Source organism: Sturnira hondurensis, unplaced genomic scaffold (genome assembly GCF_014824575.4).
Source record: "Sturnira hondurensis isolate 20B ecotype Veracruz unplaced genomic scaffold, ASM1482457v3 Scaffold0019978, whole genome shotgun sequence".
In the NCBI taxonomy this organism is placed as follows: domain Eukaryota; kingdom Metazoa; phylum Chordata; class Mammalia; order Chiroptera; family Phyllostomidae; genus Sturnira; species Sturnira hondurensis.
Window position 1 is genome coordinate 113,222 of NW_028092609.1, and position 227,834 is coordinate 341,055.

A 227,834-nucleotide genomic window follows, 5' to 3' on the forward strand; every position below is an offset into this window, starting at 1 on the left:
ACTAGTGACCCTTTGGGCGCTCAATCCACTGAGCCACACCAGCCAGGGCTAAAAAATGCATTTTAAAATGCCAGGCAAAGAGGGCAAACATTAACGATGGTTATCCCCAAGTGACCTAAATATGGGGTTTCGCCCCGCTTTCTTTAGTTAATCCCTTCAGGTGACATTCAAGGGACAGGATCGCCCTCCCCACCCCCACCGGGGAGACCACAGCTGCGACTGGAGGAGGAAGTGCATTCCAGAGAGCACAGTAGGGCAGAGCTGAGTAGCCATCCACCCTACCCTCAGGAAAGAGAACCTGGAGGGCAGCCTCTTGGGGGAGGGTGAAGGCTGGGGGGCCGGGAAAGGCTGTTTCCACGCGTCAAGCTTCCCTTTCTCAGCAGCACCCCCCCTTGCCAAAATGTCCCCGGCAGCCACCTCCTTGCACTCGGCCCTGCTTCCATGTCAGACTTTGGGGGGCCTGCACCCCCCGCTGCATCCTGGGCTCCCACGCGGGGAGGATGGGTTTGCAAGCCGCTGACTGGGACTAGAGTGTCGGGTCACCACTTCAGACCCTGCCCGCCCTGCCCCAGGGGCGGCCGGGCCCATCGCACACACAGGGCGCAGCCCCACTACCCCAGGCAGCTGGAGGACTTTGGTCGGTACGAGGAAACAGAACACTTTTTAAGAATTTCCATTCTGGAGTTTGTCCTCTAATCCGGGGCTGTCCTGGCGGACAAGCAGGGACAGGCGCCCCGGGATCAGGAGGAAGATGACCGGCAGAGGACTCCACCCAGACCCTCCCTTTCTTTCCGCTGGTGTTTGGGCCTGACCTGGGAACTCCCACGGCAGGGACTGGGCTGTGGGGACTTGGGTCGCAGGCCCCGCCAGGGTGGGTCGCGATCGACCAGATACGCGGCTTCTGGCGACTCCCAGGGGCCGGCGTGGGGCCGTCACTCAGTATCTCCGGGAGACAACGGTGGGGGGCGTCTTCCCGACCGAGGGTGGGCTCAAGGGAGCGGCCTTTTTAAACCCCTCAGAGCCAGAGCAGCCAGCGGGTGGGAACCTTCGCCCCCAGGTACCGGAGGGGGACCCGAGGCCAGGGGACCCCCCCACCCGGCCCCGGGCAGGGAGGAGGGGTGGGCACTGAGGGTGGACGTCCCCACCGTGCAGCCCGGCTCCTAATTCACTGGGCTGCTCCCAGCTGGAGCCGCGGGAGGGAGCAAAGCTCGCCGGAAGGAGGGGGTCGCCGGCGGATCTGGATCCTGGGAGGGAGCGCGGAGCCGGACTTTCTGACTTCCCGGCTCTCGCCCAGGCCGTCCCTCCACCTGGAGGGCCCTTCCTTTCCTCCGCGAGTCCAAAGCCTCAGCATCCCCGGCCCCCGGCGGCCCCCCTCCCGCCGGCCCGCTGCGCGGCTCTCCCCACCTGCACGCACTCCTGCGCCATGGGCGGCCGGGACCCCGAGACATTCTGCGCCCCCAGACAGCGTGGCGCGACCCACACTGGGACCCGGGCTTCTCCCCCCGGCGTCCCCTACTCCCACCAAGAACCCGGTACGGGCGGGGCTGCTCCGGGAGATCGTCGGAGAAGAAGGGGCGTGCCTCCCTTCAGAAGTAGGGCCGGGGCTCCCACGCCAGCTGCTGCGCTCAACTTCGGGGCGCAGGGACACTGAGGCGGCAGCCGGGCACCACCGCGCCCGATCGTTCAAATGTCCCTCTGGAACAGGTGGCCCGGGAGGTGGCTGGGCCCTCCCCACCGGGCCGGAAGCACCCTGGCCCGCACCCCGAACCCCAGCCCGCGCCCCCACGCCTCTGACGCGCGGCCGCCTACCTCGGGATCCCTCAGCGCCCGGCAGCGTCCAACACTACCCGGGAGCTGGCCAGCGGGAGCACCGCCCCTCCGCCGGGCGCGGTCAGTCAGCGCCGCCTCTTACAGCCCCGCCCGCCCCTGCTGGGTTCCCGCTCCCGGGGTCCTCATGCTCCCCGCCCGCCGCGGGTGGGACCGTGCCCAGACTGCGGGCAGGTGGGTAGGGAGCGCTCCTGTGTCTCCCTGCCGCCTGCCCCGGGGCGCATAGTCCCACTTCCCCATTTAACAGATGAGAAAACTGAGGCTCAGGGTGGTTGTCAGTATTTGAACCCTGGCCTGCCTGATGGCAACGCCTAGAATACATCCATTAACCTCCCTCCAGCCCCCCAACTGCGACGCGCGCTAAACGCTTTGCCGGCCATCATTTTGGTCACAGATTCCCAGGGTCCTCGTCGCTACCGGGCCTGTTTGTTCACCTTCCCCCCGCCACTGAACACTCTCTGTGCCGTCCTGCCCACCCCCTCGCTCCACTGATCACCAGTGCCCAGGCCCCTGAGAGAATGGACACGCTCCGAACCAGCCGCGGGGACAGTCTGGCACTCAGAGGTGCCCCATCGCCTTTCGAATGAATGCCTGAGAAGAAAGGTCCCACCAGGACCTCCCCTGGCCCTCAAGACGCCCGCGCCTCGAGCCAACACCCACCCAGCACCTCTCTCCTCTGCCGTTCCCATCGGTCCACACGCAGATTCTTCTTCCACCTTAAAACTAAAGCGAGAAAGCGGAAGCCCCGCTTGGGGCCCCGCTGCCGCTGCTGCGGCTGCTGCTGCCCCCCGTGCAGCCGAAGCCGGGCCAGAGTGTCTCTCCGCCCTGACGCAGGCTCCCTCCTGCCCCTTCCCTGAAAGGCCCTCCGGTTTAGCACTGGTCCCTCTCCACCCCGCCCCGCCCCCCACGAATCCACCAAGCCTGCTCTTGCCGGGTCCCCAGTGACGTTCCTGTGACTAGGTCCAAGCTGAGTCGCCACCCTCGTCTTACTGTTGCTTCCCGCGGTACCTGTCGGAGCCCCTGGCCTCCTCCTCTCCCAAGGACCACCACCTCTGGCTTCCCACTCAGCACACTGGCCCGCCTTGCTCCTCCTGGCCTCCCCCGCTCCCCCCCATTCTCTTCCATGCGCCCCCTCCCCTCCTCACCCTCTGAAGTCGCTGTGGCCGGTGCTCAGCTCTTCAGCCTGATGCTCTCATGCCGTCCAGTGCCGTAGGAGACATGTATCAGGTGATGCCCATGCATGGCCTGTGGCCACACGTCTCATCCCACCCCTAGTCCTGTGGCCAGACTCTCCCCAGGCTGGGCCTGAGTATTCCTGCCTCAGCCCCTCCCCCCTTCGAACGGCCCCAGAGGGGTGATGGGAGGACCAGGTCACCGGTTGCACCTCCTCTGCCCCAGCCCCTCCACTGGCTGCGCACCTAACTCAGGAAACCAGCCGGCTTCAGCCCCATCTTCTCCACCAGGACCCTGCCCAGCCCCACTGGCCGCTCGCAGCTGCCTCCCCGACCCCTAGGGCCTCTCCTCTGGCCACCCCTCTGCCTGGAACAGCGCTGCCCAGACACTCTCTCCCTCACCTCCCTCAGGTTCGGGCTTCACGGCCGGATTTTCTGACGTCCTGTTTCACAGGATGGGGCCATCCCGTAGGCCCACTGCCTTCCCTCCTTGTTCCTCCGCATGCACTCATCGCCCTGAGAGACATGCTTTAGGTCTCAGCCACCCCTGATCTTACCGCCAGTCTCCTGCCCTGGAAAGAATGGGAGATCCGCAGGGATGTCCTGCCGCCTTGCTCCCGGCTGCCTCCCTCCTGGAGCAGGGCGTGGCCCCAGAACACCCGCATCCTTTCAGCCTTAGTCACATTCACAATACCTTTTCTTTAAGTTGGCTTTTTCATTCCAATAAATGCATTTGAAAAGGAAATTTGCCCTGGCTAGTGTGGCTCAGTGGACTGAGTGCCAGCCCATGAGCCAAAAGACCGCAGGTTGGATTCCCGGTCAGGGGTCAGGGCATGTGCTTGGGTTGCAGGCCGGGACCCCAGGTGGGGGCAGGTGAGCGGCAGTCCGTAGATGTATTTCCCACATATCAGTGCTTCTCCTCCTCTTTCTCCCTCCCTCTTCCTCTCACTACAAATAGGTAGATTTTAAAAGTGAGGGTAGAACAATGCTCTCGGGCTCTGGTGATCCTATTGCCTGTCTGGGGCCTGAACAGGGGGAGCAGAGAGGTATTCGGGTGAGCATCTAGGGAACGCTTGCCCTCGGGCCCCAGCAGAGGGTAAAGAGACCTGACAAGGAGATGGATTCTTCTGGGAGCCACACCCTGGGCTGCGCCTGGCCCCCGTGCTCCCCCAGTCCTCCCGGGGGAGACAGGTCCCCAGCAGCTGGTCGGTCCCACCACAACACTCTGTGGTCAAGCCGTCACACCCCCACTTTACCGGTAAAGAAACTGAGGCCAGGAAGGGGACTTGCCCAAGCTCCCAGGGCATGTTCAGGTGGACAGAGGTTGGAATTCGAGTTTGCCCGACCCCAAGCCCTCAGCAGACTCTGAGGCCAAATGGCTTCTAGTCGCACCCAGCCTGGCTGTCGGGGAGTTGGGGCCTGGCTATCGAGGTGTTAGGGGAAGGGCCTGGAGGAAGAGGCCCTGGCCTGGCCTCAGTTTACCCATCTGTAAAGTGCTGCCAGGGACCCAGAGCCTGGGGCCCTCCTCTGTCTTCTATGGAAGGCTGGGGGAGGGGCATGGCCTTTCTCCTGCGTGGGCTCTGGTGTTCGCTCTTTCTGTTGGACTAGGAGTGGGGGGTGTGTCCACTAGAGGTCCATGGTGTCCGACCACCACACGAGGGGAGGGTCCATCTCAGAACAGAACCCACCCCGGGAGGCCCAGCCAAGTGGGTGTCCCCAGGAGATCTGTCCCCAAAGGGCTGGCTGATCAGCCCCTGGGCTACTCATTATACAAGTTTAACCAGATGAGCTAGATTCTCTTTTCCTTGCACACAGAAGAACCACTAATTGGTGTGCTTTTCAACCAGGGGCACTTTACTGGAGCCTCTCGTATCTTCACAAAGAAGATAAGAGAAGAAACAGCGAGTCCCTCCCCCCACCGCCCTGTGACCTCCAGTTCTTCCCTCCCGTCAGCCAGGTGCCCAGGAGTCACCTGCACTTCTCTTTCTGACCCCTCCCTTCTAGTCCCCCTGGCCTGTTCCCATCTGCTTCCTGTCCCCTTCTGAGGAATTTCGCCAGTGTCACAGCAACCCGCTGGCAGCCAAACCCTGTTAATATGGGATTAATGACAATATTGTTAACCTTCGTTAACAGAGTCACAAAGTGAAAGAACTTGCTGTAAACGTATGACCTTAAAAATATAGAGGTATTTCTGGCTTCGTTTCCAGCCAGAGTGGCCCAAAAGCCATGGTCACCCCTAGTCTCACAAGCATTGCCGTGACCGGACTTTGGTCTCTAGAACCTTCTCCACTGAAGGAAGCCAGGGCTCCTTGGAGCATGAAAAAGAACGTGAGAAGAGTCCGGGCTGCCCTGTCGTGGCCAGGGGTAAGGCTGCCCTCGGAAATTTCAGGGGAGCCGAGAAGGAACAACGGAGCGATCGAAAGTTTTCCGCGATGCCAGCCAAGCTGTAATAATGTGCACATCGAAAATTAGTGACTGGAACACTTAGAGTTAATTTGAAATTTCACTCTGAAAGGTTATGGCTATGATGAAACTCAAAGAGAAAAGCTGAGACAGAGCATCCAAAGAGAGGGTTTTTTAAAAGATTTTATTTATTTATTTTTAGAGAGGGGAAGGGAGGGAGAGAGGGACATAAACATCAGGGTGTGGTGGCCTCTCACGAGCCCACTACTGGGGACCTGGCCCACAACCCAGGGATGTGCCCTGGGCAGAACATAGCCTGGTGACCCTTTGGTTCCCAGGCTGAGAACACCTGAGCCACACCAGCCAGGGCCAAAGAGAGCTTTAATATAAGAAAGATGAGTGCCCTGACCAGCGTGGCTCAGTTGACTGTCATCTCACAAAGCAAAAGGCTGGAGGTTCGATTCCCGGTCAGGGCACATGCCTGGGTGAGAGGGCCAGTCCCCAGATGGGTGAATGTGAGAGGCAACCGATGCATCCATGTCTCTCCCTCATGTGGATGTTGTTCTGCCTCTCTTCCTCCCTCCCTTCCCCTTGCTCTAAAAATAAATAAATAAATATTTTTTAAAAGAAAGACGACGGTCCCATGACTTGTTTGAATTTTCATTGAGCTTAATAAGTTGGGATCTGTGGTTTGTTTCTTTTATTGCCGTTAACAAATGAGAGAGGCGTGTTTGCTTTATCTGTGTAATCAGAAAAGCATAAATTCGCAGCTGTGGGTGGGGCCTAGGGGTGCTTGGGGTGCCCAGAGGTCTTGGGGTGAGGGCGGACTCATGGCCGCTGGCGGCCGCCCAGAACCACTGGGTGGGCGGGGCTCCTTCAGCTACCCGGCTCGGGGGTTGCCCTTGGTTGTCCAGGAGAAGGAGGATTCAACAGAGAATACCCACAGTGATGAACCAGCCCAGGGTCCCCTTGGGAGAGGCAGCCCGGCCCTGTGTCCCAGCCAAGGATGAAGGTCAAACATCTAGATCGAGTGACCTCAGCTTGTCTTGGAAGAGTGTCCAGACTCCATCAGCAAAGCCCCAGGGAGACGGCAAAATTAGGATAGCAACATTCCTGAGAGGAAATGAAAGCCGGGCCAAATGATGCAGAAACAAATGGCCCCTGGCCTTGGCCTTGACATTTTAGAAGTGTTTTGAGAATCAGCGTTATGATGGGATTGTTCTTGGGTCAGCCATCGAGAAATCCGTGACTGCAGTTTAAACCGTGGAAAGGAATTCATTGACTCAGGAGTTTCTCCCTCAGGAGAAACTGGGCTCCTCAGCCTCACTGATGAGACATGAGAGCTTTCGGGGAGCGCACAGAGCTGTGGGGGTCCCCTCTGGGAACCAAAGTCTCTCGATAGAAAAAACTCCATCAGCAAATGCAGTCAGTGGTTTGGAGGCTGACTCTCTGACTTCCTGGTGGTGGCATTTGATAGCTGACTTTGAACTCTCTGTGTCCTTGGCCTCCCTAACCTTCTGACTGGTCATCCTCTGGAGGACTCTTGGTTCCCAGGCAATCCTTTCCTCCCCAGCGTCATCTCTAGGGTCCTTTTCCAGGACCCTTGGACCTGGCCCTGCGTGTTGCCCAGGTGGCCTCCTTGCAAAACTGCACCCTAGCCCAGGGCTCCCACTTCGACCTCTGTCAATGGTGGCCCTCATCTCCCCGCCACTCCCACCCGGCCCACTCACCTCCCGTCTCCCTCAGATGTGCCTTCTCCTTCTGGTCCTCCCATAGAGGCCCTCCGCCCCCGTCAGTCCGTCACCGAGTCTGTGTTGAGCACTCACGCGTTCGGGATCCCAGGAGCACAAGATGGACGAGGGCCTGCCACACGGGTGGCACGTCCGCCAGCACGTCTCGAACTTTCCTGTGGGCACCCTTCCCGGGGCCAGGTTAAAATGCACATCTGAAGCTACAGGTGGGCGGGGGCCTGTGACTCTGCATTTCCGAGGGGCTCCCAGGCGCTGCTGCTGGTGCTGGTGACCCAGCGTCACTCTGCAAGTAGCGAGGTCCTGGATTACACACAGGTTGTGAGTCTTGCCAGGCAGGCCGGGCAGAGGGCCCAGGACGGACAGGTAGAAATAAAGTCTTTGTCTAGGACAAATGCAGTCGACTCTGGTTTCTTTCACCAATTCCTCTTCCTGGGCACAGAGCTCCTCTCCCGTTCTCAGATGGATCGGGAAATTTCCCACGATGCTTGTACTCAGCGAGCCTCTTGCCTCCTGAGCTGGGTAACCAAGCCGCCCAACGCTGTCATCCCATCTCTGGGGAAGAAAACGCACCTCCTTCCCTCCTTCAGCTCTAGACCCCAAAGAGCTTCCACCCAGCCAGCTCTGTGTCCTGGCCCTGGCAGGTCCTGACCAGTCTCCTGCTCCCAGGACACACGGCCCAGCTTTTCTTGCTGAACTTCCCCAGGCCCCCAGGGCTGAGGGGGAGGCCCCTCGCCCTCCCGAGCCCACCTTCCTGGACCACCATTCTCGGCCCTCACTCCCGCTTCCAGTGCAGGACTCACAGATTCTTTCCCACTGAGGGGGCGCGTCCTTTCCTTCCTGCTTCTCCTCCTGCTTCCCGCTGGTTCTCAGCCTCCGAATGTCCTTCCCCACCCCTTGGATTGAGCCCTCGCTTCTAACAGGACTTGGCAGTGATAACATCCATTTAGTTCCTATGTGAGCTCAGGGAGATCATATCACTCTGACCACTTTGTAGAGGACAGATTGGAGGCTCAGAGAGGCTGGTCACTACCGCAGGTCACACGGCCAGGAAGGCCTCGGGTGGGGATCAGAGCCGAGCCTTCCCTCTATCCTTCCCTTGGGCCACGGGAGGTTGGTTTGTTTTGACCATTTCCTTGGGATCAATACTCTGATGGAGGGGAGTACCTGAGGGAGCTTCGAGGAGGCGTGTGCACCGGAAGTGTGCTGGAGCCGACTCATCTCCCCTGCACAGAGTTGAGGGTGAGCTCCCCTTCCCGATCCGTGTTTAGCTCCAGCACGCTGGTGGGGTGCGGTTGGCCATGCCGGCAGCATTTACACGTGGGAATCGGCAAGCGCCACAAATCAGAGCTTCCTTTCTGGGGAGCGAGTGTTGAGATGTAGGCCAGCCCGGCGCTGATCTTGGGGGGGCAGGGACGGCCTGATGGAGGAGATGACATCTGAACTGAACCTGGCAGGATGGGGGGGAGCTGGACAGGGGAGCAGTGGGCCATCACCTGGAATATTCTACCTGCCCACCAAAGTCTCACACGGGGGTGAGCACGAGCATACGGTCTGTTCTAGAAGGGAAGCAAGCCGTTTCAAAGACGCTGGGAACAGGGAAGGGGTTCTGTCTGGGGGACGGAACAGGGAGAAGTGTCGTTTAAACTGTGTTGCAACCCAGGAGAAGTGGTTTTGAGTTCACCCTGCACACGCCTGGGGGCTGGTGGCAGGTGCAGGGAGAGACACAGATGGGTGTCTTAGAGGAAGCTGTCTTGGAGCCGTGGGAGAGGCAGAAGACAGCTGGGAGGGCAAGGAGCCCCCTGAGACGACCAGAGAGGAGCTGAGGGCAGCTGTAGGACAACCGCCTGGGTGGCTGTGGGTCCACGGGGAGTGACCAGGGGCAGACAGTCATTGGAGCCGGAGCACCACAGACAGCGCCTGGGCCGTGCCGCGAGCACCCTCAGCACGACCCAGTGGGCAGCACCTCTCCCGGAGAGGCACCGCATAGTCTTTCCTGTGCGTCGGGGTGGCACCTCCGGCTCCGGGGCAGCAGGTCGCCCTGCTGGGTCCAGCGTGCCGGCAGTGGCCAGGAACGAGGCAGGAGCCGCAGGAGGGGTTGCTCACGCTCAGCTTTCATCAAACGCAGGTTCGCACAAGATGGACCATCAAGATCACATTAACACCCTCTGCGCGAGAATATCGCACACAGTCACCACACAATGGTCATCAGGGGGCTGACGAACTTGAGTCTTGGCATCTCAGCTCCAGTCCAGGAGACAGGTCCGTGAGCGGGTGTCTCGGTCCGACGGGAGCGGTGCCTCCGGTGGCGTGGAAGGAAGTTCTGGAACTCCACTGGGCAGAGCCTCCTGTGGCGCGTGGCCCGGAGCGGCGTGGAGCAGCATCTGGTGGTGGCTCTGACGTCTGCCTCAATTATGCCCAATCTCGGCATCTGATTGAGCTGGAACTTTCACGGCTCAGGGCCAAGTGCCNTCTTGGCATTTCAACTCCAGTCCAGGAGACAGGTCCATGAGCGGGTGTCTCGGTCCGACGGGAGCGGTGCCTCCGGTGGCGTGGAAGGAAGTTCTGGAACTCCACTGGGCAGAGCCTCCTGTGGCGCGTGGCCCGGAGCGGCGTGGAGCAGCATCTGGTGGTGGCTCTGACGTCTGCCTCAATTATGCCCAATCTCGGCATCTGCTTGAGCTGGAACTTTCACGGCTCAGGGCCAAGTGCCCCCAGTGCCCTGTCGGGAGTCAGCGGGGGCTCCCTCTGCAGACACCTCTGGGTGCAGCCCTCAGCCCTTGGGCGGGCCGCCCTGGCCGGCGTGTGACAACGCATCTGGTGTGACTTGGGGAGTTTCCTTCTTGAACCAGAGTGTCACGGCTGACTGGCAGCCATCAGGGTTGACGTGGATGACGCTATCTGATTGTGTGTACTTGACCCCACCCAGACCCAATGCCATTTTCTGGGTGCTGCTTTCCACTGCCTGAAGACTCGCAACTGAGGGTCACTGCCTTGCCGTGACGGACACCTGGACAGGCCACCGAGGGGCAGCAGGGTGCACATGTGTGTCCAGAGAGTCGCCAGGCACACATGGTCACTGGTGGGGGTGTTTTCTCTTCAAAAATGGGAACTTCCTGTTTTCGGGCTGGCACATAAAGAATTTGGAAGTCATCACTCTCACCCTCACCCCAGAAAAAAGTGTTGTAAACTGAAAGTCCACAGCTCTTCTCGGGGAACTGAGAGCGGAGGTCACAGGGCAGACCTGTGGCCCAGACACTGGGAAGAGGCAGACCCAGAGCACCGCAGCCGCCCAGGGGCACGGGTGAGCACCCATCCGAGGAGTCAGCGCTGGAGGGGACCCTGAAACCACAGCTGATAGTGTTTGGGGCCCGGGGTAGACTAGCTTGCGAGTTAGAGCTTCCGGGGACCCCACACTGACGCGCTGTGCTTTGGGCGGGGTGGGGCCAAGCCCTCCATCTCAGACGCATCCCGAGCCGCAGTTCCTCCTCTGTCCTCGGCGACACAGGGGAAGTAAGAGCTTTCCTCTGGCCGCTTCCAGCTTCCAGCTGGGACTGACATCAAGCAGATTAACAGCAGAAAAACATCCAAGCACGGTTTGCATGCGTGTGGAAGCCAAGAAAAACAGACCCGAAGAAGTGATGAGGCCCGAGTGCATCAACCCCGAGTTGCAGAAAAAGTAGCAGCTGTGGGAAAGTAACGACAACAGAGGGGACACCAAAGGCAGGTGAGAGAGACTCTAACGAGGTCTGTTCGTTCAGACGCCTCGGCCTCCCGCCCCGTCCCTGGGGATGAGAATGCTTCTCCCGCACACAAGGGGGAGGCGCCTTCCCGTGGGAGCTTTACGCCCGTTCTCAGAAAGAGGAAGGGAGGTCAGAGTGTGCCTGTCTGTACCTGCTGTTTTGTAAGTGCCTTTAACGTAAAAGAACCAAAATGCCAAAGTGACATGTATGGGGTGGGTGGGGTGTGGAGAGATGCCCTGAACTTCTTCATTGACAAAGGTCAATCCTAAGGGCGGGGGGGGGGGGGGGGGCCACACCAGGGCCTNGGGGGGGGGAGCCTCACCAGAGCCTCATCTCACCTGGCTGCTGGAGAAGGCGTATGGCAGGAAGTGACCAGTCACTGACCCAGACTGGACAATCAGGGGTCAGCCCTTCACCCCTTGCCACCACCCCACCCCCCGCCCCCGCCGTGTTTGGAATGTGCCTTCTGCTTGCCCCACCCCCCTGGAGCCGCCAGGACACAGCCTGGGGGTAGTAAGGTGCTGTTGCAGACATTTGAACGGTGCGGCCCTGTTAAGGCCTCTGCACAGGCTTTCAAGGTTCTGGCAGGTGGGTGTGGACGCCCAGGAACCCCCCCGTGGAAGTTCTCCAGCTTACTGAACTTGCCCCTGCCTATCTTGACTGCTCCGCCTCTTCTGGCCTCTACACGGGGATCACTGCTCCAAGCAGAACTTTAGAGGGGCCTGAGGCAGTAGATTCAGGAAAAACAAACTAGGACCATGCTCTCGGTTCATCTGTGTTGCAGGAACCTGGCCTCCGACCTGAGCGGTCCGTGTTCTTTCCTGTTGATCAAACGGCATGCGCAGCCCACCACACCGATGACCGCAAGGGCCCTAGAAATGCCACTGTGGGTGGTCACACCTGGACTTGGGATGGGTTCACACGACTCACCCCAGCTTATGGACGTTTGCACGCCTGGGCAGCCCTGTGCTAGGCACAGAGAAGTCACTCTAAATGGAACAGGCGCAATCATACCAAATGTGGACGGCTGTCTGTCATATTGAAGGACCAGGACAGGTTGCTCCACCCAGGTATTTATTGGGTGACTCTGAATGGGACCCAATGTGTGTGTGGTGAAAATCTTTGGCTGTGGCTGGGTGGCTGGGCCGCTGCACCCTGGGTTTCCCTGGGCACCGGGGAGACTCTGCCCCTGGTAACCATGACTGCCAACCCCACTCTCCTTGAGGCCAGCTGTGCACGTTCACAGACACAGTCCTCTGGCCATCATTTTTGTTCCCTCCGCCGGCCCAGGGGACGTCCGAACACATGGAAGCCCTGACTCAGCTCACCCAGCAAGCCCTGAGTGAGAGCCAGCAGCCTGCCCTTACCGAACACTGGAATGTCTCTGACGGAAGAAGCTGTCCCCCAAAACAGGGTGGCCTTGGACGTGGTCTCTGCCTCACAAGAGGACCTGTGCCATTGTCCAAAAGGACCGCTGTGTGCTCACAGCCGAGGAGTCTGCCCAGGTGTCCTCTTTGGTAAATCTCGAGGACACAATCGAACGCCTGGAGGGGGATCCAACCGCCCAGGGCACTTAACAAGCCAACAGTGCAGCTCTCAGGGGCTCTTGGTGGAAGGAATTGTTGCCTATCCTGGGAATCACTGTCTTAATCTGTGTCTTCTCTCACATGTGTCCCAGCTGTTGCCGTGGCCTCTGCCTCCCTGCAGCCTGGCAGCTGCCAAGCAACTCACCTTCGTGCTAGTAAAACCTGTCTCCCCAGGCATGCAGGGCACTCTGGGTGTGTGTGTGTGTGTGTGTGTGCGCGCGCAAAATCGTACGAGTCGGCCATGAGGGGCAAAGGGTTGGAAGCGGCGACTGAGAAGGTGACTACTGGTTGACCCCTGACCTGGACCTGGGCAGTCAGAGGCCCCTCCTCTGCTCCCTGGTCTTGGAATGTGTGTTCTGCTTGCCTTCCCCGAGCGACCAGCTGCCCAAGGACACATCCTGGAGATAAGGTGCTGGTCAGACAAGAAGGCGCACTGGCTGAGCACAGTGAAGTCCTCTGTATAAACCTTTAAGTCTCTAGTGGGCGAGTGTGGAGACATGCTTGTCCCCCACTGCCGGAACACCGGCCACCTGCCCCTCTGGAGTGGTCTTCCTCTTTCTCCAGTCTCTCCTTCCCTTCCAGGCACGGGGTCCTGTTTCCGATTTCACTTGGGAAGCTCCCCAAGTTGCAGTCCAACTTAGGAAAATGGAAATTAGCTGCCTCCACCCCTTCTGGCCTTTTGGTCTTACATAGGAGAAGGAAAAAATTGGCTAAGAAACTCCACCGAGTAAGGCTTCTGACTATGCCTGTAGGTCACAGCCCCCTCCACCACCACCACCAAAAACTGTGGAGATTCAAATATAAAGTTACAGGACGTTCTTCTGCACAACCTTCCAAAGCAGAAAGCACCAGGCCCAGATGGTTTTACTGGTGAATTCTACCAAACGTTTGAGGAAGAAATGACACCAATTCTCTGTAGCCTCTTCCGGAAAACAGAAACAAAAGAAGCACTTGCTAACACTCTACGAGGCCAGCATTACCCCAATGCCCAAATCAGAGAGACATTCCAAAAAATGGAAACTACAGAACAGTGCCTCTAATGAACATAGATGCAAGCCTTCTGTGAAATATTAGTAAATTGGATCCAATGATGCATAAAAATTGTACACTGCAATCAGATGTTACGCGTTTGTCCAACATTCAAATACCAATTCATGTCAGCCATCACATCAACAGGCTGAAGAAGAAAAACCACATGATCGTATGAATAGATGCAGAGAAAGCAGCTGACGAAATTCCAGCACCCATTCAGCAAATGAACTCAAAGGGGAACTCTCTCTACTTTGTAAGCACATGTACTAGCTGCTGAATTTTCTGTAAACTTAGAGATGCCCTAAAAAATAAAAAATCTGTTCACTAAAAAAATACTATTAGAAACACAAAATACATGTACCTTGTGATTTACGGATGTGGGTGGTGCATGCGAAAGGCCCAAATGCAGCCTGTCTGGAGATGAGCTGGGAGCCACGCCCCCACCCTGCCCCCGAGACCAGATTTCCCTCTCCTGGGGCAACTGCTGTTATTTGCCAATTCTCTGTGTTCTTCCAGAGATACTCTTTGCCTAGACAAGCATATAGAACCTTAAAATGCACACACACACACAGCATTTTGGATGCGCTGTTCTGCACCTGCTTTCCCCTTAACAACACACCTGGGAGGTTTTCCACAGAACACACAGCCACGTCGCTCTCCACCAGGTTCACTGAGAGAGTGAGGCCCTACAGGGAAGGGTTTGGAGGGCAATTTCGTCAGTGGTCCCAATGATGGGACATCGCCCGTACCTCTCTAGATGCAGAGAGGAGAAGCCAGTCCATGACCTTAGCTCTGTGGACCTGGGCAAGTTGGCTCCCTGTGCCCACGTGTGGGCTGTACAGTGCCTCCCGGCCCGGCCACTTATCATTGCATAAATGGTGCTATTGCTGGACACCTTTTAAATGCTTTCTTTTGTTCTTTTTTTTTTTAAATTAAGATTTTATGTATTTACTTTCAGAGAGAGGGTAAGGGAGGGAGGAAGAGAGGGAGAGAAACACCAGTGTGTGAGAGATATCAGTTGCCTCTCACAAGGCCTCCAACCGGGGACCTGGCCCACAACCCAGGCATGTGCCCTGACTGGGAATCGAACCAGTGACCCTTTGACTCACAGGCCTGAGCTCAGTCCCCTGAGCCACACCAGCCAGGGCTCATTCTTGTGTTTGTGTGTGTGTGTGTGTGTGTGTGTGTGTTGCAAGGAGGGGATGGCTATTACAGTCAGTGCTGCAATGAAAACCTCTGTGCCTCTTCAGCAGACCGGGTTTGAATCTGACCTCTGCTGTGTACAAGCTGTGTGACCTTCGGCATGTTCTGTCACCTCCCTCTGCCTTGGTTTACTTTCATGTGTCCTTTCTCGTGTGTTAAGGTAAACGACACCTGTCCATTCGTACGTAGTACTGTCTTCTAGATCTTCTGCACTTGGATTTCGATTTCTTTTTTCTCCAGGTATTGTTTAAAAGGGCGTAAAATTTTCTGGGTGTTGGGAACTTGGGGGAGTTTGTTTACTTTAATGTCTGTTAGGGGCTGAATTGGGTCCCCCAAATTGAAGTGGTGGAACCTGAATCCCCGGTACCTCAGAACATGACTGTACGTGGAAACTGGGCCTTAAAAAAGCAAAATAAGGAAAATGAAGCCACATGGATGAACCCTGATCCAATGTGACTGGTGTCCTCAAAGGGGGAGATTAAACCCTGGCCAGTGCGACTCACTAGACTGAGCACCAGCCTGTGAATCGAAAGGTCGCAGGTTCAAGTTCCAGTCAGGGCACGTGCCTGGGTTGCGGGGTGGGTTTCCAGTTGGGGGAGTGGGAGAGGGAATCAATCAACGTATCTCTTGCACATTGATGCTTCTTTCTCTTTCTTTCTCCCTCCCTTTCCCTCTTTTTAAAAATAAGTAAATAAAATCTTTAACAAAATTGTTTTTAAAAAAGAAAAAAAAAAGAAGAGATCAGGACATGGAGACAGAAGGAAGACTCCATAAGGACCCTGGGAGACTGGGCGGGCCTATGCCCTGTGGACTCGGGCCACATCCCAGTGCTCGCCTCTCCTGGGGCTCCGGAGGTGTCACTCCTGTCTGCCTGCCTTGCAGCTTCCATGTCCCTCCTGGCCTCCTTTCCTTCTGCTTCTGTCCTCGAGGGGTTATGCCTTAGGCAACCTCCTCTTTGCGTCTTTTCGGCTGCGTGTGGGAAGGAAGTGGAGGTGGCTCTTGTCAAAGAGCAAAACTTCGATGGAGGAAATGTCAACATGTCCATGGCTTTCTGGAAGGAGTCGGGCAGCACCCGCCCCAGTAAAGCGAAAGGGGCTCCAGAAGGAGATGGGATGGAAGGCTTTCCTCTGTCAGAACCTGGGGGACCCGGGGAGGACCAGAGAGTCATTAGCAAAAAAAAAAGGAAGGCCAGGGCACCTGCCACTGGGGGAGGGCGCAGGGTCTCAGGCAGATTGCCTCCCCGTGTTGGCCAGGAAATCCGGGCTGACTGGTTTCAGCACATTCCTGGGAGGGCTGAGACCCCATGTAAGACTGGGCTTCTTGTCTGGGGGCCTATCATTTCCTTTCCTTAATAGTCTTGGATGCAAGTCATGAACCAAGTAGTGACAAAAGTGACTCCTTCCGGAGTCATGACTCCCATGGACCATGTGTCGGACCGCAGGTGGGACGGTGGTCCCAGATGACAACGGAGCAGAAACTTGCCAACCGGCCAGTGGCATTGACTTCTCGGCAGCACAACGGTCGCAAAAATCCACAAGGCCATGCCGGAGAGGGCCAGCGACTGCCGCCTAACGGAGAGGGGTGACAGGGAGGGGGCTCCCAGAGGCAGTTTCCAAGAAGGTGACTCAGGAAGAGCTGTCGGAACAGGAACACAGAGCTGAAGAGGAAAGGGACATCGCAGGAGGAAAAGAAGACCCCTCGAGAAATCCACGGGGAAGAGTGGGTTTTCGCAGACCTCAACAAGTGCCTCAGAGATCGATGGCATCGACCCCGCGCCGAATGGCTGCACATCTGGGCGAGGAAGAGAAGCGCACCGAGCACGTCGCCGCCAGAGCGAAGCTGACCCCGAAGAGCCTCAGGCCGGCCCTTCGGGGGTTCCAGAAGGAGGTGCTGCCATCCTAGGAGGTCCCAGGTGGGCTGCTGCCCCTGAAGACCTTCCAGGGACAAGATGAGGACGGGAAGACAGCGACAGTGACGCTGATGAGCCTGACCCTGCATTGGCCTGGGCGAACATGTGTGTCTGTGTCTCACTTTTCAACAGAAAATCTTCAAAAGTAAAAAAAAAAAAAATGGAATATAGGAAAATGCTCGTGGAATAACGATATGAAGAACCATTTTTGTGCTGCTGTGCCTGTGTTTGAAGCGAAGTGTTATTGCCGAAGAGTCGAGACGTGCAACAAATTATTTATCGGGTAAGAAAGTTGCAGGAAGCTGATGTCTATTTACTGCGGAAGAAAGAGAACCCTCTTTTTACAGGCGGAGGGTGGCCTGGGTGACAGTGTTGTCACGAGCACAGTGGTGCACGGTGAAGTCCTGGGCCGCCCCGGCCCCCGCCGAGTGTTGTCACGAGCACAGTGGTGCACGGTGAAGTCCTGGGCCGCCCCGGCCCCCGCCGCTGGTCCTGTGGGCTCCGGGCTCTGATCCGGGAAAGCGCCCCAGGCAGGCGCACCCCCACATTGCACTGCGTGGTGCCTCCCACAAGCTGAGGTACACAGGCTCTANCCCCCGGCCAACAGCCTGCAGCTGCTGAGTGTCCTCTGCCAGAGCCTTCCTGGCCCCGAGGTGAGGGGGCCAGGAGGCTGTAGCTGGGGTTCGTGTCCCAGCTCTGCCTCCGATTTGGGGACAGCAGTGGGTCAGCCTCCCAGTTCGTGAGACCAGGGCCCTGGCTGCCAGCCCTGCCGTGACCCCGCTGCGACCCCGGTCTGCTGTCTCCTCTCTCGGCCCCACTGACTGGCCGAGTGCTTCTGCAGTGCTGGCCCGGGTTCGACTGCAGCTCAGAGCCTGAGAATCTAGAGAGACGCCCCATGCTCGGGCAGTGTCTGGTGCATGGACAAGAGGTGGAGGCTTCTCTAGGCACGTCTGCCCGGAGCGCCTTTGCCTTAGGAGGTGGCTGGGTTTCAGCCCCATTTTCCCTGTCTGAGGAAGAGGAAGCCAGCCATGCTTCGCGAGGGCGTGAGGCGGGCCCAGTCCTCTGGCCTTCGGTGTGGCCCGGGAAGCAGGTGAGAAGGAGGTTATGTCCCCAGGCTACAAATGAGGAGACTGGCATGGGGGGGGTGTGATGTGACCACCCCAGCCTCTGTCCCCCACCAGGCCCCTCCGGATGGGACGGGCACCGGCGGAGTTGTGGGTGTTAGTTAGCGAAGCTGCAGTCTGAGCAGGGACAGAGGAGGGAGTGACCCTTCTCTGTTCCACAGCTAAGTCCTGAGGCATGAAAGGCATCTGTCTGAGACAGGGCAGGGTGTCAAGGGCATGCCCGCCGAGGGGAGCAGCTGCTGGGGAGACAGCGAGTTCAGCTTTGGTGCGTTGCATCTGGCCCGACGCCTGGAGGCGTCCAGCAGGAGCCGTGTGGGAGGCCCCTGTGAACCTGCTGGTCGGCAGAGCAGTGGGCTGGCAGCAGGGGGCGGCGTGTGGTTGGTCTGGGCGTGGTGAGAGGGAGGGAAGAGGAGGGGACCAGGACAGAGCCTGGGGCCTGACCACGTTCCGGGGCTGGCTGGGCAGGAGGGCCCTGGGGGGCCATGGAGGATGATGACGGGGTAATGATGGTGGTGGCAGAACTGCCGCAATTGATAAAAGCTACAGGAGCTGCCCTGGCCGCCGGTGGCTCAGTTGTTTAGAGCGACGTCCCACACACCTAAAGGCTGCAGGTTCGATCCCTGGTCAGGACACATACCTAGGTTGAGGGTTCAGTCCCTGGTCAGGGTGTGTATGGGAGGCAACTGATTGATGTTTCCCTCTCACACTGATGGTTTTTTTCCCCTCTCTCTTTCTCCCTTCCTCTTTGTCTAAAATTAATAAACATATAAAGCTTCAGGGCCCAGACTGGTGTGGCTCAGTGGATTGAGCACTAGCCTGTGAGCTAAAAGGTTGTTGGTTCAATCCCCCACCTAGGCATGTGCCTGGGGTGTGGGCAAGGTCATGTGAAAGGCAACCAATCGATGTTTCTCTCTCCCCTACTCCCTCCCTTCCCCTCCCTCTTAAAAAAAAAAAGCTACAGGAACTGCCCACAGGAAGCAAGACTCTCCCCTGACCTGGGATTTGTGGCTGAACACCAGCAGAGACCAGCTCAACCCAACATGGCGACTAGCCTCACCCACCTGTGACCCCTGAATCACTATTTGCTTGCTGTGTTCATCATCCACAGGCTAAGACATGCCCCGGGCTGTGGGGACGGGAAACAGAAAGGGAAGGACCTGGAATGCCGCCCCCCAGCTCCTCTGAGAAATCTCCTCCCCTTTCCTGGGAAATCCTGAGTATTCCTTCCCCTGGAATAACCTGTTGTGTCCCTTCACTGAATGGACCTCAATAAAGGAGGCTGGTTCCCTCAAAGGTGGCCTCTCTGCCTGCGGAGCGGCCCAGTCTCAGTGTAACTGCTTCTCTAATACCTTCACTGTCACTTTAAATGCGTCCAAAGTCTTTCTTGGGTGAAGCCAAGAACCCACGGCGGGTCTCCAGAAGGCAAGAATGCCCACACAGTCCCCAGGTGTCCCTGCCACATGGGCCTCGGGGAGCACCGAATGACAGCGGTCCCCCTCCTCACGGTTTCACTTTCTGTGGCTTCGGTTCCCTGCGGCCAATGGCTGAAAATGTTGACTGGGAAGTTCCAGAAAAAACAATGCACAAGTTTTAAATTGTGCACCATGCCGAGTAGCGAGAGGAAATCTCGACCTGTCCCGCCTGCACGGGCCGTGAAACCTCCCTCGTCCTGCATGTTGGGCTGCCTGCCTGCCAGCCACTTGGTTACCAGATGCCCATCAGAGAGAGACCACACTCACGGGCCTGTAGGACAATATATCAGCATTAGTTATTGTTGTTAATCTCTTCCTGGGCCTAATTTATAAATTAAACTTGACCACAGGTATGTATGTAAAGGAAAACATTAAGTATATTTAAGTTTTAGTTCCACCCACAGTTTGAGGCATCCCCCAGGAGACTTGGAACACTTCCCCCACAGATAAGGGGGGGCTGCTCTCAGCAGGAATCTTGGGTTGCCAGCACCAGAAGCCCAGCCTTAGATGCACAGGGGACTCACTGGCTGGCAGGAGCTGCGTGGAGGAGTCCGCCTGCAGGGGAGGGAAGCTCCCTGCCCCCTCGTAGGCTCCGAGGCTGTCCCGAAATTAAACTGACAACGCAGTGACTAGACAGACACATGTGGTTTTTTCAATATTTTTCTGTGGGTGGGAGTCTTCAGAAGGAAAATGAAGACCCCAAGAAGCCGTAAGTCCCCCAAAGCTTATGTAGGCTTTTTAAAAAAGATTTTACTTATTTATTTCACCAGAGAGGGAGAGAAGCATCAATCGCCTCTCACACGGGACCTGACCAGCCACCCCGAATGCGCCCCAATCGGGAACCCAACCAACGACTTCTCCCAGTGGAGCATGGGGCCCAACTAACGGAGCCACACGGGTCGTGGCACTTACATAGCTTTTTAAACAAAGAAAGAAACATTATGAGGAAGTGACGGGACAAAGGGGCTTAGCCGCCGGCCAGTACATTGTAGACGAAGTGACTACAAAGTTTGTGGGAGAAGCGGACAGAAAACAAGGGCCCCCCTTGCAGGTCTGTTTGTGCAGATCCACGCTGTCACCAACCGCCCCCCTCCCCGGTTCCCGGGGACACGAGTGGGCTTGTCCTGGTGCAGGGGGAGCACCTTTCTCCTGGGAAAGCCCACGACCACTTTCTGGCAGACACGGGAGCACAGCGAGCCCTTCCTGCGCCTGCTGCCTCTCACGGGCCTCCAGCCCGAAGCCGTCAGCTCGCCACCGCGGCGTCTTCCGGGAGGCCTGTTCTGAACCCCTTCAAAACCAGATCTCGGGGAGGCACAAACCCCCCAAAGATGGGGTTCAAACGCCCTCCAACCAGGGGGTCATGACCCGTGTCCCTGAAGTCCAGCTTCCCCCAGGTGACCAGCGATGGCGCTGTGGGAGGCCTCCGAGTTCCGCCTGTGCCATTTCCCAGCTCCAGGACACTGGGGTCTCGGCTTCCGCGTGCGAAGGCCTGACCTGGGCTCTGATGGGCCTTCCTGGGGAGAGGCGGCTGGGCGTGGTGGAGGCTGGGGGAGTGTGAGGGGCGGCAACCTGGGAGGCCTTGACACTGACTTCCTGCTCACTCCTCCTGGGCAGTGCGCCCATGACTTTGACCCGCTCAGTGGCTGGTCAGAGTGACCTCTCCACTGGGAGCCCCTCCAGGTGCAGCAGCGACCTCCTGGCACGGTAGGAGATCGAACAAGTGGGGGTCTGGGGCAGGGGGACACTCAGACTGAGCCAGGGCTCGGGGTGCCCTCTGACTTGGGCTTCCCTGCTGATGCCCCAGAGGACAGACCCTTTACCCCTCGAGTAAGTCAGTGCCTCAAGGGGGCGCCATCCCTACCTGCCCAACCTGCCTCCTCTTGCCTCCCCTGCTGAGGTCCCCAGGGGATCACCGGAGGCATCTGGGGTCCCCTGTCTGAGACCTCCCCCACATTCTGGGGCAGGAAGCCCCTGGTTAGGTTGGGGACGGGAGAGCAGGCTCAGCTCTGGGGACAGCCGGCCCAGCAGGGGACCCGCTGGGCCACCCCGTCTGGAGCCTCTGTTCTCTCCACTGTTTGGCCCCAGTTGCCTAGGAAGTTCGCTTGGGGGGAGACGCCTGCTGGTAGAACCAAGAGCATGACGCTCCCATCCCCATCCCTTGGGGCTGGCTGGCTGATGGCTGGACGGAGCAGCCACTGGCTAGCGCAGTCTGTGAGAGAGGGAAGCCAGGAGGAGGGGTGCGGAGTTGGAGGAGGCAGAGGTGCAGAGGGGAAAGAAAGAGGGTGAACGAGCCATGTGAAGAGACAACCAGAGATGCGGGAGGGACAGACGTGGGGAAGGATCAGGAGGGAAGACAGAGACCAGGACCAGAGTGGGGAGAGGAGGCTTGGGAGGGGCCCCAGGACTGCCCCTGCACCCCTCAACCCTCATAAGCACAGGAGGCCTTAGGGTGATGACTCACCCTGGAGTTGCAGTGCTTGGGGTCCCCTGTGGCGCCCAGAGAGACGGGAGCTGAGAGTGCCAGCTTGGCCCTGAGGCCGCCTGGGTTGCCACCCACGGGAGCCCATGAGCCCTGAGTGGAAACACTGTGTCACTGGACTGAGCAGGCCACACAGCACGTGACTACAGTGGCTACCAGCCCTGGGCTCCGTGGGTGTGGCCAGACACTGCGAGGCTGCCGAGGGCCAGATGGCAGGCACAGGACGCCCTCACCGGCAGAGGTGCCCGTGCACTCGACACCCCTCGCAGGGCACCTCCGGGCGGGCTACGCCGCCTGCTGGGGCCCGGGCCCACCAGAGGCCTGCGGTTGAGTGAGGACGGGGTGGGGGCCACCAGTCAGGGTGGCCGGGGCACACCTCCAACTGGGGGACAAACCAAGGCCTGGACCAGGGTTAGGGTTAGGCACAGGCTGGGTGGGGTACGCTGGAGAGTGAGCTTGAGTGTGGGAGAGGGGGTGGGAGCAGGGGGAGGGCGGGACGACCCTGAGAACACCCGGCACAACTGTGAAGGGGCTGGACAGAGGGCAGCCGGCAGAGCAGAACCAGAGAAGGGGACACAAAAGGAAGGGGTGACTTTGAAGGCAGACATGAATGTCGTCCACAGCCCGGGAAGACGAAGCCTTGGGCTCAGGGGTGGGGCGGTGGAAGGGTGGGAACTACGCCTGGTAACCCCACAAGGAGCTGAGCTCCCCAAGGGCTCTCACTGAGGTCTCCGGTTACTGATGTCGACAAAAAGGGTGTATGATGCAACCTCCACCCCTAACAGGGCAGGTGTCCCGCCCCAGGTCTGTAACTGCCCAGCAAAAGGTTCATTCATCTTTGCCTTAAGCAAGTCCTGTGCATCCATCCAGGTTAACGCACCTCAGAAATCAGCCTCGACACCCTCATGGCAGCCCTGGCTGGTGTGGCTCAGTGGATCGAGCACCAAAAGGTCACCACCAGTGTGATTCCCAGTCAGCGCACATGCCTGGGTTGCCGGCCAGGTCCCCAGCTGGGAGCATATGAAAGGCAACAAATTGATGTTTCTCTGCCCCCTCCCTTCCCTTCTCTCTATAAATAAATAAATAAAGTCTTTAAAGAGAAAGGAGAGCAGGTAACCTCAAGGATCCACCAGTCCAATCCCCACCTTGCTTTCTCCCACCTCCTCCCCAAAGACCGTGTTTCCTGGCAACGCCCTCAGTTTGGCTCAAACAGCCCCGGTGTTTAGGCCCTCTCTCTGGCCTGCCAGACGACAGTCAACACCACATGAATTTACAGCACACTCAGGAGTAAGCCACGCTGAGTGAGCGGCAGCTGAGCGAGAGCACACAAAGAATTTTGCGGGCAAAAGGGGGACTTTACAGGAAGTAACCTCGCAGGGTGATCCGATTACAAATTCAGGTGGTGTGGGTGGTCAGCCCAGGAATATAACTTCCTCAGCTTATCTCTGCCTTAGCAAACGCTGCCCACGGCTTCTATGCATTTAGGTGAATGCACCTTTGAAATAAGCCTAACCACCCTCGAGAGAGCACACATCTCGTTAACCGCCCCCCAACCCCATGCCCCCTCCTTTTCTCCCCCTCCAAGCCTTCTTCCTCACCTTCCCTCCTCAACTCCAAACGGGAAAAGAAGAGGCACCCGTTCTCCAGAAGCATCTGCGATCTTGCTCCCTGGCAACTGCCAGTTTTGTCTCCGATAAATCCTTACAAAAACCCTCTGGGGTCTGGGTGCGCTTATGCTGACCAGATACGGAATATAAAATAATAACCAGTTTCAAATGTTTAGAAACATAAAGGATGAAATAAAAAGAGTGAGCAGGGAACAAGAGAGCATCAAAAATGGCCAGGCTGACTTAAAATGAAAACGAACAGAACTTGTAGATATTAAAATTATGATTTTTAAAATGAAATCCGCAGTACACAGGGTCTTAAACAGCAGATGAGACACCACGAAGAAGGAGCCGGAAGAGAGAGAGATGACAGAGTGACCCATCACACAACCCAGGGGGGTTGAGCGAGGCCAGGAGACACAGGGCAGAGTCAGAAGGTTTGGCAGGGTCTGCCCTGGGTCCGGGCACAGTGGGGGACTCGGGGGGGAGGGAGAGGTGGCCAAGGAAGTGATAATAGCTGAGAGTTTTCCAGAAATGGTGTGAATCATGAATCTACAAATACAGGAGTTACCACATCTATTGACCAAAATAAAAGAATCTAAACCCAGGTATGTTTTCAGCAAACCGCAGAGGTCAGACACCTCCTGGGAGCTCTTGTGGTCCCTGCCCACACCGCGCTGCTTCCGGGTCACAGCCAGCTCCCAATGGGGCCCCTGTGCTGCGCCCCCAGCCCCTCCTCTCCCAGAGCGGCTTGCCCTCCCTCCTGGGCCTTGGAGGCCAGCGGCTGGCCCTCACCACCCCCATACCAGGTGGGGGTGCCCTTGAATCACCACCCAGTCCTCGGGCCCACAGCCAAAGCCTCTCTGTCTTCAACCTTAGGACCTGGGTTCAAGTCCCTCCACCAGTCCTGTGTGGTTTGAGCCAATTCCCTTGCCCTCAGCTTTCCCCTCTCGAAGATGGAATTAGGCAATCTGCCCAGCCCTGTGGAAGGGCTGTGTGAGGAGGGAGGCCTGCCGATCCCGCCCTGAAGTCTCAGCTTGGTCGAGGGCTGCTTGGCCTGGGTGCCCCAGTGCTGCTGCCCGGCCGGCAGCGGGGGGCCTCGGGAGACCCCCTGCCCCTCTGTGAGGCAGAAAGAAGCATTACAGCCACTGCACAGCGGTCCCAGCGTGCAGAAAGCTCCTGGCTCACAGTAGGTTGGTTACTTTCTTTCCTCCCTTCTCTTTCCTTCCTTCCATCCTTCCTGCTTCCAGAGAGTATGTACTGCATAGGGTTGCTTTTTAAAAATCCTCCCCAAGGACATTTTTTCATCGCTTTTTAGAGAAAGAGGAAGAGAAACACTGACGTGAGGAGAAGTGTTGATTGATTGCCTCCCATATATGCCTGAACTGGGGATCTTACGGACCCGTCTGGACGGAGGACAGAACCCGTAACCCAGGCAGGTGCCCCAACCAGGGGCTGAACTGGCGACCCCGCGCTTCGCAGGAAAGAAGATGCCCGACTGAGCCACATGGTCTGGGCACATGGCGCTGCTTTCGAGCTCCGGCGGGTCATCTCGTAAAGCACAGAAGCTGAGCGATAGCACACGGGGGCGGCCTGGGTGTCTGCACAGTTGTCTCAGAGCCCCCCCCACTGCCTGTGGAGGGGTCCAGGGCCGTGGCGAGGGGGCCAGGCGCCATGTTCCTGCTCATGCACCCTCCAGCCGCCTTCCCTCTCGGCAGCTCCTGCTCTCTCTCTGGGATGACAAGTGTGTCTTGCTGGATGGTATCCCCATGTGCCAACTGCCCCTGTCAGAGGCTGGGCACAGAGCCAGCCAGGCCTCTCTTGGGCACCCTGAGTGCCCAGCCAGAGGGTGCAGGCCCACGGCCAGCCGATGACCGGTGGCCACAGCCTGGCGCCTGGAGAGTAGGTCCATCATCTCTCTAAGCTATGATCCTGCAGCTTCTCTCCCATCAGCCAGAGCTCTGGCTCCTGCCATTTATTTGTGGCTCTCCGCCACTGAGCACCCTAGGGGGAGCTGGCTTGGCTCCACAGCCTTCTGGGCACCAAGCAGATGAGTCTCCAGGAGGCGAAACTAGGAACACGCAGGGGGAGGGAGCATGATGGCCCAGGCGCTTCGCCTTCCACACAGCCTCCGGAGGCGGGCAGGGGGACTGTCTGCACTCGGGCAGAGGAGGAATAAAGTGCCAGCTGCAGCCAGCTGGTGGGGGTGGGGGGTGGGGGGGCTGGGCGGGGCTGTGGGCCGGGGCCCAGAGGTCTGTGGTGGAGCCCAGCGCTCAGCCCTTCTCTTTAAGCAGCTGGGCCCAGACCTGGCCGGACTGAGCTGGGACCCCCTGGACCAGCGTTCCACAGGAGGAAATTCCTGGGCCCGCTTTTTCCCTGGAGGGGATGCCTCCTGCGGTCTTATCTGACTTTCTGACTCAGCATCTGAAGTTCAGAACGATCAGGTGACACAAACAGTCTGCTGACCAACTCAACCTGGTTCCGCAGAAAGGGGGACCGGAGTCCAGAGTGGGCTTCCAATTGTCCCCTGAATCAGCATCTCACCGTGGGAGGGGGTGACAAGCATCTCCAACTCTCAGACAGAATTGAGAGGCTGGCTCCCCCACCTGCAGCTGTCCCTGAGTCTGTGCTGGGGGCAGGGACCCAAATGCCAGGGCCCTCAGTCCCTCTAGGCCCCAGGGGAGGTGGAGGAAGGGGCGGGAAGCCATGGCAACGCCCTGCCCCACACCCCCAGGACCCTCCCCTTTCCGCGGTGCCTGGGCTTTGAGTATCACTCAGCTGTTCATTGCCCAGGAGGCTGTGGGCCACTTGGAGCCTCGGTGTCCCCATCTGCAAACTAGGAAGAATGCTTGCACTTCCGTCCCAGGCTCTGGGTGAAGTGCTGGACACCAGGGAGGCGGACAGGGCAACTCCATCGGCCGTGGGGGCCTACAGTTCGGCAGCCAGTGGCCTCCGCCCTCGGCCCCCGCGGGACACTCGGCAGGCAGTCCACCCACGCAGCTCGGGCCCTAAACGAATTATCCAGGGCATCTGGCTCTAGCGCTGGCAGATTCCCTGGCCGTTCTGCTCTCTCCAAACGGATGAGACCTTCAGATTAAGCACCAATTATAGTTCCCCGTGACCCAAGGCTGGGGTTTCCTGGCCCCCGTGGGGTGTTTCTAAGTGAGAGGAGGAAGTGAGGGGAGGAAGTCTCGCTTTTTCTAAGTGAGTGGTGCTGGTGCCGCCGCCATTTCCACAGCACGTGCGGGCCCAGGCGAGTTTGGGGGGATTCCTCCCTCCAGCCCTGTCACGCCTCCTCCAGGAAGCCTTGGGAGGGTCCCAGTGTCTGCCAGTACATTGGGGGCACGTCCCTCCTTCAAGCTCAGAGCTTCTGTCCCCCAGCCTGGGCCAGGCAGCAGGAGCAACGAGTCATAAGCCCCGATGCGGGTGCACAGTGCTCTGGAAACTGTATGGTCACCCCACAAAGCACAGGCTCATCATTATCACCATTCTCTTTCAAAACAACCTCGGAGCTGGACCTGTCTGGCTTGCAGCCCCTCTGGGCAAGCCCCCAGGCCTCTGACCTGCAGCCCCTCCCCTCCAGGGGGGGTGACAACAGCAACGGATGGGAGAAGGGGGAGCTTTTGAAAACAATCCTTATGGCCTTGGCTGGTGTAGCTCAGTGGATTGGGCGTGGGCCTGTGAACCACACGATCGCGGTTCGATTCCCAGTCAGGGCACATGCCTGGGTTGCAGGCCAGTTCCATACATTGACGTTCTCTCCTTCTCTCCTTCCCTTCCTCTCTAAAGATAAATAAATAAAATATTTTTAAAAAACCAATCCTTATGTCCAGGACAGATTTATTGACTTTAGAGAGAGAGGAAGGGAGAGAGAGGTAAGGATCAGTTGCCTCCTGTACGTGTCCTGATGGGGGATCGAACGTGCGGCCTAGGTGTGTGGCCTGACCAGGGATCGAACGCACAATCTTTCGGTAAGGGGATGATGCTCCAACCAACTGAGCCACCTGGCCCGGGCCAGGGTGCGCTTTTAACAGGAAGGGGAGTGTATGGTCGCATAGACGGGCTCAGCGCACGGCATGTCTCTGTGGGCAGCGGCCCAGGCCTCTGCCTGTCAACCCAGTGCACTCACGGTCCTTCGGTTTTAAGTAAATGAAGGCTCACAACTGTTGGAGTAAGAGGAAAACCTGAGTTCACAGATGCGCAACAGAGACAATAACGCGCCTTTGTAACCGTGTGGGTCCGTGGGATTTCCACGTGAACATAAGTGAATTTTGATGCCATTCCCCACACTGCACACAAAATTCAACTCCCAGTGGACTAAGAATCAAAAAGGGGAAAAGGTAGAACAATGAAACTTCTAGGAGAAAACATAAAGGGCTATCTTCATTGTTTCGGGTGGTGCAAAACGTCTTACAGAGGATGTAAAGAATGCTAAGCATCCCTGGCTGGCGCGGCTCAGTGCATTGAGCTCTGGCCTGTGAACCGAAGGGTTGCCAGTTCCGTTCCCAGTCAGGGCACATGCCTGGGTTGCAGGCCGGGTCCCCAGTAGGGGGCGTGTGAGAGGCAACCACGCATTGATGTTTCTCTCCCTCTCTTTCTCCTTTCCTTTCCCTCTCTCTAAAAATAATAAATAAACAAAATCTTTTAAAAAACGCTAACCATAAAGGAAATGATTGATATTTAGGTTGCATTAAAATCTAAAACTTCTGTTTACTAAGAGAGAAAATAAAGGTAACCCTAGGTTGGGAAAAGATATTTTTGACATAAATTTCTGACAAATGCCTGCATCTAGAATGTTCAGAGAACACCTCCAAAACCACACAATAAAGAGAATTGGAAAATGGACAACTGACTTTGCAAAAGAGGGCCTGGCCACAGCCAATGAACAAACGCACAGACCCATTCACCATTAGGAGAATGAGAAGTAAAGCTAGCTGGACAGTGTGCGGGGTGTGAGCAGAAAGATGTTGGCCACCAGCCGCCTGAGAAGGGGCGCAGTGACGGGAACACCCTGGGGAGAACCACGTGGGCACAGCCACTTTGGAAAACCTTTTGACAGCTGCCCGCTGACTTCGTGCCCCCACGACCCCCCCCACTTCTTCCCCCAGGGGCACTCAGCAGCCTGAGCACAATGTTCCCCCGAGCTCCTGTACCTGGCTGTTTGTAGCGGCTTCCTTCGTCATAACCACGGGCCAGAAACAACCCAGAGGTCTCCCAGCAGAACAGAGACGGCAATGGTGGCGAGTTCCCGCATGCCACTGGGAACGAGCAAACCACAGCCACGCACAGCCACGTGACCGAAGCTCGCCGCCGTGATAGTGAGGGAGAGAAGCCAGACTCGGGAGTCCCAAAGCAGGCAGGGCCGATGGGAGACCTCCTGGTGGGAGGGCGCGACGGGGGTGGCGCGGGGCTCAAGGGGCATTCTGGGGCAGGATAGGGGGTATCATTTGTGAGAATTCATCCTACTGAGTGTATTTTATAGTTATGAAATACTTCAATTCAAAACCTTTTAAAAATCTTCACCCAAGGACATAATCATTGATTTTAGAGAGTAATGAAGGGGGAGAGAGAGAGAGAGAGAGAGGAACATGCGGTGAGAAACATCAGTCCCTTGTCTCTCGCACATACGCCCTAACCAGGGACCGAGTGCATAACCCAGGTATGTACCCTGACCAGGAATCAAACACGTAACCTTTTGTTGTAAAGGCTGATACTCCGAGCAACTGAGTCACCCAGTCAGGGCTTAATTCAAAACCTTTTAAAAGTACCAGTAATGCCCTGACTGGTGTGGCTCAGTAGATAGAGCGCCAGACTGTGAATCGAACAGTCGCAGGTTCTATTCCCAGTCAGGGCACATGCCTGGGTTGTGGCCAGGTGCCCGACTGGGGCACATGTGGGAGGTAACTGATCATTGTGTCTCTTGCACATGGATGTTTCTCTCCCTCTCTTTCTCCCTCCCTTCCCCTCTCTCTAGAAATTAATTTAAAAAAAATGTTTTTAAAGTAACAACCCATAGAGAAATTTGAATCACTTGAAAACCAATACCAAAGCCTGTGCCTGGAAGAAAGCTGACGAGCAGATGGTTTTCCCTAAACACACCTTTCTCTGGCTTCAGGCCAAGTGCAAAGCCGGGGAGCTGCCGTTCCCTGGCTCTGGCGGCCTGCGACGGTCAGCTTGGCTGGGCTTGTGCCCGGGATCATCAGTCAGCCAGGGAGGCTGTGTGGCTGATAGGATTAGCGTCAGCGATGCCATTTGCCTGGAAAATGTGGGTGGGCGGGATCCCGTCCATGGAGAGGCCGAAATGCTCAACGGCGGCTTTCGGAGGAAGAAGAAATTCCACCGAGGACACCAATAGCGGCCCGACCGAGAGTGTCCTGCTGGCCCTCCCTGGACGCACCGTCCAGACCTGGGTCGCACTGGGCCCTTCTGGGTGTCCAGGTCCCATCTGGACTCAGAAGCTGGGGACCTTTCCCCAGGACACCGTATCGACGACACATCACCCTCTGGAACTAGGGATGTCTTTGTGCCTCTCCGATGGCATGTGGTTTCAGGGAGGGTTTCTTCAAGTTCTGCCGTGACATTTAGCTCTAGCTAGTAATGCTTCATCCTCGGCCTGGCCAATGAAAAGAAGCCACAGTGCTCATGCCGCGCAGCTGGACAGCTGCAGTGCTGTCCTGGGTTCCCACTCAGCTGCTGCGTGATGAGCCCGTCACTCGGCTGTGGCCTCGGCCTCCCTCAAACGCTCACTGTGAGGACTGAACGAGGGAAAATTCAAGGTGCGCAAGGTGGAGCCGGGCAGACCAGAGGGAAGGCTGCGCTCTGTGTGGTGATCGCGGGTGTTGGGGGAACGAGCTGTCTGCATCACGCTTCTGTCTCCCAGAAGCCCTCCCAGCTTGTCTTCACAGGAAAATCGTGACATTAGACTGTCAGACAAATTCACGCTACACAACATGTTGGCAGGAAATGTCATGCTGGCCAATCCTTCGAAATAGGAGAAGTGGTTTGTACTGGAATTAACAGTGTGGGGGGAAGCAAGGCCCACAGCCCACACCTCCCAAGCTCCCATGTGGGGCTGACACCTGCCGGGGGACTTGCTCTTGGGGTTGTGGGCCCCAGGAGCCGGCCAAAAAGGGACGTGGGGGCCGGCCACTGCAGGTTCGTTCCCCACCTCCCTGTCCCTCTCGCCAGCAGGCCCTCCTGAGCAAGACCATGGGGCCTTGTGCTTGGGGACGTGGCGCTCCCTCACGCCCCAGTGACTTTCCTTTCCATGTCGTGTCGTGTCGTAACGGGGGTGGGGGTGGGGGGGCAGGTTAACAGACACGCACGTGCCACCTCCTCTTCTCCACTGGGCTCTCAGTGACAAACACAACAAAGTCCCTGAGCGCTTGTTCCTGCCTCACACACGTGGGTGGAGAGGGGTCCTACGGAGAGTAGCCTCATGGCGACCCAATCACGAATTCCTCACTGAGCAGGTTGAGGTGGGTCACCAGGCCTCGGGCACAGACCTATTTTGTGGAAGGTCTGCCTTTGCCTTCAGCCTGCCCTGCCCTTGGCTTCTGCACACCCAGGCGAGCGCACTTCGGAATGAGCAGAACCACCCGCGAGAGCACACTGCCTTGTTAACATGCCTGCAGTCCCACCACAGAGACTTCCCGCCTCGCTTTCCCCAGCCTCCCTCGAATCGTCCTTACCTGACTCCTTACTTCCAAACGCATGGAAGGACCCGCAAAGTGTTCTCCCCTTCTCGCTTCCCAGCAATTGTTGCCAGTTTGGGCTCAAGCAAACTCACAAAAACTCTGTAATGATGTGGATGTTTCTTGTGAGAGGCTGAGAGGTCTGCAACCTCCAACCTTGTCTTTGGATCTAGGAGTTCTGCCAAGTGCATGCCGCGCTTCGTGAACAGGACACCTGGCAGTTCACCCTGGGCTCTGCCCTGGTGCCAGGGGCTGCCAGGCCGGGGCTCGAACAACGCACGTGCATTGTCTCACTGGTCTGAAGGCTGGAAGGCCAAGATCCAGGTGTTGGCAGGGCTGGTCCCTCCTGAGGCCTCTCTCCTGGGCTTGCAAGTGGCCCTCTCTCCCCCTGTGTTCCTTCGGTCTTCCCTGAGGGTCGTAACGCAAGAATGCCAGGCCCACCTCCCCACCACATTGAAATGACTAATCCTTAACAGGCCCCGTCTCCAAATGCAATACACTCTGTGGTCCTGGAGGTGAGAGTCTCACCGGATGAATTTGTGGCAGGGGGCGGGGTGGGGGTGGGGTGCAAACTTCTGCCCCTAGGGGGCAGGTTTTCCTACATTCTCAGCAACAGTGTAACCTGGTTTCTCTTTTCCTGCTAGAAGGAAGGCAAGGCTGAAGTGTATCTCTGTGGTTTGTACGTTTTCTCTGCCTTTAGTTTCAGAATGTGTAAGTTTGGTGCTTGAATGAATAATTTTTTGCTTGTTCCAGAAAAAACCCCATGGTTAACCCAGAGAAGCCATGGTGGGTGCCATCTTTGAAAGTGAGCTCCGCCACTCTTACACGGCCTGGCACCGCGCTGCAACCCCGTGAAGTCCACGCCAACCCCTCAGCGGCCCCCGCCCCGCCCCTGAGTTGCTCCTTCTGGTTCTAGCTGCTTTGCAGGAGTGTCACCCCTGCAGGCTCGCTGGCCCAGACCCCAAAGACCCCTCTCCGCACTCACACCCTCTCCCACCCTGGACACTGATCGCACCGTCATCGGAGCCGTGGTACTCACAGGCCTCCTTGCACCCCACATCGTGCCTGGCGGAGGCGCTCTGAGCCATGTATTCCAGCTTTGAGTTTTGGGGATACAATGCAATACCACAGTAACAAAGAAAACGCAAATTTGACGCAAGGAAACACATCAGGCAAATGACATGAAAATCCAGCAGCGAGGTGAACAGGCCAGGATGGTGCATGTCATGTGCCACCCTTGAGAACATGTCGACTGTCAAGGACATGGGTGCAGCGCCCTCAGCTGTCCCCTGCATCTGTCTCTTGCTTCAACGGTGTTTGGACGGAACCAACCCAGGGAGGCCCCTCCTTTCGGCCCCCCAGCCACTCTGCAGTCTCCTTCCACCACCTTCGGCCCCATCTCAGCAGCCCTTGGCCTCCAGAGGGAACCAACACTGCTTTTGAGAGTAACTCTTTATTGCCGAGTGACCATGAGCTCCCAAATTTGGCAGAATTATTCCGCCGCGGTGGAGGCCCCGACAACCGTCTGGTCCCCCTGCCTCCGTGTGTGACCTCCCACACCTACCTTCTCTGTGGGCTCTGGGAGACGTGGGCCACTCTCTCCCCCCGTTGGCCGAGGAGCAGCACTAGGGCAAGCGGCCTTTCAAGATGCCAAACCAGCCCCGTGGTTGTTCCCTCCTCCAGGATGTGCAGAAGCCTTTGTCTCAAGATGAGTGGGGTGACGCTCAGGATGCACGGAAGCCGCCACGGCCCCGGAGAAGGGCCTGAACCAGACCCTTGGGACCCGCAGGCCCGGGGCTCTGGCCTCGCTCTGACTTCCTGGATGAGCCACTTCCTGGTGAGCGGGTGAACCTCATCAAGAACGAACCACACCTAGCTCACCCCTGCAGGCCGCCCTTGGGGCTTGCAGGCTGGGCTGGGCGTGGGTCTCTTTGAAAGGCCTACCTTCAAGCCTGACTAGGAGCCTTTGAAGCCCAGAGGGTGTGGAGGAGTCCCTTTGCACCCCCTGGCATCTGGCTCCCGCCCGAGCCTCTCCCTGCAAACACTAGGCATCCTCTTCACCACCCTGCAGCCCTCTCCCAGGCCTGGGACCAAAGGGAAACCATAAAGCTTTTGGCAGCCAAAAACAAACAAACAAGCAGACAAAAGAAGGGGAAAAAAGAACATGGGGAGATTTCTGTGAGTCCTTAACAACCTTACATCGCTCTCTTGTGAGATTTGGGTAAAGGTGGGTCCTGGCTCTTTTCTGTCAGTGCGAACCCCCGGAGGACCCCTGCCGAGGCAACAATCAGACCTGCCCGGGCCTGACTTGGAGAGCCCTGCGCCTGCCCCTGGGAGCAGTGGGGTCTCTGCCTCGGGCCTTGAGATATTGCAAGAGGGTGTGCAGAACTGTGACAGAGAGGAACTGTGACAGAGAGGCCATACAGATGGAGCCCTGGGGTGCCCAGAGGCCTGGGCTTTGAATCGGGCTCCAAGCCTCGGTTTCCTCGCCTGGGAGCTGTGGAAGGGATTTGACAGGGTTTCAGAGATGACTCGCGCAAAGCCCCCGACACAGATGCCCGGCCCCTCCCCCTGCTCCCAGGGGCACGCACCTGTGTGGTTCCCACAGGAGCACCTGTTCTGTTTTCTAAGAGTTTATTTATTTATTTTTAGAGAGAGGGGAAGGGAGGGAGAAAGAGGGAGAGAAACATCCATGTGTGGTTGCCTCTCACGTGCCCCGCACTGGGTACCTGGCCCGAAACCCAGGCATGTGCCCTGACGGGGAATGGAACCAGCGACCCTTTGGTTCACAGGCTGACGTCCAATCCACTGAGCCACAGCAGCCAGGGCGGCAGCACCTGTTCTTACCTCACTCTGTCCTCAGGTTGCTCATGATTGGTTGGGGGTGGGGGCGAGGTGAGTGCTGAGTGGAGCTTAGCCAATCACAGCCCTCTCCTGGGAGTTCATTCTAGCCTGGAGCCAGTAGGGCTCCTGTAGAGGGAGATCCCATTGGCCGCCCTGCTCCGGCCTGGCGAGGACAGCAATCTGCAGTGAAAGGGATCGGAGCCTGGTGGTCGAAGACACAGGGAGGACGTGCTGCCGACCCCAGGGGTGCTGCTGCAGTTGTTTCCGAGACCCCCACTGCCTCCCTGTCCGGCCCCACTGCCCACCGCCTCCACAGGGTCTCCCACTCACTCACTCCACCTGGAGGCCGCCCCGCCCCCCCGCAGGCTGCCCACCCCCGTGAAAAACCAAAGCCACGGTGAAGAACGAATGTTTATGCATGTCCTGGAGACTGACGAGGTGAGATGTTTCCACTTCGCTCTCTCTCTCTTTCTAGGCCCCCTCTTCCCACCACATGCACCAGGCCCCTGTCTGAGCTCTCTCCTCCCCACACACCACAGCCAGGGGCTCCTCCTTCTCAGCATCTGTGTCCATGAGAAGCAATTCAGTCGCATAAAACTGCTGAAGCAAAACCTAGAGACCTCACAGGGACTTCCCAGGTGTCTGCAAACAGGTACTTGGGTCCTCTGTTCACCCAACTCCAGAGAAACTGGAGGTTCTACCCACAGAGTCCATGCAGGGTTCCTGTGGCCATTATCACCCGATGCCTAAGCAAACATATAACCTGCCAGGAGCCCAGCCCTGGCACCAACGCCAGCTGCAGGCACAGCCCTGCAGGAGGGCAGCCTCCAGGCCCATGGTGTGTGGTGCAGACAGGGGTGAAGCCCACCAGTCGTCGGGGAGGGCAGAGGGTGCGTGACAGATAGGAACGGGGGCTCAGGACTCAGAGGTCATGTCTGGGGCGGGTGGCACTGTGGGGATGGAGTCAGAAAAGGGCCCGTCCCCAGGACGCAGGGCCCCACATCTGAGCTTCTCCCCTGGGGCTGGACAGTGCGCGACTGCGCTCTCCCAGGGAGTGGGCTGAGGCCCCAGAGAGGAGCCAGCACAGAGGGAGGGAGGGAGGGAGACCAGGCAGAGGGAGATGGTTTGCAAGACAAGCCTGTGTGGCTGGAGAGACTCCTGGTGTCTGTTCCCTCGTTTCCCCTGCCTCTGTGTGTCCAGCCACCTGTCCCTGCCTGGGCCACAGCTGTCGTTCCTGCCACTGCGCTTTTGTTTTCGGTGAGACAAATGGCCTGGGCCAGCCGCCCAATAAGAACAGCAAACAGAGGAAGGTGGACCAGGAAGGGCAGGGAGAAGGCACAAGGGCCCCGGGAACCAGGCACAGGGCAGAGCACACACAGGCCTCTGAGCCCTGCAGGTGAGAGCAGAGTGTTTGGGGGCCAGGGAGGGAGGCCAGCAGCCTCAGTACCAGGGCAGAAGCACCACTTGGGGCAGCGGGGACGAGGTCCCGGTCACCCTGACTCCCAGTGGCAGGCCCAGACCCTGATGCCAGGGTGCCCGGGTCCTCATCTTGCCTCACCCCCACCACCCACCGTGCATCCTGGGATAGTGTTGCTTGTCCGCCCAGCGTAGCAACCCCTTTTCCACGGCCACAGGCTCTCCGTGGGTGTTGGCAGCAGGTGTGGGCAGGAAAAGGGCTGTGGACGGTGAAACGAACAGGGTGCTGGAAAACCGGCCTCAGACGGGGGTGTGGGGAAGTGGGGCTCTGGGGTGGAGCCCCGCAGGGCTCAGGGGTGGGGTGGGGGGAAGAGACGTGCCCTCGCCAAGGGAAATGCCCATGAGGAGACCTGGGGCCCCAGCCCGGGACTCTGGGGTGCTCCGCACGCAGGATTGGTGGAGGGTCACGTTTCCAGCCCGGCTCTCGGGCAGAGCAGGAGCTGGCGGAGGCCTGTGTTCGTCTTGGGAGCCGCAGGCTGGGTGGGTGTCCTCGAGCTGCAGCCTGGTCCTGGCATCACAGGCCCTTTGGGGCCGGGAGGAGCTCTGCTGGCTCCAGCTGGTGCCCTAGCACCTTGCGCAGCCCCGGTCTCTGCGCTGGGTCCAACCTCACGGGGCCCGGCCTCTCCGCAGCAGCACCTCCATCTCGATTCACTTCTACTCCCCTGCGTCCCTGACTGCTCTGCTTGGTGGTCAGAAACGCCGGGCCATCAAAGCGACTTGTCCTGGTGTGGGCAGGCACACACACCCCTGCCTCTCCCCTCTCCCACCTTTGCTTCTCCAAGTCTCCACAAGTCACCCGGCTTTGGCTTTGGACGGTCAAATCACCGTGTTCTTTACCGCATGAGCACGCATGCAAACTGACTAAAAATCAAAACGCCAAGGCCCAAGGATAAATGGGCCAGGAACACACACTAAAGTCACAGTCTCTCACACACACACATACACACACCAAAGTCACAGTCTCAAACACACACACACCCACACCAAAGTCACAGTCTCTCTCTCTCTCTCTCTCTCACACACACACACACACACACACACNAGTCACCCGGCTTTGGCTTTGGACGGTCAAATCACCGTGTTCTTTACCGCATGAGCACGCATGCAAACTGACTAAAAATCAAAACGCCAAGGCCCAAGGATAAATGGGCCAGGAACACACACTAAAGTCACAGTCTCACACACACACACACACACACACACACACACACCAAAGTCACAGTCTCTCACACACACACATACACACACCAAAGTCACAGTGTCTCTCTCTCTCTCTCTCTCTCTCTCTCTCTCACACACACACACACACGCGCGCGCGCGCGCGCGCCAGTTTGGGGTGAGTGAATTGAGCCCCCAGCACCTGCCCTGCACAGCGAGGCACTGCGCTCAGAGCCCTCTCTGAAGCACCTTTGCAGGGACAGCTTTCCCTGGCTGGTGTTCCTCTCTAAAAATAAAAAAAAATAAATTAAAAGGAGCCCCACAGCTGCATGTGGAAAGCTCAGGAGAGGTGTCCTGGCAAGGCCTGGAGCAGGGACCCTAGGAGGAAGTCCCATGATGGGAGGAGCAGGGCACCCAGGGGTCAGAGAGAGTGGCCTTCAGCAGTCTGGCCCCGCCTCCCACCCACAGAAAAACCAGGAACCTGACCTGTGCACCCGACATTTAAGGGGGCGGGGGGTGGGGAGGGTGGTTGTGGACCAAGCCCAACACTGCACCTGGAGCAGTGCAGCCAGTGTGAGCCCCTCACCGACACGGTCCCCGTGCAGAGTCTGCCCCCAAATCCACGTGTGGGGCCCTGACTCTCCATTGGATGGGACTTGGAGGCAGGGTGTTTGGGAAGTAACTTGAGTCACGTGAGGCTATAAGGGAGGGGCCGAGGTCCCATAGGACCCAGTGGCCCCTGGCTCTCTCCCAGGAAAGGCCACCCAAGGGAAGAGCAAGGCCTCTCCAGACACTGTCCAGAGGGCGTTGTGCCCTCAGACTTCTGGCCACCGGCACTGCAGGGTCACACCCTCTGCTGGTGAAGCCCCCTGTCTGGGGTATCTTGTCACGACAGCCCCCACCCCCCGCCACTGCGCCCCTCAGTCAGTGACCTGAACACACATGAAACAGATCCACGGAAACCACATCCTCATTCGAACACGCGTCACGGTCACACCACAAGCCCCCACTCAAGAGGAGAGCCGGCAGTGTGGTCTGCTGCAGCTGTTTATTTAGAAGTCTACAAACTGGGGATTTCAAGAAAGATTCACAAAATACTCGGTTGAAACCGCATTTCTGGTTCAGCGAATTTCAAGTACATGTCACTCCTCCGAACAATATACTCTAGAGCTGTCTAAAACACAGCCACATTACTTTATTCATTTACACACATTCTGTTAATTTTTTGAAAATGAAGATTAAGATAAAAAATATTGACAAAACTGCCCGATCACAGCTACTACTTTCCCACACACTAAAGTGTTTCCGTGTGTCTTCCCGCCGCTCTCACTGTCAGTCCTGGGCACTCCGCCCACCCCTGAACACACGCGGGGGCCACGCCCACGCGGCCTCGTCAAAGGTTAGTTCTCCCGGCGACGCAGAGGCTTGGGTTTGTCACAGCCTCGCGGGAAACTGTTTCTGAATTTACAGGTCACACAAAATACACCATTTACAAGGGGACAGATGCCTTTAAACGTCATTTTGAAACCCCTTCCTATGTGGAAGTACAAAGGAAGCAATACACCCCATTAGGCACTGGGCATTTTCGGTCCTTCATTTTTATCCTTTGCTCCATTTTTTAACGAAATGTGTGTTGTGAGGTGCGTTCCCCGAGGCCCGCCTGGCGTCAGCTGGCTCTGGGGGCCCCCAGCCTGCAGGTCGTGTGTGTGCAGACCCCCATGAAGGCTCTCTGTCCTTGGGCAGGTGAGAGGCGCTTGAGTCCCCAGGCCCCCAGCGGTTAGAACCAAAGATTCCAAGAAAGCACGGCAAGGATACGCACCCAAGGATACACACGGATACACCGAAGGGAGGGCACGTGCAGGAAGGAACACAAACAGATATGACAATAAAGCTTCTACTGCATCAAGAGAAATGTTACAAGTCAGCAAGGTGGATATGCTACCTGAGACGGCAGCTAAACAGTCTGCAAAACTGGCCAGTCTTCACTGCAGTCCGCATGGTGGCCACGGGTTCACCGGGGAGGAATGTCTCCACGAAACACGGGACATCGGGGCTAAGAACCGTAACGGTCCTAAAGAGAGAGGGCCCGGGAGACAGTCACAAACCCTCTGCAGGGCTCTGCACCCCCACCACACGGCCCTGCCAGGCGCTGCTCACGGGGACTCCGGTCGGCCGCGGGTGCCCCATGCAGGCGACTGTGCAGCTCCTGGGCCGGGGGCGGGGGGCACGGGGGCAAAGTGTCTGGGCGGGCGGGCGGGCAGCACAGGCCGAGGGCCAAGCCCCGGGAGGCAAGTCTGACGGGAGGAAGGGAACTCTCTGGGGGCCGAACCCTGACGCGGGTCCCGCTGAGTGAAGCAACGGGGCAACGGGAGAACGCGGCTGTGGTCCTGCCTCCTCAGCCACAGGCAGGGATACAGAAAGGGGTGAACTGTGAAATGGGGACAACCGTCTATAAATCAGGGATGTCACCTACTCAGAAGGACTGCTGGGGGCTCAGCTGCCCTTCGGGACACGGAGGGGCTCCGCACTGTAACCAGAAACCCTGTCACCAGCAGAGAGGTCCAGGTCACACTGCAGCAGCCACATGGATGAAACCACGGTCTCGCTTTCCAGCCCTTGGGGACGGGGTGAATGTGAACCCTCTGGCACGCCGCAATCGTCCCCACGCTCTGCTCACCTGAATTGAAGTCATGACTCCGTTAGCAAAGACAGACAGCTTCCCGGCCACAGACCTCACCCCCTGCTTCAGCTGGGCCATGTCGGGGGCGGTGGGCAGCACGTTCGTGAGGTTGTAGCTTCCTGCACACAGAGTGGACGCTGGCTTGTCACTCTGCCCTGGCCGCACGACCAGTGCCAGGCACGCGGTGACTTCAGATCTTATGGGCCCCTCCCCACCCTCACCCCCACCTGCGGTCCAGGGAGGGGACCTGCACTGGGGTCAGGAGGCGGGTTGCGGCACCAGCCCCACCACCCTGCACGTGCCCCCAGCTGCACACCCCTGTGGGGAGACGTGGCTTGGGGTCCGAAGACCGCCGCGGGTGCATTACTGGCACAGGCGCGTCCAAGCCGTGTGCCTCTGGAGGGGTTCCTACCCTCTGGACGCCTATTTCCTCCGGGTACTTAACACAAGACCTGATAAGGAAGGATTCAGTGGATAGTGGACGGACTCCTGTGGTTTTGTGAGCTCAGCGTCCCTTCCCCCCTCTTTTGGGAAAGCCCCCCCCCCCTGCCAACGGATGGGCACAGGGCCCAGGCCTGGCCCAGCAGGGCCCTCCAGGGGTTGCGTACTGTCAGCGAGGAGAGCCGCCTGCTGGCTCTGAGGCTACTGGCGGGGCTGCTGCGCCACAGCAGCTGGGGCTGGGGCTGTTCTCCGCCCCCCCCCCCCCCCCCGCCTCCAGGGCGGGCAGAGGGATCCCCTTGACAGGAAACCAGGCCCACCCAGGGAGGTGAGCTGAAGGGGTGGGCCTGTCCCTATGCGGCTGTGGGGGTCTGAGCCGAGCTGCTCCCTCCAGGCCTCCCGGGCACAGAGGCCATCCCCTCACCCCTCTGCCGAGGCCGGTGGCAGCCGGGGTTCTCTTGCTGAGTTCCGGCTGCCCCAGTGTGTACACTAGCACACTGCCCTCGCCAGGGGCGAAGGGTGCCAGCCTACCACCACGAAGCTAACAGCCAGGACTTGGTGGTGACCTTGTGCCACACAACCGCAGTCACACGCTGGAGGGGCTCGGGGGCTGTGCATGAACCCGAACCTACGGGTCCTCCAGGGAGCCCAGCCCAGCTACCCCCTGCGCTCCACCCGCCTGCTCCTCAGGCGGCAGAAGCCAGGTCCCCCCCAGAGAACAAGAGGGCAGGGACAGGCTTACCCTCCCTGATGCTCCCAGGACCCTGCCCCCTGGGGAGGGGCTGTAAGGGCCCCTCCCTTTGCCTCCAGCAGACTCTTTACAATTCTGTGGGCTTTTGTCGACGACAGAGCAGAAGCCCAGCCGCGTGACGGGATCAGGGTTTGAATCCTGACTCGGTCACTCCCCCGCAGCCAAGCCTGTAAAACAGGTCTTTCCAGGAACCATGGAGCCCACATGGGGTCCTGAGCATGAAGGGTCAGGGTCCCAGTGTCACCACTGCACAGGGCGGTCCTGTGTCGCTGCGTAGGTGTGGACAGAGGTCAGCGGTGGTGGCCTCAGAGGCGGCACCTCCACCTATGACAAACCTCCAACCCAGGGAACGTTCAGAGAGGAGGGCACAGTGGAGGCAGGACCACAGCCCTTCCACCACTTGGCCCCCTCAGACCCTGCCCGGGTCTGGGCAGAGCTGCTGGGGGACAGCAATCCCTCGCTGACGGTCGGTCCCCAGGTGCCCTGCGATCCCCAGGGGGATGGCTGACAGATCCCCATGTCACTCCTCTCCACCCCTTCTCCGCAGAGAACTCCCGAATTCTAAGCCTTGCAGCAAACTCTGTCCAAGTGACAGAGTTCAGGTCACTAGGATGTGGGCAGAAGTGCCTGCTCTCTCCCTCCCTCCTGCCCTTACGCAGGCTGACAGCTGGGCTGGCGCAGCCATATTGGGCATGAGGCGAAGTAGAGAATGCAGGTCGTGAACGACAAGATGAAAGGGGCCCGGGTTCCTGGCGCCGGGAACACAGTGCCCCGGTCCCAAACTGCCTGCCCAGACACTGCATGAGGGAGGAACAGCCCCAGTCGGGGTGGCTTGGTGGACTGCGCACCGGCCTGGGCACAAAGGGTTGCCAGTCTGACTCCCAGTCGGGGCACACACCTGGGTTGCAGGCCAGGTCCCCAGGAGGGGGACACGTGAGAGGCAGCCACACATTGATGTTTCTCTCCCTCTCAAAAAAAAAAAAAAAGAGAGAGGAAGGAACAAACCCAGACCCGGTTTAGCCTCTGTTCTTGTGCATTTACTCACTTAACTGTCACTCACCGTCTAAACTCTCAGGCTCAGTCCCTGGGGCTCCCGGTCACCTCCCCACCAAAGTCTGGACCCTGAAGCGGGATGGGGAGGCAGGAAACTCCTCTCCACCTGCCTGTACCCTGTCCTAGAGGACTGAGGCTGGGGGAGTCACCTGCTCCATCTGCCCTGCCTGCCCCTGGGGCTTGGGAGGGGCCTGGGAGGACCCGCCCTGTGCCAGACCCTGAGAGGGCACTTTCTGTGTCAGACTCCATTTAAGCCTCTGTCACCCACGTGAGGAAGGTATCATCCACCCGCTTTCCAGAGGAGACTGAAAGCAGCGTGGGACGTTCAAGGTCTCCCAGTTAGGGGGTGGTCAGCGAGCCCTGGACTGTGACACCACCTAGATCAGACACCAGGTTCACACTGTGCTGGGGACACTCATCTGTGACAATGTTGCAGGAAGACGACTCGTCAGGTACCCTGGGGGGTGCTGCTTAATCACATGGCTCAGCCTCCTGACAGGCAAAGCCTGGAAGAGCGACTGGGCCTTGCCTGCCTGCAGAGGAGATGAGGGCCTCGAACGGCGGTTGTCGCCTCCGACAGTGCGACGTCCTCCACGGAGCGCACGCATTCCCGGCACGGACACGGCGTAGACCAACCCTTCCCGCCTTACCTGCTGCCTGCTTCCTCTGCTCATCAAACAGGTCGGCCGAGCTTATGGCGGAGCTCCCCGAAAGCCTCTCCAGCCGCGCCCGGGTTTCGTACTGGACGAGATGGGGAAAGGAGACGTCAGGCTCCAACTGCCACGAGGGACTTAGAGAAAGAGCTGCGGAGGGACCGCCGTTTCAACGTGTCCCATGGGCTCACTCCCTCCAACAGCTGCTGAAGGCCTCGCCATGGCAGGGCCAGTGGCCCGACGTTCACGTCGCGCAGGTCAGAGGCAGGCAGATCAGCCACCGCCACCACGGCCCAAGATTGGTACGAGGGGACACGCAGAGTGAGACAAGCCACCGCCAGGGGCCGCTCCAGGAAGCTCTCCCCCAACACCCATTCTGTGTTCTGCAACCGAACTCAAACCTGGTCAACTTTAAAGCAAGGCAGATTGTAGGGGCTGGGGAAAAGCCCAGTGACACTCTCAATATGCATTTTTTAAAAAAGATTTATTTATTTTTAGAGAAATGGAAAGGGATGGAGAAAGAGAGGAAAAGGAACACTGATTGGCTGCTTTTTGTCTGCGCCCTGACTGGAGACCGAACCTGCACCCCAGGAACGGCCCTTGACAGGGAACAGAACCAACAACACCCAACCAAGTCACGCTGGTCAGGTTCACTCTACATACTCTTAAAATGCGGTGGATGGTCTACCACTAAAAGTCAAATCGGTGCACTTCAGTAAAGATTTCTCTGGATGGCCCCAGACGTCTGGCTGCGCACTTGGAATCTCCAGGGGCTTCTTGCAAGCCCCCAACCCCGCCCCCGTCTCCACTGGAGGGTTGCTGCTCAGCAGACCCCACTAAGACTGGGCACAGGCACCTACAAGGAGCGACGTGACAGTCTGAAACAAACATACCCACCCTCCAAAAGCACACCCCCACGCTCCGTTTAACTGTGCTTAGGAACGACTGAACCACAGCTGTGTCAAAGTCACCACGAAATTATTAAAAGATGCTGAATGAACCTGGCTGGTGTAGCTCAGTGGATTGAGCACGGGCCTGCGAACCAGAGGATCGAGGTTCGATTCCCAGTCAGGGCACATACCTGGGTTGCAGGCCAGTTCCCGGCAGGGGACGCACAATACATTGTGTGTCCTTGGCAGAGGCAACCATACATTGATATTTCTCTCCCTCTCTCCTTCCCTTCCCCTCTAAAGATAAATAAATAAAAATATTTTTAAAAAAAGATGCTGAATGGGTACTGAAAAAGGGTATGGAAAAGACATTGATGGCTACTCAGAACACTGAGGATGGAGAGGAGGGACAGAGGAGACGGCCCCTGCCCCAGCCCCTGCCCCAGCTGGGGAGCAGGGTGTGGTGGTTGGTCAGGAAGCCCTGGGGGCAGGTCCTCCTCCCGCCGTCTGGGTGAGGGGCTTCCCACCCATGCGGCACCCATCGCCTGCTCCGGGGGACCCACGCAGAAACTCTCCAACACTCACCTCAGCCTGGGCTTGCCTTCCAAAGTACATATCTGATGAAATAGCTTTGACGTTGCCAAACTTCTTCTGGGCCTCATCTGTATTTTCAACTGGCTCGTAGTCTGGCTTGCGGCGAGTAGTAGGTCTACAGTTGGAAACAGCCAAAGTAGGAGAGACATTAGCAAGCTGGCAGAGGAGGAGTGCCCGCCGCCACCCTGCTATGTGGAATTTGATGTCCCCCACAGATGAGGGAGAGCCCAGCACACCCCTGGGGCACAACAGCCAAGCCTGTGCACATTAAAGAAGGTGAAAGAAACGGCTTCCCTTTGCCCGCATCATCCCTCCCCCAAGGTGGCACAGATCGGCGCCCAGAGAGGCCCACCTTGGGGCAAGTGAGAGCCTCCCGTGGGGGCAAGGGAGAGGGCGGTGAGTGGGTGCTGGTCTCCCCAGCTGTGTGGGACGTGGCCGAGGGCTGGGAGAGGCGGGGAACGCATCAAGGGCACGTGGGTCCTACTAAGCTCCTTGCAGACTCCATGAAGAGGCCCGCTCACAGGCTGCCGGCACACTCCGTCTGCGGCGCTCCCAGCAGGTGCACTGGGGCCGTCCAGGGCTCTCTGTGCCCCCCCCGCACCCCTCCCCCCACAGCCCGCTCCCTGCACGTGCAGCTGGTGGGGACAGGCCTCTGCGGAAAGCCAGCCTGACGCCGTGGGGCTGGGGGAAGCACACGGACGTGAGCGGTTCAGGGCTCCACCCTCGGAGACAAATGGGAGGCTCTCGGCACCCAGCATGGCTTGGCGGGACTGAGAGAAGACACACCATCCTCCAAATTCACCCGGGGAAGGAGTGAGGAGTGAGGCAGAGGGCACCGTAGAAAGGGTCTGAGAGAGCCTCACAGGCCGAGCAGGGCTGGCGCTGGACAAGACTCGGAGGGACGTGAAAGATCAAGGGAAGAGGACACCACGAAGGGACAGTCAGCTTCCAGGAACTGGCCCCAAAGAGCTTCCCGACAAAGAATTCAAAATCCTTGTCATAAGGAAGCTTCTCTGCCTACAAGAATGCAGAAAAACAACTCCACAAAACCTGGAATGTAATCACACATAACAAAAGAAGTTCAAGAGACAGGGAAATCACAAAGCAGGACCACAAAACCCCAAACCTACGGGCTGAAGAATACAATGAAAAACAACAGAGAGCGCCCACGGCGGAACCTGATCAAGCAGAGGCAAGAACCTGTGAACTCAGAGGTAACGTATCTAAAACTATCCTGTCAGAAAGAAAAGAACGAGGGTGAAGAAAGCCAAAGGCATCATGGGACACCGTCCAGCAAACAACCGCTACCTTATGGGAGGTGGGGAAGAGAGGGCGGAAAGGACAGAACGCGAATTTAAAGAAATAATGGCTAAATACTTCCCCAACCTGGAGAGAGAGACAGACATCCAGGTAGATGAAGCTCATAAATCCCCAAACAGATTCAATCTAAAAAGGTCTTCACCAAGATCCATTATAACAAAACTGCCACAAGTCAAAAACAAAGAGAATTTTGAAAGTAGCCAGAGCAAAGGGGCGTGTCACGTGGCGGGAACTCCGGGACGGCTGCCAGCAGCTTCTCGGCAGAGCCTGGCCGGCAGGGAAGCCGCGCAGGCGCGCCGCAGGGCAGAGGTGAACTGCCAATCATCCGACTGTCTCAAGAGAAGGCTAAAAGGAGTCCTTCAAGCCTAAACGAAAGGCTGCTAATTAGTAACGCGAAATATACCAAGTATAAANAAAACTGCCACAAGTCAAAAACAAAGAGAATTTTGAAAGTAGCCAGAGCAAAGGGGCGTGTCACGTGGCGGGAACTCCGGGAAGGCTGCCAGCAGCTTCTCGGCAGAGCCTGGCCGGCAGGGAGGCCGCGCAGGCGCGCCGCAGGGCAGAGGTGAACTGCCAATCATCCGACTGTCTCAAGAGAAGGCTAAAAGGAGTCCTTCAAGCCTAAACGAAAGGCTGCTAATTAGTAACGCGAAATATACCAAGTATAAAACGCACCGGTAAAGGCGCACGCAGAATACTGTAACGGTGGTGTGTAAATCACTTAACGCTAGTATAAAGGTTAAAGGCAAAAGTGGTAAAAACAACTACAGCAACAACGGTTTGTTAGTGGACGGGCTGTCAGTGAAGGCGCAACATAAAAAGAGGCAAACTGGTGTCACAGACACAAAATGCAGGTGGGGGAGTGAGAGAGTTTTGTCTGTCACCTAAGTCAGGCTGTTCCCAGTCTAGAACATGCTGCTGTAGCTGTGTCCTACGTCAGCCTCGTGGCAATGGAGACACAGAAACCTGCGGTAGACACGACAGAGATGAAGAGAAAGGAACCAAATCCCAAAGACAGCGAGAGAGGAGGAAATAAGAAAACTGCAAAATGAGCAGAAAATAATGAGATGGCAATAGTAATCTTACCAATCAACAGTAACTTTAAATGTAAATGGATTAAATTCTTGTATCAAAAGACAGAGTGGCTGAATGGATTTAAAAAACCAAAACAATCAAACAAAAAAAAAAACCAAGCCTGGGGGATGTGGCTCGGTTGGGTGGAAAGTCCCTGGAGTTGTGGTTCGACTCCCCTCAGGGCTCACGGCTGGGTTGTGGGTTCGGTCCCTAGTTTCGGTGCCTGCAAGGGGCAACCAGTCAGTGTGTCTCCCCCCCCCCCCCCCCCCCCCCCCGCCTTCTCTCTAAAATCACTAAGCAAGCCCTCAGGTGAGGGTTAAAAATACCAGACACAACCACTGCTGCCTACCGGGACTTGTCTGAGCTTCAAGGACACACGCAGGCTGGAAGGAAAAAGGAGAAAGATACGCCATGTCAGGGGAAGCCAGAGTGGCGCAGGGCAGCCGTATTTATCTAAGACAAAACAGACTTTAAGTCAAAAACTGTAACAGGAGACAAAGGTCACCAAACAATGACAAAGGGTCAATTCATCACACGGAGATAGCAGCTGCAGACACGCGCCCGCCCGCGTGGGAGCACGGAGCGTGCTGAGCAAAACCTAACAGGTCTGAAGGGAGAACAGATGGCGCCCCAACGGCAACGGACTTCGTACCCCACTCTCAGCCACGGACACATCACCCAGGCAGAAAACCGGGGCGGGATGCTGGACCTGAACTGCACACCGGACCGAACGGGCCGACGGAACCGTCGAGGACATTCCACCCAAAGGCGGCAGGACACACATCCTGGAGCGCTGGACACACGGAACATTCTCCAGGACAGACCACGTGTTAGGTCACAGAACAAATTTAAGTCGTATCTTAGGTCTTAACAAACTGAAGAAGACTGAAGTCATATTAAGTATCTTTCCAACCACAGTATATAACAGTAGAAATCAACAGCAGGGGGAAAACCAGAACATTCACAAATATGTAGAGAAATTAACACATTCCTGAACAACCACAAGGCCAAAGAAGAAATTTAAGAATGTCTTGAAACCAGTGAAAATGGAAATGCGACAAACCAAGACGTCTGGGAGGCAGCAAGAGCGGTTCTGAGAATGTTCACCGCCAACGGGCACGCGAGACGGGGCTCCATGTCACCGACCATCTGGTGCACACGAACCAACGCCGCAAGGGGGTGGCCCCACGCCCAGCGCAGCGGCCGGCATCCAAAAGGCAGAGCTGTGCTGCCGGGCTCGGGAGGAAGGAGCCACGCACACCGCCGCTGGGGAGGGCACTGGGACGGCCACCTCGGAAACCAGTGCGGCAGTCCCTAAAAACCCAGAAATATCTTAGGATGAGGGACCCTGCTCCTGGGTGTATGTTCGGAGGGGATGAAGTCAGTGTGTGGGAGAGACGCTGCAACCCCACGCTCGCTGGAGCACAACTCAACGACAGCAGGGCGTGGAGACGCCCGAGTGTCTGTCAGCAGGGCAGGCGTAAGGCAAACAGGGACACGCACGCGCACACACACACAGTGGGTGTTGTTTTATCGTAAAAAAGAACCCTGCCATTTGTGACAACATGGGTGAACTGGAGGACACTGTGTTAAGCTAAATTAACCAGAGAAAGACAAATGCTATGTGAACCATCTATAAGTAGAATCTAACATTTTTTAAAAAGTTGGACTCGTAGAAACAGAGAGCAGAGTGGTGGGGGGTGGGGTGCAGGACAACGGGCAGATGTTGGCCTAAAGGGCCCATTCGCATTTACCAGGCGGGTGAGTTCTGGGGCTGAGAGGTCGGCATGGCGACCACAGCTAACAACACAGTGGTCTGCGCTGGGAACTGGTGAAGGGGGTAGATCTCGTGTTCTCAGGACACACAGACACGCACACACAGACATGCACACACAGACACGCACACAAAACAGACAAAACCCCAGCAAGTGAGGTTAAACTAGTATGAGGTGAGGCAAACGTGTTTCTTACTTATAATGTGCACACACGCCACTTTGCTTTTTAAAAAAGCCAACAGGCCACTTTTAAAAAGCCTGAAAATCCTAGTAAACAAAAATCAGTACACACCCAAACCACACAACAGCGGGAGGAAGTCTCCACATCAAACAGGCCTATCGTCTCGCTCTCAGCCCCACAGGCGCCGAGCAAACACTGAACACACCGTGTGCACCTGGCACACGGCTCCACACTACAGGGGGCGCAGAACAAGTCGGGTGCACGTGCGCCCCAGTCTCCCAGGACAAGCCTTGGTTGTGCCTGCTGTTCCAAGGTGACCCGACAGTGTCGCCCTGCACTGTCAACGCTCCCCGGTGTGGACAATGAATCAAACAGTCCTTCACCCATAATGCCCCCTAACTGGAGGCAGCTCTTCGCCAGGTGAGTGGGTGAACAGACTCAACGATAAAGAGGCAAGAACACAAGTGCGTGGATGAATCCCCAGGCACCAAGAAAAGTCAAAAAGTCTCAACAGACTGGTTTCTGCGTAATTCTGTTTAGAGCACCTTCTGGGAAAAGTAAAGTCAGAAAACAGCCCTGGGTGCCAAGAACACCCGTGAAGCAGAGGAACAAACTCATTCAGGAGCCCGGAGACACCCCCAGAGGGGACGGCCGCACTGCCAGCCCCTCGCACCTGTCGGGGGGCCCTGTGGCTTTCGGAGCCGCGTCAGGGTCTCTGATGCCCTTCTTCTTCCAGTAGGCGTCTGAGCCGTCGTCCCAACTAGAGAAAGAGCTGCTCCTTACCTCCACCGGCTCCTCAAAGTACCTGTAAGACAAAGAGCAGAACAGGGACTCTGGGTGACCTCGCTGAGCCCACCCACCCACGCCCGGCGTGCGGTGACTGCATTCTCAGGCTCCCTGAAATGGGGGGGTAGCCCTGGGTCCGCCGCATGAGACAGCAGCAGACAGGCGGCGAGTCACGGCCACAGTGCCCTGCTCGCCTGTCCGTTCTTCCATCAATTTCCAGGGGCTGCAGCCTTGGGCAGGGGAAGCCTCTGTCTATCTGGACAATCAAGGTGCCACCAAAGGACGGACAGGTGGTCTGGACGGACAGTCCCCTGCACCCTCAGCTGACTTCAGTGACCGAGGAGGAGCATTGGCTGTATTAAGACTGGGGGGATGTTGTCACTGCAGCAAACCTAGTCTATCCCCACAGCACGAGACACCTTTAAGTTCAGCCCACTGCGGGTTAGGCATTCGTGTTTGTGGCATCCCGTCCCGCCGAGTTAGGTAGTCACAAGTGACACTGCTGGGCCTGGGATGTGGCCGCATCCGAGGAGCTCCGTGTCGGCAATCCCTGCCACGTGAGCCACAGGGTATGGCTTCGGTCCTAACAGTACCTTCCACGTCACATAAATGATGCTCATCGGCCTGCTCTGGAGTCGGGACACAGAGCTACGAATTGTTGAAACGGACCGAAATGGAGCGTAGCGCAGAGGCCCCTTCAGACTGGAGTTGCGGCCTTGACCTGCAGACTCAGAGAGCCGCCCTTCTGCGTCCAGCTACACTCTAACTTGCTGAGCATCCCCAACAAGGTCACTGCCCAGAGGCCAGCTCAGCTGCTGCTCAGCGTTGAGTCCCATGCAGTGAGAGAAAATCGCAGACTGTGATGCCCTGGCCTCGAAGCTGGTTGGAGGACCAGCTCATACAGCAAGAGGTCGCAAGTTGATTTCCGGTCAGAGCGCGTAGGAATAACAACTGACTGATGTTTCCCTCTCACAGCAATGTTTCTCTCTCTCTCTTTCCCTCTCTCTAAAAATAAATACAATCTTAAAGCAAAGAAGAATATAAAACAAAAAGGCAGGGACCCTGATGAGCTAAGACTTGCAGGGGGAAGGTAAGAACAAAAATACCCTTTTTCGTGGTAGAAACAAAAAAAAGAGAGCAGGGGTGAATCTGCTGTTTGAGACAGTGTGAATTTATGTGGGTAATGGAGAGAAAGCGGAATTTCCAATTCCGCCTTCTCTGGCAAGAGGGTCATCACGAACAAATGTCGCCAGGCCAGCCTTCTCTCTGGCAGGAGAACGTGAAGCATCCCAAGTGCGTCTGGACTCCAGCTAGAAGCTGGCCAGGCACCCCTGTGCGGACCAGTGGGGGAGCCCGGAGCCAGGGGCTCTGGCTGGAGGGACAGCCAGCCGTCGCCATTCTGGGCAGAGACCAAGGCAACGAAGTGACCAGACGTCATCCCAGAGAAAGGAGGTTTGAAAGGTGTGGCGTGTGTGTTAGCCTGGAGAGTTACCTTCAAATATGTGAGGGACTTACTTGTAAGGGCCCAAGGGAAAGAACTAAGACCGATTCAGTGGAGAACGTAACATGTACTCTGTAAGTACCTACGGGGGGCGGCCCCCTTTTGGTGAAGGTACAGGGCAGGGAGACATAGTCCCTGCTCTTGTGAGGCTGGCAGGTTTGCGCTCAGAATCCCAGGGAGGTGAGTACAAAGGGACTGAGGAGCAGGAGGAGGAGGGGGAGGGGCTGCACAGTCTCCTGGGGGGACGTGGGGCACGGCAGGGACGGTTGGAACATCCAGGGTCTTCAAAACCCTGAGGAACTGGGACTCGGGAGTTTGTAGACTGGACGCCACTGTAAGGAAATAAAATACTCATGCACATAAACCAACGCGATGGAGTGAAGTGGCGTCAGATTTTCAGAAAACGACTGAGTTACGCACAACGGCAGCCTCCGGATCTCATCCCCAAGTCCTGGTGGACTTTCTCAGGCTCCAGTTTCCAGATCTTAGTCCTCGACAACCTGCACTTCAAACTCTGCCTCCACTCGCCCTCAGGATCCCTCCCGGGGGCGCCCTGGCGTCGCAGGTCCGAGTTAGAGACCGAGCTGGTCGGCCCTCCTGAGGGCCACACTGCCGTCAGAGGGCTGAGCAAGCTGTTCTAGTCTCCCCATTTTGGACTCGATACTCAACTGCATTGCCTATGTCCCGGAAATAATGAACTCAATAAAAACCAGAAAACAAAGACATGGCTGACCTTATTTTTAATAGAAATAGCACTCTTCCATAATTCATAACATTCGAGTTCTAATGGGCTAATGAATAATTCGGAAGCAACGAGAGCTCTCCGTGGGACGACCGGGCCTGCCGAGGCCCGAGGGCGCCCCTGCTCTGCTCACGGCGGGTCCGGCCCAGGCCCGGTCAAGGCCAGCGCTGCCTCCCGACAAACAACACGCCAAGGGCTCGCTGGCAGGAATCCAGCGAGCGCAGTCTGTATAAAAACACCATCTGCTCCCAGGTTTCAAACATAAATAACTGTTTCATAGCAACGAAGGCCTTTAGGGCTAACTCCTCCGACCAGGCTCCCGGGGGCGGAGAAGCCTGCAGCAGCCCGGACCTGCCGACCAGCAGGCGAAGCCCCTCGGGGGGAGCCTATCGGTGGCCAGGAGCAGGGATGCTCTCCTGAAGTTTCTTAGGGACGCTTCCTGCCCCCGCTGGGCCACGCAGCAGCAGTACTGACTTGACCCGAGACTTGCTTCCTTTACTTCCCAAGGGGCGAATGGCGAACCCACATTATTACCCAGAGTCCTCTGACCACACGTGCTCCCTCGCCACGTGTGTGGCTGACATGCTCTGATCTGCACGTAGCTTCCGCGCCAAGTCCAGCCCCTCCTTTGACCCGGCAGGACAAGCATGTAGATAACTCTCGAAGGCACGGCCCGGGTGTTCCTGCTGAGTGAGCTGAGACTGGTTCGAGGCACCATTCGCTCCCAATGGGCAAGCAGGAGGCCCGCTGGCCCTCTGAAGGGCTGACGGCTAGTACCATGGAGCCAGCGATTTTTGTTTTTTGGGGTAAAATACCTGGACTTGAAATAGTTTGAAGCTCTACTAAGAGAGATTTTTAAGGATAGTGCTCTCCAGGCACTTGGATGAGGGAACAGTGAGCCCACAAGTGTCAGCGTGTGGAACCGCTCCAGCCTGTGCACCTGCCACACGCTCCGCAGCCCTTCGAGGAGGCTGCGTGGGGACCTGCTCATGAGCACCGCCCACTAACAACAGACACAGTTCCCCACACTGCTGGCTTGAGGGTGGCCCTCGCTGGGGTTTGCTGAAGGTCTAACAACAGTGATTAACACTTAGACGGAGCCGCGCGTCTCCTGACTCGGGTTCACATTACCAGCGGCAGGCAGACTGACATCGACGCCGGCCGAGCACAACCCCAACGCTCTACCTGGGTTACCCCGGGACCCTCGTACTCCCCGGGGAGGGGGCCGCGGCTGGTGTCCTGAACTCCCGGACCAGGAAGCTGCAGCACAAAGAGGTGGAATAACTTGGCGGAGGCCACACCGTCATGAAGCGACCGAGCCAGGTTTCCGACCCAGGTCGCCTGGCCCCTGGGCCTGGACGCTCAGCCCCTGGCTTCCCAGCTGCCACCGGCCACTGCCAGTCGTACCCCATGTTCACGTGGCGCCTTTTCAGCAGGGCTCTCCCTGTGCTGGTCAGGTTGCTGGAGGAACCTCAGGGGTGAGGCGATTCAAGTTCAAACCCGTTCTCCCTGCCCCTGCAGCCCCTGGAGCCAGACGGCCGCACTCTCCACGGCTGGCTGCACACCTGACCAGACAGTGAGCGCGCAGGGACGGGGGAGGCTTTGTCCCGGGAGCCCTTCAGAGTGCCAGCAGTGTTTTCTTCATTTTGATTTTAATATTTTTTTAAAAGATTTTATTGTTTGTTTTTAGAGAGATGGGATGGGAAGGAGAAAGAAAAGGAGAGAAACATCAATGTGCAAGAGATACATCGACTGATTGCCTCTCGCATGCCCCCCACTGGGGACCTGGCCTGCAACCTGGGCTTGTGCCCTGACTGGGAATCGAGGAGACAACCCTCTGGTTCCCAGGCCGGCACTCAGTGCACTGAGCCGCACCAGCCAGGGCTAACGACAGTGTTGTTTGCTACTAAACACACACACACACACGGAGAATTTACCCACACTGTGCGCTGCCATGGGAGACTCCTGAGCTGGCATTCCCAAACCAGATGGCCACCTGAAGGCCAGCTATAAACGTTCTGACTCTGGAACTAAGACTGCAACTTAATATCCATCTTTGGGAGGTGGTGTGTTTCTCCTATTTCCCATTTTAGATGAACACAACTTTCCTACCTTATTATCAAATGTTTTCACATTAGCAAACATTGCCCACTTACAAATGTGTCCCCAACTTTTTTCAAAGGACACCCCTGACTCCAGCCAAAGGTTTTAAAAACAGTGAAGTAAACTGATCTGTATTTGCTTCTAACGCAAATAAATGAATATGTACATACTAGTCACTGCTTTTCAAAACAACACTTCACAGACCAGTCTGAACAGATTACCTTGAGCTGGAAGTAAAATAGGACTCGTCACTGTCTTCGCTGTGCTTTTTCCTCGGTGTTGCCACGACTGGCGTTTCCTGGTCGATGGTCTGCATGTCTGCCACTGCGGAATGTGAAATGCCACTTGGAAGAACAGAGCAAAATGGGAAAGAAATCACATATGTTTGCCCATAAAGACACTTGTGTTCACCAAGGCATGTTCTCGTCTATACTCGCACAAAAATTAATTGACTGGTGAGGTTATAAACGGGGACAATAAAAACTTTCTTTTTGGCATGGACATTAGTGAGGACTGTAACTAGTTACACAAAATACAGTCACACACTTCGGTTCCCCTGCGGCGTCCACTGAATGACAAGTCAGCCCCATTTCCCGTTTCCGAAGAATCAAATCAAGTTTTCACGCCACACTGAGCACTAGTGTAAAGCAAAACGTTCAAAGAAAAGAAGGAATACTAAGGAGACACTGCTCGGGTTGAATCCAGGCAGGACAAACCCACGTGGGATCAGCAGCCTGGTTCAAGCCCTGGAACCGAGAAGGCGAGCAGGCACATACCTCCTGCAGTGCCCGAGCCCCATGCCCAGTCTCTCGGATTCCGCCTTTTTCTGCCCGCTCATGGTCACCTTTTCTTCTTTCTTCATTTGAATTTCAAGGTCCTTATAGGCCAATCGTAAGGATGAAACGCTGCCAGAAAACCAAATGCTCCTTAATTCAGCTTTACTTCTGTGCCTTTCAGTTAAAATACTAAGCAAAATTAAATGTGTCACATAGTTTTAGCTTTGTGCTTCTTTCCACAAGTAACAATCACAATGGCAAGTTGGCATTTTTCAAAGGTCTTTTTTGGGTAGGTGCTCGAGATGATTCAGTTAAGTTCTAGTCGCTTTTGGTCACTGCCGAACCCACATTGCTGTCCTAGTTTATATTACCTACTACCATATTTAAGAGTAACTTATACGACCTACTATGTTTAACGATGTACACCAAAATTACTTCTACACAGGATAGTAAAAAGCAGAATTCCTTACTGGGCTGATAGTTTATTACACTCCCACACTGCACAGCACAGTATGAGGCTAGTTCATTGGTTCCTTCTGGTTTAAGACAACGCTGTGCGCACCTGACCTCAGGCACAGAGGAACTGGGAGGGCGGCCAACTGCAAGCGCTGCTCCGCTCCAGCGGCCCCTCCCCCCAGGCCCTCTGTGGGGACCAGGCCCCGAGCGCGACTGCAGCAGAACGGCCACCCCTCTGCCGGTAGATTTTTCTGTAGGGCCAGTTGGGAACTGGGTGTCTCCTTGTCAAACACCTGTCAAAAACACTGCACCAAAATGGTGGTGAACACAGCCCTGGCTCTCGCATTTCCGAACGTGCTACAGCGACTTCATTTTTCATAAACTGCCCCGAGTGGCCGTAACCAGAGCGTTTGGTCACCCGGAAGAGAGCGACCGCGCTTCAGGTCCCAAACGCAACCCGTCCACCGCACTGGGATGGCTACGCTGTCATCCACTTTATAAAGCTGTGCAAGATGTCACGAATTCCTCACAACCCAGGTACAGTATAACTTCGTGGTAACATGAATGCACTTCCGCATAGTAACAGGGAGCAACCGCAGCGTCTCTCGCTCAGAACAAGTAACTGTGCTTTCACTGTTTCCTTCCTGAGTCAATCAAGCAGGGCTTCATTTTGTCTTAACTTGGCAGTCTGTTTTCTTTACTACGGGTCCTACAGGGCAGGTGATGGCAATACACTCATTTTATTACTCAGGAAAAAGTACTCTTCCAAGTTTAATTTCGGAAAGGAAACACCAGATCTGTTTAAAATCAGGAACAGATGCCACTGGAGCAACAGGTTCCTTTGGAAGACGAATGGACGGCGACGAAATGGTTCTGCTGGGAGGTCTGCCTCCCGAGGACACCGCCACAGGGTGGGGGGGGCCCACGCCCACAGGACAGCAGCGCCCTGGAGGCGCTAATGCAATCAGGGGTCCGGACTGAGTTTCTCAGAATGGCTGGAGCCCCTCCCCCTGCTCCAGGGAGGGCGTGCGAGATGCTCAGCTTGAGCGTGTGCACTCTGGGGAGCTCGGCCTCTCCTCCCACTTCCCGGGACCTGTGCACGGCACCTGGGGGTGAGAATCTGCCATCGGGCAAGGGCGAGGGCACTGCAGGGACAGTCCGGTTTCAGGCCGGCAATGCTGGGAACGACACTGTCCCTGGCAGCTTACTGAACCCAAACAACTTTATTTCCTTTAGTAAAGTTAATAACTCCATTTCCTTTAATAAAGGTAATAACTCTGTTAACTTGCAGAAGAATAACATCTTCACGTCTTAAGGAGCACACACGCCCCTTGTAGCGGGCACGTCACCGGTCTGGCAACCCCAAGTGGCGTCGGGTCTGAGCGGCAGGACAGGGACTTAGGCGCATTTGGAACAGGACCCAGAGAGCTGTCAACACGGGGTTCCCCAAAGAAATCGTAAGTACCCTACGGCCTGCGCCTTCGCTTTCGTAGCACTTCGAACGCTCCCCTGTGAGCGACCAGCCCCACCCACCTGCCTGCGGGCTGGGTGCTCTGGGACGGGACCCCCTGAGCCAGGGACAGAGTCTGCCCGACACACGGATTTAGCTTCCCTCCCCCAGGGTCAAACACCTAGCTGAGGGAAAGCACGGTGAAGTCTGAGACAACTACCATTTCACACACATCTTCTCGAACCACGTTCAAACCCAAGCACAGTGGTGTGCTGGCCCTGTGTTCTAGGAGTTGAATGAGTGAGAAACAGCAGTCGCAGGCGCCGCTCAGCGCACCGGTGGCGTGAGGACCAAGGCACGGCTTCCGTGTGCTAGGCGCTGTGCACTCACCAAGTTACTCCCCAGAACAGCCTCATAAGGGCTCCAGTGTCCCTCATGCAGCCTGTCATCACTCAAGCTAAAACTGACAGAAGACACGTGAAAATGAGAGAAATGCCGAGCGACTGAAACAAACACATGAGAACAGGACTCCTGCCTGCCCTCCCCTCCGGGCCGTGCCCACACCCCTCGGGCTCACTCATAGCCACTCGGGGCTCTTCCCAGACATCCACGTTTCTCCTCTGCTTCCTCCCATGTTCACCTAACATCAGCCTCCTGCCGGCCTCCTGGCTCCCAGCTCCCTCCCCATTCTCTCTGTCCTGCTGCCTTCAGCACCCCGCTCCTCCCAGATGGCACCTGAAAACTGCCACCTGCCCTCACTGTCCCCTTCCTTGTTCCAGCTTCTCCAGTCCAGGCCTGTCCCCTGGCACACACAGGCCTTAATTCTCTCTTCTTCATTCGCTTAAACGCTCCCTTCCCCCTCTCCTCCGTGCCAAGTGTGATTCAACACCTCTGAGCGGCCATACCCACGGCCTTCCCTCGTAGAGGCAGAATTCACGTTCAACGGGGTGTCGAGTTATGAACACTTTTCTCACTATTGAGACATCATTCACGCAGCATAAAACTCACCCTTTCAGAGTACATCACCCACTGGTGTTTAGTGTGTTCATAAGGAGGGGCCACCGTCACCCCCACCTAATTCCAGAGCATTTTCATCACCCCCAAAACAAGCCCCGTACCCATTACCAATAACCTCCTTGTCCCTACCCCTGCCCCCAGCCCTGGGCAACCACTGTCCCACCTCCTACCTGCGGCTTCACCTACTCTGGACATTCCATACATGTGGAATCACACACGTGTGGGCTTTGTGACCGGCTTCTTAGCACAGACTTTCCGAGGCTTGCCACCTGAAGCACGAGTGAGTGTGCTGTTCCAGTCTGTGGCTGGGCAACATTACACTGCACAGACGCACTGCACTCTGTCTGTCCACTCGTCCGCTGGCGGACATCTGATCGTTTCTACTTTTTGGCTACAGGGATTCACATTGCTATGAACACTCACAAGTTTCTGTGTGAACATATGGACATATGTTTCAATTTCTCTTAGGAGCAGAACTGCTGGGTCATACTTTATGTTTAACCTTTTACCCTGCCACCAGCAGGTATAAGGGTTCCAGTTTGTCTACTTTCTCGCCAACACTTGCTACTGTCTGTCCTTCGGTTGTAGCCACCTAGTGACTGGAGTGGTGTCTCACTGTGCATTCCCCTAATACTAATGGTGCTGAGCACCTTCCACGTCCTAACATGTGCTAACACACCTGCCTCTCCCTTCCCAGCAAGGCTACCCCTGTCCTGCCCCACAGCCAGGAACTGTCACTGCGTCCCCTTGCCCCGGTCTCTCTCCCTTCCAGACCACACATCGCTGTGACATTTGTTTTCGTAAAACTAAATTTCACATCATCCCCTCATATCCATGTAAAAATAAGTGGCACCAGCAAGTACCTCTGCGAACTGCATAATTAATAGTTTCGGTCCCTAAAACCGTGTTACTGGAAGTAAATTAAACTTACATCGATTCTTCCTTAGGTGCTGACCTGGCCAGGCCTTCCTGTTCCTTCATTTTATCTACAGCTTGGGCTTGTTTTTCTATTTCATCAAAGCACGTGTTCGTCAGTTTCTGGGCTCCCAAACTTCCTTTTTTGGCCCCGAGCTGGAAGACATATAGGGTTACATCTACCCAAACTGTCTGACAGCTGTGTGGCAACAGCTAACGTTTGTGGCAGGCCCCTCACACCTGCTCTCTTCTCTGGTCCCCATGACTCCAGGAAGCGGGCACAACACGCCTCCCCAGTTTCCAGGAGAGGAACCAAAACCCATGCAAGTGAAGCGAAGGCACAGCCAGTTGGTGACGAAGGCAGGGTTCCAACCCTGGCACCTGCCCCCAGGGCTCAACACAAGACAACCCCCCACCCCCAGGAGACGGCACCGCAAACGCAGCAATAGTAGAACCTCCCGGGAAGCCGCTGCTGGTTTTGGAATTTTGTCATCCACAGGAGAAGTGCTAAGTGCCCATTCCCGAAAATCTCCACCTGGTGTGACAGCCACCGCATTGAGCTAAACACAGTCTTCACTGGGGCCAGATTCATTACACATAACACAGCTCAGAACAAGTACAAACGACAAGAGAGGGCTTCTCAGGTGTATACGCTGTTGAGAGCTGAACTCTCGGCGTCTGTACATCATACTCACTCCTTTTTTAGCTTGACTTGGCTTCTTTTTTATGATAGAAGAAACGTCTGTCAAAAAATAAAAAGTAGGAAGTCAGACTAATTGAAATATGTATTCTTATATTTTTAGTGTTTCTCTTTAAAAAATTCTAAGATTCTGCACATTATTATTTAAGAGACTATACCATTTTCCGCATTAGATTGTCAACCAGAGGACAAACACGGGTGGGGCACGAGCAAGCTGACAGCCGCCCACATGGAAAATGCAGTAATTACTAAACAACACCACAAGAAGAAGCCCTGTCCTGCGCACCACAGCCCTCCTCTGGCGCCACCCTGTGCATGAGCGCATTTTCCAAGAACAGAGCTTCGCCGAGGTGGAGTCCTCGGTATTTGCACACAGCGTCCCGACTCAGAAACCACATTTTCTGGGCGCCACACAGCAGAGAAACAAAGAGGCTGGGCCGGCCCCATCCATCGCTCCCTTAGGGAGCATGTCTCTCGCTCATTGGAACACACTCTCCCACTAACCTCTAGCCTTCAAAAACTTTCAAAATTCCTTTAAAACACACAGTTAGCCAGGCATTATGTATACAACTAAAGCAGTAAGTGATATGCTTTTCCACCTTCAGTTATACACCGATTTTATCACATTAATTGATAAGAAACACAAAACATCGTATTATTTTAGTATGAGTACTTTCTAAATTGCACAAAAATATATAATGCTTTTAGAGAAAGCTTTTAAGATTTTTTTCAGAAAACTTTAATCATAGAATATATATTTTGTTTTTAGAATCATGTGTAAGAGACTCAGTTAAAATAAAGTCTTAATTTTTTTTTACAAAGCTGAAAATGTGCTTTACTAGGAAACAATAGCATAAAACCACAAACAACAAAAGATTAAAATCTTTAGCCCTAATGAGAGAATAACATCATTCCACTTCAAGGAGAGACCCACGAACATTTTTCTTTCCACGACTTCCAGGCGTGTGCTCTACTGCTCACAGAACCTGCTCCCAGCGCCCTCCAAGACTGAATGCACAATGAAAAGACACTTCTAATAGCTATTTTTCACTAAAGCAGTTGCTTTCCAATGAATACAGTGCCATATGCACCCATTTCAGATTATACTTCCCTGGTAACAGAAAACTAAAGACTAAGCTCACCTATTATAAAATCAGAAAGAGAAGAGAGTGCTATGAGACCCCTGAGTAAACAGGATTGGAGGGGGTGCCCTGACCTCTGCTGACGCTGGGAACCAGGTGACCTCTGCTAACCAGCCCCCCTCAAACTGCAGACCGCCAGGCCCCCAGGTGTCACTGCAGGACACAGCTACTGGGCCGGCTTAAACAGAACAGCTGAATAAAATCTCATTAGGAAATTAGAGATTAATAATCATGGTGCCATGTACTCTATAAATTCTAGGCAGAATGCAAAGACAAGATTCATTTTTTTCCTTAATGAATCTCACTCTCTAAATCAGAATATCCTTTTTCAGAAAAAAAGATTTTATTTATTTGTTTTTAGAAAGGGGAAGGGAGGGAGAAAGAAAAGGAGGGAAACATCAGCGTGTGGTTGCCTCTCACATGCCCCCTACTGGGGGCCTGGCCTGCAACCCAGGCACGTGCCCTGACTGGGAATGGAACCAGCAACCCTTTGGTACACGGGCTGGCATTCAGTCCAGTGAGCCGCACCAGCCAGGCCACATCATAATATTCTTACGCACATTACCTAAGGCAGCCCTGGTTGGTACGTTAAGACCTTCCACACTTGGTCCTTGCTCTAGTCCACCTGCAAATTAAAAATATTGATATTAATGCAGAAAATATACTCATCAAACTTGCTTTTGAATATGTAATATATTCAATTTGCTGAGTGCTATGTATCTTATCCAACTTTTTCAACGAGTCCCTTTCTTTTTAGCTCCATATCCTATTTCATCATTATAAGAATTTTGATTTAAAAGTGCATTCAAATTGAAGTGTATTTCTTATGCAGTTGCTTTACAGAAGACAAATCTTGGTGGTCTCCCTAATTACTGTCCTTCAGAATTCTATCTTACAACCTCCTGTTTTGAAGTAAACTGCTCTGAGATAGCTAGTATACATGTGGCGCATACACCCAACACGCGATAATATTTGGAAATTCTAACACCAATTATAGCAATGATAGAAACCTGCATTTTCTGTTACCAAGCGATCTGCCCTGTTTTCCAGTTGACCCGAAAATGATCCTGGTTAGGATCTCTACTAAAGTCTTTACTTAAAATCATTCTGCCATTTTAATTGTATTACTTGAAAAACGGGTAAACATAATGTAGTCTATCCACGCAATGGAACGTTATTTGGTCATAAAAAAAAATACTGACATGAGCTACAACACGGATGAACCTATAAGAATTATGCTAGGCACCAGAATCGGGGGACAAAAGACCATCTATTGTCTGATTCCACTTACATGGAATGTCCAGAGCAGACAAACCCTTATAAACAGAAAGCAGCCCGGAGGTTGCCAGGGGCCGGGGGTTGGGGCAGGAGAGAACAGGGACTGACTACTAATGAATATGGGCTTTTCTTTTTGAAAAGTTATATTTTATTTATTTTGAGAGAGAGAGAAATAGACACCCATTTGCTGTTTCACATATGCACTCACTTATTGGTTGACTCTTGTTTGTGCCCTGACTGGGGATCGAACCCACAACCTTGGCATATGTGGACGATGCTCTCACCAACTGAGCTACCCAGCCAGGATGGTATGGGACTTCTCTGTGGGGTGATGAAATGTTCTGGAATTAGTGATGAGGGTGGCACAACCTTGTGAATATACTTAACTCCACTGAATTGCATACTCCAAAGGGTGAACTTTATGGTATGCAAATTACATGCCAAAAAAGCTGTCATTTAAAGAGTGGCATGCCCAACAGAGGAAATGCAAGTGTTTTATTGTTACAAACATTTAAAAGGTAAACTCTAGTTAAGTCAGAGTCCCACCCCAAACCCAACGAAAGCAAACACTGGGAAGAAGTGCAGGGCCAAGGCGGGTGCAGGGCAGCGGAAGTGAAAGGAACCAGCTACACTCCACCTGGGGATGTGTCAGTGTCGTCTCTGCAGACATTGGGGGCCACGTGCATAAAAAATGAAATGTGAAAAAAGTCACAGGTTGCAAACCATACAAAACCAGTCAGAGTTCCTTGCATATTAATGAACTTTTTGTCTATATATGAATTGCATTAAAAAAAGATATTATTTATTTTTAGAGAGAGAGAGAAAGGGAGGAAGAGATGGAGAGAAACATCAATGTGGGAGAGAAACTTTGATCGACCGAAGTGTGTGCTCTGACCTGGATTCAAACCAGAGACCTTCACTCTGACCTTCACTTTGCAGGACAATCCCAAACAACTGAACCACGAAGGTCGGGGTGAATGGTAAATGTCGATCACTTGTCTTCAAAGGACTGCTTCAGACCACCACTGTCACATCTGCGGCAGTCAGACCTACGATCTCTTCCCTTGACGCGCTCGGCTACGCAGCGAAGGGCTGCCCCACTCCAGGGCGGCAGGAAATCTTCAGCCACGTTTCTTCCAACTCTCTCGTATTTTCATGGTTTATGTTTAAATCTTTTATCCGCGTGAATTTAGTTTGGTATAAAGACTGAAGAAACTTTATTATTTTTCCCCAAAATGCTAGCCTCTGTCCCAACTCCGTTCGCTGTTCCCCAGGATGCCACACGTCCCTCCTGACTCACGGAGAAGCCTGCTCCCAGACCAGAGCTGTGAGGGCCAGGCCTGCTGACACCGCTGGATGCTGGAACCTCGGACGTGCCCTCCCAGCTGGAGCTCCAGCCCATGGAGTGACTTCCTTCCTTCACAGCATGCGCCCGGGCCCCCTCACGGACAGGTGATGACACCCTCAACCCTCCCCCAACAGCCTCGCCAGAAGTTGTTCGGTACTGTCTCCCAACCTTAGGCGTGGTGACCGCTCATTCCTTCCTGTCACACTAAATTCCTTAAAGCAGTCCCAGCGCAGCTGATACGACCCAGCACCTCTCTGGACACCACACGCCAGGCGTCCGCTGCTTAGTTGTCAGTGTTGTGTCTCTGCCGTCCACTTCCGCTAACATGCTGGCTGACAGGTCCCTCGATGTTAAATCAGGAAAAGCTGATGTCTTGACCCATGTTATTCATGTACCATAAGTGGTTTTTAAACTTATTTTTTAAATTTACTTTTAGATTTAATCTTTTTCCCCATTACCATTTAGTCCCCTTATTCCACCTTCCCAATTTTAAATGTAAGCAATTGATATAAGTATATTTATAATAAATACAACCCTATAATAAAGTCACCAAATGTGAATCATTAGGTATTAACTGTTTATAGAAGTTTTTAAAACTGAAATATTATTTTCTTATTATAAAACAGATACTCATTATAAAAATTTAGTCACTTCAAAATTGCATCTGGTTAAAAGTACAAATCCTCAGCAATCTCCTTCTCCAGGTAAGAGTTTGGTGAGTATCTTCCAGAACGTTTTGTGTGCTCATGTTTTGTTCCTGTTTCTTATGGAAATGAGGTCCTGCTCCACGTTCAGGGATCTACCTTGTCCGCCCTGCGGTCTACCTCCCTTTCTAAGCGTTTCAGAGCACGCCCCTGGCCCTCAGGACAGTGGTCTGTGACAGCTCCCAAGGCTACCTTCGCTATTCGCTGGCAGGGGCTCCTCACTCCTCGGCGCTGAAGATGGTTCTGGGTGTGCTGAGGCCCACCCTGTGCCAGTCACCTGAAACAAAGTGAGAAAAGCCATAAAAACTCAAATCAAAAAGGGGGAAAACCAATAATTTAAATAGTCACCCTCTTAGTACCTGGATTAGTGGGAAGGAAGAATAATATTGTATTAAACATGTTTAATCTTAAATCTCTGTTTCAATGCTCAAATTCCTTACTTTTCCTCCTTTTTAAAAAATAAAATCTTTATTACGCAATAGTTTCGGGTTTACACAGAAGATGCTTAAGATACCACTAGAGTTCCTTACTTTTGACTCGGCTTCCTTTCCTGTTAAAATCCCCATGGTGCATCCTTCAAAACTAAGAATTATGATGGTACATTACTAGCTAAACTCTATTTGGATTTCCCCAGTGTTCCCTCCGATGTCTCTTTTCTGCTCCAGGACCCCGCACTGCACTCGTCACTGCTCCGCAGCCTCCCCTGGTGTGTGGGAGTTTCTCAGTCTTTCCTTGTTTTTCACGACCCTGAAACTTCTGCCAGGCACCGATCAGGTATTTTGTAGAATGCCCCTCAGTCTGGGTTTGTCTGATGTTTTCTCACGCTAAGACCAGACCTGGGGAAGGAGAACCACAGGGGCGAGGTGCCCTTCTCACTTGCTCACGTCACACGACTACACGCTGGTTCTCCAGCACGCCTGTACGTGTAACTATCAGTAGTAAACACAAACTCCTACTAACACCTCCGACTGTAACCCACACCGAACTATTCATTTCCCTCCTCTTTTTAGCCCACCATTTCTGTTCTTAACATTTCTCAGCTACTAATCATGGATATTCTGTTTCTAGTTCTAAATTAAACAATAGCAAAACTCACAATAGAACACCTTGTCTTTTTTATTGTTTCCTGTTCCCCTCTTTTAGAAAAATATTTTATTATTTTTAGAGAGGGAGGGAGGGAGGAAGAGGGAGAGAAATGTTAATGTATGGTTGCCTCTCATGAGCCCCCTACTGGGGACCTGGCCTGCAACCCAGGCATGTGCCCTGGCTGGGAACTGAACCTGCGACCTTTTGGTTTGCAGGCTGGTGCTCAATCCACACCAGCCATACCAGCCACGTGCTTCCCTCTTTTTTGATAACTATTTCTGGTAACTATTGGCTGTATTAATAACATGTATATGCAAATTATGATAGCAAAAAAATCAAGGCCTAGCAGTTTATAAAACTTTACACATTTTTTCAACTTGGAAATTAACTGAAGAGTGGATTGAGCAGCAGCTAACAAATGGCGCTCCCTCCCCAGCGGGGCTAGGAGGAGGCAGGGCGGCTGGCGGAACAGCTGAGGCTTTAGGCTGGTGGTCAGCACACACTCCCCTAAAGGGACAGTCAGTAAACATTTCAGGCTTCCGAGGCTTACAGTCCCTCAGAAGGACCTGGCTTGTTGCTACCGCCCCATCACGCAGCGAAGACGAGGATAATGACACGGGATTTACCGAGGGCTCCCTCTGTGCCAGGTACTCCGTGCGCTACCCACCTCCTCAGTTCACTCTCACACGCGCCTTGAGATGCGTTCTGGCTACACAGCTGGCCGGGGGCGATGAGATTCTAGCTCCTATTAAGATTTGGGTTAAAAAAACCCACCCTCATTCTTCGTCAGTCCCAGAGCGGTGCACTGGACCGAGGCAGACTGCTAGTGGTCATTTCTCAGCTCCCTGGGCAGCAGCGTGAAGGACGATCATCTAAGTTCCAGCCACGCACCCCATTGGAGCAGAGGTGAGGGGCGCGGCCCCTAGATCCTGTCTCTAAGGAGAGGAAGCACGTCCTTTCCTGGGTGTCCTCTTCCCATTGTGGGAAAGCCGCCAACTGGAGTGGCCCCTGTGGCCCCTCGGGTGAAAGCCACATGTGAGAAAAACCAAACGAGCCCCACGGGCAACCCTGGACAACTCCCTCCAAGCGGCTGATGAGAAAGTCATTTCCATCTTGGTTAAGCAACTGTGTTTCCGGAGGTCTGTCCCAGCAGCCCAGCCTGTACCCTAACTGAAGCGCTGCAAACACACACCCTTTACAGCTGTCGGAGTGAAGCCTTGGGAAGCAGAACACGTACCTCAGGGGAAGCGTGCGTAGCGAAAAAGTCCTCCTCCTTGGGGGCCGGGGACAAGGGCGGGCCGGCGCAGCTATCCAGCCACAGCTAGAACGAAGCATGAAGCACGTCAGCATTTCCCCCGGCTTCGAAGGCCTTACTGATGCTCTCCACTCCTCCTCCAGAGACCCGTTCGCTAAAGACAGGTCCTTCCGGTCGTTTTAAAGTCAGCAACAGGCTGTGCGAGACCCCCGAGCCCATTTCAGGGATGGCCCAGTGCAGTGAGCCCTGCTCCTGAGCACCGAGGAGGCCGGAAAGGGCTTTGGACCTCAGCACAGGTCCCAAAGTTCGGCCGAGCCTCCTCGTGCGTGGAGCCCTTCCTTGCAAATTCTCTACGGTCTATTTGCAGCGCCCCCAAAACAATTCCCGTGCCAGCAGGGAGGGACCTGAGACGCCCCAGGTGTTCATTCCCAGGTGGGCGGAGCGAGGAGACCCTCGCCATGTTTCGGTTCGTGCTGCAAAGCAAGTGCCCTTTCTGTGGCCTATTCATTCAGTGCCACGTTGTCACATTTTGTGCCTTCCGTGGGAGGTCTCATGGTTTAAGATGGCCCCGTGCACAGTATGGGTGCGCTGCCCGATGCCCCAGGCACCGAGGCCGTGAAGCGCCTGGCCTGGAGGACACTGTCCCAGCCGGGCCTGAGCTGGGTGCGGCAGGCCGAGCACCACATCAGACTCACGATGGGTACTAAGGGGGGCATCCCCACACAGAAGCACAGGTAAAACCTGACGGGGTGGGGGGTGGGGGACGACGACGACAACGCGACACAGCCACGCGGCGCCAGGCTGAGAGCAGCCAGCTGAGAGGTCCCATCACCACCACCCCTAGGCAAAGGCACGTCCGCCTGGAGGGGATGCCGGACCTGACCTCCGTGCAGGGCTGTGCTACGACAGCGCTTACGTCAGCACCGTGCTTACGTCGGTGCCGTGCTTACGTCAGTGCCATGCTTCTGCAAGGCCTGTGAGGCCAGTGACTTGATCCTGTCCCTGTAGAGCTGGGCCGCACGACTGTTGTACTTGGCATTGGTTTCGCTGCTGGCACAGCCATGCTGGTGGAAGAAGGACGCCTGCGGAGGAGAGCACGCGGTTACTAGCAGCACCGCAGCGCGGTGCACACAGCGACCCAAATGCTTTGTTATGAAAGGTTTTGAAAGTACTAGTCAAACCCAAATCACATAAACCAAAAAAAAATTTAAATAAAATTTTCCTTGTAGAAGGGAATACCTTCCACAGACGTAACACTGGTATTTTGGTAAAACTGGACATAAGCCTTGAATTGCAAAATAAAATAGCTGGCCTTCATTTCTCCAGGAAACTGCCTGTCACTCTGTGATCTTGGGGGACGCTTTCCACTCAGGACTACTTTTAATTCATGAGAAACCCACTTTAATTTGGATTCCACTGAATTGGAATTTTTGACAAATTGGTTAGGAGCTGCGCCAGCCTTCACCCTATTCAGCACTATTTAGTCAGGATCAGAGACAGGCGACAAATACTTGAACAATTAGAGGAGACTGCTTCCAGCCCCTTATAAGGGTCCATGTACAGACACGAATTTTGGAAGACATGTCTTAATTAAGGAAGCATTCCAAAAACCTGTGTGAGCACTCCTTTTATTGAGCCGGTTTAATCAATAATGGTACTGCGCACTCACATGTACCAGATCCTAGACTGTATTCTTCAGGCACTGACCCCTCATCAGATTCTCACAGCGACATCACCAGCTGTCACGGTTACTATCTACACTTCGCAGGCGGGGAAACAAGCCCCGGGAGGTTCAACAACCTGCCCAACATCACACAGGTAAGTGGGAGGCAGAGCTGGTGCTCAAACTCAGGTAGGACGGTTCTAACCCCACTGCCAGGTGGAACGGCCAATGGCCTGACCCTTCCCCACCCCGGACCCCCGCCGCCCCAGCTGGCTGGGGATGAGAAGGCTGCTCTCTGGAGATCGGCCGGGGGGGGGGTGGTTCTGCAACCGTGGGAAAACTCAGAAATAAGGACAGATAAAATTAAATCTACAGTATTGGAACAAGTCTGTGGATATCATAAAAATGAGCATGGGTTTCTAATAAGATGCTTGAAATATTAAGGATTGAATGCATTTAAAAAATATTTTATTTATTTTTAGGGAGAGGGGAAGGGAGGGAGACAAACATCACTGTGTGAAAGACCGGCTGCTTCTCATCTGGCCCACGACCCAGGCACGTGCCCTGACTGGGAATCGAACCTGCAACCTTTCGGGTCACAGGCTCAATGCACTGAGCCACACCAGCCAGGGCGGATTGAATGCATTCTTAATGGGGCAAAACTGTTTCTTGGAAAGTGAAAAAAATCTTAGTTATTACAATGGTTTGTGACCCTCCAATGCTCACCCTTACTAGACAAAATCATACTCCTTGGTATTTAATTTCCTCTCCCTAGGGAAATTAAATCCAATTTAAATTTAAAATAATCTAACTTTAAGTTTTCTGCTGAGAGAACAATAATGAAAGATGTTTGGAAACACTAATCCAAGGGAATCTGGTATTTTGAAAACTACTATTTAGATTTATAATTTTAATTTTAAATATAAAATTGATGCTAGATATGGTTATTTGAAGTGTATACAAATTTGATTTCTCATACTTTGAATGTTAAATGGCATGTCTATGGGAATCCTATTAATTACACCCCTACCATTTGGCCTTATAAATAGGGTATTAGCCCTGGCTGCTGTGGCTCAGTGGATTGCATGCCAGCCTGCGAACCAAAAGGTTGCTGGTTCAATTCCCAACCAGGGCACATAACAGCATTGCAGGCCACGTTCCCGGTGGGGGGTAAGCGAAAGGCAACCGATTAATGTTTCTCTCCCTCTTTTTCTCCTTCCCTTCCCCTCTCTCTAAAAAAAAAAAACCTTTAAAAAAATAAATAGGGTATCAGTGCTTTAGGTGTTTTGCTGGCTAGACTTGTAAGGCTGCCAATTCAGAGTCTGAGAAGTCAGACACACTGAACCTGTAAATGAAGTTTAAAAAGTGTGAGGACTCTCCATCAGGTTTCTAAGTAGCGTTTAATCTACTCTTTTATGTACAATTGTAAACTGGCCATTTAATTGGTTATTTTTTGCACAGAAATTAATGTTTGTAAATAATATATATTTATGTACTATATTTTGAGAACAGGCTTTATTAAAAATTGGTAGGTTTCATAAACGAAATGCGATTCAGGCGTACGCAGCTGTTCGCATCCCTTCCCATCTAAGCACAGCGGTCACCACTGCCCTGACGAGGTCTCCCGGCCCGTCTGGGTCACCGCCTTCCGTTCACGCTTTCTCCACAGCACTGTCCCCACTAGAAGGTCTTGTTTATTTGCTTGTTAGTGGCTCTCTGTCTCTGTCTGTAAGAGAGGGCATCTACTTGTCTGGTTCATTACGAGGTCCCAGCACCTAGCCCAAAGCCTTGTGTTTATTAGGCATCTAACAGATGGCTGGACAAACAAGTCAACCGGGTGGTCCAGCTCCAAAGCCCCTCACGCCCTTCCGTTGTGCAGTAGGCCTCCCACACAGCGCAGGCGCTGAGCTTCTTCACGAGTGGAACACACATTCACACAGAAGGAAAACAAGTCTGAGATGAACTTACTGCATTAGCATTTCCTCCAACTTGCATGCATCGCAACTGAAACCAAGACCAGTTAGAATCCAACTCTGTAGATCTAAATGGAAAGAACATTCTTAAATGTTAATACTTTTCTTCCCCAGAATCAAGCCACTAAACTTTTAAGAACAAGGTTTCCTTGATCGTCAGGACCCTAAAGAACTCTAAGTTCATGTTCACAGTGACACATGCTTCCAGGTGGCAGGGGGGCTCCAAAGTGCACGACCGTTGGTCCAGCAGCTCCTGGCCCCTCTCGCCCTTCCTGGAATCCAGGGCTCTGATGGCCCTGACCACCTGCCCCCTCCACGCCGACCACAGGCCACGCAGGCCACGCGGACCAGCAGCACTTCGGCGGCACCTACTCTGGCAGCCACACCCTCTAGGGAACAGAATACCACAAGCTTCCTGGGGCCGGTGCAAGGACGCTGCCTCTGCCTCACACCCTTACTGGGTCACGACCTAAAATTAAGTGAAGTCTCTACTTGGAATAGATGTCCTGTTTGAATTTTTCCAGGGGTCCAGTTTGACCCCTAATGGAGCCTGGAGGATGCTCATCATTTCAGGACCAGGTGGAAGGGACCTGCCCACCAAAACCACCATGAGGAAGGGAAGAAACCTCAGGATTGAACGCTCTTGAAGTGAACGCTGCAGGTGCCTCCTACCCGCCCCCCCCCCCGCCCCCGTTGAAACCTAGGATCGCCTCAGAGCAAGGTAAAGGCACTAAGTGTAATTCCCAACAGCAAAAACTCAGCCCTGGCTGGTGTGGCTCAGTGGCTTGAATGCTGGCCTGTAAACCGAAGAGTCTGAGTTCAGGTCCGAGTCAGGGCACATGCCAGGGCTGCCGGCCAGGTCCCCAGTAGGGGGTACTCGAGAGGCACCCCACAGTGATCTTCCCCCCCCTTTCTCTCTCCCCTCCCCTAAAAAATAAATAAAATCATTTTAAAAAGTCACCAAGTGATCAGTGTAAAGCAAGACAGGACAGTATGACAATGTTGGGACTCCTTATGTTGAACGTATAGGTCCCAAAAGCAAGGCCTCCTGTGTTCCGCGGGAGTTTGTCCCGTGTTTACTGTAAATCCATGTGGGCGACTTAGGGTGGCTGTGGGTACAACAGCCCTCACCAGATGGGCAAGAAAAGAAGCTTTAGCCCACCCCAAATTTCCTCTTACGCTGCCCTTCCATTTACCTATTTCTATGCCTATTTATAACACTGAACCTTTGTGAATGTTAAGATGCTATTTTAAAGCCAAACAGCTACTTTAGGATGAATAGTGATACATATTATTATTACATATACATATGACATATCTACTTCATGGTGGCATGAAAAAGTAAAAGTTAAGCCGTCCTTGATCTGAAACATATTTCTCAAAGACAATAATAAACCTTTCGGAATCTGATTACCAAGCACGGGGACACAATCATGTATCTCGTTCTGAAATCCCTTCTCTGAAAGATCTTGCTTAGTCACCACATTGTCATGATCCCTCTCCCCGCAGGCGGCGTTAGGTGGCCGTCCCCACCCCACCGGTCACGGGTGGCCGCTAACAGCACAGTCCTGGAGACAGACTGAGAGGCCTCGAGTCTCGGCCCCGCCATCCCAGCTGCGCGGCCCCAGGGGAGTTGCTTCCTCAGCCCCCGCGCCCCGCTCTCCCGTCCGTGAAGTCGGGACACTGACGGGGTCACCCTTGTAGAAATGAAACACACTGCTCTCTGAAAGGTGCCCAGCTCCTGGCAAACACCAGACGGCTAAAAAGTCTCACTATCGCCCTCATTGTCGCGGTAACCGTCACACTGAGCTATAAGCAGCCAGCTCCCGGGGACAGGTATGGCCCCTATTGTTCTCTCATGCGCCTGGCACAAGCACATAATAGGTACCTGACTTGAGCTAGGATTAAACTGCAGCTACAAGTCCTCAGACTTGCTAACCTGACTTACAACTTTTAGTCCTAAACTATCTTTGCAAAAATAAAGTCAAACATTGTTTATATGTTTCTTAGAAATAAAGATAAAAAAAACCCCGAATTGTTCTTGAATTGAGCTGACAGGGATTCTCTCACACATACTGGAATTTAAAATGAAATGTTGCCCTCCCTGGCTGGTATGGCGCAGAGGGTTGAGCTCTGGCCTCCAAACCGGAGGGTGGCTGGTCCGATTCCCAGTCAGGGCACATGCGTGTGTTGTGGGCCAGGTACCCAGTAGGGGGCGCCTGAGAGGCAACCACACACTGATGTTTCACTCCCTCTCTTTCTCCCTCCCTTCTCCTCTCTAAAAATAAATAAATAAATACTCTTAAAAAAAAAAATAAAACAAAATGCTGTGATGACAGTGGACTCTGAATACAGCCAACCTGCGAAAGAAACTTGAAATTCTCATCGGTGCCCGTTCCTCCCCAAGGAGGCGGCTCAGTGTAGGTTGTTTCTTGTCCTCGGTTTAGATGACGTGGGAAAGGTAAAAGAATCTGAGTGCTGAGAAAAAAGCAAGCAGCAAAAATAACAGAAGTTGAAGGATGAGTTGTCACTTTGACCAAATAGCTCCAGTTACCAGCGAGGTAAAGGCGAGGACAGGTTTCCCACAACTTCCATGACCCTTACATGGGCCAAGATGAAAGGTTTTTCCTCATAAGCTAGTGCTTGTAATTATTTTAATCAGTGAAAAATGTTCAAAGAACAGCCCTCTACCTCTTAAAAAATAAAAATAAAAGATGCTGAGTGCCCTTATCATCCTTGACTTTGCCTCGTCCAAACCCTAGACTATTGGCCTGTCGACAGTCATTTTTAACTGGTGTTTCAAATCATTTACAAGCACTATGATTCATAGTTATATTTATCTGACTTCCACAAGGCCAGTGATTAAACCCGCGAGAGCCCAGACAGACACCGCGGTCCAGCCTCCCCAGGCTCTCCGTCAGTCCTTCCCTCTACCACGGAACACGCCCGAAATCCACCCCACCCCCTGGAAGGGCACCTCGGCGGTGAGGCAGAGGGAGGCCAGGTTTTAAGGGTGGGGCTTGGCAGAGAAGAGCAGGAAAGGACAGAGGGAAGAGAGAGGGACAGACGACCACCCCCACAGCACCCCGAGTCCCTGCTTCCTGGGCTCTGGGCACAGCAGGTCTCCGTGTTAACCGGTAACAACTGATTCGGGGCGTGGGAGGGAAGGACACTGGAAATAAACTTGCCCGGGGAATGGAATCCCTTGAGATTTAAAAGAGAGAAGGACCATGTATTAAAAATACTCTGAAACCCGCAGCTAAGAAAAGACAAGACAAGAAGCGGACACTCTGAAACCAGTAAGGAACTCCCCTCTCTAGATGACCACCTACAGAGTTACCAGGCTATAAATAGTTGGCACGTCAGGCCTTCACAAACTGATTTCTGGAAAAAAAACTCAGGGGAAATTTAAAATTAATATATTAAAAAAGAAAATGGGACTTCCGCCAAGATGGAGGCATAGGTGGAAACACTGTGCCTTCTCCCACAACCAAGTTTGAATACAACAAAGGTTTGGAGAACAAAGACACAGCCAAAGAACAGAAAATTGAATTATACGGAAGTCCGACTACATCTAACCGTTCAACGGGACGGTAAGAGGGGCGGAGCCAGCAGTGGAGCAGGGTCGGGCAGGACAGATCCCCCAACCTAGGCGCACAGGCAGCCCGGACCCAGTCGGGGTGCGGGGCAGACTGACCGCGGTCGCACATTCTCGCACAGTGAGACGGACCACGCAGGCCCCAGGGGGCAAACCCAGTGGTGGAGGGCTGACAGTGGTGGCACACTCACGTGCAGTGGAACGAAACGCGTGGGCCTGGTGACGGTGGTGGCTGTGGCGCTGGTGAGGGCCGCGGCGGCAGGCGGCAGACTGGAAGCCATTTTCCCTCTTTGACCCCGCCCCCACATACAACGTCACAACCCAGCCACTGAGTTGCCCTGCTCTAGTGAACACTTTAGGGCTCCGATCCTGCTACGGAACAGGCACAAACAGCCCAAAAGATGGTGCAAGAAGAACTCAAAGTCCCAGAACCAATAACTCTAAGCGACCGAGAAATTGCCACCCTCTCAGACACACAGTTCAAGACACTGTTTATCAGGATGCTCGCAGAACTGGTTGATTATAGTCACAAATTAGAGGAAAATATGAAGGCTAAACTAATTGAAATGAAGGGAGATGTCCAGGAAACCAATAGTGATGGAAAGGAAATTGGGACTCAAATCAATGGAAAGGACCAGAAGGAAGAACGAAACATCCAACCAGAAAAGAATGAAGAAATGAGAATTCAAAAAAATGAGGAGAGGCTTAGGAACCTCCAGGACATCTTTAAACGTTCCAACATCCAGATTATAGGGGTACCAGAAGGGGGAAAGAAACAGCCACGAGTGGAAAACTTATTTGAACAAATAATAAAGGAGAACTTCCCCAGTCTGGCAAAGGAAATAGACTTCCAGGAAATCCAGGAAGCTCAGAGAGTCCCAAAGAAGTTGGACCCAAGAAGGAACACACCAAGGCACATCATAATTACATTAGCCAAGACTAAAATGAAGGAGAGAATCCTAGAAGCAGCAAGGGATAAGGGGACAGTCACCTACAAAGGAGTACCCATCAGACTGTCAGCGGATTTCTCAAAAGAGACCTTACAGGCAAGAAGGGGCTGGAAAGAAGTATTCCAAGTCATGAAATCCAAAGACCTACAGCCAAGATTGCTTTATCCAGCAAAACTTTCATTTAGAATGGAAGGACAGATAAAGTGCTTCTCAGATAAGGTCAAGTTCAAGGAGTTCATCATCACCAAGCCCTTATTATATGAAATGCTAAAGGGACTTATATAAGAAAAAGAAGATGAAAAATATGAACAGTGAAAGGACAGCAAACACACAGTTATTAACAACCACACCTAAAACAAAAGCAAACTAAGAGGACAGCTAGATCAGGAGTGGAACCATAGAAATGAAGATCACATGGAGGGTTAGCAACGGGGGAGTGGGAGGAGGAGAAGGGGGGAGAAGGTACAGAAAATAGCATAGACAGTAGGTAGAAAATAGACAGGGGGGAGGGCAAGAATAGTGAGGGAAATATAGAATCTAAAGAACTTGAGACACGTGGTTATAAACTAAGGGGGGAGATTGGTGGGGGAGGGAGTGTGCGGGTGGAGGGGAATGAAGGGGGGGATAGAACAACTGTAATGGTATAATCAATAAAATATATTTTTAAAAAAATGATGTTGCTGCTATTACTATTTAGTTTTTGTGCCATCATACAAAACATCTTATCAATTAGAATAGACTTTATTCTTTAAAAACAAATGTTCTTTATGGTAATTGTGTTGTATCAATATTCCTTACGTCATAATGTAAGATAAAAAGCTTGCCACAATGCCAAGTAGCCTGCCTGCCTAGCTGGCTCCCTCCCTGGGAAAGAAGTGGCAGGGACACAGGGGACCTGGTTGGAGGTGGCCAGCAACCAGAGGGACCCCGTGTGGCTGCTCAGGGTGCCTGGCCACGGCCCACAGCTGCCCAAGTGCAGGCCTCGCTCAGCTTCCAAGCCCTGATTCTGAGCTCCGCTGGAATCCTTGGGTTATTTCTTTTATCATTTCAATTTCTTCTCTCTCACCCCAGGCACCCACCACCTCCCACTGGACCTGGGGCTCTGCGTGTGTCCAGAGGGGGCGCCTTTCTCCCTGGCACACAAAGGCCCCACCTGGGCCTCTACCCCCCACACCCGAGTTGGAGTGGAAGACAGGAACTTGTCAGAAGGAGCTGGTGCAGCCCAAGACTTTGGACGGGAAGAGAAGAAAGACAAGAGAAGAAAGATGTTCCTGTTACAAGCACTTGTAACTGCTAGTAAACCTCACACAGAAACCATCACTCGGGCTGTGCGGTGTTCAGGGGCCTGGAGCCAGGGCGGTGGGCCCACGCAGGAGGGTGTAAGCTCCCCCGGGCCGGGGGTGGGCGGCCCACAGCCCCGAATCCCCTCCTCCCTGTCTCAGCAGGACTCCTTGGTGCTGCTGTGTCACTAGAAAAGCCCAAAGGGAGAGGAAGCACCGCCTCAGGCCCTGTCCGACTGCTAGGCACCACGGCCTCCTGGCTCAGACAGAGCACTCTGGAACGGCAACGACATTGGACGTGACGTTTTCCCGGTGTGCTTAACATGTCTGAAATCTCCATAACTCACAGCCAACCTCTTGTTTCCCTTGATGTCAAAGGACACGTAAAGGAAAAAGGGGAGAGAGACCCACCTTGCCCCTCCTACCCCCCACGGGGACAGACTCACTCACCGAATAAAACTCAGGTGGACGCCAAGCGACCGGTGTGACCCCGAGCAACCGATGCAAAGAAATACCCCGTAGGTTATGCTTGCCCAGCTGGGGTTCTTGGCGCCGCAGTCAAAACACACCTGAAAGAAAATTTGAAAACTCAACTATTAATTGCTTTCTATGAGCCAAACGAGCCTTCCCATGGACACAATACATGATTTAGCTTGGAAACTGCTTGACCTTCAGGGTTCAAACTGGTTAACAGAAACTACCTCAACCAGGTTTTTAACCCCTAAATTCCAATTTCTTTTATTGTTATTATTGTATTGAGTTATATTGGCACAACGCGCTGATTATACAGTAAATTATATATTGTTATGAATCTATTACACCACTACTCAGTATGGGTAGGGGGGAGAACTTAGGTGCAGATCATCTCAAACATTACCCACCCTTGAAGCATTAACAGGGCTCCTACAAGTCACCTAAATGAACACTAGCGAGGGACGTCCCTGCTGAGAACGCTCGAGGCCTTCCATCCTCCGAACGGTGGCTCTGTAATGGATGGCGGCACTGCACACACTTCTGTTCTCAGCTGGGGGAGGGTGTGGCCAGACTCTACGATGCTCCCAGTGACCTACCCCCACCACGGCTGCACCCTGTGTATTCCCCACCCTCTCTGCTCCTGGGTGGTCTGTGTGCCCATAACACGGAGAAATTCTTTGTCACTTCCAGATTGTGGGTCATAAAAAACACTATGACTTCCTCCTTCTCCTCCTTCCCATCCCCCCGCTTTCCTTTCTTCCTCCCCCCCCTTCTTTTCTCTCTCTCTCTCTCTCTGTCTCTCTCTCTCACTTTCTCTCTCTCTCTCATCCCTGGCTCTGGGGAAAGCCAGCTGCCATGGCCTGAGGACACCTGGACAGCTGAGTGGGGAGGCCCAGGTGGGGAGGATGTCCAGCAGCCAGTGCAGAGCAGGGCGGGCCACCCACCAGGTGAGCAAGCTGGTGCGTGGTTACCTCAGCTTTCAGATGACTGCGGCCTCTGAGAGACCCCGAGCCTGCCTTTCTCAACACTGACCAAAGTCAGGCATTCTCCTTCGGATAACAGGAGTGTATAAGTACTTTAAGGTATGCAATGCTTGCCACAGAAATTAACACAATTAATTAAAATCAGGCCCTGGCTGGTGTGGCTCGGTGGACTAAGCACTGGCCTATAAACTAAAAGGTCATGGGTTCGACTCCCAGTCAGAGCACAGGCCTAGGTTGAGGGCCAGGTGTGTGCAAGAAGCAACTGTTACTCACACAATGGTGTTTCTCTCCTTCTCTTCCCTTCTCTCTAAAAATAAATAAATAAAGTCTTTATAGTCAGGACTATAGGACAGTAACAATTCCACTAATAGAATTGTTTTAAAAATTTTCCAGAAAAATAAGTGCCTAAATTATAGATCCAGTTTACAGGCAGAGTCACCTACCCGAAGATTGTCCCGACTCTAACAATCAAGAGAGACCTGGCTTCTGGCCTCTTGAGGGTACTGCAAGAGCAAAGCCCAAAGCCCCTCCCAATGACAGGCTCACGTTAAGCATGTGTGAATTGTGGGGGTGGATGACAAAGGACATGAAAGGTGCTTGCCACTCACTTTGATGGTCCAGTGCCAGACATTACGGCTGGCACCAAGGAATTAAGAAGTCGGTGGCATCACTGATTGCACACACCTTCCGCGCCCCTTCCCCCTGCCAGGCCGTGTGCTGGCCTTTGCCGAGCTCACCGCGGTGGCAGAGAAGGACAGGGAGACTCAGACAGCCCTCAGAGTAAGGGCTCCCTTTCCGTGGGACGGTGTCAAAGGTGCTGTCCCTCTGCGGGGGGCCATTTGTAATCCCCCACTCACTCACTGGACAGGTGCATACGTCCACACAGTCAGGTGGGTAGCTGGTGCGCGCAGAGCGGATGTACAAAGGGGTTGCAGCAGGCGTGCCCGGAGCCCACAGACCAGCAGTCCAGTGGGTGAGACAGTTAGTTGCAAGGTTGCGTCTCAGGAAGCAAGGACAAGATGCAAAACGCTTTCTAGCCGGGGTCCAAGAGGCTTTAGGGAATCTCAGAAAGAATCTAAAAGGGCCGTAAGCAGCGACAGCCCGTGCAGGAGATGGCACTGTGGACAGAGGTGACAGCAGAAATGAGAGTGTGCAGCCCAGAGCTGGTGTCTGGGAGCCGCGCCCGAGGTGGCGGAGAGGCCAGCTCCAAGGGACGAACAGCGGGGGTCAGGGTGCTGACAGGCCACCCCAGCATCCTCCTGCCCCACCCACCGCGATGAGGGGTTGCTAAAAAGTGGCTCCACGAAGGGGGGGGGGGCGGTCTGTCTTGGGCACCTGAGCTGGGCACCCAGCCTGGCACAAAGTGGCAATAAACACAGACACAGGTAGTGGGGCCGTTTGGAGGGTGTAAGGGCTATCGAGCTGGGAGCGGGCCCTGTGGGACTGGAGGGTGGAGGCAGTTGGAAACACAAGCCCGGCCGTCCCCAAGGCCGCCTTGAGTCTCCTGCGGGGCACAAGACGGTGCTCTGACAGTGGGGACTGTGCAAAGTTGAGCCTCACTTTTCTGAGCAGAATATGAGTTATTCTGTTGATGTAAATGAATGATGAGAATAAAGTTGCGGCAGAACTAACAGCCGATGCTGAGTGCTTCCTCCCCGCCCGGCACCGCTGCTGGCCGACCAAATCTTCAGGACAAGCCCACCAGGGCCGGTTCCCCGGTGCATGTGTGACCTGCAAGTCCCACAGGGCCCTCGCTCAGCAGGGCCCAGGGCTGGCTAATGCTCTGCTGTCTCACCTTAAAATTCCTGATGCTCTTCAAACGAGGGCCCTGCATTTTCATTCGCATTCCCCAAATTATGTAGTGCACAGTTTTGACCCCCATTTTAGAGAAAACTAAGGAATTACGAAGTATCATGGCTGAGAAACAGAACCCCGGGGACTGGACCCCAGGCAGTCTGCACCCCTTGCCATACTACCTCTCACACGGCCAGGTGGCCCCATCCTTTGCCCCCTGGACCATCCACTCCCAGAAGGCAGGAGTCTGTCTCTTGGCTGAGGGGGCATCAGTGTGCCCACAATGCTTGGCACAGGGCCCAGCACACTGCAGGTGCTCCATGGATTTTTGTTGAATGAATCAACTCAAGTGATCGACAGAAAACTGAGGGACAGTATAGCTTTAAGGAAGGATTTCACAAACTAGAAAACTGACCCTTATGAGTTAAAACCCTTGGCCCGGAGTAAATGGTCATCACCCACGACAGGGAGAAACTGGACACCACGTTCTCAAAGTAAGCCGAGTGCTCTCTTTACCCAGCCTCCCTGTCTCGTGTATCTCAGCGCTTCTCTTTGGAGCCCACCTGGAGGACTCGTTCTGCCACCCCACTCGTCCACGCTGTCAGCACCAGTTCTCATCTTGTTTGGGTCGCTGTTTCTCACTAATGATCATATAAAAAGTCTTAATCCGGGAATGTGGCACAAGACTGTGGAACATTAGCAACAATTATTTTTGCTCAATGCTGTTCTTAATCCTATTACAGAATGAAATGTTCCGCAGGTGTGTCATTCATAATAATAACAGTAAGCAGCTGACGTGTACGAAGACTAGTTCAATACACACAGGTCCTTTTCTGGGATTTTCTCACTTAATCCTCCCAACGACCCTCTGAGTTAGATGCTGCTCATGTCTCATTTTCTCGTTGAGGAAAGTAAAGCACAAAGCAAGCATTCAAGTAACCTGCCCAAGGAGTCACAGCTAGAAAGCAGCAGGGTCTGGACAACAATTCACCGCTGCGCCCATACGGGTGCCTCGCAGTGTCTCTCAGCAGAAGACACCAACTTCTCTTAAAGAGAAGACCTTTCCCTTCGATGTTATGTTTCTGAAATAAAGCAGACCCCAAAATACAGTTTCTGCACTGCTACCTCAGATCTGAATGTTGTCTGGATATACAGGAACCGCTCTTCATGAACAGACGACTCCAAAACTGAAAACCAAGAAACCAGCAGAGGAACTGGCCCTGGAGAACTCCTGGAGTCTTTCTCCCTGTGCCGTCCCTGCCTTTGCCAGATATCGTGTCCAGTGCATGGTTGCCTTTCCTCACTCTTCTCAGGCTGTAACCTCATGGGCTCCCCCTCCGCCATCAAGACTTAAAACAAAGACATCTACGTTTTGTAAAACCCAGGAACTTCCTATGCCATCATGTCACGGCTCATGACCATGCTCATTAACAGCTGTTCACTTTGGAGGTGACTGTGGGGCCAGACAGAGCTCCTGTCACAGGTGGAGAGGAGAGAGTCCACACTGATGCTGACGGGGACAGCCCTTTGCACTCTCCAGGCTCCGGGCCGACCTGTGATCCTCAGAGGAGGGGTCACTTTAGCTCAATGCGTCATCATCACACGTCCAGCCAGTTCCCAAAAGTTGCAAAAGCCACGGGGACAGCCTCTGGAGATGGGCACAGAAGGAAAATCCCAATCTCCAAAGAGACCCAAAGGGAAGGAAGGGAAAGGCTCTGCGCTGTGGGCTTTCTTAGAAGGAGGAAAGGGCTGGAAGCCGTTGCGCTGACCCCTGGGCAGCCCTGTCACAAAGGGACACTGAAGCTGCCATCGCTGAAGCTGCCATCGAAGGACACAAGGAGCCAATCAGGCTCCAACAGGTGCCCTGAGGCACTTTAGGGGCCCCGTTCCAGGGTGGGGAGGGGCCGCGCCGAGCTCTCCCAAACGCCCAGTGCTACTAGCTGGATTTCCCACCCGGTGCCTGCGTCGCAGCTGGGTCACAGGTGGCCTGCCGCATACGCCCCACTGGCAGGAACCCCGGGGTATCCTCGTCAGCCTTCTCTCGGGACCTCCAAGCTCGCCCCCAGCTCTCTCAGGAATTCACAGTGTTCACTCGGCCACCCCAAAAGGCCGCTCCAGCCCCGCGTACGCTCCTCCGCCAGGTGTCAGGAACCCACAAACCTCTGCTCCCCGCGCCCACGACCCCCAGGTGCTGCCCGCCCCGCTTTCGGGCTTGGCCGTGCGCCCCCTCCCCCGCTCCTCCCTCCCTGCGGCTGGGGGGCGGCGCGCGGTTCGGACCCAGGGGAGGCCCAGCCGCCGCAGCCGCAAGTGCGACGTGTCACAGGCCGGGCCGGCTCCTCCTCCCGCGGCCGTGGACACTGGCACCGCAAGGCCGCCTGCGGAGTCCCGCAGGGATGCCACGCAAGCCTGAACACGCCCGGCGGACACTACCTTGTTGGTGGGCACGGAGCGGAGGCGCTTGAAGATGGTCAAAATGTCCTGCTTGCTGGGGTCCCCCATAGTCACCAGAGAACCGAAGCGCAGCTGGTCCAGCCAACAGGGAAGGGACGAGTAGAAGCGGTTGCCGCCTCCCGGAGCTAGACTGCGGCTCAGGGGGCGGGGCAGCGCGAGGGCCGGGCCCCGCTCTTCCAGGCCCCGCCTTTCCGGGCCCCGCCCATGACCCCGCCCAAAACCGGCGCACGCGCCTGGAGCCTAGGACCTCGCTTAGCTGTGCCGCTGGCTCCACCCGCTGAAGCCCCGCCCTCGATGCTGCATGCGCGTGCGCAGAAAGCCCGCGAACCTTTCCCAGGGCTGCACCTACAGTTGGTGCCGCGCAGTGGCTGGCGAAGCTGGGCCTGGGTGGGGTTCGGAACCCCCATCATTTCGGCCGGAGGATTGCCATTTCAACTAATGGACTGCTTCTCACCTCCTCCGAATCGTTGAAGCAGAACCAGTCACTCCAAGTGGTAAAGGGGGAAACTTGAAGGGAAAGAGCCAACCCACCGTTTCCAACGCCCGGCACAGGACTGGAGTGCAGACACTTGAGTTTTCCTTGTTCCCCTAATTTTTTTTTTTTTTTTGCTCTTAGTTAAGAATTGTTCTACGCCAACAATTGATTTTCTTAAAGTATCGGTTTGCCGCTAATGTGGGGGTGGGGGGAGGCAAAAGGTGCTTAGTCAGAACTGGTAAATAGACAAGAAGCTCGATGTTTCCAGCACCTCGGACTGTATCCTACCCTTTGGCTGCCTTTGTCGGCAAGAAGGGTTTGAACTTGGAGAAGGTTGCCTCTTTCACAACGGCGGGTGTGGAGCCGCCGGAAGATGTCGCCTGAGGTTGTGTGATGGAGGGAAAGAGGAGAGGTTTTGGAGCCAGTACCCTGGCCCCAAGCCCAGCTCCACCGCCTCCTTCCTGGCTCTGTGATCTTGGTCGAGTCGTTGCTCGTCTGTAACACTTGGTTCGCTCAGCCGCGCAGTGGGGTGAGAAGGAAGGATCGGTGCTGAGCTGCCCAGGAGGGCAGCGTCCCAGGAATGGCCTTTTTCGTCTTGTAGAGGCTGGGGTCGTTCCCCTCACCTGGCTGGTTAGATGCCCTAGGGGTAAGTGGGAAAGGTGCCAGGAATGGGTTGGAACTTATCCAAGGAAAAGGAAGTTATTACCTTGCAGAACAGTATCCTTTTTTATTTTTGCAGGCAGCTGTGGCTGTTTGAAAGTTCTTCCTTATATCGAGTCAACGTATATACCCTCGTATTTTGTGTCCGTTGGTATTCGTTTGACCTTAAATGGGACATGTGGCGTGTTCATAAGGAACAGACATGTCCTTTCTGGTGGGGATGATGGTCCCATTTACCATTTGGAGCTGAAATCTTAGCAGTGCATATGTCAAATGAGGGCAGGGTATGTCCACTCAACTCTCCAACAGACCCCTGTGGAGAAGAAAAAGTACAATGAAGTGTAGACGGTGTCCACACTAACAGGCAGGCATAAGCGAAGGGGAAAAACCATCATTGTTTTTTTAAAAATATATTTTATTGATTATACCATTACAGTTGTTCTATTCCCCCCTTCATTCCCCTCCACCTGCACACTCCCTCCCCCACCATTCTCCTCCCCTTAGTTTATAACCACGTGTCTCAAGTTCTCTAGATTCTATATTTCCCCCACTATTCTTGCCCTCCCCCCTATTTTCTACCTACTGTCTATGCTATTTTCTGTGCCTTCTCCCCCCTTCTCCTCCTCCCACTCCCCCGTTGCTACCCCTCCATGTGATCTTCATTTCTATGGTTCCACTCCTGATCTAGCTGTCCTCTTAGTTTGCTTTTGTTTTAGGTGTGGTTGTTAATAACTGTGTGTTTGCTGTCCTTTCACTGTTGATATTTTCATCTTCTTTTTCTTATATAAGTCCCTTTAGCATTTCATATAATAAGGGCTTGGTGATGATGAACTCCTTGAACTTGACCTTATCTGAGAAGCACTTTATCTGTCCTTCCATTCTAAATGAAAGTTTTGCTGGATAAAGCAATCTTGGCTGTAGGTCTTTGGATTTCATGACTTGGAATACTTCTTTCCAGCCCCTTCTTGCCTGTAAGGTCTCTTGAGAAATCCGCTGACAGTCTGATGGGTACTCCTTTGTAGGTGACTGTCCCCTTATCCCTTGATGCTTCTAGGATTCTCTCCTTCATTTTAGTCTTGGCTAATGTAATTATGATGTGCCTTGGTGTGTTCCTTCTTGGGTCCAACTTCTTTGGCACTCTCTGAGCTTCCTGGATTTCCTGGAAGTCTATTTCCTTTGCCAGACTGGGGAAGTTCTCCTTTATTATTTGTTCAAATACGTTTTCCACTCGTGGCTGTTTCTTTCCCCCTTCTGGTACCCCTATAATCTGGATGTTGGAACGTTTAAAGATGTCCTGGAGGTTCCTAAGCCTCTCCTCATTTTTTTGAATTCTCATTTCTTCATTCTTTTCTGGTTGGATGTTTCGTTCTTCCTTCTGGTCCATTCCATTGATTTGAGTCCCAGTTTCCTTTCCATCACTATTGGTTTCCTGGACATCTCCCTTCATTTCAATTAGTTTAGCCTTCATATTTTCCTCTAATTTGTGACTATAATCAACCAGTTCTGCGAGCATCCTGATAAACAGTGTCTTGAACTGTGTGTCTGAGAGGGTGGCAATTTCTCGGTCGCTTAGAGTTATTGGTTCTGGGACTTTGAGTTCTTCTTGCACCATCTTTTGGGCTGTTTGTGCCTGTTCCGTAGCAGGATCGGAGCCCTAAAGTGTTCACCAGAGCAGGGCAACTCAGTGGCTGGGTTGTGACGTTGTATGTGGGGGCGGGGTCAAAGAGGGAAAATGGCTTCCCGTCTGCCGCCTGCCGCCTGCCCCGCATCCCCCACCAGCGCCGCAGCCAGCACCGTCACCAGGCCCACGTGTTTCGTTCCACTGCACGTGAGTGTGCCACCACTGTCAGCCCTCCACCACTGGGTTTGCCCCCTGGGGCCTGTGTGGTCCGTCTCACTGTGCGAGAATGTGCGACCGCGGTCAGTCTGCCCCACACCCCGACTGGGTCCGGGCTGCCTGCGCGCCTAGGTCGGGGGATCTGTCCTGCCCGACCCAGCTCCACTGCTGGCTCCGCCCCTCTTACCGTCCCTGTTGAACGGTTAGATGTAGTTGGACTTCCATATAATTCAGTTTTCTGCTCTTTGGGTGTGTCCTTGTTCTCCAAACCTTTGTTGTATTCAAACTTGGTTGTGGGAGAAGGCACAGTGTTTCCACCTATGCCTCCATCTTGGTGGAAGTCCTGACCATCATTGTTTTTGCTCTCATCTGCTTCCGTGTTCTTCCTAGAACTTATTACCACCTGGTATTATGATATGTAAATAAATACACCTGCCTCCTTTCACCTGAATATAAATTTCATGAGATCAGATCTGTTTGTTCTCCCTCTCTCTCCCCAGGACATGCAGTAAAGATTTTTGCTCTGGGCTTAGAATGTTTAAGTACAAAGAATGATACTTCCAACATCATAATGAGAAAAGGCTGGAGAATTGTAGCCTCCCGAGCCCATCAGAGAGCTGAGCTTGCAAAGCAACCAAGGAAACCAAACTCCACAAGAGGAAAGACTCCCCCCAAAAAAGAGGGAGCACAAGAACCCCCTCAAGTGTGGCAGGCGCAGGAGAAAGAAGCGGCTGCCATCCTTACAAGTGAGCAAGAGGAAATCATCTACGGTTTGGGGGTTTTTAGATTTTATTTATTTACTTTCACAGAGAGGGGAAGGGAGGGAGACAGAGAGGGAGAGCAGTGGGTCAGTAGCCTCTCGCACAGCCCCGTCTGGGGCCCTGGCCCACGCACAACCCAGGCATGTGCTCTGGCCAGGAATCAAACCACTGACCTCGCGGTTTATAGGCCGGTGCTCAGTCCGCTGAGCCACACCAGCCAGGGCTGAAATCACCTAAAGTTTTAATGAATTCTTAAAGGCCAGATGTGAGCTAGCATGGCAGTTTGCAGTAGTTGGGGGCCTCAGAAGACAGAGTTTACATCCACTCACAAGCACTTTTCCATGAAACTCCACCAGAACTCTTTTCACAAGAAAGATGGAGACCAAGAAAGGGACTGGAGAGAAACCCCTCGTGTGGCAGGCATGCAGTTGTTGGGGGACAGGCAGAAAATCCCACGCCTAGAAAGCAAAAGCAGCAAACTCTCCCCTTTGGGGTACAGGCAAAGATCCATTTCTGCCACGGGAGGAAGGGAAGCAAAACCCAGTAACACCAGATCCGAAAGAGGATTGGAAACCCTCCAACTCTGGAAAGGGCAGGCAGATTTCTGCTGTAGGGGGAAGGACGGAAGCAGAATCCCTCTACCGCTGCGGAAGCATCAGGAAACCCCTTGGACTTAGAATCCCGTATCCGTGCCAAGCAGAGGTTTGCTGTTGCAGGGAGGAGAGCAGAAATGTGAAGAGAGCCCCAGCCCCACAAGACCTAGGTCTGAGGCTGGACTGGGGCACCCGAGAACCTCCACCCTCGCGTTCAGGAGCCTGGCACTAAGTAGCAGTCCACCCCAGGAGTGGGAAGGAGCGGGACAGCAAACAGTTCTGGCGCCCCAGCCCGCACTGTAAGCACGAGGTTACACCAGCCCCTGCTAAAGGAGTTTGAATCCCGTGGGGCACTGACAATAAACAGAGAACAGCAAAACCAGACTTCACTCTAAATCGACTGAACCCCACACTAACGCCCTGACTGAAGTCTGCCTGCCCATTTTCAAGTGTAGACACTGTTAACTCCAGTTTCTTAACCCTTTACATTAGGGCTTCTTAACCTCAGCACTACTGACACTTTGGACCAGACGATTCTTTGCTGTGGGGACAAAACCAACCCTGGCTGAGAACCACTGTTTGAGGCCTGAGAATAGTAATAGAAGACGGAGGGGTGTGAAAGCAGGACGCAGCCAGCGGGGTCGCGCTGCCGTCTGCACACTGTCCTGTGGTTTGTATGAAGACGTCTGGGGTGGCCGAGGCCAAGAGGAATGGCATTTTAGTAGGTCTTCACTTAATGTTGTGGAAAGGGTCTGCGACTTCGAGCAAAACCAGGAATGAAGAAACCAGTTTTAACGTAGGCTAACTGATACAAACAAAAGCTCCTACGGCAGGATAACCCAACAACATCGGATAAAATGGCATTTTCCAGGGCCTGCTTTTGTTTATTTAATTCACTCACCGTTGAATAGGCGCTTGCTGAAAGCCAGAGGCTGCTCTAAGGAACAACTAGGCGTGGCTAGATACAGTCCCATGATAAATGACAAAGCAAGACAAGCACAGATCTTGTCCCTTGCCCCTGGAGGACCCAGTGGACTTTAGTTAGTGCTGGAGAGAAAACAGGCGGACCCTGTCTCTTAGTCATTGTCACTTCTATACAGGTCAGGTACACTTGAAAATGAACCATGGAGTGAATCACGAGCCTTATCTGATTTCCACCAGCCCGGTACGTTCAGGCAGCACATACTTGGAAGTTCACAAATGCCCCATTTTAAAAGGTAAAATATTTAAACAATCATTTGATTTTTTAATTTTTAAAGGCATGATTCATTTTGTTTTATTCTATTATTTATTTTATTAATGACTGTATTTTATTTAATCTTTATTGTATCATTTCCCATTACCATTTAGTCCCTTTATATCCCTCTCCCCCCAGCAATCACCGCACTTAATTTTTTAAAGATAGAAATCTAAGCTGATGCGGACTTCCGCCAAGATGGAGGCATAGGTGGAAACACTGTGCCTTCTCCCACAACCAAGTTTGAATAAAACAAAGGATTGGAGAAACAAAGACACAACCAAAGGACAGAAAATTGAATTATACGGAAGTCCGACTACANTTAGTCCCTTTATATCCCTCTCCCCCCAGCAATCACCGCACTTAATTTTTTAAAGATAGAAATCTAAGCTGATGCTATTACCTCCTTTAATGGGATAAATGATTTGGAATCCCTTCGTTACTGTAATATTGCAATATTACACTATAGCAAAAATAATTGGAAAGTGAAATGCAAACTTAGTTTGTGCAACAACCCGCAGCGCTCAAACGTTACATTTATTTGTAACCATCAAGCACCGGGACGCCCTTCAACCAGACTGACAACCTCGGCAAAGTCATTTGGTGGGAACTACGCACGATCGGAAGGAACAGATTACTGATACATCAAACCACATGGATGAATCTCAAACAAATGCTGGGCAGTGAAAGAAGACAATTTCTAAAGGCTACATATCGTATGCTTCCATTCATATGACGTTTTGGAAAAAGCAAAACTATAGAAACAAAGCAGATCAGTGGTTTGCAGGGACTGGGGATATAAGGCGGGGCCGTGCACAGAGGGTCACGGAGAAATCCGGGGGACGATGGGGCAGGTCTGTGTCTGGACGGTGGCAACGGTTGCGACAACTGTCTGCGTTTCTGTTCTTTCAGAACCTGCAGGACTGCACACTAAATGGGGTGTGCTTTACTGTGTGCGAATGGTAACCTTAAAAATGAAAAAAGATTTGGGAAATAAAGCAAATGCTTGGCACTGTGGGACTTACATGTGGAAGAGCACGCAGCCATTAAATGCTGTATTTCTAGGGGAAGCACATTTAGGATCGGGAGAAAATGCTTGTGATGGCTTGTTGAGAGGAGAAGCAGGCCACCAAACTAGTTACAGTATGGTCTGAATTTCATGAAACACTACACACTGATGATGACAAGAAAGCATGTACACGCGTGTATGAATAGAAAAAAGCCAAGAGAAACAACAGCGGAGCAGAATGGCAGCCAGGATGACCGCTGGATATCAGGATCACGAGTGACGATGTTTCTCTGAATACTTTTGCTTAGCTTCTGAATATTCCCCTGAATTTTCATTCCTTTTACAATTAAGGAAAATCATTAATATCGTTATGTGAAAATATTCTAAGGGGCGGGAGCAGCCTGGCCGCCCCGACTCCGAGGTGGCTGGTGAGCAGCACACTGCTAGCAGTCAGCCTCGCCTAGGCGAGCACCCGTCCCCGGGCTCAGGGTTTGTCGTCTTCACTCCTCCCGGCTGGACACTCAGGCCCCTGCAGTGGCAGCTGCGGTGTGGGCTGCCGAACCGTTTCTGTGCGCACTGGAGTTTTAGCCCAGTGACAGCTGGTGTCAGTCATCCTTTCCTCAAAAAGAGTGATGGTATCTATGTAGTTCCTTTGTTCACTGTTCCCGCCTTCCTCCCTTGATGTGTTAGCCCTTTCCACAAAGGATTTGAAGAAGTCTGAAACAGTACACCCATGTCCCCGGGCTGTGATGGTTGGACTTAATTCTCCAACTTTCTGACTTTACGATGGTGTGGGAAGGACGGGCATTCAGTGGAAACCAACTGGGCTAAGCGGTGATGTTCAGAAGTTTAGGTGTATTAAAAGCATTAAAAAAAAAACTTATGTAACTTTTTTGGATTTTCCAAGATTATTTTATATAAGTTTCAGGGGCACAGCATGCATAATAGATAATCATGTAATATTCAATAATTGCATTTTTTACTTAGGATATTTTCCACTTGTGACAGGTGTATCAGGATGTAAGAGGTAACCCCAGCATAAGTTAAGCAACATCTCTAATCTGAGTTTCATTGATTGGTTCAGAACGGATTTCATTGCTGTTGGTTTTTTTAACGTTTTTATTTATTTTCTTTTAGAGAGAGGGGAAAGGAGGGAGAAAGACAGGGAGAAAAACATTGGCCTGCAACCCAGGTATGGACCCTGACTGGGAATTGAACCTGCAACCCTTCAGTTTACAGGCTGGTGCTCAATCCACTGAGCTATACCAGCCAGGGCTGTTCCTCACTTTAGCTCCACAAGCCTTGGGCTAGAGAGAAGAGGTTGCTAGTTACTGGGGCTGAGCGACACACCAGCAGTGGCGAGGGAGTGGGGAGAGTGCTGTGATGAGGTGCCCCAGAGCACAGAAGAGCGCCTTTCAGGTCGCAGCTCTGTGTGGGGTAACTGCAGTCCTGACAGGTATCATTCAAGGAGCACCACTAGGCGGAGGCGCCTCCTTGCCTTCGGAGTCTGGCGCCCTCATGGTGCGACAGCACCGCCTAGTGGACAGGCTGTGCCGTGCACTGCCCACGGCTGAATCTGGGACGGCTGTGTAATGCCTGTTGCTTCTTTGGCAAGTTGCCTAACCTCTCTGGCAACTTGTGCCTCCCCGTTGCTCATTTATAAAAATAGGAATAACAATATTTACCCAGTTCATCGGGCTGCTGTGAGGATTCATTGAGTTCATAAATGTTAAAGAATTTAGAACAGGGTCTGGCACTGAGTAAAATACAAATGTTTACTACAATTATTCCCATTTTATAGATGAGCAAACCAAGACTTACTAAGGGGTGCCCAACCTGCAGCCGCCTGCAGCCCAGGATGGCTGCAAATGAGGCTTAACACAGAATCATACATTTACTTAAAACGCTGAGATTTTTTTGTGATTACGTGCCAAGTGTATTTAATGTGTAGCCCCAAACAACTCTTCTTCCAGTGTGGCCCAGAGATGCCCAAAGGTTGGTCACCTCTGTGTGCTCAAGGTCACACAGCTACTTAAGGTCACACTGCTGGAGCCAAGTTCAAGTGCAGGAGATAAGACCTCACAGTCCATGCTCTTTATTGACTTCGTTCTTATGCTTTCGTAAGACTGAACTTACGTTTCAGAGAAGTAAAAAAGTGTCTTGTCAGATTTTGGTGTGGAAAAGCCAGCCTTCCTACATACACGGGCCACTTGTGGCTGAGTGCGTGGCTCGGAGGAAGCACGCACGCCCAGCTACGGGCTGGGGACGGTTTGGAGGCTCCACTGGGGGCCTGTGAGTTGCTTCCTGCTGGCTCTTGTTGGGATGCTGATGGGGTCGAGACTGCTCCCATAAAGAGGTGCCCCGTGTTTGTGCTTGACGGAGCACTGTCACACCCTTGACCTCCTGCGACCATGGATGAGGGAAGATGGGAGTCATTCTGCAGATGAGGAAACAGTGGCGGGTCAGGGAGATGAAGGGACTTGCCTGAGTGCATGCAGCTCATCGGTGACACCATGTGCCCAGCTGGCCTTGGGGGACGCCTTGCCCTTGCTGCCCCCTCCCCCTCCCAGCCCCTTCCACGGGAATCCTGATAGCCTGAGATGGAATGTCCCATGGGCCCACGTCCCAGACTCCCTAGGTTCTCTCTGTGCATGTTGTCCCCACCTCCTTGGCCAGACTGGGTAGCTGGTCAGTCTCCGGGTCCCCAGGGCCCGGCACCTGTGCCCTCGAGTTGGGTTAAGAGCATCTGCAGGTCACCTGAACAAACCAAGGAGCAAGTGTTTGGTGGCTCTGACTTGCTGTTTGGATCAGTGGTTCTCAGTGTGGCCTGGATTAACATCTCCCAGGGACCAGTTAGGTCTGCATGCTCTGAGCCCCCCCCCCCCCCGCCCCGCCCCGGTGCAGCCTGGTGACTCAGGAACTCGGGGAAGCAGCTGAGCAAACGGGGGTGTAGCAAGCCCTCCAGGTGTTTGAGGGCCAGGGATTCAGACAACAGCACCTGCTGTTTGGAGCTGGGCCCTAGACTTCAGACCCCAGCTCTGCCCTGTCTTGCTGTGTGGCCTGATGCAGGTCCACCAACCTCTCTGGTTTGTTTCATCTGTATAATGGCGCTGATATATCATGAGGAGGTTTACATGATGCTGTGCCGGAAGGTGCTCTGCACGGGGCCTGGCGTGTAGCTGGTGAATGTTAAACCCAAGGCCGGTGGGACACAGGCCAAGCAGCTTCCTGTCCCATGATAGTGCCAGGGTCGGCCTAGCTCTTCTGACCCTGTGCTTGGCCCGGGCTCTGTGGGGCAGTGGGTGAGCCTCATCCCTCAGGCGCAGGTCTAGCCAACTTCAGTGCTGCCGCCTGGGTCTGCCCCGCTGCGGCTGGGGAGCTGCCTCTGTCCTTGACCTAGGCGTGTCCCCTGGGGAGCCCCAGGTGTGTCCGCCGGGCCACTGTGGAGCTGCCTCCACCCCGGCCCTGGCTCCTCTGCTAGCACCCACCACAGAGCGCCAAGGTCCAGCCTGGGGTCCCTACCCACTCCTCCACGGAAAACTGAGGCACGGGGGTGGGGGTGGGGCGGCGCACACGCCTCCTGCAGGGGCAGAAAAGGGCAGCCACCATTCTGCAGAGCTGGGGCTGTGAAAAGGCTTGGGGAGGACATGTGGCTTCCAGGTACCAACAGGGCAGGGCGGCTGCTTGGCAAGGTCTCTCACTTCAGGACACCCCTGCCCTCGTCCTGAAGTGGGTCCCCATCACTTGATGGGAGCTGAGGTTCAAGAGAGGCTCCAGGTCCCACAGGCGAGCCCAGGCCGGATGCTTCTTACTGGAAGTGGGGGAACAGCTCAAGGACCCCCTAGTACCTTGCCCCTTAGGGCCCAGGGGTGGGGTCGGAAGACCTGTTTTTCCAGATTCCCTGAGGCTCCTGGCTGACTGCCAGGACCCACCATGTACCCTCTCCGAGGACCGTCTGGCCCCCTCCTCCCTGGCTGTCCCTCCCTGGCCTACCCAAGCTCCCTGAGGGCAAATGCAGTCCCTTCTCCGTGTCTGTCCTGGCACCACTGAGTCTTGCACACAGTATGTGCTCAGTAAATGCCTGGGGAATGAATGGAGCCCAGGAACAGGAAATAGGGAAGAGGCCTGCCGATTTCCTGCCTGGCGGCACTCCTCAGGGTCAGACCTCTCTGGGCTTCCCCCACCACTTGCTCTGTGGCCACAGCCTTGTCACTTCCCCTCACTTGCCTGTTTCCCCGTGAACCAGCAGGGGGCACTCCTCGACCTCCCCCATCTCGACCTGATGGATTGTGAGCAGGTTTCTTCCAGGCCTGGCCCCCGGTACCCACGGCCTTGGCACAGCCCACAGGCTGCCCACCAGAGGCCAGGCCAGGCCCGAGGCGAGGCCACACATGCATCTAGGTGAATAAGGACCCCACGGTGAAGCTAGGGACACGGGTCAGCCACACCTTCTGTGTGTGGGGACCTCAGAAAGCCCCAGGTTTTTGTTTGGGCTTCAGCAGAGCCAGATCCCTGCCTGGGTCACTCAGCTTGCTTGCCCTCTGGGGGCATTACCAGGGCACAAGGATGACATGCCCCTTCCTAGCCCCACTCTGAAGGGAAGGAATTGGGACAGGCTTGGGTGGTGTGGACACAGCCTCGATCTGGGGGCAGAAGGGGCAGCTGGGCCCAGGAAGTGGCTGGGGGTGGGGGTGGGGGACACGGACGGAGGGTGAAGGGGACTTGGTGGCCCACATGGAGGGTGTGGGAGGGGCAGCCCAGGACGCCAGAGGGTCCTGGCTAGGGACAGGGAGAAGGGGATGTCACTCATAAGCACTCTACATGGCCACCTGAGTTTCTGCAGCCTTTCCCTTCGTTTCAATCCTCTGACTGGAAGGCAGGCACCATCCTCTCTTGGGGAAACTGAGGCCCAGCTTGCCCCTGAGGACCAGACCAGGACTGGCAGGCGGGCAGCAGGGCCCTTCCAGATCCTCGCAGGCACTCTGGGGAGGACAGGCGGCGGGGAAGCAGCCTCACTGAGCAGAGGCTGCCCCGCCCACTTGCCCCCTTGCTCTTTGAGGGCCTGTGGGGGGTCTCGGAAGGGCTTGGTTTGCACTTAAGAGCCCCGCGGGAGTGGGCCGAACCGCAGCTGTCACGGGACCTCGGCAGTCCACTGGAGCTTCCGGACCCCGAGTCCTCTTCTGCAGAGCGGGGCGACTCCAGCCTCCCTCCCGCCCTGTCCTGCCTGTGCACGGCAGCCTCGAGGTGCAGTGGAGGCCGGTGTCTTGCCTGGGCTGTGGGCAGCTCTGCAGGACCCCAGCGCCTTCTCAGAAGGGGACAGCAGGGGCCCAGCACCATCCGACCAGGCGGCCGCAGGACCGAGGTCTGTCCCGAGCCCCCCATGAGCCCCCACTGCAGTGGCCACTGCCCACCGACTCCTCCTCCCTCTGGCCTTTCTCCTCACCTCACTCACGTGAGCGTGGGGGGCTCCTCAGGTGAGCCTGGCTCTTGGAGTCCGTTTCTTTGTTTCCTTTTTTTTTAAGGAGTTTACTTATTTTTAGAGACAGCAAGGGAGGGAGGGAGGGAGAGAACATTGATGTGCACAAGAACATCGATTGGTTGCCTCTCACACACCCCCAACCAGACACCTGACCCCCAACTCAGGCAGGTGTCCTGACCAGGAATCGAACTAGTGACCTTCCAGTTGGTGGGGCAATGCCCAATCCACTGAGCCACCCAGTCAGGGCTTGGAGTCTGTCAAAGGGAAACGGGGACAGGGTGTTTGGAGACAGGCACGCTCTGCACAGACGGCCTACGAGCAGAGCCCAGAGCCACACGCACTGCAGGTGCTCATGAACGCAGCTGGGGAGCCCGGCCGTGTGCGGGGTCGCTGGTCTGGTCCCGCTGTTGGGGCCCCAGGCAGGGAGGGAGGTCCAGGCCACACAGTGGCAGGTTCGGGGGAAAGAGAAACCCTGCGGGGCCCGGGACCTCAACCCCCCCACCCCTGGTGCAGCGGGGCCAGTGGCACAGGCACACGGCCCCCGGGGCAGTGGTCTGGGCCTAGGGTCTCTCCCGGCTCCCAAGCTGGTCCGTGCTGCCAGGGACACGTGCTCCGGCTGATGTGAGTGTGAGGCACACGCGTGGCACAGACACTGTCGTACTCATGAGATCAACTGTTTATTGATTTTTTCCTAAAATACTATAAAGAAACTCCTGAACTGAAAAGACTTGACCATTTTTGGTAATCTGTAGCAAAGAAATGCCGATTTCTGCTGGTGAGTCTTCACGGTAAACGCGCACACACGTCCACTGTGGAGGCGGGACGCCGAGCTCGCAGGGACGCCGAGCGATGCATAGCTTGTGATGGCGGCGGCCACTCCCCGACACCTGCATTACACAAAATAGAAGCTCTCCCCCCTCCCCGCCCGTGACCACAGTGCAGCTGCGGCCGCCGCACATCCACTCCCTGATGACCAAGGCCACCTGGAAGAGGCCCTTGCTCTTTGGGGTGAGCCCAAGCTCCCGTCTGCTCCTGAAGAACACAGGTGACTGAATCTGCAACCGCTGGTCAGACCCGGGAGCTCTACAGGGCCCCGCCGTGAAGGGGACGGAGGCTGGTTGGCAGGCGGGCCTGCAGCGGGCCAAGGAGGACAGACCCCCTCCGGCAGTGTCCACTGCAGAGGCCCAGGGCCCGTGGCTGGAGCCTGAGGAGGCCCACCCAGCCCACCAGCCAGGCCTGGGCCCGAATGCCACCGGGTTGAAGCAGTTTACAGAATGAATCCACTGTCAAGAGCCTTTAAAATCTCATAGAAACAGTAGACAAGCTCTTTAGATTCTCTGAATATCAAACAATACATACAGACACAGGCCAGGACGCGCAGGCCTAACTAACACAGCATCTTAACTCACAGGTGCCTGCGCCCGAAAAGTGCATCTTCTCAGCCCAACCTTCCGCTCGCCGACAGAGTGAGCGACGTGTGAGCGTCGTGTGTCAGGCACGAGGAGAAGGAACTGGTTCCCAAACATGGCGACTTTGGGGAACACTGCCACGCACTCACAGCGGAAACCCAACCGCGAGGTGTTCCCGCCCTCTGCTACAGCCTCCTGCCTCGGGTGCCCTGTCTACACGCGGCCTGCAGCCGCCATGGGCGTGGCATGGGCAAGGAGCAGCGCCACGCGGTGACAGGGGCATCGCTCCCTCAAGCCCGGTGCACGTCCATCTGTGCCAGAATTTAAGCATAAATGAACGGACGAACAGGTAATAGAAGGGCACAACCGCACACAGCCTTTAAATTAAAAACCTCAGGAAACGGCACATACGTTTGTTCATTAGAGGTGAGGGTGACGAGCGCACGCACCAGAGAAAGGAGCCAGCGGAACGAGAGGGAGGGTGGCCCTCCACTGGCGCGGAGGTGAGGCGCACAGACGAGGTTGGGGCACACAGACCAGGAAAAGCCACACGCACGCCGAGTGGGGGAGTGGGCAGGGGCCGGCCACCTCTGCTGTGCGCGTCCTCCCGTGCTCACGTCTCCCCACCGCGCTCTGGGAGGGCTGCCCAGACCCAGGAGAACGACCGGCTCGTCTGTCTTCGAGAGACACCATGAAGCCAAGAGCAATGGAACCATTGTCTTTTTCAGGAACAGGAGTGGCTGCCCACACGGCCAGCTGGAGGTGCCGGAGCGCTGCCCAGGCCACCGGCTAACGGAGCTTGGGGCCGCACCCCTCCGCCAGCCAGCCCACGGGCCGTCACTGGATGGTCTCGACGTAATTTGCTGGGTACAGGCCAACCTGGCCACTGTCCAAGCGCCCCTTGCACCAGCCCTGCTCATCCTCGTCCTCTATCTTGGTTAGCTCGTCCCCTGCAAGACAAAAAGGGAGGAGTCTTGCTGGGCTGGTGGTTGACACGCTGGCCACTCGGTCGGCCCCCCTCAGGTCTCCGCCCCCACACCTGGCCCGTCCAGGGTTGATGCCATGGGTGGGAGGGACAGGCACTCCGCTGGGGGCAAGGCAAAGCACAGGCCCGCTAATTTCTAAGAGATCTCAGCGTTCACACCGTGCCTGTAAGCAAGCAGCACCCCAACGCCATGGAGGCTCCCAGAGACTCCAGTATTAAAGGCTGCAGCCTCAGGGCTTCCTGACCGCCCCAGGCCAGGTCAGAGGACTCCTTTCATGTCCCCCTGCCCCGGGCCTCCCCTGCTCACTCTTCCTGCGTCCCTCCAAGGCCTGCAGGCCGTCTAGGGCCTCCATGGAACCTGGGGCAGGCAGCAGGATGTGGGAGGGTGGGCGCCCGTCACTCCACCTCTAGCAGCAGCTCGGGCACGTCCTCCGACTTAAACGTCACCCCCTCCCCACACTCTCAGACGGAAGCCAACGGACCTCCCGTGGCTCTGTGTCGGGTGGCTGGATTTATCTCTTGTTTGTTAGACATGAGAAAGGACCTTCCTCAGGTCCACGGTGGCGGAGACTCAGAGATGAGAGACAGAAAGAACCCTGGTCCCCAAGGGGACAGGCCAAGGGACAAGGAGTACCAGTGTGACCAGGGCTGTGGGTGAGGAGCCGCAGGCACTCTGGCTGGAGCACCTTGCAAAGAGAGCGGGGACAGGGAAGAGGGGCACCCGGGTGGGTGCAAGGCTGTCCTCGCCGTCTGGTTGGTGGCTTTGTGTCTCCCGTTGGTGTTTTGGCCCCCTTTTCAGTCGCAGTTGTGGGCTACACCTTGTTTAGCAGTATCTCCCTGGCTCTCAGTTCTGTGCAGCATCAACACTGGTCGAGACGCTGTGGGCCGGTCCCGGGGCTGCCTGTGCCTCCGGGCCCTGCACCCACATCCACGGACAGGGCGCTGCAGGGCTGCAAGCCCCAACACGGAAGGCGCGGAACAAGGCCCAGCACACCACCTCTCCCGTGCACCACGGCCACTCCTCCCGGGGCTGGGCCCCCACGGGCCCCGGGCTGCTCTGCCACGGTCAGCGGTGGTCACAGGGCTGCAGGGTGCGTGGCTGAGGGGCAAGCCTCCGTTTCCTCCTACCCCTCGCCCCGCCCGTCCCTACTGGGCCGATGCTGTGACCCTGCCCTCGCAGGCTGCTGGGCTCCCAGGCACACAGTGAGACAGCAGCGTGGCAATGCGCCCACGCGGCCGGAGTGCACCCAAGACCCAGAGGAATGGTGCGCAGCCAGAGCAGCTGCAGAAGAAGAAAGTGGCACTGGCAGGGGACAAATGTCCCACCGTGAAAAAGAAAAATAAGAGAAAACAGACAAGACTGATAGGAAAGCTCCAAGTTGTAAGAATGTGAACTGGTGACTAAAAACATTTTTTCCCCAGTTTGCTTCTGACACCTCACTTGGAGCAGAACGAAACATTTTAAATCTATAATCTAAATTTGAAAATTACAAATAAAAATGAAAAAAGAAAAACAAAAAAAAGAAAATTGAGAATTACAAATAAAATAAGTCAACAAACAGAACAGGGGACAGACAACTTCACCAAAGAGGCCAGAAAGCTGGACAGAGATGTCCCAAGGTGCTGGAGAGCCTTCTGCGACCTGTCGGGGCGCCTGCCGAGCGCAGAGTGGGGGAGGCTAAAGGCCCCTCTTCCTGGGCTCCCTGAGAGGCGTTCAGGAGCAGGGACTCCAGACACAGCCGCAGGCCCCATCCCACCACCAGCTGAGCGGGGTCTGATGGAGGGTGGGTCCCAGAGGTGCAGCCTGAGCGGAGGGCACCGTTGGCCTGTGCTGGCTGCTCTGGCCCAGCCTCCCCAGGAGGGCCGGAAGCGGGGTCTGGGGGTCTTCCAGGAGCGGGCGAGGATGACGAAGGACCTTGGTGCCTCTGGGCCCAGAGTGCGCAGGCCGCTCCAGCCTCCTCAGACAGGCGGCAGCCTTTTCAAACTGAGGGCGGCAGCCCATCTCCGGGAGCAGCAGCCAACATTTACCCGAAAATGTCTGAATGCAGAACCACGTAATCAGGATGCTGTGTTCCATAAAACCGGTTTCAGCCACCGGCAGCAGAGGTGTGTGGGTGGTCAGCATGGCCCCTGAGGCTGCAGGGAGGGCGTCTGGAGGGCGCTGCCGCTGAGACCAGCCTCTGCCGCCCTTGGGTGCACCAGGTGCTGCTCCGGGGTCTGAGCAGGGTGGGCGCACCGAGAGCTTTCACCAGCTGGGGGCCTTGGGAGGAGGGCTTTACCCTGGGGACCTGCCGGCCTGCTGCCTCTAGAGACGTCCGGGGAGTCAGGTGGGCCTGGGGCTCCGCCATCGCAAAGGCACAAGGGCACCTCCCTCTGCCGAGTTCTGGCACTGAGCATCGAAGTTGAGGTGGGGGGGACCCACACACGTAACTCACAGGACTCGTAGCAAACCTCACACAAAACAAGGCTCTCCGGGAGGCTGGGAGCGCTGGTGGGCGCCACGCACCTGCTTTGAGGCTCAGCTCATCGTGCTCCTGCCCCTCGTAGTCATACAGCGCACGGACCCGCACCTCTGCCCCCGAGGTGGCATCCTCGTCAAAGGGGTTGGAGTCCCCGTTGGCGTCCGTGGAGAACGGGTTGTTGGCCTCGTCGTCAGACCAGTCGGTGGGGTAGCTCTGCGTCTTCTCGAAGCTGCTCACGCTGCAAGACAGGGTGGGCCGGGGCCTGAGCATGGGGCACAGAGGCAGGAGGCCCGGGACTGGGCTGGGGCTCCTTTGCAGGGCGTGGCCTCAGCATCACAGTGCGGTCGGGCTGGCGGTCGGGCTGGCGGTCGGGCTGGCGGTCGGGCTCCCTGCCGGCCCGCACCAGCCCCTGGCAGAGGCAGGGACCCCTGGCCAGCCGGTCTTCCTGCGCTGAGGCCTTGACCACAGTAAATGGCAGACAGAGAGAGAGTGACCACAGATGATTAATGGGTGCCCCCTCCCTGAGAAATCGGAAAGCCCAGGACTGTCCACGGCTGGCAGCCAGGCCACTGCCTGCGGGCCTCGAGCATGGCTTCGAGCACCACGGGGCTGGGACCCTGGACAAGAGACAGACAGAGCGAGCCAGGCGGAGACCAGAGGGAAACGTTTGTTCACCAACTTCTTGGGCCTAATGTCCTCCTTCTCACTGACGGTGCTCCCCGTGTCGTCCTCGTCCTCGAAGGGGTTGTAGCTGGACAGTGACTGCGCTGACCGTGGGGGGTTGCTCGGGACACTAAGGTCACTATGGGGAGAGAGAGAGCTTTCAGGGGACCCCAGCTCGCAGACTCCCGGGTGCTCCAGCTGCAGGACCCCAGGGCCAGGGGCTACAAGCACCAGTCAGGTGGGAGGAACACGTCTGAGCAGGAAGCTGGTGTCGGCCAAACGCTGTCCTCTGGCTGTTAAACACCCTTCAAGCTCCTTCCACATCTGGACCAGTCCGCCCCGAACGGGAGCCCTGGGGCGGAGTGCACGGGGTCCGGGTCTCATCGAGGGGGCTCAGAGCCCTGATGATGAGAAGAGGGAGGCTCCTGGAGCTCTGCGAACCCCACCACACAGCGCACCCCTCCTGACTACTGGAGGGTCCGGCAAGAAATGCCGCACACGGCACCAGAGTGACCCGAATGACCTTACACCAGGCCTGGTGAAGGGCACTGGGCCCAGCCTGCCCTTGCCTATACCTGAGCCAGACGTCTGAGACCGCCAGGCCCCCTCTCGCCTTGGCACCTTTCCCCAGCCAGCTTTCTGGGAGGGGGTCGTCTCGGGCGGCTGAATTTATGCAGCAGCCCGCGCAGCCTGGACTGCCCCCTGGACTTCCCCAGGTGCCACCCTGTCCTCCCTCCCCAGCCCCACCCCAGCCACACAGGTGCTGGCCTGATCCCTGGGACAGGGATCAGTCATTTAACCTGCCCACCTGCTCTCGTCATTTAACCTGCCCACCTGCCCAGATGGCGACAAAGCAGCTGAGAGAGGACAGGCCACATCCGCCCAGGCAGTCCGGGCAGGGGTTCAGAAAGGCCCCGGGACGCTGTGCTGACCCTTTCCCAGGCAGCCACAGTCGCAAGAAGCAGCCCCATGCACTGTACCACCGCTCGGTTTGACGGAGGCTCTGCCCTGGGGCTGTGCGGTAGGCAGGCTCCCAGGGAGGCAGGGCTGGGGACCACAGCCCTGCAGGGGCTGAGCTCCTGCAATGGGTGATGGGAAGTTGGAGGCGGGACAGGCTTTGTCTCGCTCACACTTCCCCAGAAGTTCTGATGGCCTCGGTGCCACCTCTTTTCGCCAAACTCAGCTTCAGCCAACAGTGAGAAACAACCGAGGCTCTGACAGGGGACACTCACTGATGCCCTCCTGCCACCCTCCCACCAGGCACCTGCCCTCCGCAGGAGGGGCGGGCACAGCCCGGTCTGGATGCTCGGACCCACCCGAAGGAAGCCGACAGCGACCTCCCCTGCCTGTGTGCACCCCTGGGGACTCATCATGACCAGCACCCAAGGTCAACTCCTCTCCTGACTTGGGGCCCAAAGCAAGTGTGTGGCAAAGGCTCCCTCTCTGGATCTTCCCACAGCTCTAGGAGAACTCGGGTGCCCAGGGACCCCCCTAAAGTCCCAGCTTGGGGCATCCCTGCCGGTGCAGAGGGCTCGGGGCTGGAGGCCGCCATGCCTACCTGCTGGGCTTGTTCTGCAGAGCCTGGTCACCCGTCTGGTTGATGCCCGTCAGGGTGACACCATCAGTGGTCTTCTTCTTCTCTCTCCGGCTGAGCGTTCGGTTCGTGTCTGCAGACCACTCCTGGACAGCGGCACCAAGGGAGAGAAACCGGGATGTTCGTTTGTCTGAGACCACATCAGTCTGTGACTCGGGGCAGGGGCCCTGGCCTTCGGAGCTGAAGACCCTTCCTGTCTACACGCTCAGCTGTCTCTGGTCCCCAGGGTGTGAGAGAGCTGGCTGCGGGGACCTGAACAGGTCTGCAGTGGGGGAATGAAGCCCCGGTCACTGCATCACCCCAGGGGCGATAAGCTAACCCACCCCTCACGTCTCCAAGGAGGGGCGCCCTCCCCCCGAGATTTCTGCTCCTTTCAACCTAAAGCAGCATGAGGGGTGGGAGCTGCCAACAAAGCCAAGTAGGTATCTCCCCAGAGATACCAGAGATTCACTATTTCCCAGCCCGTGCCCAGGCCTTTATGAACCAGGGTGGGGAGCACCAAGAGGATGGGGGAGAAGGAAGGGCTACCGCACGATCTTCCGGAAAAGCTCAAGTACACACGGTGAATGAGTGCTCCCTCCCGGGGCACCCAGCATCACACAGCTTGAACTGAACGCCTGCTTGGTGGGACTGAGTCATAGCTCTGTTCACATGCGGTGACAGATGTGCCAGATCAGATGCCATCTTAGAGATGTCCACCATTTCTCAGATGAGGAAACTACGACCCAGAGAAAGTCACTTATCCACACAGAGGTGGTGCCAGACCCGGCTGCTTATTGGTTTGTTATCGCTCAGCTGGAATAAGATGACTGAGAACACAACTGAGAGACCTTCTGAACATGAGCCTGTCCTGCCCGGGTGGCTTGCTCGCAAGGGCCGACGTGACCCACCCCGGACGACTTTTCGAGGGAGGACCGCTCTGCCTGTAAACCCGGACAAACAAAGCCAGCAGGCTGACCACTGCTGCCACGGCTCTCCACAGCACACGATTCCAGAACCCAGCCTCGGGCCCCCCGCCACAGATCCACCCGGCTGGACCCACAAGGCAGGGGGCTGGACTTCAGTGAGTTAGCTACGAGACAGTAACTTACCTCATCCTTGTGGCATGGAAAGAAGAAACAGTTTCATTAGAGGAAAGTAAGCATGATCTGCTAAGACTGGTGGGTGCCGCACGTGGGCGCTACGGTCCGCAGGGAGGGGCCGCCAGGGCTCTCCCCAGGACTGCACCCAGGGAGACAGCCTGCACCCAGTCGTGTCCTTGTCAGACCTGTGTTGCCTGGGCGTTGACTGCCGACAGCCTAAGGGACTGGGGTCGAGAGGGCGCTCGGCTGCAGGGACCCACACTGTCACCTGCGGAAGCTTTCCTGAGAAGCTCCAGAGAACACCCCACGTGTGAGGAATGACGAAACTGCTGGCTCGGACGGGCCAAGCTGCTGTGGGGCCGGCTGTGGCCAAAACCCGGCACGGCCCACGTCATGGACCTCCAGCCACCCACGGGGAGAGCTACTGTTGTCCTTGCATTTTACACAGGGGAAAGCTGAGTCACAGAAAGGGCAAGTAACTTGCTCAGTGTCCCACAGCTGCTAAGTGGTGCGGTGGGCCCCGCCTGCAGCCTGGGCTCGGGCTGCACTGAATCAGGGGAAGCTAGTCGGCTCCAGTGCAAGGCGGGGAGTCGTTCCCAGCATCCTCCTGGGAGAGGCCCCGCTTCACCACGAGGCGGGGAGAATCCTGCCCTCAGCAAACAGGCGCAGGACTGGAGCCATCGCCTTGTCTGCTCCCTCAGGGTGGGGGCAGGCGGGGGCGGTGCCTGGTGATCCAGCGTTGCAGCTGGGAGAGCCCAAGGTCCCCAGGCACTCTGCATGTACGGACATTGGACGGCTCGGGCCCATGGGAATGGGAAAGGAGGAAAGTTAACCCTGAACCCAAACTGGTTGAGCTCACTGTCTGAAATACGGAGAAGTGTGACCGGGGAGAAGAGCGGCACAGCGAGACCACACTCCCCTCCTGATCTGGACCAGAGGCTGCGGGGCGGGTGCCGTGGTCTGCCAGGCCTGGTGTGTGCTGTGGCTGCCCCCTTCCCGGCCCAGCCCCAGGGTGGGGTAGGGAACCGGTGGTGGAGGGGTGCCCGGCATACTCTGCAGCTCCTGGGCCTCCCCATGAAGGAGTGCCGATGGCTAACCAGTGAGCGTCCCAATTCTCAGTGAGAAGGAACGGCGCTGCACCTCCCCTAGAGGTTCAGAAAGCCCTGCAGTAGTGCCCGCCGTGTGGGAGACAGAGCATCAGCTCGCTATGGCCAGTGCAGAATTGGAACGAGAAGGACAGTGCGGGGTTCGACCCTGTGGGCCAGGCCTCTTCCAGGCTGAGGGGGATGCGTGCAGCCTGCTCTTACCTCAAACTGCGGCCAGTTCATGGACATGCCTGGCCCGTGGTTGGCTTTGAACCACCTCAGGTCCTCCACCGCGTCGGCCGCTTTGAGGCTCTGCTCCAGGTCGCAGTAAATGTTTCTGTAGCTAAACCAGAGAGAAGCACGATGCTTTTGAAAGGCAGGAATGCCACCGTCCATCCTAGCACCGTGCCTGGCACAGAAGCAGGCACCAGCTCTGCGGCCACACAGCAGCCGATGTCACAATGCAGGTCAGGACACACCACCCTGGCTCAGCTGTGTCATCGTCTGTCCTCAGCGTGCACAGATGCAAGCCACCACCACGGTGGGGAGCCCACTGCATGGGCCTCTAGCAATCAGCTGGCAACAACGTGGCTCTGCTCTGTATCAGAATGCAAAAAGCACTGATACCTGGGCCACACAGGCCACCAGTGTGGGTGGCCCCGCTTCATCAGGTCCAGAACCCAGCGTCAGGAAAGTCCCTCCCCAAGGGACTAAACCATCCCTTCAAGAAGCTGGGCGGTTTATGCTCGGCCACGCAAAAGCAGTGCGCGGAGACACCACCTGGTGGGGGGACGCCTTCTGCTCCACGGCTCACAGCAGCTGACCTTTCCAGGAAGCCGGCTGTGCTGGGCAGGAGTAGCACCACGGGCCCTGGCACCGTCGCTGTAATCTACGTGGCTGGCAACTCACCACCCCATCTGGGCCTCACCTTCCACCTCCTTCGAGTGGGCCTAATGCCACCTGCTACAGGCTGACTTGTGTCCTCCAAAACACAGGTTGAAGTCCTAACCCCCAGCAGCTCAAAATGTCCCCTCATAGGGTCCTTACAGAGGTATCTAGTCAAAATGGCCACCAGAGTGGGCCCGAACCCACGGACATTTTCTATAAAAGGGGGAAATCTGGATGGACACTGAGAGGGAAGATGATGTGAAGCTGCAGCGATGCCTCGCCAGCCGGGAAGGCCAAGGACCGACAGCAAACTCCGGAGGCTGGAAGGGGCAGGCAGACCCTGCCCCAGAGCTGTGCGGCTTCCAGCCTCCGGGATGGGGCACATTCCCGCTGATGGAAGCCACACGGTCTGCGGTGTATTGTGACACTACTACACAGTTTCCTGGCCAGCGGCTTGGAGGACGGAGCGCGGCCAGGCATGCGACCAGGAGTTACTCTGCTCACAGAAGAGAGGACACAGCCCTGCCCCACCGAGCCAGCTGCATGGCCTCGGGCAAGTCGCTTAACCTGGCCCAGCCTCAGCCCTCTCATCGGAGAGACGGAGAGACAGGGCGCCGCCTCCCCCTGCACAGGCCGGAGGGTGTAGAGAGTGAGGAAACGGCGGGCGCGGCTGTGCGGGGACAGCTGCTTTTGTTTTCTACACGAACAACACGGAGGAATGTAGCCTCCTGCTCACGAGCCTCGACTACTGAGTCGACGGTAAGTGTTCTGCCCTGTGGGCGCCAGGGGTCCGAGTCCAGAGTCAGCCTGGACCTCTGCCCTGCACAGAGGCATCACGGGACCACAGACAGGAAAGCGCAGAGGAAATACCCCAGCTCCACAACAAGGTGCAGGGCAAAGCCCAGAACCGCGGAGGAGCCAAGGGCCCAGCCAGCAGCCGCTGCTCTGGAGGGGAGGGACTCACCAGCCCTGAAGTGCTGACTCCCACTCACCGGCTGGTCCGAGCGGCAGCCTCCCCTCCTGCCCAGGCCCAGAGAGCTGGCCGAGCACGGCCCCTCGTCTCGTGGCTTCAGCCGGGCCCAGCAAAGGCCGTCCCCAGAGGGCAGAGCTCAGCAGCCGTGAGAGGACCAGACGAGCACCGCTGCCCTGAGTCCGGGGGCGGCGACGGAGCTCTGCTCGGGGGCAGCGGGGCACTGACTCCACTGGGACGTGCTTTGTGGCTGAGAGGACACTTACTTGGCCACATTTGACAGGTCGAGGTGCTTTTGAACCTCCAGCAGAACCTCCCGGAAGAAGCGCAGACGCTTCTCCTCGAACTGCTGGCACTGCTCGAACACCTGCTCCATGTTCTCCATGTACTGCGGCGTGGCCTGGTCCAGCTCCTTCAGGGCCTTCTCGTATTTCTCTTTGGTCTACGAGGAGGGGGGGCACCGCCGGGGAGGGCCGGCGGCCGAGTCAGCGGGGCGCCACGGGCGCCGCTTTCATAAGCACAGTGAGGAGCTGTGTCCAGTATCTAGGGGGCACCCCAATCTATTTTCTTTGCACCCCTCGAGTCCCTTGACACACACCCCACCCTCAGAGCCAAGGTGGTAGCCTGGAGCCCAGGCCAGCCCCTGCCCCTGCATCCAGGGAGTCCTCCACAAACACCCCGTTTGACCTTCACCCTGGAGGCCACATCACCTGTTCACCGTCTCTTTCTCACCAAAAGCCCCAGTCCCGCCACCCCGCGCTCCAGCAGCCTCTGCCCACATCTCTTTGGGGCTTGCTGCGGCTGCCAGAAAAACCCTCTCACTCCCAGCCCCTGCAGCCCCCGTGCACCAGCCTCCGCCCGTCCACAGAGACCCCCTGCCACGCCCGAGCAGTCCCTCTAAACGGCTGGTCCTCCAAACCTCTGCCCCTCCCTTCCCCAGCGATTCCCTGCCCGCAGCAGCTCAAGCTCTTTGCTTTGCCTGACTTTCAAGGCCATGGGCACTTTGGCTCTCAAGACCCTCTGTGCAGGCTCAGACGCCAGCTCCCCCATCCTGCCTGGGGGACATCCATGCCCTGGGCCAGAGCCCCTTTCCGCTGCGAGGCTGCAGCAACCCCCACCACACAGGCACCTCGTCCCCAGACGTAGGGGTCATCGTTCCCCTGATGGCCCAGGGTTCCGCCCCGATCCTCAGGCGGGCTCCGTGGGCCCTGTTGAGACCTTCCTGGGGGCAGCAGCGGGTTTTAGTGCCATATCCCTCCACCCACCTGTGCCACCAAGCAGCGAGCGATAGAGCTCCCTGTGTGCCAGACACCTGAGCAAGAGAGGCAGGCGCGCTCATCACGTACAGAGAGTGCATGACTTACCTTCAGAACGTCTTGCTTGCATTTTTCTACTTTGTCTTGCAATTTCTTAAGCTGTTCAGGGTTGAGGGATGGGTCCACTTTGCTATTGTTTTCTCGTGATATCGCCAACTTCTCCTCTTTGCACGCTGTGTGGTAGGCTTTCTTTGCTGCTTCTACCTATAGAGAGAGGGGTTCCTGAGCACCAGATTTCCTTTCGTGATTCGGAAAGGTCAGAATCCTCGCCCGCAGAAGCGCCTGTGCGGTCCAGAGGCGAGAAAAGAGCTGGAGTAAAGCTGCGAGCGGCAGAATCACCAGTGGCTTTAACAGAGGGCACTGTCCTAGGCAACAAGGAGGGGCACGGCACCAGGGAGGGGCACGGCACCAGACAGAGGACCTGGGCGTGTACTTTGCTCCAGTATAGCTGGGGAGGCAACTCCAAGAAATTATTCAAGCTGAGGGTGTATTAGAAGGTGACAAGTGCAGAGGAGGAAAACAAAGCAAGGGAGAGACAGGAACCCTGTGGTGGGGCCGGGCCAGTGGGGCTGCGTGGAGTCAGCCACCCAGGTGACCTGGAACAAGAAGGTAAAGAGGGGGTGGCCCTCTGAGGGAAGGGCATGCCAGGCAGCGGGAACAGCAGACGCAAAGAGCGTCACAGGAAAAACCTAACACAAGAGAGGGGGCAACACTGGGAGGCAGGGCCACAGGCCCCACTGGCCACGATTTTTGGTGGCTGTCACACACGCCCGTGCGTGGGCACATACACACTGATGTGCACGTCCCTTACTTGAGCCGGTCACAGAGTTCACTCCGGAGAGATGAGTTTGTAGCCGTGGCCTCACGGGGGGGCAACATCGTTATACGTGAAGCCAGGGACAAAAAGGAAGAGAAAGGAGATGCGGCAAAGGCCGAGACAGAGGACGGGAAGGAGGAAAGGCCGCCGTTGTGACCAGAAGACGCAGGTGTGCGGGAGGGGCCTGAAGGTGGGGTGCGGGGGCGCAGCTCCGGAGGGACGTGCATCCAAAAGCCCCCAGCAAGCCAAGGCTGGGCAGGACGCGGCCACTTTGGTTGCTTCTTTCAGACAAACGAATCTCAGTGTCGTTTGCAAACGTGAGAGAAAAACCCACACGAGAGAGAACAATTTTAAATGAATCCTTTCTCCTAGCCCGAAGGGGCTCTCAGAAGTCTGTGGCGGACAACTCTGGGGTTGGGGGAAGTACTGTTAGCAGATCAGAGTTTGGGGTTGGGGCTCTATTACCAGCATGGGGTCCTAATACTCAGTTTCCCGTCTGTAACATGGGGTGATAAGGGTTAAATTTATGACTGGACCTTGGTAATTAGCCACCAGGGCCTTCTGTTTCTGAAGCTGCAAACGCAGGAACTCCCGGGGGGGTTGGGGGGGGCACTGCCACAGGGGAGGACTAGGGCCACGTGGTCACCAACTCGGACCACGGGCCCACGGGCAGCCGGGAAGCCGCTGGCAGGAGGGCGCACCTCTTTCAGCTTCTTGGCCCAGGGCTTCTGCGCCTTCCGAAAGCCGTCCTCCGCCTCCTTGGTCTCCTTAAAGCCCCCCATCATCTGCTTGTGGAAGGCCTCCTTCTGCCAGTTCTTGATCTTCTCGAAGTCCTCGCTCATCAGCGCGGCCTTCACCTGCAGGTGCAGCTCGCTCACTCCCTCCGCCTCGGCCGCAACGGCCACCCAGGCCTTCTCCAGCGTCCCGTACTGGGGCCCTGCACGGACACAACCGGGGATCACGGACGCGGCGGGGCGGGCGGGCCCTGTCAGCCTCTCCTGCTGCCGGGGGTTTGGGGCCTGCGGCCTGGCTGTCTGGCTGGGAGGCTTCCTCTTGGTTGTTTCCGACACTTTTCCCAGGGGCTGTTCCCTTTTTAGTGCCTAGGCTGGGGAAAGTCAGAAGGAACTGAAGCTGAATCAGCGTGGCCATTCTTTTCTAAGGGAATTGGGGAATTACCCAAAGTTCCTTTTTTAAAGTTGCTGGGTTCTTAAAAAACTCAGATTTCTGAAGTTTCCATTGGAGTAAGGCTGGCTCTATAAGGAGAGGCCTTCTGAAGTGAGCTGACCTGCCTCCCGGGCCGCTGCCCCTGGGGGCTCCGTAGCAGACCCCTTTCCCGGACCACAGGCTCTCCTGGCGGACCAGGGCATGGGCGCTGCTGTCCACCCCCAAGAAGAGCCCAGCCAGGAGCAGGGACTCGAGAGCTGCCTGTGGCATGGAGGGCTGTCTCCTCAGCACAAGAGAAGCCCTGTCTTGGGGGAGGAAAGAGAGGTGGAGGCAGGAAGTGGCTCCGGCCTGGATGGAACTCTCTAGATTGTGGGATGGAGTGCCTGCCTCACCTCACTCACTGTTCTCAGGAAGGAAACCCATACTCCAGCCTCATTTCGAGGGTGTGGGTGGCATGAGGTGAGGGAGGGAGAAAGAGGTGGAAGCTGGGGGTGACAGTGGAGTCCCTGGGTCCTGTCTTCCAGGTGCTCACTGGGGACAATGACTGTCTGAGCCGGGCAACAACACGGACAGGCCCGGGGGGAAGGCAGGGGTAGGTGGCTGTGGAAGGTGAGCCCCTCCGGACCTCTAACCCTGCAGCGCTGGGCAGGACCCACGAGGCGGGGGTCAAGTGCTTTGTGAACCTTGAGCTTGGAAGGGACAGAGGGGCTGTGCTGATGGCTGGGTCCCGAAGGCAGAACCCAGTGACATGGGGCCACCCCACGCACAGCTGCCCTACTGCTGGCACCTGCTCTGCCCCCGTCTCCACGAGAAGCCCCCAGACGGGCTCGGGGAGGAAGGCAGCTGGTCTCGGCCTTCCTGAAGCAGCCTGCAGCCCTGCCCTCCAGACCCCCACCCTCCAGGCCCCCTCGCCCCTTGGCCTTGCCTCCCCTGGTTGGTGCCTCCAAGAACCTGAGGATCTCCTACTAACCCGCTCCGCCCCAGGCAATCTAAGCTCCCCCTCGACTGCTGGGAAGCGTGTCCTGAGCACAATCCACAGCCACAGCATCATTCTGTTGCTAAGCTCTGGAGTCCCCTGTTTGGCCAGGGAGGGAGACGGGAGACGGGAAAAACTTGTTTTGCATTAAACTTCCAAATCTGAAGCCCTGTCGGGGGTCACCATCCACCCGATCCGAGTGCTCCAGGACCAGACCCCACAGATCGGCAGCTCTGGGGTCAGAGCTGTGGGGCCGGGTGGCCAGGCCTCTGGGCTGATGGGCGCGCACTCCAGCTTGGGCCCTAGGGGAGCTGTGTGAGTTCAGCTGGCCAGCGTGGCACATCCTGTGGATGGCGGGGGCTGCCATGGGAGACTCAGGTGCCCACCCCGGAGAGGCCCTGTAGTAAGGAAAGGGGAGGGAGTCTTACACAGCCTACGCGGCTGGGTGACAACGGCACCCTGCTGCTCCCCCAGATGAATCACAGCCCAGCACCGAGCTCGCTCCTGCCCACTTCCTTATGAGAGCGGAAGCTGGCACAGGGAGATCGCCGATTCGCTCAGACCTGCCCTGGGCAGGGGCCCTACCCTTCTCCACGAGCTGCCGCCAGCGCCGGGCCCACTCGGTGAGCTGCTGCGCGTAGGCCTTCTCGATGCGTGCCCGCTCGTGCAGGCAGTTCATGAGGTCGCTGCACAGGCGGTGGCCGTCGTCAATCCGCTTCACGGTCCGCTTGTAGTTCCCGACCTGGAAGACAGAAGTCAGCCGGGAGGCTTGGGGGTTGGGGCTCGGGCGGCAGCCCACCTGCCTGCCCTCCCTGCCACACAGACGGCCTCTGGGCCAAGCAGGCTCCCGGAGGGAGGCTCACCCCCTCCCCCCTTTGAAAGGCCTCCTGCATCAGCAGATGACAAGCTCCTGTTTCGTTTCACCAGCAGGAACATACAAAACAGCAATCTGAACTTGGCTGGTGTGGCTCAGTGGATTGAGCACCAGCCTGCAAACCAAAGGGTCACTGGTTCAATTCCCAGTCAGGGCACATGCCTGGGTTGTGGGCCAGGTCCCCAGGTGGGGAATGTACGAGAGGCAGCCACACTCTAATATGTCTCTCCTTCACTTTCTCATTCCCTTCCTCTCTAAGATAAATAAATAAAACCTTGAAAAAAAACCCAAGCAATTCGAGGCTCCTCAGTGTCTGTGCAGCTGGAGTGCATGCTCTGACCTGTGGTCAGGGAGGGCGGTGATACAGGGAATCGAGGGACTGCGGGTGCCCTGAGGGGCCTCTCACGCAGACTGAGGGGCCAGGGACAGCTTCCTAGAGGGGGGTCTAACTGGAGAGATGTAAAATAATAATAACCTTTTAAGAACTCATATTAAAATGATCTTCCATTACAGACTCTTGGCGAAAGGCCTTTGGTCATCACAGGCATAAAGAGCTTTCCGGCATGCCACCCAATTACAGTGATCAATACTGTTTTCCACCTGCTGAGCACCTACTGCGTGCCAGACACCACACTAGGCACCTGCCCCTCCCAACGCTGCCACCGCCCTGAGACAAGGAGACCGTGGCTCAGAGACGTCGCCCAGTTTGCCAAGACCCCGCGGCTGCAGTCCTTCTCTGCGTGGGCGAGGACTAGGGTGGGTGTCGACTACTTTTCCTCGCATGTAAGAGGAGCAACCAGCTCCTCATCTAAATTGTGAATGATAAAAGGACAATTAAGAAAACACTATTGGCTCATTTGCAGCAATAACCAAGTGTTCAACATTTCATCCTCTGAGCCACTGACTTGAAAGGACACCACAAAGTTCATTGGCTCCCAGAGGAAATGAGACAGAAACGTGAGCTATTGTATTCCCAACACTTTTCTCCCTGTCCTCAAAATCCCTAGTCCACTTTTCATCAGTCTCACTCTCTCTAGAAGGCTCTTGGCCTGGCTGACCACACCCACGTCTCCTCCCTGCTGAGAGTGAGCCTGGACCATCCGCAAAGCTGGGCCCCTCTCTGCCGAGCTGCGACGGGCCCGGCCCGGTGGCACTGCCGGTCCCACTTAGATTTACCAACAGCCAGGCTACCAGAGCTTCTCCTACCCTGAGTCCAGAGAACAGGGCGAGGAGGAAGGCCTGGGGCAGTGGGGGGAAGGGCCTGCCGAGGCCCAGAACACAGGGCCCTGCGTGGAGATGGGCAAGGTGGGGGACGGCCAAGGTGACTCGCTGCCAGGGGCACGGCGAGGAGCTCCCCCAGGGGGAGGGGGAGGAGCCTGAGCAGCTGTCCAGAGTCCAGCTCTGACGGGCAGCGGGCCTGCCGAGTGAAGTGCCTGAGCACTGCTCCCTCCGCAGCCCCGGGCCGCCCGGCCGGCCTGGCTGTGTGTCCTCGGCCAAGGAAGCAGGCCAGCGGCCCTCCGACACACGGAGGCTAGACCGGGGCTCTCAGCTCTGCCCTACAGCAGCCCCTTGTTAGGAAGGAAGGAGAGAGCAAGCATTTCACCACCAGCTGGAAGTGACATCACTCACTCACTTCCCATTTAAAACGGGATCTTACTGTTGTTTCAAAATTTACAGCAGGGTGAAGAAAAAAATCCCACGAAACACCTGTCGGCATCGTTGAGCAGGTGGCAAGGAGGGCCCAGGTCGTGCGGTTCCACGCGCCCCTGACGGTGCCCTCGGCCGCTGGGCAGAACTGTTTCCAGCTCACTGCCACTGACGACGTTCAAACTGGCCAGTCACCGGTGGCAAAGCGGGCTGCCTCCCCGACTCTCAAAACCCTTGTAGGGGGTTTACGGAAAAGCAAAGGGCGCTTCTCAGTCAGGCCCATGTTGGTACAGCCTGTCAGTTGGCACCAGCAGAGGTGCAAAAGCAGGTTTCAGCTGTGCGTGCACACAGCACCATTCATCCTTGTATTGTTACGAGTAACTGATACTAAGTGCTATTATATTGCACACGAAGAATGGTGAACCTAGTTTTGCCCCACCCTGTGTTTAAATAATGACTCTTGAAATCAGACAAGCAGCCAGGAATACCAGGAAGATGCTTCCAGGAGCGCGTGCCTTACGTCTAAGAGCCGGCGCCGTGGCCACTGCTGGGGTCAGAGGCGGGCGGGCGGAGGGCGTGCTGAGGAGGCCAGCCAGCAGCCCCATGCTCCAGCTACTCCAGCCCCACCGGCCTCGCTCAGCACAAAGGCCCACGCGGGCTCGTGACAGACCAGCACTTCACCCCACAGAACACCCAGGCGTCACTGTTTCCGTCTCCATAAACCACCTGTGACAGAGCCCTGTGGCCGGCTGGCCCCCGAGCACGGTGCTGGGGGCCCTCCTCAGAGCAGGGCCGCTGGTAGCCGTCCCTCTAAACCAAGGCCAGCCCACACACGCCGACAGATGCCCCTTCCAGCCACGCACAGGTGAGCCCAGACCAACGTGTGCCACACATAACCCGGCCACAGCAAGGCACGGGGTACTGCCGTCGTCCCACGCGCACCCTGGCCACCACTGCTCTGGTGTCTGTCCCTTCCCCCAGAGGGCCAGGATACATGGGGCCTCTTGGTCACAGCCTGCCCTCTGTGACAGGCTCTGACTCTCACAGTAACTCTTTCGAGACCGACCCACGCCACTGCCGGTGTTGGTGGTCCCTGCCTTCCCGCTGCTCGGGCGGGTCCCACTGCAGGCAAGCCCGCCCTGCGTTTCTCCTTCCTCCTGCCGAGGGCCGTGCAGGCTATCTCCAGTGTGGGGGTGGTTACAGACCCAGGAGCTACGGCACCCGCCTGCAGGGCCCCACGTGGGCGCATGTCTTCACTTCTCTCGGGTCAATGCCCAGGAGTGGGGTTGCTCGATGGGAAGGGCACATCTAACCTTGCAGGAAAGGACCTGTTCTCCACCGTGGCTGAGCCATTCTTTTCTATTTCTTTTTTTATCGAATTGATTGGGGCAGTGCTGGCTAGTGCAGTCACTTAGGTTTCAGCAGCTGTGCCCCGCGCATCCCCATCAGCAGTGTACGGGAGTTTCGGCTGCTCTGCCTTCCTGTGAGCACTTGGTATCGTCTGGTTAAAAAAACTGTTTAAGCAATATATTTTTTAGCGATTTTATTTATTTATTTATTTTCAGAGAGGTGAAGGGAGGGAGAGAGGGAGAGAAACATCAATATGTGGTTGCCTCTCGCACATTCCCTACTGGGGACCTGGCCTGCAACCCAAGCATGCGCCCTGGGCGGGAACTGAACTGGAGACCTTTTGGTTCTCAGGCCTGCATTTAGTCCACTGAGCCACACCAGTCAGTGCAGAAAAGAACTTTAAAAAAAAGTTAGTCATTCTGTTCAGTATGTAGCAACAGTTCATTGTAACTGAATTTGCACTTTCTCACTGTCCAGTGATACTGAACATCTTTTCTTGTTCCTATTTGCCATCTGTTTTTTTCGGTAGAATGTATTCTTTGTTACATACTTTTAAAACTGAGGCATAATGACCACAGGTCTTTAAAATGCAAGAAAATTAATTTTCAATATATGACAAATTGATCGTACTCTAAGGTCAGGACACATGGTAAGCTATATTTGCTTTATCGGTTTTGTAACTAAAAAGCTTCTCTCTTGCTTTTCAAAACACTACCCTGTTTTGAGCTGGCCACATGGCAGATAACGCAGAAATTGGAAATTAGCTTTCTTCCAGCCCGTCATCACTTGATTCATTCACAAAAGGCCAATTTTTTAACTAGGGCTGAAGCCGCCTGCGGCCCTAACTTCCTCTAAATTCAGGCACCCCCTCGGATATCAAGGTACTGAAGACACGCTCAACACATGTGAACCTGGGTGCAGGCCCACGGTGCTGTCCTCTCCCTCCGGGGACAGCCTGGCGGAGGGAGGGGTGGGGTGGGGGTCGGGGGCTGCACCAAAGTCAACATCCAAGCCGGGTTTTCAGGGACAAGCAGGAAGCTGGCCATGTGAATGCGGAGGTGAGGGGAGGATTCCAGGCAGAGGGAACAGTGTTACCAGAGGAAGATGTGACAGCATGGAGACCTAGGGGCACTGAGAGGTCCACCAGGGACGGAACACGGGACACAGAACTCGGAGGAACGAGGAGAGCCTTAGCTGGCGGTGGTGCAGGGGTGGGTGGGAGGTGGGTTGGTCAGCGAGCGGTCCCCAGGGTGGGGCCTTCATCCTGAGGGCGCTGTGCTCAGGGACTGCTGGGCTCCGGGAGGGTGAGGCTCCCGGAGGGAAGGCGTGACAGACAGCGGCTCTGGAGACTGGCCCTTGCAAGCTGCCGAGACCAACTCCCCACCCCGGGCTCCTGCTGGCTGCACCCCACGAGGGCCCATCTGCACACTGTCCCCATGCACGCAGTCACAACTCATCCCACTTGGCTGTCAGCTCCCCGCCATGCTGGACGGCGGCCGCCTGGCAGCAGGAGCCACACAGGGTCCGTCAGCAGCAGCAGCAGCATCACCATAGAGGACATCCACGCTCAGCTGCGCAGTGTCGACAGCTCTGCACATGTCACATCATCGAGGCCTGTCACAATCCTCGGCAGTGGGTCCTATTAGTGGTCCCACTTTACAGAAAAGGAAACCGAGGTCTGAAGACCCGAAGTCACCCGTGACCACGCAGGCAGAAGGAGGCAGAGCCCACCTGCGGAACCTTCCTCAGGCTGAGGAGAGCGTGCAGAGCCAAGACCTAGCAGGTTGGTGTCACATGACGTGTGTGCCTCCCACCAGCCGCACAGACGCAGAGCAGGCCCGAGGCCGAGGAGGTAAGGCAGTGTGCAGCCCCGCCCTTGACCCCACCATGTGCTTGTGTCAGGAACCCCAGACCTGAAAGCTACTAATGCGCTTGCCCAAAATGCCTTCATTTCCCCCTCAGAACGCTCATGCCCTCGAACCTGCCACCCGAAGGCCTTTGCACACTGCTCCCTCACGCCTGGGGTTGAAGTCCAGGGCGAGCCCACTGTGCCAAGCACACTGGACAGCGGCGAAGCCCTGTGGTGCCCTCACCCGGCCGCCCCATGGAGCCGGAGTCTCATTTCATCCAAAGCCGATGAAACACGTGAGAGGCTCCAGAACACTCTCCACCAGCCTGAAAGAGGGCAAAAGGGGACGCGCTGGGCTTCCTCAACTCCAGGCCACAGACAGCAGGGAGAGCGGCTGGTTAGGGTCCATCAGCCCCCAGCCCTCCCCGACAGGACCTCCTCTCCTCCTCCTCCTCGCACAGGGTGGGGGTCCGCAGAGCTCTGGCCCTGTACCTGTCAGGCCCCCGCATCCCCAGTCCCCGGACCAGAAGGCGCGGCGGAGCCGACACTGGGAGTACCCGGCGCGCTGGGAGTGGTGGGTTTGCAGGCCAGGGTCTCCCAGTCAGGCGCTCGGCCTGGCACGGCCATCACCTGACCAGACCTGGCCATTTCCTCATCTTGGCCACGCGGACACAAAGTGAAGGGGGAACGGGACCAGATGACTTCCCAGAGTCCCTCCTCATTCCAGGGTTTCTAACTGAACAGACTCGGCCAGGACACCAGCTGGCTGGTGACCTGCCGGAGCACTGCTCTCAATCTCTGAGGGCCTGGCAACACCCTCTTGCCACTCACAAATATGTAACCCACACCTACGGTGTGTCAAGGACACGCGAGGGACTAGGGACACAATGATGAACAAACTGTCGTGGTCGCTATGTTTGCGAGACTTGCGGTCAGATCAGTAACACAGTGACAGGCGGTGACAAGCTCTAGAAGGAACACTGGGTGGTGGGACTGCCGGGAGGAGGGGATGCTCAAGGCAAGAGTCAGAGGGACCTCCACGGGGAGACGCTTTCTGAAGGCCTGAGGCAGGACGTGGGGGCCGCAGAGGCGAGCTGCGCACGCGCCACGCCTCACGAGGCCCGGCAGGAGCGCTTCCCTCCCTGCCCCTCCGGCATGGACCGGGCATTGCACAGCAGGATGTGGGAGTGTTGCGGTTCAGAGGGCGAGGATGTGCCCTTGCTCTCCTCCACCCTGCAGGCCAGGCCCGGGGCAGGGGGGCGCTGCAGTTCTTCTAGACGCGCAGAGGGCGCTGGGAGCTGTGTGGCAGGCTGCAGAACCAGGGGCACTGAGGAGCTGCCGAGCGCTCTGAGGCCTGGGCAGCGAGGGGCACATGCCTTTTAGCAAGCTCCTCACCCAGCGAGCCCCTCGAGCTCCCCCCTCGGTGCGCCCTCGGACAGGAACTCCACGGACGACAAACGAGCAGCGGCTGACACACACTCCTGCCCGTCCGGCAAGACTCGTTCAGGGGCTGTTTAAGCGCACGCCAGCCTTGAAGCTGCTTCGCTTACACTCACCAGGATTTCGGTTAAAGCCAGGGGCTGAGTTAGTCTCTCCAAGTCTTCTGGGAGGGTCTGAGGACTGGACCTGGGGGTGCCACTGCCTCCCACCCGCCATCCCCACAGAGCACAGCGGAGGTCACATCCTGTGCACACGCTGCCACCAGGAGTCCCCATGGTGACAGCGTGGGGCTTCCCAGCTAAGGCACCTTTCCCACACCTCACCCCAACCCCTACTCCACACCGTCCTTTCCAAATAAGGGGTCACCAATGACTGCAGGGCTGCGAAATCTGACCTGTGCTTGAAACGCCAGGGAGCACCTCTGGAAAGCCCTCCGGCCTTGCTCTGCCCGCCCTCCCCCCCTTAGGGCTCCACTTCTCTCCCCTCTGTCTCCAACCTGCCTTCCCCTCCCCCTCCCTCTGGGCTCCCCACGCCCCCTGGACCACAGCCGGGACTAGCCCTAACCTCACGGANCCCCCCGTGCTCCCTGGACCACAGCCGGGACTAGCCCTAACCTCACGGAGCCCCCCCCCCTCAAACGGGGTAATGCTACTGGCCAGGCAGGACCCTGAGAGGGTGGACAGAGCGCCCTTGCTGGCCTGCTGCCCCTCCTGTTTGCGGACAGCCCCCAGGAGCCTGCTCTGTGTTCCGCCCTGGCCTGGCTCCAGGCCCAGCTCCTGGTTTTCTGTTCCCGCCCCCATCACTGAACTGCCGGCCCCACCCTCTATCCTGGGGATCTGCACCCACCCAGCAGGAGGGTGAGGAAAATGAGGCCATCACCCTGCAAGGCACCCTGTGCTGTTCGCCAGTTTTAAAGCATAAATCCCAAACTTCAACCATTTTAAAGACCAAATTGCATTATCAATATTTAATCACATGTTCAAAAAGACAAACTAAAAAGTGGATGCAAACAAACCCCAGAAACTCCAACCCTTAGGCCTAACCCCACAGGCAGAACACAGAGTGACGTACAGGAAGGATGTGTTTAACCAAGGCTGTACCAGAGCTGAGTTCCTCAGGGCTGTCACTTGGACACTGATAAAGGCCCGGTGACTGCCTGTGACTTGCTCATGGGTGCTGCATGGGGCCCACCTGCAGCCCTCGCTGTCGCACACGGGCGAATGGTGGCGCCAGGGTCTGCGCCCAGGCGCCCAGGGCTCGACTCCTCCACACCAAGGCGGAGGAGTGGGACATTCCAGCGCACGCAGGCATTGCAGAAACATGATCCTCTCCCCGCAGAGCTCCCGGGAGGCCGGGGGCAGGGGCGGGGGGGGGGGGACAGTTCTGGGAAGCAGGTGCCCTGGCCCACCTCTCGCTCCACCATCCATTGAAGCTGAGCAGTGTCAAGCCTCTGAGCAGGGCTTGGGCGCAGAGCAAGCGTGCAGTAAATGCTGGCTGCTAACACTGGTCCTTACTCCTAGACTTCCTGTTGCAGGTTAACATTCCTGCAGAAAGGGACCCAGACTGCAAGCACATGGCTTGCACGCATTCTGCTCGATGACTTATCGGGGTGCACACACCCACAGGCGGGACTTGACAGCGTCACCAGTCTCCTAGAGCGGCCCTGAAAGCTCCGGAAGGCAGCCCACTGCGGGGGGGGGGGGGGGGAGGGGNGGGGGCGGGGAGCTTCTGCATCCTCCCAGCATCTGGGACGTAAATGCACTGGGCCACGTAAAAGTCACTGTCTGCCCTACTCTGGCCACGTCCCCAAGGCCTGGAACGGGGCCTGGCATGGTGTAGGTGTGCTGTACACCTTCACCAAAGCCCTGGCGGGCGGTTCCGGGGCCAGGGGTGCCCACCAAAGGGTTGCAGGTTTGATTCCCGGTCAGGGCGCACACCTGGTTGTGGGTAACCCCGGGTGGGCACATATGGGAGGCAGCTGATTGATGTTTCTCTCTCACATCTTTGTTTCTCTCTCTCTCAAAAATCAATTAAAAGAAAACCCCTCAGGTGAGGATTAAACACACACACACACCTCCCCCCAAGTGATCTCTGCCCAGTATTGTGGTTATTTGTGTGCACATTTTAGCTGCAAACAGTTGTTTATACGCTTCTTCTGAGCGGGGCACGGTGTCACCAAGCATCACACCTCACCCTGTCCCTGGTCACTCTAGTGTCAGGCACTGTTGTGAGTTCCAGAGACCCAGAGGAGAATCCCGTCCTGTCCCCGGGAGTTCACAGCCCAGAGCAACAGGCCACGTGGGCGCCTGGGAAGGCTGCCTCAGCCTGCCAGGAGGGGTCAGGGAGGCCTGGGGGGCTCCCCGAGGAAAAGTGGAGGTCGGATAGGAAAGAACACCGTCCAAGTGCCCACCCTCCCAGGTGGGGAGGCCCCTCTCTGTGGATGGGAACTGGGGCTGGGGGACAGCAGCATGACTGTGGTCCAGGACAGAGGTCCTCAGGAAGGGCGAGGCCGCCCTGCGGCTCGCAACACATGCTCATGTCTTAGTCACACTGAATAATGTGGTTTTACTTTGAAGGTGACACAGAGCAAGGAGAGGATCCAGAAGCAGGGACTGGAAGCAGAGGACACTGTGGGCGGGCCCATAAGCTCCCAGAGGGGCCAGAAGACTTGTCAGAAGCAACTGACCCCCACCCCTCCAACCCCCGGATAGCCTACAGGCAGAATGTCAGGCTCCAACTTGCTGAAGGAGTCAGCACTTGGGGGGCATTCTCCATTTGGCTCCAACTTATCCAACCCTGCACAACTTCTCGCCTCTAAAATAGGCCCTTGGCTCCTACGAGGCCAAGGTCCTCGGGCCTCTGCAATGCCACACGCTCATCCCAGCTTCCAGACTTTGCCTGGAATGCCACCTGTCTCCCTGCTCTAAAGGCGAAGACCAGCCCTAGCCACCCCTATGCCTTTCCTGTGATGCCAGCCCCTTCTCGGAACCCATGGCACTGACAGGCAGGGCTGCGGCTTGGCTGGTGCCCTCGGCCTCTGTCCTCCACAGAGGCCGTCAGCCTCTCCCCTCCCAGCTGTGCTACAAGCACCTCACCGTGGGGATCAGACCCCTCCTCTCTGTCTAAATCCCTTAGTTCACAGAAAGTGCCCCCTCCAAACACCCACTAAATACCCCTATTTGATGTCCTGTCCCCATGGGTCACCTCTGCGCCCACAGACCGGCGCTCGTTCACTCGTTCGTCCAGCAGATGTTCAAACGCCCGGTGAGGGCCAATCCTGCTCTCGCTCCCCTCCCCCCGAGGAGCCCCACTTCCCCATGCACCCCAGCAAATGCTCCTGCACCTCATGACCACGCCCTAGCTCAGCCTCCTCTCTCGAGGAGCTTACCTCCAAAGGTCACAGTCACGGGCCCCTAGAGGGCAGGCCACGCCCCACCCCACACAGGCACACAGAAGACGTTCTGGGATGGCCCCTCCAGTTAGTACCTTGGTGAGAAGGAGTAAAATGAACACAGAAGACTTTCCCACCTCGAGACCAATGGCTTTCTTTAGATTTGCACCCTGCTGCAGGCCACACAGTTGAGAGATCGCCTTCTGAGGGAGAGAGGGAACTTGCAGGAAGACGCTCAGAGATGCGCAGCGGGCAGCAGCACGGAAGGCACTTGGAGCAGAGCCCAGCCGGCCAGGCCCGAGCTGTCGGCCGCCCCTGCACTCTGCACCTGCAGCACAGAGGAGGGAGACGGCGACGCTGCCACCCGACACACGCAAAGAGCAATCCCAGACACCCCGCCTAGAAAATAAGCCCATTTGCCTTCGCATTCTTCGGGCTAAAGCAGGTGTTCGCATCTACTGACAGTATCTCAGCTAAGAATTTAGCAGGGAGCCCAGGAGCTTAAATCACTGGCTTGTTAAAGCTACTTGATTTAATGCAGGCTGACGACAAACTCACACCAGCAGCTCTCACAGACGTTTTTCTTTACCAAGCAGCTGACAATTTCTATAATAGCATTCTATTTAGCAACTTCATTTTTCCAGAGCAGTTTCTGCCATCAACTGGGTAATGACAATGACGCTGAGAGACACAGCCTGCAGGAACAAGTATGTCGTGTGTGGGCTGGAACCCAAGTCTCCACAGCAGAGGGACAGGGCTCCCAGCCAGCACCAGTCCCAACACCCACACCACTGCGCATGATCGCATTCCCTTAACCCCCACAAATGCTAGGATGTGGGTGCCATCAGCACCCCCATTTTACAGACTGCAAAATTGAGGCAGAGAGAAATTAGTGACTTGCCCAAAGACACATACACACTTCGAAGCCAAGCCCAGGCCCCTGGCTCCAAAGCACAAGTCTGAACCTGCCCCACTGCCCCTGCTGGCCCAGCACTTGCAAGGCTGCCTATGTGCGCCATCCTGTCTGCACCAGCACCCAGCTCAAGGCAGCTATTAACTAACACCAGAGGGCAGTGTCACCAGCATTATAAAACAAGACAGTGGACTTGGCCAGGTAGCTCGGTTGGTTAGAACATCGTTCCAATACACCAAGGTTGTGGGTTTGAGCCCCAGTCAGGGCACATACAAGAATCAACCAATGAATGCATAATTAAGTGGAACAACAAACTGCTATCTGTCTACCTCTTTCTCTCTAAAATAAGTAAATTAATAAAAGAGAAAGTTGTCCACGACTCTAAAGGGCGCTGTCCGTGGTCTGGTTCCGTGTTGAGAAGAACGAGGAGCTGTGTTTCTGAAGGCCAGCCTCCCGGGAGCTCCCGGGCAGCCTCTGTGCCGCCGCCGTCACCGCACCGCCGGCTCCTGTGTGCTTCTCCTGCACAGCAGGGAAGCCGCAGCCCTCCTGGGGGCAGGCAGGGTGGACCTGGCCTGCCTGCCTGCGGGCCCCTGTGTGCGTGAGGGGTCAGCAGGGCAGCGCTGGATTCCAGGGCAGGCCCAGAGGCACCTCCCAACTGTGCCCTGCGACCCCTGTCTCTACACAGCCGCATGCAGTTTTACCCCCCGACCTTCCCTGGCCCAGAGTGAGTGGGCCTGACAATGCCAACAGGGACACACCCGTCACTGTCACTGCCCGTCGCTCTCGCTGCCTTCTACGACACATTACCTCAGACAACACGCCTCTCTGGCCCAGAGCTCAAACCAGGGAGGCTGCTACCAGCCGAGGGACAGGACAGAGGGCGCTTGTTCCCCCTGTGCTTTCCATCTGCTCCAATCCCACAGAAGCCAGCTCCCCTCGGGCAGGGACTCAGACGGTCTCATTTCTTGTGGGAGGCTCTTAGGGCCTAGCACACAGCAGGTGCTCAAGAAACATATACTTTTAATAAAATAGAGTATTTGGCTAAAAATCAGTGATGACCTTTCCGCCACTACACGGGAAGGAGAAGTGCCGAGGGAACTTCGAGCTCCTCACCCGTCCCTCCTCAACGGCCGCCTGCGACCGCCTGCGACCGCCTGCCATCACAGTGCGACGCTGGGTGGTGCTCCAAGTCAGACAGACCTGGGCGCCTAACTGCTCCGTGTGTATAAAGCTCCCCTGCGCTCATCCCGAGAAGCCCAGGGCTGCAGCCTCACGCCCTGTGTCAGGAAAATACGCAGGGGGGAGCCAACGTCTGCGCCCTCACTTCGTCCCGGCAGCCCCCCAAAGGCCAGTATCACCCCCTCTTTACAGACGAGAAGCCCAAGGCCCAGATGGGTCCAGCAGGGCACACAGCTGGCACGGGCACCTGGACCTTTCCGACTGCCAAGCCAGCGTTCTACCCGCCAAGCCCACGGCTGCTGGGAAAGGTACAGGGGTTTCGCTGTGAGAACAAAATGTGACCCAGCCAGCAGGAAAAGTGAGTGAGGCCCAGGAAGGGCGACTCCCCAACCACACAGTAATCTAATCAGGAAGGGAGTTCCCCGTGGACACGGAACTGCAGGAAGATGCTCCCAAAAACTCCAGGGCACTTGGATTAGCCCTCTGGCCACTGGCCTGTGTAACCGCCATCTGTTTTTCTACACAAAACCCAAAAGCAAAACTGCCTTTCAGGCCAAGCCTGGGGATTAGTGCACGCCCTCCAAGTCACACATGGCTGGACATGAGAAGGAAGACCAGCGAACACCCCAGCTGACGAGGCCTCTCGGACGCCCCGGAGCTCCCTCGGAGCTGCCGTCCAGCCCTGAGCCCACTCGCCTGCTGGTGTGGGGGCATGTTCCCCTCACCCCCCCGTCCACCCCCGCCCCCCAAAACACAGCCCTGGCAGGCATCGGCCTGATCTCTGTGTCATGGGGGAGGAAGCAAGGGCACTACCTCCCAGAAGCTGTCGCTGGACACTTCTACTCCAACGGAGTCATCGTAAGTGACAGACATCTCTCCGAAGGGCAAGGGAGCAGCAGGGATGCTTAAATTCAGATCAGCTGCAGACGCTCAAAATCCGTAGACAGACCTGTAAGAAGAACATACCATTGCGACTGTGAATTCCCAAGGTAAAAGAGCAACATGTTTCCAGTTCCAATTCCCATTTCCACCACTGCCGGCATACGAAGCCGTCTGAAACGTGTCCTTTAGCTGGGAGGAGGCCAGGACACCAGGGGCTCCGGGCACTGACCTATCTGTGTATGCTGCAGGCGTACACGGCACGCATTCCACATGAAGGAGCGCGTCTCCTCGACATCCTGCCGAAGAGCCCAGAGGGCTGGCTTTCTGAAGACCAGTCCGAGTCCCGAGGCCGACCGATTGATGCCCTGACTCCTCACCCTTGCTCGGCCCCTGGACACCGAGACGCAGACCCATGAGGAGAGCGTGCAAAGCAGGGCAGAGCTCTTGAACATGGGGTACCATGTCCTAGCCCGTCTTACCCATCCGGCGGGTCAAGGATCTGGGGTAAAATGCGAGGAGAAATAATGCCACTTTTCACACAACTCTCAAGTCTCCATGGGCATTCCGGCACATTCTGATTATGTTGGGCAGTGTCTCCCCCACACCCATGACTGACTCATGTCAGCCATGGACACCCCAAATTCAGACAGTTTCTTTCAACACCATCTGTGCTCTGTGCGGGTCGGCTGGGAAGAGAAAAGACCATTAGCTACACGGACCATTTCTGAGTGCGGACTCAAGCCTCAACCCCGCAGGGGTACAGGGGCAGGGATCCCCACGAGAGGGAGGAAGCTGAAGCAGGTTCAGAAGCCTGGCTACTGGGAGGGCGGGACCCGTCCACCATGGGTGGGACCCCACCCTCCTTTCCGTCGCCCTGGGCTCAGATCACACAGCCACAGGGACCACACTTCCTAACCACAAAGTCAGGAGTCCAAACCTCGGCTTAGTGATGGGAGGGTGGGCACGGTGAGTGACAGTGTCACGACTAAAAAGTGCATGGCCGTGTTCCCAGCCGTCTTCCTGAGGCTGGCACACCTCATCCGCACGACGCCCTGGGAGACAGTCTGGAACCGTAGTAAGGAATACAGGCTCCAGAGTCAGGCAGCCTGGGCTCTGCTCCCACATCCATTCCTCACTGGCTGGGTAGCAGTGGGCAAGCCACCTAACCTCTCTGTGCCTCCCTGGCTTCATCTGTTAGAGCCAACGAGGAAATCAGAACCTCCGTGAGGGTCAAACGAGGCAGGACATGCAGGGCTCAGAACAGCACACGGCCCTAGTAAGTCACGGACGCAGTAAGTGACAATGTAATTATGTGCAGATAGTAATTACTGGTACTGTCGTTACTTCGGTCTATACTTTAGAGCTGAGAAATCCGATGCTTGGAGAAGTTAAGAGATTTGCCCATGGTCGCCCAAGGAATGAATGATGGAGACCAGCACTGGACACCAACACTGCCTGTTTGCTAAGGGAACATCATACCAAGATGCTTTCCCCAAACTCTGTCAACTGAAATAAACCCGCAGTCCTATAACCTGAGATCTACTCGATGGTTCCCAGGGCTGTCTGCTGGGGCTTCCAAAGGCAAACCCAGCACTGTGTGGCCAACGTGTTCAAAGTGAAGCCCGGGTGACGGCGGTAACGCACGCCATCGACAGAACCAGGCCGAGTCACAGGGGCACCCCCCACGCACCCGTCCTGACGGCACACCGCCTAAAGCTCTGCTCCGCAGCCACAGGGGCAGCGTGTCGTTCCGACCCTGGGCAAGCCACTCTGGCCTGGGCCCTGGTGCCACCGGCACTTCACAGTGTCCCTTGCTCTGTGGAATCCTGTGCTCTGGGTCCCAGCCCTCCTCGGGGCACCCGCCACGGCGACAAGTCCTCTACCCAGCACAGGTGGTCTCAGCTCTGGCTCCTCAGGAGTATCTGGGCGTTTGGCTCAGGCAAGTCTCCAAGCGGCCCAGTCTGGCTGCTGGCCGGGCTGCTCAGCCAGCTCGAGGAAACAGGCAGGGCAGAGAGAGGCAGCCTGACCCCTGAAGAGCTCAGGCAGAGGAGTTCGTTTCTGCCCGGTTCAGCCACGGGTTAGACCCCATGGAAGGAAGGTTCTGCACAAGATTTATTCAGCATCTGCTAAGTGCCTGGAGCTACTAGGCTCAGGAGGAAAAAACATGGTCCGTTTCAAGGCAAAAGGGCCCGAATCACTAGGAGATGCCCTGCCAAGTAAGGAGACCAAGACACCCTGGAGCTGCAGAGGGCATCGGAGATGAGGTGGGCTCTGAGCTGACCCATGGAATAAGGGGAAGCAACTTTCCATGCCTGAGTCATCAGCAGCGCCCTGCCGGCTTCCCTCAGTCTGGGGCCCTGGTTCCCCCCACAGCAGGTGCTCAGTGACCGTGATGTTCCCCAGACCACAGCTGTGTGAGGGCCGCGCTGACCGCACCACACCCCGCACAGCCACGGCCCTGAGGTCAACGACCTGACTGCAGTCGGCTCGGGTTCCCTGGCACGTGCTGCTCAGAGTCCACTGCAGGCTGAACCAGCTTTCACCCCCACCTCTCCAAGGTCACATATGAAGGTCGCCACGAATCTTTTTCCTTGATTTCTTCCTTTCTTCTACCATCCTTAGCTTCAATTGTTCTTTCTCTAACTTCTGGAAATGAAAGCTTAGATCACTGATTTCCAGTCCTTCTTCTTTCTGACACAGGCAGCTGAAGCCCAAGTCTAGCTGTGTCCCGCAACCTCGCTCAGTTTCGCCTCAGGCCCACGAGGGGGGCGCTTTTGTTTCTCCTTTCACAGAGGAGACACTGAAGACCAAGTGACTTGCTTAAGTTAAATGGTGATAAATGACAAGATCAAGAATCAAAACCAGGTTCTGTGGTTCTAAAATTCAAGTTTTTCCTATCATACTACATTGCAGAGAATTAAAGAAGTGATAGGTATAATGAGTAAAATACTGTGAAAATATCGAGAAAGCAGAAATGAGTCCTTCCATGAACAGGGTGTGGACAAAGCTGGACAGAGGCGTGCACAGGAGAGAGGCTCTCTACCTGGCGGGGTGGGGGGGTCACGATGGGCCAAAGGGAGGCTGAGAAATCTCACCGGTCCCTGGAAACCCACAGACAGTGATTTTACCAAAGTAACAGAATCGGTTGCTGTCGGCCTCCAGGGCTCAAACTAAACGTGTGCGCCGCTGTGTGCACTCCGCTCACTCGCATGCAGCTGGGCTCGACCGGCACCACTGACCGGGCGGGGCAGGATGACCGGCACCATCCCTGGGCCCCATCCCTGGGCCGCAAGACCTCCTGCGTCGCACCAGCCACAGCTGGACTCAGAGACAAACAGTCAGGAAGGGGCTGGAAGGAAAGGGCCCATAAAACACCAGGTGACTCAGTGACACAGAGGAAGACCCGCCACCACCGGCTGCACTGGGTGAGCCTTGATTTTAAAAGACCTGTCTCGAGACCTGAGGCCGGGCTGGGAACACAGACAGACCGTGGGCGAGACCTCACGTTTTTTAAAAATGAAACTGAAAAACAGCTAAACTGGCCTAGATCAGTGGGAATCAGGAGAGGCCCAAATGCTAAATTTGTCAAAAGCAAACAGAAAAATTATTCTTTGCCCTTTTAATACTGCACATAAAGTGGAACTGGGTGAGGTGAAAGCAAAAATGCTTGACGACAATCAATAAAATTTCGGGGTGCCTGCTCTGCCTATTTACGTAAGGCAAGAAAAATAGCAATATCCAAAGTTAAAGAGCCTTAACACACCAAATTAGGGATTCTTTTTTTAAAAGTACGTGTGACCTACAAAACCAAGAACAGCCTGTTTTCCACAGAGAACGCCAAGAGTCTGGCGGTGGAAAGAAGGACGGGGAGGACGGTGGACTGTCCGTGGCCCCGTCACTGGACAACAGAAGGCATGACCCTCCCTCACAGCTGGTTCCCAGATGTCCCTCATCCCTGCCCTAAAGTGGGGGTGGGGGCACGCGGCCCCAGGCCAAGAGCTGCAGACAAGCACCACCAGGGTCGCAGGAGAGGGCAGAGGACACAGTCTGCCCTGCGGGAGTAAAGGCGCTTCCCCAGTGGCGGCCTGATGCCCAAACACACTGTTCTGGTGAATGGACACCGGAATGCACATGCACCCCCCCGCCCCGCCCCACCGTGGGAACCAGCTGCAGACCCGGCCACACCCAGGAGCCATGCTCAATCCCAGAGAAACCAAGGCCACCATGGAAGGAACTGAAAGAGCTACTCACTGGTACCACACAGGTATCCAACCACCACCTAAGGACTGAATGACACCCTGCCCCCCCAGAGGGCCACTTCGTGGCCGAAGTTGGCCAGGTTTCTGTCAAATCAAGAACATGCCTGCTTCACCCACACGTGGTGCTGCCACCCCACCTGGGAACCCAGGGCGAGATGGACAGACATCAAAGCAGCCCTCGTGCACCAAGCACCTCTTATCACCAACACGTGGTTGAGGCGAGCTTTCAGTATATTAGTTTTCTTCCTCAAAAGTCCTGTAAATAATGTATCATTGTCCCCATTTCATAGAGCGGCAACTGAGCACAATGATTCCAATCAAGGGCCCCGAAGCTCGTGAATGCTAGGTGGGGACTCGGCCCAGACCCCTGGCTCCGTGCTGCCCAACTGCAGCAGGATCCGGTGCCACGCCATCCCCAGGCCCAGGCCATGCCCCGCTTGGCTGGGAGGCTGTTCCCTCCGAGCAGGGGCGTGATTCTCAGGGCTGTCTCATCCGCTATCCAAACACCCCCTCAGGCCCTGGGCCTGCCAGGGAATATTACTCAGAATTCTTTTGCCCTGGCCGGTGTGGCTCACTTAGTCAGAGCACCACCCCGTAACCGAAAGGCTGCGGGTCCAACTGTGAGTCAGGGCACATACCTGGGCTGTGGCTCAACCCCTGGTCTGGGCGTGTGGAACCCCAGGTCCGGATGCTGATCCCCGGCCTAGGCAGGTACAGGAGGCTACCAATCGATGCTCCTTTCTCACATCCATGTTTCTCGGTCTCCCTTCCTTTCCCCTCTCCCTTCCTCTCTCCCTCTAAAAGTAATGACAAAAAATGCCCTCGTATGAGGATTTAAAAAAAAAGAACTTTTTTTTCATGCACACTTGAATCTGGTTTTAGCATCCACTGTGCTAAAGTTGGGGAAACTGAGGCTCCTGGATGCAACAAGAGAACTGCCAGGCCGGTTCCTGCAAAAGGGGCCTGGGCCTGCTTCCTTCACTCCGCGGGGCGGGGGGCACGCTCTGGACAAGCTGGTCTGCAGCGCCGCATGGCACTGCGTGTTTTGAGATGCAATTATCAACGCCAAACCCATAACTGTGTTTAATAATTAACAGGGTGCTTCTCCGAGGGGAGGGGAAGTTCCTGGGAAGACAGGGTGTCAGGGAGTAGGGAACAAGCTCCTCTCGGTCACCTGTCCAGGAGCCCTGTCCTCCTCTGTCGGGTGAGGTCATCACCGCCGGGGCAGGAAGAGGCTCGGGTGATAAGGATGTGAAAGAACTTTGGGAAATGCAAAGTGACAACAAGTGAGTCGGTGCTGCCCTTTTGCAGGCAGGGACAGTCTGGCACTTCTTCGGGCCGCTTCAGACCGTCCCCCACCCAGTAAGTGAGTGGCTGTTTCTTTCTGACGAAACTGAACCCTGATACTCATCTAAGATGCTGAATGAGTCTCATTAACTCTGAACACATGCTACACAGAAGTGAATGCTCCTGTCGGAGACTCTTTTTCTGCATCTGCTGGGGTCCCTGGGAGACCTTAAAGGCAGTTGCCTGAGAGACAGGGACGACGTGCTCCTGCCTGGAACCCTGTCTTCCCACCCGAGGGGCAGAAGCAGCAAGCTTGACCCTGGACAGCAAGGCAGTTATCAGTGTAGGGATGTACAAATCATCGCCCCCCGCCCCAACGTGTGCATGACGAACACAGTTGCAGTCCTCCACGTGTGTCCTCGCTCATAGTAGGCCCTGCATCGATGTTTGCTGAACACACATTCTAAGAGGCACTCGCCAAGACTCCAGGAATGCAGTGACTGTTGCTCCTGCCGTGTACAAACACCAGTCAGTCACAGCCACTCCCGAAGGACTCGCTGAGTCTAATGGAGGTCGCTGAGGGTGCCCTTGGCTCAGGCTGGGAATGGCATAACTCCCTGTGTGGCACCCGCCCCAGCCCAGCCTGATAACAAGTATCAGATAAACAAAAAGTACAAGTTATATAAGCACATCTAGCTCCCCCTTAATGCCCTCAATGCCCTTTGTTCCAGAAAAGAAAAAGAAAAAGAAAAAACAGAATAGTTCATTGGGCCAAAAGCTATTACTTAAAGCAAGGACATTCTGAGCTAAGTGACCGCATTGCCCGCGTCCCTGAGAGTTGGCCTGGCAAGGAGGGACAGCCCTTCTAGTCCCGTCACCACAGAAGGCAGCTCGGAAGGAAGGCATCCTCACGGCCGGCTCAGCACTGCCCTGCAGGCCTCGGAGAGAGCATGCTCCACCTAAGGTCTGTTTCTTCCAATTCATTGCTCAGGGTGGAAAATTCTACCCCCCCACTATTACTTTAAAAATAATTTTTTAACAACTTGAAAGGCTTACTTTTTTCAATTACAGTTGACAGTCGATTTTATGTTAGTTTCAGGTGTATGGCACAATGGTTAGACACCTACATGACGTATGAAGTGACCCCTCCATACCTCCAGTGCCCCCTGGTATCATACGCGGTTACGACGATACTGACTGTATTAGGGTGGGAACTCTTCGTTAATTGGAAAATGACTACAACTGCTCCAGAGTCACCGTCTGGCCCAGGGTGGGGGATGGTCAGTCCCTAGGTAAGGACATGTGTCCCCACTCCTTCTCCAAACACAGGCAGAGCATCTCCTGTGTGTCTCTAACAAGACAGACTGTCCCTGCCACCTGGGGCTGACATCCCAAAGGGGACTGAGGCACCATGTGGGGAGGGAGCACCCCTCAGACCCCAGGCGGATGGCAAGTGGGCCTGTCTGGCAGAGGGAGGGAGGGTGGCAGCGCTGGAGACCGCAAGGTGGGATGACCCAGCATCCCCCAGGAGCCAACCGTGACTCAGGCTCCTTCCCTGCTCTTTCCCTGCACTGCCAGACAGAGGGCTCCGGCCAAAGGTGCTTGTGGGAGGAGCCATCAAAACCAAGCACGTGCACACACCTCCAGCTACATCTGCCCTCGAGTGTCCTTGCAGGCCTTGAGATGTGTGGTCGGTTTCACAAAAGAAAACTCCTGTAGCCTCTGACCTGGGTATTTCTTCTGTAACTTTATCCTACAGATAAACCTACCCACAGGTCAAATGCAGGTATTCATGGTGGCAAGAAAACATACGCACTGAATACCACCCCACTGCCCATCGAGAATGAAAACTGCTGGCCCACCCGTGGAGGGGGGCCTGGCGGCCAGAGGAGGGGCGGACTGAGTACAGACATGAGGTGTTCCCACGCGTCGGGTGCAGACAGTGGGCTGTGGCACAGTGAGACAGTCTGACCCCACTGGGCACCCACGGGAAACAGCTGGGTGCCCAGGAAAGCTGCCAATGCACACAGAGTCCCAGTGTGGTCTCGGACTCCATCTGGGGCATGTGTGGGGGTGGGGAGGGGACTTAGGCATTTCACCCAGTAACTTTCTCAACTACTTGAAACCTGGACTCTTGGCACGTAATCATGTTGGACACAAAAACTAGTTGATAAAAAAACCCACTTGGTTCCATGAAGGGCCTGTGCTGGAATGAGGGAGGGGAGGGGAGGGGAGGGCCCCCCCCCACACCATGTGACCACACCATGGCTTCCAAAGGGGACTTCGGCCCACGTACACTTCGAGAACTGCCACCACAGAGCGCCACCAGCTCTGCTGGTGCCGTCAGAGTGCCGACCCTCCGTCACCTCTCCCCTGCGTGACCGAGTGTCTCTCCTGACAGCTGTCGCTGCTGCCACCGCCTTCGCTCTGTTCCCACACAGTGACCCTCTGAAAACCCAGCTCCAGCCACACTCGCTCGCCTGCTCCCCTAGACGGTCGTCCTCGCTCCCTGTGGTGCCTCAGGCCTGGGTCAGCCGGGCCTTCTGCAACCTGTCCCCCACCCCTCTCGGCAGGCCCAGGCCCTTCTCTGCCTTCTTCTCCTGTCCCCAGCATTCCGCCCTCCCCACAAGCTACACTGTTCACTCGCTCAAGCAGCCCACGGCCCACCCCCCACCCCTGCCTGGGACAGGAGCCCCGGGAGGGCGGGAGCTCTGTCTGCTGTGTTCAGGGCTGCAGTCCCCGCACCGGGTGTCAGACTGNCCCCTAGACGGTCATCCTCGCTCCCTGTGGTGCCTCAGGCCTGAGTCAGCCGGGCCTTCTGCAACCTGTCCCCCACCCCTCTCGGCAGGCCCAGGCCCTCTTCTGCCTTCTCCTCCTGTCCCCAGCATTCCGCCCTCCCCACAAGCTACACTGTTCACTCGCTCAAGCAGCCCACGGCCCACCCCCCACCCCTGCCTGGGACAGGAGCCCCGGGAGGGCGGGAGCTCTGTCTGCTGTGTTCAGGGCTGCAGTCCCCGCACCGGGTGTCAGACTGGGGGCAGTTGCTTGGTAAAAGTGGGGATGAATTCAGGATGAGAACGGCTGAACAACAGAAGTCCAGGTTACAGCGGTTGACCCAAGGCCCACCGGCGAAAGTCCCCGGGGCGCTCCTGGGACGTGGCTTTAACTCCAGTGTAGACTCTTCCACAGACACTGCTGCCCACTCTGAACTGACCCACACGCTGCTCAGAAACCACAGTGGCGGGCTCGGTTCCCAGCTGCCTCCCACCGGCCAGCCTCACAGGAGGCCCCTCTGCCGCCCAGCCTGACCATCACTGGGGACCAGGGGCTCCTGGGGCCTCTTCCCGTCTGTCCATCCGTCCGTCTGCACCCCGTGAGAAAGGACGAAAGGACAGGCCTCCTGCTTGTCTGCAGCCCTCCCTGCCTCCCACACGCAGGCGCTCAGGGAGTGAGGCCCGAGGCAATGCGCTGCTGTGCACCATTGGCAAAGAGGGACCCCTCTGTCATAGCGCCCGTGCCTGGCCCAGCCGCCCCGTCCCCAGGGACCTCATCTGGGAAAGTGCGCGCCCCTCAGAGGAGTGGCAGAGATCAGCGAGTCTGGTGACGTCCGAGCGAGTCTGGAGATGTCCGGAGGCCCTGTGGCGCTCTTGCTTCAGTGGTGACCGATCAACCGCTCGTGCTGCGAAGTGCTCTGTTTCCGGTTTTACCTTTTTTTCCTGAGGGGTGTCTCCTCGCGGGTTTTCTTTCCAGGGACAGTTTACACTCAGTAGCACTTTGCACTATTTCAGGTGCTCAGTTTGAAAGGCAGCCCCTGAGGAAAGCCCACGGAGGCCCACGGCGGGCTGGGGGGTCCCCCCCGCAGCTCCCACCAGGGCGGCCAGTGTGGGCCCAACACACTCAGGTGGTTCCAGGGACTGAAAAGACAGAGAGCTTGGGGTTGCCCCGGAAACCATGTCCTGAAAGGACAGTTTCGATGACTCCCAGCACAGAAGCCCCTGCCTGAGACTGAAGGGGCAGCTGGGGCGAGGGGAAGACTAGGAACTCTGCGAGGACACGGCTTCATCACTGGGAGCAGACACGGCTCGGACTCTCCAGCCTCACAGTGAGGGAGAGAAAGGGCGGGGGAAAGCGCATCTCGTTGTGTTCTAGTCAACAGTACTGAGCAAGGCTCTTCCTCTCGCGGGAAGAAGAAATTCTGTTGGGGAAGGTTAAAGGAAAACAAATCTTTCTGAACAGACCAACCTGGAGAAGCCATTCCATAGCATTAAACAAGGCAACATTTGGGCTCTGCACCACACCGCCTCCGAAGCGGGCGCGTTCGGGCTCAGGCGTGACACCAGCTTTGCTCCTTCAACCCGTGACAGCTTCAAGTCCAAATGTCGAATCTTTTGAGTCATACAGGGCTGTCGAACACCAAGAGGGCTCCCTCACGGCCGTCCTCCCTGCCACCAACCCGAGCCCTCTTGACTCAGCCGGTCCGCCCCGCCACCTCCAGGCATCTTCACTGCAGTCACAGCTGACAAGCCGTCCCACGGTCTGCTTTTTCCAACCGCATAAGCACTTCCCCCTTTGTCTGTCCGCCTTCCTGTCCCTCCTAATGGCTGTAAACCGTCACTGCTGTGCCAAGCTCTCACGGGCAGACCTCAGGGGCAGGGTCGCTCCCCGTCTTCCATCCCTGCACTTTGCTGGAGGCTCTGGAGCTCCTGCATTCCACTGACCGTCCGTGAGCCTCTCACACACAGTTAAAAAAAGCAAGATTTCAACCTCACACCCTCGATCTGCATTGAAGGGGCAGGTTCCACATCCATGAGAAAGGACGGGAACACGCCCTGGGAGGTGTGGGAGGAAAATGACCCCCAAACACACGGGCGGACAAATGCTGCTGCCTCTGGGGCCCTGTCTGTGTCCCACCAGGAACCAGAGACACTTCGGGAGGTGAAGAGCACCGGCCATGCTACACGTCCGCACCAGACGGGCAGAAAGGGGCGAGAACGCGGTGCTGTGGGAAGGAGCTTCCGGCTCACACGGCTCTGAGTCTCCTGTGGTGGGAGCAGGGATCAGGCAGGCTGTTTCTGTTCATTTCTAAGAACCTTCACATGAATAAAGATTTATAAATTTTTAAATGTGAAATTGCTCTCCCCCGGCCAGGTGGTTCAGTTGTCGGGAAATCTTCCAGTGCATGAAAAAGTTGCAGGTTTAATTCCTGGTCAGGGCCTATACCCAGGTGTGACCCTTGGTCCCGCGCACACAGGAGGCAACCAATTGATCGCCGTCTCTCCCACCCTCTTCTTCTCTTTCTAAAAATCAATAATAATAAAAAAACCTCGGATTAGAATTAAAAATTCCTTTAAATGTTTTCTTTAAGCTTTCAGAGTAAGTAGACTCTGAAAAGAGTTTGTAGCCCATCCAACCCGACACTGTCACCCTCCCAGGGATAGAGTCTGGTAGACCGATGTCCTTGAAACTTCCTGGGATGATGTGACTGGCTAAACTCAGTCAGTTCCCTCGAAGAGCGAAGACTGGCAGTAGTTCATCAGTCTGGCTTAGGGAATCACTAAGAATACCCTGCTGGGAATGAGAATTTTTAAAGGAAAATACAGCCGTTCACGTACCCCAAACAAGCAGAATCGGTAAAGCCACATTGAACAAACTTTAACTTCTGATGATTCAGAAGTCATTTTTTACTCTTACAAAGGGCTCTCAGGGCCAAAACTTGGAAGACTGGTCCCAAACTTGCCATTATACAGCAGCGGGGCCTCAGCATCTTCTCAGCATCCCGCTACCTCTACTTGAAAACGACAGTGAAGTTAGACAAACCCTGACTTCTCTGAGCCTAAAATGTCCTAAAAGAGCCTTCTACTGGCAAGAGACTATGGGGAACTTGAGTGGGTTAAAGCCAAGCAAGTCTAAGGGCTGCGCATGCGTGGTGACCTTCTGGGCTGCAGAGCAGTTTCCTCCCCAGTCAGACCCGAGCCTCACGGCCCCCCAGGGAGGACGCCCCCTCCGGGACCCCCGAGTCCTCACCTGAGCCCACTCTCAGAGGCTCACTGCGAGGCCAGCCCCGGTCCACGGAAGGCCATGTCTCCTGAGCACAACCCCTCATGGAAGTTGCGTCCAGTGTTGGTGACCGGGTGTGTCACCTGCAGTGCAAGTCCAGCACACACGGGTCTCAAGGCTTAAAGGGCAAGTCCAGCAGCCAGCAAGCACGTTTCACCAGACGAGCACGANCTGCAGAGCACTTTCCTCCCCAGTCAGACCCGAGCCTCACGGCCCCCCAGGGAGGACGCCCCCTCCGGGACCCCCGAGTCCTCGCCTGAGCCCACTCTCAGAGGCTCACTGCGAGGCCAGCCCCGGTCCACGGAAGGCCATGTCTCCTGAGCACAACCCCTCATGGAAGTTGCGTCCAGTGTTGGTGACCGGGTGTGTCACCTGCAGTGCAAGTCCAGCACACACGGGTCTCAAGGCTTAAAGGGCAAGTCCAGCAGCCAGCAAGCACGTTTCACCAGACGAGCACGAAGCAGCCTGACCGAAGCAATCGTGGCCTCATGTGCTGTGACAGGCGCTCTGGCCCCAGGTCCCCGGGCTTCCCACCCAAGACCCGTGTTCATGGCTGCTGGGAGGTCAGGCGTGAGGACAGCACAGGGGTTTGGTGAGCCGTAATGTCTCAGGTGGGAGGGCGGCACAGCGAATGTCCTACTCCTGCCTCCGAGACTGGGCAGGAGACATCACCTCTGAGCCCCACTGAGCACCCCCGCGGCCCTCTCAGGGCCATGTGTCCACCAGGATGCTGAGAAGCCCTGCAGTGGGATGTCCAGCAGAGGCAGGGACACCAAGCTGGATCTCGGGGAGCTGGTGGGAGTCAGGTGGGTGCGGAGGGGTTCGGGGCAGCCCAGAAAGAAGAGTCCTCGGGGTGGGGGGAGTGAGGAGTGGGAACGTGAGGTCAGAGAGGGGTGCAAGCCAGTGTGGGCGGGGCCACCCAGGATTCAGAGGGCTGCACGGCGTGGCTGGTGTGTGCCCGAAACAGGAACAGTGAGGGAGGAAGGGGGACTGGTGCCGCGTTTCTGCACAGAAATCCCCTGTGGTTTAAACAGGGTAAACTTCTCATAATTTGTAATCATCAGTGGCTGGCCAGGCTGAGAACTGTTTTACATTGTATTCATAGTTACAGTTTTAATGGAAAGGACCAGAGGTCATTCTGTTACTGTTACTACTAACAAGCATTGTACATACATACAAAATACTTCCCAAAGAGCCCAGAAAATGACACAGAATCCCAAGGCAAAAGGGATGCAGATGATATTAATCACTCTAAAATTTCAAAGCTAATACAACAACAGAAGTTTATTTAAACACACACACACACACACACACACACCCACCCACCCACCCACCCACCCAATACTGTTAGGATGCTAGGCAGAGGAGAAAACCGCCCTCCCCCCCAATTTCTTTCCCAGCACTTAAACCATGTCATGTCCCTGTGCCAAACCCACACACTGGGAGTCACACCTGACTCCTCCCCTTCGCCGCCAGCTCCCCTTCTGTCCTGGCCCGGGTGCCCCCTCAGTGTCCCCCACTGGCCAGCCCTGACGAGCCCCAGCCCCAGGGACTCGTCATCATCTTCCTCCCCATCTCTCCAACACACTACGCCATTCCTGCCGCAGAGCCTTGGCACACGCCACTGCCTCACCCTGGGAGCTCACCTCCGAGGGAGGTGCACAGACCCCACCACCACAGCATCTGGCCCGCTGCCCAGAGTCCTCAGGGCGCCCCCGACCATGCTGCCGCGTCCAGCCCTACCTCCCACCCGCCTCTCCCCTGCCACTTCCTGTTCCCCTCGAGACCTCGTTACAGCACATCCCTACCCGGGCTTCACCCAGGCACGTTCGCTGCTTCCTCCAGAAGGTCCGTTCGGGGGGCATCTCACCCACAGTGGCCCCCTAACTCGTCGACACAGACCGGGACGTGCTGCCCCTGCACGAATGAGACCATGGCAAAGAAAAACCACAGGGTGAGCAGTCAGCAGCCGCATCCCTGCAGCTGCGCGTTGACCTCTCCCGGATCACCCAGGAAAGGAAAGAAGACGGGTTACCAGATGAGAGCCAAAATAACTTAGTGACCCTTAAAAAGTCAAGTCTTCTCCAATGGTCAGCTTACGTGGTCACTTAGTGGAAAGACCTCCCCACCCCAGCCTCCTGGGTGGCCAAGCGGAGCCCCTGCAGTGAGCCCCACGCACATGCCCCCAGCACCTCATCTGACACCACATTTACGGGCAACCCCTGGAAAATGGAAGAGGTCCGAGACTTTAAAAGATTGGGAACAAAACATCCCCACGACTCTACACAGCTCCAGGACTGTCTTTGAGTCCTGAGCCATCCTGGAGCACACATGAATTTCTCAGAGCAGCGAAATGCAGAAAAGCAGCTCCTTGGAAAAGCCGAGGGCTGGGGGAGAGGAGCACAGGGCCACCGTCACCGGCCGCCGCAGACCAGCGCTGTCTCCCTCTTCGCTGCAGGTCCTTGAAACAAGAGACCTTGCCGAAGCGGAAGCCTCGGTCGGGCCAAAAACAAACGAGTGAACAAGTGAGAGGGAGAGGACGCACACGCGGACGCACGAAGGGCAAGACCCCAGTGTCCGTGGGTGTCAGGACTGAGATGGCGAGCGTGGCAGCCTGTCCATCCTGTACCCTCAGCTGTGGTGTCTAAAGGGGAAGTGGCTGCACACAGATGACACTCGTCCCCTGCTCAGACCGCCGAGGGAGCCGGGTAACAGCCCGCACGCACCCCACCCTCTGTGTACGTCCTTCACAGGACCAAACCCTCTCTCTTCCCAGCGTCTACAGTAGGAAGAACAACGAACTTCCATTCTGGAGAAAAACGCTATTGCAGCTGGAGAAACACTCCTGGAGATCAGAACAAGATATTCCGACTCAGGAATTGCGCATCCGACACGGGAGTGTGTGAAAGTATGAATAAGCAGATCTGGGGAAATATTATGGAGCCATGGCAACAGGAAACGCGGAAGAAACTCCAGTTGCACAGGACTTTAAAAAAAATACACCAGATACTAAAATACTAGCAAAAAGCTACCCTGACTCACACTGTTCTCCTCAGACACTCAGAGAACAGCCAGTCCTTGACAGCCTTCCAGGTTTTTCCTCACAGGACACACGTGCGAGAGAGAAAGGCAGTAAAAAGAAGCAAAAGGAGATTTGGGCATTTTCTCTAATTTCACCAGCAACTTGGTACTAATGAGGCCTTATGCATATTGGAGTTTGCTGGGACTGTGGCAACATACCTTTGTACAACGAGCATTGTTTCGAGGCTTTCCATAAAAGCCAATCGCACCCAGAAAGTCCAACGGAGGCGCCGCATGTCCCGCGTGGCGTTCCCACATGGAGAGGGTGGAGAAGACCCCGGGTCCTTTCTGTTGCTACATACGGCCCGCCAAGGCCTTGTGTAGGACCGTGACCTCCTTCCCCCCTTCACCTGCACGCAGGCCCCACTCCCGCCCTGGGACCCCCTCCCCACCGCGTGTCCTCTCACTCTGCGTGTCCGTACACATCTTTGAATGAGGCAGCCACATACGGAAGATCCTCGTGAGCCCACACGTGGAATAATCCCACGGCCCCAGGGCCCCGCTCCAGCCTGCTCTCCCTGCCCGGCAGGCCTCCGCCGCCGGAGGGACCTGAACAACCCACACCACACGCCGCCGCCACCAGAGACCGTCCTTCTTGCCACCTCCTACCCATGCTGCAAGGCTGAGTTTAAGTGCCACCTCCTGAGGAGCCTTCCCCTCCCACACCAGTGACCCTCTGCCCACCACTGTCCCTTTGTAGTTCCTCTACGGTGCCATTATTTCCCCAGCAAAGCTGTCAGCTCCCAAGGGGACCCTGGTGCCTGTCACAGTGCCTGCGGCTGCTGAGTGACAACAGCTAGAGGAAGGAAGAATGGAGCCGGGGAGTAGATTTTGCAGGGAAACCTCAGAGTGCCGGGCGCCCTCGCCCGTCCGGGGTGCGCCTCTGCTCGGTCCCCGTCCCTGCTCACCGCATCCCCTCCCTCCCTGTCCCAGGAACGTCAGGACTCTCCCGTGTACACAGCCCCTCTTGCACGCGCCCAGAGACTGGTTCTGGACACACTGCACCCTCACCGACAATTCTGTCTGCAGTCAGAGCATCAGAGAAGCCCGTCTGTGGGAAAGAGCTGCAGCCAGTGGCGAAGAGCTCCCACGAAGTCCGGAACTCGGGCGACCCCTACCATTCACTGCGAAGGGGCTAATTTTTTCTTTTGCAACATAAATGATTCAAGTCCCATAACCACTGAGATTTCAACTTGGTTTGTTACCAAAAGCCCAGAAGAATCACTCAGGTACAGGACAGCACCGGGCAGGGGCAAGCGTTGCCCACACAGACAAAGGTCAACCTGAGACAGGGCTCAGGGCGGGAAATCTCAAACACGTGGGCCTGTGTAAACAGGTGCTGACTGGGAGCACCTTCAAAAAAAACCATGAGACCTGGAAGCCTGCTGCAGACGCCCACTTCCACGCAGAGGAGGAGAGTCCCCGTGTGTCCTGTGAGGGGCTGCCTGGGCGTCCCCAGGGCACAGGCAGGGATCGGGGCAGCATGGGGACTGACCCAGCACCTGGGTCTTATAAGCTGCGTGCTCCAAGCAAGGCCCACCACTGCTCTGCCTCTGGTTTTCCACTCGTAGAACGGGAAGACAGTGCCCACACTGCAGTCTGCTTACCGAGCGGCACCTTCGCTAACCCAAGGAAGGCTCTCTCTCCCACAGCCAACACCACTGCTGGCTCCCTCCCCGGCCCCGCAGCTGCACCCCCTCGCCTAAGTTCATTCCCCTGAACCCAGCCCTCCCTAACCCAGACTTGCCCGAGGCCCACCGTGAGTGCAGGGCAGGCTTGCAGGCGCTGAGCCCTCCCCACTGAATCCACATAGCTCCAGGAAGCAGGGATGGTGAGCACCCCGCGGGGCCCTGAGCTGTGTGGGGGCCAGCTGCACAGACATGGAGCCCGAAGGCCTCCTCCTCTGCGGTCGCGCAATCCCGGACTGCCGTCTCCAGAAGGCTCCGTCTCCCACTGCCAGTGAGACGATCAGGTACGAGGCCCGCCTGGCCTGGCCTGGCCGGGCCCAGCCCACTTTCCCCAGCTCACTCTCTTACCAGCCCAGCCACCCTGGCTCGGAGTAAGCCAAAACCATCCTGCCAAATGCTGGACCTGAGCCGACAGCCCCAAGAGCAGATGCCATCCGACTATAGGGCAGCACACACAGTGTGTCCACAGCAGGCCCAGCGAGCAGCCACTTCAGATAAGTTGGGAACGGCCTCTCGACGTCACGCACTCTGTCCGCACGGGGTACAGTTTCTAACTTAGAAAGCAGATGAATTAGTCCCTTGTTCATAATTGTATATGAATAGTGAACACTCAGCAGTGAATTCCTGTGGCCTGAGAATGAAAATAAAATGGTTCTGAAGATCCTAGAGAAAGAAGGTCAGTTTATTTATTCTTAACATCAGCCTGAAGGAGGAAGGAAAGCCCAGAGGTGGAAAGTGCTTAAGAAAGCCCCGTCGATGGGCACACGAGGCCCTGGAAGGCCTGGGCTTGCCCGCCCAGCGGTCTTGGAGGTAGACCCAACCCGCACTGTGGGCCCGAGCCGTTGCAGCACACAGCAGCCTTCGGAGGCATCTAGTGAAGTCCCCTCTCTAGAATGGGCTTGCTGGGAGGGTGCATCTATGTCAGGGCCACACAGACACAGGCCGCCTGGCAAGTGCCTGGTGCCCTTCAGGACAGCCTGGCACGTCAGCTCCCACCATGCGCCATCCGTGCAGGCTCACAGAGGTCCTTGTCCTGTTCCACCTGGAAGTCCGTGGGGAAGGTCTCTGCCCTTCAACTCCATGTGTGACCCAAAGCAGGAGCTCCAGAAATGAGACAGGACCACAAGGCAAAGTGCAGAGAAGGAGGGCGGGGACCTGGAGGTTAGAGAAAGCCACACTGTCTGTGTGGGGCGTTCACAGTAAATTGAGATATGGAACCGTGCAGACACCCTTGAAAGACAGTGTTTTGCCTCTGGTGCCTTCTACGCCCACTGGCTCACGGGAAACAAGTCCTGGCACTCCCGTGGTCATCTTCAGATGGCTTTCCACATTCCGGGTGACATGTCTCAGGGTACAGAGAGCAGGCAACAAAGGCAGGACAAGACCCAGAGTCGCCTGGTCTCAGCCCAGCTCAGGGTCAGTCCCCCCACACGTCTCCTCGAAGAGCTGGGCAAACAGCATGTGCTCCTGTCCCGCCTTACGTAACAGGAGCGTGTCAGCTGACAGGTCCGTGCGTGGACTGACTTCCACAGCAACCCCCCACCAGCCTCCACTTGGCAAGCACCCTGGGAACCTGGGGACTCAGGCGGAAGACCGCCCTAAGCTAAACACTGACTTGTTGTTCCGCAGGTTTAAAAATAGAAAACGTTACTCTAAAAGGACAAAACTGACAGTTTTCCAAGCTGAGATTCTTGTGAGAATGCAAACAGCCGTGCGAGACAGTGTATACACGAAGAGTACAAGGTTTAAAAGAAAAACGGTTCGGAGCGGGCCCAGCTGGGTAAGTGGTCTAGCGCCGGCCACTTCCACCTCCCAGCCCCGGGAGAGGCCAGCCCCACGGTGGGAACGGAACACACTGGGACGACATTTCTATGGGAAACAGGACCACCTTTGCTTTCAAGGTTGGGGTGGGACAATGGAGCCAGGAGACCTGCATTCTACTCTGGCCTTGACCTGCACACGCCACCTGCCCTCCAGCCACGGCTCCCCCGCCCACTAAAAGACAGCATCCCCTGAATCGCTGTGCCAGCTGTGTGCCCGTCGTGCTGCCGAGTCCTGTGGTCAGTCCCTCCACCACCCCCTCATTCACCAACTCACTCATCCCAAACGCCTACTGCAGCCCAGGTGTGGACGCTCACAGCGTACCAGACCAAGTCCCGGCTTCCCAGAGCCCGCATTTTAATGGAGTCTGCACACACCGGGCCTTCTACAAACTGCCGAAGGCGGGAATGCTCACCCAGCACCTGCCACAACCGCGCTTCTGAAGCTGGAATTTTCCCCTGGCCCACCGCATCAGCGCAGCCTGCTGTGGGGCCGGTGGTGAAGGTGAGGCTGGAGCAGGACAACACTGTGATCAGTCTAACGAAGGCTATCTGTTGTTGTTATTATTATTATTACATAGCCATTAAAGAATAAAAACAAATGGGATGGAAACAATGCTGGTGTAAAAACTCAGTTTCCTTCTTTGCTTGGTAATTAGCAGAGCATCTTACTCCAGAAACAGGCTTGTATACTCCACGCGGCGAGAGGAGGGAAGTGCGTGGCGGAGTAAGTTGTCTGACTGTGAGCTGCTGGAGAGCAAGCGTGGAGCTAGGTTTTAGTGGGGCGAGATGGGGGTCCGGATTCACTCCTTTCCACGCAGATCTTGGTGGTCCCAGCGCTGACTGTTCAAGAGACCGTTCTTTCGCTCACTGAACTAGCTTGGCACTCTCGTCCGAAATCAAGTGGCCATGAGTGGAAGGGGTTTGTCCTGTTCTTGAGTCTATCCCACTGATTGCCCTCGAGCCAACACCACACTGCTGTGAACACTCGTGGGTGTGTGGAACTTTTTGAAACTGGGAAGAGTGAGTGCTCTGATTTCGTTCTGCCTTTTCAAGGTTGTCTTGACTGTTCTGAATACCTTGCATTTCCGTATGAATTTCAGAATCAACTGTTCGACTTCTATGAACAGCAGCCAGCCAGGCCCCGGACAGGGGTTGCAGTGGACCGGCCAATCAGTGGGGAGCATCGCCATGGCAACAGTGGCCTGTCTTCCGTTCACGGACGTGCTGAGGTCGCCTCTCACTTCCTCCAACAATGTCGTCTAGTTTTCAGTGTGCAACTCTTACGCTTCATTTGTTAGGTTCGTTCCTAAACGTTTTATTCTTTTTCATGCTAGTGTACATGGAACTGTTTTCTTAGTTTAATTTCTGGATTAGTCATTAGAAATACATGCTAGCTTCCAGCATAGCATGTATTTCATATACTGACCTGTATCATGCAAACCTGCTGAACCGTGTACTAGTTCTGATAGTTTGTTAGTGGATTCCTCAGGAGTTTTACGTACAAGACCACGTCCCCTTTCCATTCTGACCTGTGTGCCTTCCACCTCTCTTCTCACCTCACTGCCCTGGTGAGACCCTCCGGTGCGCTGTGAGTATAGGCGGCGAGAGCCGATGCCCTGTCCTTTCAGTCCGTCCTTTCCCTGCCCCCCCAGCTCCGCAAGTTTTCACACACGTTCTCGATCAGGTCGAGAAGGTTCCTACCCTGCGCAGTGTTGCCATCATGCAGGGTGTCGGGCTGAAGGGCTGTGCTCGGGTTTTTAAGGTTACAGAAAAACAGCTATCACACCAAAGACGGAATTAACTTAGATTTAAACCACCTGACGATACATTATATATATGAATTCGTCTTAAGTGTCAGACAGAGCCAAATAAAAATCTATTTTAAGCAATTCAAAGAAAATAGCTGCTTCTCTGGCTCTGAGAAAAAGATAATAAATTGTGATGTTAAAGAAACAAAGAGGCTGCTGTAACCTGAATCTTGGCCTCTCACCTTTCTCCCGAAACAACAGGAGCGTCAGCCCCCGCACCAGCTCCTCCACCAACACGGACCCTGGGCTCTATGCAGTCGCCCAGCCACCAGCCCGGCCGGCCAGCCAGTGTCTTATGGAGGCGCCGGGGGCTCAGACTCCCGGATCTCCGTGTCCCACTCCATCAGTGTCCGGGTGCCTGGGGCTCTGGCAGGGATACGGGGGCAACCAGAGCAAGGGGACTAGGCGATGCCTGAATGGCCTCCTGCCTGGAGGCTGGAAATCGGAGACTGGACAGCAGAATGCGGAACACCTGGAGGACAGGGGCCCCAGGTCAGAGACTGGGGCATCTACCACTTCCAGACCATTGAGGACCTGAGGGCTCGGATCTTTGCAAGTTCTGTGGACAATGCCCGCATCACTCTGGAGGTTGACGATGACCGTCTTGCTGCTGATGACTTCAGAGTCAAGCATGAGACGGAGCTGGCCATGTGCCAGCCTGTGGAGAGTGACATCAATGGGCTCTGAAAGGTCACTGATGACACAAATATCACTCAGTTACAGCCGGAGACAGATCAAGCCTCTCAAGGAGGAGCTGCTCTTGATGAAGAAAAAACATGCGGAGGAAGCGAAGGGCCCACAAAGCCAGACTGTCAGCACTGCGTTGACCAGGGATTTGGATGCCCCCAAATCTCAGGACCTCAGCAAAATCACAGAGGACACCTGGGCTCCACGAGGAGCCAGACAAGTACTGGTCCCACCAGACTGAGGACAGCACCACAGCAGTCACCTCTGCTGGGAGAGGTGAGATGCACGGAGCTGAGCTCAGCACGGAGCTCAGCACGGAGCTGAGATGCGTGGTCCAGTCCTTGGAGATGGACGTGGACCAGCCTGAGGGCATGGAGGCGCACCATGCCAGGCGGCGGGGCAGCTCGACGAGACCCTGATGTACATGGAGTCAGACCAGTCCAGACCTGGGCAAAGGGGCGGTGCCTGGCCCAGGAGCACAGGCCCTACCGAATACCAAGGTTGAGCTGGAAGCTGAGATCACCACCCACCACCACCTGCTAGAAGAAGGGAAGGACTTCGATCTTGGTGACACACAACTCCATACCACCCATCCGAAAGGCCAGCCCCCGCCCCCCCCGCAGGACTGTGGACTGCAAAGTGATGTCTGAGGTCAATGATACCAAAGTTTCGAAGCATTAAGGCAGCAGATGTGGGGCACCCCATGGGGGCAGGAGGCCAATAAAAAGGCAAAGATCATTAGAAAAAAAGAAGAAACAAAAGATATCAGAAAATATGATGGATGGACCCAAAACCTACATATTTAAACGCTTGTACGATAAAATGTCATGTGGAAAGCAAACAAAGAAAATGGATTCAACACGACTGATCGCATCTTCTCTCTAAAACACAGTACAGGCAGACACGAAGAGGGAGGGCCCCAGAGGAGCACGTGGGAGGAAAGGCAGCTGCAGCACCGACGGGATCGCTCCCTGAGCTTCTGCCCGCAACACCAGGCCACGCAACCAGGGAGAAGCCTCGGAAGTCCCTGGCCCTCTGCCTTCTGCCTGTCACCCACTGAGAAGCCTCACGCTACAGCTGCAGGACAACAGAGTCTCCTCCGCCAGCCTGGCCCCAGAGGGACTGTGGGGGACCACACCCCAGCATCCCACAGGGGACGTGCACAGTGAGCAAGAGAGACGTTTTTGTTAGGTTAAGCCTCTGAGATTCGGGGTTTACTTGTCACTGCAGCATAACCTAGCCAAGTCAAACACAGCAAACCACCACATGGAGAAAACAGCTTATTAACGCTCTTTAAAAATGGAAATAACTTATAAAAATAAGAAAAGTTAAGACTTCTGGCCAAGAGGGAGGCATAGGTGGAAACACTGTGCCTCCTCACACAACCAAAATTAAGGACAACAAAGATTTAGAAACAAAAACACAACCAGAACAGACAAAAAACTGAACTGTATGGAAGTCTGACAACCATGGACACAGACCGGTAAGAGGGGCAGAGGCAGCAGCTGGTGTAGAGGGGTCCCAGCAGGAAAAAGTGTGGTTGGCAGACCCAGGCATGCAGGCGGTGCGGGGCCGACCGTGGTCACACATTCAGGAGCACACAGACTAGGCAAAAATGGGCAGTGAGACAGACCGTGCAACCCAGGGCCCCAGTGACAAGAAATAAAGCCTAAAAGCACCGATTGAAAAGGTGCCGGGAGATACTCCCAGCCTCACAGGAGAGTTCGTTGGAGAGACCCACGGGGTCCTAGAATGTACACAAGCACACCCACCCGGGGAACCAGCACCAGAAAGGCCCAATTTGCTTGTGGGAAGCCACAGAGGGGACTGAGATCCAAGCAAGCGCCATTGTTCCCTCTCTGACCCCGCCCCCACATACAGCATCAGAACCCAGCAACTGGGTTGCCCCGCCCTGTTGAACACCTAAGACTCCGTACCTCATACGTAACATGCACAACCTGACCCCCCCCCAAAAAGGGGCTCAAATGGAAGAACAGATCAAAGCCCCAGAGCCAATACATCTAAGCGACCAAGAGATAACCAACCTATCAGATGCACAGTTCAAAGCACTGGTGATCAGGATGCTCACAGAATTGGTTGATTTTGGTCACAAATTAGATGAAAAAATGAAGGTTACACTAAGTGAAATGAAGGAAAATGCACAGGGAACAAATAGTGATGGAAAGAAAACTGGGACTCAAATCAATGGAGTAGACCAGAAGGAAGAAAGAAATAACCACACAGAAAAGAATGAAGAAACAAGAATTTTAAACAAATGAGGTGAGGCTTAGGAACCTTCCTAAAGGTTAAACATTCCAACATCCAAATTATAGGGGTACCAGAAGGGGAAGAGGAAGAGCAACAAATGGAAAAGTTATTTTAACAAATAATAAAGGAGAACTTCCCCAATTTGGCAAAGAAAATGGACTTCCAGGAAGTACTAGAACCTCAGAGAGTTCCAAAGCAGGTGGACCCAAGGAGGAACACACCAAGACACATCATAATTACATTAGCCAAGATTAAAATGAAGGAGAGAATCCTAGAAGCAGCAAGAAATAAGGGGACAGTCACCTACAAAGGAGTTCTCATCAGACTGTCAGCTGATTTCTCAAAAAAAAAACACAAACAAACAAACAAAAAAAACTTGCAGGCAAGAAGGGGCTGGAAAGAAGTATTCCAAGTCATGAAAGGCAAGGACCTACATCCAAGATTGCTCTATCCAGCAAAGCTTTCATTTAGAATGGGAGGGCAGATAAAGTGCTTCTCAGACAAGGTCAAATTCAAGGAGTTCATCATCACCAAGCCCTTATTATATGAAATGTTAAAGGAACTTATCTAAGAAGAAGAAGATAAAAAATATGAACAGTAAAAAGACAGCAAACTCACAGTTATTAACAACCACATCTAAAACAAAAGCAAACTAAGAGGACAGCTAGATCAGGAGTGGAACCATAGAAATGAAGATCACATGGAGGGTTAGCAACAGGGGAGTGGGAGGAGGAGAAGGGGGGAGAAGGTACAGAGAATAAGTAGCATAGACGGTAGGTAGAAAATAGACAGGGGGGTAGGCAAGAGTATGTGGGAAATGTAGAAGCTAAAGAACTTATGACACATGGACACACACTAAAGGGGGGGAATGTGGGTGGGAGGGGGTGTGCAGGGTGAAGCGAAATGAAGGGAGGCAATGGGACAACTGTAATGGCATAATCAATGAAACATTATAAAAAAAAAAGTTAAAACGGCAATGCCAGTCACAGTGGGGCTACAGGAAAACGGGGATGTACTCTACCGTTGCCAATAGCCTTCACAGAAAAATCTGGAAACACAGACCAAGGCTAGTAGCAGTTACCAACCTCTGACCTGCAGTCCCGCTCTGGGAATATGTTTCAGGCACATGAACTCAGGGGAAAAGAGCTTGAACAAAATGCTCCTCTCGGTACCATTTGCACGGCAGAGGGCGGAGGCAAGTCCAACGCCACAAACAGGGAAACAATGAAGCCTCGAGAGCGGGGCACCACGCGGCCGTCGTCAGGAGTGGGCAGGTGGCCGCCTGATGCCCGAACACAGTGGAGGCGCAGAAGAGCAGCCAGCACAAAACACGGCAGACACATTCGGCACGGGTGAACTCCAAGGGCAAGGGCTGAGAGTCTTCGCTTCTGTAGCCCCGGTGAGGCCGACGCTCAGAGACCTGCCCCATGGCTGGACGTCTACAACAACAAACGACCACATCCCGGGGGGAGGCCGGCAGGGATGGAGAAGAGCGGTGAGGGAGCGGGTCTCCTTAGCCTTGCTTCTGTACGATGGCCGCAGTGTGTCCACTTCATGAGGCACACACTCGCCATAGGAACGGGAATCTGTTTTTCACATAACAAAGCTGGATTCACATTTCCGGGGACTGAATGGGTGGGCCACACACGGCTTTACACAGAGAAACGCTCACGGAAACCAGCTCCCCAACACTAGGCAGGAGTCCTCCTCTGGTGGTGTCCCTGACGTTCCAGGAGGGGCTGGCGGGCTGGGCCACCTGTCGGCGTCAGGCACAGAGTGGGAGCAGGTCCCCACAAGGTCGTGCCCATCGCCGGAGGAGTGATGGACACACAGCGAAGACTTCATCACTCTCACACCTGGCACTTTCTCAGCTGACTCCTGTTCGTGGGCACAGAACCTTCTCCCCCAACTCTAAAAGCCAAGTGCCTTCCTTTGGGCTAACAGACCCGTCCATGGAGGAGGTTCACCAGAAGTTTAAAGAGCAGTATCACCGAGCTGTCTGTCACCAGACAGACCCTCCTAGTTCTGCTGTCGCCTTAAACCCACCACACCCCAGCCCCCGCCCCTCCTTCGCCCTGGGCTGGCCAGTGCCGCCCTCAAGGCATCTCCCAATCACACTGGCCTCAGCCCCTCGAAGTCGCAGGCAGTCCGCTGAATGGCGGAGGACCTCGCACCTCCTCAGGCGTCCCCCTCTCTGCCTCTGTCTCCTGAGGTGATGTCCTGCAGACCTTCTCCCTGGCCACCTCCCTTCCTCTGGCTCTCAGCAGATGACACATCCCAGTTCACAGAATAGGGATCAGCAAGCAGTCGGAGGCCCCTCCACGTCTTGCTGTGACTTGAAAACGCGTCCGCCCACAGGCTGACCTCCCCACGCATGCTCCTGTCTAAGGCTGTCCCCTCATCCCGCTCTTCTCACGGCCGCAGGACCCGTCTCTGCCCACCAGTCCCTTCCTCCGCATCCTCAGCCTGGACTGCTCAGCCCTCTCCCCATCACAGCCAAGCTTCTTACAAGAGCTACCCTCTCCCAAGCCCTGCAGTCCTCACCCTGCCCATTTACTTCCCAGGCCACTGCTTCCTCTCCCGTCTCCCTAGTGCAAGTACTCAGACTAGAAAGCCAAGAGCTCCCTGGTGTCAGGCTGCAGATGCGTCCCAGGCTCCCCAGTGTTAAACTGCAGCTTCAGGCCTTCCCACTGCCTCTCCTGCACCAGCCCCCCCAGCCACACCCCTGCCATCTCTGAGCTGCGTCTCCTGCTCTTCCTCCTCCTCTTCGGCCCAGGCCTGGGAGGCTGGGGTTCCTCGAAATTCTGTCCCAGCCTGACCCTCCTGCTGCACACTCTGCCTCAGCGAGCCCTTCTGCTCCCCCATTCAGCAAACCCCTAAACCTCACGACCACCGACTGGCTCCTCTGGCCCAGCTCTCTCCCATGAACTCCAGTCCCACACATCTGACTGCCCACTGGGCACCTCTACTTGGCCATGACACAGTCCCTGCAACCCACTTCCTACCCCCCGGGGCCCACTGCTGTCCTTGGGTTTCCTGCACAGGAAGGGTCTCATCACGCACCCGGCCGCACACCTGCCCACCGCAGTTGGTCAGTTTCCAAGGCCTGGCGACACTGGCTCTTCAACAGCCCCCGAGTCCTCCCGCTCTGCCCATCCTCACAGCAATTGGATACCTTTGTTCAGGTTGCCAACCGTCTTTTGCCCAGATCACTAGGGCCTAACTTGTCCCCAGCCACCAAGCTTTCTCCAGGATGCAACAATGGTGGTCTGTGTGTCTCTTAGAAATCGAGTTGTGCTCCCACTTGAAATCCCTCCAAGATTTCTTACTGTGGCCAGCAGGGCCTCTCAGTTCTAACCACTGCCCCCTCCAGCCTCTCCACGCAACACCCCATCACACTGTACCTGCTCCAGCCACAGGTCCCAACCTGCAGTTTGGTCCACACAAGTCCCGCACTCCTGTTGCCTCTGCGGCTCCACCCGTTCATTCCCTCTGTACAGACACACACTGAACAAACACACAAACAAGTGCAAGGAGGAGGAACTAATTTCTTGTTGTCAAATAGTTTCAAAAGCTATTCCATTAGCTCTACAATATTAAAAAACCTTTAAACCGAGTGTGAGCACAATGCAACGTGTCTAATTTCATCCAGAGCGAGGCCTCCAAAATCCCAGGGGCCCGAAGCCCCCCTCAGTCTAAGGGGGCAGAACGGAGACAGACACAGCCCCAGCGCTGGCGGGGAGGAGGGAGGAAGCACTGCCCCTCCCGGCACCTGACTTGGCGACAGCAATAACTCGCCGTGTGCCCGCTGCTCTCCACGCAGCCCCTAATGCTCACCACAGCCTGCATGGGGCCACCTTTGGGGGACCCACCCTGGGCTCCACCACGCAGATGGGGAGGGGACAGGAGCTGTTCTCAGGCCTGGCCCTGCTCTCGCCCCCGACCCTCAATTCCCCTTCTTCACAACACTGGGGGTGGGCTGTGTGAAAAGGGGCCCTGAACTTCTGATTCTGACCATTCTAAATGTGGAAGGGGGCACGACCTCAGGTCGCCAGAGCCTGAAGAAAGTATGGATTGGCCACAACAAAACACACCCAGCAGATGTGGCTTCTTCCACCCCACAAATGTGAGCATTCTGCACAGACTGCCCGAGCAGCCACACCCAGTGAAGACCCGCGTCCCGGCTCTACAGGACGAGCACACACGGATTTGCCGCCATGTCGACCCAGGAAGGGTCCCGGTCCTGCCACAACACGTAAGCTGCCTGACAAGGACGGAAGCCGTGTTATTCCAACTCAACCTCAGAATCCCTCCACACAAGCAGTGTGCGCACACCCTCATGCCCAGCTGGAAGTCAGGGCTGGTGAGCACAGAAGGACAGGTCAGCTCATTGCCACTGCCGCCCCCCACCCCTGTTCACTCCAGGGTCCCTTGACACCCTGCCCCCAGCACCTAACCAGGGACAGGTGGCCGCGGCCCGAGAGACGTGTACGATGAAGCCGCAGGGAACTGGGCTGTCCGTTCAGGCCCCTCCACTTCATCTGTCCCCTGAGTTCTCGGGGCAGCTCCACCACCACCACCTAATAAGCCACACCAGACACTTCCCGAAGATTCCTTCTCTCGGGTGGCAGCACTCACCCAGTGGGGTCCTTCTTCCTTGAGCTGCAAGGTTTCCAACTCAAGACACACGCTGGAAGCCTAAACAAAGAAGAGCCCCAAAGGCCCAGATGAGACGGGAAGATTCTGTGGCAAAAGCAGAAGGAAAACGGAAGAACGGGTCAGGAGGCTGTCCTTTGTTCAGGCAAGAAAACGGCGGCACTCGACACGGCGGGCCAGGGGGGAGAAGTGCTGACCCCTGGGAGCGGGCGGCCGTCGAGGCCGGCTCCCGAGCTCCGACAAAGGGCATTATCACGGCACGTGTGAGTCAGAGTGGCCCCGGGTCCGCTGCTCAGGCTTCCTTCGCCCCTCCGCTCTGCGGCAGCCCCTCGGAGAAGCAGGGCTTCCTGTCACACAAAGGGCCTCGGTGGGCAGTTCCCCACTGCCTCCTTCCTGCGCAGACCTGGCGCTTCCCAGGCTCTTCCCTCCCTCGGAGTCTGCCTGAGAGTCTGCCTGAGCCTCTGCCGAACCCGCGAGAAGGGGCTGCAGCCCTGGCTGAAGGGGAGAGAACCCCACCAAAGAGCGTGGAGCTCCGGACAGACCTAGGTCTCTGAAACGTGCTTCTGTGGTTCTTTACGAGACGTGCTGGCGTGACTGCTGAATGGCCCAGTGCCTCGTGCAACATCCTTAAGAGGTTTGGGATTGATACTGCTTATCTGTAAAATGGAATCAATCTGCCTTCAAGGTTCTGAGGATCAAGTGGCGTCTGTCTGGGGCTGGCACTGTGCTAGTGCGGGGCCTTCAACAGTCGGTGGCAGTGCCAGAGTGAGGGTGGCGACTGCGGGCCGGCCTCTGTCCAAAGAGCCAGGCACGGCCACGGACCACTCCCCTCCCACGAGGCTGACCAACACGCAACCTCCTCCGACACAGGGGGTGCCAAGTGCTTGGAGAGGACTCTGCTCAGAATGCTACGAGAACAGACGGGGGTCCAGGGAGGATGCACGGGGCTGAAGTTTCCACGGGAGCTCACCAGGTGGAGAGGCAGAGACAGGCCTCCCAGGGAGAAGACCCTGCAAAGCAAAGAGGAGGCACCACCCAGCGCAGCGCAGCGTCACGCAGGCCCTCGGAACAGGCCCTGGGAAGTGGCTGTGGCCTCGAAGGGGAGGAGGGAGAATTTACAAAGAGCAGAGCACCCGTGGGCCTGAGTCACTCACCCCAGCAGGAACAGACTCCTGCCCATCCCGTCCACCTCCCAGCTCTGCCTGAGAGCCGCCCCCACCCCCGCCAGAGCTCTGTCAGGAAGTGAAGCCTTCAAGTGCTTCTCAAGCAGTGTGGTGAACCTGCGCCTTTGAAGTTAAAAATAGTCATGCAAATCACGAAAGGATTTGGATTCTAAGCATCTCATAGGTGTCTCTGCACTCAACTACGGTGCGGCTTCCTCAAATGTGCACGCTGGGGCCAGAGTCTCCTGCTCCAAAGAAGGACACGGCCAGTTGGACCTGGCATGACAAACTGACGACCGAGTTCTGATCTGATGGTGGTTTTCCTCTTTGAAGAGCTCACGGAACATGAAGGTCTACCCAGTAATCTGAAAATAACATGGGGAACCCACTTATCAAGCAACAACCTGAAACTAATGAGCTAAAACCGAGCATAAAGTTAATAGCAGAAGCTCCCCTTAAACGGGGAGAGTTGAGTGAGAGCAGGGTTTGAACCGGCAGCGGCAGCTCTGAGCTCTCGTTTCTGAGCCCCTTGCGTCTCACCCGCACAGCAGGTATGCCCGTGGCTAGCCGACTTCCCGGGGCGCTGTGAGAGGTTCAAACAGCACACACATGTGAGTGCCTGAGCGACGAGGCGCAGAGCGAACGTCCTCTGGACCTGCCTGTCCCTACAATGCCCCAGTCTCCCTGGTTATGACCCACCCTGGAGGGTACAGGTCACCCCAGCAAATAGGCCTTACACACTCACTTCTCAGTTCAGCACCAGTGAGCTCTCCAGGAACACAAAGCAAACACCTGCAGTGTTAAGCCTCCTGTGTATTTTGTTCATGAGGCTACCTGCCTAATCACATTTGCAGGTACCAGATGACAAGAGGGGAAATCAGTGACATTCCCACTCGAGGTGAAATGACCAGCTCCCTACATGAGGATGATGTGAGAAGCCCTGCAGGAAACGGCTTGTCGCTCTCTTAACCGCAGGGACAACCCTGAACCCAGACATGCACAGGCGCACAGGTCATAACACACACACGTGTGTGTGCATGCACACCCCATCCTCTTTCTCTTTCCCTCCACAGCCCCCTTCACCCCTGCTGCTGCCCTGCATACACACCACAGATCCTTTCCTTAACAAAACATCTGTCAATTTGGCTGACTTAAAAAATAGCCTGTGTCCCAAATTTTCAATAAAATATGTAATTTATTCTGAAAAACTCAGTAGAATATTAAGTCAAAACAATGATGCTCTATTATTTTATGTATATTTCCCCCAATATTCGGAACACATGACTTCCTGAGTGCCAGAACCCTTGCTAAGAGCTGGCGAAGGTGGTGGAGTAAACCAGGTGAGACAGGGCCCTGCAGGCCCTGGGCACCCAGTGCAGCAGCAGGAAAGGTAAGTCAAGGTCACATCGGACTGGGAGGGGGTGGGGCGAGGAGGGGAGGGGTGGGGGGAGAGGAAGGGGAAGCCTGCTACCTGCAGCCCAGTGGCAGGAGTCTGAGGCGCAGGCTGCTCTGAGAAGCTGGAAAGACAAACCAAAGAGAACGCCCTGGAGCGCACAGATAGTCCGAGGCGTGTGAAATGCGGACATGAGCTTACTCTCCACCGTGTGTGAAACACAGACCCGAGCTTACTCTAAAATGCCTGTTTCAGGGTGGGTGCCTGCCCAGAACAGAGGTCCGTCTGGAAGGCAGCACCAGAGCCCACGCACTTTTCACTCACCAAGACGTACTTCACGAAGGCACAGGAAACACCGGGCCCTGCTGGGAGCCAGAGGACTTACAGACAGACCAGTACGGGGTGCAGGGGCAGGGAGTGGGGCCTGGGGAGGCCCTAGGCCAGTGCGGGCCAGAGTGGGGGGCTCTACTGCAGACACAGTGGTGGTCAGGGAGGTTCTCCTGAGGAGGGGACATCTGAGCAAATACTGGAATAAATGTTAACATTTATTCCCCTTCTCTGGATGATGGAATATGTGAGTTTTGGGTTTTTCCTTTTTCCATACACATGTTTCTTAATTTTCTTCCCTAAAAACATATTAGTTGGGTTACTTTTGAAAATCCAAAAGGAAGCTGAGGCTCCACCTCGGCACCTCCGTCACTCCCACAGTGTGGACGCAAGCGTTTCCGGTGAAGGAACCTGAGCCCCTACCTTCAAGTCAGACAACTGGCCCGGGATCACTCACACTCCTGGGGCTCCCGGTGCCCGCGCCTCTCGGCCTGTCCTGCAGAGAACCCAGGCAGCGCCTCCCTGGCTGCAGTGAACTGGCGACCGCCTTTCCCCCCAGATTTGAAACACCAGCCTCCCAACTTACTTCTTAGCACAGACCCCTCCAGAGCCGACTCCGCACAACCCAGCACGGGGCAGCCGCTGGCTCAGCACCCACTCCTAGGCACGTGGGTGGCCTCCCAGACACACTGCCCTGCACTCACCTTCCCCTCCCCCCGCGCCCACCCTAGCCTTCCTTCTTCAGTAAACAAGCCCATCAGCAGCAGCACTGCTGCCCGGACCCTTCTCCTTCCTTCGCATTGCACATCCCATCAGCTCCACCTTGAAACAGGGCCAGAAGGTGGCCACCTCACACCACCTCTGCTTCAGCTACCTGGGTCAAGCCACCACACTCAAAAATTGCCAAGAGGTGCCCATCACACTTACCTACCCTTCCCTCTCTGACCTACGAGATCCCACTTGGCCTCAGCTTCCAACTCATCTCGGCTCCTTCCAGTGCCGGCTCCTGACTCCTCCAGCTATGGTGACCTTCCTGTGGGCTGCCCAACGCCCCAGGAGTCACCCCACCTTTGCAGTGGCTGCCGCTCTGTCAGGAAACAGCCTTCCTCCAGCCCCTGCAGGCTCTGCCCCTCACATCGTCAGCTGTCTGAAAGCCCTCCCTACCCCGTCCCCATTCCTCTGACACTCAGGCCCCACTCTGCTGCATTTTCTCAGTAACACTCGGCCCCAGGCACCAAGTTATATATTCATATATGATTTCTTCCCACTCACAAGAACACAAGCCCCTGAAGAACAAAGTCCTTGTTCACCCTGTATCCTTGGCATTGATGCATGACAGGCACATGGTAAACATGTCCGGAATGCACGAGTTGCGGAGCATGCTGGGCTCCGCCGGCGCAGACACAGTATGACAGAGCAGACTTCTGCTCTCAGCAGCCGGGCACACCAGGTATCTTAGCGACTCTCCTGTTGCAAAATGAAAAGCTGAACAAAAATGATTGCATCACTGGGCTGGCAAGAAGTAGAGGAAGCTGAAGACACCAAAAAGACAAGTTAAAAGAAGCCACCCTAGAAAGTAAGCAGGTACGCAACCTGACACACCTAACGAAGTTCCACAAGGAGACGACATGAAGAATAGGGAAGAAGCAGTGTCTACAGATAATTTTTCAGAATGCTCAAAGGCTGGATCACACATCGAGGAAGCCCAATGAACTCAACAAGATTTTAAACAGAGAGTTACAACACTACATATTAAAGCAAAACTATAAAGCCTCAAAGTTACAGAACAGATCATAAAGGCAGCCGGCAGGCTGAGAACAAAAGTGGAAGCCAGAAGACACTGGAATAATGCATACTCCACACCACGTAACAACTGCCAACTAAGAACTCCATACCCGGCAAAACTAGTTTTTATAAATGAAGAACTATGCATTTTCAGACAGATAAACAAATACCACGCAGAAACCCCTTGCAGAAAAGGACATTCTCAAGGATAAGCTTCATGCGAAAAGGAATGACCTGAGCACAAGGACGGCAGGAGCACACGTGGCAAACACACAGTGTCAAGAGCACCGGCGGCAGGAAGTGCAGTGTCCAATGTGCAGAAGTGAACGATTCAGAAAAGAAACACTGGACAAGCTGGACGGGGCGTGGAGTTGAAAGGTGTTCAATCCTTCCATTCATCAGGAGAAAAGTAAAGACATTACTTTAAATTCCAAGTGTTAAAATATCGAGGACAGCCACAAAAAGGCTAGACAGAATTTAGTTTCTAAACTAAGAGAAAACAAATGCAAAGAGTTGGGGAGTGGAGAGGGGTGCACAATGCGACTCAAAAGAAGGCAAAAAAAAACCCCCAACAACAACAAAACCCAAACACCTTCCTAAATTACATAAATGTCTAACCACTGTTATATGCCTGAAACTAATACAGTACTGTATGTCGACTGCAATCAAAAAATTTAAAAAAGGCCCTGGCTGGCGTAGCTCAGTGGATTGAGCGCGGGCCTGCGAACCAGACGATCGCGGTTCGATTCCCAGCCAGGGCAGATGCCTGGGTTGCAGGCCGGTTCCTTGCAGGCTAACTACCAGCAGGGGACGCACAAAAGGCAACCATACATTGATGTTTCTCTCCCTCTCTCCTTCCCCTCTAAAGATATATAAATAAATAAAATCTTTAAAGAAAATTTAAAAAGTTTTTAAAGTTTAACTCACCAGAAAAAACTAGAGCAAATAGAAGGCACAGGAACAAAAAAAGGCTACATCTATTTGGTGCCATTTCTGTTTAAATTGTACTAGAGGTATTGCCGATGCAATAAAGAAAATAGGAAAAGGTGTAAGAATGAGAAAGGAAGGAAGAAAACATCACTATTCGCAGGTGACAGGGCTGCATCGAGGCGGATGGACACTGGAACAACATCTGTCTNAAAAATTTAAAAAGTTTTTAAAGTTTAACTCACCAAGAAAAACTATAGCAAATAGAAGGCACAGGAACAAAAAAAGGCTACATCTATTTGGTGCCATTTCTGTTTAAATTGTACTAGAGGTATTGCCGATGCAATAAAGAAAATAGGAAAAGGTGTAAGAATGAGAAAGGAAGGAAGAAAACATCACTATTCGCAGGTGACAGGGCTGCATCGAGGCGGATGGACACTGGAACAACATCTGTCTAGAATGACAGCTCCCAGCGGGAGTTAAGGAAGACCAACCGAAGCACAGGGCTGGGGCGCCGGCACCAGGTTTCACTAACACGGCAGAAACGCCGTCATTATCTTCATCTGACAGATTAAGAAACTGAGGCTCAGGCAGGCGAAATATCTTGCCCAAAGCCACATGGCAAGTAAATGGTTGCTCCTGAAATTAAGTCTATCCGTCCCCAAAACCATGCTTGCCACAGAGGAAGAGAAATGCCGAGGACACCACCCACACTCTGTCAGAGGCGAGTGTGACTGTGATTACAAGCGCGCTGGGGCAAAAGGGCAGCGGGGACGGTGGGAGGGGAGCCTGGGACGCAATCTGGAGCTTGCTCTGCAGGGAGCGGGAACAGCATGTGCTAAGGGGGAAGGTATAAAAGAATCAAGAACGTGTAGCGTGGGAGCAAGAAGCAGAGCAGCTGAAAACAAGGAGGCAAAACAGGTGCCACCAGGCCGGGGCCTTGAAGGCCACACTGGGCATGTGGAAGGGATATCTGGAAGGGACACTGGGCATGTGGAAGGGATATCTGGAAGGGATAGGGACCGAACAAGAGCCCGTGAAGGGGCGTCCCTTCGACGAAGTGGAGAGCAGGCCACGGAGACTCTAGACCTGGGCCTCCAGACACACCAGCCACCGGCTCCTGAACACTTGAAATGCAGCGAGTGCAACTGAAGCATTGACTTTTTAATTTTATCTACTTGTAGTTCATTTGAATGTAAGTCGACATGTGTGGTTGGTGGTTCCCTCACTGGTACAGCCCCAGAGGTGAGAGACTGCACAGAGAGAACGGGTCAGGAGGCCTGGACAGAGGAGGACACCGAAGAGGAAGAACAGAGAGGGCACAGTGACAGATGATGCCAAGGAGGGGGCGAGCAGAAGAGGAAAGAGATGAAAACTTCCTCATTTTGAAGGCAAGGTAGGCAGCAATGCCGCAAAGACAGGAAACTCTGGAAAACAGAACCAACTGGGACCGACAGGCAGGCCTTTTCTATGCCGTTCCTGTGCCTTTCCCGGGGCTGTCCACCATCACTTCACTGACCGCCTCTTTCCAGTCATTAGCCTCCACCTCTCAGGCTCCATCATCTCCTTCCGGATTTCGCGGACCTGTTGATGCTGAGCAAAGCGGTCTTTCGAATCCGATGGTTGCTTTTTTTTTTTTCAGTAAAACCAACAGAGAACAGACAAAACAAATAACAATCAGTAGTCTTGACATCAACACGAGCTTACATCGCGGCCCGCTGTTTTGGACCCTGGAGCTCATTCTGTCGTGGGGAAGATCCATGCCATGGAAACCAGGCAGTTTTTGCCCTGAACATCTTCAGTCCTTAGCTGGAATTTTCTAAGAGCAACTTCATTCTGCACATCAGCTAGACTCACTTCAAAACACGGCCCTGAGGTCATCAGACATGATTTTGGTTCCTTGAGTTCTGTGACTAGTGTTTTTCCCACATTTCTCATACCGAACATGGCAGATGCTTTCATGTCACATCATGTCACGTAACATGTATCTTCCTTAGAAAATGGACCAACCACTTCCTTTTTGGCTCCCTTTTGGCTGCCATTCTTTTTTTTAAAAATATTTTTTTTATTTATTTTTAGAGGGGAAAGGAAGGAGAGAGAGAGAAATATCAATGTATGGTTGCCTCTCGTGAGTCCCCCGCCAGGAACTGGCCTGCAACCCAGGCATGTGCCCTGACTGGGAATCGAACCACGATCGTGTGGTTCGCAGTCCCATGCTCAATGCACTGAGCTACACCAGCCAGGGCTTGGCTGCCATTCTTAAAGTACTCTTAAGGCGGGGTGGGGGGGGTGGGGGAGAGGTTATCTTTTACTTTGGAAACACATCAAAAGGGGATTATGCAATGAAGCAGCTAAGCCGTGCCCCTCACAGACGTCACAGGCATGACTGGGCTAGACAACATTTCCTTCTCGGAGTCAAGAATGGCCAGCAAGGGGAAGGGTAGGGACGAGGGGACTGGGAGGAGAAGGGCCGGGGAAGGCTCGTGCTGAGGGCCAGGCACTTGTCCCTGCAGACCGCCGTGGCACTGCTGCTCCGAGAGGCAAAAGGCCCAGAGACGCCCTGTTCTTTCTGACCTGCCTGCCTCTGTGCATCTGGTTCCTCCCACCACTTCTGTGTGGAAGGAACTGACAAACCCCCATCCCCAAAACACACCACCAAACTGTGAGGCTTCCCTCAGCCTCCCCCCTTCTCCACGGCAGAATAAGGTCCCTACAGCTCGAGATGAAAACTCCTCACCCTGGCACCTGCCCGCCTAGGCTGTGACCTTCTCAGAAGCAAGAACTCAGTCTCAACCATCGTGGGCCCCAGCTGAGCACCGGGCCTGACACTGACCAAGTGGACAAAAGCTAACTCTATTTTTTTTGAAAGTATCTATATGTACAAATATATTGTGCACTGTATTTAAAAGGCAGTATTACTCTTCCCAGACTCACTTCCTTTTTTCCCCTCATACGGTGCAATTGTGGGGAGAAAGGTCCCTCCAAGGCTGCTCCAAAGCCCGTGGGAGGGAATGGCCCAGTAGACCTGGGGCTCTGCTGATGGAGCCAAGTCGCCCGGGGCGCAGTCACCTCTGCACCACCTGTTTGTGGTCTGGTTGGTGGCGGCCAGGTACTGAGCAAACCACAGGAAGCCACCCGGGAGGAAGCTCAGCACACGACGAAGCCCGGCATGAAGACATTCCTTGGGAAGGTTAGGAACAGGCACTGAATAAGAAAGATGGTGTCGATAATCTGGGAGTGTCCAAGGTCATCGGCATAAGTCTCCACTATGAGTCCAACACCACTACCAGCTGGACCAGACATGCTGTGCTCACTGTGACCACGATGGCAGCTGAGGCCATCGATGTCAGGAGGTAGGCGGGGAAGTACGTGGCGCCCCGGGCCAATGCAGCCACGCGCCCCAACAGTGATGGTCAGACGGCGCACTCCAGCTGTACACACCACCGGGCTTGGACCACACTGGCTTCCCCCAGTCACGCGCAGAGGGCCTCGTGTTCTTTGGGGACATCACTGCATCGAATTCATCAACTTGAAGAAGCAACAATTCGTTTGCTTTTGCTACGGTACCAGGGTCAGCTACACAACCTAGGGTGAACAGGACCAGGTTTACAATCGGCAGCAGCCGTGGCAGAAGAAGACACAAGGAGAACCCCAGCTCCTGGCAGTAGCCAAACACTTCTCGGCGCGTGCAGCGCGCAGCGTTCCTCTCAAGATGAGGGGCAGGATGATGAAGGCGTGGCTTCGGGCACGAAAGAGGTAATGAAGCGATCTTAGCATGGCTCTGCGCAGGCATCCTGGAATTACACAGGAACATATCCGTGTGCCGCCCCTGATCACACCTTCCAGGGAACCGGTGTTCGAGCAGATGCAGATCGCACCACCGCCGTCGGCACCAAAGCCAGGTGGGAACAAGAAGAGAACCAGATCCACCCCGGGGACATGGCTCGTTTGGGCAATTTTTGGCAGGCAGCTCTGGTGTTCTTCCCCCCAACATTCACAGAGAATTCAAACATGCTCTCGTGCACAGTGGCAGGTGCCTGGTCCAACAGGTGCCACCCACGGCCACCGGAGACAGGGCTCCTCCAGGAGGCTGGGTCTGGTTCCAGGAACGAATGACCATCGCACTGTGCTGGTGCCTCCAGGGCATGCCCAGAACTCTTTATTTTAAACCAAATCTCTCTCAAAAGGAGAAATGTCAATGCTCTTTGTGCTTGAGGTTAACTCATTGGACACGCATGCCAAAGGGTCCTCACCCAGTTCAGAAGTTAAATGAGAGGAATGCACGCGTGCACAAATGAGCAACTGCTCTGGCCCGCGCATCGTGGTGGGCAGCTCCTCCGGGCAGGAGCCTGGTGGGGGCGGGGAACAAACACGGAGCTCACTCCGGTGCCTTCACACAGGACAGCGACAGTTTGCATAAACCTCACATGCTGATTTTTCATCATTTCAACTTCTACCACCCCAATTTCAAACTCTTCAACCTTAGCAGGTTACCAGATGTGCCCAAGAATAAATGTCATGCCTTAGAGCTCAACATTAAATACGAGATTTCTCCTCTTAACATGTCCTGCTGCTTGTCTGCGTGGCCTCGTGGCCTTGTGGTTTCGCTACGTAATGTCCTTCCTGCACCGTCAAGGTCAGATCTGACTAAGGAAGCATGAGCTTAAACGCCACGGAGATGGTGAATTAACAAAGTCAATACTGATTTCGTCATTAGCTCACTGTGCCCTGTGCTATTTTTTCTTTATGGTAAAGAACTGTAAAGAGAGCGTCATTATTTTGCTAAACTAGTAGTACCAATGCATGTTAGAAACTTGAGAGTCAAAGAGGAAATTCCAAACTGGGAAGTTCAACGTTTAGCCTGCCAATGACATCAATGACATCGTGTCAAGTAAGTGTTTTTCCAGCACATTCGTTCTCCCCGACCCCCCTCGAGGATTCTGCTGCAGGACGCCTCCTGATGGGAAGCGAGACCAAACGTGCAGCTCAGTCTTCCTGGTGACAGAAAGAAACTTAAATCCTGTGCTACTGTGATGGCCACTGACGCCCATTTCAAGCCCAGAACACTTCCTGTTCAAGTCTTTAGACTACCCAGAGCTGCAGCCACATGCTTTGTGAGTCCACATCAAGATTCCCCCCAAAAGAGTCTAACGAGAAGAAAATTCAGGCCAGATCCCCAAGGCTGAGGAAACGTTAAACAGGGAGCTAGTCTGCCACTTGGTATCAAGGCACAACCCTGAGAACAACGGCCTGCGACCAGCCGGGTGACACCTGACTGGAGTGCCCGCACCGCAGTCTCCACAGAGGCTGCTGCAACTCACTCACTCGTTCAGACCGATGGCCCGCGTCTCCCAGTGCCACCCCCCATCTTCACACACGACACTCCTCTCTACCCAGCTCTAGGGCCTAACCTACCCGGGACACAGGGAGGCAGTTCTTCAACGCAGAGGCGGTTCTAAGGGCGCCCCCAGAAGCTGAAGAACCCCCGGAAGCTGGAGGCCTGGATGGGCCTCCGGCTCAGCATGCCGAGAATCAGCCTCTCCGAGGACCACGATGAGAACAGCGCCAACCAGAGCTCCGGGGGAGGGGACACACACACACACACACACACACACACACATGCAGCTCTGACCTGCTGCACACAATCACTCATGTTTCCTCCTTCACTCTCAGGTTGTATAAATTCAAATAGGTATAAAATTACTGACCGCAGTTTCAAGTACAATTAAAATATTTGCGGAAATGCCTGTTTTCCTATAGTATATTTGTCTCAGAAGTTCTTCAAGGCACGTACACTCTGAACACTTCAGAAAAATACAAACAAGTGCTATTCCACAAGCCTCCCCTGAGGTGTTTTAAGGTGACGGGACAGACAGTGGGAGCTCCTCGAGGTCTAAGAACAGTCGCCCACTGTTCTCAGCAGGCCTCCATTTGCATCTCATTCCCATACTTGAATTTCAGAAAGATTCAAGCTTGATATTTAGGAGAGACTATCAGTAAGTGACTGGGAAGTTGTGGGTAAATTCTGGTTTTTTATAAGTGGAAATCATTTCCCCCTCTATCTGCAACATAATGCGTTGCTTTTCAGTCTATCTTCCCCAAACCTGGGTCCCAACAGGAGTTAGCAGACTTGCTGGCCGTTTCCCTGGCTGGGGCCTGGGGCCTGCGTACCTCCCCCACCCCGTCCCTGAGTCCGCATTTTCCTTTCACACGCTGAGGTTGCTCTTTCAAGGCAGACTCCAGCACCTTCGTCTGTTTCTTTTACTAGGGGTGACTTTGTTAAGTTTGGGTTTCTCACCTAGCGGTTACTTGAGTAAAGAGACCATTAAGACCTAGTTCACTGGGAGAGAAGAAAAACCTTATGCAGCAGAGAAGTCCTTATTTTTTTTCTTACTCTCTCTCAGGGCTAGAAACTCCAATGCTCTCTGTGCTTGAAGTAATTCAATGTATACCTGTGCCACTTAAGAAAATTATTAAATAGCCCTGGCTGGTGCAGCTCAGTGGATTGAGCACGGGCCTGTGAAGTCAAGGATTGCCGGTTCGATTCCCAGTCAGGGCACACGCCTGGGTCGCAGGCCAAGTCCCCAGTGGGGGACACATGAAAGGCAACCACACTGATGTTTCTCTCCCTCTCTTCCCTTTTCTCTAAATCTTAAACAAAAGCTGAGTATTTGAAAATGAAAATGGACTCATTGGAAGAACCCATTCTTTCCCAGGTCCTACTAACTTTGAGATAATATGTGGAGAAAGGAGACACAGGAAAGGCTAACGACCCGGCGTGCAGGAGAGCTGGCTTCTAGACTCTCGGCGACTGAGCTGTGTGACCCTGGACATGCCAGCAAGGCTTTCTGACGCTCCGTCTCCCTTCTTTTGGTGGTGGAGGAAGAGGAAGAGGAAGAGGAAGACTACACTGACCCCAAGAGCCATCACAACTCTAAATATCATGACCCCACCTTTCAAATTACGCCACCAACTGAAGAAGAGTGACGTAGCTGGGGAAACAGAGGCTGCCAACGCAGACAAAGAAAGGGGTCGGGAAGGAGGCTCATTTTGCTAGAGGTGTAACCCTCAGACCCACAAGACATGCTCTGATTCAAGATTATAACACTGCTTTATTATTTTTTATAAATGCAGCATTTCATGAACTTTATCCACAAGTCAGTAAGATACTGAATTAAGAAAGGATTGAAGGAAATGTTCAGAATTACAAGAGCAAAGGCAAAACCAATGGACCTGATTCAGGTCTGAGGGAAATATTACACATTTGGGGGACTTCTAAAAAATAGAAAATGTGCGGCACTGGCGCGGCACCTCCCGGAGACAAAGGGGAGACACCGCCTCTCCGCCGCGCATGCGACGGGTGCGCCAACAAACACGGTCCCCTCTCGGGGATGCGCTGGTATCAGGTAACGGCGGAATAAAGGGGAGGGGGAAAGGGCCACAGTTTTTCAACCCCAGAACAGGACTTCCAAGATAAGAAACAAATGTGTATGTGAGGCCTCTTATTTACTGAAACAACACAACTTTTACATGCTGCCACCTAGTGAAAATAAAAACGGTGTCTAGTGACAGCAGTCAGGTGGGGACAGGCACAGAGTGGCACTGAGAAGAGACAGCACTGACTGCAGGGAAAGGTGGAGGGGACCGGAGCAAAAGCGCGCGTGCCCGGCCGGGAGTGTGGAGTAGATGGCCGTAAAGCAGCAGTGACAGAAATGGGAGGCCGATCACTCCATTCTCTCTCACAAGTCCCATCTGCACGTTCGTAGATTAGATCTGGCTGTTAAGAAAGGACCCAAGAAGGAACACACCAAGGCACATCATCATTACATTAGCCAAGATTAAAATGAAGGAGAGAATCCTAGAAGCAGCAAGAGATAAGGGGACAGTCACCTACAAAGGAGTTCCCATCAGACTGTCAATGGATTTCTCAACAGAGATCTACAGGCAAGAAGGGGCTGGAAAGAAGTATTCCAAGTCATGAAAGGCAAGGACCTACAGCCAAGATTGCTTTATCCAGCAAAACTTTCATTTAGAATGGAAGGGCAGCTAAATCGCTTCTCAAGTAAGGTCAAGTTCAAGGAGTTCATCATCACCAAGCCCTTATTTATGAAATGTTAAAAGGACTTATCTAAGAAGAAGAAGATAAAAAATATGAACAGTGAAAGGACAGCAAACTCAGTTATTAACAACCACACCTAAAACAAAAGCAAACTAAGAGGACAGCTAGATCAGGAGTGGAACCATAGAAATGGAGATCACAAGGAGGGTTAGCAACAGGGGAGTGGGAGGGGGAGAAGGGGGGAGAAGGTACAGAGAATAAGTAGCATAGATGGTAGGTAGAAAATAGATGGGGGGAGGGCAAGAATAGTACAGGAAATGTAGAAGCTAAAGAACTTGTGACACATGGACATAAACTAAAGCGGGGAGGGGGTGTGCAGGGGGGAGGGGAATGAAGGGGGGATGGGACAACTACAATGGCATAATCAATAAGATATATTTTTTNAGATGGGGGGAGGGCAAGAATAGTACAGGAAATGTAGAAGCTAAAGAACTTGTGACACATGGACATAAACTAAAGCGGGGGGGAGGGGTGTGCAGGGGGGAGGGGAATGAAGGGGGGATGGGACAACTACAATGGCATAATCAATAAGATATATTTTTTTAAAAAAAGAAAACAGCAGCATGTGATGACCACAGGGCCTGAAAGTAGGGGACGAAAGGGCCCTCCCTAACAGCTACTTCAAGTAACTCATTTAGAACCCAGTAAGAAAAAATACAGCTAGAAATATGTAAGCCAGTCTAAAACAGGCCTAAGTTTTTAATTTATTCCAGCTATTTTTAAATGAAGCACACACATATGTTCTAAAACCAGAGTGAAATTAAATAGCACAACCCTTCGTTTGTTTAGGCCAAAATCTATAAACCGAGAAAATCAAACACTCTGACATTTTCTCAAAGCATTCTGGATAAACACCCCACGCTGTTCGGTTAATATTGAACTGCCTAAGCATTTCCTTAGAAGCTCTAAAACTAGGCAAGCTAAAAAGGTAAGATTCTGTTAAAGCACCAACTCGTGGAAAAACAGAATCAAAGAAAAGTCTACTCCCGAAAAGGCCTACCTTAAAGGAGATGTCCACCTTAAACAGCACATTCCCGTTCTCGGCCAGAGGCCGGCTCCCACTGCTGAGGCCCCAGCACCTGGCTCCTCGCAGCCCTGCTGGTGGGTCTGACCTCCAGCGACGTGTGACCAAATCCCAGAACATGTCATCATTTCCTGTTGGCTGCAGTCCTCGAAGGCGAGATGAGGCCAGTCCCTCGCTGGACCTGCCGCACTCATTTGTCCTGCAGCACCAGGTCCTCAGACCGTGGGCTCCGGGTCTTCTGGGACCATCACAAAAGAGCTTTCTTTTCAGAAAGTGGCCAAATAGAAGTCTTGATGTTCCCCAGACAATCAGAGAGACGAGGTCTGAGAACAAAATTCATATTATCCCCCAGACTCAATGCAGAGTTGATACATTAACTTACACCGTACGTGACCATCTTCGAATCTCTGCTGGGATCCAGGACTCTTCTCCTCAGGAGAAAAAAGACACGCTTTGTATCCAAGGAGCTGGAGGCACAGGAGTCAACGTGACAGGGACTCGCTTGCACAAGACAATCTTACATTGTCCCTACATGCAGAACTCAGCTTCTCTCGGACTCTGCACACCCAGGCAAAGCAGCTTACTAGTGGGGAAGGCAGGCTCACAGCGGCAGTAGGTGGCCCGTCCCTCACCACAGCTCACCTGCCTCCTAAGAACGAGGGTGGGCAGCACGCAAACCCACAAGTGTGATCACCTCGAAGTAAGAGCCAAACACAAAAACACCTTACTTCCTAGAGTTTCGCAAAGATCTGGAAGTGAAGGGGAAAAGTAATAACACAATTCTAGGCAAGGGAGGAGAGATCCTTTATCTCCTCATATTAAATGTGCGTGGCCACAAGCATACGCACTGTACACAACGCTTCCCTTTAGCTTAAGTAAGGAGGAGACAAATGGTCGAGGGACAGGGCGGGAAGAGTGTTCAGGGGCACTTCTGAGCAGTCTGCTATTTCTTGAGCTGTTACAGGAGTGCTGTTTGTGTTGGTACGTATGTGCCCTTTTACGTAAGCATATCATGCAACAATATCCAAAAATCTAAACACTAGAGATAAGAGCAGAGATTGAAACTAATCTGCAAAATCAGACAAGAAACAAAAACACTCCAAGGGCTCAGTTTCCCCCAAAGTGCCCTCGGAAGATACATGTCCACCCTCCAGCCCCATGGCAAGTTGGGGCGGTGGTGGCCGAAACAGGGGCAGACTGTTCCCTCCGTGCAACACGGCCTAAAGGGAAGTCTGTGGCCAAGGGAAAACACGTAACTGACAAAAGAATATATTATAGGGGGAAACGATGCTGGGCGGATATACACTATTCACCAGTGTTCTTGCTAACCATTTAAAAAATGTTAGAAACAGCCATCCAGCCTTGACTGGGTGGCACCGTGGGTTGGAACATCGTTCCCTACACCAAGCGCTTGCAGGTCTGATTTCCAGTCAGTTGCACACACCTAGGTTGCGGGTTCAGTCCCTGGTAGGGGCACGTGTGGGAGGCAACTGATTGATGTTTTTCTCTCACATCCATGTTTCTCTGTCTGTCTGTCTCCTTCTTTCTCTCCCTTCCTCTCTCTCTAAAATCAATAAACATATCCTCCAGTGAGGTTTTAAAATATATAAAAGCCATATAGCCTTACTAACAAAAAACAGAGTATGTTCAAAATCTTTCTAAAATCTGTGTTTAGAAATTCCTTAATGGAAAAACACCAATAAAGCAAAATATCAATACAAGGCTTATCAGACATACAACAATACAATAATAAAGGGGACACCTTTCTGCCCGCAAACAACAAAGAAGCCAACCTCAGGCAGATGTCACTGTATCACGTGGCCAGCTCCGTTAAGTCAATTACCCCCTCGCAGAGGGGCGCACCTGGGCGCACCAGGCCAGCCAGACCCCTCCAGCAGCGCCCTCAGGTCTGCAGGGAGGCCAGCCACGTCACGCCGGGGTCTTCGGCGGGACAGACAGACAGAGAGCCGAGGGCCAAATTGCCCTGATGGTCATTTTGTCCAGTGACGGACACAAGGCTGGAAGAGACTGAGCTGCAGACCAGATAATATTCCCAGAGCCCACTTCAGTGCACTGGACCACAGACCGCGGATGGCTGTCTAAAATTAATGGTCTGCCAGTTATCTTCCAAAGTAAATTGGAATTATAACTAAATTTAAGCACTATAAAAAAATAGAATCACAAAAGCCCTTTTCTGGGAGCATTTTCTTCCACAAAGAAAGAATAAACACCTGAATCCTGGCAAAGCAAGCTGCTGTCCACGCAAGAGAAGCCCTTCTCGGCCCTAGTCTCACTCCGGGTGCTCGGTTCTTGGAGGGGATGGTCGCAGCAACCGCACGGGGAAGGCATTGATTCCGTTTGTCCACCGCGCTCATTCTCCTTGGGCTTCTTAACCCAACACAGGCTGCTCACCAAACGTGAGAGCAGGGACTGCTACCTGCTCCGTTCCCAGGTGAAATCACTGCACCGGCTGTGCTTCTTGCCCAGCATCCCAGCGCTGATGTGCTGGCGAGCCAGGTTCTGAACCCAAGCAGTCAGCCTCCAGAGTCCAGCTGCTGACCACTACAGCACGCTGCTGACCACTACAGCACGCTGCTGACCACTACAGCACGCTGCCTCTCCACCTCAGCCTCCCTGAAGGATCATAGCTAGCTCTTCGTGCATTTTTTATTTGAGCTACATTAAGAATGCAGATAGTGGCGAGATGATGAAATGACAAGACCAGTGTTGCAGAGTGGCCAGGCCCCCTCTCCTTCCCTGTAGCTGCAGCCACACCTCCCGCGTGACGGAGGGCAGGGCTGGCTCAGGCAGCTCTCCTGTCCCTGGGCGGTGCTGGGACAGAAACACTGCTCTAGGGACACCCATTTGCTAACCTCTAGTATTCAGCACCTAAACTGGTATTTCCAGTTCCAATCTGGTTTCTGTCACCAGACTTAGAACTGCTGGGCATTCATTCAACCAACACTAGAGCCAAGTACAGGGCTCAGGGCCTCAGGCCACTACCCTGGGCTGCTTGCAGGGCATGGCTGGCAGAGGTGGGGCTCCACGAATATGGCAGGAGCTGGCCCTCACTGGTACCAAGTCTGCGGACACTGGGAAGGGGCAATGACCCAGCGTGGGAAGCAGGGTTAGGGAAGGCATCACGAAGGAGGGACACAGTTGGCGCTCTAGGAGCTTGCCACTGACTCACTCAAAGCACGTGGGTAATCTTCAGCCACCTTGCAATAAAGACCACCAGCGCCTACCTGCATGTGTCTGTGTACGTGAAGCTCTACCTACACCAGGCAAACCCATCTCCAGTACAACGGACGACGGACGACGGGCACAGCGAACTTCTCGGAGCAGCACAGACACTCTGTGTCGTGACTGGGGCAGTGCCCGCCCAGGCCTAGCATGCACTCAGCTGCGTGTAAATCCCATCTCGACACAGAGAAAAGGGAGAGTGAGGTGGGGGAAGGGACAGGACGCGGAGGGGAAGGAGGCAGGAGAGGAGAGAAGACAGACAGAGAGGAGACGAGGAAGAAGAGCCCCCACGGGTCTGGACCTGCAGGCCCGTCCCTCCCGCTCCCGTACCCGCAACAGCAGAGTGGCTGCCACTCACCAAGCACGCCGGCCCCGCACGGAGCCTCGGACGGACGCCGAGACCAAAACAAGGCCAGCGTAGTGTCAGTGCAAAGGCCTGGCCCCGGGGCTCGGTTCTCGGAATAATCGATCCTCTGACACGTAAGTGATTGCTTGGAACCAGAACGGTCTATTTCCAACCAGGTTAACTCAGGTCTCTCCACTATCAAGTACAAAAGAGCGATAATGCCAGTGGGCGACTTACGCAGAAATGGCAGCTTTCGGCGACAGGTCTCAATGGCTATTTAGTGAGTAAACGCAAAATGTAATGAGATAATCACAGGCACTAGCTTTTCTTTGCCTTAAGTCTTAAATTCTAGAAACCTGCCCTAGCCACGAACAGGTTACGCAAACATTCTGCTGTGACAGGCCACCCTTTGCATCTGTGTTGGAATCGGCGGAGAAGGTAGAGGCCATGTCCAAACCCTACTTTATTAACCTTTCGTGCTTCTCATAAACCAAGACAAAATCAGAGTCATCCTGCTTTTGCTCTTCCCACACATACACAGAAAAAGGAGCAAACCAAGCCGAAGTTCTAACGCTCAAGAAGGTGCCAGGACAAGCGGAGCCAAGTACCAATTCTATCTTTGGCAAAGTAAAAAAAACGACGTTAAAACCCTTTGTAGAAGCCTCTTTGCTCTCTGGCAGCTGCCCAAAGCTGGGGAGAAAAATGAAGCCAGGCTAATTAAAGCAGAAAGTGCAACTGAAAAAAACTTAAAAGCACCAATGTGATAGAAAAACATGTTAATTTCTTTCTTACACAATGTATAAAAAAGCCATCCTGAGAATTAACGCCTGACCTTTCAGCGCAGTGCCCTGCGGGAGGGTTTCGCACGGCCCCACCCCTGGCCCTGGGAACAGCCTGAGCCTTCCTCGGGCGACCCGGGCGACCCAGGGAGGAGGATGGGAAAGGATCCCAGGAGGCAGGTCTGAATTCAGAAAGGACGGCTAAACACGGCTGAACGAGGCGTGTGGTGAGGTTAGGGACACGCCATGTTAACGTTTTATTGGAGGTTGGTTGGCGAATTCCCCCTCGTTGACTCATATGCATCTTCTCTCTGCAGGTTGCAAGGTTGATAATTCACCACACTCGTCCGTCTGTCCTTAACTAGCTCAGAGTCTAGGAAGGTGGACTGCTAGAGGACCACCCAGTGGGACAAATGCTGCACACAGACCTAAGCAGGGGGCACTAAAGGGACAGTGCAGGGGGGGAGGGGGGCGCACAGCTGGAGAGGGATGGGGGAGAACTCCCCAGGCAAACTGGGCTCTCAGCTGAGCCAGGTAATGATGGTGGGGGAGGGGAATGGAGAGGACTGTAACTGAACAACAATAAATTTAAAAAATAAAGAAGGCATCGTGTCACTCTGTCCCTCTGGCTGTGGCCTCCCCTCTGGCTGTGGCCTCCCCTCTGGCTGTGGCTTCCTCCTTCTGCAGGGGCAAAAAGAGCACCTGGCCACAGGCTCCCAATTTTACTGACCTGTATCTTTTATTAAGGGCAGGAGAAGCACCCAACACCAGGCCATCAACTTTATTTTTTTTTTAATTTTTAAAAACATTTTATTTATTTACCTTTAGAGGGGAAGGGAAGAAGAGAGGGAGAGAAATATCAATGTGTGGTTGCCTCTTGTGCGTCCCATGCAGGGAACTGGCCTGCAACCCAGGCATGTGCCCTGACTGGGAATCAAACCACGAGCCTTTGGTTCACAGGCCCGCACTCAATCCACTGAGCTACCCCAGCCAGGGCATTATTTTGGCTTACTAAGGACATCAAAAGAAAAAAAAAAACCTACCACCTCTCATTATTTCATTTCTTTTTTTTTTCCAATTTTTTTATTTAATTATTTTTCAAGTACAGTTTTCTGTCTATATTATTTCATTTCAAAGGCATTTTAATGATTTAAAAGACATTTTAACACTAAAAAACAAGTCACACAACCTCGGAATAAGCAAAAAGCCTCAAGCTAAACATCTTTAGCTTTATTTTTTAAATATTTTATTTATTTATTTTTAGAGAGAGGGGAAGAGAGGGAGAAAGAGAGGGAGAGAAACATCAGTGTGTGGTTGCCTCTCATGTGTCCCCCACTGGGGACCTGGCCTGCAATCCAGGCATATGCCCTGACCGGGAATCGAACCAGCGACCCTTTGCTTCACAGGCCCATGCTCAATCCACTGAGCTACACCAGCCAGGGTGATCTTCAGCTTTGTAAAAGAAAAACGACTGCTGACGTTCTGGGTGCACGGCAGTAAAGATGTCACCATGCACTGGTGTTCAGAAACCCTGCAGATAGGTAATGAAATGAGCTACTACTTTACACCCCATGTGCCAGGACCTTTACATATCCTGATAACCCGGCAAGGTGGGAGCACACCCACCTTTTTCAGCTGAAAAACTACAGCTCTGGGGGCAGCGGACTGCCCCCCCCCCCCCGCACACACACACCACGATGCTGTGTGTGGGAGGCGCCCAGCGACCTCTGCGGTCCTCGTGGAACTAACCCTCCACTCGCCGTTGTTGCTCTGAGGCAGTGGAGGAAAAGCCCCGCTCTGCCCTCTTTGCTTTTGTTCCTGGTTCCAAACAACCGACTCCAACCCTCCTGTGGGGCGGCAGAGGCACAGACAGCCCTGCATGAAGGGCCGTCCCAAGCACCCCAGAGTGCCACCGGTGTCCTCTCCTGTCGCCTCCATCCGGGGTCATGCCAGGGAACAAGGGCGGGGGTGGTGGTGAATGAGAATAAAGAGCCCCATGTGCCAGGAAATAAGAAGCATTTGAACCCCTTTCAGGATTTTTAATACCATACGTCTACGTGGCCTGTGACAAGCATATACAAGGTGTTTAACAAGTGAATGAATCTAACTTCTACAACACCGCTGAGTGTTACATAAATTCAGTTTAGAAAACACGGTCTCTAACCTCTAAAAGCTTCCATTCTAAGTCTGAAATATGGAGTTGACTGAAAATGGAATACCAACTCCAAACTTAAATGTGTATCTCATTTTGCAAATGTTTTGTTTTTCTTCCACCTTTTCCATTTACATTAGGGTCTACTGCACTTAAACACTATTTTACTACAATGTCCCCAGCCGTACTTCAGTGTACGTCAGCCGTACAAGGCCAAGTCAGATCCTTCCACGTGAGGACATGAGCCAGGCTGGGCCCCTACAAGACCCCTCAGGCACTCGAGTGGGAAAGCAGATCTGAGTGGGGCCAAGCACAAGAGGGACAGCAGTGAGCAGAGGCAGGACTCCGGCACACTTCTAAGCATCGGTCCCTCTACCTGTAGCATGAAGACACCTCAGTCGCCACCTCGGGTCCCGTGAAGATCACAGGAGATGACCTACATGCAGTTCACTTTAAATGGTCGCCACTGTTCTGTGATCCTCTGATGACAACTGGAAGTGCCCAGTGGCACTGATCACAGCTCAAGCCACAGAGGGGCCTGAGGGGGCAGAACACAGGGAGACACACACTTAGGTGGCAGCGGCAGAAGGCTGACCCCAGGAAGCTCAGCGAGCAGGCAATCAATAAACACTGGGAAAATCAATGAATCAAAGCCCAGCAATCCAAACGGAGTCGCCTGTCCGAACTTACAAGGCTCAGAGCAGAGAAGTACAAGTGAGGGGGGCTAGCTCAGAGGCCTTGTGAGGGGAAGCAGCGGGAGGGCTTTGCCCGAAGTGCCAGGTCCAGAATGATTCTCGGGCTCCTGCGGGGGGGTGTGGGGATCAATGGGCTGTCGTGGACATGCTGCGAGCAACCAGGCAGGAGTCGTAGGAAAAAAGCAAGCTGCTCAGCCAGGCAGTGAGTGGTCACTGTGCGTTTGTGATAGAATAGGTGGCCCAGCTTAAGACATCCTGTAGACAAGGAGCAGGTGTCTCCCATGTGGGAAACAAGCTGAAGACGGACAGGCTAGAAAATGGCTTCAATGGTTCGGTCCCATCTGTCTTTACAAATGCATGTGTGTGCGTGTCAGTGCACGGGCCTGGAACGCTGCACGTCTGGGTGTCGGAGCGACTCTCTTTTTTAGCGCATTTGCGTTTGTGTTTTACAAAGTGCGTGAGTCAGCTTCATGCTGAAGGAACACACTCAGTTCCTCTCTGAGTTTTGCAGCCTAGATGGACAACACGGAGGGCTGTCCAGGGGGGTCGGGACCACAACACGGGCACATCCTCCGTAAACCAGCAGACACAGGAGGTCACGGGCACAGCCGTACCTGCAAGGCTCCTGTAGAGTCCCCCCCTTCTGGACAGACCCTAGAGCCAGCGCCTCTCAACCAAGGACTGTCCGTCTTTCCAGCACCTCCGCCCCCAGAGGGAGGCGTCACCCTGCCGCTGGCTTTCCCAACATACTTCTCGAGGGAAAGAGAAGGGCCGTGATTCCTGGGTGCTGCACACAATTTGCTCCCTAAAGTCTGAGTTGGATGAGCCATTTCTGTAAAGGAACATAAATCCCAGGAAGAGCCGAGGCCTCCAGCTGCATCCCAGAACAGCAGGTGGTAGCCCAGCCTCAGACCAGCACTCTCCCCTACAGCCAGCAGGTTCTTTGAAACCTCAACACCACATGAGTTAGTTTCATGCAGAGGCAGGCCTGAGGAGGACGTCTGGGTGAGGAAATAAGGCTTAGCCCTCCAGCCTGGCCTGTGTGGACTGAGCGCCAGGCTGTAAGCCAAAAGGCCAGCAGTTCAATTTGCAGTCAGGGCACATGCCTGGGTTGCAGGTCAGGTCCCAGGTACGAGAGGCAACCACACATTGATGTGTTTTTCCCTCTTCCCTCTCTCCCTTCCCCCCACTCTACAAATAAACAAATAAAATTATTTTTTAGAAAACCCTCTTACTTCTCAGATGAGCAGAAGTAAATGAAGGGCCCCAGCCCCTGTGCCAGCCCCACAAAGCAGGAGAGAGACCCCTCAGGCTCCAACAACAGGCCCCCCCCCCCCGAGTGCTCACCCTGCGTGCGCAGTGGGCGTCAGCAGCCAGACGCACCATCCCAAAGAGGAGACAGAGGTCCCAGTGCCCCTGACAGTGCACAGGACCCAGAGAGCTCGGTGACCACCAAACCCATAAATTAATGGCCACTCACAAAGCTGTTACAAAGGCTGGAGACGGGTGAGAAGAGCCAGACCGGCACTCCCGGAGTGGGATGGGGGTCTGTGAGCGTCAGGAGTCAGCCCCCCAACGCCACCTTACAGGTCGTGCCGGCGCACACCTTGATGACTCACGACACCGTGATGGCGTCTGCGGGTTCGGGGGGACCACAGAGACAGAGTCTCCCTAGCCCCTTGGCCCCTCTGTGCCTGTCCCCCCAGCAGACTCGGTCACAATCAACTCACACTCCCCACCCATGAGAAAGTGTCTCAGGTTCAAAGGGTAGACCAGGATCTTTACGTGAAATCAGCATTTCCCCGTCCCATTTGTGCACAGACCGGACTCAGTTTGTAACGTCCAAACACAGATACGAAGCAGGCCACACCACATCCACGAGGCTTGGATGCTCCTTCCTACAGATCAACGTGCCAGAGCGTGGTAAAGGTCTTCTTCCTAGTCCGTACATGCGCCCCAACTAATCTGTAACCTTTTTTAAAAGATTTCATTTCTTTATTTTTAGAGAGAGGGGAAGGAAGGGAGAAAAAGAGGGAGAGAAACATCAATGTGTGGTTGCCTTTCATGTGCCTCTTACTGGGGACCTGGCCCACAACTCAGGCATGTGTCCTGACTGGAAATCGAACCAGTAACCCTTTGGTTCACAGTCCCGCGCTCAATCCACTGAGCCACAACAGTCAGGATTGTAACCTCATTTTAATTAAAATTCTTTTCTGATAGCACAAACCATTTGTCTTCCTCAAAGATGTTAAGGAATGCTATCGTTACATAGTTACTGGCAATACCACTTAACACCGGTTTAGACATAAGGTTCTTTCCCCTAAGACAGCCTTGGTGGAAGAGCCAAACACAGCCGGACAGCCCTGGCACCCACCAACACCCTAACACTTTCGCTATCAAGACCCTCGGGGCACACTATGTCGGTAGACCGGGGATCTTTCTTCTTTCTTTTCTATGGAAAATGACAAACATAGAAAGTAGGGACTAGAAAATAATCTCTAGTCTCAACAAATACCAGCGATGACCAGCAGCCTTGTTTCACCTGTGACTGTGAAAACTGTTAAATGCTCACAGAAGCACTCGACCCAAACGTGTCTCCACAGGACCTGGTGGGTCCACACCACCTCTGCTGTCCTCAGCACAGGTCCTCGAGGTGGGAAGACACTCGGAGCAGGCAGAGCAGGAGCCAGTCCCAAAGGGACTAGCGAATTTATGGAGAGAACCAGGGGATGAGAACAGTACCAGTGACTCGGCAGGGGGGTAAGTCCTGCGAACGTCGCTGTGCTCCCTGCCGTGATGTGACCAGGAGGGCACTTCAGCTCTGCTGGACTCTTCCCCAAAACCTGTGAGGCTGGTGCAATAACACGGGAAAACCGCAGGCACGCCCAAACCAAGGGCCGCCCCACAAATTATCCAATGAGCATCTTCCAAATTGTCACGATCGTGAAAAAGAGGGAAACCACCACAGAGCCGGGAGGCCCAGGGGACCTGCCAGCTAGACGCAGTGTGAGGCCTGGACCGCGCCCTGGGACAGCAGGACAGCTGGTGGGGTCCGAGTGAGGTCTGCAGGCCAGCCAGAAAGGACACACATGTTCGCCTCCTGATTCCGACTACAGTGCTGTCACCCTGTGCCATTCAGGAAGCCTGGGTGACAGGAGTATGGGAGCTCTATCACTTTGCAACTTTTCTGTATGTCTACATGTCTAAGGTTTTTCCAAAATGACACATCATTACAGACAGAGTAATATAAACATTCTAACTGGTTAATGAATATTCATTATATCCTTCACAAGAAGGAGTCCCTGACAATGTGGCCTTCGTTTTAAAATTAAGGCAGAAAAGATAAAGCCTAAAGAAACAGACATTTGTTTTTAAATATCTCAAAGAAAATAAGCACCCAGAAATGCAGGCAGGGCCCTCTGTACAGGGAAGGCCGCCCCACACAAGGTGATGGACGGCAGGGCACCCCTGGACGCAGGGTGTTTGACTGTGGGAATGGGCTCTGCTGACAATGAGAAGAGAATTCCAAACTGCAAGGCCCTTCCTGCCTGGCTCCACCCCCCACCCCACCCCGCAGCTCCGGCAGGCACAGTGGCCCCCCTGTGGCCCCAGCCCCCACAGTCCTCTCCCCGGAGCCCAGCCCTGCACACGGCTCCAGTCACTCACCAACTTCTGACAGGCTGCAGTTCCTGCTAGGCTGAAAACAATCCAAGGAGCAGATATTGTAAACCATATGATAATGCATTTTTTAAAGATTGTATTTATTTATTTTTAGAAAGAGGGGAAGGGAGGAAGAAAGAGAGGGAGAGAAACAGGGAAGTGTGAGGGATATACTGATCAGTTCCGATCAGTTGCGATCAGTTGCCTCTCACACACCCCCAAACTGGGGGCCTGGCCCGCAACCCAGGCCTGTGTATTGACTGGGAATCAAACCAGCCACCCTTCCGCTCACAGACCAGTATTCGATCCACTGAGCCACACCAGCCAGAGCTGATAATGGAGATTTAAAAAGTAATTTTTTATCCCCGGCTGGTGGAGCTCAGTTAGTAGGAGCCTCGTCCTGTAGACTGAAGGGTCCCAGGTTCAGTCCCCAGTCAGGGAACATGCTGGGGTTTCGGGTTCGATTCCCTGTCAGAGCACATACGAGGGGAGAACTAGCAATGTTTCTCTCCACCCCAAAGCGATGAAAACAATGTCCTTAGGTGAAGATTAAAAAATAAAAAACTAGTTTTTTGTGTATCTAGAGAAAGGATGAACTGTGTGCACTAGGAGCCCTGGCTGGTGTGGCTCAGTGGATTGAGTGCGGGCTTGGGAACTAAGGGGTCACGGGGTCAATTCCCAGTCAGGGCACATGCCTGGGTTGCAGGCCAGGTCCCCAGTTGGGGGCGTGCAAGGGACAACTACACATTGATATTTCTGTCTCTCTCTTTCTCCCTTTCTCTAAAAATAAATAAAAAAATAAAATCTTTAAAAAAAAAAGTGTGTACTAGAAAACCTGAAGCTATAGACATGTACAGGGAGGGAGGGAGGGGCCAGAGCAGCAGAGGCAGACAGAACGCCACCTTCGGGCTGTCCGACCTGGACGCCACGCTCTGCTGCCTCACGGAGACTGTCACCCAGCCTGTCCAGTGGCTGCAGGCCCTTCCTCACAGTGGTGCCCTCCTGCACTTTAACGGGACACAGTTCTAGAAATAAAAGCACAGGCCGGGATTTTCAAATTATAAACAACATGTGGGATTTAATTCATTCCAAGGTTCAAGTGTAAGTAAGCAGTCTCCCGGGAGCAGCCGGACATCTGCCTACTCGCTGCAGCCTTCACGTCTTACACTTGAACATCGGCCATGGGAGACTGTGTGTGAAATATTCCTGCCCAAAATGCCCTGCAGCAATTTACTGAAACACAGAGAAAACCAGCAGTGATGTTTTTAAAGAATCATTTTTTAAAAAGACAGAAGACATTCTAGAAAAGGGCGCACGTGTCCACCAGAACAACTGGAAAATGATGAGAGGCTGCCCTGCGTGTCATCGCTGAGGCGGTCCCTCCCGAGCCACTTCTCCACTTCTCCTCGTCCGGGAACCGAAGGGCGCCTTGCAAAATGCGGGTCAAAACTGCCCCCGCACACGGAGCAGCCCAACCAGGAACCTGTCTGTAGGCGCCACTGCCCCGCAGCCCTCCGCTGGGGCCTCGTCCTCTTACCTTCACATTGAGAAAAAGGCTACATACAGGTGCATGTTCCGTTCATTTTTAAATGTTTTATGAAACTAGAAACTCTCCAAATATACCTTGGACTTTATATATCTGACAGTTGCGAAATTCAAGGGCAGGCTCTCAGGCCACGTGCCTGTGCTTCGGCAAGTTTGGCAAACCCCACAGTGACGCCAGGCACAGCCCCCTTCCCCAGACACCCAGGGGACTGGGCTGCTCTCTCCTCTCTGAGCTGCCACGGAGGCAGGCCTGTGCCTGTCCCCCAGGCCCTTTCCCGTCACACCTCACTGCACCTGTGTCCTTGGAAAGCACCATGACAGAGCTTAGCACCTAAGGGCACGGTACATCCTGAAAGAGGAAAACACCCGTGAGAGAAATGGGCACCTCAGCCTCGCACAGCGAGGCCCAGGTGGGAACGCCAGGTCTCGGGAACAGAACTGCAGCCTCTGCTGGCAGCCCACCAGCCACAGAACCTCAAGCTGACTTCCCCCTGAGCCTCAGTTTCCTCAACTATGAAAAGACCAGCACCTCTTTCCCTTCTTTCTCCACCCCAAACCGGTGCGTGTGAGACAGCCACCTGGAGCAAGTGCATCTGCTCTGCAGACATGGCCCACCTTCGAAGAGGCTGTGCCAAGGCCTAGAAAGTCCAAGTCCACCGGGCCAATGCCCCGAATGAGCCATACTGCCCCGTACCCACCACACCTGTTATTGTTTCGGTCTCGTATCACCCTCTGTAGGTCCGAACCCAAGTGTGACTTGTTATCTCTCTCCAACCCAACGTCAACGCTCAATTATTAGCATTTATGAAGCTCCCACAATATGCTCAATAGAAAGTTAAGTGCTTTTAAGGGAAAGAGAGATCCATGAAGACAAAGTACCTTTTCTTGTGATTTACTCATAAGGAAGTTAAGACTAAAATACTTTTTAAAAATATATTCATTTGCTATTACAGTTATCCCATTTTTTCTCCCCTTTTCCCCCCACCCCGCACCCCTCTCCCTCCAGCATTCCCTCCCCATAGTTCATGTCTGTGGGTCATACATGGACGTTCTTTGGCTTCTCCATTTCCCATACTGTTCTTAACCTCCCTGTCTATTTTCCACCTACCATTTATGCTTCTTATTCTCTGTACTTTTTCCCCCATTAACCTCCTCCCCGCTGACAACCCTCCATGAGATCTCCATTTCTGTGATTCTGTGTCTATTCTAGCTGTTTACTTAGTTTGCTTTTGTTTAAGGTTCAGTCGTTGATAGTTGTGAGTTTGTTGTCATTTTACTGTTCACAGTTTTGATCTTCTTATTTTTCTTAGATAAATCCCTTTAACATTTCATATAATCAGGGCTCAGGGATGATGAACTCCTTTAACTTGACCTCATCTGGGAAACACTTTATCTGCCTTTCCATTCTAAATGAAAGCTTTGCTGGACAGAGTCATCTTAGATGTAGGTCCTTGCCTTTCATGACTCTGAATACTTCTTGCTAGCCCCTTCTTGCCTGCAAGGTTTCTTTTGAGAAATCAGCTGACAGTCTGATGGGAACTCCTTTGTAGATAACTGTCTCCTTTTCTCTTGCTGCTTTTAAGATTATCTCCTTATCTTTAATCTTGGCTAATGTAATGATGATGTGCCTTGGTGGGTGCTTCCTTGGGTCCAGCTTCTTTGGGACTCTCTGAGCTTCCTGGATTTCCTGGAAATCTATTTCCTTTGCCAGAGTGGGGAAGTTCTCCTTCATTATTTGTTCAAATAAGTTTCAATTTCTTGCTCTTCCTCTTCTCCTTCTGGCACCCCTATGATTCAGATGTTGGAACATTTAAATTTGTCCTGGAGGTTCCTAAGCCTCTCCTCATTTTTTGAATTCTTGTTTCTTCATTCTGTTCTGGTTGAATGTTTATTTCTTCCTTCTGCTCCAAATCATTGATTTCAGGACCAGTTTCTTTCCCTTCACTGTTGGTTCCCTGTGTATTTTCCTTTATTTCACTTTGTATAGCCTTCCCTTTTTTCTCTATTTTGTGAGTATACTCAGCCATTTCTCTGAGCATCCTGACTACCAGTGTTTTGAACTTTCTATCTGATGGGCTAGTTATCTCTCTGTCACTTAGTTGTTTTTCTGGAGTTTTGATCTGTTCTTTCATTTGAGCCATATTTCTTTGTCTTGGCACACCAGTCTGGATGAATGTTTCTTCATTAACTACTTGGTTGCTGGACTTCCATACAGTTAGATTTTCTGGCAGTTCTGGTTGTTTTCTGTTTTTAAATTTGTTTTGTCCTTCTTTTGGTTGTGTGAGGAGGCACAGTGTATCTATTTACGTCTCCATCTTGGCCAGATGTAAAATACTTCTACTAAAAGGTAGAATTGCCCTGGCTTGTGTGACTCAGTGGATTGAGCTCCGGCCAGTGCCCAAATTGACCAAAGGGTTGATTCCCAGTCAGGGCACATGCTTGGGTTGTGGGCCAGGTCCCCAGTAGGGGGCGCACAAGAGGCAACCATACATTGTTTCTCTCCCTTTCTTTCTCCCTCCTCCCCTCTCTAAAACTAAAAAAAAAAAAAGGTGGGGAGAATGGAAGAAGGGAGGGTTGCCTCTTCTGGTGGTAGATTGGCCACATGCAAATCAGAAATATACGCACAGGGCGGGAGGGAAGGACCGGGAATTGTTGGGTGAGTGGAGAATTTCAGCTTGGGAAGATGAAGAAGTTCTGGAGCTAGAAGGAGGTAGTGGCTGCCCAACAGTGGGAACGTATTCAAGGCCACAGAACCGCACCCTTAAAAATGGCCCAAACGGCCCTGACCAGAGCGACTCAGTTGGTCGGGTATCGCCCCGCAAAGCAACTGATGTTTCTCACATCCATATCTCTCTCCCTCACTTTCTCCCTCCCTTCCTCTCTCTCTAAAAGTAAGTAAGTACAATCTTTTAGAAATGGCTAAAACAAAAAGTTTTATGTTATGTATACTTTACTGAAATAAAAAAATAATATTTAATTTAGAAAAAAAGAATCAGACCCACACGTATTTCTAAGTTTCCGAGACAGTGGTGGTGTCCAGCCACGAAGCAGGGCTACTCAACAGCAACTCGGCTCCATCCCCCTCCACTTGGGGAGAATAAACCGGATTCCTTCCACACCAGACACGAAGGTCAATTCCAGAAGTCAACTCCAGAGAGACTAAGGCTTAACTCGAAATGTCAAACGTTAAAATTGTTCAAAGAAATTATAGAAAAATATATCTTTATGACATTGAGGCAGGGAAGGTGTTTCTTTTCAAAGTCCACTACGTCAAAACTTAAAGTGTTTAGCAAAAGACAACATAATGAAAAGACAAGCATGAACTTAGAGACAGTATCTGTACCTCATATAACCAATAAATTGGTATACTGAATGTATCTCCAAAAAAACAATACAAATCAATAAAAAAAAAACCCACACATACAACCCAAGAGAAAAATGGGGAAAGCCCTGACTGGGCAAGTCACCAAAGACAGCCTGTGGACTGCCAACACCCCGTGGACCAGGGCCCGTGTCCTCACTTAACCAGGAGAAATGCTGACACCCGCCAAGTGGGCACAGTGTGGGAGAGGCTGCACACACGGCAGATCGAGGGCCGGCCTGCACGGCCACATGGGAGTGGCATCTGCGCCTGTGGCCCGCACCCAACCATGGGAGCCGGCAAGTCCGCTCCTGAGCATGAACCCTGGAGGAAGGAGTGCAGCTGGAGACCCATGTACAGAAAAGAAGCTCAGAGCCTTCTTTATTTTCAGTGTTCCCAACGGTCAACGAACAGGAGAAGGCGGCACCTGCCCACGGAGAATGGCAAATTGAGCTCTACGCGCAGGGCGGGTAAGGCTATGTGTCAACTTGACTGAGCCCCACGTGACCCAGATATCAGGTCAAACATCCCTCTGAGTGCTTCTGTGGGGCACTTTCAGGTAAGATTAACACTCTAACTGGGTAAGTGATCTCCCGCCCGGAACAGAACAACAATGAAGAAAACCCCAGCCCTCTGCCACGCAGGAGGAAGTTCTCGGCCCCCAGCCTTGGGACTTGGCTGGCCCGGCAGCTCTCTTGGGCCTCTCGGCCACCAGCCTCGGGACTGGCCTGGCCTGGTCTGGGCCAGTGGCTCCCCGGGGCTGCAGGTCTGGGTGTGCTGGTCTCCGTGATCACGTGAGCCAAGTCCATAAAACAAATTGCCCTCTATATATGCATGCACGTCCTAATGGAGAACCCTGAGTAATATAACACGCACAGTGGAATATTATTTGGCAATAAAAATGAAGGAAATCCCCAATTTTCAGATTACCTGATTCCTTTTTATAAAGCTCATAAACAAAACCTGAATATATTATATACGCATATATGTGTAAGTATTCTGAGGAGAGAGGGAGGGAGGGGGAGAGAGGGAGGGAGGGGGAGAGAGAGAGAGAGAGGAAGAAAAGCAGGGGGTCGGGAGTAACGAGGACACTCGACACTCCCGGGAACACACTCCCCCTGGCAGGAAGGGCCCGTGAAGACAGGCACCTCTCTGTGGTGCACGCTGGTGTCGCGGTGGAGGCTGGCTTCCAGGTTTTCGTGATTGCGCTTCAAAATGTACATTCCCATCACCCACTGTTTACATCAAGTTTAGGTTGTCTAACTCAACAGTTATAAGCTAGAGATGGGCAAGAAAAGTGCCATAAGAAAGACGCAAGGGAAGAAACGTGTGTTCACCAAACACCAGGCCAAAAGCAGGCTAATGCCAAGATTCCCCCTCCCCCCAAAGGCTCTCCAGGCATCTGAAAGGTCCGCTCTGACCTGAAGCCCTCCCCGTTTCGGGGCATTCAGGCCTTCCCTCCCTCTCATTCTGAGAGTGCGGGCACCTTTATTGAGCAGGTGGAAGAGGGAGGGCGGTTGGACGTTATGACTGCACCGACTCCTCGCAGAGAGAGTGCAGAGCCCCGAGCCCCTGCCAGGCCAGCCCACCTGCTGCTGGCCCTCAGCCTGCAGATGTCACACTCGCTCCCAGCACTCCGCCTGCTCCCGAAACTGCTCCCTGGCCCTGCTCCCAGGTGGCTTGTTACTTTCACAATCCTCTTCCCCACCCAACTCCAGGAATTCATTCCTGGCTCCAGCAGGGTGAGACCAGGAGGACTTTACCTCACGTGGTGAAAGGCCACTGGAAAGTGCAGGCCTCGGGAACAAGGCGGTCACACGCTCCAGACTGCAGAAAGAAACACTAGGTTGGAGCAGGCTGGACAGACACTGTCTCAGCCACTCCTCTGACTCCTTTCCCCTGGAGCCTGCCCACTGATCTCCTGGGGGCACGAATGTGGGGGACCAGCGCTCCGCGCAGGACTCCCTGTCATGCCGAGGGCCCCGTGAAACGGCTACTTAATGTGCTTGCTGCTGGGTTCTGGTGATGATTTTTGTATTTATGTGGATTACTCCTACGACCACTTACTTAGATCTTTATTAGGGTTAGCCACAGGATTCTATTATATGCCTTTCGAACATCTGTTTAGATATCAGCACAGGTTTTCCTTTAAATTTCATGTAGTGAATTGTTAACACGACATTCATTGAGCACTTACTATGCACTGAGCCCTCGCTCTAACCCTTCACACACGTTGTGCCACTTCCTCCTTCCACCGACCCTGCACAAACGCCACTGCTCTGCCCTGCCCCTTTTACAGACCGGGAGGCTGTTGGTCGGCTCGGTCAGAGTTAGCAGGAGGCAGGGCTGGGGCGCACTGTGCTCGCAGCCTGAGCCGAGCTCCCTCCAGCCGACCCAATTCCTTGCCGGAGATAATCTCTGTATTTCTGAAGAAACCTTACCTGGTCATGGAGAATGAATCTTTTAATATGCTAGTATATTCGAATTATTATTTATGCAGAAATGCTGCGAATATATATACATACATACATACATACAGAGTGGGGCAACAGTTGTTCGTATGGAAAATAATACAATAGTCAATAGATAATAATACAAGAATAAACTCTGTGTTTCATGTTCTCACAACCACAAACCTACTTTTACCCCACCCTGTGTGTGCATGTGTGTGCACACATGTGCGTGTGAAAACAGACATCTGCATTCGTACATGTAACAGGAAATCGGTCTGTGGCCTTCTCTAGACCATGCGTGAAACAGGAAACCTAAAATAAACACTACAAATAAAGAGACACAGTCGACCACATAAAAATCTTTAAATGTAATAGATAAAGACAGCTATGCAAAGCGCGAACAAAACACCCAAACAGAGGCTGGGGGCAAGGGAACCCGTGCAACACGCGCAACAGAGGGTTTGCTGCCCAATATGCAAAGGTCTCCTAAAGCTGAAGAGAAAAACATCCAATAGAGGAAAAAAACAGACGAGGGACTATAGAAATCAGAGAAAAAGAAACACAAATGGCCAATACGCGTGTGAAATGATGCTCCACTTCACTGATACTCAGGAAATACGATTAAAATAACACTGAGATAGTGTTTCACCCATCAGATTAGCACAAAACATCTGGTGCCGGTGGAGATGCCCAGAAAGGGTGCACTCACACGCCGCGGGCCTAAGCATGTCCCACCAAAGGGCTGAGGCGATTCACTCGGGGGTCTCACTACCAGGAACCGCCAACCGGGACAGCGCTCTAGAGTACAGCCATGTGCGCGTTCGTTCGTTTGTTCGTTCCTTCATTCGTTCACTCCTCAGGAAACGCCCACGGCAGGCAGAGCGCTCGGTCAGAGCCTGTTCTCAGCGCGCTTCCCATCAGGAGAACCAAGCCAAAGGGAAGGGAACACAGCCAGCTGCTGGGTGATGCCTACGGTGTGCCCTTCTCTCCCTGAAGTGCGCGCTGCAGCTCGTGGGAGCCCGGAGAGGGCTGGGGAAGGCTCTACCACAGCGGCTCGGAGTGCGGGGTGGGAGGGTTACTGCCGCTTTGCTGTGCATACAGTTTTTGTTCCGCTTGGCATGAGCACACAGTAACAACTGCAGCAGCCTGTCACTTTGAGACTCTACTGAAGCATACCGCCAACAGCTTTTGTTCACACAGCAAAGGAAGAGCACAAGGTCCACAGAAAGTTGGTGGCTGAGCCCAACGACGGCAGAGCTGGTCCCTCTGCCCTCAGGTGACCTACCCCCCATGTGAGTTCGCCCCCCCGCGCCAGACGGAACACAGGAGGGCTCCCAAGCTCACACAGGCAGTAGGTTTCAGGGGGCAGTCTGGCGACATGTCTTGAATTCCTATCATAGAACTTCCTGATCCCCTGTGGATGATGCCTTTTAGCTTCTAGAAGTCCAGGTGGACTCACGGGAGAGACAAACTCTACCTGCTCCTGGATGCGTCCTGGCCCTTGGTTAGCGTGTCACCCCCCTTCACGGGGCACTCCACGGAGCATGTCTGAAAGGGTTGCTCCTTGCCCAGCACCCATGCCTCCGGCTCCTCCTGCTCCTCCTCCTCCTCACAGCATTCCAACTGCGCGGTGCGGGATCCGCCCACCCCGCCCCTTTGACACTATCTTCCTCTTCCTCTCCTGGCTCCGATCCAGGCTCCCCCTGAGTCTGTGAAGCCACCCGGCTCACCGTCCCGAGGAAGTGCTTTCGTGCACAGGCTCACTCAGGACAAGGGAACCACCCGGCTCCACTGTGACCTGACTATAAGGAACACTGTCCTTCCTGACTAACCCCAGCAGCAGTGCACACGGCACTGGGGCACTCGCAGCTGGGCGGGGACAGCCGTGCCACTAGGAAAGACCGGGGCACGGGCACTGCAGACCCGTGCCCAGTGTTCTTACCGATGCCCACGGCTCGGAGACACTGACATCTGCTTACACCTCTCCCTTCAGAAAAAGATCAACCAGACACAGAAAGAAACGAACGGCCCAGGCCAAACGCCTGCTCCTCGGGAATTTTCCGACCCCTTCCCGCTGGGAGTACGTGCTCTCTCTGCAGGCACCTGCCTGCCCTTTAAACTTGTGTTCGAGTCACGGAAACACGGATATTGCCCCGCTAGGCCGGATGCTTCTGAGAATGGAGCCACTGTCTAATTTACTGAAGGCCCCTTGGTACAGGGAGCACACAGGGCACACAGACCCATGCGGAGCCCGGTGTGCCAAACAGGGTGTGTGTCCCTAACCTGTTTATGCCAGTTGTGCACATAGGTATATATGTATTCATAAACATACACATACAGATGTATGTGTACAGAGACACACATACACACAACTATATAAATCTGTGGGAAAAGCACACAATTGTTTCTATGACAACTACAAGTTGCTAAAATTTTAAGAACTCCTTTTAAAATTCTAACTAAACTATAGGTATACGTAAGACAGGGGAGACAAGTATAACGAAATGGGTGAAAATTTGTAAAAATCTAGGATTTAGCAACACGGGCTGCTTCATGCAGCTCAGCTCTCAATCCTCTTCCAGCAAAACCACGTATCAACAACAGTGGCTGGATGGCGGGTTAGTCTGTGCAAGGAAACAACCAAAATTCTGATCAGCGGGTCCAAAGTTTTAAAAAAGGTCAATAGATGACTGGCATACGAGATAGACTGATCTTTTAAGTTAAAAATAAAATGCCTAAACTATGTGTTGATTTTTATTCTTTTTTTAAAGATTTTATTTATTTATTTATCTTTAGAGGGGAAGGAGAGAGGGAGAGAAGCATCAATGTATGGTTGCCTTTTGTGCGTCCCCTGCTGGGAGTTGGCCTGCAGGGAACCAGCCTGCAACCCAGGCATGTGCCCTGACTGGGAATCGAACCACGATCCTCTGGTTCGCAGGCCTGTGCTCAACCCACTGAGCTACGCCAGCCAGGGCTGATTTTTATTCTTGTTCTACCCAACTTCTTTAGGTAACTGGCTGCTGGCCAGTCCCGACCCCATGAAACAAATTCTGAGTGGCCACCAGTCAGGGGTCATGTCCAGTCCTGGGGCCAGCACTGCCTCATGGGAAATAAACGAACAGGAAATGCAGCTGAGTGAGCGATGCCAGGCCGTGGGGCTTAGCACTCAGTGGGGCGTTAGAACACTCTTCCCCGCCATCAGCGAGGAAACAACGGCCCTGACTGCTGTGGCTCAGCGGGTTGGGCGCTGTCCCACAAAGTGAAAGGTCGCTGGTTCAATTCCCAGTCAGGGCACATGCCTGGCTTGTGGGTTGGGTCCCCCCGTCAGGGCATCTTGAAGAGACAAGCGATTGATGTGTCTCTCACATCGATGTTTCTCTCCCTCTCTTTCTCCCTCCCTTCCCCTCTCTCTAAAAATAAATAAAATCTAGAAAGAAAGAAAGAAGGGAAAAGAAAGGAAGAAAGAAAACAGCTATAAAATTTGCTTAAAGACCAGGACAAATTTTAAAAAGTACCTAATTCAGAATTCTCATTTGCTATCTAAAAGAAAAAGCCCCAGGTGTCCCTGAAGGAGCTCTGATGTTGATATGTGACCCTAACACCACTCTGCTCCCACCTCCAGCTCTCTCCCAGATAAAGTAAAAGCTCACCCACCAGGGACAAAAGCACGGTGCCTGTGACGATCTGTCCCTGACCTGGGGCGGCTGGCCAGCGGCGGGTGGTGGGAGAGGCTCCCCGTGGACAGACCACGCACTGCCTTTCCTCGGTGCTCCAGAGCGTCGGGGAGGAAGGAGCAAGCAGCCTGGAGGAACTGGAAAGCACATTCCTCTCCCCTCCCCTGCGCCCAAAGGTTGCGAAGCTGCAGCCTATCTGACTATCCCAAGATTAACCTGACCCGGGCGGGGCTGGGCACCTCTCTGTCACAGGGACACGGGTCTCCTCCCCTCAGCACAGTGACAAGGCCACCAATTTTAACAACAAAGAGATTGTAAAGCCAAGCAGTGGTGGCTGCTTCCAAAGAGACAACCACCTGCCCCCAAGGCAAGAGAGGGAGGCAGCTGCAAAGCGAAAGTGGGGCCAGGGCTCCACTGCTACTCTCCACTAAACCCAGAGGTGGGTAATACGTTGGTTTGTTCTGTCTGGTGACCAAAGGTCAGAAAGCCGGCTGCTTCCTCCAAGCACGAGAGCAGGAAGTGTGCGGGAGTGCCAGGACCAGAGACAGGCCCTCTCCTTCCAGCTGCACACCCCTCAGGGTGGGCGCTCACCCCCAGATGCTGGCTGGGCTCCACATTCCTCACTCTAAGGCCAACAGGTGGGAGCACGTGGAGGCCCCATGGTGGCGGTGGCCTCCGAGTCCCCCAGGGCTTTGCTTCCCTCCACATCCAGACCCTGATCTAGGGCTCAGCGGGGTTACCCTCTACAAACCAGCACCCCAACCAGCCACACCACCCACCAGCCGTCAGCCAACCCCTAGAAGGGCCTGCCTGGTAAAGAGAACCCACAGGTGCACACGCACCCTGTCCTCCAGCTTCAGCTGGTTTCAACCTGGGTCTGCTTCTCTGCTTCCGCATTGTGTCCGAGAGGAGAGGGTCAAGTTGGAGAAAGAGCCTGAAATGTGATAGGGGTTCGCCCACCCAGAAATCACTGAGCAAACCCACGTCCTCACCCCAGACCCCGCAGCCCTCTAGCCACTTGAGGCGATTCCACCCACCCCCACCAACGCCCTCCCCTCACAGACTACAGCACAGATGTCCATCATGGGTCCATCTGGAGCCCCTGGCCACCTGTCTTCACCCCCCACGTTTGAACCAGCACAAAGGGCACATCAAGGTCATCTCGACTGAGCCTCTGGGTCTGGCCCAAAGCAAATGTCCACAGTCAGAAAGCTCAGGTTTTAATTTCCAGATCAACAGGTGCCTTGCTCAGTAGTCCTGGTCAAGCAACCCCAAGTTCATTTCCATTTTTCCAGAATTAATACAGAAAAAGCAAGCATTAGACAAGGGAGAAATGTGAAAAGGAGGACCAGGAGCTACACTGGGAGACCTGAAAGGAAGAAATGGTGGCTAGTAAAGAGCCTGCCCTCGGAGAAGCAAAGGACTTCAGACGAGACGCAGGGGCGTCGCCTTTGTAAACCACGGCCCGGGGCCACAGTGGCCACAAAGCCACTGCAACCCAGCACCCCAGCTGTTCCGGAAAGAGTAGAGGCCACCCGACTGGACAGCACAAGTACCAGTCCAGGTCGGCACGCACCTGGTTAAACAAAGTCAGAAACGACGACACCGGTGCCCATCTCCCTGCTTCGCTGTGTCACCACCAGCCCAGCCTCATCCCACAGAGTCTTCACTCTCCGACCTCAGCTTTCCCACCACATGGTCACCACCGGGCCTCGGTGGGCTCGGCGCTGTTCTGGAAGGTCAGGAGACAGGCAGGCCCCTACTCGTGCAACGGTGACAGTCTCACGGAGGGACGGAGGAAGCACAGACTGAGGTCCGTGTGGGCGCACGATGGCTTCACACTTACACGGACACCACGGCCTGGGAGCAACACCAGACAGAATGCCAGGGAAGGTGCCCGAGGAGGAAGCGCTGGTGCTGTGACCAGAACGATGAAAAGTGCCCTGTTTGGGCGTCAGGCACGTGCCAAGAGCAGGTGTGGAGCACAACCAAAGAAAACTTGAACTCATTTTCATAAAGATACAGCTCAGCCTTCTATTTCCCTGTCCTCCCTCTGCCCCCGCAAATATTAAAGTAGACAGGTGAGACTGATTACTTCTGCCTCCCAGTAATTAAAGGGAAAACACACTATGGAATGAACTGAAAATTGCATTTCAGGGTTCGTACCACAACAACTCATAGGCGCCTGGCCTCAGGATCCAGCCAAAGGTGGAAATACCCCGGGAAGACACAGCAGCTCCGGGGGCAGCCGTGTAGCCACAGCCTGCGGGCGAAGGTGAAACTGAGCCACAGCGTCCCGTGCAGTTCAAAGAGAGACACAGAGCTACACCTGCCCCGTTCTAATCCATGCTGGCCCCAACACGCCCAAGGAACATGTTCAAAACCCCAAGTTATTTGGTGAGCTTACCACAGAAATTACATGGCATCACACACATCGAGGGAAATGCAGAAACTTAAATCCATGTGGTCAAAGAAACAGTATGTTCTTCACACAACAGAAAACTCATCTCACAGACGGAGAGCAGCTCTCTGTACGCCTCACTCAAAGCATAAAGGGGTCACAGAACGATGCTTTGTAACTGCATCACGCCCTGCTTCCCCACGAAGCCCTGGGCGGCTGGAGGCGCGGAGGAACGCAAACCCGCAGCCTCAGAGCCGAGGGTCCTCGTGTCACACAGCCACGTCTGTCCGCCCCACCAGCGTCTGCCTGTCTGTCAGATGCCAGCGCAGAGCTCAGGACTGTGGGTTCAGCACAAGAAGCAGCCCGAGCCCCCAACCCAGCAGGAGAGGAAGAGCAGGCAGTCAGCCTAAACCACTCCTATTTTGGTTCATAAGAGTTAATTTTTTTTAAGATTTTATTATTTATCTTTAGAGCAGAAGGGAAGGATAGAGGGAGAGAAATATCAATGTATGGTTGCCTCTTGTGTGTCCCCCCGCTGGGAACTGGCCTGCAACCCAGGCATGTGCCCTGATTGGGAATTGAACTGCAATCCTCCGGTTCACAGGCCCGTGCTCAATCCACTGAGCTACACCAGCCAAGGCCTCATAAGAGTTAATTTTTTTTTAAAGTTAAGCACACCTCTCTCCAACATTCAGTAATGGAAAGCGCAGCCCAAAGCCTTCGTACCTCGGGCCTTCTCTGGGCCTTTTCTGGGCCTCAGCATCCTCATCTGTGAGACAGGCTGCAGCCACCCCTGGGGCCACAGTGAGGACTGAATGGGTAAAGCACACACAGGACTTGGTCCAGAGGCAGCAATGCCGGGTGGTGTCAGGTGCTAGTACCTAACTAGGAGTCAAGACCAGCTGCCTCGGGCCCAGAAGCAGGCGAGGGCCCTCCCACCTCCCAACTTAGCAGAACAAGGCAGAGCTGCTCTGCCCGCCCTCGTTGCCAGTGAAGAGAAAGAAGAATAAACACTTGTCCCCAGGCACGCAGTCAGGAAGCTGTGCCCGGGGTGGCCAGGAGTGCAGCTTGGAGCCACACCCCCTCAGTCCGAGGGCAGATCACACTGCCGCCCACCCACGCGGGTGGGAACGGCCCCTCCCACCCTCCTCTGCTGCAGCTGTGTCCCCAGACTGGGCTGTGCCCCACCCCCAGAGGCACAAAAGGGTTGCTGTCCCCTCACCTCTCTGTACCATCAGGCTGCACAGTCACCTCCGGAAATGAGACACTGCCCAGAACCCACCCAGCAGAAAGTCCCTAAAGGCCCAGGGCCCAAGGACAGACCACGTGGAGTCCCAGCAGGCATCTCTTAGCCCCTTCTCACTGGCGGCCCAGGGACAGCACCTCAGCCACCGAGTGTCTCAGGACACACCCAAAACAAAGGCCAGAATCTGTCCAGCTGACACAAACAGTAAACAGTCATGAAACAGAGGAGATCCGTGTGTCTGGAACTGTAACTCCCAGACCTTTGGAATTCTCTAACTACAAATTTCCCCCGAAATTTGGGGGACTTTTCAACAAACAATCAGATAGCCATAGGGAAAAAAAAAAAAAACAAGCTTCAATCCACACTTTACACCATGCACGAAAAATAAAATGGACCACAGACCTCAATGTAAAAGCTAAAACTATAAAACTTCTACAAGAAAATGTCTGTGACCCTGGATGAGGCGAAGATCTTAGCTACAACACCAACCAAAAAGGACAGACCATGAAAGAACAAAATGACCAGCAAATGTTTTGAACTTCAAAGACCACGGTAAGAGAATGAAAAGACAAGCCAGATACCAGGGAAATATTTGTAAACCACGTATCTGATAGAGGACTTCACTCAGAATGTGGAAGAACCCAGACAGTCCCAGACTCACAATTTCTTGACTTTATAGTGGTGTGAAGGCGGCACATGTTCAGTAGAAATCAGACTTCGAATTCTGAACTTTGCTCTTGGCGGGGGCGAGTGACCCTCTCTGGTGACACTGGGCAGTGGCCGCAGCTCCCAGGCAGCCACATGATCACCAGGTAAACGACAGACCCCTGACTGTGTCAGAGGACCCCACCCAGCTGGCGTGGGACGCAAGAGTCCCGAGCACGGTACGGCGGGCTAGGTTGAGCAGGGTGCTGGACGGCCTGGGGTATTCAGTGCATTTTCCACATGGGATATGTTCGATTCGTGATGGGTTTATCAGGATATAACCCCATCGTAAGTACAGGAGCATCTATAATAAAATAACAACCCAACTTTTTAAATAGACAAATGATCTGAATACATAGTTCATCAGGGAAGATATACAGACAAATAAGCACATGGAAGAATGTGCTTATCAGTCAGGAGGGCAATGCAGATTAAACCCACAATGAGACACCACTCCAGACCCACCAGAGTGGCCAAAGGAGACAGACCGGGCCGACCAAACACCAGTGCTGACCTAGAGGAACGGAACTCTCACTCGCCGCTGGCCGGGGCACGCAGTGCAGCCACTGCCGTCTCGCGCTTCCCCAGGAGAACGCAGGGCAGGTGTCTGTGCAAAGACTCGCACACGAACGTTCAGAACAGCTCTGTTCGTCCTGGCCCCGAATGACAAACAGCCCGTGCCCATCAGCAGCGAGAGGATAAACGAACTGTGTGTGCGGGTGTGTGGCAAATCCACGTGCTGGACTCAAAGAATGGAATGCTGACACATGGCGCTACCCAGACGAATCCCAGAATAACGTCGCTGAGTGAAAAGCTGGACTGCAAGTAGCATATGCTGTATGATTCAGTGCACGTAAACTCCAGAAAACACACGCCAACCCACAGAGACAGAAAGCGGATGCACACTTGCCTGGAGTGAGGAGGGGCAGGCGGAGGGGGCGCTCGGAGGAGTAATGGCCATGGTCATTATCTTGACCGTGGTGTTGGTTTAACGGGTGTGCTCATATGACCAATCTTATCAAACTGTACACTGTAAATATGTGCAACTAATTATCTGTTTGTTACACTCAATAAAACCATGAAATTTTGGAGGAAAAGTCTATAAAGTCACTGACTTTTTATTTTGCCTAAGAATACTCTTAAAAACTACCAGCTCTCATCAACGCACCCACACAAAAGGATGTTGTTGGTTTTTTTTAAAGATTTTTTTATTTATTTATCTTTAGAGGGGAAGGGAAGGAGAGAAGGAGAGAAATATCAATGTATGGTTGCCTCTCGTGCGTCCCCTGCCCAGGACTGTCCCCTTCCAGGCCGAAGTCTGTGGAGCCACGATGGAAATAAAACGGAGTCCTAAAGGACCAGGATGCAGACCGGACTCCTTCTACTATGGCGCCTGATGCTAACAAAACCCGAAGGATCTCAAGCGGCCAAGCCCCAGAAGGAGACTTCGGGGAAAAGGCTCCGGGTGAGCGGCCCTCCTCCGCACGGCTGGATCAGTGGTGAGGACAGCTGAGCGGGGGATAGGCCTGCGCTGAAACCCACCTCCCCACGCGCCAGCTGCCAACACGGAGACACCTCCACTTCTGCAGGGTGGCTCGAGCAGCAGGGAGGGCCTGGGACAGGCGCTTGCACAGTACATAAGCACAGCCTTTGTTATTTCAAGAAACCAAATACACGAGGACCCCAGAGCCGCACCCTGCAGTCCCCAGCACTCATGGGGACGCCCTGGCCTGCACACCCCAGCTCCATCTATACATATGCCCTGCACATAGCCACCATCTGGCCACCTCTCAGACCAAGGCATGTGCAGACGGAGGAACAGCCCACCCCAGAGGGGCCAACCAGGGAAGGGGCTGACATAGATTTGTAAGTGAGCTAGGGGTCGCTGAGACAGGGAATCAAGGCCTCTGTCCCTGTGCAGGGTCTAGAGGTGGGGCACAGATTTCAGGAGGCACAGCCCTTGGCCTACAGCCCCTCACCCCCTGGAGAGGGTCGCTTGAGAAGAGGGTCCAGGGCAGGAGGCCCCTGTGGCACACCCAGCCCCAGTGCCTCGGCCCTACAGCCAGGGGAAGAAGCCACCGCAGCCTCCCACCCACTCAGAAACCTTCCCCTGTGGACCACCTCATCCCCCACTCCCACCTCCATCTTACTGGACTTTAAACCTGAACCCCCACCCTGCCCCACCCTTCAGATTGACAACTGCATTTAGAATGCCTCCCCAGCCCCATCTCAGGACCTGGCCTCCGACAGTCAGCCCTCAGTCACATAACAAAAGAACTTCCCCCTCCCAGCCTCGGGCCTCTGCAGACCTAACCGCCCAGGAAGCCCAACCGGACACTGCCCCAGCGCATTAACCCAGGGCTGGCCCAACGAACACAGGCCAAGCGCCCGTCCCCCCGCCGAGGGCTGGCTGCAGAGGAACTCGGCCCCAGCCTTTAGTCACGTTTCAAAGTCACTCCCCAAGTGCAGCTTGTATTCTACGTGAAGTGGTGGCCAGCCCTGAACACTGGAAGCAGAGCTGTGACGCTATGAGATGAAAAATAAGTATTTTGGGAACCAGCAGCATGGCTGCCAGGAGGGGGTCAGGGTGCAAACTTGCAGTCCGAATAACGCTGCTGTCACGCCAGGGCCCGGTCAGGGTCCCACATGCTGTTCCATTCCTCCCTCTGCCGAGGACACAAAGCTTTTAAAGAGACTTTTCAGGAAGTCTCTCCTGCCCAGCAGGCAGTGCCTGGAAAGTTAAAACAAGGACACAACTGTCTGGTGCAGGGAAACAGTGTGTGCATAAGCCACCTCGGCCTTGCACTGAAAGATGCCCATTTCCAATGCCATTCACGGGGCAGTGCCTTGGGACTGAGGGTGGGACATGCAATTCTGCTAACAGTAAATGCATGCATTTCGTAACTTCAAGTGTCTATAAGGTCTACCCCATCGAGGTCTGAAAGCATGTTCCACTCGGGTTTCCCTCCCCAACAGCGCAATTTCATGTGATTGTCGGGTAAAGGTTAAATTTCTGACTTCCACGGGAGCCAGTCTGAGGGCGGAGGCGGCCAGGATGAAATGGTCAGCTTAATCTCTTGTGGGTGCTCTCGGTGAGGCCCTCAGGCCCTCCTGCTGAGCTCCCGTCGGGCGGCACCCTGCCCCGCTCTGAGGCCTACACCGGCCCTCCCCGCACCCAGCTTTCCACCTGCAAAGCTGTCGCAAGGGTAAGTGTGGTCGTGCATGGGAAAGTAGGGCACCTGGCACAAAATAAGCCTCAGCAAACATTAAATTTTAAAGAAATCATGGTGATACTGATGAAGTAAAAAACCAGTTCAAGAGGGTGGAAGCCAGAGGGAACTGGGAGGTTGGCAGCAAGGCCAGCCCCAAGCAGGGGATGAGGCCGCCCTCCCTACATGCTGGGATGGGACTGTCTGACCATGCTCTGACGCCCGCCTCCCGCCCCCCCCCCCCCAGAAACTAAGGTCTCACTCATACTGTGTCCCCGCTACGGCTGCAGTGCCATGCAGGTTCATGGCCTGTAAGCATTTGTTGAATAAGTGAATGGGAATTTATGAACCTGTCAGAATCGCACATGAATGTTTGTGGCCATCTTGGTGGGGAGAGGATCCATTTTCACAAAATTTGAAAGGAGATTTGAGACCCAAACACAGGTCAAAGATCACTGCTGGGTCCTGCCCGTGGGTCTCAGTACACCCACGGCCCAGGCTCGGTGAGCAGAGCAGAGAAAGCACAGAGCTTTTCAGAAAAGAGAAGCTTCTTGGGTTGGCCTCCCTGGAATCACCACCTCAGCCCTGGGCAGACCCAGCCTTTAAGTCTGTGGTTCACATTCAGGAATGTGCTGTGCAACCAGAGCCCAGGTTAAAGAGGGAGCAGGACCTGCTGAATTACCCTTCACCCCAAAAGCCCCCAGGACAGACCGGTGAGCTGCCAGAGAACAGGAGGGCCTCAAGGAACTCCTCCAAGGCCCCTCCAACGCAGCCGCCCTCTCTGCCCCCTGCAGGCCTCAGATGCTCCCCTTGCAGAACCTGGAATGAACTCTGAACTCCCAACCTTGCTTTCAGTTCACGGCTCAGCCGGGCCCGACTGGTGACTCTATCTCCCCAACATGCCCTGACCTGCAAGGCACGCAGATGTCAGACAGACAGAAGGACACATGCCAACATACAGGAGAGGAAAATGGCAGCAAGAAACCTCTACTGAACTCTTGCCAAAAAAAAAAAAGAAGTTTTTAGGCCATGAGGCCCCTAGCTGCCTAGAGGATGATACCTTCAGCATTCAGTGACTAAGGAGATCAAGATGCCAAAAAGATAACTACAAATTCAAATTTTAAAATGAATTGGCATTTTCTGTCATCAAAATCACAGCGCCGTTTATACACAGTGACATGAAATGGTGTGCACGCGTGCACACGGGAGTGGTAAAAAAATCCATCCACAAACAATGCCTAACGTGCACAGTCTGGCGTGAGCTGTCCCTTTGCCACCACACCCTAGTGTCCTGGAGAGCCAGGGTCCCCACAGAGGACCAGCAGTGCACTGAAGGGAGACCCGAAGGCAGGCCCGGGTCTGAGGGGTTGTTAACTCCTGTGCGCCTGTTTCCTCAGCCATGAAGTGGGGATCAAAGAGGAACGTGGCAAGATGGTGGGGGGCTCAGAGGCACACGAGTGGCTCCACTGAATGGGGCTCTCAAGGTGCAGTACTGCCCCAAGCGCAAGGCACGCAGCCAAGCGGCCAGTCCTCAGCACAGTGAGGTCCTCGCCCCCCACTGCAGAGATGCAGGGACGGAAGCACAGAGAGAGGCAGTAAGCAGCCAGGGCCAGGTGGGATCTGAGCCTGCAGGGCTCCTCACGTAATCACGCCTGCTGCATGCCCTTGCAGCACCGGGCACTGGACTGGCCCATGACGGGAGCGCAGCAGAGGCCCAGCCCTGTTCCTCTGCTCCAGAGAGGGCTCTCCTACAGGTGAGCGCAATCTGGGTCCCAGGGCAGGGCCCCCAAAGCCAGCCCCCTCAGAACAAACCAAGGGACCAGGAGGCGGACTCCACAGCCCTTGTGGATGCTGGCAATTTGCCAGCTCCTTGGCCGGGAGGGAAAGTCCCCTCCTACCTGCTCCTCCAGGAGCTCCAAGCGGGCCCACAGCGTCTTCCAAGAACAGGCTCCACCTGTCCAGTCACAGAGGTAACGTTAAATTTTTGTAAGGTGGGAGGGTGGGAAGGTAGGGGGCAGGGGGTGGGCTGGGGGTAAAAGGCAGAAAACTGTACTTGAACAACAATTAAAATAAAAATTTAAAAAATATTTTGTAAGGCATGGATTTCAAGGGTTTTTTCCCCTGTCTCTTTACTTACTAGCAAGAGCATATGTTATTTCCAACTATTTCTAAATTTCATGAACCTGCAGGTGCCTGATAGACTTTGTAGACCAAAAAGCACAGATCAAAAAAGCAATTCTAGAGATGAGCACCAACTTCCAGGCCCACACCTGAAGGAGCAAAAAGGAAAGAAAGAAATCCAAAAGGAAATAAAAGCAGCACTAAAGATCAAATAACCAACGGCGAGTCTGAAACTGACCCCACCGACTGCTGCCCTCCATTTTCATAAAGGGGACATTCTAGAGCGCTCCCACGACCCAGCCACACTCATTTTTTCCATGTCTGCAGGGGGAAGGAAAGAGGGGAGCCAAGTGCCTGTGCCTCCGGGCCTGGTGGTCACCACCCAGCTCGGCTGAGAAACCCTAAGGTCATCCACCCGGGCCCTGTCGCAGCCGTCACCAGGCACACAACCAACAACTCTGCCAGTTGCCTAGGCAACAGCCAACCTAGACACGTTTAAGCATTTGTGGAAACCAGGACAAAGTACAATTTCCATACTTGTGATAAAAACACAAACTGCCAAGAACAGAGCAAAACATTACTCCAAAATTTGGATTTATTGACAAAATAAACACGGGCAGAGGGGAAGCAGGAAGCCAGGCAACACCCAGCCGAGGCAATGCGGCTCAGCCAGCCCCGTGGTGCTGGCACCAGAAACCCACTGTGCCTGGGAAACAAAACTCTTATTATGCTTCTGTGTTGGTTGTGATTATTTCCTCTTATTTCTACCTTACTGTGTAATAACGTCCTTTGTTTTGTTGTGAACGTCAGCCTTTCTCAGCTAGTATAAGAGGAACCAAGAAAAGAGTTTTTGTCCATGGTGAGACCAGAGAACTAAAGGAAGGGGAAGCAGCCCTCAGGGGGTGCAGCGGGTGGGAGCCTGATGGAGACACAGAGGGGATCCAAGGCTGAGAGCTGAGGTCTGGCCACTGCCCCCCATCTGGAGCCCCTCAGTATCCCTGCTAAGCACACTTTACTTTGCAGACCCTGGGAAATGAGCCACCAGGAAAAGAGGACTCCACTTGGTCTGAGGGTGAATACCCAAGGCATAGTGGAAGGTGAAAAAGTAAGCCAGCCCATGGAGAAGAAACACAGTAAAGGACACAGCGACTTCAGAACAGAAAAAAAAAAAACCACAAGTGAGCAAAACCCCAAAGAGAGCAAACGCCAACACTGTAAACCTCCCACTACGCTCTCCGAGATGTCTGGACAGAGCCAGGAACTTCCCGAGAGCAGCATCTGGAGTTAGGCAGGCAGAATCAAAGGGTGCCGAGACTGCCCGAGGCCTCCCAGCTGAGGAGCGGCACATTGCAAACAGCCTTGCCTAGGCTGTCCTAATGTGCAGACAGGAAGTGAAGAAAGCAAGACACCTTCTAACAGGGGTGTCCAACCTTTTGACGTCTCGGAGACACACTGGAAGATGAAGAGTTGTCTTGGGCTACACATTAAATACACAAACACTAATGAAAACCAAAAAATCTCATTATGTTTTAGGTAAATGTACGATTTTGTACGGGGCCACATTAAAAGCCATCATGGGCCATGTGCGGCCCACAGGCTGCGGGTTGGACACCCCTGCTAGACACACCGAGGTTCAGGGTACATGGTAGCTGAGCTGATAAAGGCACGTGGCAGCAAACATTCACAACCCTGGGAGTGGAGACCCTTAGCTCAGGTGATCAATAAAGTAGAAAGGACTTTTTCGACGTGGCTCAATTGGCTGGGCATTGTTTCACAAAGCAAAGGGTCGCTGGGTCAATTCCTGGTCAGAGCACACGCCTGGGTTGCAGGTTTGGTCCCTGGTCGGGCGTGTGCAGGAAGCAATGGATCAATGTTTCTCTCTCACATTTATGTTTCTCTCCCTCTCTCTTTCCTGTGCTCTCTAAAATAAATAAATAAATCTTTAAAATAAATAAAGTAGGAAGGACTTTTTCAAAGACTTTTTCTTACTTACAAAAGTAAAGCCACCAACTCAAGTAAAATGATATCCAGAAACTTAGGAAGGAAATGCGACTCATTTAAGAAACGCTCACAAAACTTTCTCATCTCACAGATACTTGGAAGTTCTAAAGGCCAAGGTACCTTAGAGAGAAAGAATTTCTCAGTGTTTTTACCCATGAATAATCCAAAACAACAAGCCCACAAGCAACAGAGCAGGTGTCCAGAACCCCTAAGATATGCTGACCCCCTAACCCAGCACTTCTGTTTCTGGGAATTCAACCCCAGGAACTAATTACACAAATGAAAAATGAAAAAATGAAATTACAAACCGCAAAGCCATCTATGATAGCAAAGAAAAAAAAGGTGGAAATAACCTAAAATGTCCAGCCTTCGGGAACTATATTAATTTCATGACAGCAATAGGGTTACGCAACCACTGAGTCTGTTTAAGGACAAAGGTAAAACACGAAAAATATTTGAGGAAACTGAGAACGCAATCACAGCGACACGAACCAACGACAAGGAGAGGGCGCGTGCGGTCAGTGTGGGCTTCAAGTCCCTCTCCTGCTCAGCACCTGGACGGCCTGGGACCGAGCTCAGGACAGCACCACCTGCAGCGTCCCCACGCTCAAACTGCTGACTTTGGAGGTGGACAGAGGCAGGCCACCTGCCTTGCCTCTTCTGAATCATGGAACAAAGTTGGCAGTTAGTAGGTGGCAGCTACTGCTTCCAAGCTACGTAACGTAATAAACCCCTTTGCATGACAAAGGTAAAATACAAAGTGCATTCTTTACTCAGAAAATCCTATTTTTTAAAGATTTTATTTATTTATTTTTCGTGGTCAGGGGGGAGGGAGGGAGAAAGAGAGGGAGAAAAACATCAATGTGTGGTTACCTCTCACACAGCCCCCAATGGAGACCTGGCCTGCAACCCAGGCATGTGCCCTGCCTAGGAATCGAACTGGTGACCCTTTGGTTTGCAGGCCTGCACTCAATCCACTGAACCGCACCAGCCAGGACAGAAAACTCTATTTTCTATGTTGTAGTTTCAATAGTTAAAAAACCTAAAAGACAAGAGAGAGGGAGGAAAGTTTTTTGACACAAAAATGACGATTCTCACAGCACAAAAACAAACATCTACTCTAATTTACCTGCATAATCTTCATTTGATACCACATTTGACATCACAATGTCCACAACTTTACAACGCGCAGTGCACAATCAGCGCTCTACAGAAATGCACCCTCTGCTCCCCGACTACCTGCTTTCACGAGCACAGGACACCGTTCCAAAGGCGGCGCTCGGCAGGTAAGGCAACTGCGCTACTCCGCAAGCAGCCGGAATCCGGCTGCTTCCCCTCGCGGGCTGGGGGCTGACCAGCAACGGGAGAGGACAGTGGACAGGTAAGCGGGTGCCCCGCGGAGACCAACCTGACCACACCCAGCACATGGCTGCTTAGAAGCTGCTCCCTGCCTTTATCTCTCATCCATGTACATCATTGTAAACTTTCAGATTACCTTCAGCAAGTCAGTTGCAGGCACAGATCCTACCTTCGACAAAGCAAAAGACCACATAATTTGCCCTGTCTCTGTTTCCGAGAGATAGGGGAGGAGATAACTTGTAAAGGTTATCTTCACATTCATAAGTGAGTAACTCAGAATCCCCTTACTCAAGGCAGCAGGACAAGTGACGTGAGCTGTGGCTCTGATGGTGACCCTGTGAAGGCCATTTCACCTCTCAGAGCTCCGGGTCACTCACAGGAAAAGTGGACTAACGTTAGCGACAGCGTGCAGGGATTAAATGAGCAGGAATGGAAAGCTCCTCGCCTGGCCCCTCAGGACTCCCTGAACGGAAGGCCTATCTGGACGGTGACCCCCCCCCACCCCGAGCTGCCCCACCCCCAGCTGCTGATACCTTTGCCGGTGCAGAGGTCACTGTGGCTTCCTCAGCTAAAACACTGTCCCATCCACACCAAAAGGCCCCAGGTAGGCAAGCTCCACCCCCCAGCAGCCAGCCAGCTACCAAACCACTAATAGCAGGCTGGGGGTCCGCCAGGGGGCCGAGCCGGCTCTGTGGTTTCTCTGAAGACCGCAGCTCACAGACTTGGCACACTCACTTGGCGACGATGTAACTGGGTACGATGGAACACAAATGTAGTCTAAAACATGAAAATGTTCATGAACTAAGGTTTGGGCATCACTTTATAATAATAAAATTCCATTCAATGGCCTGGGAAACTTCAAAACACTAGCCACAGTTTATTCCATCTGCTGAAGACCACCGGCAGGCCCGGCAGAGGCCTGGTAACCAGGCACCCCAGGAGCTCAGGACTTGGGGTGAGGCCTGTGTGGGGTCCTGGCCCACCAACCTCAGGCAAAACCGCTAACCCTGCAGGCCTCCCTCTTTTCCTCCTCTGAACAATGAAGAGGGGAGCAAACCAACAAGGCTGCTCCAAAAGCAAAGTGAGGGCTCTGGAAAGTTCTTGGTAAACTGCAAACGCCCATATAACCAAGCTATTTCCTTTACTGATTTTAGAGAGAGGAGGGGGAAGAGAGAGAGAAACATCGATTTGTTGTTCCACTTATCTATGCATTCATTGGTTGTTCTTATATGTGGCCTGAATGGAGATCAAACCCACAATCTTGGCATATTGGGACGAAGCTCTAACCAGCTGAGCCATCCAGCAGTGCCCAAGCTGTTCATATATCAATATATTATATACATATTTAAATTATAAAATCAAGCCCTGGCTGGTGTGGTTCAGTGGACTGAGCACTGGCCTGGGGACCAGAGGGTCGCTAGTTCAATTCCCAGTCAGTGCCTGGGTTGCAGGCCAGGTCCCCACTGGGGAGGCGCACGAGAAGCAACCACACACTGATGTTTCTCTCCCTTTCTTTCTCCCTCCCTTCCCCCTCTCTAAAAATAAAAAACTAAAATTTTTTTAAACTTTTAAAAAATTATAAAATCAAGTTATTACTTAAATTTGCATTCCGAAGATAAAAGGGCAATGGTGCAGTTTAGAAAACAAAGAACTTCCTGCGATTCTGCAACCTCTGCCTCATTGCTGTGTGTTACCCTGACCTTCCGCACACCTGGTCAGAGTGCACACAGCTTTGCGATCTGCTCTTTCAAGTCTCTGTGTTTTTCATCCCTCAGGCCGAGCCATCATCGCCATCACACACACTCCCTGCCCACTCTAAGAGTCCCTTAGTCGCAGCCACGGCCACATCCGGGGGCAGGCTTCCCACACCTGTAACACTCACTCAGGCCCGGTCCTCCGTGTGGCAGGGCCACCCTCAAAACCCGAGGAGGATATGACCGCCCTCAGGCCTGCACCCCAACATGAGGACAGACGTTTAGAGGAGGGGTGAGAAGAGAGGAAAAGACCTTCTGAGGTGCTAGGACGGGAGGGCATTCCACGCAGGGCCGGAGGCCTCGCCCACGCCCACCAACCACCTGACGGCATCCCTGTGACTCTGAGTCACCAGGGAAAGGTCCAAACACTCTCAATATGCTGCGGCTGGAGAACAGAATGACACATTTTTCTGATCCTCACCTGAAGACGTGTTTTTTATTGACTTTAGAGAGAAGAAAGAGGGTGGAAAGGGGGAGAAACATTCACGTGAGAGAGAAACATCAGTCAACTGCATTCCGTGCACACCCCAACTATGACCGAATGTGCAACCCAGGCATGTGCCCGGGTCAGGAATCGAACCCCAGCACTTCTGTGTGGGACGATGCTCCAACCAACCGAGCAACCTCACCAGGGCAAGAATAACACATTTCAGAAGGATTTTCAATAGAACTGAATAACATAACATCAACTTGGGCACTTTAAGGATAGTTTATTTTGCTTCGTTAGCAAATTCACTTAAGCAGACATAGACCGAGCCCTTGGAGCCGGCACCAGGGACCAGGCCCAGGCACTGGCAGTCTGTTTACACTGCCTCCCTCAGTCACATTGGGGGGGGGGGGCTGTCAGCACCCGTTTAAGGGGATGCTGAAGCATTTGGCCATGGAAAACTGCACAATGACCTAGGGGTGGAGCAGAGGCAGAGCCCAGGGCAATGTGACTGGTGAGCCTGTCACCTCCTGTGCTGCACTGCAGTGTGACCTTTCACCCGCAGGACAGGGGTAAACGTCATACACTGGCAGCACGGGCCTGCACGAACAAGCCACGTGGAAGGAGCAGCAGAACCCAGGCAGCCACGCCTTCCTAACGGAAAATGTAAATGCAGGCACAGCAACCGAGGCCAGACCGAGGCCAAACCCACTCTGGAAGCTTTTTGTTAGAGGCCAGCCACTGCTTCCTAGGAACGCCGATGGCAGTCCTTGTGTCTCTGGGGACACAGGTGACCTTTGTAAAAGCGAGCCACCGGGATCACCCCTCCTCCAACTGTACCCCTTGATTTCTCAAGTGACAGCTCGCTTCCAAGCAGAGCAATGGCCTGCTGTGTCTGCTACCCCAAAACAGCTCCTCGCTGAAGTCCGTCCTCCAGAAAGAGGCCCAGCCCGAGCTCGCGTGCCAGGCGGGTCCCACAGCCCGAACCTGCCTGCCAGCCTGCCGTCCCTGCATCCCCAGCAGCTTCTCTCACACACAGCCACTTGCACCCACAGGTTCTTCTCACTCTAGGTCTCTGCCTGGTCTCTCCTTCTAGTCATTGCCACCTGGGAAACCCCTGTGGACTGGCAAAACCACTCCAGTCACCTCCCTCAAGGTCAGCCCTCCACAGCGTCCCGAGGGCAGTCAGACCTGCCCTCTTTGCCCCCCCCTACTTTGTACACACTCCCATTTGCCACTGTCCCAGTGAAATGTGATGGCTAGTAGGCCCACGTGCAGACTGAGCTGCCTCTACAGAGTGCAAAGTCACCTTAATCTCAGAATCCCAGAACGGTGGGCAGAGCCAGGTGCCAGGGGCTCTGCACACTCAGTGGCCAGGGTGGCTCCCTTCAACCTGCCTCGCTCACTTCCCTTCAGCCACATACTCTCCCTCCGAGGCTCTCAGCTCAGGGAAATAAAAAGCACAAAGCCCTTCCACAAAGTGGCCTCACTGAAGGCATTCCCGAGCTCACGAACCCTGCCACTCCATCAATACTTAAGTCGCAGTCGGGAGGCCACAGGAGGAGAAGGGCTGAGCTCCAGGCTGTAAGTTTCCCAGGGAGATAAACGCTCACAAACTCCAGCAGGGCTACCGACGGAGGCGTTAGAGCGGGCCGTGCGGTTAACTGGACGCCATCCTGCACGGTGGCAGCAGCCTGGAGCTTCCGCTTCATTGAGGGCCCTGCTCTCTGGCAGCCTCACTCCCTGACTAGGCTTCTCCATCTGGTGGTTTTCTACCGCTGGGTGTTCCGAATTCACCGACTGCCTCATGCCTCCACCGAGTCCTCTCTAGTGAACAATTTGCTTAGGGAAGCCGACACGTGACATCAGGCTTTGCAGGCAGTGTCACTGAGGCTGTGCGTGTCTGCGTCATCCTCTCAGGCACCCTAAAGGAATGCAGTGTGAAATGAACAAACACTCTTTCCACACCTGGACAGTGAGTGATGTCAGCCCATCTCCTGATGGATGTCAGGCATAACACGACAGGCCAGAAGGACATACACACACACCCCCCAACCCTGGAGTGACACCTACTACATGCCACCCTGTCACCTCCAAGTCTGAGCACCCAAACACCTTTATGGTGGGTGACTCTTTTCATCAATAATAAACCATCTGACATCTGTAAGGCTTTCAAGCTTAGTGTCCCTTTGCACACATAAGCTCTTTATGTAGCTGAGACTCTGAGCTGGCAATAAACTTAAAACAAAATCAACCCTTAGAATATCCAGAAGCCTCTACAAGAAGCCACTGTTGGACAGTCATGGTCACTGGCACAACCTCCCCCCAGCAGCTCTGAGCCCAGGGAGGGGCCAAAAAGCTGCAGGGAATGCGTCCCATCTGTGAGGACATATGTGAACGAAACAAGTCAAATATTTGGAGTTTTCACTTACATTTATTTCACAGGTTTCTCAAGTACTAAGCAATACTGAGAAGTAATCATTGCAATGCACTCTTTAATCATAAACCTTAAACAAGTCTGCTCAAAACCCCCAAGGCCTACAAATGTGTCCCTTTGGAAAGAACTGCAAGAGAAAAAATAACAAAAACAAAATAAGTAACCTTTTGAAGGTCAGGCAGAAAGGTGCTCAGTGATCCAAATTCAGACGAAAAACAGTTCTTTCAGCAGATGAACAAATAGTTTCCTCTACAAGTGGCCCATTCTGGGATATTCGCACTGCCAGACACACCTCGTAAAGACAACCACCTGGGAAATGAGACCTACTGGAAAACCCGAGCTGGCCACCAGAGCCCGGTCTGACCCCAAAACAGGACTCTGGCTGTGAGGCCCTACCAAAGCAGTGGCCAGACCTGGCGCCTCTTTCTCCATCACACAAAGGAATGTCCCTCACCACCCATACCTCTCAGGAATGTTCTAAAGTCAAAAAAAAAAAAAAAAGAGAGAGAGAGGTAAACAGACCTTAGAACATATCCCCTATGAGCACAAGTCATCACTATTATTAGCTGGAAGATGACCGGGCAGACAGGACTACAGAGAATCCAAGTGGGGAGGGGGGAGCAGGAGCTTAGAGACGAGATGGTCCAGTTCCTAATCCGGGTCCAGGCCTCTGAAGCTGTCCACCTGTCTGCTTTCAGGGAAGAAATCCACAGTCATTATCAGATTCTCAAAAGGTTAAGAACCTTCAAGTCCCTTATTTTACAAATATGAAAACTGAGACCAAAGAGAATGTGATTTTCTCAGGCCTCAGGATTAGTCAGGGAACGGCCGGACAGAGCCCGGGGCTGCTGGTCTCCACCGCTCCCTCCCACCCCCCCACCCCACATTTCAGGGAGGGGAGCCACGCAGACCTCCGACAGCCAGCGTGCGCTACACAAGCCACTGCACACGTGGCTTCTCCATTACAGCACAGTTTCTTTGTTTTTAAAGTTATGCTGGATGTATTAAAAGAATATATTGCTCTGCACTCCATGAAAAATTAATAATCTCATAATAAAAAATGTAGAGCCCTGGCTGGTATGGCTCAGTGGATTGAGCGTGGGCTGCGAACCAAAGGGTCGCAGGTTTGATTCCCAGTCAGGGCACATGCCTGGGTTGTAGGCAGGGTCCCCGGTTGGGGGCAAGTGAGAGGCAACTGCTCAATATTTCTTTCGAACATTGCTATTTCTCTCCCTTTCATTCTCCCCTCTTTTCCCTCTAAAAATAAATAAATAAATAAAATCTAAAAAAAAGAAATACAATAAAACTTATTATCTTTTTAGAAAAATAGATAAATAATAAATCTTTAAGATTTTATCTATTTTTTTTCGAGAGAGGGCAAGGGAGGGAGAAACATAGACGTGCACGACATACACCAATCTGTTGCTTCCCCAACATCCCCAACCGGGGACCTGGCCTGAAACCGGGGACCTGGCCTGAAACCCCGGGGACCCAGGGACAGGCACGTGCCGTGACCACAGATCGAACTGTCAACCCTTTCGGTTCACAGGCTGGCGCTCAATCCACTGTGCCACACAATCCACTGTGCCGCACCAGCCAGGCCCATTTTATTTTTCAATTACAGTTGACATTCAATATTATTTTATATTAGTTTCAGGTTATAGCAAATTTCTACTCCTATTTTCCTTCTAGCTGAGGTTTTTACTAGTTGGGTCTAGATTTATATATTTCTATATTCTCATTTGTCTAGTTCAGTAACTGGAGATAGGAAACAGGTGATTTTTTTAAAAATATTTTATTCATTTATCTTTAGAGGGGAAGGGAAGGAGAGAGGAAGAGAAACATCAATGTATGGTTACTTCTTGTGCATCCCCTGCTGGGAACTGACCCCTGCCGGGAACTGGCCTGCAACCCAGGCATGTGCCCTAACTGGGAATCGAACCGTGATTGTCTGGTTCACAGGCCTGCGCTCAATCCACTGAGCTACACCAGCCAGGGCTAGGAAACAGATGATTTTTTAATATTGAATTTTTAAAAAATTAAGTTCATATAATATGTCAAGTACATTTCAATTTTAAAAAATAACGATTTTATTCTAGGAAACAAAAAAAGTACTAAATGGCACTCTCTGTTTGGCAGATAAATATGCAATCATGGAAATTAAGCAGAAAAGATAAATGTGCAATCATGGAAATCAATACAAGTCATTACATAATTAAAGAAAAAGAGATTTTTGTTGTTGTTCTTTGTGTTTTTAATCAAAATACCAAAATTCGTGCTCTGAGATGGCAGTCATCCCTCAAACAGCCAGTTACCTTTGGAACTACAGGGACGCCGAGAACGCTGCGCTGCACAGAGCACTTCAAGACTCCTTTGTGGGCGGTCTTCCCTCAGCAGACAGCCCAGGTACCGGAGTGCCAAGGACTCCCTCAGCACTGACACTGAACACTGAAGGAACTCCTGCACAGCCACCCCAGGACCACCCCCGGGAGCAATCAGGATGATGCCTTCAGGTGTGTGAAGGGTCACTGCCAGGGCCAGAAAGAAAGGCCTACCTGTGGAATGCAAACTGACGTCATAACTAAGGCATTCCTGCTCCAGGAACGCAGCTGCAGTTCCAAACAATCTAACTGGAAAAAAACTGAACCAGCACTATCACTCATGTGAAGGTGGTCATTACCCTCATAATCTACAGGGTGGCCGCCACCAAGCCGATACTACAATCTGATGGCAGATAAGGCAGGCCCAAGCCAGCTGGGAGGTTCAGGTGAGGGTGGCCAGAGAGGGCTCGGTAAATGCCAGCAGGATCTCTAAACACAAGGAGCTTTTATTATTATTATTATTATTGTTATTGTTATTATTGACTCTATGCAATCTTTTGATATTCCATAATATCCTGCAACAACAGATGACCCCATCAGAAGCAGGAAGCCTGCACATCATGCTCTTAACACAATCTGTATGGACTTTGAAGTGAATAGAGAAGAAACAAAAAGATTAAGGACAAAGGAACCCCAGCTCCCGCCCAGCAATTGGCCTGGCCACCAGAGATCTGGACTTGGTTGGGGTCCAGGACGAGGGAAAGCCAACTTGATTTCCCAGAGGCAGAGTACGTTCCAAACCCACACATTGTTGATATATACATATGCATGCTTTTAGATTATTTCAATATTACGACCTCTTGTACGTTTGAGACTAAAAGTAATATAGCTCCACTTCCCGAACAGCATGAGTGAAGAACGCCATTTCCATTCAAATGAGTTTTTATTCTTCTCCCAAAAAGTGAATAGCATGCATATCTAATCACTGATCTACTCGTCTGTGTTATGTTACTTTCCCAAGTAATAAATATCATTGGCCTAATGGCCACTTTCTTTAAAGCTTCAAGACAATTGCCACAAAAAAAAAACACCACAGGAAAGTTTCTGATGCCGTGGCCTCATATCTCAACTAGAACGACCTCACCAAGGAGGTTGCCAAACTCTAACATTAAGTTTAAAGGCACAGAGATAAGAGTTTCCCTGTGAATCAAGAGAAACCCGAGTTGCACTGCCCGCCCCCACCTCTCCCTTCAATACCCTCTAAATAAGGAAGCTGCAGGCAGGCTTGTGATCTAGTGGGGTAAGAATGTTTGGGGCAAGAATGGGAGGGCTGGCGTTCAACAGCTGGCACCCCCCTGCCCTGGGCTCCAACCCCTCAGTCCTACCTAGAAGGGTTAGAACGAAGCTTCAGCCTATTGGGATGACTGCAAAGGGAGGAACCTAAGAGGATGGGAAGGAGGTGTGAGCTCACCATCTGAAGCTTTATATTCTTGGAGCTGGCCTCTCTATTTTCACCAGGATAGACAGGGTTTGGGAAACAGTGTCATGAGTAGCCCTGGAGACTGTAAGCAGCTACCCTCCTTCACCACAAACACACAAGACGGCTGGAGTACCCAAAGGAAGACAAGATCCAGGAGTGGAACACACCACCCCACCCGAAGGCTCCCTTCCGTCCACCATGCAGCAGCAGCGGCAGCATCCTCAAAGGCTGCCGCTGGGTGGGTCCCTGAGCCACAGCCCAGCCCGCTTCCCTGACCAACTGTGTCTGAAAAGATATCCGAGTGTCCGACCTTTTGACGTCTCTGGACCACACTGGAGAAAGAGTTGTCTTGGACCACGCATTAAATACGCACTCTAACGAAAACTGATGAGCCAAAAAAAAAAAAAAAGGTTTAAGTAAATCCACGATTTTTGCCTTGGGCTGCACGCAGCCCGCGGCCCCCGGCTGGACACTCGTCGGAGAAGGGGGCAAAAACCCCATGAACCACCGAAATCAAGCAGCAGAAATCGCACATTCTGCCATCCCGGACCTCTCTGGATACCAGGCAGGCTCGAAACCCCAGAGGGGGAGGGAGGACGGAGGACGCTCACGTTTCTGTAAATCAGTGACGGCCTAGAAAAACTCAAGAGGAGGGGCAAACGGGCAAACAGCCCTGGGCTCTCTTGCCGGTCCCCGAAGCCCTAGGACCGGCTCACCGGGAAGGGCTCTGCGCCCATACAGAGCCAAGAGAGAGGCAAGGGGGCTGGGAAGGAAGGAAACGGAGGACGGTCATCAAAGCGCCCCCAAAGAGCGCGTCCGCCTGTGTGTCCGGCCCGCTCTCTCCGCCCCTCCCTCCAGGCCACCCTTGGACCAAGCTGAGCCATGTAACAGGCGTTCCCAGCCACACCTCTCCGCCGGCGCGTCTCCACGGCCGCCCGCGCCTACCCGCGCCTCCACCAGGGGACCTCCGCGCCCCTGGGCTTCCCTCCCAACCGTAGCCCCCGCTCCTCCCGACGTCGTTCCTGGAGGCGCCAGCGTCCCCTCCGCCGCATCCCTTTGACCCCCGCGGGCCCTGCTCCGGCACTTCTCCCCCCGGCGAGGCCCCGCCTCGCGCCCCACCGGTTCGCACTTTGCCTCAAGCCTCCCCCACGATCCTCCGAACCCCCAGCCCCAGGTATCTTCTCCGGCGTCCCCCTCGGCGCCCGCTCCGTCCCGAACACACCCCCTTCCACGGCGACAGGAAGTTCGCGCGCTGGCAGAGCGGCCGCAGAGGCTGCCCGCGGCGCGGGGCGCGGCGGCCTGACAGCGCGAGGGCCCCGCCGCCGACCGGAGCCCCGCGTCCGCCCGAGCCTCCCCAACCGCTGACGCGCGCCCCTCACCTCGGCCGCCGCTCGCCTCCGGACTCGCCGCGCACCCCACTCCCGCAGCGACCGCGTCTCCGACTCCTACTCCGGCTCCGGCCCTCGCTCCGGCTGTGCTAACCGGCCCTACCCTAGCCCGCCGCAGCCACTTCTGCCGCCAGCGCCGAGCGCCCCGCCTTCTCCGCGCCCGCTGTGCTCGTCCTATTGGCTTCTGGGAGCCGGGCCCCACCCCAGATTTCTTTCTGAGCATCTGATTGGATCAAAGGAGAAAAGCGGCTCACGCCCCCTCAGCTCAAAAGGGGCCTGCCTAGACACCATTGGCGGCTTCCTCTGTCAATCAAAAGGTCTGTGCCTACTTTAAGTGGCTGAGAGGCTTACTGGGGTCACTCTCCCCTCGAATGACTTTGGGGTTTTGGTTCTCGGAGTTCGCTCGGCTCGTGGAACCATATTTACGTTTCTGTGGACATCCAGGGGTGGGGAGCGCGGCACGACAGCACCGTATCTGACTAGGACTTTAGGAAAGACTTTCTGGAAGATACTCAGGAAGCCAGTGTCATCAGGGCTTCTTCACACTCGCGCTGCCGGACCAGCTTAGTTTACACCGAGCAGAGGTGGGAGGGACGGTGGTGGTGGTGTGTCATACAAAGCCCAGGGGAGGGTTTGGGACACCGACACCAGGTCACTTTGGGGGGAGTGGCCCGGAATAAAGAGAGTAAACCGCAGAGCCGGGATAAAAATGCTGAAAACATTAAAAGAAAGAGCCAGATACAAAATCCACGGTGGTGAGAACTCTAAACTGTTACTCCTATGCCTGTGGGTGGGGACTGGAAGAGGAGCCACAAGAAAGAGCGGTTGTTCTCTTTCTAAACTATTCTGTTGCATTGTGCTTATGATAATAATTGAGAAAGAAGGCGGGGGGAGGCACCACCACCCTGTGCCAGGACAAGTCAATGCGGAGAAGTCCGAGGCATTCTCCAGGATTCAGCCTACCGGGACCACTCTGCTGCCCCAAACACCTCTGGAGCATGCGTGGCAAACCCACGCATCAGCCAGGGTCTCCCACGCCCCTAAGGTCTGGGTAAGGTCCGTATACACTGTTATTCCACACCTTGTGAAGATCCAGAGTCCTCCCCGAGGTGTCTGAACAAGTGTCTGTCACCTCCGCCTCCAGTCTCCTGCTCTTCCCCATGGTCTTCAGCATCGTCGCCTTCTCCCTCCACACATACCTCACACAAACCCCCCTCATACCTAGAACTGCAAGGCTAGCAGGGCTCGCTGTGGCCTGGAAGCAGTTAAGAGGCATCGAGCCAGGCCCTGCCCAGCAACACAAAACACCTCCCAAGCCCTTCTGGCCCAAGAAGGTCACTACCTGTCACGTGGCCCTCTTTCCTCTTCCCTTCCTTTCAGAACAACACCGGAGTTCCTCTCGCTGGCACGCAGCGGTTGGACACTGGTGCTGAACTCTCTGGATCTCACCTGTCCCAGCAGCTTATCAGGGCATTTGTCCAAAGAGAGCTCCCCTTTGCCAGCTACGAACCAGCCTTGATTTCCACTAACATTTCACAGCATTACATCCAGCCTCCTTCCGTCATATTCGAAGGAGCCTGGAGCCCAGTCCTGCCTCCTCCCCTTCCCCACAGAGGGCCTTGCCCGAGGCTCTGCAGCTCTCTGCACCGCTGGGTCCCTATCTGTGCCACGCCCTTGTGGTGAGTAGTCCACGGGGCAAAGCAGGTGGAAGTGTGGAGGGCAGCTCTGGGCACGCAGGTGGCTGCTCCTTGTCTGAGCGGTTAACACGTGGTCACACTTTGTCAACTGCCACTGTACTCCCTTTCTCCCACAAAATGTGTCCATTGCCCCATCCGGAATCAGGGCTAATTGGGTTAGTTTTTTAGTAGCCATTTCCCACTAAGCAGCCAGGGTAAACAGACAGCCCAGGAGTTAAACCACACTTTCACTGAGCATAAAACACTCTCGAAAATAATAAGAACAATAAAAACATCCAGATATAGCTGTGTTGCTGGTAAAATATTCTTGTACATTGGCATACATGCTTCTTTCAAGGAAAAATGTTAAAGTTTGCTACAGACATTCACTCAACAGTTAATTGCAAAGCGTAAGGGGGGGCGGGGCAGGGGGATTCAGGGAGGGATGCACCTGGGTCCTGCCTGTGACCCTGGGAAGACTCTGCAGGTGGTAGTATCTAGAAGGGCCGTAGGAGAGGCCTCCCACTGAGGCGTGGCCATGGTCCAGGGGAGGAGAAACCCTCCAGCAGGAGGGCAACAGCATTGAAGGCAGTGACATCTAACTGAGCCCAGGTGGATGGAAGTCCGGAGAGCAAAGTCCCAGAGGCAAGAAATCCTGCTCCCCAAGGAGGGAGGAAGGTTCCGCTTGGCCAGAGCATTGCAGACACGAGAGGTGAGGGCACATGCTGTGGGGAAGGCAGCTGAGCAGCAAGTAGGTAGGTGGTACTAGCAAGTTGCTTGGCCACTCAAGTCTCAGTTCACCTGTAAAATGGGGATAATCATAGAATCTGGTACTTAGGACAAGTGCAAGGATTCATGCGATCACACCATGGCACTCTTCGGAGGCAGCAGGCGTGGTCCGTGGTGACTGAGTTTGTACGGGGGCTCAAACACATTTTTGTAAAATGCTCTTTTTAAAAATGGGTCATTAGCCCTGGCTAGTGTGGCTCAGTGGATTGAGAGCTGGCCTGGGAACCCAAGGGTCACTGGTTCAATTCTTAGTTAGGGCACATGCCTGGGTTGCAGGCCCCACTGGGGGGCACATGAGAAGCAACCACACATTGATGTTTCTCTCCCTATCTTTCTCCCCCCTTCCCCTCTCTCTAAACATTATTTTATAATACATAAAATCTTTAAAAATAAATAAATAAAATGGAAATGGGGGATTAGCCCTGGCTGGTGTGGCTCGTTGGTTGGGCGTTGTCCTGCCAACTGAAAGGTTGCCAGTTCGTTTCCCGGTCAGGACATGTACCTGGTTTGTGGGATTGGTCCCTGTTCAGAGCGCATTCAGAAGGCAACTGATTGATGTTTCTCTCTCACATCATTGTTTTTTCTCTCTCTTTGTCCCTCCCTTCCCATCTCTCTAAATAAAAAATGAAGTTTAAAAATAAATAAGAATTAAAAATTGTGGCCCTGGCTGGTGTAGCTCAGTGGATTGAGCACAGGCCTGCGAACCAGAGGGTCGCGGTTTGATTCCCAGTCAGGGCACATGCCTGGGTTGCAGGCCGGTTCCCTGCAGGCCAACTCCCAGCAGGGGACGCACAAAAGGCAACCATACATTGATGTTTCTCTCCTTCTCCCCTTCCCCTCTAAAGGTAAATAAATAAATAAAATCTTTTAAAAAAAGGATTAAAAATTGTGATAAAAAAGACCCAAGGGAAAAAAAAAAGACCCAAGAATATGTGCTGTGCATTTGGAGACACCAAAGTGTTAACCACTGAGGCCAGAGACACACATTTGTAGATATACCTTGGAATGAAGCAACCCTTGCCAAGTTGCGTAAAATCTGAATTCCTCGTAAATGTGTCATTGATTAGGAAGCAATTACCCCAGCCTTCCTTGCTTTGTTCTGTTTTGTTCTGTTCTGGCCTGCGCACATCTGCTCACATAAAATTGTACCAGCAAGTACACGGCTCCCCTCACACACCACACCGTGCCATGTCCCACTCAGTGCCACTGGCACGCGTGACCCTGGAGCCTGCTCCTGCCCAGAGTCGGCGGAATATGTTCACAGCATTTGGACATTTTCCAAAGTGGGCATTTCCAGGACACCGTTCTCCACAAGTTTCTCAATTTGTTCTTACGCATGGCCGGTTTTGAAAGCACTGTTCCCGACAGATACTTAAGTGGAAAAGCTCCTTCTGAGGAGTTAGGGTTACAGTGTTGCCATTGGTGTCCAGGTGGAACTAGTGTCAATGACAAAGCTGATACATAAAGTGATACATAAAGTGCTGAGTGCCCTCTCACTTAAAGTGAGTGTTTGAAACTTTGAATGAAGACCAACAATGCGCAGGCTTTATTCGCTACATTGTGAAGTGTTTTCAGCGGGAGGTGAAGATAGAAACTTCCTCAGGAACCCCCTCCTTGGTCCCTGAAACCCAAGAGGATGAGGAGGTCCTGGAAACCAGGAGAGATTCCATTGTGAATGCAGTCTCATCTTACACTTTGTCGGCTCCTGGATCAGATACATCGAAGGTCATCCTGTGATTGTAGAACAAGATATTTGTTATCACGTGCAACTATTTCTGGGAATCCAGATTTCCTTGCTACATTAGATACTGAAGGCTAATTTTTGTTTTAAAAAACTACGACAGTCCCAAAACGTACATTCATCAAAACAGTGACTTTGCTCTTATTGGCTCAATTTATAACAAAAGAATGTTCATAAGCTTGAACTTAGAAGTTGTACACCAATATTTACGTTATAAAATAAACATACACCAGTAAAATGCTGCTACTGATTACATGTAAGGTGTCATGACAAGTGGGCAGCCGTCAAGGGCTGCTCTTGGCCTCCAGTCCAGCTGTTTCCCAAGGTCCTGCTGACCAAGAGAAACCTTGTCCTTCTGTGTATCTGTGTCTGACTTGTTGAGTCACCATCTCTGTGACATTGGACAGAGACTCTGGCTTGGAGGACACACATGCCTCCCCAGGGGTCGGGAGGGTAAGATGGCCCTGGGCTCCCCCCTCAGTCAGGGCCAGGACTCTATGGAGCTCAATGTCACCCTCACGGCAGTAGCACAAGAAGCAGCAGTGAAGGTCAGACTTCCACAGACACCCCCACTCTCTGGTTAAATGTTTAACTCCGTCCTGGTCACTTCCTGGTGTCAGAAAGAAGGAGAAGGAGAGGCTGGGCAACTCAGACCCAGTCTTATCTTTTGTTAAAAAGGCGTTTGTTTCCAACAATTAGGGAAGATTAGCCTCACTGGTTCTGTGTACTTTTTTTTTTTTTGCTTTCTTTGTGGTTTTATTTTAATAGACTTTCTCTTTTAGAGCAGTTTCAGGTTTATAGCTTTGGGCAAATCACCTCACTTCTTGGCCTTAGTGTTCTTGTCTTCGTCTAGACAGGGCAATGATGGCCCGCCACTACTTGGGGGGCAGGTGGGGCAGGGAACAAAATAAGTGGTGGTGGATGAAATCATTTGCACAGCGCCTGGCACACAGTAGGTGCTCACTCCATTGATGCCGGTATGGTCTTTGCCATCACGCACGTACTCACCCGAGCCACCTCTTGGGCTGTGAAAGGGAGAGTGAGCAGGCAACACGCTTGGCAGGCCCCGGGGGACGCGCTAGCTGCCACCCCTTCTGTACCCCCTGCCCCAGGAGGGGCAGGGCTAAGGGCACTGCTCCCGAGATGATGAGTTTCAGGGGAGGTGGACTTCCAGCTCAGCTTAACACCCAGCTCACTGGCATCATCACCCACGGAAGAACGTGGGCACCGCCTCTCTGCCTCGAAGCCGCCCCACCCAGCTGCCTGCATTTCCACTCCCACAGCCCTCTGCTCCTCCCAGGCCCTATTCCTGCCCCTGCAGGAGTCTCCAATGGGGTCTGAGGCCCATCAGACCCACCCTCTGACCCGAACAGCCCCTCATCAAGTTCAAGCAACTCCCCTGCCCAGTGGACTGCCCACGGCCACCCACTTTCTCTTCCCTCTAAGTCTGGGCAGCAGATAATAGATCCAAGCCAAACGCTGCCAGGGTGAGTTAAGGATGGGTTTCTATTTTGTTTTATTTTATTTATTTTTAGAGAGGGGAAGGGAGGGAGAAAGAGCAGGAAAGAAACATTGACACATTCTGTAAGAGATTCATTGATCAGTTGCCTCTCACACACCCCAACTGGGTACTCAGCCAGCAACCCAGGCGTGTGCCCTGACTGGGAATTGAACCAACAACCTTTCAGTTCACAGGCCAGCACTCAATCCACTGGTAGTCCAATCAGGGTGGGTTACAAATGGTTTTGAATAATCTGAACTAAGACTTTACTGCTTCAGGTGCATGAATGATGAACAGGTCAGAACGGGTGGCCAGCAGGTTAACAGGCATGGAGGCAACAATTTGCCACTGAAGTGCAGTATTGGGCAGAGGCAGTGGGGAGAGATTGGCAAAGGGGCTGTGTGGGGCACTCGGGACCAGAGCATCAAAGCCAGAAGATCCCAGGGCTTGAGCAGGTGAGGACGCAGAGGCCCAGGCAGTCAGGGCCGTTGTCAAGCCCTGCCAGCCATCGGGGCCAGGGGTCCCTCTTAAACTCCGGCCTCCTGTCTCCTTCTGCAGCATCCTTGCCCTCCCCTGGATGTTGCAGGCTGTTTCCAGGCACTTGGTCTATGATGTCCTCACACAACTAGTCCCCATTCCCTCTCCCACGTCCTTACATTGGTTCCCACTGTCCCCCCCACTCCCCACCCCTTTGCTAACACGCCCTCCCAGATACGCTACTTGGAAACCCTCCTCAATGACTCTCCCTCTGACTCAGCAGGCACGTGCTGCCAGGTACCTAGGCATGAATGAAACATGTACATTCCCCTGGCTGGCGTGGCTCAGTGGATTGAGCACGGGCCTGTGAACAGAAGGGTTGCTGGTTTGATTCCCAGTCAAGGGCACACGCCTGGGTTGTGGGCCAGGTCCCCAGTGAAGGGCATGCAAGAGGCAACCGCACATTGATGCTTCTCTCCCACTCTCTCTCCCTCCTTTCCCCTCTCTAAAATAAGTAAATAAGATATTTAGGAAAAAGAAAAATACACATTTCCCCACCTTCAAGCAACTCATTCTGGGTGGGGGTGAGGGAGAGCAGAAGGAGCAGAGGAGGCAGGCTGTGAGCAAGGCGCAACAGGCGCCCCAGCAGTACACCGGAGGGTCCCGGAGGGTTCCTGAGAAAGGCAGAGTTTGAGCAGGTCCCCACACATAAGCCGGACTTGGAAGGTCCCACTTGAGAGGCAGGTACTGGGGTTAGGGCCTATAGATAATGGGAGAAGGGCTGTAGGCCTTAGGTCGGCATAGGCGAATCCCTAAAGGCCATGGGCCAACAACCCTCCTTAGAGCTTCAGTCCAAGGTCAGGGACAGCAGCCAGCCAGGGCTGCATCCAGCATGCCAACAAGTGCATGCTCTTTGCAGCCATCCTCTAGGCATCTGGGTCCTGGCTGTTCCGGGGTGGCCTGGGGTGCTGGAGAGCAGGGCTAAGGCTCCTCCCACTGTCCCTTGTGGACCCGCCCTTCCTGTTGTGACAACTCTATTCTCTGTGCAACTGGTTCCAGCCTGTGGCTCGGGTTTCAGATTGCAGCACGTGCCCTCATGGAGGCCAACGGGAGTATCATGTGGGCACAGGAGAGCCGTCTGCCCGTCTGCCTGCCCGCCCGCTCGGCCTGGGTTAATTACAGGTCACAGCAGTCTCGTTGTGTGCGCAGACAGCGGGCACCCAGAGCCAGGCCCTCCGGGGGCCCAGGCCTGGGAGCCGGCCTCCTCCCGCTCATTCGCACTGCTGGTGGGGCTGCCTTCACTGAGCCCTGCTGGGACAGACCGCAGGCTGGGCTCCCCAGGCTGAACTGGCTCTGGCTTCTCCCATCCCCCAGTAGCCATCAGGGCTGCCACCCCAATGACTTCCCTCTGTGGTGACAGGCCTGCGATGATGCCTTATACATGGCAACTCCGGCTTCCTCACAATAACCGCACTATGCATTTGAGGAGACTGAGGCTCAGAGAGATAAACTGACTTATCCAAGGTCATACTGCTCTTGTCTGGCTCCAAATCTATGCCTTTGTACTATCTCATACCATTCTAAGTCTCCCAATGGCGAGGGCATGGGGACAGCAGAGGTCATGTCCCTGGCCAGTATGCCCAGGCCTGGGGCCTCCCTGAGCTGGGCCTCGGAGCCTGCCCGGACATTGGAGGCTGCTTGAGGCACCTGCTCCATGACGCTCTCTCCCACCTCCTTGCATCGGCTCCCACCGCCCCCCCAACCCACTAACGTGCCCTCCAGGACACACGCTGCTCCTCCTCCTTGGAGACCCTTCTTGGCGACTCTTCCAGGAAGGCCTCTCGGGCCACCCTCTCCCTCTTTGGAAATGCAGGCCTGACCCAGGCCTCCTCGTGTCCCAGCGGCCACTCAGTCTGCAGTCAGGAATGATTGATATTTGCTGACCGCATCCCCCGTGTGTGAGTTCCTCAGCCAGGCCGGCCCATCACAGCACCCAGCGTGAGAGGGGACTCAGCCCCGCCTCCTCGGCTCTTCCTGGGGCTCAGGCCTGTGGGGAAGGAAAACAGGGGTGACAGAGAGGGCTGAGGCACCGTGTCCAAAGGAGGGGAACCTCTTCAGTGCTGGTGAGAAAAAAGAGGTGACTTCTTTTGGGGCAGTTTTAAGGTTTACAGAAAAATTGATCTGAAAACACAGTCCCCACCTACCTACGTTCCTCTCCTCCCCACCATAGTAGCCGCTGTTACGCACATGTTGGTGAGATGCCCTCATTATAACCAATGGGCCCCCACCAGGGCCTGACTGATGACCAAAGTCCACAGTTTGCATCAGGCTCTGTTCTTTCTGTTGTGCATTCTGTGGGCTTTGACCCATGCGTAATGACACGTGTCCATGTCACCATGTCACACAGATGGTTTCACTGCCCTAAAAACTCTCTGAGCTCCACCTACTCACTCCTTACCCCACCCTCAGCCCTTGGCAAGCACTGGCCTCTTCATCGTCTCTGTCCCTTTGCCTTTTCCAGAGTGTCATATCCTTGGAGTCACATAGAACGTAGCCTTTTCAAGTTGGCTTCTTTCATTTAGTAACATGCATTTAAGCCTGGATGTGCACAATGTATTTATCCATTTAGCCATCAAAGAACATCTTGGTGGCTTCCAAGTCTTGCAATTATGAATAAAGCGACTGTAAACATTCGTGTGCAGGGTGTGTGTGTGTGTGGACATAGATTCTCAGCCTGCTTGGGTGAATACCAAGGAGCGATTCCATCTTTTTCAGTGAGCAGTTGTCTGTTTGGACAGCCTCTCGTGTCGGAACTGTGAGCATGGAAACAGCCCCTGTAAGAAATCTGGGTAAATCTGTGAGGAGCTTGGAGGAGATGGTGTGAGGCCAGCAGACCATACTCAAGCCCTGGAAAGGAAGGATGATTTAGTGGGAGGAGAGAGAGGGGAGAGGGGTACGTGCAGAACACCAACTGACCTGCCAGGTGCCATCACCGAGGCTTGAAATGTCAAGGGCAGGCAGAGGACAGTGGCAGGGGCGTGTCCAAAGATGCTTCAGCCCTGGCTGGTGTGCCTCAGTGGGCTGAGTCCTGGCCTGCAGACCCAAGGTCACTGCTTCAACTCCCAGTCAGTGCACATGCCTGGGTTACAGGCCCGGTCCCCTGTTGGGGCCGTGCAAGGGGTAACCACACATTGATGTTTTTCTCCCTCTTTCTCCCTCCCTTTCCCTCTCTCTAAAAATAAACAAATAAAAATCTTTTTTAAAAGATAGATGGTTTAAAGCCTCAAGGACATAGTGCATTAACTGGGTGGGCCTTGGGCATGGGCAGATGTCAGCAGGGGGTGTGAGTAGGGAAGAGCACGCTCAGATCAGGAGCAGCCCAAGCTGGGGCCGAGGCAGGACTATGAGGCGGGTATGGGGCATGGGTGGCTGTCAACGCACCTGCGAAGGGGAGAGCAGCCAGGCCAGGAGACAGGTGGGCCGGGTGCAGGTGGGAGCTCATGCTCCAGACGCTCCCAGCTGAAGGGGTTCCTGGCCGGCGATTGGATGGCATTTCCCACTTGGCTCCTGCTTCCTTTCTTTCTCAAAGCCTTTCTGTTTGGCCTCACTTGCCCTGAGGCGTGAGACGTGATAACCTCCTCACTGCCCGTGTCACCATAACATCCCTCCTCCCAGGATGTCAGGGATGTGACTCAACCCTCACCCTGCCCAGGGCTCTGCCAGCCCTGAGCGCACCTCCCTTGGCACTCGCCCATGTTCTGGCCCCACCAACTGGCCTGCCCTTCTCTGCAAGCCGGCAGGCAGGACTTGGGTGCTGCCTGCCCAGGGGACAGTGGAAATAAAGGAGGGGACCTAACAACAAAGAGAGGTGCTCACCTGGCTGGTAGGGACAACCGTCGCCCTCATGTCACCATGCACACTGAGGGGACAAGGAGATGCCCTCAGAGCAGTGAAGGAGCCAGCCCGAGATCACACAGCCAGTAAAGTGGGCCGGGATTCCCCCAGGGGCCTGGGTCCCTGAGACGGGCTTTGAAGTCCCAGGTTTATTGAGCACCTACCGTGCCCTGGAGACTGACCTGGGCGCTAGGAATACCCCAGTGAACGAGATGATCCCTGCCTGCAGGGGGCAGATATTCTAAAAGAGGGAGGGACACTCAAGCAGTGAGCAGGAGAACAGAAGATTCTCTCTCAGAACTGAGGAGCCTGGCCCAGCCTCTTCCTGCAGAGGGCGCCCCACACCGCACGCTCGCTGCTCCGCCCTCAAATGGCTCTTTGCTTCCCCAGAGTCACTAGGTGAAAATTCTTAGTCACCCCTGAAAGTTGGGACATCCTTTGATTCCTAGAAGCTCACCAGTGGAAAGGCCCTACAGGCCACCCGTCCCACCCTTCTTCCTGACATGTCCTCCCTAGCACGCCCCGGGGGGGCTCTCCCTGGGACAGGGGGCTCACGGCCTCTTCACGGAGACCATTCTACACCGAGAGAATGTCAACAGGAAGGTCCTCCCTAAATCGAACAAATATGTGCCTCCCCATCCCCTCCACCGGCCGCTGCTCCGGGTCCTGCCCTCGGAAACACCCCATTCCATGTTACTCCTCACCATCTCATAGCCTCTGGTCCCCCAAATCTTCTCTTCTGGAGAATCGATGCCTTCAGTGTTTCTACCTTTCTTTACACACCATCTGGTCGCACTCTGGCCTGTCAGTCTCCTCCACTGTCTGCCGCTGTGACACTGTCCAGAAAAGTGCCGCCGTGTGGCCATCAAGGGCCCCCAGGGGACCAGGACAGGAGACCTCCCTGACCTCAGGTTCTGCCTTATCTCAGGCAGGGAGTGGATGGCAAAGGCCCAGGCAGGAGCCACGCAGGTCTCAGGGGAGGATGGTCACAAGCAGGCAGACAGCTGAGGTTCCCTCGGTCAGTCACTCAGTGCCTGCTGCACACGGGACCGGTGCCAGGCAGACACCGGGGCGGTTTTTCGGAGAAGAAAGTAAAAAAAGTGAATAAACACCCAACTAAGATAATTTTAGGTAGAGGCAATGCTTTGGGGGGAAAATATGAAACAGAAATTTATTTTTAAAATAATTTAAAACCAGCCCTGGCTGGTGTAGCTCAGTGGATTGAGCGGGAGTCTGTGAGCCAAAGGATCGCAGTTAGATTCCCAGTCAGGGCACATGCCTGGGTTGCAGGCCAGTTCCCAGCAGGGGACACACGAGAGGCAACCATACATTGATATTCTCTCCCTCTTTCCTTCTCTTCCCCTCTAAAGATAAATAAATAAAATCTTTTAAAAAATAATAATTTAAAAACCCAACCCCACAAAGATCAGAGGAAGAGAATTCCAGGTCAAGGGCATGGGCAGTGCAAAGGCCCTGAGGCAGGGAGGAGCATGGCACACTCAGAGGCTCCAGCAAAAATAAGCCGGGGCAGAGGAAGAGTGTGGTGGGAGGTGCAGCTGGAAAGGCCAGGGGCTGGAGCTTATTCTCAGCTCCAGGGGCGTTCCTCTGGAGGGCATTAGACCTCACACATGACCCGACTTATGCTTTCAAATTTAAGGGGAAGGAGAGACCAGTGTAGACAAGAGCTATCAGCAAAGGCTTCATGGAAGCCGCTGAAAACTTCTACCACAGAAAAGCCACAATCTCCAGTGGGCACTGGAAAACTTACCCCTTTAAAATGGTTTCCCTGGCTGGTGTGGTTCAGTGGATCGAGCACCGGCCTGTGAACCAAAGGGTCGCCAGTTTGATTCTGAGTCAGGGCACAGGCCTGTGTTCTGGGCCAGGCCCCCAGTAGGGGGTGTGCGAGAGGCAGCCACACACTGATGTTTCTCTCCCTCTCTTTCTCCCTCCCTTCTCTCCCTCTCTAAAGACAAGCAAAATATATTTTTAAAAAAGGCAGATGGACAAGGATGTGGGGAAATTCCCACTGCTGCTGGGAATGTGAAATCGTGTGGTGGCTTAGGAAAATAGTTCAGCAGTTTCTTTAAAAGTTAAACATGTGTTTACCTGTGACCTGGCCATCTCACTCCTGGAGATCTACCCCAGAGAAATGAAAGCGTTTCTGTACATAAAGACTTGTACACAACGCTCATAGCAGCGTCACTCACAATGACTAATAAGTGAAAACAATTCCAAAGTCATCTGCTTGGTGATGGGTAGGTGGCACGGGTGGGTCTATTGAAATGCCAACCCACGCTGCAACATGTGTGGGCCCTAGAACATGATGCCAAGATGCTAGATGCAGAAAAACGCATATTGGCCCTGACTGGTGTGGCTCAGTGGATGGAGCACTGGCCTGCAAACTTAAAGGTCGCTGGTTCGATTCCCAGTCAGGGCACATGCCTGGGTCACAGGCCAGGTCCCCATTTGCGGAGGTGTGAGAGGCAACCAGTCAATGTTTCTCTTCCACATCGACATTTCTCTCCTTCTCTTTCTCTCTTCCTTCCCCACTCTCCAAAAATAATTTTTATAAAACCCCCACATATTATAGGGCACCTTTTATATGAAATGGCCCCAAAAGCCAAATCTATAGAAACATCTCCTCAGAGAGGAGATGAGTGATGGCCAGGGGCTGAGAGTAGCATAGGGGGTAATTGTGAATGAGCAAATTGCAAGAGATCTTTTGGAACATGGAATTGTTCTAAAAGTAGATCGTGGTGATGGTTGCGCAAGTCTGTACGTTTGCTGGAGTCACTGAATTGTACACTTGCGTCGTGCCCCTGAGCACGTGGTCATACTGCTTCCTTAATCTGAGCATCAGGCGGACACACTCCTGAGGGCAGCCTGCGAGGAGGCCCCCATCACCCCCACCGGGCCCAGCTCAGCCCCTCTAGGCCTCCCCTCGTGGTGGAGTGGGGTGGGGCAGTCCCCCCTGTCACAGCATTTCTTGCCCTCCTTTGGGTCTGTTCCTTTCACTTCTCTCTCCTCTCTGGACTGAACTCCGGAAAGCAAGAGCCTGCCTGCTGTCCATCCCGGTGCTGCTCCGGTGCTGGCTGGACAGCCGATGCTCCTCCGGTCCTGGGTGATTGAACGGAAAAGCAGGGAATTCTGCCGGCTGGGGAGGGGCTTCCCCTGGGGCACCCAGGTTCAGAGAAGAGTTTGCCTGTAAGCCAGCTTCCCTACAGACATATTTAAATCTTATTACCAAAGTTCTGATGTCGTTTTAACTAGTCCAGGATGCAGGGACTGAGGCCAACCAGGGACTTTCTCACTGTTCGGTTATTCCATCCCAGCAGCATAAATTCATCACCATGTAGCAGGAGAACCACACTGAACAGCCCCTGCAAAGAACTTCCTTAAAGCAACTGCTAAATTTACTTAATTCTACTGTCAAGGCTCGAACCCCTTTTACAATCTGCCCCCTGCTGGGCAGCTGAGACTTGCTGCTGGCTCTGAGGATCTCCCTCCTCCAGGTGTGGGACGCCGCCCTGCCCCCACCGCCCCCTGCCTCGGAACCCCACCTAGGTTCACATCCTCGGCACTCCACTGCTAGGCTTCCCGCCAGCCCCTCCGCACCTCCACCTCGTTCATCCTCTGAACTACCCCTGAGAGTCACAGCTCTAAGAACACCAATCTTGTCACTCTACTCCTCAAGAACACTCAGTGGCTCCCTAGTGCCCATGAAATTTGCCCAGACGAAATTCTTTAGTCTTCATAATCTGGCCTCGAACCATCTTTCTGAAATTAGCCCCCACCATTCCCTGCCTCCCATGCAGTTTCCACGCCTCTAAGACACACCTCGAGGAAGCCGCCCCAGTTCACCGGGACAGGCTTTTCTCTGCCGAGGCAGTTCCCCCAGATCAGGACTTGTGCGCCACGTATTGTCCATGCCAGCACTGAGCCCGTGCTGTCTCTTTCGCTGCTGCGTGTGTCTTGTCCTTACAAGAAACAGGTTCCGATCTCTTTGAGGACGGGCACCAGGTCTTAAAGCAAGAGTTATAGCAAAAATTATAAAACTGGTCTGGCACTTGTGCAATTCCTGTCTTCCCTTCCTCATAATGGCCGTGCAAGGCCAGTAGCACACAGGTTACAAACTCCACCTGGCAGGGGATGAAGCAAAGCTCAGAGAGGCTAAGTAACTTGCTTGCAGTCACACAGCAAGGGAGCATCGGGGCCGGGAGGGGTCTGGGTCTTCTGATGCCTGACTCTGTCCTTGTTCCGGCACCCTCTGAAGTCGCCCTTGTGCACTTCTGATTTCCCAAACCTTGGCTACGGCGAGGGACAGCCAATATTTGTCAATTTTACAATCTCTCATTTCAATGCCTGGGTCAGTGCTGGTTGCCACAGTGACCTGGTGCTTCCCCACGGACATGGCTTCCACCTCTGCCTGTCCTGCAGGAGGCCGCCCTGCCCTGGGAAGAGCCAGGCGGGTAGCCACGGGCAGCAGGTCCCAAGGCAGCCTCCACACCCACCCCCCCGTACCTGAGTGACTGTGGGGAGCCCCCTCCCTGCCGTGAAAGACGGGCAGCATCCCAGGGCTCCCAGATGAGGTGCTGAGAGCTGTTTGCCTGTTTGCGTTTTTAATTTAGCAGGCCTCACGGCTCTCTGGGAAAGTAACCACATGGTTGCTGTGGCCCATGGCAGCACCTAGGCCTGCCTGGACCTCCCCGACCTTGCAGTGAGAAAGGTGGGGTGTCCCTGTGTGGGTTGCCCCAGGCCCAGGCCAGCTGCCACCAGCTCCCTCCTGGTTATCCCCGCCCCCTCACCCCCACCCCGCAGTGTCTGCAGCACCAACTGAAGAGGAAGAGGAAGGTGCGCCTACCCGTTTTCCAAGGTCAAACGAGGCCTCTGCCGACTATGGGGAACACAGCAGCCTGAAAACTCAGCCACGTCAGAGCCGGTGAGACTTCCCACGGGAAACTGCCCAAGGGTCTCACGTCCTTCTGTTCACCCCGTGCAGATGGCCAGGGGCTCCCCTGTGGGCGGGCAGGGCCCAGGGACCCCTTGGAGCCTAGGGCTCAGTAAGGGGGTGTTAGAGAGGACTTCCTGTGGGGTGTTGGCTGGTGTGTGCCGGGGGAGGTGGGCAGGTCTGAGGGGGCGGCTCTGCTCTGGATTGGATGCTCTCAGAAAGAGGGAGTTTCCACAAGCAGGTGCCTTGATGACCCTCCTCTGCAGGGTGGGCAGCTGGGGCCAGGCCTCAGCCGTGACTGGTGAGACAGCAGGCTGTCGGCAGCCTCGACCAACTGGGGAGGTTGGACATTTCTGTCGCCTGGACGTGCTCACGCTCTGTCCGCGTCCAGGTAATACCACGCCGGGAGGGCCAGGCCCCCTCCCTCAGGTTGGGTCAGGAGCGCTTTCTCCCCTTCAGACACAGCCGAGGGCAGAGTCCACCAGCCACCTTCTCTCTCTGGCTGGGATGGCCCGGTGCCCCTGTGGACCCTATTTAAGATGTCTCTCGCCCTGGCTGGTGTAGCTCAGTGGATTGAGCACAGGCCTGCGAACCAGAGGATCGCGGTTCGGTTCCCAGTCAGGGCACATGCCTGGGTTGCAGGCCGGTTCCTTGCAGGCCAACTCCCAGCAGGGGACACACCAAAGGCAACCATACATTGATGTTTCTCTCCCTCTCTCCTTTCCCCTCTAAAGATAAATAAATAAAATCTTTAAAAAAAAAAAAAGATGTCTCTCCCCCAGCCCTCACTAGCCGACCACTGTCTGCGGACCACCCCAGCGCCTTAGGCCTGGAGACCGAAGGTGAAGGGGGTGGCTGTGGCGCCCCGCTGTGTGCGTGGGTGGCGGGGAGGCGCCCTTGGAGATCCAGGCCACTGCACCGTTCCAGCCAGAGTGGGGCTCTGAGCTGAGACGCTGAACCTGCCCAGGACCCTCAGCCACAACTGGAGAGGTCCCAGCAGGACAGCCCAGCAGCCTCCTCTCCCCAGGAGGCCTGCCCGCAGGCTCTTCAGAAAGGCAGCTCCAGGGATAGGGGAGGGGGGGGGGCGGGGAGGCTGGAAGCCCCGGTGGGTTGGGTATGAGGGTCAGGGGTGCCTGGAGACCCAGTTCAGGAGACAAAAGTCAAGAAGATTTGGTTCCCGACTGGAATTAAAGGATGAGGGAGAGAAAGGTCCCGAATCAGACACGAGAGGGACAAAAGCACCAGGCGCACGTTCCCTTGCTGCAGGGTCCCCATCCCCGTCATCACTGGTGACGACCTAGAAAGAAAAGGCCTTTCCAGAGAGAGGCAACAGCATTTATTGGAGCTCAATCAGAATCGCTATGCTGGAACCACCGACTCGGACAGAAAACAAAACCGTGTAGCAATTGGGAGGCGAAGGCCAAAAAAAGGCAAGGGGACAGTGACGTCGAGAGAAGGGGGCACTTTCACCGACACAGACAAGCTACCGTAGTGACACTACTTCTAAACAATTTTTAAGCTTTTCAGCCCCCTCCAAAAAAAGCACGCAAAATTTTTCAGTCCAGGAGTCATCGGCCCGTAGTCATGGCGCCCGCTTCCTTGTTGCCTTTGCAAACAGTCTTGGGACGTGCGTGGCTTTAGGCTTTAGGCTCCGTCCAAAGGTTATTCCGCCGTTTTCAGCATTCCAAAGGGCTGAGGCGTCAGGCGTGCCAGGCCGTCCCCTGGGGCGGTGGGGGGCGGGCGGCTCTGTTTGTGTCGCTTCCGCACTGTCATTTGGGTAAGGGAGCCGTTTCCAACCTACGTCAGCAATTATGCTTATGCACAGCGATCGCATTACTGAGAAAACAAACACACACACAAACAAACACAGAAAATGCTGGCCTTCCCTGGAGCATCTCACCTGGTCGTTGCTTAGGTGAGAGGAACTAGAGGACCTGGACTCACAGCCGGCCGGGCAGTCGGGTGGGAAGGAGGGGGAGCTGGGAGCCTGAACCTGAGAAAAAAGGCACAAAGTGCGAGTCGTCTCCAAGACCTCCCGGCAGACCATGCCACTGTGGCGGGGGCTTCATCGTGAGGCTGGGCAGAGCTGAGACCTGGGGCCAGGGAGGCCAGCGGAGAACGAGGGGTCTCACCTGCCACCCAGGACCGGCAGGTCAAGGGCTGCCTCCCTGGAGCCCTCTCTTCCGGCCCACTCCATCACTTTCCTGGGGCCGCTGCAACAGATTACTGCAGCCTGGGTGGCTTCAAACAACAGAGTTCTGGGGGCCAGAGACTGACATCCAGGGGTCCTCGGGGCAGGTGCCTCCTGAGGGAGAATCTTTCTGCCCCTCTTCCAGATTCCGAGGTTGCCCCAGGGTGGTTTCCTTCGCTTGGGGCAGCGTCTCCCGGCTCTGCCTCTGTCTGCACATGGTGGCCTTCTTCTCCCAGTGTCCTCTCGTCCTCTGCTAGGGACACCGGTCATCAGACCCAGGGCTGCTGTGCAAGCCCTAACACTGTTCTGTTTTGTTCCTTCCGATTCTGCGGCCCACGTGCCCGACTTCAGCTCTGATCAGGAGGCAGCCCTGTCCAGGTCTTCCACCTGGACGGTGGCCGTCTGCAGCAACACACCGTCAGCGGCAGGACTCAGTGAGGAGCCGGGCCACCTGCCCCGGAGGCTCCTTGGTTTTAGAGATTTTGGTTGATTTCAATAACTGACCATTGGAGACTCATGTTTCCTCGCCTGTGTTTTAAACTCCCTACTCTTATGTTTAAAACTCACCAATGAAGAATGAGAAAGCCTAGACCCCCTCCCCATCCCCAGTGAAAGCAGAATCCCAGGCCCAAGGGCCCCCCCGCACCCCGGGACTTGGCTCTGTGGCCCCAGGTAATGTCCAGGTCTTGTAAGTAATAAACCTGTATCTTGCCCATGTTCCCTGACCATTATTGCCGAAGGGAATCAGGTACCCACAGTAAGAACCGCAGGGCTGGTCCAGCCACAACACTGGTTGTTGATACGCTGAGACTAGAAAAACAGCAGGGGCCCACCCTCAGTCAGACGTGTGCTCATCTTCAGGTCCTTAACTGACTGCACCTGTGAAGACTGCCTGCCAAATAAGGTCGCATTCTGACACTCCTGGTAGAACTGCATTTGGGGGGACGTTATTCAATGCCCCCCACCCACGGAGAAGTCTGAGCTCCTTGATGGCCCTCAGGGTTGAGATGCTGAGGGTGATGGCCCTGCAGAAAGAGACCCAGCAGCCGGCACTGGAGGCCACTCAGTGCGGGTCATGTGTTCCAAGGAAGTTGCTGCTGCCGAGTGCAGGGCCACCACCCTGGACAAGCTTCCCACAGCTGAGTGTGGAGGGCATCAGGGAACGAGGCCAGCAAGCCCCCACGGCTCTGTGGGGTGTGCCAGGTCCCCCAGTCTCAGAAGCGGCTGCTGGTGGCAGGCGGTGAGGCCAGGGCTGCACAGCCATCTTCTGTGTCCCATCTAAGCTATGGGGTCCACACTCCTGAGCCTCGGAAAGACTTTGCTCGGGCATTTGCTGTCTTGTCAAGACCCCCCACTTCGAGGAAACAGAAAGAGAGCCCAACTCCGGCTGGGGCTACGATGCAGCATTTGCATATAAGAAAAATTAAGGGGGTTAAACTTGAAAAAGAAAAACAACAGTGGACAAGTGGCAAGCAGGGGACTCTGCAGTCCCCCAGGCTCATTCCGAGTAACAGGTGTAAGGGGGAGAGGGCTGGGATCCCAGGCCCAGAAACTTGGGAAGCTACTTTTAACTTAAAAGCACATGTCATACAGTATGGTTCAAGGCTGGGACAAGTCAGAAAAGACAGGAAAACACCCATCTACCTAAATGAGAAACCAGAGCCCAGTGGACAATTCTCCTCTTTCTTCACAAAGGGTTCGGAGATGCCCCGAGGCCACGCCACTGGGGCCCAGCTCAGGTTAAATGACACTGTGGACACCCTGTGGGCCCCTGATCCCTGGGCAGCAGCAGGCTCTGGGCCCGGAGGCGAGCTGGCAGCAGACCCTGGCGCACCTCTCCGGACTGTGGGGACTGTGGGGGCCTGGGGGCCCGACACCAGGGAGACCTAGGGCCGGGCAGCTGGACGGAACCCCCACCCTGGCTGCTGGGAGAGACAGTCAAGCCAGGAGTGTCCCAGTCTCCTGGGGAAAGGACAGTTCGGGCAGAGAGGTCAGAGGGCCTCTGAGGACGGGTGGTGTGGGCCACACAGAGACAGTGGCCACAAGTCAGGAGAGTCCGCTGGCCGGAGGGTGGGGCCCAGCTGGATGCCACAGGGCTGTGGCCTGAGACTGGTGGGGTTCTCGGTGGGAGACCCAGTGACGAGTCTGCTACTTCCCAGGCCTGCTTCGGACTCCACCTCCTGCCAGCGCGTTCTGGACATGTTGGGAGG

At 54.5% G+C, this 227,834-nt stretch overlaps 2 protein-coding genes and 2 pseudogenes across 6 annotated transcripts; 1 reads left to right on the forward strand and 3 right to left on the reverse strand.

The window, feature by feature from the left end:
- Nucleotides 1–37,506: 37,506 nt before the first annotated feature.
- On the reverse strand, nt 37,507–80,464 carry ARFGAP3 (ARF GTPase activating protein 3). The gene is made up of 16 exons (XM_037028491.1): nt 80,291–80,464; nt 75,060–75,178; nt 68,777–68,849; nt 66,096–66,227; nt 65,128–65,211; nt 62,997–63,081; nt 60,040–60,099; nt 58,328–58,374; nt 57,649–57,788; nt 53,795–53,923; nt 53,240–53,362; nt 48,560–48,691; nt 43,528–43,651; nt 42,050–42,140; nt 39,155–39,276; nt 37,507–38,548 (listed from the first exon to the last, which is right to left on the reverse strand). The coding sequence occupies exons 1-16, from the start codon at nt 80,357–80,359 to the stop codon at nt 38,531–38,533; spliced, it is 1,548 nt and encodes a 515-aa protein (XP_036884386.1). The 5' UTR covers nt 80,360–80,464; the 3' UTR covers nt 37,507–38,530.
- A 12,559-nt stretch (nt 80,465–93,023) lies between these two features.
- On the reverse strand, nt 93,024–208,540 carry PACSIN2 (protein kinase C and casein kinase substrate in neurons 2). Of its 5 annotated transcripts, XM_037028514.1 has the most exons (13): nt 208,399–208,540; nt 148,895–148,954; nt 121,230–121,365; nt 108,359–108,515; nt 106,335–106,570; nt 104,865–105,020; nt 103,767–103,942; nt 101,865–101,985; nt 100,567–100,572; nt 99,440–99,561; nt 97,898–98,020; nt 97,263–97,456; nt 93,024–94,721 (listed from the first exon to the last, which is right to left on the reverse strand). In XM_037028514.1, the coding sequence occupies exons 3-13, from the start codon at nt 121,287–121,289 to the stop codon at nt 94,609–94,611; spliced, it is 1,464 nt and encodes a 487-aa protein (XP_036884409.1). In that variant the 5' UTR covers nt 121,290–121,365; nt 148,895–148,954; nt 208,399–208,540; the 3' UTR covers nt 93,024–94,608. The 5 variants fall into 5 exon arrangements, with proteins under 5 accessions (XP_036884409.1, XP_036884410.1, XP_036884411.1 ...); XM_037028515.1 differs by lacking the exon at nt 148,895–148,954; XM_037028516.1 differs by lacking the exon at nt 100,567–100,572.
- LOC118974915 (keratin, type I cytoskeletal 18-like) lies at nt 141,718–142,407 on the forward strand (annotated as a pseudogene).
- LOC118974916 (palmitoyltransferase ZDHHC4-like) lies at nt 156,859–158,491 on the reverse strand (annotated as a pseudogene).
- Nucleotides 208,541–227,834: the final 19,294 nt, after the last annotated feature.

Bases quoted from the DNA above. Each gene is read 5' to 3' on its own strand.
- ARFGAP3 (XM_037028491.1), bottom strand. From the start codon at position 80,359: ATGGGGGACCCCAGCAAGCAGGACATTTTGACCATCTTCAAGCGCCTC. The intron at 63,082-65,127 runs GTACGTGTTCTG...ACTTTGTTTCAG, and splicing joins CTACGCACGCTTCCCCTGAG to GTGACTGGCACAGGGTGGGC. The intron at 58,375-60,039 runs GTAATGTGCGTA...ATTTTTTGACAG, and splicing joins ACCAACCAGGGCTGCCTTAG to ACGTTTCTTCTATCATAAAA.
- PACSIN2 (XM_037028515.1), bottom strand. From the start codon at position 121,289: ATGTCTGTCACTTACGATGACTCCGTTGGAGTAGAAGTGTCCAGCGAC. The intron at 108,516-121,229 runs GTAGTGCCCTTG...TCTGTCTTCCAG, and splicing joins CCAGCGACAGCTTCTGGGAG to GTCGGGAACTACAAGCGGAC. The intron at 106,571-108,358 runs GTAGGGCCCCTG...GTGTCCGTGCAG, and splicing joins GCGGCAGCTCGTGGAGAAGG to GGCCCCAGTACGGGACGCTG.